This window comes from Aplidium turbinatum, chromosome 18 (assembly GCF_918807975.1).
Source record: "Aplidium turbinatum chromosome 18, kaAplTurb1.1, whole genome shotgun sequence".
Classification (NCBI taxonomy): domain Eukaryota; kingdom Metazoa; phylum Chordata; class Ascidiacea; order Aplousobranchia; family Polyclinidae; genus Aplidium; species Aplidium turbinatum.
In genome coordinates, this window is record NC_137489.1 from 14,074,069 (window position 1) to 14,362,426 (window position 288,358).

At 37.2% G+C, this 288,358-nt stretch overlaps 9 protein-coding genes, 1 long non-coding RNA gene and 1 pseudogene across 11 annotated transcripts; 8 read left to right on the forward strand and 3 right to left on the reverse strand.

The window, feature by feature from the left end:
• Positions 1-15,677: 15,677 nt before the first annotated feature.
• LOC145787604 (uncharacterized) lies at positions 15,678-21,144 on the reverse strand. The gene is made up of 5 exons (XM_082599375.1): positions 21,022-21,144; positions 20,174-20,319; positions 18,532-18,613; positions 18,091-18,179; positions 15,678-16,650 (listed from the first exon to the last, which is right to left on the reverse strand). The coding sequence occupies exons 1-5, from the start codon at positions 21,089-21,091 to the stop codon at positions 16,579-16,581; spliced, it is 459 nt and encodes a 152-aa protein (XP_082455501.1). The 5' UTR covers positions 21,092-21,144; the 3' UTR covers positions 15,678-16,578.
• A 4,770-nt stretch (positions 21,145-25,914) lies between these two features.
• On the forward strand, positions 25,915-30,264 carry LOC145787610 (uncharacterized). Its single transcript, XM_082599382.1, has 3 exons — positions 25,915-26,059; positions 27,006-27,106; positions 29,080-30,264. The coding sequence occupies exons 1-3, from the start codon at positions 25,915-25,917 to the stop codon at positions 29,311-29,313; spliced, it is 480 nt and encodes a 159-aa protein (XP_082455508.1). The 3' UTR covers positions 29,314-30,264.
• A 7,627-nt stretch (positions 30,265-37,891) lies between these two features.
• LOC145787200 (acid-sensing ion channel 1C-like) lies at positions 37,892-45,932 on the forward strand. The gene is made up of 9 exons (XM_082598922.1): positions 37,892-38,124; positions 41,256-41,423; positions 42,205-42,363; positions 42,798-42,919; positions 43,775-43,974; positions 44,166-44,373; positions 45,001-45,133; positions 45,377-45,505; positions 45,821-45,932. Exons 1-9 carry the CDS (start codon positions 37,892-37,894, stop codon positions 45,930-45,932), a joined length of 1,464 nt encoding a protein of 487 aa, XP_082455048.1.
• Positions 45,933-73,436: 27,504 nt separating this feature from the next.
• LOC145787201 (uncharacterized) lies at positions 73,437-82,105 on the reverse strand. The gene is made up of 9 exons (XM_082598923.1): positions 82,000-82,105; positions 81,206-81,348; positions 80,740-80,810; positions 80,256-80,374; positions 79,783-79,976; positions 75,922-76,126; positions 74,911-75,045; positions 74,381-74,528; positions 73,437-73,890 (listed from the first exon to the last, which is right to left on the reverse strand). The coding sequence occupies exons 1-9, from the start codon at positions 82,103-82,105 to the stop codon at positions 73,680-73,682; spliced, it is 1,332 nt and encodes a 443-aa protein (XP_082455049.1). The 3' UTR covers positions 73,437-73,679.
• Positions 82,106-94,524: 12,419 nt separating this feature from the next.
• Positions 94,525-108,249, forward strand: LOC145787340 (uncharacterized). Its single transcript, XM_082599066.1, has 10 exons — positions 94,525-95,537; positions 95,782-95,916; positions 96,466-96,562; positions 97,423-97,661; positions 100,672-100,790; positions 103,091-103,280; positions 103,953-104,111; positions 105,784-105,894; positions 106,127-106,233; positions 107,187-108,249. The coding sequence occupies exons 1-10, from the start codon at positions 95,442-95,444 to the stop codon at positions 107,347-107,349; spliced, it is 1,416 nt and encodes a 471-aa protein (XP_082455192.1). The 5' UTR covers positions 94,525-95,441; the 3' UTR covers positions 107,350-108,249.
• On the reverse strand, positions 108,000-130,542 carry LOC145787339 (THO complex subunit 1-like). Of its 2 annotated transcripts, none has more exons than XM_082599064.1 (16): positions 130,375-130,542; positions 129,613-129,844; positions 119,614-119,751; positions 117,786-117,922; positions 117,456-117,619; positions 114,413-114,518; positions 114,196-114,281; positions 113,417-113,551; positions 113,077-113,194; positions 112,371-112,564; positions 111,891-112,040; positions 111,306-111,459; positions 110,605-110,722; positions 110,136-110,234; positions 109,177-109,328; positions 108,000-108,865 (listed from the first exon to the last, which is right to left on the reverse strand). In XM_082599064.1, the coding sequence occupies exons 1-16, from the start codon at positions 130,432-130,434 to the stop codon at positions 108,755-108,757; spliced, it is 2,154 nt and encodes a 717-aa protein (XP_082455190.1). In that variant the 5' UTR covers positions 130,435-130,542; the 3' UTR covers positions 108,000-108,754. The 2 variants fall into 2 exon arrangements, with proteins under 2 accessions (XP_082455190.1, XP_082455189.1); XM_082599063.1 differs by having other exon boundaries at positions 108,003-108,865; positions 110,590-110,722.
• A 12,637-nt stretch (positions 130,543-143,179) lies between these two features.
• LOC145787524 (uncharacterized) lies at positions 143,180-163,062 on the forward strand. Its single transcript, XM_082599283.1, has 14 exons — positions 143,180-144,073; positions 145,670-145,870; positions 146,229-146,332; positions 146,695-146,817; positions 147,244-147,389; positions 147,885-147,938; positions 156,077-156,215; positions 156,534-156,649; positions 158,610-158,765; positions 159,115-159,224; positions 159,518-159,636; positions 159,924-160,223; positions 160,805-161,124; positions 161,424-163,062. The coding sequence occupies exons 1-14, from the start codon at positions 144,054-144,056 to the stop codon at positions 161,439-161,441; spliced, it is 1,926 nt and encodes a 641-aa protein (XP_082455409.1). The 5' UTR covers positions 143,180-144,053; the 3' UTR covers positions 161,442-163,062.
• A 20,281-nt stretch (positions 163,063-183,343) lies between these two features.
• LOC145787791 (uncharacterized) lies at positions 183,344-185,393 on the forward strand. The gene is made up of 2 exons (XR_014291443.1): positions 183,344-184,197; positions 185,093-185,393. It is a non-coding gene; the product is annotated as an uncharacterized LOC145787791 (long non-coding RNA).
• Positions 185,394-185,523: 130 nt separating this feature from the next.
• On the forward strand, positions 185,524-199,473 carry LOC145787202 (uncharacterized). The gene is made up of 14 exons (XM_082598925.1): positions 185,524-186,419; positions 187,452-187,587; positions 188,391-188,540; positions 189,302-189,425; positions 190,061-190,172; positions 190,502-190,592; positions 191,007-192,151; positions 192,853-192,978; positions 193,363-193,519; positions 194,450-194,564; positions 195,208-195,350; positions 195,841-196,006; positions 196,463-196,634; positions 197,078-199,473. Exons 1-14 carry the CDS (start codon positions 185,524-185,526, stop codon positions 197,424-197,426), a joined length of 3,882 nt encoding a protein of 1,293 aa, XP_082455051.1. The 3' UTR covers positions 197,427-199,473.
• Positions 199,474-202,523: 3,050 nt separating this feature from the next.
• Positions 202,524-216,476, forward strand: LOC145787142 (tektin-1-like). The gene is made up of 9 exons (XM_082598868.1): positions 202,524-202,725; positions 206,778-206,990; positions 208,217-208,382; positions 208,643-208,771; positions 209,208-209,351; positions 210,079-210,301; positions 213,106-213,273; positions 213,919-214,029; positions 215,198-216,476. Exons 2-9 carry the CDS (start codon positions 206,801-206,803, stop codon positions 215,273-215,275), a joined length of 1,209 nt encoding a protein of 402 aa, XP_082454994.1. The 5' UTR covers positions 202,524-202,725; positions 206,778-206,800; the 3' UTR covers positions 215,276-216,476.
• A 25,149-nt stretch (positions 216,477-241,625) lies between these two features.
• Positions 241,626-243,751, forward strand: LOC145787637 (voltage-gated hydrogen channel 1 pseudogene; annotated as a pseudogene).
• The last annotated feature ends 44,607 nt before the right edge of the window (positions 243,752-288,358 follow it).

Genomic DNA, 288,358 nt, shown 5'->3' on the forward strand with positions numbered 1-288,358 from the left:
ATGCAGGTCACCAGCAATTATGATCGGCTATGTTATGTGTTTGCCTCATAGAATCAGGGCGATGCAACATAGTCGTCTTTGCAGTTAGTCTAACTACAACAATCACTCTACTTCAAAACGAGAAATGAAACAATAACGTTCTACTAACGCTCTACTACTGCTAAGGTAGGTCTTTTGACGACATGGCTCATTTTTTAATTTTTGTATCATATTTAAGACGTAATCATATTATTACCCGACTTTTTACCCAGTTTTATATCAATTAAATTTTTCAATAAAAGCACATACTTTTGAAGCAATAAGCTGCTATCCAAACTAGAGCATAATTTAAATATACCTGGTCCTTTGACCGTCTAATCGGTGAATCTGTACCGACTGCTGCCTACAAATCTATAAAAGGAGAACGACCTTAAACCAGGTGCCAACAGTTAGACGTGATCTAACCTTGGGTTTGTTTGTCAGCAACTAAACGCATAAAATCAAGCAATCAAAAACTGGTTCTCAGTTTTTTCGTAGCTGAAAGTTAAAATACACTCACCAACTTATACACTTTTAACTTTGGAAGTCCGATACAACAAGATGTCATTATAGCGTCCGCACACGTTGAATCGATATAAAAAGCAGGCTGCTGCTTTGCTGGCTAAGGTCTGCTCATGCCGATACAGATACAAGTCCCTTCTCTGTCAGCACAAAATATTGTTCTTCCTGCATTACTTGACTTTGCAAAGATACAGAAATAGCAACTTGGTGACAGTGTTCTCATTGCCCAGCCACTACACTTTACATAGCTTCAAACCCAGAGGACGTTAAATCAATGCAAAAATAACACTATTGCTAGTAACGTTATCACATAAAATAAAACTAGAACGATCCCCAACCCAGACAGCAAATCAATCGTTTTTTACATTGATTTAACGTCTGTTTTTTAGATTCAAAGTCTGCAGACGTTCAATCTAAAAAAACGGTGATTTTCTGTATGGGAATATCAGCAGTTTGAGATATAAGACTTTAAGCAAGCACCGCTTTTAGAACACCAAAAGCTTTCACAAAATGAATTGAGTCTGGACAATGACCTTGTGGCCACCACTAGCGTTGTCGAGCAATGCAAACCAACACAACAATCTTATGCATTATTATTGATCTGTACATTATATGCTACAAATTATTATTAAAATTATGTGCGTTGTTCGTTGTGTGCCACGATTTTCATACAACTGTGTGCACATTGCACAGGTTATCCAATTTTTTTTTCATTGATGTATCTACAAATTTGATCTGTTTTTGGTCAACGGAACATGAGTGAATTTTAAATGCCTCCAATGAATGATGTAGCCAGACTTACTAGAGCATCGACTTTGGTGATTTTAGTAGACAGTCAATTTGTAGCCCATCCAATAAATAAACACGTACGTTCCATTATCGTGATGTCGTTTGCGAAATATAATCACAATTCGATCGCCGTGTGGTTACAAATGCTTGATCAGGTATTCACAGAAGAGCAAGATAAAGAAGCGGTAGCCAGACAGCAAACCCGTCATTTTTACATTGATTCAACGTAAAAATGACGGATTTTGCTATCTGAGATATAGCAGATGTATTTACATTTTTCACCTTGTGGTTGTGATGCTATGATGGCAAAGTGATTTCCGTTTACCTAGATTCATTGGAAACATCAGGCAAGTTAATAAACTGGCAAATACTATCCATATCCACTCGGCACTCACTAAGCTTTTTAAACTAGTTTAGAGACACAGTCTACTGACGTTAAAATTACGCAAAAAAAATACGAGATTTATAGGCTGGATTGAGCTTTCCGCAGTTCGCTGAGTTAATTATTTTTAAGGCTTACCATTGTTTCTAAAAGTGCAATTCGCTGAAAATATTTGTCTTCAAGTAATGAACCACTTACGTGACAAAAAGTAGTCCATGTTAATGCCCAATAAAGAGTTTTGGTTAAAATCATTTAGTGCAGGAGTTTTCAACCTTTTTTGCACTGCGACTCACTCAGATCAATCAACGTAGCCCCGCGAACCCCCCCTAAACGTATTGAATAAAAGCATATTTAATGCAAAATTTAACCAAATTTGATTTACGACGACATCCAGTTTTGTCTCATTTCGCTGTTTTAATGCAAACTTCTGAAAACAAAAGCGTCTTTTCACGATGTTATTAGACCTACGACTTAATTCATTTCCTTCAAATATTATTTCCATTTCCTATCAAACTTGCCTAGATTATAGGAGAAAAAATAATGAAAATAAGCTACATTTTCACTGGCATGGGTTTATTGAAATCAGCTTCAGTGAGATGGTGGGTGCTGCATTTTTTTACCAAGCTTGTCAATGCGTGGAACTGTTGCTCAAAGAACTTTTAAACAAAACAGCCTACACACTGAATTGTTTCATCGCCATTGGAAACGATACTGACGAATCCATATTTGACATAGGATTCCAAATACGATAACCTTACTTTTTCGCCATAAAATGGTTACTGGTTAACTTTAGTTTCCACAAAGCAACGTAAAAGAACTAGGTGAAAAACATCAAATGCTTTTCTGACGGGACTAGAGCATAAACCCTTTGCCTCTGAGAAACACTGAACAAAAAGTAGTAACAAATAAAACTATAGGATGAAAAATAACCGACAAGAATTTTTCTGTTTAATTGCGATTGACGCTTTAAAAGTTTGCCTTGTCAATTTACATTAGCCTACTCTACCTGCACATCAAGACGTAAAGTGCAAAAATTTATATGTTGTTTAACGTTTAACCGACAAGAAAATTTCTGTTTTCAATTACGATTGACGCTTTAAAAGCTCGCCTTGTCAATTTACATAACTCTACCTGCACATCAAGCCGTAAAGTGCAACAAATTTATATGTTGTTCGAATTCGATCATCTTTTGCTGAACTGCAAGAAAATTTCAATTCAAAGCTAAATACCTTGACCCACAACTTCATATTCACAAAAATAAGCAAAACTTACATCAACACAAAAGCGGCAGAATGTTAGGCTATAAACCAGCTAAACAAGCTCTTTTTTAAATCGTTGAATTATCACCCCAATTAAACGTGACAGCTAAAACCTTTTCAAACCTCTCTTTAAACTTTTACGCACTTTGTAAGTTTGTGTACTTGACGTAAAACGCATCATTTACAAAAAGAACAACTCACTAGATGTGCGAAATTGTTTAATTTTTGACATAATTTCAAATAGCCTGGTAGGCCTACGTATCATGCAGTACGTCAATGTAGGGAAATAGTTCTTTTTACGCTTATTACAAATAGCAGTAGCTGATCCTTCCATTTCTGAATGATAAAAAGACACAGAACACTTTATTCGGTATTTCGATTAAATGAAAGCTTACGCTTTATCTAGTCCTTTACAGAAAGTTAAAAAAAAACGATGATGCAAATTGAAAGTTTATTGAAAATCAACAAATAACAAGAATTACTGAGAAATCGTAGCTATGCCTACTTTCGAAAGTCATAATTTGGCAAGCAGCACTCACCACAGGAAGTCATAAAAAGCGTAAATTGTTGAGCAGGCTAATACTAAAAGCTGCTAATTATATTGATGACTATAATGATCCTACTAACAGCAATGACATTAACATTTCCAGTTAAATTTGAAGAAATTTTAGTTTAGAAATCTGTTGAAAAATATAAACAAAATCAAAGGTTTTAAAGTTAAAGTTCAGAGTTGAAAACAAAATTCTTTGAAAAATGAGTGGAGCAAAAAGTAAAATTTTAATATCCACTTTGGTTATTTTGAATTTCAATAAATGAAAACCTCTTGCGAGAAAGAAATTGACCCAAGACCTGCAGTAAAACTACAGTAGTCTACTGCAAAACAACTATAACAATTTCTTTCTATACTACAGTCTACAACTGAGGAAAACTATGGTCGACCATACATGGCGTGCTAAGAAGAGAATATTCACGCACCTTTATAGTTTATTCTCAACTGAGATAAGATTACCTTGTGGCGGTAAATTTCATCTATATCAATGGGGTACACTGACAAAAGTGGGAAAGGTAAACTGCGTAAAAATGCTCATAGTTTGATCCGGAAAAGCTGCTGAGTTAAACCAAATTTATCTAGGAAATGGGCAAAGTAAACAAGAATGCAAAGGTTAACTACTTCTGGTACTGGAGACATCATCGGCTTCAAATGGTATTTTGAGAAACGTACGAGGAACAAAGTTGTACATTTGTATAGTAAATGTAGGACAAAGAGAGATTGCATACAAGCTACAGGCTGTTGGTTCAGGTTACAGTTAATGCCACAACTTTAGGATTGTACGAGATAATACGCAGCTGAAAAGACAGGTTTGAACAATTCACGATACAAACGTCATGGCCAATCAGTTGTAACTAAGTGATCATCGCTTTCGCCTCCAGTGCTGTGCTGGCAGATCTGAAATCGATTCCAGATCAAGTTATACCCAAGACCTTAAAAATGATACAGATTGCATTCTTTCTTGCATAATGCAGTGAGGGTAAGTTGGTTAATAATGTGATGACATTCTAAATCTGATACAAAATTTAAAATGAGCCCTGTCGCTAAAAGACCTTATCAGTTGCGAAGCGACAATAAATGACAGCATAACATCATTATTAAATGTCATAGTTGATGCAGCAGAGTTCAAAAGACGGGTATAATTTACATTTTCCTTGCTGGGAAGGAGATGATTTTCCTTCCTTTTCCTGTTTACAGCAACCAAGATGACATCACGCTATCGTCAAAACAATTGTTTCCTACATAATTAAACTGACTTTTCTCGAAAAATATTTAGGCTAAGGTTTTGTTACGATGCATATGCTTTTCTGTAAACCTACTAAAACACCTCAACTATTGAGAAGGTCTTTTGCAATGATTAAATTGGCAAGAAAAAACAGTTTATCCGCTGATTTTAAAATAAAACACTAACCTCAGGGCATGTGCTGTGACTGTCCTCAACAATTACGTTTTGTTGTCGAATGAGCAGCCACACACTCACGTAGCATTGTTTTCAAAGCTCTTTGAAAAGGTTTTGCAAGTTGAATTTTTTTTAAAGTTTTACCAAGATTAAAGCAATGTTGAAAAGAGTCCCAATGCCAGAGAAACGATAAAGATTTCCCTCTTAATCTTGCGCTTTTGGGCAGTAGTCTAGTTTTTCTTAAACCTTATAATATCACGAAAAAAATATCTATGTTGAAAACCAGCTTGTGTACTTTTTATGTTAGCGAAGAACAATGTTAATTTACTAATGAAAACAGTCAATTAAACTTGGACTGGAAATCCAAAGTAAAATTGAAGATTCGTAACCCTTGGTATTAGTGATATTTTTCCAGCTTTTTGAATAAAAGTAGTAAGGCAAGTAACATCACCACTCCACGGTAAAACGTATACTGTGCTGTTTAGCTGCTGTAAAAGTATGCTTAGTAAATTGTTAAAGGTACTGCAGCATGCTTGCATGAAGCTCATTAAAAATTCTCTATGGTTCAACAAAGCAAACTCTCTACCAAAGCTTTATCTTTAAAAATTGTTTTCAAACATATTTTGAAAATGAAAACTTTTTTTGAGCAGACTACTGTTTCTGGAAAATTTCTATCAAAAAGTAGCTCTTCCTTCGCCTATTTAAAATCTCCAAGGACAATTCATTATGAAATGAAGCAAATTGCCATTGGTTATCTTTGATCTGTTTTATCAAATTGTTTTGGTCAGTAACTAGGCTAATCAACTTTTTAACTCAGTAACTCTTCTACTATTTTTTGATGATCAATTTTCTAAGAAGCTTGCAATAATAAGAAGTGGTATGCTGATTTTCTGCTTACTATAATACTTTTCTATAATTTATGAGCTGAAGGACATTCTACAATTACACCTGTTGTGTTACTGCCAACGGCGATACTGGTCACAAATACCAGCTCAATGACCAAGTGGTTTCGCCTTCGGAAGACTTCAAGAACGGTACAAATTGTATTCTTACTTGCATAACGCAGTGAGAATAAATCTGATAATAATGTGATGATATAGCAAACCCAATATAATTTTAAAAAAAGATGTATATAGCCATCTCCACTAACTTTAGGTAGCCATGATATAGCCTAAGCTCTGTCGCTAAAAGACCTTAGCTGTTGTAAAGCGACAATAAATAAAACCATAACATAAGGAGTATAGAGTGAGGATTAGCAACTGCTTCCTGAATGCTACCGTAACTGTTTCCGGCAAGCTAAGTATAAGTACATGATCCGTCATTTTGAATTCGCAGCCTGTAAAAAACGTAACGTCACAAGGCTAACGTGCATTCTCTGGCTGTGCATCGTGCAGCGGTGTGCTGTTTTGGAGGGTTGAAACAAGCACACCCCATGTGTGCTGGTTTTGAAGGGTAGAAGTGTTAAGCTCAACTGGTCACATTGTAAGTGTGCAGGCCTTGCAAGGTCATGTTTAGCAGGTGTGCTGGTCTTGTAAAGTAGAAATGTTGAGCCCAACCAGGCACATTGTAGGTGCGCAGGCCCTGTAGGGTTGCGAAATATATAATCTAAATTATGTTTATATAATCGTGCTTTGTGTGTCGAAGAAATAAGGACATTTCCATTTAGCACGTTGTAGCAACAATCACCAACACATTTAATTAGGTCATCTTCGGTTGATTTTATAACCCCCTTGCCAAAGTTGGGGATCGCTTTATAAAGACGTTTCAGAATTTCGATATGACGTTGTAACGGAGATGTCATATTAACAGACAGAAACGTACACAAAGTTGATTTCTCCAGGAAAGATGTCTGTGTGTAGTCGAATCTTTTCTGGGCTGCTTTGCTTAAAGCTCAAGAGTAAGTGACCGTAAGGCTTAGAGGTCACGTCTGCAAATGCTTGTACAGTAGGCCTAGAAGTACACGAGTAGGTCTCGGGTTAGCTTGCTTCACTAAATGGAGTATATGAGAGTTGTCTCTGGGGTTTTTAAACAGCACCAAATAATGAGCATTGAGACTAATCGTTTGATGCTCCTTGCCTGTAAAAAAGGTTTTGAACAATGTACAATTTACATGACACTGATATTTTTGTGATCACTATCTTTGGTAAGAACATCGGTCACCCTTTGGTTTGTCTCGCTCACCAACTTATCAATCACAACCAGTTTTTATTTTCTGCAAAACTGAAGGAGACTTGATGGTAAACCTTGCAAGAACTCCACATTGGCAATCGTTCTAAACCTTTCTTGCCACTCTCCGTATAGTACCACAACACCTTATACAGGATAGGAGTCATCATCTCTACAAGATGCTTCAAAAACTTTACCACAAACTCAGTTTTACAACTTCTGACCCAAGTCTGACCACATGCACTTACTTAGCCTGCCCGTAGCAGTTGCTAATCCTCATTATATACTACTAACATTATTATTATTATTAAGCGGTCACAAAAATGTTTGAAACGACAAACTTTGCTATTTTTGCAGTATTTTTCAAAGGCTTAGATACGCACAATACTTCTAGTTTTAAATTGACATAACTTGAATAATAATAATTTTGTGGCTACTGTAGTCTAGCCTACCCTGTTGCTGAGAACTCATAGGATAGTACAGAAGTTGCTCTTTGAATGACTGGTGTTCTTAATTGTAGCCTCCTGTTCAGATCCTTTGCATTTAAGAACTGGATCATTTGAATTTTTCGAATCACTCGATTTGTCGTTTTAAGATCATGGTACAACATTTGATAGTATTGAGTGACCGAAATAGATCAATTTATTTTAATGATAAATCTCTAAGGATGTTTTCTATTTAAAATTTAATCACGTACCGGTCACAGCGATTCTACATACAGAAATACATGGTAGCCTAAGCTGTAAATATCATTGGTGACAATGCGAAGATACATGCGCACAGTCCACCCAATTCATTATACGCCTTGGGAACATACAAAATCCGTTGTTATTCCCAATCTAATTAAACTTCCAACATTGCTTCAACGTGGGCATATGCTCTATCAACCTAACAATGAAGTACTAGGATTCATAAGGAGCTACACCCGCTCTCGCAAGAGAGTCGCTGTCAAACTACCGTACTAGCAGTGACGTGAAGAGCAAAAATAAAGAACTAGTTGCGTAGCGCAAACGTCAAACACGTGCAGTCTTTCAGCGTGACGCATTAAAAGGTAAATTGAACTTTGCAAACGACGTAAATTTGGCAAATCAGTAAGCAGTAAACTTCCAAGACAACAAGCTGATTTAAAGCGTTCATTCTTTCATAGTTCGTCATTCTTCATTCAAGAATCGATCGACAACCAAATTCTGGCATTTAGAAGCTTAAGCCTATTTAAAAGTTCTTAAAAATAAAAATGGCTAATGTAATATTGATGACAACATTTCAATACTGCATTTAACGAGGAAATTTACATCAACAGCAACATGAATAATGCAAATGAATCAAACAACTTGGGCATCATTGCCTCAGATATGTGAAATCTATCTAAAGCGATAGACGGTGTTTTAAGTCTCCACAAAATGGTGGGATATTATAGTCTATTTTTTCTAGAATAAACCACAGACTTGAAACATTAGATGCAATGCTTACTAACAGTAAAAACGAAATGCTAGCTCATAGCCAGTAGCATTGACAGTAGGGTTTAAGTTTAAGGGGTATATTAATTTTATACCCAGGCAAAATACCATTTTAGGGTAGCGTGACCTTTCTAAGAGGCCAGGAAACGAAAAACACCGCATATTCGTTGGTATAGTGCGTTTTTTCTTAGAAATGTCTTTATTTAAGGGCCAAATATCTCGTTGGTACCGGGCCCAAATTGTTCTCTCAGTGGCTTTGCTCATAGCAAGACCATCACACTTGGCGGATATGCGAATAGAAAATCTTATTCAAAGCTAAGCCTACCAGTACCATAGTTTGCATTGGGCTAAATATTTTCTAGCTTAGCGTAGGTTTGCATCAGTTCAAATTACGATAGAAATAAAAAAGAAAAAACTGCTCATACAAAGCGACTGCAAAAACGAAACACTTCTTTTCTAGCTGGACTGGGCTAACCTGCATGCAGCTGCCAATTATGTGACATATTGACCTTTAGACGTTGCACCTTTTATCAGAGGCGTGGGAAGTAGGGGTGCTCAAGGGGCTGCAGCCCCCCTAGAGCTAATTCAGCCCCCCCTGGGATTTTCAGTAATTGCTTCAGCCCCCTCTAGAAAATTCTGGCAGTTTAAGGTAGGCCTACATAATATATTTTCAGAAAATTGTTTGAACCATAATTGCTACGATGAATCGCGTTTCTGTTACGTGTGGTCTCGCTCATCATTCGCAATAAAGAGTCGTCAATCGCAGGGAGCTATACCTCGCAGTAGCGGTAGGACTGGCCACCGTCCCTGCTAACACGGCGGCCCATCGTTTATTGGACATTATTCTGCAATATTTACATTTCACGCTGTAGCCTACTTCTGAACATTACAATAATACATGATATTGCTTTGTCATGTCTGACCGACATTGTCATGTCTGAACGCACGTGCAAAGATATTCGGCTTGGTAAAACAAGCACGCACAATGCGGCTATAATTATTTTGCGATTATTACCTGCAGCAGCGATAAAGTTTTTCAGCAAAAACCATCGCAAGACAGCTTCAAAACAAGAAGATTTCTGCTTCTTCAGCTTTGGAATCAATCACCATTCTCCGCAAACGGATCAAAAATCTCCGAAAAGATGAATCTATTTCCAAGCTTATGGAAGCAGCAAACGTCTTTGCGTCTGCCAATAGGGATAGTCTGCCAATAACCTAAAGACGTCAAAGCATCCCCGAGTGAGCAAAACTTCAGCAAGATTTTGAAATACAGAGGAATCGAATGCTTTGTCGTCTGCAGAAGAAGCGTGGAAACGGCAATACATCGAAACCCTTGATTCGGTTCAAGCTGAGGTTGATCGAAGATTCGACCAGGCGGATCTGCTTAGCCTACAACAGCCAACAAAGAGAAGGCCCTTCTGAGCTGAGCAAACGATGAGGAAAGATCTGATACTGAGATCAGCTTACCCTTTGCCGTCAGAAAAGATCGCTTAAAAACGGAACTTACCTTGCTCAGCGATGTTGTAAGTGGAAAAAACGCAAACTCCGTTCAAAAGGTTGCTGAGATACTATCGCAACTAAACCCTCAAACACTAGATCTTTTCAAAGAAACGCGAAAATTCATGGGCCTTTGCCTTCCGGTTTCAGCTGCATCATCAGAATGTTCTTTTTCTGCTCTAAGACGCCCGAAAACGTGGTTGAGAAGCTCAATGACACAAAAAAGACTTCCCAGTACTCATCTTGCGTTGATGCATGTCCAGTTGTCCACCAAAACATTTTGGACACTGTCGATGTCAAAGAACTCATGACACAGTTTATAGAGAAAACAGCTGAGCGAAAATCAATCTTCGGAATCGTGTGAGAACTCATTTTCCACAAACTGTGTATTCGTATCCCTTTCTTATTTGTTCGTTTTAATTTTCATTTCCTGAACAGCTGCTTTGTTGTTGCCGTTTTCATTTTGTACAAATTACAATGTGAGTGTTTTGGCGTCAGCTTTAACACAGGAAGGGACCAAATGCCCAGCACCAGATTAAAATGTCCCCCCACATTAGGGGGGTCTGGGGGGCTTTGCCCCCCAGAAGCTCACAACACTACGGCAGCTTCAGCCCCCCCCCCCCCCCCCCCCTAGAGAAAAATAGTTCCCGCGCCACTGCGGCTTTTATCCACGTTGATCACAACAACATTCAACAATGTATGGAAAAAAAAGCTACGGTACACCTAGGGACGGTACATTACGGGACGCGCAACTCCGTTGTTCCTTCAATATTAGAAGGGTCAATTGCCAATTTGACATTTTTTTTACGCTTTACTGCAGGCTTGCTTTCTACTAAAAACCTTAAATTACTTTAAAACCAACTTAACTCTTCTTATATAGCCTAACCCATAAAAAGTAAAATATTTTGTAAATTAGAAAAAAACGTAACCCTTCTAGTGTTGCGGATAAGCCAAAAGCGGATGAAGTTTCGCATCCCTATGATCTACAATCCCTAGGTACACCTCAACGAACTTGCAGCATGTTGCAAGTTTGCATCTGCTGCTTGGCCGCTTGTTAAAAGCCTTTGAAGGACAGCTACAGAAAACGCAAGGCTGTATCTTGGAAAAGTAGCTTAGTTAATGACCATGCTCGAAGTTATATAAGCCTGCGACATTTTTTGGTTTCCTGGTTTACATCCGTTTAATTTAAATATTCAATCCTTTTGTAATGAGCCTGGATAAGACGACACAGCATTAGTGGCCTATGTTCTTTCAACTTTGTGGATGGAGGGGCACCTGTTTTCTGCTATAAACTGGCATATGTCGATACAAGGAAGTAAAAAAGCTGAAATGACTCCTCGCTTTTACTTCAGCGACACCTAACAGAAAGAATAGCTCACTGGGAGAACATTTTATGTGAAACTGGAAACTTCACACTGTCATTTTATGTGGTTAGACCTGCTTCATCAGTTCAAAGCCTCGAGAGATAATACACAGACAGGGCCATTGAGAAGATAAATCGAGCCCGGTACCAATGAGATCTTCGGCCCTCGAATTAAGACAAATCTGACAAGAACGCTCTGTATCTAAAGTAATCTGGAGATAATAATATCATAAACGATCCGCTGTTTGATCTGAAAAAAATCACTCTACCACCATTACACATCAAACTTGGACTAATGAAACAGTTCTTTAAAGCACTTGATCGTTCCTGGGACTGTTTTGACTACATAGGCTATGCTGAAAATTTCTTGGCCTTAGCTTTTAGAAGAAAAAAGCAGGGTTATTTGATGGGGATCAGAGTAGAACGTTGCTTAAGGACCAGCCGTGACTATCAAAACCACCATCGACGCTCGAGCTTGGAATGCATTTGCTGATATGGTTCATAACTTGTAGGGAATAAGAAAGCTGACAATTACAGAGATGGTTCAGGAGCTTCTCATCAGCCTGCACGAACTTGGGAGTAAGATGAGCATTAAAGTTCACGACTTGCACATCTGCCTGAGCGAGTTTCCAGAAAACCTTGGTGACGTAAATGAGGAGCAGGGCAAGCGTTTCCATCAGGGCATCAAAGTGATGGAAAAACGTTACCAAGGTCGATGAAATTGCAACATGATGGCAAATTACTGTTGGGGTTTGACGATAGATGTCCCTTCTGCAGTTCATAAGAAATCGGCTAAGTTACATAAAAAAATTGATATCTTAACGTGACTGCGATTGTTTGTACCAACCTAAGATTTGGATTTTTACAGCACTATACAAATCGTTTTAAGGTAATAGTATTACTTTTTCTTGCATAGCCTATGTTTAGTTTAAATCTGCAAATTCAATTCTGTCAGAAAGACACATAACTAAAAAATCATTTTTTTATTGGTGCCTTACCATCAGTGATGCTCCGAACTGTACTTTTCAAATATATTTCATTTATTCAGTGCCGCCAAATTACCGTACCCTCAATCCATTGAAAACTCCATGGAAGAAAAATTGTGTTGACCAGTGTTAATGTGTTAAGCAAAAGCGTGGTGCACCAGACGTTGTGCTCATGCATGAAGGTGCAGCATATTGTGTAGCCTACTAGTACTAGTGAAACAACTCGAAACACGTTGGATAAGCTAAGGTAGTGGTAGCCTACTGGCTCTCAAGCTTTTTTTCGTTGCAAAGCTTTTGGAAAAGTTTGCTGGACTTGTGACGTATCCAGCGATAGAGTTTCAGTAACTTTTGATTTTTTGTTTTGTTTAGCCATAAATTACAATGAATTTATTATAAAATAGTTGTTTTGTATCTTTTTGACCCTACATTCCAGTAAAAAAAACGGTTTTTGCAGTCCGGTAATCTACGAGAGTCTTAGAATATGAGTAGGCCCAGGGCTACCAAGCTAATGGTTTTGCATACGATTGGTTTTTGTTTTAAAGGCATACTAAAGGAAAATTTCATACCGGAATTAAGCATTAAAATGAGTAAACTGAACATTCAAGAATACATTTCAAAAACAATTACCGAAAAAAATTTGTTTTCAATGGCGCTGGCAAGGCCCAAAGTCCAGAGTTTCATTTATTTTCAAAATGACCAAAACGTGCAAACACTGCTCGAGAATACGTCATAAAGGCCAGCAATAACAAAAGCCACGTTACCAATCTGATGTATTGAGCAAACTGTCTGCTGTTTTGATGTTAAAATGTGCTGTTTTGATGTAAACACGCCCACAATGGTGGTCAGACCGCAATGGGGCAAAATTTTATTGAAAATCGTTTTATGGTAGCATGTTAAACACAAAGAACGTGGAAAATCGCCAAGTCAGGTTTTTCCTTTAGTACCCCTTTAACAATTATATTAGTTTTCACGTAGCCCAAAGGGCTTTTTATAGCTATTCAATGAGTAGCCTACTTTGGCTACGATAAAAATGAATTTTTCCATTACTTTCACATTAAAACGGTTTGAATAGGTCACTGAACTTCTAGAAAGATTGTACTTGATAAATTGAGTACCGGTACGGTAGCTTACAAAAGTTGACGGTGAGATGGCGCAGCGGATAAAGCGTTGGCTTTCCAATGATGCAAACCTGGTTCGACTCCCGGCCAAGCTGGTTGTTGAAAACACCGCTCACCTCTATCTTAGGTGTAATAAATCGGGTGTGCATAATTGCTGGAAAAGGAACAGGCCCGCCTACTCTTCTTAGAACCATGAAAGCCTTATCTTCGCATACCCGACATTTGAATCAATACGTAGGCACTGCTGTCAGTGGCACCAAAGTTTTCTTAGACGTTAGCCAAAAAACAGCTCTATTTCAAGAAAATTAGCCTATTTCACAATCATCAAGCACCGAAATAAATATGTATTACCCGAGTAGCCTAATCGAAACAAGTCAAACGATTGCTAAAACAACAGTCCTCAAATTGCAGGTAACAAAGATATTCTAAATGACAAAATTCTGGAACCGTTTCGCTTTTCAGTTACGAATGGTGGCCACGTCTGTAAAATATTCTGTAAGCGAAAATTCGTACGAAACTTTCTTCCAACAATGAATCATATTCCAGTTAGCAAATTAATGCTTTTTTACATTGATACGTTTGTAGACGTTGAATAAATGAAATACCTAAAAAAATTCCAAAAAAAATTTCGTTTTATATTAACAAAAACCAGTGTTCTAACAACTTCAAAACAGTTATAATGATACAAACATTCCTGTTTATAAACAATGAAAAAAATCTTCTTCCATGTTAAAATTCTTAAGATGTTCGTCATCGTCGTGTGAGCCTCTGGGCTAAAGATTCATCTTTTTACCACCCTATGTAAGTGATACTTCTCGGGCCACCAAGAAGCTATTGAAGAGTCTTTGATCTTGTCATCCAACAAGCGCAGACCTTCTTTTTCGTATGGTGGACGGGAAATGGTAGCTACAGTCATTTTCAATGAAGCGTTAAAAATTGAACACAGTCCGCAGCAGTGTTTAAATTGTGACTAGCATTAAAACATAAGACACGCCCAAAACCATAAAGTAAGAGCTTTGTTCTTAAGTAAAATTTAATTCTAAAGCAAATTTTATGAAAATATTGCCATAATTGGACGATCTTCTTAGAAGGCATAAAAGGAGCGTTGTTGGAGCGCAAAATACGAGCACAGGGGGTAACCAATGCAAAAATTATAACTCCAAATGTATATGCGTAATCCAATTAGTAGCCTAGTTTTGTTTTCGTAAAACAAGTGTAAACATTTATGGGTTCTAGAAGGAGCTTCCATTGGAAGAAAATCACTGAGGATTTCGAATAAAATAACAATAAACCAGTGATCAAAACATTTCTGGAAAGTGAAAACCTTGTGACAACATTTTAGCCTATTTAGGTAATTTACCACAGTTTTTTGACTTTAGGCTTATAGCCTATGCTACTGCTTGTCACGTTTTGCAAATGCAATGATTGGCTCCCAAAAAGTAGTTTCTCCACTTCGATAATAAAAAGAGAACAAAAAGTTTGAGGTTAATTTTCAGAATAAAACAGATAAATGACAATGAATAGAAAAATGCAACTTGTCAGAAGAGTTCAAATATCGCCAATGTTTTGTATTTCAGACGTGGAATCGTTCGTTAGTAAAATTAGCGACTATCCACAAAATATTCCAATAGGAGCAAATATTTAACAATTTTTAGAGAGTTAACAGAAAACACAAATTGGAGTGATTGAATGTTTATTGTTTACAGTATACCTATATACCTTTACGTCCATACAACACAACCATAGTTGAATCAACACTTGATAACAGTAATTTGTCGGAAAAATTACCATTATTTTGGGATAACGGTGATTTCTTGGTGCAGCGGACTTCGAAAATTGCCTACCAAACTCTACTACTACAATGGATTGAGAAATATAGAAGCGTAGGTCTTCTCTTGTGTGAGGAAATGCGTACAACACTTGATTCATCCAGAAGCCAAAACAAAAATAGTGCTTCGATTATCATTATGTTTCAATTCGCAATATTTGGGAAACGATTTTCGTGAATGCATTTAAGAAAAGATGCATAACAATTAACTCACATGTTATCGACTGATTCTTCTGCTGCAAAATAAACGTTTGTTCCAAAGAAGGTTCTAATATAATTACCATTGCAAGTATAGCTTGATAGGCGTGTGAGTGGGTTCACAATCACCACTTTGTACAATGTCTTGGCACACAAACATATTTTATTAACTGAAATAACAAGCAGCAAAGAAACAATTCATTTTCATTGTGTCACTTTATGGATAATAACGACTTGTTGAAAATGCAAACAAAATAATAAAATCTTTGTAGCCTACAAAAAATGAAAATTTAAACGATTGTTGAAAACGGTAGTAGCCTACGACAGTTTACTTCAAGACAATTGATCGAACGAGACAATTCTCCTAATTCAAAATCCACAAATCTTTAAACATCCTAAAAATCTCAAGCCCTGTCGTTCTATGAATTTGCGTTATAATGAGCCGTTGTTTTAATCGTTCGACCAACTGTCAGGTCAAAGTTAGAACATCAGCGAAAAACTCACTTTTGGAAGGTCTCGTTTTGTATTGAGAAAACAAGCCGGTTTCATAATTTACTGGTAAAAATATCATAACAACTTAAAACAAAGATCTATGCACAAAAACTTTTCATCTTACTGATAGCTTCCCAGACAGCAAAATCCGTCATTTTTACATTGATTCAGTAGAATGACTGATTTTCCTGTCTGAATTAACCCTTTGAGGACCATTAATTTTCCCCCAAAAATACTTATGTAGAATTTGTTTGTTTACACTTCATATGTCATATAAACAACACCTACGCAAAAAAAATTAAAAAAGGATGTCTATCCTAAAGTTAAGCATAGATATCCAATACTACGTTAGGGTATCAGCAAGGGCAATTTTTTAAAGTCAACTGGGGGGGTAATTGGCCTAATTTCATGGGACATATATGTCTCAGCGGTCCTCAAAGTTAAAACAATCACAGTGAAATGTAGTCCCATTGCCAATACTTTCCATCATCGCTTTGTACCAGGGATAAAATAGAAAGATTTTTCAAATTGAGTAAAGGATTCTCCTCCTCATGTCAGGATGGGACACGATCCACTTCTTTTTTACTTGCATCTTCTTCACGCACAATTTTCTGTATACCTTCAATCTGGAAACAAAAGGAAGTGAAAACAAATGTAGCAAGATCACAAGAGCTTTCTTTTAGTAACAAGTGAGCATGAAGCTCGGTGCCCTCACTCTGCAACAGCAAGAAAATCACAGAGAGGTGACCAAGTCGTCTAAGCTGAATACCATTGTTCTTCATTGTGCAGTTGTATACTTTTCGTGACGCTTTGGTTGAGAAAACTTAGTTTTTGCAACTGGCTCATTTGAGATGAAGATGAAGGGTCATTGGATTTTGCAACTTCTTCACGAAAAACTTATAACGATCTTTTGAAAACGATAATAGAAACTCCCTCTTGAAATAAAAGAGTTCAAGACATGAAGCTTAATTTGCGAAAAATCGATACGACCCAAATCACCACAACATCACAAATAGATCTGATGACTTCGACGTTACGTGGTACGATCGTCAACAACCTACATCATAAGCTCCTCATTCCATCGATTTAGATTGAATAATCCTTCACTTAGATAAGAAAATATTAACGTTAAAGGTTAAAAAATTAGTTTACAATAAAAACTTAGATAAACTTAGCTAAAATTGTTGGTGCTTGCAACTATTAAATTTATTAAAAATTGAACAAGTAGAGTTAGTGCTGAGGCCAGTAACTAAAATGTGAATAAACACCGTTAAACATTAACTTTGAGATGACTTCATGGTGCCCGTCTCCTACATATGGCTGCTGTAGCTGCCACAACTACGCTGCTGCTGCTGCTGCAGTAACTCTAACCGAAGGAAGTTGAAAAAATGGCCAAGCAAAACCGGTGTGTAGTTTCACCAGCAAGAAATATTAGAGTACTGCAGCCTATTGAGACCAAGGCATTTCAGGTCCCTGAAATAATTTAGCAAAACTCAAGTTTGAGAACTGTGATTCTAGTTCTCTTGTGAATTGTGATTGAAGTGCTGTGATGCCAAAAAATATGAGACTGATGCATAGAAGAATCATGAAACATTAAACACGGTGCATGAATTCGGCCAACCGGCTACAACGTTATTGACCACAATGACCAGCAATGACCACATCACAAGGCAGGAAATCAGTCTTCTTTTTATAAAGCGTCCGTAGACGTTGAATCAATGTTAAAAAGGGACTGGTTAACTGGTTTGATGTATGAGATTAATCGCAACACCAAACTACGAAAATGCATCAGGTAAAACCAGTAAAGTAACCAAAATGAAGGAAAAATACTGTAGTCTAATCATGCATTCTACGCAGGTTCACTAAACCGTTTATGCAGTTACCGTTGCATAAATTATGGATCAACCAACATAAATCTATCTTAGGAAGAAGTTTAAAGTTAGCAAAATCTTTTTACATTGATTCAATGTTTCTACCCGTACAATCAATGTAAAAAAGACGGATTTTGTCAGCTGGGTTATATATATTAACGACTTATCGCAATTGATTGTCAACTTTTAACTTACCTGAGCTTGAAACCGGCTGTGTTGTTGTTTCAAGCTGTCAAGTTGTTGATGTAAACTTTCTTTTTCCCTTGTCAACTGCTTGTTTCTTTCTATAAATGAAAAAGCCTTTAGTTATTAATTCTCGTAAACTAAAAAGTGTATTGGTATGATGCAACCAGTTTCCAATATTCGGCAATGCAACCTTGCGCCCTGTTTGTTTTTAAAAAAATTCTGAATGCCTTTTAATCTCATAACAAAACTGTGTTTTCAGAGTCTAAACTCAAAGGATTCAATAGACTAATCAATAATCACGGGGCCATTCTATTCCCAGACAGAAAAATTCTGGCACCCATCATATCAATTGGTATGGAAGACGCGTCACTTGACTTTGTGATATTAATGTTTTTAGAAGAACAAACAAATATTCATCAAGGAGTATATAAGCATCAAACCTAAACAAACCTTGCAGTGTTTTTACATCTGTTATGTCTGCATCTGCATCCTCTATGGCTTTCCCATCCAACGTCTGGTCAGAGTTTTCTATCTGAAACCAACAGTTGCTATCAACATCCAAAGTCCAGCAAAAATTAAAATTTTATTCTCTACTTCGTTATATCCTACTTGTGGAACGGAGCCGTCTTTCTGACAGTCAGCAATGATGCGTGTCTTAGAACAGGCTTTATTTCAGTCAGTTTTATTCAGGAGTCCCAAGATTTTTTTACATTATCAAGGGGCTGAATCATTAGGAGAACGATAAAGTTGCTGAAAATACTTTACAAATTTCATAAGGGATGCTCGGTTATCAATACAAGAGTGGAATGAAGCTGGAACAAGGAAGATGCAAGAGTGATGCAATTGATAGAGAAGACGTAAAGTGCGTACCGTCGTGTGGTGTTGAAACCTAAAGCCTAAAGAGTTTCGTTATCTTGGAGATTTGCTGGGAGATGGTGGTGGTTAAATGCCCGATTCAAACTCAAGCGGCACTGGTTCAGCTCTCGGAGTGTACGCTTGAGCAATGCATTCCAGGATTGCTCTCCATTTATCAACTAGTGGATGGAATAGCTCACGGACAACAATAATTCAACAACTAGCTGTGGAAACTTAACTCTGTCAATTTCGGTAACCGGCCCTGCGTCAGTGGTTCAAAACCTCCACAAGCAAGCGAAACTGCCAGAAACAACTTATCAAAGGCATTGTCAGTCCGAGGATAAAGACTCAAAACCAAACATTTAGGTCCACTTTGCTGTAAATTGGTACCTTACAGATTAAAAAAGTCTATTTATGTCGAGTGTGAGAACCTTTTTGTGTTATAGGGCTAAATGCTGGCAATAAAAAAGAATGAAGTTGAGCGACGGCACAGAAGACGAAAACGGAAACGATTTGGATAGCAGTAGCAGTTTCGTATAGCATTTTCACAGGTGAAGCTCTTTGTCCTTACGCCAGCTTTTAAATGCATTTCCGCATTAGTAAACTGTGTTGTAACCATCAGGTAGTGCAGTCCATGAACAGTCTAAAATCAAATGATGAACTGTTTGCCAGCTCTTTCCGCAACTTGGACAAATTGGTGGGCCCTTCGATGAAGAGTGGTAGCGTTCGGGTATGACATAATAAGAGTCTATTGTGGCTGACGACATGCTACTGTAATCCTCCACAACCTGGGTCAACACATTGTCGTCTTGGGGAACCTTGTGAGCCCCGAAAAATCTGTCAGACAAGCAAGGTCATGGAACCTCCATACTTGGTTTGACTACAGATGGGTTGCCAGACCTGGCCAAAGCTTGTATAATTTGGACAACCTGCGGCAAAACTTTTCATAACAAATCACGGTTAATATGTTGAGTGGACTTTAGGATTGCGATTGGTGGGACACCTTGACAAATCGGTGAGGAATATGTGGTCAGAAAGGATTGAAAAGGAGTAGAGGATGAAAGAGTAAGAGGGGGAACGTGCCGTGAAATAGTAAAACACACGAACAGACGATATTTGATTACTACTCCTTTCTTTCCTTCAGCCCCTTTCTTGCTAGAAAATAAAATTATATGAATGCATAGGTTTTTACGCAGACCAAACCTGTGTGGCGGCCTTTGGCATAGAGTTGTTATACCTCTTTCAACTTTTTCTTCCAAGCTTGCTGAAGGTCTTCTTTTTGAGCTGATAATTTTCTATTGCATTCGTCTTGTAACTGTTCGATGCGGAGTTCCATGTGATGTACAGAAAAGGCCACCCCTTGGTCATGGAGCTTGAGAATCCCTAAGTGAAGCAACATTGTGAAAATTTTCACAAGGAAGGCATGGTAGTACTCTCTCGAACATGTGAACATGCACAGCTACAAAATGTGTGTTGCCTTGGAGTTAGCCAACCATCAAAGTTTGTTGCAATGCAAAAGAAAATGTGATTGACAGTTTCGCAACTTCTAATAAAAATTTGAAAAACTTCATAACAGCAAAATGCCAAGGAAGCTCACACGTTCCATTAAGTAGCGCTTGTTCATACATAGATTTTTAAGAAATTTATTTTTGGTGTGTCATAAAACCAAAACAAATTTTTGAGTGCGTCCCAAGGAAAAAGTTTGAGAAACATTGATGTAAAAGACACAAGCTAAAATGAAGCTAATGTTGTAATTCGTGCAAGAGCTTGATCTTCGGTTGAAATAACGTATTTGGTGCAAAACAAGCAACTAAAAGGGGGTAAGTTTCAATATCAAGTCTTTCATGGTATAATTCTCCCCGATGCCAGCTACTTCAGCTGTTTTGAATTCCATCAAAGATTAGTTAGACGCCACAATGAATTTGAGTTGGTAAAATATAGTTTAGTTAAGTAAAACACACCTTGCGCACAAAATTATAAAATCTTTGACAAATTACAAGCATTTTTGAAGAGGTTGCATTGAGGACTAATTTATCAAGCCATTTTCTTGAAAATTAAATAATTATGTTAACACCAAATACCTACAGTTGACGACTGTTCCAATAGTTGCTACTGACATCAACAGAACAACGATTTTCTGAGACGTAGACAGCATTGCACAGATCGTACTTTTTATTGTAGTTTTTAATTTTTTAAATAAATATATTTTATTCTAAAGCAAAAACAATTACCATATGTCAGAAACATAGGCGCCGGGTTTTGAAAATCACCGGGGGGGGCAAACTTTCTAGCTGACTGATTGCTTACATTCAAAATGCTGATGTTTGTTTGTCAGCATTGATGTTTGTTTGCGTCTATATGCCATTGTATATCGCCAAGCTTTATAATGTAGGCTCAGGCCTCAAAATTCACGGCGGACATCGGACATGTCCGCCGTCACAGCATGTGATGTCCGCGGGAAGTACCATCTAGATCTGTCATATTTGTCCGACGAGAAATAACACAAGAAATAGCGATACAAATCGTCATTGCATAGCACGAACAATTGTTGCGAGAATATAATTTCGCGCGCATTCTAGCGCGCATCTAGAAAATGTGATTACTGTATCCCTTAGCTTCCATTCAAGGAGTAAAACTTTCGATTTTTACATTGCTTCAACGATTCATGACATTGAATCAGCGTAACAAGTATGAATTCTTCGCTAAGAATCGATAGGAGTACAGGTACTTCTACAGTACACTAATCACGTGCAATTTAGTTCAAGTTTTACGTCACAATGTCTGGCATTGATCTCCGAGTTATAATGATACGGCAAGGTTGGTTACTAAATTAGATTATACGAGTAGGCTATTACAGCAAGATGCAACAAAATTTGTTAAGTTTTGGTACTACAGTAAGAAAGGAAAGACCCAAGGAAAATCCACTTTCGCTCACATGACACGCAAAAATAAACTTAAAAGAAAAAAGCCTATGAAACTTTGCACAGCAGAAAACAGTAGCGTTAGTGTAGAAATTTTCCGACTCCTGCCTAGAGCATTGTGACGCAATAAGCCACACGACCTCGTTCGGTGGAAGTTAATCAGTTATGTGACGTATTGACCAGCTACACGGCGCTTTGACTCTTCAAGCGCAAGTCATTGGTCTGATGAAAGCCTTTCAGAGTGACTTTACAGAATTTTTAAAAAGCCTTCTAAAACCGTAGTTATAGTTCTGAAATGGCGAAGAATTATTATCAAGATAAAGTGATTAAGCATGACGATCGATGGCTAAAACTGGTGTGTCAGCCGTGAGACTTAATTTGTCCGCCGAGATAGCTGCTCAGACCGGACACGTTTGTCCGCCGTCAACAAAAACGAATTTCGAGGCATGTAGGCTACTTCGAATTATATGCTGGTCACTTTGAACTTTAGCTCTTAATACGCGTAGATACTAAACTGAGCAAACAGCAAACCGCACCTCGTTATAGACACTCCCAAGAAAAAACAAAGGAGAAGAAATCAAGAAAAATGTTTTTCAATCATTGTTACTATGCTTCAACGGCACCATGCTGGCGTTTATCAGCTACCGTACTTCTGTTTCTTTTGTTATCTTAGGAGCAGCGCTCTTGTTGCAACAAGTAGATCTTTTAATTGAGATCGATCCGCAATGAAGGTCAAACTAACGCAAATCTGAACTTAGAAACATTTGATTTAGGATTTTTTTTAAATAATTTGCGGCGGGGCAGCCACCCCGAGCTAAATTCACGGGGGGGCGCCGCCCCCCTGGAGTCGGCGCCTATGGTCAGAAAAGCAAATCAACACTAATACAAACAAACCATGAAGTAAACCTAGGTCACTGTTTAGCTACAGCAAAAAAGTCAAGTGCTTTAACAACAAAACACATATCAGCAATATCTAATGTTTCATTCATTCATTTTATTTTTCATCATAGAAGCAAGAATCTATCTTTCAGTTTTATTTTTTCTTAGGGACTGACACTGTCAAAAAGTAAATTCTGGTTCAGGTCTATTGAGTGTTTTGATGAACTAATATTTCAAGTGACTCGATATTTACCGCTGGTTTCTAAGATAATATTGATCTTTCTGAACTGATGTGAATTAAGATATGTGAATTACTGAAACTTAACTATAGCTAGCCTACATTGCTTGCTTTCATCTGTTTGTGGTCCAACTAAATGCTGTTGCTGAAGCCAAACTATGTAAACTGACTTAAAGTTTTTCTCTGAGATACGTAATTTTTTGTGTATGGCTTGCCTGCTCTCTTGACCTCGCTGTTTACCAAGCGCAATCATAAATCGTGTCGCTGTGTAAACAAATCAAACATACGTCCAAACTAGCACATTTGCGTTACTAGACTAATTTCCATCTACCAATCGCCAACTGTCATTATCGATTAACAGAACTGTCTAAAAGAAAAGCAGTTAGCTTTGAAAACTGTAGTCTATCAAACAGTACCAGCAGTACGGGGTTGGAATGACTGTGCAATCAGCCGATGCGATGAAACGTCATACCTACTATCGCTCAATAGCCCAAGGCATCAAGTCACTGCATAGCTCTTTCAAACACAGAAAGGTAGAGTGTGTGCTTGCATGCGTGTTGTTTGGCCTTGCATTACCGCGCGTGCCAGTGCATTGTGCGACTGCCATCACCCTCATCCTGTAAAAGTAAAAGATAGCGAACAGGAATGATTACACTGTACAAACCAGGTGAAGTGAAGAAAACAGAAAACAAACCATGCACCTGTTCCACTCGTTTAGTTACTCACTATTTTCAGGACTGCTGAGAATTCGAATTTTTTGGCACGTATTAAAATCTACATTGAACTGCTGTGACCTGTGACTAAGACCCGGTTTCAGGAAGTAATCGTATTGCAGTTCAAGAACAAAACTAGGTAGGCTAATTAGGTAGCCTTGAAAAAAAACACCTGGCTCTGACTAGATAGGTGAGAATAGTTAATTGTCAAACAAGTTAAACAGATGGGACAGAGTAAACAAACTCACGAATCATACAAAAAACAGATGTTGGCTATAGCCTACCCATTAGAATTAGATTGTCAGGTAAAGCCATCCACACGTTTTTGGCAGGAACGGTCAGCAAATAACTAAAAATGAGCTAACTGTGGGTAAAAATAGGCTTGTCAGAGCTGTAAATTACAGTAGGCTGCTACGGAAGCCTATAGCTACTTTCATAATTGCTTGATAAACGTAAAGATCTGTTATTTTATCTATGCAGTTCAACAATCGCCAGGGCCGTTGAAAGGACAGTTTTGGCCCAGTACTAATGAGATCTTTGGGGCTCAAATCACGACACTTCTAAGAAAAACGCACTATCTTTAAAGAATATGCTACGCGGTGGTTTCGTCAAGTTTTCGGCTCCCTTGGAAAGGTTTTGGGCCCCTAATATCATTCCAGGTCCAATTCCAATAGTACTTAGTAGCCAACCCCTTAAACCTCCCTTTCAACGGTACTGACAATTACGGTACCGGTACTCAATATAGTTATGAAAACATCGACAACTGTCTGGGATAGTAAGAGTATCCACTCTCGATTTCTGAGGCTCCAACGAAGATAAAGAGCACTGTGCCAATGTAGTTCGAAAACTCACTGTGTTTCTTTTGTTTTGCTTTGTAGCAAACACAAAATACAATAATTTATATTTCGTTTCCAGACGATCGATATCTCCAAGATTTAGGCTACATCAAAGCTTTGTAGTCAGCAATGCTAGCATTGTTTGTAGCTACCGTATCATTTATGTCAATTTACCTTAAAAGGGTATAGTTGAGTCAAGAAGGAACTAAGATTTTCAGTTATTTGCGTTTCGTAAAATAACTAAATTAGTCTTACTTCAATAGCAAGAGCTACAGATTAGTTTTACCGTCTGTCGTTTGAGCTTTTGGAACTAAACCAAGTCCCTGTTCTTTACCATTTTAAATTGACTTTGTTCGCATTGCAGCGAAGACACTGCATCATTTGGTGGACCCAGAATGGCACCATTGTTCATGATTTATGGTCTGTTTCAATCGCATTTTCACCATTGCACGGTTCAACTAGGAAATCCGGCTCTTGTACAAAAAAAAGAGCCAAAATCGCTTGAGTTTCACCCATTCCTTTTTCGATGAAGACAGACCGATGGGCCAAATGTTGCATCAGCGATAAAGAAATAGAGTCTGGTTGTGCTGTCTGTGTTTTTCATTTATTTTGTCTTTATTTGCATTGATTTCCCTTTTTGTTCCAACGAAATACTATAAGTTTTTATTGGTTTGTTGGTCTTGCTCATTTAATGGCCAAATAATAATTCATGTAACAAAACGTAGCAATGATGGTCGGGTCGTTGAGAGGATATTTTGGGCCCGGTACCAATGACATAATCCTTGAGCCCCAAATCAATACATTTTGTAAGAATACGCACTGCATCCAAAGAAGATACTGTGGTTTTTTCATGTTCCCGTCTCCTTGTAAACGTTCTGTTCTCCTAAAATTAGCGGTGGGATGGCGCAGCGAATAAGGCGCTCGCTTTCCAATCATGCAATCCTGGTTCGACTCCCGGCTTAAGCTGGTTGTTGAAGAACACCGCTCACCTCTACCCAGGGTGTAATAAATTGGGTGGGCGTAGTTGCTGAAGGAAAGGCGGCCGAGAGAAAGGGACTGGCCACCCTACTCTAGTTAGTGCCGAAGGCTTAGCATGGAAAAACATAAAATTGGAGATACTTAAAAGCCAGGAGTAGCATAGTGCTTGTTGGAACAAACAGCGTAGACATCTTTCGTTCAAAATGCCAGACAAAAATATAATATACAAACACTAGTTCAAACACTGGCTTCTATAAGAACTAGTTTTTGTTTAGATTATGTTTTTATGTGGCATTTAGTTTGAAAGAAGGATGCCGCTAGTGGTATTTGAACGCAATAAGATGTCTATGCTGTTCCTTCCAAAAAGCAATACTTCTGCTCTTTCAGTTGCTATAGTTTATGCTTCACAGGAAATGAGCTACCCTCCTTGTAGATGTCGATTAAAATGCGTGTGGTTGTCAAAGCTAGCAAGAAATACCAAGAAAGTTAAAAAAGATGCTCCGGCTTTATTTGAACTGTTAATTGCTTTGATTATTTTATGCATACTTTTGCTAATTGGTAAGTAGAACAAGCCTATACGGTACACTTCAATTAGAACAGGGGTCACCAAACTACGGCCCACGGGCCGGAACCGCCCCGCGAACTGATTTCATTCGGCCCGCCACGTGCTGCGGAAATAACAGCTGCACTACAACTGTTAAGGAAAAAGGTTACCAAACTTTTTGTAAAGGTCTGGCGGTGCTGTTTATCATTAGGCCACCGCAAATGGGGACAGCCTTGGCCAAATTTGGAAAGATGTAGTGTTTTTTCAAGAGCACGATGCCCTGTAGTGTATCACAGCAGGGAATAACTTTTCCAGCAATCTTTCGATTTTCATTACAACTTTGCTATTCCACCGCTGACTTTGTTATTTATTGTGCTCAATTCAAGTCAATGGAGATTCTAAGTAGTTGTATATCTTTTCGCAATTTGCATCCGGCCCACAGCTGTTAATCTCGCAGCAATCCGGCCCTCAGAGAAGAAAGTTTGGTGACCTCTGAATTAGAACAACGATTATTGCACTGTAGTAAACACGATAGGCTACTCTGCCTTGAATCGATAGACCTGGGTTTGAAACTGATTCAGGTCATACTAAAAATGTTATAAGAAATGCTTTAAATGCCTTGATTACTTACATAACCTAACACTTAGCATTAGCGTGAGAATAAAGTTTGGTAAATTTTACCATGAAAATGTGAATATAAGTCTCCATAGTGTCACAGCTACAGTACGTTAAATGACATTGTACCATGTTAAAAATCACATTGATGGTAGCTCCATGTTTGCTATTACGGTTTAGCATTAGGCTATTTTATGCCTTGAAAACCCGTTCTGTAATTCTTTTCAGTTTATAGTCATCTTTAATCAAATTCCAAAAAAATTTTGGTATATGAAAGTAACTACCTTTTAATGGCTAAAAATATCGTTCAAGGTTGACTGTACGCTCACAAGCTATGATTTATAGACATTGTTTGGTTGGGCCATGTTCATTCGGAAGAGCTCAAGGAACTAGAACAACTTCATGATAATGACTTGGGAAGATTTAGGAAACAGTTTGACGCTCAGGTTATTCAATGCTTTTTGGCAATATTTGAACGTAATTTTACCTTTTAACAATTTATTTAATGTAAAAAAAATAATATTTCTATACTGGAGTCAGTTTTCAATCATATTTAGCCTAGGTTACTGAGGTATAGATTTCACTATTTTTAAAGATCGTCTTTATTAAGCTTATTTAAACAGAATAAATCTATTCTATTTAAAAAAGCTTAACAAAACGCGATCTCCTCGATGGAAATTGACACTTTTCTAAACATAACTAACTGGAGCGAGAAGAAATGATTTTGTCTATCAGAACATACAGAATGATTGTTTATACCGAGCATTGTTGAGTTTGCAATTGATTGAGTTCGCTTTTAGCAGCGTAATCGTTGCTTACTTCACAGTGTAGATTTTAACGATTTGTTTTAGCCTGATGCTGCGACTTCGCTGTGGCAATTTCGGAACACAGTTCCCTAGTCGTGTGCTGTGACGAATGGTGATGTAGTCAGTGAGTGGTTCTTTAATGTGGCTCTTTGGTTTAGCTTGAGGCTGCCAGCTGTTGAGTTTCTGTGTTGTTAGGCGTTATTGCTGTGAAAATTTGTTGAATCAGTTGATTAGTAGATTAGGTGAAGTAATTCTTCCCTTTCGGCACGGTTGTTGATTTTTGGATTCTGTCTGCTTATGAATATGGCCTCTTTGAAGCGTAATTGTACTGCGTCATTTTCTCTGGCAATTGTTGAGTTTCATATTTGTATGACGCTTTTTGTTTTTCTTAAATTGATGAATTACAACATCAATGTGAAAAAATTACTGAAGAGGATAATTTTACAATGTTTGTTACGCAGTTTGAAATATATACTATAGGCTATAAGCTACTTTAGTCTGTTTTCTTTGACTGATTGTGAGTTTCTTTGTCTTCGAACTGAACAACCTTCCTTGAAGCTCAATCTTGGCAATTTCACATACTTGCAGAAGGTATACTTGTAGATGCTTTAAACAACCGACACAGCCTTTCATTATATAAGCGCTGGATTGGACGTAGTACTGATAGGAAATGAGGAGGACCGACAAAAATGAGGTGCTTCGACTTGCTTTGCGTTTAAAGTAGAAGCAAAGATGCTGGAATTTGGAGAAAGAGTTCGCTGAAGCCTCTTTCTGTGCATTTCTAAACTTCTTAGGGTGGACTCTGAATGACAGTTGGCAAACTAATTTAAACAATTGTACATACATTTTAGTAGCTTACTTTTCTTGAAGTCAATGCACTCACGAATCCCTAAAAACTTGGTTGGTTGGTTTTGAATCTTTATCCTCGGACTGACAAAGCCTTGATTGGTTATTCCTGGTAGTTTCGCATACTTGTAGAGGCTTTTGACGCAGGATCGGTTACCGAGATTAGCAGAGTGAAGTTTTCCGATTGTTGAAGTATTGTTGCTAGGGAATTATTCCATTCACTGGGTGCCGCTGAATAAAGAGCAGTCCTGAAATGCGTTGCTCAAGCGCATACCCCGAGAGTCGAACTTGCGCCGCGTGATCTTGAAACGGGCGCGTAACCACTGAGCTAACGGGGCGGACCGTTCGACGGAACGGAACTTTCCATCGACCTCCAAATAGTCGCTGAATGTCACAGGGGATCCACCTGTCTACATTACAATTAAAAACTCGTGAATTGTGAGACGTTTTTACTTGCGAGGTTCATGTTTTTCTCTATTCCGGAAAGGGAGGAATTGCCTTGGCTCCTTGCTCAACTTTCGAGAAGTAAAATGTAATTGCAATGACACCACAATTGTTCGAAAGAGCACTAGACAATATTTCGCCGAACTTATTGTAGTGAACATTGCTGTCGATGCTTATAGAATATATATCTACAGTACAAAAGCACTTAATCAGTTTTTAAAGCTTTTTCTTTGATTTATGAGACATGTACATTTACACATTTGGTAAAGTGAAACATTTATCTGCATTTTAACAGACTTGCGGCTAATAAACTTGTTTTGCAGATGCATGCAGTAAATCTTAAACAGAAAAAACTTGGATCCGATTTAGAAGATGCTCATGCTGAGGACGTGAACAGGTTAAAGGTGAACCATCAGCAAGAGTTGGAGAAAAAGATTAGTTCAATTCAAGAGCAACTAAACAGTTTGTTGGGAATGTCGAAGAACTATTGGGACAAACATGTTGAAAATAACATTGTGAATTCCAATATGATCTACAAAAATCGAACTATAGTTTGAAATGAAACAAGATCTTCAAGCAAGATAATTAATGTTGGTAGGCTATTTGCACTTGAATAAAAAACTAAATAAAAAAATCACTGAAAACAGAATTATTCACTCAGGATTAAAGAATGAATTGTTCAATGAGAAGTTGTTGTTATACTCAGATCTCTGGATCATTTAGCACTAAAGCTGTAGCCAATTAATAAGTCTACAAAATGTCACAAATGTGAATAGACTTTTTTAATAATTGCTATTTTCAACAATGAAAACTATTTATAGGCTACTACAAAAAATGCTCAATGCCAAGCAAATGCAAAGCAGAGCGAATTAAATCAAATGTAGTTATTACTATCTAAACCCTTGACAGCCTGTTTCACCTAAAGGAGGATCATCAGAAGGTCCTTATTCAAATAGAATTATTCAAATAGATTCTGTTTGAATAAGGACCTTCTAATGATCCTCCTTTAGGTGAAACAGGCTGTCAAGGGTTTAGATAGTAATAACTATATTTGATTCAATTGCTATTTTTTATGTCTTATCTGTGAATTTTAATAGGCCTTGTTACACAACTTGGAATATTTAGTAATCTTGTTCTCACTGCAATACGGCATAACCTATTTTAGGTTGTCGTAGGCTACTATAACAGTAATTTAGAGCCTTGCACGAAACTCTTCCTGGGTGGTTATTTCCACGCCCAAACTGATAGTCTAAGACTCTGAGTAGTCGCCTGTACGTTATTCACATTAGAATTTGTAGCTGCTGATTTCAACACAATTAGTCATGTTTGTACTTTGAGAATTGAACTGCTATTTTGTATTTTTCATAAACTGTGGTAGGATATATATATATCGCCTTGTATGTAACATGTAGCCTGTAGGAATATCGCTATGTCGTCATGGCTGACGATGTGACATTATTTTGTATTCGTTTTTATGTTGGAAAAGCATCCAATAAAATACGGGTAAACGAAAACACGTGGTAAACGAAAACAAACATTAGCACTTAGCAGTGATCAGGGCCGTTGAGAGAATTTGGGCCCGGTACAAATGACAATCATCGGCCCTCAAATCAAGATACTTCTACGAAAAAGGGACTATATCCAAAGAATATGCTGTTTTTTCAAGTTTCCCGGCCTCTTGGTAACGTTACAAGCCCCTAAAATCATCCCTGGATCCCCTGTCAATGCTACTGGCAGTGATATTGGTTGCAGTCAATTTGCATCGCTCTGCACTGTACTGTAGAGTGCTGATTGACATAACAAAGATTTCTTTAAGTACGGCATCTTTCTTTGTCAGTGACATATGTAAGAGTAAGACATATGCTATGGAAGGTCTACCAACACACAGTAAAATGTTACGTTGGTTACTGGAGCTGGCTTGTTCAAAATTGGTAGTAAACTTCAGTGTTTGGTCGCAGACGTCATTGGGTGATTTTGTTAAGAGTTCTAACTCCTAACGGGTTTGACTCTTGTGGTGTGCGCTTGAGCAACGCATTTCAATGACAGTTCTTTATTCAATGGCATCCGGTGTATGGAATAACTCACAGACAAAGTCACTTTAAACAACAAGCAGAAACTTAACTTTGTCAATCTCGGTAATCGAGCTTGCATTAGTGGTTGGTCACAGCGGTAAACCATCCGTCCATCTTCGTGGGAAAATTGTAACATAAAGTTCCCGGATCCGTTTGTCTGCATGTAGTGACCGAAAAAGAAACACTCCTCGAAACGTCTATTCAAAAAGTGTATTCCTGTAAAATTAGCCCGCGGCTATCGAAAATGGGACGCAACACCGTACGCCTCTAAAACTGTCACTACAGAACAGATTACTTGGATAAAAGACGGAGAATTTGTCCAGCTATAGCAAGCACCAAATAAACCAGTTAAATGTGCGACCGACTTCCAACAAACAACTTCGAGAATGAATCAGAAAAATTTGTGATAACTCAAAGGCACGTCAGCAGTTAGTGTGTCGCAATATTTCATGTTTAAACAGGTTTCAACTGAAACAGGTTTGACACAAGTCTTACGAACGATGGTGCAATTTTGGCTCATGTTTTAGGAATTTCCATGACGTAATATTCAGTAGACCTGAACGGTTTTTATATGACGTTTGATTAGGTGAACAATTGTCTGGAACAGTGGTTTAAGCCTAACTTTGAAGCCTCTGCAAGCATAAAAAAAACTGCCAGGACTAAGCTTCCAAAGCAGCTCAGGCGGAAAATAAAGATAACCCACTCACAATCAATCATCTTCAAACCCGTGAAGTAACTATAAAATTTCTCAACCAATTTATTTCCAACAGCCTACTTTGAATTCTGTCGATACCGGATACCGCTGGTCTCAATCATTTTATGCATCATTAAGAATGTTTAGCCTGCTGTTACGTTACCAGGTAATGATTTATTTTTGTTTCTAAAAATAGTCTACTGTAGCCTATAAGCTTAGCCTAAACTGTGCTGTGGAGTTGTTCAGTCATTCTTCCGTCATAGTTCTATTTCGTTTGCACCGCCAGCGTTGGTTAGAAGCTTCCAAATTTCAGTTCATCAATTGTTCAATGAAAAAACATGTTCGATGCTTAGCCTATGCCAACAGTTTTGGAAGATTAGGCTTAGGCCTATTAGTCGATCTGAGAAATCCAATAGTCTTTTGTAGAGAGCGCCCAAGCTAAATCAATATGGGCTATTTCCTTTTGAGGCTAGTGCACAGTAGGCTGCTATGAATAACAGAGAATCATGTATTGTTCATACTTCCATATCAACTTCCATATTTGTCCGCCTCGATAGCTCAATGGTTAGCGCGTGTCTTCTGGAACAAAGAAGCTTCAAGATCAAGCGGCGCTGATTCGACTCTCGGGGCGTGCACTTGATCAACGCACGTGAAGGACTGCTCTCCATTCAGTGGCATCTAATGGATGGAATAATTCCCCGGCAACATGACTTCAACAATCGGAAACTTTACTCTGTCAATCTCAGTGACCGGGCCTGTGTCAGTGATTCAAAGCCTCTACAAGTATGCGAAACTGCCAGGATTAAGCTCTGCAAGAAGCTTTACCAGTCCGAGGATAAAGATTCAATCAATCATATTGCCACAATGTACATCTAACTAAAAATAATCACCTCTCTATCAACCTGTTACTTTGTCATTCACTTCATTGAAATAATACAGTGACATTTTCGAAAATCGTGTTTTTGTTTGTAACTTTTCGGCGGACCGAAAGTATAGGCTAATACTCAATAATATATTTTTTAGTTCAAAAATTATAATTTTTCTTCTTCTTCTCCAGAACGAGAAACAAATGCTGATGCCTGACAGCATCATTTAACAGCGTTCTAGCCTACTACAGATTTTGGCTGAAACTTCTTTCAAAATGTGCAATTTTAAGGGTTTTTTTTTGCAAATGTTTTCAATGGAAATGTCTCCCAGACCTCCCTCTGGCTCTGGGTACTTCGCTTTCGCTAATTCGATTAACCCTTTGCTTTTCAACCTTTTTTGAAAGTTAACTGGTCAAGGGGGGGGGGGGGGGGGGTTGGATCAAATTCAATCAGCTGTTACGTGTTATCCGCTGGTGCTATTTCAACAGAAGTTGCACTGGTGTGAAAAAAAATCATTTGTCTATAAGTTTGAAAAGTCATTATTCTAAAATTTTATATGTTAAACTTGATATTTCAATTTTTGCAAAGGTTCCCAAAAACGACAATTTTGATTATCTTGCCGCTATTTAATTAGCGTGCTAATCCGATTTCATGCAACGTTCTGAATAACAAAGAGCTCGATCAACCGCACGAAGTGTATGTGCGGTGTGCCGAATCATTGCATTGATAAAGATTTACGACTTGCGAGCAAATCTTATTGTAGGCTACTTATTGGTTCTAAAATAGTTACAATCAGAGTAATATTGTTACACGAATTTGAAAAAAGACAAAACTGCGTTTGTTGTTTTACACTTTTGTCCTAAACTAATGCTTTCCGAAACTCATGGCTAGCTTCTAGTTTTATGGAACCAAACTTCTCATAAGTAACATACCTTAGCCTGCTTGAATAGCTGTTTACATCTTTGTTTGTGTATTTTAGATCTCTACAATATTGAGTTTGTAGTATGAATGTTTTTAGTAGAGAGAAGACAATTGAACAAGTTGTTGAAATTATCTGAAAGTTCTAAATTCAAATTAGGTGCTTTTGAAATTGTGGATTTGTGTCAAGTCGCATCACAAATATCATGCAGGCTACATCATAAGTCATTTCGCTTACGGGTGTTTATAAACATGACTCATAAATTACATCCACAAAAAATACAGCATTTACATCAACAAAGCTAAGTTCGAAGCTCACTTCTTATTGAAGATTGTGTCAATCAATTTGAAAATACATTTTTAGTCCGCCAGCGTCGAAACAATGCAACAGCGAATTGAGGAACATGCGTAAACAAAGGAAATGTGAAATAACCCACAGTCAGTATATCATAAATTTAACGTTTACAAATGCTGAATCAATGTAAAAGGACTGGATTGCTGACTGGGTCCTTATTGTTTGAAGCACAAAAAATACGCGTAAAGGCAACAACATCAGCAAGGCAGCGATTATGTTTGTAGCCAAAAAAAAATTAACTTTTTACTTCAAAGATAAAAATGATTATAACGAAGCTTCAAAGTTTGTCGTAAAAATTATTGCAGAGATACAATAAACATAATCATTTTTTGCCAGATTATGAGAAGACTTCCTAGGTTCTTTCCAAACATTTGTATAATTGCAAATTATTTTATATAACTTTATATTTCCAAAAAATGGCTTCTTTGTTGAAACAACGTGGCTACAATTCTATAAAAATTCTTAGGCTACAAAAATTCTACTACGAAATTCTACTACATTGAAGTAATGAAATGTTTTTTTGTGATTTTGCTGATGACGTTTTACAACATCCGAGAAGTAAAAAATAATAATGATGAATTATTTTATAAAACCGTGGTTTACAAGCGCTTCACAAAAAAATTGTTAGGGAGAATTTACTATTAGACGTAAAACGTTTGTAAAAGAAAATTGTCGGTTTACGTATTTATAATGTTTATTGCGCTGTTATCGAATTATAAACTGCCTGTATTGTCTACCTTTGTGGTTGCCGGCCAGCTCAGAGCAGCATGCAAACTACGCGTTTATGGTAGCCTATTTGCATCGTGTTATGATTCTCGAAAATTTCCCACAAGGTCTTTATTTTTATCGTGATATTTTTGTGCCTTTTCTGTCCTAAACTTGAAGTTATTGTGCAGCACAATCCACATCGGTTTTTAGACTTAGTCTTCATTGAAAATTTTTGTGTGGTGCATCGTTTCAAGTAGTGTCTTCCCCTAAACTGTTACACAAACCGCCCAGAACCAGGTTGATTATGTATCTTACAGACGTTGAGAGCCCGTTATTGTATGTGTGGAATTATTAGATGTCTGACTAAATTCATGCCAAAGTCGAGCAAATTCTGCTTTCGGGATCCTTGCCGTTATTTACGGTATTTTTTGTTGATAAGTTTAGGCAGCATTTTTCCAAGATAAATGAAGACATCGGTATTGTTCGTCACTTAGATTTAGTTTTCTCAACATTGTTTACTCATTCTTTGATCCACTAGTTTGTCTCACTTTTGGTATAATCTGATTGTTTATAAATGGCGGGTCTTCACAATAGCCGGCCTCTTATACATTAGCGCAACGTATTCAGATGTTGAATCAATGATCAAGAAAGCTGATTTGTTGTTTGTCTTATGTGACGCCTAGCTTTATGCCTCGTCTACATTGGAATTATCATCTTTATTTTGCGCTCTTTGGAACAACACATAGTGCACTGTGAAACAAAAATGCAGGACATAACAACAAGTAGGCGACATAAAGCAGGGAAGGGACATGTAGCCACCGAGTTAGCTGCTACGTGTAAATGGAGCCTATCTCATGATTTTGAGTGTATCTCACAATTAGGCCTACTGTTTGCAAAAACGCTATTTCTCCGGCTTCTCCCAAAAGCATTTGCAGTGATACATTTCCTCAATTGCAAGTTTTGTCAATGAGAGCAATTCCATAGAACGTTTATTTCGAAACCAGGTTTTTCGTGTCATTACCCAAGGGAAGATTTCTTATTGTAACGTTTTTTATCCGTCAATGAATATTATCTGCTTGAAACAACTGTTTTGAATAGTTTGTGGCCTACATAACCTACTATTTTGATCGTGGATTGCTATTCTTCGTAGAGCTGATAACGCAAAAAACGTTTGCTATTATTGTTTCTAATTAACAGCTTTGTGATCACTGGCTTTTCTTTTGTAGCATAAGAAATAACGCGCTTTGTATTATTGAGGTCAAACCAAACAAAGGAAAACAAGAGAATGTTTCTCTCTGCTCGCGCATATCGATGCACGAAGCAATTATGAGCTTATGACTTGTTATTGCAATGTAATCCATTTCACGCTTTGCTGGAAGGTTGCTAGAAATAGCAAAAATTCACAAAAATCTTGAATTTACAAGAAAACTACACAACTTTTAGCACCAAATTTAATATCATCAGATCCGCCTGGCAATTTTAGGAAAAGTCAAGAAAAACCAAGTGCATGGCGTTACTGTGCTTCAAGTAATCAAAGGAAATATGAGGGGGGGCCAAATCTGGCCTCCCTTTGAGGAGCAAAGTGTTAAAGAAAGTTTGTGGTTATGCTCTAGCGACCCCCACCGACCGAACTATGCCTTGATGTAGCCTACATTTTTTTTTGCAGTTTATTATTCAAAGCATTGTTTAACGTTGGTAAATGTAGAACAATTGTTAATCCAGTCCTTGCAATAGTTTAATCAGTTAAAAGTTAAATGATGGTTTCTACCAAGATCGAAACGGATTGTGAGAGGGCCTTCACAATGTTGACCTGCTTGCTTCATTAACATAGTCTTCAACAGCTTTCATAAGAAGTCAAAAAACATGAATATCCCTTTTTTGGATTCTTGCAGTTATGACGGCTCCTTCTTTCGAGTCTGCAAAGGAAGATGAAAGAAATCGCGCTATAGTTTTTCTATATCTTAATTTCAACACTACAAATTCTGCCTGCTTTCCAGTCTTAAGGCCAGGCTTGCTGTAAGCTAGGCGGAAAGAGAAAAGTGATGTTTGCAACATCAGTATACACTATACAGGCTAAAGTTTTTAAATACATCCGAACAATTAATACCCTCGTTTTCGGTAATAGATAGAGATTGAGCATTAAAAGGTTTTTATTACTGCGATCAACTTTGTCAGAAAATAATTTGATCAATATTCTCATAAAATGTTTTTTTAAGAATTCGCATCATATTTATCTTTTTGAACTTATAAAACAATTAAATTGAGCTAAAACTTTATTGTTTGGATTACAAGATATTTGACTGAATATTTCCAAAGCTTTTATAGGAATCATGAATACCAAAGATATCATTCAGTAGGCATTCATTCAGTAACTTATCATTTTTGTTGAAGTAACAGACTTTGTTTTCGAAAGACGTTAAGTCATGTGGTTGAATTTTATTCTCTTGTCTTGCAAGAAGACATTTAAAGTCTGTATTCAAACACAAATGTTATAGGCCGACTTTAAAGAAAGGATGCGAAGTTTTGTTGAAAAGATGTCTTTGTCGCACCAAAAGTATATCAACCAGAGAAAAAAACACTTTATGTGGCGCTGAAGAGATAATTTTACTCTTGAAGTAGTAATTTAACCCTTGACATTACAAACAAAACTACTAGGCTTATGGGGCTAAATTATTTATCAAATGTGATACTTATGTCACAAACTGACAATGCCACCTGCACTAATTCGAATGAAAATACTTTCAAAAGTCTTAAATGGTTTTTATAATCAAAGGTGTAGTTCTGTGAATAGAAAAGTGTGAGAAAATACTTTTGTTATTTTAAATAGGCAGTTTGAAAATCTCAAGAAGAACTGTAAATTTTAACCGAGTAATTTTCAACAGTTTTAGATTCATGAATAAATGAAGAGATTATTAAATATTACAGTCAGCAATGTATTTTTACAACGGTTGTAAGAGTCTAAGATATAGGCTAGGTAGTTCAATGTAAAAAATCTCTTAATTCTCTTAATGCTAAATAAGTGTGGATACACCATTCCTATCATAGCCTACTTCATCCCGTTTTTTGTTGTTGATATTTTTAAAGGAGTATTTACTTAACTAAAATAGCTTATTTAAGTTGTGTTTTAATGTGATTAATTAACCCAATTTTACCTATGTGAAAGAAGAGTAGACAGAAAGTTAATGTATAAAATGGAAAAGGTTAGCAGAAGTTGAGTAACAATCCAACCAATAGAAATGAGACCGCAGAATTAGTTTCCGATAATTTCAGGTTTTGCAATAGGCTATAACTTTTCTGCAGAAAACAGACAAATGTACAGCTTAAAAAGTTTTTTCACATTTTACAAACTTTTTGAAGCAAATAGAGCATGTGAATTGTGAATGCGTGACAAGATAGGCTTATTTTAAGACAATCCCATGGACAACCTTAGCAATTCCACTGACTTTCTTGTCTGTCATTGTTTTTAGAGACCCTAAGTAGCCTGTAGCAAAAGATACTATTGTAGGCGATCATATTTACACAATGTCCGCATTTACTTTTGCCAAAGAGGAAAATGTTCTTGCATCTGAGGTAAAAAAAGACAATTGGGTCAGCCCTAAGTCTGATGTCACAAAATGTGACGAATTGGAACTGAATGACGATACAAAAGACGTTGTAAAAGTAGCGGCCACTCTCAAAGCTCTTCAATTTACTGACAACACAACTATGCATGGTTTAAGGTACATTTTTCTGCGGGACATTAGCATTATCAAAAGGTAAGCTTAGATGCACTGCAAAGCAAATATTTCTAAGGAATTAAAGAATAAAAATTTGCAACATGAAAATGTGTCACTTTAGGAGTGGCGTAGCTAGGGAATGCTAGGGAATGTGCCGCCCGGGGCGGATTCAGATTTTTCCGCCCCTTCAAGAAAAAGCATGTGAAAAGGAAATGCGTTTTTTTATCAGATTATAATCAAATTCAAAAATCGTAGTCTGAAAGTGCCGCCCCCAAACGTGCCGCCCGGGGCGGTCCGCCTCCCCTCTAGCTACGCCACTGCACTTTAGTAAAGGCTATAAATATTGAATATTGAGGAATTGGAAAGATAGCTTTCCTTATATCAAGATTAATTTGCTACTGAAAATGGCAAAGAAATTTTTTTCTACCAAAAGTCGATCTTCCATGTGATTGCAATATTCCACAGTTTATAGACAATGAGTGCAGTCTATATCTTTATACTTTAGATTGTAGAATGTAACGCACATCTAATAAGCGACATTTATCGCCGACCAGCATTTACTGGGTATCGAAATAACGTTTCATGACTGAAATATAAGCCTAAGCTGCCGTCTTGGCTCTTCCAGGATGCTAACTTCACAAACTAAAAGTTGAAGGAGTCAAGTAAGAACAGGCTTAACTGTTTCTTGAGTAGCCAACATAAATATGTTATCTGATTTTCAAAACAGTTGTGGAAGTTTGCAGCGTTTTTAATAAGGTTAACGCAGTTAAAAGCATGCCACAAGCAATGTAGCTTACACACAAACGTAGAAGAGTAAAACATTTTGGGGGGGTGAACAAAATTTGCCCAAATTTTGTCTTTGCATATTATGTTTTCGTAAACGCAAAATTACTCACAATCTCTGAGGTAATGCAGTTTAATAACTCCACAGTCATCAACTTGGCCGTGTACGAAAACAAAAGCAACAAAGCGTACAACAGCAAAATAAGATGAATTAACTTTAAGCTCCATTCATAAACCTGCCTGTGTCCCAATTAAATAAACCATCAGATTGAAACATTCTTGTGTGGCACAAAAAATATATTAAGTCTAACTGGATTCAACAACAATTTGAACTGAGACTTTAGCAATAACTGGATAACGGTTGCTGAATATCCATGTCGCCAGATTATTTGAAAATCTTCAGCCCAATTTTAATGAAAGGCCAGACTAAAAATAGCTCAATCTTTTCATCATCAAAACTCCAAAGACTCAATATTTGCCAATTTGCATTCCAAAAAACTAAAATGATAATCTATTTACTTACCAAATCAGTAACAGTAACATTACTTAATCCATGCTACATCAACCCTTAGGCTACAGCCTGAAAAGGATTTGACAGTTTATCATGCTAGGCGCATCACACTTGCACCTTTAAACAAAACTACTTTTAATACCACAAACATTGATATCATATCACAATGAAATTATCGTCAATGTTCTTTCAGAACATCATTACAAAAACAGTCTTACTTGATATGAAACAGCTACTCAAATCGCAAGCAATGAAGAAAAATGACTCCCATAAAATAACTTCAAAGTCATTTCTTGCCCAAAAATACAGACCCCATTACCAACAGCACTGTCTACTTTGCCTGATGCATCAACTGCATGATTTGGATGACAAAACAACATAATATACCATACGTGTCTTTATATTTGATTATTGTTGTTCTACTGTAATATTGTGTCATAGATAGTAAATAGCTGAGCATATCAATCCTAGGACTGGCAAAGACAAACAGCAGTTTATACAAAAAACTTTTTATAGAAAACAGTTCAACCGCAGCCCACAAAAACCTGAAACCAAATGCTATAAAATTCACAAATTATTTTTATTTAATACTTTTTTCACTTTGTACAGGCCTATAGTTAGTTGCCGAGGTCAAATCCTCACAAAAGATGTGTAGGCTGTATGTGGCCTCACAACTGTTCATTTTTTAAAGTTTATAACAAATGCTTAACTTGTTTGGCCATAATTAAAAATGGTAAGCTACCTTTGTAGCCTAGTATTTAAGTTAAGTTTTGTTAGCATAACATAACTCATGGTAAGATTGATTTATCCAAAAACTAGATATTTTTGCCTAAATATTTTCACAAACAACTACATTAATTGGATATAGAGAAAAAAGCAAAAAACCTCATAAGGTTACCAGAACTTATAAAGGGTTTCAAACTTCTACCGATGAAGAAATTATTGCTAGTGTAAATATTCTATTGAATATCTGTAATAAGCTTACCACAGCTCACCAAATGCATTATTTTACATTTTCTTTCTGCAGATACTGAATTGAAGCTTAACATTCTGCCCAAATTTCAATGCCAAATACAACAGTTTCCAAAATTGTCGATGCTATATTTTACATTCAAAGAAAAATATTAATGTAGGCTATTTCATATAAACTGCAACATTATAAAGTTACTAAACTGGTAGAATGATGAAAACTCGTGGTAAAAATTGATTCGTCCAAATAACTAGACACATTTGGCCAAGCGATTTTTAAAAATAACTACATTAGTAAGATAGTTAGTTAGTGATATTGAGAAACAACCTCATACAGTTACCTCTCCCAGCAGGCTTTTCAATTTTACCAGCAAAGAAATGCCGTCTACAATACATGTTAGCAAATATCAGTTATAAGCTTATCTCTGTTCACCAACTGTGCTCTTTTACTGTTACTTTTTGCAGCTGTAGAATCGAAACTTATCATTCTGTCCATATTGCAATACCACAATCATGCAATAGTTTCCAAAATCGATAATAGCCTACGTTTCACGTTCATTGGAAAATATTAATAAATCTCATTAATTATAACAATTGTGTAAAAATTTTAACCTAGTGAGACGTCGAGACATCATGATAAGATTGATTTGCCCACATAATTGGAAATTTTTGCCTAAATTAGCGAAGTTTTTTTTTCAGCGAGGGAGCGACAACTCTCTTCTCCCCCATCTCCTACGGCTATGAGCTTACACAACCAAAAGTTACCAAAATCTTAGTTTGTTGCGATGTAAAATACGATTGCGTACAATTTTACTACTGCAGTCTGTAGATCGATAATGAACAACTCATGCAAGTGTATGCTTTTATTAGTCAACCCAATCATTTCTTTGTGAAACTTAACATTTAGATTATTCTGGTTGTCAGTCGTACTTGCTGGCCTCTCCTATTGTTCCTACGTTTTCTACAAAACCTTTTCGTCATATCTCGCTTATCCAACTGTGATGAAAACAAGCACTAAGTTTGAGAGAGGAAGCGAGTTTCCAGCCATCACCATTTGCAACTACAACACATTTCAGTAAGTTACTTTCATATAAAAAATGCAGTATCTAAATTGTACTGGGACGGTCAGGACTGACCGACTATATTAGTTTTGAGCAATAGGCTTCGGGCTGGTTTAACTACAAAATAAACAAAAGCAAAAATTACAAAATCGGCGAATACTTTCTACAATATAAAGAGAACACGCAGAAAGCGTCAAAATGGTCATATCTAAGTAGGCTAAGCACATTTGATTGATTGATTAAATCTTTATCCTCGGACTGGGAAAGCTTCTTGCAGAGCTTAATCGTGGCAGTTTCGCATACTTGCAGAGGCTTTGAATCACTGACGCAGGCCCGGTCACCGAGATTGGCACAGTGAAGTTTCCGATTGTTGAAGTCTTGTTGCCGGGGAATTATTCCATCCATTAGATGCCGCTGGATGGAGAGCAATCCTTAATGTGCATTGCTCAAGAATACACCTCGAGAGTCGAACCAGCGCGGCTTGATCTTCAAGCTTCTTCGTTCCAGAAGTCACGCGGTAACCAACTGTGATTTCACAGCTGCAATTCTCTCAAACAACATTTTCTGCAAAAATCAATCAAGACATTTTATTCTAAAGTAGAATGCAAATTTACAATTCTTCTTCTTCATAAGAGGAAGAAGAAAAAATGTACAGTGATCATATAAAACATATTCATGTTTTGTGAGTTGCAAATTGCAAAATCTCTAAATTCTATGTAGAGTGGTAGCCTAACTGCCAAAGCTTCAGGTAAGCCTTGATTCAACTGTATTATTTAAACTTCAATTGATATTTAGGAAAAGTAAATTGACTGAGGATGAAGAAAAAGCTCTTTCATTAGTGTTTGGTGAAGGAGCTTTCGCATGGATTCATGACGTGAACGTTCAGGAAGTATTTGAAGGAATTAATCAAACTGAATTTTATATGAGAACAGCTTTTGACTACGAATTTCAACCGTAAGCTATGTAAAAAAAACAGTAGGCCATTAAGATATGTTGTCAAATAAAAAATGTGTTATTTATCAACAACAAAAAAATTCATCGCGATTAATCAAACATACTGATTCCTGTCACGCAAGTCTTCCAGTGCTTTGACAGGACACGGTAGAGTGCTCTTAAGGAGATGCGAATTAAATGTGGTCTTAAGCGTCGTGGAAAAGCTTTCGTGTACCGACAAGGCGTACATAAATATAGGTTTTTAATTTTTTAATCATGGGCAATAACATTGTAATGACATTCTCTGTCAAAAGGGTAGTTGTAGTTGTTCATGTTACACGTATACCGTGTCACTTATGTAGCGGTAAAAAGACGAATTGTGACAACATGATGTTCATCGTAGGCCTAATTGTGTCAAGAAGTATTGTGCATTATACCAGAATAAATGCTTGCAGATGTTCTTACAAATCAAAACCATGCAAGAGGGAACTATTTACAAGAGTTTTGACTGATTTTGGGGTTTGTGTGACCTTCGACCCAAGTGAAAATGCCACAACTTCACGCCAAACAACAGCTGGTAAGATTATTTCAATATTTAAATTTTCAGGTTATTATATGCGGTTTAGGTCTATGTTGACTACGTTAAATATTTTCAAGTCAAAACTACCCTGACAGCCACTTTATCTGGTCCAGGTCTATAGTAAACGTCTGGTCAGATCCGCACCTAATCTGACAAAGATCTGGACCAGCCAAGTGGCTGTCTGGGTAGCCTACATATGATAGGTAAACTAATTTAGTTTCACATACTTCCAATAAAAATAGAAATGATGTAACTTAACAGCTTTCTGTGACTGCATCTATCACTCACATAGCAATCAGTGTTAAAAGATATTTGTGAGTAAATGGTTGCCGCATGGCTGGCCTATTCTGTATAGGCCTATGTGTTAGGTTGTTTCGCCCTATTTGAAGCATGAGGCTATGAAGCATAAAAAAACGAACAAAAAGGCAGCGCCGTTGCACTTAGTTACAGCCATGCTATTATAAGAACATACTTTAGCTGTAGTATATTGGAATCACATGTAAAAACGATACTTTGTATCATTGCTTCCACACATACAGTAGCCTACATAGGCCTACTAGGTCTGTATATTGGCTAGCACACTTCAAGTGTGCGTTGTCCACTCAATGAAATCTAGTGCATAGAATGGCTCACAGACAACAACACTCCAACAGTCGGAAACTCCATTCTGTCAATCTCGGTGACCGGGTCTGCGTCAGTGGTTCAAAGCCTCTACAGGTATGCAAAGCTGTTATGAAGCTCTTATAAAAGCTTTCCGAGTCCGGTGATAAAGATTCCCGCAATCAAGTGCAATAAAAGAATAAAATAAGTTTAATGATTCTTACAAAGGATTTGGTAACAAATTGTTGTCAGGGCAAAAAGGAGGTTTGTATTTTGGAACATCTTTTCACACGGAAGAATGGACGGTCGGTCATCACTTTCAAAATCAGGGTTTCCGCATAGCGATTCATGAACCAGGGACCAAAGTTTATAATTTGCAGTCAAATGGCTTTTCAGTACAAGCAGGAGTAACCACAAACTTGAGCATTAGACGTAAAGTGGGAAAATACTTGGTAAGGCTAAGATCTTAATTGTAATCAATATTACAAAGTTTTTATATTTGTTTACACAATGTAAACATATCTAGGACAAACATAATCCTTTTCACAAAAAAATAATCTTGTTTAACTATCAAGCCATGTAGGCTACTCTTCAAGCTGAAAAGCTTGAGAAAACACACATTACAACATTTTCTTCAATTTAGGGACTCCCATACGGACAATGCGGTAAAAAGGACCTCAATTATTTTTCAAAGTACTCGAGACAATTATGCTTTTTGGAATGTGAAACATTGCATACTGTGGCCATATGTGGATGCAAGTTCATTCATATGCCTGGATCAAGCTCCATTTGCAGTTTTGAGGAATTAGAAGAGTGCCGTTATAAGTTGATTGATGATTGGGAAGAAGAAAGTAAATTTCAAGAAGTTTTATTTCTTTTGTTTCAAACTGAACAATAGCACAATCCTTGTATTACAAGCATATAGGTCTATTATTATGGCCTGTTGTAATGTAGGCTACTTTGTTTGTATTTGCACAACCAAATGCTATTGATAAAACTGTTGAAAACAAAGTTGTATTGGCCGAAACGAAGTTTTACTCCAAGATTGCAGTTTATGAATTACTGAAAAACTAATTTTGAAACAATCAAAACGATTGAAAGCAAAGACTATATGCACAAAACTGAAAAGGAAACATTTTGAAACATTTTTGCTTCAAATAGCCATATAGTTTTTCATTTGGACAAACAATAACTCTATTTGCTACGGTTCACAGAAACAGTTTTTATGGAATTAATGAATGCATTGATTTTAGGAAAAATTACTAAAGTTAAGCAGCACTATCCACAAATTTAACCAGTAATCAAAAACAATTTTAGTCAAGATACTTAAAATTTTAAGTCTTAAAAATGGTCTATATGGCTAAAAATGGTAGGGAACCACTTTTATAAAGCAAATTAAAAATATTAATGTTCTGCTCAATGCAACAATGACCTCAAAAAAAAAAGCTAATTTGATTTGTCAACTTTTAAATCTTTAGATATATTTGATGCATCTAATTGTTCTTGTCCGCAAGATTGCAACTTGGTCAAGTATGAAGTACAGATCACTCTGGCTGACACGGCGATTGGGTTTAATAAAATAATAAACGACATCTTTGATTATGACCTAAGGTAAGTGCAGAGTTGTGTAGCACACTCTCAACTAGTAGTAATGAGTCTGGCGGCATTGATATAACTTCAAATGTTGCTCATGTCCCAAAATGTAATCTTGTTTTTGAAATTTTTTCACTGATTCTTTAGTTGAATTGAATATCCATAACTTAGCTCGTTATGAAAAAAATCCCCACAAAATATGCAACCTACTTAATATTAACTTGCTATCTTTTCTATTATTGTTATTTTTTTCATTGGCAGCACTGGGTTTGACATGAACATTTACTACCAGGACTTGATGGTTACTGAAGAAGTGGAGGAGCCCGTTTATTCTGCCGAAAAGTTACTTTGTGACGTCGGAGGAGCTGCAGGATTGTTTCTAGGATGCAGGTAACTTTTCTCACAGTCTTAAACTGTTAACATAAGAATATATTACGACAATCAACTCTCGTAAGCTTTCGTTCATTCAGCCAATAGCGTTGACAAGAAAGGGGTCCAAAAATACTTTGGACCCGGGCCCGAAATTATATTAGGGGCCTGAAATTTGTTCACAAGGATGAGAACGAAAAGAGCTTTTTATAATTTCCTGTCAATCATTTTGTGCTCAGTGAAGTGCGAGCTATAAATGTTGTCAGTCTATTGAATTAGAGCTTACTTTTGTGGGTTGCGCGTGAAGTGTTTATCATACTATTGTTTCGTTTGCAGCTTCGTTACCATTGTGGAGATTATCGATTTTCTTGGTGAATTGGCCTGGTTCGGGGCTTTTAAGGGAATTTTAATGAAGCAAAGGAAGCCCGAACATGATGCACCTGTGTGATGTATATTCTACGAAATATTCATATCTCTAGAAACCGCTTTAACTTTTCTTTCGAAAGTCAACAAAATGTCGATAATAAACATTTCGAAAAAGGATTGTGTCATAGTGGTTAATTTGATTATACAAAAGAATTTCATAGAATTTCAACAGTAAACAAAACATTTAATCTTTTCAAAAACACTCTAATCCCAGACAGAAAATAAACTGTTTTTTTGTAATGTAAAAAACGGTTGATTTGTTATCTGGGATGATTTATTCATTCTTTACGGTTTAACTTCATTATGTATAAACTACCTTTAAATGATTTTTTTGCATGTCCCCGCTAAAAAACATTTAAAAAATCAGCAAAAATGCTCATTTCTTTTTAATTCTTGCAAAGTGTGGGATATGTTTTCTAAGTTTTACATACATTCATTCCAACGTAATAAAATCTGTAAAATGGTAATAATTTCTGAAAAATTTTAAAAATAGGCCTATATATTCGTTTTGCATCTCCATTCTGTCGCAGGGGTTCGTCCAGTTCAAATGTAAGTGCAAAGTTCTACTATATTTTGAACAGTAGCATCATTCACAATGTTAATACAAATGCCATAAGATTGCAAACATGTAAAGTATTTGCGTCTCGCGCTACTTTTCCTGGAAGGAAAGATGCTACATCCCCATTGAACGTGGTTAAAAATGATTTTGTGGAAATTTTAAAGACGTATTCACATTTGTATTGCCCTGGATTGGTCGATAGCCTAAAGCTAGTGGAACAAATAGAAAGACAAGATTTTAGAACATTTTGTGTGATCAGCAGGTTTTAGGACACGCTATCGTACAAATACAAAGTATTTAAAAAAAAAGTGATTAGGCTATTTTTCTACGGGAAGCCTACATCTGACGTGAAACAATTTTCTGCATATAGAAAAGATAATTGTTTTGTGAATTTTGTACCAGCCATCATAGATATTTAAACAATATTTTCCCAGCCACTTTATTTGGTCCAGATCCGGTAGAGATCTGGTGAGATCTTGACCAGATGAAGGTCTAAGTCACCATTCAATTTTGTATGATTCTGAATACTACCAGCAACGGAGAACTTGAATAGCATATGGGCGTCACTTAGCAGTCTGATTCAATGTTGTTTGGATTGATTAACACACCGCCTTTTTGTCTGCACAATCGCAGTATTTATTAAACTCAGCCGATATTTTGCAACACAAGAGTACAAGCATGGAGTAGACGGCACGCAGAACAGTTTCATGGTTTGGTTGTTATGAAAATTGCGTAATTTCTTGGCAATGACAAAAAGAAATAAGGAAATTGTAAACAGGTTAAGAAAATTACAGTAATAAACACCATTGCAGACAGGGGCGCCGGAAGCGGGTGGGCAGGGGGGGCGGCCGCCCCCCTGCCCTCAATTTTTTTTGCAGATGGAGAGGCAGGGGTGGCAAAGGTGCCCTTTAAAATTCATGTGTAAGCTACTGCACATTTTGCAATATAACAATTTCTGCTGTTCGCTTTTAGCCTAATTATAATCATTCATTTTTGCCTCAAAATAAAATATACGGCACAAAATTTTGCAACAGAGTACAGGCCTTAAAACTCGTTTTTTTTCGGCAGCCATCGTAGCCTACCGAGAGCTCCTTCTCGGCGGCCAAATCTGCGTGTTTGGAGGCCAAAATACAAAATAAAAATAACGATAGCACAAGTAAATAGAATTAAACTTGAAACAATGCAAAAACGATCACTTAGCGTTGTTGAAGTCTGGGCCTGGGCGACGTCCTACAATAGAATCGTTGCACCACGCATAATAACTGCTTTATCGGGATTGTAATCCAATACAGCGGGACTATCTAACGACACTTGCATGAGTGTCTCCAATGTGGCTAATTTTAAAGAAGTTCGCCACTCCCCTAGAATTCTCTTTAGTAACGAAAAATAACGTTCGACATGTGTTGACGATGACGGCAAGGTAATAAAATAAGTATTTCAATGATGTGAAGGACATTACTAAAAGAAGAAGCATAATTTTTGCAAAATATGATCAAAAAATGTTTTCTCCTCGGATGTCAACTAACCTAGTTCTCCTTTCTAACTAACCTAGTTCTCCTTTTTAATGTCCGACAACATCGAATCGACATAAAAACGACAATATTGCCAGCCGATGTAAATTAGCACTTCGGATTAAGACTTTGTTAAAATAAACGTCTGGAATTACAAACAAGACTTACAGCGCTGGTGATCGCAGATGGATATATTCCATCAATAACAAATATTCCTGCACAATGCAACAGCGGCGATTATGACGCGCTGACCTAATTTTGCGTCACTCTTTGATACTACATATTTTCGACAGTTAATCCACGATCATTCTATTGCGAAATTAGAATTGGCTAGACGAGACCGGCGGCCAAACTTGGCCGATTGAGGAGGTAGCACCGGCGGTCATTCAAGCGCTACTTAGCGGCTATGGCCGCAGGCTGCTTTAAGGCTTGACAGTAGGTGACATCATTATAACATAGCATGATGCCCTTCTTTGTATACCGGACACTTGTAAGCTATCATTACTCAATAGTGAGCTGATAGATGAGCATTGTCGCTATATCTTATCTTAAAACTTGGCCTTTTAGTAAACAAAAGTGCCCTTTTTTCGTGATCTTGCCCCCCCAGTCAAAAATCGTTCCGGCGCCCCTGATTGCAGATAGTTTGGTCTTAAGGATAAAATATTTTGTTTCAACCAAACACACGAGGTTTCGAATTCTGCACTCTCCTGCAGCAAGTCAAGTCATGGCGTAATATTTTTCCTGATTCCTTAAAGCAAATAATGCATGCGTGTTGAAAAGAACACTGCTCTCCATGTGGACACATTCTTGCTACAAGGTAGTAGCGACAAAAGAAAATGGTAACAACTGCAGTTTCGGTCAGCTGCTTTTCAATAAGATTGACGTGAGGTGGTGGCGCTTCCTCTTTGGATTTCTCTTCATGGGTGAAGTAGGATCTGTAACGTAACAAGTTGCTTGTTTTGTAAGTGATGTGTAAGCTAAAAAAACGAAACCGATTCTTTTTAAGTATTTTTCAGTTTAACCAATTTCTTCTATTTCAAAACATTTTATTTTTAGAACATTTGAAGCTTTGGCTTGTTTTGGATTTGAGTAACACTGTCAGTTAGCCTCATAGTTCGTTTATTTTTGTTTGCAACGATGCTAACATTATGGAGCGACCTATTTTGCTGGTCATTTGTTCTTCTTGTGTTCATACGCCGATCGTTTCGTAGTGTTTTTACGACGTACTTTTAAGGGATGGCCCCAAGAGCGGACGCGATGACGAGCAAGGCATCTCTCAGAAGGATAAAATGCTTCTGATAAGTAACTTCCCATCTGTTTTAATCGTTGCGCCAAAAATAAAAATATGAAAATAAACTAAAATATGAGCTCAGCTTTTTGTGCGAAACACCAGTATCTCTGGAACTGATGTTCTCTGTAGCTGTGACACATGCTCTTTTATTAAGAAATTATTATTAACGAAACAAAAAAGTTAACCCACAGTAGAAAATATTATTAAAACTACACAGATCGTATTTCATTTATAAATTCTTATTTTATTCAATTAGCTGTGTTACTATACTTACATGACATATTGATTTATGTTATTGCCAACTTTGAGTTTCTTTCTTTTTAAGTCGTTCAAGATCTTGAAGAAAAGCTTTTGAACCGTACACCACGTATCCGTTGTGAGATAGTGCATCAAATATTCCAACACTTTGAACCTAAAAAAATCACCAGCCTAAGTGCAAGTGCAGAAAGATGTAGAATATCCCTTGGCAGAATAGTTTAGATAAAGCATGCAGCTTTAACACAAAAGTCACTGCACTATCTTCAAACTTTCTGAAAAGCTTCAGCTACAAGGCTGTTCGACATGATTTTTATGGACTATCAAAACTTTCAATCTTTTTTTTGAAATTATATTGTGAAAACGGTGAATAAACAAAATCACAATAAAGCTCAATTTGAAATCAACTTGTAGCAGTTGGACAAAATGTGCACAAGAATAAGCTAGACGAAAATTCAAAACAAAGTTATATCAAGATTACGCTAATACTCAACTCTTGATTAAGCGTTTCAGACATAGAAAAAATTAAGTTTTGTAAACAAGCGCTTCACATTTCAACGCCATTAAAACTTTCTTACCACCAAGCTTTTTCTGACATGTCCAGCCTGGAATCTCTCAGCATTCTGAAGAACAAAATGAAAAACTCTTGTTCGCTTAAACTGTGGAGATTTAGGTTGCATTCAGGAACTCCTGGGCGCTTTCCACCAAAGTAGAGCTGGTGCAGAGGGGCAAGTTTGTTTCTTTGTGTACAAAATTCATTCATTTTGTCCTGGCATCTACAAGCTTGAAACCAACAGAAAGAAATCAGTTCATATTTAATGACAGATTAATTTGTGAAGAAAGGCGTTCTTCCCGGCTATCAGCACAAGGCTGATTACTCACTAGCTACACCGTTCTGGTTAGCGAAGCGTTACTGCTGCTCGCTGTGCTAGTGAGTAATCAGCCTTGTGCTGATAGCCGGGAAGAACGCCTTTCTTCACATAACCCACCCCAGGCACCTGCTGGTTTTGTTGGCTCTTTCTTTCCACAAAGATAAGAGTTAAACTGACTGGTAAAGCGGCGGTCGATTACTCAAGTGGCAAGAATACGGTGCGATACTGATGAGCCCAGCCTCATGGGCGAAACACGTGTCTATCGCTGTCTATTCGATGCTACAATCGGCTGCCAAAATAACTTAAACAGATTAATTTGTTTATAATTCTGGTGCTGGAATCAAATAGCATCTGTCAGTAGCGTAGCCAGGAATTGTGAAAGGGGGGGGGGGTTTTGACGGCGTTTTCGCCAAAGGCGACACCCAGCGACGGGGGGTCTGGGGGGCCACCCCCAGAAATTTTTGAAAAATTACTTTGAATTTGGTGCATTTTGAGAGCATTTTCAAACAAAATGTGGGTATAAATATTCCTGTAAAATGGTGCAGTCCGGTGGCATAGCAAAAAGATAAGATCATGTTTTCTTCGGCATTTTTTGGAAAGAAAGCTAAGTTTCTACGTTTTCTTGTTGCTAATTCTTGGCTGAGATATTTGAATGTTTGGTATTGGCAAAACTCGCTCTTTTAATGCAGTTTCGTTTAAAATTAGGCAAACTTTGTTTTAGAGACATAGAGACTGAAAGCATCATTCCCAATATCGTGACGTCACATTTGTGCCAAAGGGGGGGTTGTAACCCCCACAACCCCCCCTTTGGCTACGCCACTGGCATCTGTGTCTGTGCATAAACTTTAGGTATAGGATTCTTATTTTCATGGCATGACGCTTTGAAGCATTTCTGAAGTTATTTGTTCTTACTTGTGAGAAGAACTTTATCTTGATACGTAAACAAATAAGAAGGCTAAAACTAAAACAGCGACTAAAATCTTCTTGAATTGGAATGAGTTCCTGAATTTCTTTTAATATTTTGTAATCCAACATTTTAATCTGAACTATTAAACACAAACTTAAATTTATCACTTATTTTTGAAAACAGCTTGAAACGTGGCTACGGGTAGCTACGGTGTTGGCTGCTAGACTCTGTTTGCATGAAGAATATAAAACATTAAACAAAGCAGAAATGACAGCAAATTTATATAGATACAAAATCTATCGATCCTCATTTACTAAATCTATAATAATGTGTCAACACTTTTTTTTTTCTTTCTTGTAGATCTTGATTACACTGCCAATGAACTGCTATGAAACTTCAATATTTTCAATACTGTAGCAAGCAATTGTCTTTTCAATTATTTCGCCGTTGTTTACCAATTGAGACTTGTTGTGCGACGTTTAGCTCATAAAACCGGTCGACCGCCCTTTTCTTAAAAACACCCAACAAATGATGGGTGTTAGCTTGTGATTATAAGTTATTAACTAGTTCAGGGTAGTCTAAGAGTGAGAACATGAAGGCCGCATTAAGGTTTGAAAAAAATATTAGGGGCCAAAATAAGGAAAAATCTTTTGAAGTGAAACGATTTTGTTTTCAATTCCAATCAATGTTATTTTTGGTATGTACCGCGTTCAAGCAAAATCAGTAACTTCAGTTTTTTTGCCCTAAAAATATAATGCAAAGTAGATAAATATTGTAAATATCCTTGACCAAACGACAAAGCAACATAGGAATCCGAATTCGATTCCGAGCAACAGTTTTCTTTAGTGTTCTTCATTTTGCCTGCATCAACACTTAAGTAATTTACCGAGAGCAGCTGACAACTGCAACCTTTCTTGGAAAAATTAATATTTTCGGTTTACTGATGCTTTTTTTCGTTAAATACATTATTTTATGCTTTTAACAGTCTTAGTAAACAGAAAGCAAAAATTATTTTCTAACTTGTTACACACCAATATTTTTGAGTTAATTTAGACAAAACGTATAAAAACAGGTAAGATGAGTAATCACCATCAGTCGAAATTGGCCTCAATTATCACTATAAGTGCAAAACTACTTTGTCTGAAGACTTCTTATGCTAAAAGGAATACTGAAATGAATATCCTCTGTCGTATTTATAAGATAGCAGTATTATGTACATTATTAAACATTGGTGGAACGGTAAAGCAAACAAGACACTTGCTTTCTTATCATTATATGATACTTGTTCCACTCCCATCTGATGAAGAAAAACCACTCAAGAGAAAGGAACATGTCACTTTCTCTCGTTAGTTTCAAAAACCAAGTACAATGATAAATCTTTTACAGTATTGTCATTCCATAAGCTCAGTGATATTTTACCAATGACACCAAACTTTAAATGTTTTACGTTATTAAAATGGGTGAGATGGCGCAGCGATTAAGCGCTGGCTTTCCGATTATGCAATTCTGGTTCAACTCCCGGATTAAGGTGGTTGTTGAAAAACACCGCTCACCTTTACCAAGGGTGTAGTAAATTAGGTACAGTAGGTGTAGTTGCTGAAGGAAAGACGGCCAAGAGAAAGGAGTTGTTCACTCTAATGTCATCAGTGCAAAAGGCTTGATATAATGAGAACCTTATCTTTTCATCCCCCAATGCTTGGATTCAAGTATGGGATTCACCTTTGCGCTTACCTACAGTATTAAAGTAAATGATTTCTTTTGATATATTTTGCAAGGCATAATATTCATACAAAAATCTGTTGTAATAAGTTTAAATTTTTTAATTTTTCCTTCACCAAATCATTATGTGTTTGCAGGCTCCCTAAAGAAATGTGGATATTAACAATAAAAGAAAGCTATGTTCAGAGTTTGCAAGATAGCACATATCGTGCAACACGTTGATGCAACGCAATTACAACCAACACAATGACAGAACACTAAGTTTATAAAATAGATCAAACAGTCAAAAATGCGGCTCAATTTCAAAGTAAATTTAATGATGCACACAAGGCAACATGTCAACTGATTTAAACATACATCAAGATTAAAGATAAAACAAAGGAGGTTACAAGTTACGTTCTAAAAATGGTATGTTCAGATGCGTCGATACACTATGACGAATTGCACTCAGTGTAAAGCAGTGACGTAGTCAGAAAGAATCTTTCATTTTCATCACATGAACTTTGCAACTAGTGCCAGAAACAATATATTTGATGACGATCAAGAGTAGCCTAAATAGTGCATAGTGTTGTAATCGGAGAAATTATGTAACAAATTGTGACGCTTTGCGCTGGTTTCCTCTGCTTTAAGTTCCATTGTGACTAAATAAATCCATGGTTATGCTGCAACAGCAAGAAAGATCAGCACTAGGTTATTATCCAATGGTATTAGCACCGCGATATCCCGAATATCGTGTAAGATTTAATCAGGACACAGCATTTAGGAAATTAAAAACTAAAAATAAAGCAAGTATATATTTAGATTTATTTAATCGAAAGGCAATTAAGTGTCATGTGATTTTGCCTCTCCTCTGCCTTGCCGTTTCATTCTTATGCGTTTCTTTTTTCGATTTTGTGTATGTAGATCAGATCTGTGATGTTTCAATCTATGAAGAACATCAGTCAGTTGGTTACTTGAAAAGGGCTAACATGAGTACGGCCGAAAACGTTCGTAATTTTTAGTTTATTTTTATGTTGTTAGGTTACGTTAAATGCGGTCTGGTTGTTAGGTTTTATTTGTTTAATCGAAAGGGGAAACTAAAAAGAGTGGTTTGCATGAAAAAAGAACATAGAGGCCTAGTCTATTTCCAGCACAAAATACGGAATTGAATAAAATACATTGAGTACTATAAGAAAACAAAACTTAAAACTCCGTGGCATGTGATACCATACAAAAAAAATGCAAGCGTTATTGGCTGTTAACACCAAACCATTGTAAATCATCTAAAACACCAACCAACATGCAAAAGAGTTTCTCAACTGTTGAACATATTCAATTCAGTCATCACGTTTTGCTTTTTTACTTGTTGTTATGTTGTTCATTCTATACTATATTTTAAGTCAGAGTATTAGTTTATAAATTTTTTCAGATGTTTGGCAAAGTTTTTGTGTTTATATGCCAAATACTTTTGTTTTTTCTCTCGCATCGTCATGTATGCGGTGACATTGAAAGTTTGTTTGTTATATCGAGTTGTGCGTTAAGTTTTAAACAATAAAACTACAAAAAGTGATTTGTATTAATTGCCCCATAATGGTCAACGATATTTTACAGTTGAGTAATGGTGTTTTAATTAATGGAAATAATTCGAGTAAGATGATCAAGAAAGTGTTTAGGCTCCTTTCTGTGACGCTTCTTTATCTATGCATCAACAGCACCGTTAGTAAAGAAGGTAAGTGAAAAAAGATGTTTTTCTTTTTTTTTGCTGTGTTTTTAGTTTTGAATGATAAACAGACCAGTGCTCTTCAACCGGGTATACTGTATACCCAAGTGTATACCAGATCAAAACTAGGGTATATAGCTGGAGAAGGGTATACGAAGGGTATACAGCTTAGATCTGTGATAGAGGAAGTCACAACAGAGGTACGGTGGCTATCGCGAGAGAAGGTTCTTTCCCGTGTGTTTGAACTTCGCCAACAATTAGGGCCATTTTATACTCGTTTGAACCAAGAATCGATTTTTGATCGTTTTAACCAAGTGAACATCAGTCTTCAAGGGAGAGGGGGTAATATATTTCGGTCAACTAGCAAGATCAATGCACTGAAGATGAAAATTGCACTCTGGAAAGAGAATGCTTTGTCGAGGAACTTCAATGACTTTCCTGTATTACTGTAAGTCAATACATGAAAGAGTCTAGCGGGGAGTTTGAGGACGTTTCTACTGAAGATAACTTGTCTGCCTTTATTGTTGGTCACCTGAAATTACTTGCCGACAATTTGACTACGTATTTTCCCGAAGATAACGAACAATGTTCGGAAGCAAACTCGTAGATTATCCAACCATTCAATGAAGAACCAACTGAGGATGAGGAATTATTGGAACTACGGGCTGATTTAAATCCAAAATACTCATTCCAGTTGGGTTTCTCTTCTTGAATTTCCCGAATACAAAAATCTCGCGCAAAAAGCCATTGACGTCTTGGTGCAGATGCCTACCACTTATTTATGTGAAGAAGGATTTTCCAGTCTTGTTGAGATCAAGTCAAACAAACGAAACTCGATACTTGACATTGATTCTTTATTGCGGGGAGGAATAGAGAAAGAGCTAGCACCACGTTATGTCCAACTTGCCGAAACAATGCAACAAGCTAGCCATTACATCAACTTCAATTTTGACGTTTTTTGCACTTTTGCATGCGTAGTTTCTTGTGCCCAGTTCAAGACTACTATAATCACTTTAACAAACAATTAATTAATTATTAGTTTTTTTTACTTCCTGTGCAGTGTGCACAATTAAACATTGCTATTTGTGAGGTATACGAAGTTATTAAAAATTGAAAAAAGGTGTACCACGGACAAAAAGGTTGAAGAGCACTGAAACAGACATAACTCAGATACAACAGTATACGCAATTGATTGAGTTTCGCTTTTAGCAGCATGATCGTTGCTTACTTCACAGTGTAGATTCTAACGATCTGTTTAAGCCTGATGCTGCGAGTTAGTTATGGCAATATCGAATTGCACGAGCTTTCGGAACACAGTTCCCTAGTCATGTGCTATGACGAATGGTGTATGCTACTGTGTATAGAACACAGTTCAACAAATTTTAGAACACAGTTTAGCACATGATTAGGGAACTGTGTTCCGAAAGCTCGTGTAATTCGATATTGCCACAACTAACTCGCAGCATCAGGCTTAAACAGATCGTTAGAATCTACACTGTGAAGTAAGCAACAGTATACATTTAACATTATAAATACAAAAAATAATAAGCCAACGTTTTCGGCTAGTCATACAGCTCTTTTCAAACCTAAAAGAAAAATATTTTTTTAAAAGAAATACTAAAGAAGCATACAGTATCACAGCAAAAACATGGTCAAATATAAACATTTGAGAAACTGCTTTAACTAGCTCACACAAAATGATAACTGAAAAATTAAGCAGCACAATGGGTCAAGTAAGTTATTTAAGAGGTAAAATGCTCAAGCAGATCACGCAAGATGGATAGAAGCACAACACGAGATAGTGGCACAAACAAAGCAAAAATACGAGAAGCACAAGACGTGACAATTCAATTAAAAACTGTTAAAAGATAGGAGGCTGCGCCAGCAAATAATTGCCTGTTGAGCTCTGGTTGAAAGATTTGATGATCAATGACTCGTGAAACTTCGTGTCGAATTCGGACAAACACTTACCAACAATTTCGAAGGACTCCAATGAGGGTTTGTTGTTTTAACACAATTGGCAGTTTTTAATATGATCTTTAATTGCACTGTTTTTATTAAAATTAGCTAAATTCAAACGCTCTCCCACTCTCGTCGCCAAATGTCGCGTGGTCATACCAACGTATGTCGACATACCTGATCCTGGCAGTTTCGCATACTTGTGGAAGCTTTGAACCACTGACGCAGGGCCAGTTACCGAGTTTGACACAGTGACGTTTCCGATTGTGAAAGTGTGAGCTATTACAGCATCTTTCGACAGAGTCTTTAGAATACGCAATTTCGAGATATTTTTTAAATTTTTTTGGGGAAGGCCTCCTTGCAGACCCCCTCCTGGTTCTTCGCCTTCGTCGATTCGTTGCCGCGCTCACTGACATTTGCAATAATATTGAATTGTCCCGCACCCTGAACTTTTGCGCTGGTTAAGCTTCTGATATCCACAGTATCAGGCCATGTGTATGCTATATCTATACACAGTAGCATACACAGTCTACACTGCTATACACAGTTAACTGAATTTAAAATGAGACTTGCCAAAAAAGATGCTGCAATTTACAGTTCAACAAACGTGCGGAGGAAATACAACAAGAACAACTTTCATGAATCAAACTTTAACATCACCGATCTTCACTGGTTCAAGATCTAAATGCATTTGGACAATCAACCCTCAAATCAGAGGCAACGGCAATCCTTTTACAACTTTTGTGACCATTTCAAGTCTTTTGCTGAACACCAACCATTATTTCGAAGCAAGTAGCCTACTAGGCTAAACAACAATAAGTTGATAAGAAGCCAACAGGTCTGTGACAGGCTACACGATAACGAGTCTAATAGTCTTGTTTAATTGTCTTTTGCAAGTGACAGTTTCATTTTTCAAACTTGGTTAAAACCCAAACAACCACTTTATCTGATCCAGATCTTTACTAGATCGGGTACGGATCTGGACCAGACAAAGTAGCTGTCTGGGAACTTTTACCATAGCCTATAAAACATTTAAAATCTAACGTTAAATATTTGGTAACTATGAAAAAATTCACAACGTTAGAGCTAGACTTAATGTTGAAATTGCAATCGTTTACATTTTGTCGGACGCCTTAACCCCAGCTGTCAACACCGATGCAAACAACACCGATGTAAACACTGTTAACATCTGTTTTACAGATAATCGAAAACAACAGCAGTTTGTTGCGTTTGACAAGTTCACTGTCACAAGCAATGAGTATGACTACGATAAACACTAATGGTAGTTCTGGAGCGTTGTTGATTCACTTCTCCGGTGGGATTGGAAGTAACTTTAGCCTCATTTACAAGTCAAGTAAGCAATGTTCTAAATCTAAAGTCAATATGCCTTTAAACTTTTTGCTATTACTTAAACATTAAATACCCCTGGTCTATCATAGAGTAAGCTTTACTTATATTCTCTAGATTATATATTCGCATCATTATAGCACATGACTAGGAAACTGTGTTCTGAAAGCTAATGCAAACCGTTACTACCACCGCGAACTCGCATAGCATCAGGCTAAAACAAGCCGTTTTTTTATCTACATTTGCGAAGTATAACAATAACAACAATCATGCTGCTAAATGAGAAACTCAATGTATTGGATAAGATATAGCCTATACTTGTTCGTAGGTACTAGTCACAGGCTGTACTTACTGTTGAGAAGCGAATGTAATTTACTTGATATTGTTTAAACATTATATCTTTTGTTGTTATTTAGTTCGTTTGCCTTGCAACATCACAGCCAACAATACATTTTCCAATAAGTTGCTTCTTGCAATGTGTCCAATGTATTGTAGTTTTTTGAGGTTATTGTTGTTAATTAGATTCCTGTCATCGTCTATTAGTTGGGTAACGAATCCATTTGTATTTTGTTCCAGCAAATGAGTAACAGCCTTATTAACTGGGTGGGAACCTCATTAACTTGTAAAATAAAGTAGCAACAAATGTAGCAACAACAGATAAAAAACAGATCATAATAATGTTTGGGTTTATTTATTGTCGTTCTACAACACCTAAGGTCTTTCAGCGACAGGGCTCATTTTTAATTTTATATCAGGTTTACGATGTCATCACATTATTACCCGACTTGTCTTCACTGCGTTATGCAAGAAATTACACAATCGGTACTGTTTTTATAGTTTTTGGTTTGACCCGACCAGAAATCGATCTCAGATCTACCAGCACCAGAGCCGAAACCATTCGGCCACTGGTTACGTAAGGTGCGTTGTAAATGACGCTTAACCCTATTCGGACCAAGCTATATTTAGCAGCTAATGGCCTGACGTATGGACTTATTCCATCCACACTTTCATTTTCTAATAACTTTTGATATAAAAACGTTACAAGGTTGCTTTTTTCGCAAAGTTAGAGCAAAATTATTGACAAACTGGTTAAAAGTTTAAGTGGACGCACATACTCTACCAGTTTTTTGCTATTGCTTTTTTGCTAAAAGTAGTCATTTTTTTAATTTGTCTAATGTCTCCGCCATAATCTCCCATAATCGCTAATCTCTTTGTTAAAAGCACGCACGGTCCAGTCATACTTTCTTGACATGACCTACTTTCTTCCGACAACTGCTGACCCAAAATCCAGCAGTGGAGTTAATCCCTTTTAATCCCTATTCAATTTCACGCTGATTAATGTTTTATTAGTTTTGCGGATAATTTTGGATGTAGGGTGTCAAAAACTGCTGATAACTAAAAACTATACTACACAAAAATGTCATTTTATTACTAAACCAAAGATGAATAATTTTTAGGAAAAGTCATAAAACTTCAGTTAATTTGAGCCAGTAGCTTTTATGCAATCGATGAAAGTTTTAGGTATGGACGGAACCCATCCACCTGTCAGTCCGAATAGGGTTAAACATATATCTGTTCAACAATCATTAGGAGCACCCAACTACTAATTTATTATTTACCAACTACCCAATTGCTGAGACGTTTGTAAATGTGACATGCTTGAAGTTGGCAAAAAAAAACAGTTGTCTATCAGCCACTCAGGCAAAACATTCAACTGCCAAAAGTCAGGCTTTGATCAAAGAAACTGTTCCTGTTTAATATGCCATATTATATTTTTTCCACTGCAGTTGAATGCGGCAAAGTGTTTCAAAAAGCCCCTATTGTTTACTTCCATCTACCACAATCAAATCTCAGTTCACCGGACGTCACTTGCACTTACATTTACAAACCGACGGCCAGGATGAATGTTTTGTTCTTCAGCAATGTTGAAGATGATGACAATGTTGTTTTGTTTCCTCCCTTGGGTGACTTGAATGCACCTTTCATTCAGGTAAAAGCAGTAAGAGTATAATTGATTCGGTTGCTTTCAAAATTAAACCAATTTAAGCCACTTTTATCCAACATCGCGTTTTTAAATTTAGTTAGCCTACATCTTTCTAGTATTCCACATCAACATAGCTTTCAAGCAAAATTCTTTGTTGTCGTGCCATAAACGAAACAACCACAAGATAGTGCAAGTCACACTCTGCGCTTATTTTGGAACTTTGTCGACAAGACTTGAAGTTTGCCGGTTATGAGTTTGTAGCAGCATTTTTGTTCCGCTTTATGATAAACCGGCAATATCAGCCATTGCATGAACCGTCTCAATGGAAAAGTAGTTGGTGTGAAAATTCTGAAACACTACCACCTTTTACTAAGCGTGACACTCTGTAAAACCAGTGTTCAAAAGGGCATCATCATAGACAGATGCGGTCTTATCAAATTCATTCTGACCAAAACTATATTTGTTATTTACCACTCAACCTATCGACTTATACCAGGCATGCCGTCGATTGCGGAATGGCGCCCTTTCGACTACAGCACGTAATTTCTTTCACGTTTATGAGAAAAATGCCTACGGCCCTTCTTAGGGCTATAGTCTACTGAGCTGAACCGGTAGCTCACAGATTTATCTCAACTTGTTCGTTAGAAAAGTCAAAACCAAAAATTAATAGTTTTTGCACAATGCTTTGAAAAAGTTGCAGTTAAAAATTACCTTTAAACATCCTGAAAATAACTCAAATATCTTGCCATAGCCGTATAAATCTTGTTCATGTTGGAAACCATTTGAAGTTGTAAAAAGAGTTGCAATAGTTGAAAAATTTTACGCTAGTCATAACTTAAAAGTTATAAAGGATAGAAAAAAAATCAGTTGTTAGGGCTACATAACAGTAGATCAAAGGGCAGTCAATGCGTAATCACCTTATATTACCATCTATTGTTGCCTTCTTTCTAGAAAACAATTCCATTTTGTTTGTACTTAGCTATTAGTCATCTTCATGGATTTTGCCAGCAGGGGCCTGGACTTCACCCGAATCATCAAAGTTATCTAGCTTCTTTGTGCTGAAGCCTTCATTTTTTGAAGTCATTTGCATCATCAACAACTAAACCTGACTATCATGACATCTTTCACTGTGTCGTTCCCACGTTTTCTTCTTTTTTTCTTAGTTCTTCTTTTTGGATTTCTAATTACATTTTCAGCATTTTTTTAATACATTCCCAATGTATTCGTTGAAGGTGCCCCATCCATCTCATATGATTCTTTTTTGAATGTTCATCAACACTTTCAACGTCGATTTACTTTTTTAACGTAGCCTGACCTATCATTGGTAATTTAAGTGCAAGTCAATAAGATCAGGGGCACCGGAACGATTTTTTGACTGGGGGGGCAAGATTACAAAAGAAGGGCCAATTTTTTTCAAGTTTTAAGTTAAGATATAGCGATAATGCTAATCCTTCAGCTCACTATGTAGGCTATTGAGTAATGATAGCCTACAAGTGTCCGGTACACAAAGAAGGGCATCATGCTATGTTATAATGATGTAACCTACTGTTAAGCCTTAAAGCAGCCTGCGGCCATGGCCGCTAAGTAGTGCTTGAATGACCGCCGGTGCTACTTCCTCAGTCGGCCAAGTTTTGCCGCCGGTCTAGCCAATTATTTCATTTCGCAATAGAATGATCGTGGATTAAACGTCGAAAATATGTAGTATCAAAGAGTGACGCAAAATTAGGTCAGCGCGTCATAATCGCCACTGTTGCATTGTGCAGGAATATTTGTTATTGATGGAATATATCCATCTGCGATCACCAGCGCTGTAAGTCTTGTTTGTAATTTCCGACGCTTATTTTAACAAAATCTTAATCCGAAGTGCTAATTTACATCGGCTGGCAATATTGTCGTTTTTATGTCGATTCGATGTTGTCGGACATTGAATCGTTGTTAAAAAGAAGAACTAGGTTAGTTGACATCCGAGGGAAAAACATTTTTTGATCATAAGTTATTTTGCAAAAATTATGCTTCTTTTAATAATGTCCTTCACATCATTGAAATACTTATTTTATTACCTTGCGGTCATCGTCAACACAATATGTCGAACGTTGTTTTTCGTTGCTAAAAAGAATTCTAGGGGAGTGGCGAACTTCTTTAAAACAAGCCACATTGAAGACACTCGTGCGAGTGTCGCTAGATGGTCCTGCAGTACTGGATTACAATCCCGATAAAGCAGTTACTGCGTGGTGCAACGATTCTATTGTAGGACGTCGCCCAGGCCCAGACTTCAACAACGCTAAGTGATCATTATAGCATTGTTGCAAGTTTAATTTTATTTACTTGTGCTATCGTTATTTTTATTTTGTATTTTGGCTTCCAAGCACGCAGATTTGGTCGCCGAGAAGGAGCTCCCGGTAGGCCACGATGGCTGCCGAAAAAAAAACGAGTTTCAAGGCCTGTACTGTGTTGCAGTTGCAAAATTTTGTGCCGTAAATATTATTTTGAGGCAAAAATGAAAGATTATAAATAGGCTAAAAGCGAATAGCAGAAATTGTTATATTGCAAAATGTGCAGTAGCTTACATAACTTTAAAAAGGCACCATTGCCCCCCCTGCCCCTCCATCTGCAGAAAAATTGAGGGCAGGGGGGGCATCCGCCTGCCCCCCCGCTTCCGGCGCTCCTGAATAAGATTACACGACAATAAAATACAACTTTTCATCAGACACTTAAGTTGCATGTAGGGCGGTTGTAGTTTCATAATGAAACAAAACTTTTAGATCTTCAATGGAAATACATTTCTCGCAACGGTTCAAAAATTTGAGTTCTTCAATATTGCCATTGGAGATGATCGCGGTCTAAGGATTGAATATTTTCCAAACGGCAACCTTACTGCCGGACAGATGAAAGTTGGTTTTGCACAATGTAAGTTGTTTTTGTTCTGATTTCATACCAGGTATAGAAATGGTTGAACTTCATTTGTATTTTAATGTAGCTTACCGGTACGTAAACAATAGAGTTCGTACTATTTTAGCATGTGGCCTACTCTAACGACATTAATGCTGTGATTTGAAACATATGTAAGACCGGTGAATTCGATTATGGCCAAAGATTCATAAAATTGCGGAATGACAAACTTCCAACTAGGCTACGGTAACTGATAGACAGCCACTTTAACATATCAATTTCCAATAAGACCCCAATGACAGAAACGACACCGCCAACCAATCAGAAGTTACGTGTTACAGAGCCCTGCCGGCTCTGTTTTAAAGGCCTCTACGAGTATGCGAAACTGCCAAAAATAACCCATCAAAGGCCAGAAAATGAGATGGAATGGAAGAGATTTTTTCCTCTTCTATCATCCTGAGATTTTTATCCATTCCATTTCATTTAATCATAGAAATCTTTCACTCTATCACAAAAACTTCTTCCATCCTCCATTCATTTTTCAAAATTTGTGGCTAAATTTTAGCTAAACATTTAACAGAGGTATTTTTAGAGAATTACGTGCCGTCTAGGGTTAAAAGTTAGCACTAGAAAAAGACTTATTTGTGTGGCCTAGAGAGTGGTCTTATGTTGTTTTGACTTACGTAACTTCAAAACTTGTGCATGGAGTGCAGCTAGGTGGAATGCGTTGGTGAGGCAATTTTTTGTATTTTATCAATTCATGTGAAATATCATGGGCTAAACATCAATCTTTGTGAAACTTCAATCTTAATTATAGCTGTTTGATTGTTTTGATGTCTACAGATGTGTCGTCAACAATTTTTTGCGGGTTTGTGGCATGGTGGAGCGTTAAAGCAACTAGGTTACTTTTGTTTTCGTCGTGATTACTATTCAGTGTGTGTTGGAGTTTGTAGTTAGGCAAACTTGCTCTCTCCTATTTAAGATTACCGTATGTTTTTTTCCGTACCTCCACGGTTTAGCTTCTATGAATTTGAAATATTACATTTGTAGAATGTACCGCACCGGTGTGTGAAGCTATAGCCTACTGAAATAAACTTGATTGAGAATAATATTATCACAGTTAACGCTTTGGTTTTCAAAGCGTTCTGCATACTGCCAAATCAAAAAAAAAAATTTAAGAAACATAAAACACACCTCAGATGCATAAAGTTTCATGATTACATTGTGGAAATCTTTAACTTTTTCGAGGAATACGTTTTATGTGAAAGTTAGGAGAGGTTATTAAATTGAAGACAAGAGTTAAAGTACTACTAAAGTCCAAAATACCACATTGAGATAAAGCAAGTTAAAGTTTTTTTTTAACGTTGTTTAATCTTTTATTTCTATGCAAACACCAGCGTGTGTTATAGCAAAAATTAAAACGTTTTTTTAATCAAAGTTTACGCGGGACTAGGCATTGACTATTGACCAATAACCATCATAGAACGTATTTTTTGTGATCTCAATTTCTACAAAATGTGACTTAAGTAATGGTGATGGTTTGGTAAATAAATAATCATATTACTTTAACTTTATTTTAGAATGGTGGTTTACGGGCAAGTTTCTCATTACAGCTAGGGTAAAATAATAGTTTCTCCAAAAAGTTGGAAAAACATGTAACGATTGGTTGGTTGGTATGGTTGGATAACGTACCTTTTGCTTGTCTGGTAGTTAAACATCGAGTACTATAAATCTTTGATTATGGCCGACAGTATCGACAGCAAGCGGTATTTAATGAATTTGGAACTTTGTGAAAATAATGATTTTCGTTTGTGCTGATTGCTACACTATACAGCATGCTTTAGTAGTAGTTTTAAAGAATCCACCTTATCTTATGTAACTGTAGAGAAAAACTATTTAAATTTTCTACTTTTCAGTTAATCTAACTTGTTCGAGAAACTATGTTGCCACCAACATCAGCCAGACTGAGACTTTATATTATACGTCAACTAAAAACTCCCTTGAAGAAATTTGCCAATGGACGATTACAGCATCCCCAAATACCAGCATTGAATTAAATTTCACTGGTCCCAATATCCATAGACAATCTGTTGTTCAGGTTTGTGCAACACATTGCAATTTCAATTGCAAGTACAGTATTAAAGGACTTACTACTAAATTTAACTTTGCCTTGATTTTCGAATGCTACACAAAGCCGTTTTAAAATCTTTTGCATGAGTTCTTTAAATTTTTTTTACCAACCTCTTTTAACAATGTTCTTTTTATCAACAAAATCCATGTATCACGGACCTTAATCAACTTTTCTATTCTTGTACTGGCCCAGATAAAAAACCCAATCCAGAACCCCAGATCAGAATCTTAAAAGTGTTCAAGTTCAACTAAACTGTTTTATCTGTTATGCAGGTGTACGATGGTTCTATGACAATCTATAAGATAACTCCATTGTTTTATGGGTCGATCACAAACATTTCCTCATTACATGTAGTTTCTACATCAAACACTTTGGTTATAAATTTTTTTAATCTAAATTATTGTGGAACACAGGGAGTTAAGGTTGCTTTCAGAGAAGGTAAGAGAAGATGACACTTTTTTAGCTAGAAAACCCATTCTTTGTGCGACGATGTATTCAAATACTGTATTTAAAGAAAAAATCCTTTGCTAGCGTGAAGAAAACTTTGTTTATTTCAGCAAAAATAATAAAGCCACATTTATATTATCAAACACTTTATCCAAATAAGCTATAGTGTATACCAACAAACTTGACTGATTTTATTCAAAGTAAAAACATTCGAATAAATAATTGTTATTTTTTGTTGTATGTTAGTTGAGTATTGCGCCTGTTATAGATGAACATTCTGCAAAGGAGTGAAAACATGTCCGATAAACATAATGTCCTCATTAGAAGACCATCTTTGGCAGTAAATCTGGTAACCGAATGTATTGCAAATAATGTTTAGTTCCTTCTACTTTGGTGAACATTCACGTTCATGTTTCTGACGTGTCGGCAGAAGCGCTCACTCTTTTCTGGGACAAGCTTGAAGGTATAGTCTGTTGTAATAACTTCAACCAACACTTGATCAAATATTTTTTAACTATGGTAGGCTATGTACAGCAATCAATATTCGATTTAAGCGCAATAAACATATTTCTAAAATGCACTTTAAATTTAGTAAACCAACATAATTTAAGTCATCAAACTTTACTGCAAGCAAAATTTAACAAATATACAATGACATGCTCCTCGTGCCTTCTATGTAGCTTTTTTCTTTGCTTTGTTTCTCATTGCTTTCATTCGTAAATAAGAGACTGTCCAGTTTTTACTGAGCCGATCGCAATGTAAGTGTATCGACTTGTCATTGTACAGAAATGTTTTCTAGCTACTTTTGCCCTTCTACTTCTTGTGTACAACTGCATACTGTTTATTGTTGTGCATTTTTGTTTATTTTTTTATTTGGATATGGACATTCTTGCCTTATGCAAATAATAATAATAATATTTATCGTGTGTGCCGTTGCAAAGCATTTAACAGTTTTTTTTTACTACTTTCATTGGAAATTAAAAAGTTACTTTATTGTTTCTCACACTCTCACAGGTGCTCAATATTACAAAATTGTTGTGAAATCTTTTAATGGAACCTCGATACGAAACGTCACCTCACGTAACATATCTCTTCAAGTGACGAATTTGACACCTGGAGAGCATTACACTTTCAGAGTTTTTGCGATTGACAAACTAAACAGAACAAGTGATGGTGGAAGTATTGAGATATCTAAACAAACAGGTAAACAATAAATACTATTAATACTACAAAAAGTGCTTAATGCCTAACAAAAAAGCCAAGCAGAGCAAATGAAGGTCTTTATTCAAATAGAATCTATTTGAATAAGGACCTAATGATCTCCCTTTTAAGGTTAAACAGGCTGTAGCGATTTCATAATGTAATAACTACATTTGATGTAAACAAACAGGTAAATGTTTTTCTGAAATATTGTTTAGCAAGAAAATAATTTTTTTCGTTCTTCCGGTGACTGCAAACTAAGCTATCACAGAATGTTGAAAAATACAACCAACTTTGCTTTCAACGTTTCATTAGTCAGCATGACTGACTTTATCAAGAGAGCTGAAAGCGTTAAATCTACCTGCTTAGCTGCAAAATGGCACAATAGAGAAACGTATAGAACGAAATGTGGAAAGGCATATATTTACATTCGTGCAGTTCCATGCAAATCGAAATCAACAACAAATGAAACAAATACTTTGTTTATTTGGTTTCAGATACACTCCCTCCAAGCAACATTGCCATCTCTAGCATCACGTCAACGTCAGTCCGTTTGACTTGGAATCCCTCGTTTGGTAAGTCTGATAAATTGTTTCTTGTAATATTTGCTATATATAGCAGTCACTATTTCTGTACATATGAGTGAAAACATGATATATAAAATCTCCAATTGTCGTCATTGTCCAGCAAATAACTACTTCTAACGTATGTCTTCTTCTGCTCTTCAAACTATTAACAAATTTTATATCTTTGCACTTAGGAGCATCTTCGTACAAAGCAATCGCTGCTTCAACCTTTGAAGATGTAATTAAAACTTCTGATACTGAATCTCTCACCTTTGAGAACATGCAACCTGGAACACAGTATACTGTTACAATTCAGTCATTCAATGACTTTAACACAGGAAGTGAATTCAGCAATGATGTGTTGTTTACAACTCGTGAGTTCATTGTTGTATTTTTGTTTTGCAATCTCATATTTTACTGTACTAATAAATTGTAATTCTGCCAGTTCACAGTCCAAGAAGCGAAGCACCATATTTTGCAGAACAATGTTAGATCAATTTGAATAGAAACCAGATTTGTTCTATCAAGATTTAACCTTACCCAGCTTCCGCCACTTGCCATGAATTTTGAACGATTTGTTTCATACCACGGAAGAAAAAAGAGTAGGCCTATCGATGCGGCATAATGTTATTTTGACAGTTATTTTCTCTGGGCACGTATCTAAACTGCTTATACCGTACTTTTTGATTTAGCACAATCAACAACTATGATCAAAATCTTTCCAAGTATCTTAAACTAGATCATTCGTTGTTTTTGTCCACTTATTTATTTGAAACAAAATTTATTTTCATCGTTACTACTGTATATTACCAAATTGACGAAGTATGTGAGCTAACATATTCAAAAGATATTAAAAAAAAAATTTAGCTTACTTTTATTATTCAGAAACTGTTTTCGAATCCACAACAAGTGTCTTGATGACGGAAAAATCTACTACTAACTCCACTACTACAATTGAGATGACCACTGAAAACACCATTGAATCAACCACAAATGTTGATATGGTTGATAAATTTGCCAGGAAAATGGATACGACCAGTAGCATTGGCATTCAACCCATCACTAAAGTTGGTATGATCACTGAAAACATCATTCAATCAACCAAAAGCGTTGATATTGTTGATGAATTTAACTCAAGAAGGGATAAGACTAGCGACATGGCCATTCAACCCACTACGAAAGTTGAAATGACAACTGAAAACATCATTGAATCAATCACAAATGTTGGTTTGGTTGATAAATCAACTATTCAATCTCTCACAAAATTTGATTCCATCACGAAAGCTGCTACGACCAGTCAGAAGACTATTCCATGGACTCTCAGCGTTGAGAGCGTTGCTCTATCTTCAACAAGCTCTGATATTGTTGATGGAACTACTGCTGAACCTGCCATGGACTTGCATTCGACTGTGCACTCGATCACAAACGATATTGGTGCAACTGCAACAACCACTTCCACAAACGAACAAACTACAACTTCTCTTTTACCTACAGGTTTGTACAAAATAAATGAAGACAAATAGTTTGAAAGGATTTGCATGTGACATTGAATGTCACAACCGGCTGCTGAACAAACCACCATTGCAACCCATGACGGAACAAGCATAGTTTCAACAACCTTTGAATGGTGAGACTTTTTTGTTGTTGATGGATAGCACTGCATTCCAGCTAGTTTCTTTTGATTGGTAGGCGAAACCTCACACACAATCCCTGTCATGTCTTGGCACTCACCTTTAACGGCCAGTCAGTAAAGTAAATACATCACACCTTCGACGCCGAAGTCTGTGACTCCAAACTCCACTACTGCTCCAAGTTGTTTAGGGATATTGAATCCAAATTCAACCATAAATCGCAATCCAGACTAATCATACTATAACTTATGTCTTCCCTATTATATTCCCTGTTATGAAACGAAAAGTATATTTTTCAATAAAAAAAGAATTGATTGGAAAAGAAAACCAAAGAAGCACACAAAAATAGCACCTGCGCCAAGTACAGCGTTAATGTTTGTACCGTACGCTAAAGTATTAACTGACAAAAAACTAGACTCCGGCTGCAATTCGGTTCCTGCTTTTGCCAAGAATTTCAGAATCCGGCTTATATTTACCCTGCTATCTTTACTTTTATTGACTCCAAGGAGTTTTTAAGCAGAAACCGTATAAACTACTCAACGAATGTTTCACTTAAAAAGATGGATAAAAACGCCTTAAAAATTTACTCGTGTTATCAACTATTCGCTGCTAGATTACGCGTAACATAGGACATAAAAATATTTGAGTTTATACTTTGTCTTTCGAAAGGCATATAATCAGTGGCGTACGCAGGGGGGGGGGTGGCCATTGGGCCATGCCCCCCTTCAAAATGTTTTAGTAGTTAACCACGTAGATTAAGGCATTTAATATGTCTTGCATTGCTCTGTCAAAGCAATTACTGTAACAATGTTGTTTTATAAACTAAGCCAATACGAAATACATGGCCCAATCCACCTACACCACCCCAGGTATGCCAATGTAGCATAGTGTTCTGTAAGCCTATTATAGTGATTAGTGAGAGAGAAATGGATAAAGTCTAAACTAAAACCATACTGGGATATTATGAAGACGTCTGGGATATCAATGGCCAGTGGCGTAGCCGAGGGGGGTTGGGGGTTACAACTCCACTTTGGCACGCGTGTGACGTCACGATATTGAGAATGATGCTTTCAGTCTCTTTATGCTTGGGAATGATGCTTTCAGTCTAAAAAAAACTTGCCTAATTTTAAACAAAACTGCATTAAAAGAGCGAGTTTTGCCAATACCAAACATTCAAACATCTCAGCCAGGAATTAACAACAAGAAAACATAGAGACTTAGCTTTTATTTCCGAAAACTGCCGAAGAAAACATGATCTTATCCTTTTGCTATGCCACCTGACAGCACCATTTTACAGGAATATTCATACCCACATTTTTGTTGAAAATGCTCTCAGAATGCACCAAATTCAAAGTAATTTTTCAAAATTTTCTGGGGGAGCCCCCCCAGGCCCCCCGCCGCTGGGTGTCGTCTTAAGCAAAAACGCCGTCGGGCTTCGCCCGCCGGTCGTCAAAACCCCCCTTTGAAAGTTCCTGGCTAAGCTATTCTCAATGCCCCCCTCGAGAAAATCCTGCGTACGCCACTGCATATAATTATAAACAGCAAAAACAATAAACAAGTCTCAAACCTTCTGATAACTTATATTTGAATTTTCTTTCTTTTCAGATACTTTCAAGTCCGATAGAAGTCAATTCGAAGCTGGCCGCTATCGTTTCAACTTCAACTTTGAAAACGCATCATTCTTAGATGTTGACAGTCCCTTGAAAAGCCATTCGATTGTGACGTTTGGTATACCACTTGACTAATTTTTGGTTTAACTTAAAGAAATGTTCGCTGTTTGAAAGCAGTCTTGGTTCCTTATGATAGCTTTAGCCTACAAGTGTACCACACTGCACAACAAACTCGTTTCAAAAAGTCAATCATTGGGTTGAAAAACATCTTGAGAGCTCACTTTGTTCTAATTATGTCTTTGTCATTTTTTTTTAGTTTACTCAAGCTGAGATAAGTATTAATCCACTCGTCTTAATGAACACAACTGAAGTGAACCACACAATATGTAACTGTGATTTTTATTGCTCAGATCTGTATGACTTTGATGGGGTTCTATCTGTTGTTTACCATTCTGAAAAAACTTATGTTCAAGCACAGCGCAATTGCGCAAGTATAAAGGCAAACTTACTAACTTATGAAAGGTCACCTCGTTTGAATGACGTGGTTGGGAAGAAAGGCAAATGGGAAGGGGTGGACAAATATTTTAAACGCTATCCCCCTTCATGCGATCGGTATTGGATTTATCCAACAAGGCTTTCATCTTGTGGTGGAGTAGGATGGTATTTCATGCCAAACGAAAGCGGAAATTTGATGAAAGATGACCAAAAAAAATGCTGCTATATATGTGAAAGACACTGGTGAGAGTTTGATAATAGTCAACATGTTTTGAACTTATTGAATAAATGGATATGTTGCACTGGTCAAACCATCCATGAAACAATTGGTTGTTTCATACGCTCTTTTGTGCCTGCCTACCCTGCAGTAATAAATGCTGATAATAGGCCTACCCTACTAGATCATAAAATTTATCAATACTTTTTCTTAGAGCACCTTAGCTATTATGAAGACAAAGGGAAATGTAACGTTACAGATAAGCTGAACACTTCAGTAGCTTTGTTAAATATTAGAATTTTTTTTTAGCTTCAATGTTTGGTTTGCAACATTGATGGATATTTTTTTGTTTGTAGATTTCTAAGAATAATGATCCTAATGGGTGAGTATGGAAGACAAAATTGTACATGCAACTGTCAAGCACTCAACAAGGAATATAAAGAATCGTTGACCATGCTTTGTTAAAAAGCAACTATCTGGTGGCCTGTGATTTATATTAAAAACTGTCTTTGCTGCATTCTTCCAATCAGCGACGTGCGCAGGATTTCGTAACGGGGGGAAGAAGGCATTCGATTTAATTTGACATTTGTTGACAATAAATTGGAGACACAGGCTGCAGTTTTTGTACAACCAGGACCGGCGCGTCCATTATTCGAACTAGGGAGCAGCCTTCACGGGGTGCACGTTACTTCAAGTTACTTTTTAATTTAGATCTACCAGTTTCGTATTTTTTTTTTAAATTATTTTACTTACTGTAAAATAAAGATGTTTTTGCATTTTGAATATATCGCACGAACTGTAGGCCTATAACCTATTAAACAATATGAAATAAAAAGTTGCGCTTTGAAGCTGTACAATCTTACAATAGTTGCTATTGTCCATGACGCTTGGATGAATTATCTTCGTAGAAGCAAATTTTGGTGAATTCATCAGGAATAGATTCCGGCGCGAAGCTTTCAGACTGTGATTTAAAATAATCAGATTCATTCAATTTGTGATGCGCTTGCTTCCTGGTGCAATATTTTTTAAACTAAATTTCACAAGTAAAATAATCCAGAAAAGTTGTATTGGTTTGAAGGCATGTGCATTGCGCAATACAGTTACAGGTAGGACGAAAAATCTCCTTGAAAAAACAGATCCGATGAAAGCTTTTAAATTTTTTTACTTGATGCTACTAAAGTTGTCACTAACCTAAAAGCTAGAATCTTTGAACAAGAACCAGTCAGAAAAAAAAGAAATAAATATTCCACGAAAAAAACTAGCCTAGCCAACATAACAAAAGAACCCAAGACACAAAATTAAAGTAAAAATATTTTGCTGTTTTAGACTAAAACCGCAATATTATGTCGTTTGCGGAGTTGTGCTCAAAAATGACTTAATGAAACCATCAAATCTAAAGAGACGGTTATATTCAAAACATAAAAAAAATAGAAGTAAAAGTCAACAGAGTTTTTGAAATGAATCGAAACGAATTAAAATCTGCGTAAAAACAAATGCACAGACACTCTCTTGTAAAATTTTTATCCGCAGCCTGTGCAGCGCTAAAGATTGCAAAAACTCAAAAACCGCACATCGTTGGCGAAATGTTAGTTAAGAACTGTTTGTAAATTTGCTCAGTGTAGACTTATAAAACCAAGATTGGCCTTGTGATTGTTAGTTTTTTTTGTTTTTTTTTCGTTTAAAACGTGTGACCGGTACGCCGAACGACAATAACACCTCTGCCAGTACGTTGTATTAAAAAGTTTAACTGGTACTGCACTTCAAGAACAGTTCGTCATTCAGCGATACTCAGTAAATGGAAATGGAATAATTACAAATAATGAAATAATTACGTAACAACACTTCAACATGAGGAAAACTTCGCTCTGTCAACCACAGTAACCGGGACTGCGTGAACGGTTCAAAGTCTCTGAAGAATGCCAAACAGTCAAAAATGTTTTCAAAGACTTCAGTTCGAGGATAAAGATTCAACCAACAAACATGCTTTCCACTCCGTTGGATGAGGTGAGATAGCACAATTGTTGACAGTACACTCGACTGTGGTATATTCTTTAGACAGTCTTGAACCAGCTAGTTCTTTACATCCTTATTTTTCTTAATTTATCAAATATCATAAAACGGGTAGGCTACAAAATGATTGTGTTTTTATGGAGATGCTCAAAATTACACAATATAACTTAAAATAAGATTATAATAGTTTTGTAAATCTGGTATCCTCAATAGTAATTTAAGCAGTACCAAGGTTTCGAAATGTATAGTTCCTTCACCTGATTTTAAAAAAACATGAAACAAAAGTACACAAAAAGAAAAAATTTGTTCTTTTTGATTCTTTGCTTTACACTTCAATGTTTTCTTATATGTAAAAAGTTTTGGATCTGGGATCAAAAACCCGAGTTAGGTTTTGATGTAGGTTCGATACGGTATTGAACAAAAGGTGAAGGAGTGTCCTGATTTTCTATTCATTTCATGTGCAGTAATTTTTAGCTTACAGTACCCGACGATTCTTTTGTAGAAGTAGAGGACATTTTTGTTCCTTCAAGTTTTCCAAATTTAAACTTTTTCTTCTCTACTGCGAGATCACGTAGTTTCCAAGATATTAGAATGATGAGCAGTACGACAACGACAGTGACTGGAACTCCAATTTTCAAACCCAAAATTGCTTTAGAAGAACAACCACTTCCATCTTGATACCTAGCAACAGCTGTCTTATTTCAGTTATGGTACTTTGTCTTTTCATAATAATCGTCAGTAAAAAATATATACAAGAAAATTATTTAACAATTTTCGCTTTAAATCAAAACGATAAATAGGTAACAGTCTTAGGCTTATAAGCCATTGAAATATAAATTTAATTTAGAGTAAAACCATATTGCTTTAGAGTTAATTGCTGCCAACTCTCTCAGAGAAGATAATACTTTTTAGTTATTTTTTTTTTGCTTTGAAACGTAGGTTATGAAAAATCACGATGCAATTTTCGCCCAAAAGCGACAACGTTCAGTTTATGGCAGTTTTTTTTTTCTCGATTTAATTCCACTTTCTAAAGCTAAATTTGTCATGGAGCATTGGCCAAAATATGATTTTTTTTAGTTTTGAGATGTTTAATGAAAAGTTTTTTACGTCAAAGCAATAATCAATGAAACATTAAAAAAATTCAACGAACACGTGCCTAACCTAAACTTACCCATCGCCATAGAAACCAGGCAAACAAGAACAAGTCACATTATTTGAAAGAATACGTTTATTCTGACATAATGCATTAGTAGCACATTGAGATAAATTTTGTTTGTTGTCACAATGATCGACCTTTCTGCAACCAGTTGCCAAAGCATCTTCAAAAACAAAAAAAAACATTTTAGTGTTTCAAATGGTAAATAGATTTAAGAAAGAAAAGCATATAAGCGGTGAGGAATAAACGAGTGGGGTTTACGAAAACGAGAGAGTTAAAAGAAAAACTGACATGAAAGTGTTTTTTTTTGTTCTTTTATTTTCGTAAACCACACTTGTTTATTCCTCATCAGTCATCATCATCACTTATGCTTTTCTTTCTTAAATCCATGACTATGTTCTGGTTTTTATCATTCAAAGGCATGCCATTTGATTTTGCCATTTTATAGCAAATCTTACATATTCCAAAAACCTTCGAAACAGCTTCGATTACTAAAATAGTGTGGAATAGGTTATTAACAAAATCCAAAGAATATTTGTGCTTACGCCAAGATCCGAAAGCATTTCCTTTGTAGCCTGGTTTACAATGACACGTCCCTTTCAGTGTAGAAGCTCCAGTCGGGTCTTGTGCTTTACAATTTGCATCAGAATGACACAATTTCTTTTCACAAGGATTTATTTCTAGAAAAAGCATAAGTTTTCAGACGAAAAAAATTTTAAGCCACCTGTTCTTGATCAATATCATTATTCACAAACTACTAAAAATGTCCACAGTCATTAATTTTCATCATAAGCGTACAAGTTAACGGCCAACAATCAAATCTTAGAGCATCGAACACTAACTTAACTGGTAAAGAATTTTATTGATTACAGATATAGGCTACACCTATTTATGTATAAACAGTTCAGCAGAATTGTTGTAGCTACTATCTTGTAGATTCTATTCGTTAATTTTGTGAAAAACACTCTCTTAAAGAATAAGAATAGATTAACTTTACGATTACATTTATTTACAAATTAAACTATGCAAAAGAATGAATTGCAATAGTAATGACACCCGCTTCATCAAAGTTTTTCGACCGGTTTGGTTGGTCTTAGTTGTTTTTTTTTATTTTATTTTTTATTTTAAATCTTTATCCTCGGACTGACAAAACCTTTGATAGGTTACTCCTGGTAGTTTCGCATACTTGTAAAGGCTCTTGACGCTGGGCCGGTTACCGAGATTGGCAGAGTGAAGTTTTCCGATTGTTGAAGTGTTGTTGCCGTGGAATTATTCCCGCATTAGTTGCCGCCGAACCAGCGCCTCTTGATCTTGGGCGCTTTAATTTGACTGAAACAAAGTTTGAGAACTAAAACAAAGTTCATGAACAGAAAAATTGCAAGACTTTGAATTGGATATAGAGCATGCCTAAGGATCATTTCCAATGCAGTGCATTACTTTTCCATTGTTGAGTATGCCTACTGATCGCCTACTGAAGCAGAAAGTATAAAAATATGCTAATTGGTGTAGGCTACAAGTAGGCCTACATTCGAATCAACAGCAGGTACAGTTGGTACCTGAAACAGCGATTTCAAGGTTGCTTCTACAATAGCCTTCTTGGCACTTATATTTTATGCTTTCTTTTTCTCCATACTGAGAATCAATATTAACAATGTAGTTTCGACCAGGCATCAAATCGAATAAAGTTGCTTTGTATGCAAACGAAGTTTCTCCACAACTCTCATTCGAAAGAGAAAAAGAAAGATTAACCTTCTTTGCTATCTGAATGAATAGGTCCCTTTTAGAGTATGCAAGTATCGGTTTGTCACTAAATAATACAATTGCTTATCCACTTCAAAAATTAGTAGCTACATATAACTTAGCAGTTTCATGGTCATCATGTGACTTATGGTTAATGCTTTACCGTGATCTAGTTTAGTAAACAATGAAATACAATAGCTTAATCTGACGTTGAAGATTGAGAGGCCTGTAAGGCTTTGTCGTGACTAGAGATGTAAATGCAAAAAAAACGAACCGTTTTTTTTTAAAAAAAAACGTGTTTTTTTTCAAAAAAAACTTGAGCCAAAAAAAACACTCGTTTTTTGTTTTTTTTTGTTTTTTTTCATATTTTTCTGAAAAAGTTGCAATTTTTTTGCAATTTACAGCTTAGTTTCATTATAGTGCTCTTGAAAAACATTAAATTACTAAAAATAGTTTTATTGGTGTGCTGAAATTCCTAAGTGTTTGTGTTTGGCAGCATATGTTCTTGCATAGTCCTATGAGGACCTATGTTGTTTCGCTTTCTTCTTCATTCTCTGGCATGTTTGTGGCAGTAGACCTGACAAACATTGAGTTAATGAAATTTGATACATGACATAATGTAGATGAGTTAATTTCTTTTTCCTTTTATGGAAGTTAGCCTATGATGTTAGTATACTGTGGTACTGGTTATTCTTGTACACACTCAATGGGTTGACAAAATTTTGACAAAACAAGGTGGCAGTATTCAGTACACACATTTACCTTATTTGTGGACGTGGTAATTTACTAATGCAAGCTATTGCCAATAGCTTGTTTAAACATGTTTTGTAACTGATAGCTTGCCAACGATGTATATGCTTTATAAATGTTGAAACAGAAGTATTCTTTTCGTGTGTTGTAAGATCTTGGATTGGACACTTCGTCATTGATGCTTCTTGCAGATTATTTGGGACATATAATGCAAGAGACCTTATCACTGATATTTTTAGCTGTTAAAAGTTAGTGCATTTGTCAGAAAAGGTTTAGGTTAATGTTCCTTTCAAATGCCCACCACCCATGTTGACTATTGCTAGTAACTACCATTCTACCAACCTTGAATGAAGAAATTTTTCCTTTAAAGTGGAGTTTTTCAGCACTGCTCAGTGCTCAGTGTTCACATAGTGAATAAATGCTTTATAATGCTTTTCCTGACAAGAATAAAGTTTTACCCATATTCCCACAATGCAGGATAAAGATACAAAACAAACATCAAAGATGAAAACTTATTTTATTTGAGAACTAGGCCTACTGTTTTTTGACATAAAAAGAAATTGACCTCTTGTCGTTACGCACCAATAAAACCATGATGCAAACTTTAATTTTTTTTATTGGGCAGAGGAAAGATTGACGAAAAGTTAGGCAAAAACAAAAAAAGTGCTTAAGTCTCAAAGTTCTGCAAACTAGTTCAAATTGGATGGATTAAGTGCAACCAATAACCATACTTCTTTTAAACATGTCTATGACAGCACAATGGTGTGATTAAGGGAAAACAAACATGACTATGACATCACAAAGGATTATTGAATCTCTTTAGGGAAAATAAAAAAACATCAAAACCTTTCCATCTTTCACTACATTTAAATGTGATTTGGGCTAAAAGTTGGGACTTTAGCACTACACTGCTTTTGCCAAACTTGTCATCAATCTTTCTTCTACCCAATTATTTTTTTTTTTAATTTACGCACCATGGTTTTATTGGTGCGTAACGACAAGAGGTTAATTTCTTTTTAGCTCAAAAAGTAGTAGCCAAAACTTGTTTTAATATTCATAAACAGATAGCCCACCCAATAAAACATGGGGGTAGAGCTAAAACTTATGTAAATATGTTGAGCGGTTCTTGAGATATGGCCGTTTTTCTATTGCTTCTTATCTATAAAGCCACTTAGTGGCTAAGGTTATTTCACTTATAACTCGAGAACCGCTTGTGTGATTTTCATCACGTTTGCACCAAATGCACATCAACTGGAACAATCTCTTGACGTTGTACTGGTAATGGTGTGGTGTGCTGGTGAAAAGTGCCTTTGTGAAGTAGAGAAACAGGACCCTGACCACCTGGTCCTAACGTAACATGCCCATTAACCAAAATCCCAGGTGGCTTCGAAACTGTACACGAGTGTGGTACTGCATTTAACAACTGGCTGAACCAAATTACAGACAATACTTGAGATGTGCCAACCATAGGACACTGTGTTACTATTTGAGACGATGAGAAACCTTTATGGCTCGTGTGTTGAGACTTGAGAGACATATTGTCTCATTTGAAAGATGTTATACGAGTTATGAGACTATTTTTTTGTTGAAAGAAACGCTATTGCAATGAGTTTACCCTAATTGCTGCATATTGTGACATTTAATAAAAAAATAGGTAAAAAAAACAAAAAAAACAAAAAAAACGATTAAAAAACAAAAAAAACAATAAAAAACAAAAAAACGAGCTCGTTTTTTTTAAAAACAAAAAAAAAACGTTTTTTTACATCTCTAGTCGTGATTAGAGATATAAATGCAAAAAAAACGAACCGTTTTTTTTAAAAAAAAACGAATTTTTTTTCAAAAAAAACTTCAGCCAAAAAAAACACTCGTTTTTTGGTTTTTTTTGTTTTTTTGTTTTTTTTCATATTTTTCTGAAAAAGTTGCAATTTTTTTGCAATTTACAGCTTAGTTTCATTATAGTGCTCTTGAAAAACATTAAATTACTAAAAATAGTTTTATTGGTGTGCTGAAATTCCCAAGTGTTTGTGTTTGGCAGCATATGTTCTTGCATAGTCCTATGAGGACCTATGTTGTTTCGCTTTCTTCTTCATTCTCTGGCATGTTTGTGGCAGTAGACCTGACAAACATTGAATTAATGAAATTTGATACATGACATAATGTAGATGAGTTAATTTCTTTTTCCTTTTATGGAAGTTAGCCTATGATGTTAGTATACTGTGGTACTGGTTATTCTTGTACACACTCAATGGGTTGACGAAATTTTGACAAAACAAGGTGGCAGTATTCAGTACACACATTTACCTTGTTTGTGGACGTGGTAATTTACTAATGCAAGCTATTGCCAATAGCTTGTTTAAACATGTTTTGTAACTGATAGCTTGCCAACGATGTATATGCTTTATAAATGTTAAAACAGAAGTATTCTTTTCGTCTGTTATAAGATCTTGGATTGGACACTTCGTCATTGATGCTTCTTGCAGATTATTTGGGACATATAATGCAAGAGACTTTATCACTGATATTTTTAGCTTAGATAGCCTTGAGAAATCAGAACTTAGAACAAATTAACACAACAAATCAGATCAATTTCTGATTGGTAGAAATGGCTATACATGTCAGGTCAGGTAAATGCGACCAAGAGATAAAAGTTTAAAGCAAAACGTTTTCACATTCAGTCGTACGTTTCCAAATACGATATAAAGCTAGGAATGTTAAAACTATCCAAACTGCCGTTGCTTAATTTACTTTCATCTACGTAACCTTTAAATCTGCATCTCATGCACGTTTTAAACTTCTGTGGTTTTGCCATTTTTTCTTTTGTTGGTTTTGCTTCCATTCACTATATTTTGTAACTTTATCATTGCTGTTGTTTTCTGACAAACAAAAATTGAATTGAATCAAATCGAAAAAAACTTTCTCCAACTTACAGTAGCTTGTGGTGTCACGTATCTATCCTCAGCAGATTCAAAATTAAGTACTGGTAATAAGAAAAATCCTTTAAAGTTGTCTTGGCTTAAAGGCGGATAAAACATCACTGTCATGTTCACTGTGTCTCGTTTAAAATCAGGGACGAGATCCAAAATTGTGAAATTCCTCACTTTTGTATGGACTATTCCTTGATCTAAATGACAGTTCGCAGAAGTTTAAACTCTTTTTTGTGCCTATTTTTGTGTTGAGTACAAAACAGTATTCATTAACGAAACCATTCGAAATTCAAGACAATTATGATGACAATCAGAACTATGCTTGCCCGAAGCCAGTGAATTGTTTACAGAGAATAAAAGTAGTTTTTCTTACAAAAAAAGAAGCTTGAAATAAGTTACTACATTGCGGTTCTTCTGCACAGAAAAGATGTGGCTTACACAACTAGGCCCAAGATCACAAATAATTCCTAACTTACTACAACAAAGCTCAGTTGCTTCTGCCTGATTTCGAGAAGTGCTTTTTGTGATGACTTCGATACAATTTGTATGCAATGCAACTCCATCCGTTGATGAAAGAAACGCCGATGTAGCTTCTCTATAACATTCATGCATAGCGTTAATATGTATAACAATAAGTCTTTCAATATAATATATTTCTGTAGTTCTAATGCAATATTTCATCAAATTTCAAACTTTCAAAACCAAAGTCAAAAATTTTGCTGACAAACTTCTCAATTTTTATTTGCCTATTTAAATATGCAAATTGGGATTTGCACAGCACCATAGCCTGCTTCCAAGCCTGCGTTAATAGGCTAACATACCGTTATTAGAATACATGAACATACATGTGAAAACTTATTAATTTTTTCAATTGCAATTGGGAAAAAATCTGCTCATAGATATTTCTGATAATTTAATTTTTTTGTTGTTTGTCGCAAATATGCAGCACCTGCTTCTTACCTATAATATGATCTGATGGCAAAACTATAACCTTCTTGAAATTGGATGTTGTAAATTAAACTTCGGACATTCTAAAACAAAAATACAATAACGAAATACAAGTAAGAGTTTACTGTGCTGTGCAGAAGATGAAAAACTGGTAAATAAAAAAAAATGTTTAAAAAGTAGTCAATTAGGCTATAAACTTATGTAGGCTATTTTAGTAATTGTAATTGTGTTTTTAAAATAATGTTGTAGGCTACGCTGAAACTGTGTAAAAAAATATTGAATAAAAGGCTTTGAAAAACGCTCCCATTTTACAATAGCAGTTTGGTTTCATGCCAGGAAGGAGCACGTGGGATGAAATACTTGCGCTGCGTCTGCTCAACAAGAAGATTTGTACCATGTGCATATAGACCGAAAATTAAAGAACACCACTAGTCTACCTTATAAGTTCCCAAGGGCAAGCCTGAAAAAGTTTACTCACAGACTGAATTGACACATAACTTCCTCCTTCTTTGCTTAACCAGTAGTCCACACCTCTGCAACTAGGCTCTTTGCCTTGGTAAAGTAGACTACAATTTCTTCTGGAGCACAAGCAAGTCTTGTCCAATATTGTTGAATTAGAAACTGCGCATGTCACCACATCTTTCAAACATAAAGACTGATTTGATGTCCTCACCCAAAAGTGTTTATTTCTGAAAAAAAAAATTCAAATCGTCAATAACAATTTCTGTTTTATGTCAGTACAGCATTTATTGAGCGGCTACGAGTAGGCTACTGTACATCCCAAGAACCAAAAAATAGTTTGATGCATTTTTTTACATAGCTAAATTAAATACAATTTGCAAAAAAAACCTCAGTTTTTATTTTCATCCAAATTAAAACTAATAGCTTCATAGACGAGATCTACTGTGCCTTTACCAATAAAGCCAAAATTCAAATGAACTGGCTTAGTTTTTACCAACATCCAGGCTTAAGGCACTAACCAAACTAATACATTTTATTGTCTTGACTTCAATTTCAACCCTCGGCAACATAATTCATTGAATTTTTTGTCTACGTCTAGCCCTAGTGTATTTGTACTTTGCAGGTCGTTGCAGCAGATGAGTTTTTTGACCTTCTTCTTCTTCGTTTGAACCTTCTTCGTAACTCCAGGGGTCGAGTGGCTCTGCCTTTTACCACCCTTGGGCAGTAGCGGGGACGCGGTCTAGATGTTTGGGCAGGTGTCGAGCAGCCATTGAATTGATTCATCATCCAGTTCATGCAGACCACGCATACCATTTGGCGCATGGTAGATGGCGCTGTTGCAGATGTTGTGGTCTGCAGTTTGTTCCTCCTTGCCACACTCACACAACCCGGATGGAGCTATCTGACATTTGTGCATGTTGGAGCGGAATAGTCCGACACCAGTACGCAGGCGGTTGAGCCGCACCCAGGCTTTCCTTGGCAAATGCATTCCGGTTGGATGGGGGCTGGTGTCGGAGACGAAACTTTGGAGTCTTGAAGAGTTCTTCTTCCACTCCGAGCTCCATTGGTGGTCTGGCCAGGTAGACGCACTGATGGATTTGGTCTTCAGCGGCTTTCATCAGGAGTTGTGCTGCACGTACAAATGGGTGTCTCGATTTCAGTCTCCGAGGTTGCTCGCTCACAAACTCGTAGAGACTTGAGTGGAGCAAGTGCTGGTTGGGGTTCGTGGCGCGATGTGTTTGACCAAGCAGAAGACAGGATTTTACCCAGCTCAAAAGTTCAGTAGATCAGGTTTTTTACAACTCGGAACATTTTGGACTGAAAATGTTTTAGATTTGTCAGAAATGAACTTGGGAAGCATCAAAAGGCGAGTTATGGAAGAAATTTGCAACAAAAGTTTACTTCTCAATGCTTTTATGCAGTTTCGAATGCAAACTTTTTAGGAAGGCTACTTGTCAGATCTATTAAGTAGGTTGCTAGAATACTTATCAAAATTTGCCTAAGGGTAATTCATACGAAAACAGCCAATATGAAGATATCTAGTATATAGCACCTCTCAGATTTTGCTGAAAGGTTGTCATACTAGGCTACTGTATGCCTTAGGCTACCAAACAAAAGAATCCTAAATTTTACATCAATATCCTAAACGGTTTGCCCATAGTGGCCATATGAATTTTGGGTGTTACCCTCGTTTTTTACTTGCGGGGTGGCGAATAGCAATTTTAGCTGTTTTCAGAGCCCCGTAACTTCCATTGTAATTGTGATGGAGGACTAAAAATTGCTGTGCTAGTTCATTATACACTTTACTACACAAATCAATAGTAAAAAATATTTCTTGATGCATAGGTGTTGGCTGGATCATCAAAATCTTGTTTTTTGACTATACAAATGTTTTTTTTTTCAATTTTCAAATGCTTCTAACACCCAAATCAATTAAAATATTTCTCTAAAACATGATTATTTGTAATATTTGGAAACTTTTTTCTGCCAAGTTGAATTTGTCACTTTTGGTGTCATTAACAGAGATCTTATGGGGGTCTGAAACCCTCATCAGTCAGAAATTCTCCTTTTTTACCTCTATGTTTAAAGCCCAAAATGACCGCGTGGGCATTTTATGGTCGTGCGAGAATTTGTACCAGACAAACACATACATTTATCACTTTCTTCTTACCCTTGGTAGCATGCATTTGTTGGTATCAGAGAAGGTAGGTGCAAATCAGCAGAAGCGAGAGCCAATCGAACAATAAATCCATCCATTTTACCATCTGAGGTTAAAATTATTATAGTCAAACATAGGCTACCGTAGGCGTATTTGTAATCTGTAAGTTGATACAACATAATATTGAGTGTTACATGCACGTGATGTTGTGAGCGTTCTTCTCGAAACATTCCTGATTGAAACTAAATTAAGTGAAACAGTGTTGCCTAGCGGTTTAGACTTAAAGGAGGTTGTTATTTTGATGACGTGGATCCGACCTGCACCCTTGCCATTACGGTACTCTTTTTTCTACTTTAATTACCTACTAAACAAAGTTCAAAGCAAGAATCAACTATCTGGTTGAGTATTGGAAGGGTCATAAATAATGACTACAAACAGCTGGTTCATAGCAAAAATTGTCCTGTGTTCAAAGTGTCTACTGGTCAAGACACTCCATCTGCTGCAGTGACCTACAGATTACAATAACGCCTACCGCACTGTAAAAGAGAGAGTTTGTTTTAATCTTAACGACGGATGGTTAAACAGCTGAGACCTATAAACAACGTTTGCTGCCCGTTACAGTCCAGGTTCTTTCCATTTTTTTACTCTGCAAGCCCTTATTGCTGTCACAGCAGTTACGGATCATTTTATTACGTTTTGTGGAGTTTAACACTTCATATTAAATTGTGAAGTATCACTATTGTAGCCTTATAACGTAATATGTTTTGTCTACTCTATAGCTTCATCTTTGATCACCAAAGCTAAATATGTGGCTCATTTAAATCTTTTCATGCTTTCACCAAAATGTTTGACAAACAGTTAGTAGGCTACGAATTAGAGCAGAATTAAAATTATTAATATTATCTTTCTTTATCGTATCCAGGCTTACACCCGGTGGTTGAAGATTTAGATTACCGGTAAAATGGATGGGAAGGCAAGGAAGCAAATCTTCGTGTCCACGTTCAAGCATACCTGTGTTCTGCCAAAGACACGGTTACATCCTCACGAGTGGTATCGAACCGGTGCCCTTTCGAGTGCCGTATTAGGGCTCTCACCACTCGGTTGCGCAACCGACAAAATTTTTGATATATTTTTATGCGGTCTCAACTTGCTACAATAAATACGTTACCCTGAAGTTTTGATTGATTAAGGAAGTCTTTATTCTTGGATTCAAAAAGCTTCTTTGAAAGCTCAATCCTGGCAGTTTCGTTTATTTTCAGAAGCTTTGAACCACTAACCCAGGCCCAGTCACCAAGTTTGACAGCGTAAAGTTTCCGATTGTTGAAGAGTTGTTGTCTGTGAGTCTGCCCGGATAGCTCAGTTGGTTAGTGCGTGACTTCGTGAACGAAGAAAATTCAAGATCAAGCGGCGCTGGTTCGACTCTCGGGGTGTGCGCTTGAGCAACGCACGTTAAAGACTGCTCTTCATTCAGTGGCATCCATTGGATGGAATAATTTCCCGGCAAGAACATTTCAACAATTGGAAACTTCACTTTGTCAATCTCGGTAACCGGGCCTGCGTCAGTGATTTGAAGCCTCTACAGTCTACAAGTATGCGAAACTGCCAGGATTATGCTTTCAAAAAAAGCTTTTCCAGTCCAAGGATAAAGATTCAATCAATCAATCAGTTATTCCATTCACTGGATGCCGCTGAATGGAGAGCTGTATTTGATATGCGTTGTTCAAGCGTAGACCTGGAGAGTAGAACCAGTGCTGCTTGATCTATTAATTTCTTTGTTCGTGAAGTCAGGCGCACCAACTATCAGAGCTATCGGAGCAAAGCAGTGAGGTAATTTTGCAGTGCAGAGCTTATCTTTCCATTTAAGTATTAGTTTAGCGAGATATGATAGAAGGTAATGTTTTAGCTAAAGTAAAATGATTAGAGAAAGGCAACTTGTGTAAGCCTATATCACAACCTACTGTACCTTGAAAATTAGGAAGGGTCCATGAAATATTAACTTTAAGTTGTACTGTTTCCTTTCCATTATGGTCTTTCGAGATATCGGTAAAGTATTGATACGAGACGTCTTTAAGGTGTGGAAGTGTAAAAGTATCTATAACGTTTTTAGCAACTATTAGAAACTAAAGTTTAAGAATAACTGAAAATTAACTATTATGTTTCAGTAGGCCTACCGGTATATTGCTTATTTTAAAAAGGTACTTCTGTACGAATCATAAAAGTCAAAATTATAAAGTTCCCAGACAGCCACTTTATCTGGTAGAGATCTGGTCCACGGCCTACTAGAACACGGCCAAATATGTTGCTATTTGGGAAAATTTCTAAGAGTCTTAATTGTTACAATCATAGCCCTGACAAACCTGTCATTTTCCCACTTACAGAAGTATGTAAAATAAGTAATATTTACATCTAGACATATTTTTGGCTTGTTTTGCCAGAGATTAGATATGTATGTTAAGCACAATTCATGCAATAAAAATGTAAAATATGTAAGATTTTCCAACTGTATCCTGGAGGTAGTCTCATCATATAGTCGTTAGGTTTTTTGTATAACAGGATCTTTCGCCAAACGACATATTTTACTTGCAAAATTAAACTTAGCGAAAAACAAAACAAACTAAAATTTATATTGGCACATCAAATGGACAGCTTACAACATAGAATCCATAAAAAATTCTTGATATTTTAAATGGAACATGCAATTGCACCAAACGATACTACCTCCAGGGTGCAGTTGAAAAGACTTACATATTACATTATTATTGTGTAAACTGTGCTAAACCTACATACCTAATTTCCGGTTAAACAAGCCAAACATATGTCTAGGTGCAAATATTGCTTATTTTACCTACTTCTGGAAATGGGAAGATGACAGGTTTGTCATAGCTATGATTGTAACAATTCAGACTCTTAGAAATTTCCTCAAATAGCAACATATTTGGCCGTGTTCTAGTAGGTCATGTCTGGTCAAACTCGTACCCGATCTGGTAAAGATCTGGACCAGATGAAGTGGATGTCTGGAAACCTTATAATTTTAAAAAATAATGAGCAATCCGCAACAGCTTGTATTGCTATTACAAACAACTGAATAGGCCTAGTAGGGGCGTGCTTTCATAATACCGTTGTGGTTCGGCACGTGTTAGTAGTGGTTCATAGGGGAAAGGAACGAACATGGGTTTTGGTATGTGGCTAAACAGTAAACAACAACTTTTGATATGAAGCGTCTTGTAAAAATTTGCAACAGCATGGCTGATTGTTTCATGCGTCTTGAAGGACCGGATATTGGGCACGTCTATAAACAAGCCAACAAAAAAATGTCAGTAACCTCTTAAACACATGTAGCTTCACACAAAGTGAAAATTACATGACTTTTAACTCTTTTCTATTATTAGTTCAAACAAAATGTATATAAAAAGACATTATTAACTACCGACAATGGCCAATGTTTCGATTCGCTAGAACACCCTTTCTTTTTCTTTGAACTTTTATCAACACCTGAAAGTTTTGTAAGCACGAAGAAATGCACCTCACTACTTCAGTTCAATAGGTCGTACCGTAGCACTATGGAGGGCCGTAGGCATTTCTCCAGAGCAGCTTTTCTCGTCCGATTGAGTCCACCACTTCTATCGAGAACATTGTTCATTCACTCTGTTTTTCTTCTTCCAGGTTTAACATTTCCAGAAATCTCTCCTTGGATAGTAGCCAAAACCAAACTGTCTCTCCTTCTTTTCCAATGGCCATCTCACAAACTGGAGCGGAAAATCAAAGTAATTTACAAATGCGTTGTTTGTGCTCTCAATTGTCTCTGCAGAAAACCTTTTCTTCTTCTGTAGTGGCTACTACAAGCAAAAACTTATCAAAACTTATTGAATAACTTTGCTATCTCTTTTTCTGTCAGTAGCGCAATACGCTCAGCACAATTGCAACATAATATTTTTGCAGCATACCCAACACGCGACACTCAATATGATTAACCCCGACAGCCGCTATCTAGTCCAGATGCAGTAAAGATCTGGTCAGTTCCGTACCAGATGTGGTAAAGATCTGAACCAGATAAATTAGTTGTCTGGGAAGTAGCAAACTGGAAGGTAGGCCTACTAGTTGAAAATAAAGTGTGTAGCACTTACTGTTCCGGCATAATCTCAAACGTCTTCCGCTTGTAGTACCACAAAAGATACAAATGAGTAACATAAAATATCCAATTAAAAAATTCATATGTTTTTTTCACTGCTTACCTACAGTTTGTATCACTGTAAAAAAGTGACAGCACCAATTTGCTTGGATGTGTACAGTACTCAGTAGGCTCCTGTAATAGCTAAATTATATGTAGGCCTAATGTTGGGGTAATGTATGGCAGGGACCATAGCGATCTATATACACAGGCCTTGACAACGTGCGATCTGAAGGCCTAACTGAAGGCAGACGTAATTTCGATTTTGAACTCTAAGCTAAATTTACTTTAGCCTATATCTCTTTGAAATGATAGTTTTAACAATCCAAATTGCCGAAGTGTGATCACTGAATCTCAAAACACTGCAAGACTCTTAATTTTACGTTGAAAAAACGACAAATCTTTCCCAATTAGGCTTTTTGGATTTCCAGCACAAGTAGGCTACAAAAGTTCAGTACGTTATTTGAATCGTAACAATAGCACTAAAGTAACTCAAAATCACACAAAATATACGCAAAAACTATATTTATCAACTAGCCTATATAGCATAAAAACTATCAACGTATACTGGCGATTTTGGCTACTAACAGATCGACATGCAGTCAAATTTTAAGCCTACGTTGTCATGGCCTGTGCATAAAGTTCGCCATGGCTGGGACTTACAGTACAATCGTTTTACAGTCAGCCTAAATCACTACCTGATCGCTTGAAAAATCAAAACAAACAGTCACAATGACTGCCAACAGCTGGTTCATAGGGAAAATTGTCCTATGTTCAAAGTGTCTACCGGTCAAGACACTTCAAGACACTCCATAATACTTTTCCATTTGGCACAATACGTGGAAAAAGTTGCAAATAAAGAAAAAAATGGTTGCATAACGAAGTTTCTGAAAATAGCTCAAAATATGGTAGCCTATATAAGACTTCATTGTTTTAGAAAATTTTCTGAAGCTGAAAAAAAAAAGCTGCAAAACTTTTCTCTAATCAGTAATCACCAATCTTACAAAAATAACTGAAAAGCGCAGGTCTCTAGGGTTAGAGGCTTAGCTTACTTTGTTTATGGTAGCCTAGCGGTGAAGTTGATTGTAGCCTACTGTTTTAAAAGCAATTTACCATAGACTTAGGTCTACTACAAAGAATCTTTAGGCAGACCTAAACAGATGAATAAGCTTTTAATGGTTTCATGTCTTTTTTGCCGAAACTTTATCCACACGCAGCGTATCATATCAATTTGTAGAAAACGTATCCATACTTAAGTAATCCCCTGTTATCCATAAATAGTTACTGTCCGCCACGATAGCTCTGTTGGCTGGCGCCTGACTGAACGAAGCGGCGCTGGTTCGACTCTCGGAGCATGCGCTTGAGCAACACATTTTCAGGACCGCTTTCTATTCAGCTGTACCTAAAGGATGGAATAATTCCTGGCAACACATCAACAATCGGAAACTTCACTCTGTCAATCTTGGCAACCGGCCTTGCGTCAAGAGCCATTAGCCTACAAGTAGCCTATATATAGCCTATATATAGCCTACACCCAAAACCAAACCCAAACCAAACCATACCCAAAATCAAATCAAGTGATCTTTCTGACGCTAGCCATTAAATTGGACAGAACATAAGCTATGTGAAAAACATAGCCTACTTCGGCCGAAAATGATGAGGATGAACAAAAGCAGAACGATGTTATTCAAAATCGCTATCAGTCAGTCTGTCTCTCAGCTGCACAAACCGCTCATTTTTCTTCATATCAGTTTACTCTGAATTGAGTATGTTTGTAGCGGATGCCTGTGCCTTTTTATTTAAAAGCGTAAACCAAAACAGCCTACCAAATAAAGCTGGGCGGGTAGATTACAACACACAATCTGCATTATTATACATAGGGACTAATTACACATTACACCGTTTCTTGTTTATGATGACAACCGCTTCAACTCCAATTGCTACTTTTCAACATCAGGATAGCTCGTGGCAATAATTAGCGGCAGAGCTTTCACTCTAAATATACGCATAGCCTACAGCTTTAAGTGATGGCTTCAACGATTTGTTAATGTTTCTCCCAAACCATTTTCGACAAAATTATCGCTGCAAGGCGGTAAAAGTATAATCTACACACTTTCTGTATAGGCTGCAGCAGGCATTGGTAAATTTGTCGTAGGATAGCCTACTATAGCAACCTACCCTGAAAGTGTAGTTACCATTTTTAATTCATTAAGTTATATCAATTTTTTTTATAAATTTTTTCAATGATGGCGGGAGATATTATAATTGTTTTCGTTGAAGAATTTCTGTTTTCATTCAAACAAACATGCCGGAAATCTGACTTCGGAGTGTAACGAACGATTAGTTATGAAACCCTTTTTTAAGGTGCATAAAATCAAGATAATTTAAGGGTTTTCCAACTTTTATGACAAAGGCTAGATAAATAATTTGCTGAAACGTCGTGGGCTTGTAACGCATTTTGAGACAGCTATCTCCTCAGCGGCACTTAGTGCAGTGGTGGCCTTAAGGTTTTATGAGCCCTGGGCAAGAAGTAATATTAGGGCCCCCTACAGCCCGGTATCGACAAATTAAAGAACACAAACTCAAATAATCATAAATCACAATAACACAAAAAGGAATTAACATGATTCAACAACAAACAGCGATGGTACGCGAAAAAGGTGTAGGCTATTTCATGCTGTGACATCTTCACATCACTCTGATTCTCTGTTGTAGGCCTGTTCCAGACAATTGTTCACCAAATCAAACGTCATATAAAACCGTTCAGGTCTACTGAATCTTAGCGTATTACGTAATGGAATATTTCTAAAAAAAATGAGCAGATTGCAGAATCGTTTGCAAGACCTGTAAAACATTGCAGCTGCAGCATAACATTACATCATCGTTAAATTTTTAATTACTTGAACAGGTGTAAGCCAAACTTGAACAGGTGTAAGCCAAACTTGAACAGGTGTAAGCCAAACTTGAACAGGTGCTTGAATAACTTATCATTGCATATCATTATTACGTCACAGTAGCTGCCTACGTGCGTTTGAGATATTGCAATTTGCAATGTATTCTCGTCATTCTTGTTGCTTGAAAGTTGGTCGCATATTTAACTGTTTTGCTTAGTGCTTGCCAGCTGGACGAAATTTCCGTCTTTATTTAAGTAATTTGCATTGTAGTGACAAGTTTAGTGGTGTATCGCGTTGCACCCCAATTTCGACAGCCTTGGGCTATTTTTACAGAAATACGCTTTTTAAATAGACGTTTTCAAAAGAGTGTTTCTTTCGGTCATTGCATACCTACAGACGAACGGATGCGGGAATCTTATGTTACAATTTTCCCACAAAGAGATTATAGTTTACCGTTGTGACCAAGGCCTACCACCACACCAAGTGCCCTCGGAGTCCTACACCACCCATCTGCAGCACTTAGCCTACAAAAAATGCACCTTTCTAGCTTTTATTGCGGCAAACTTTTTAATAAGACAAGCATTGTCTAATGTTTTGCCCACGTTGTGCTCAATTGCAGCAACAGCTAGTCCAACCAAGCGTTCTTGGCTCATTGTAGAGCGAAGGTAGTTTTTTATCAACTTTAGTATAGAAAATGATCTTTTCCCTGAAGCTATAGCCTACAGTAACTGCTGGCACAGTAAGAAATAGTTTTAATGACAAACACAAGTTGGGGTACACATTTACACAACATTCCAGGTTGTGCTAGTGAGTAATCTGCAGCTCGCTGTGCTAGTGAGTAATCAGCCTTGTGCTGATAGCCGGGAAGAACGCCTTTCTTCACATTGACCTACCCCTGGCACCTGCTGGTTTTGTTGGCTCTTTCTTTCCACAAAGATAAGAGTTAAACTGACTGGTAAAGCGGCGGTCGATTACTCAAGTGGCAAGAATACGGTGCGATACTGATGAGCCCAGCCTCATGGGCGAAACACGTGTCTATCGCTGTCTATTCGATGCTACAATCGGCTGCCAAAATAACTTATTCCAGGTTGTTTTGTTACAGATAGGCTACTGTAGAACAGAGAGAACTGTGGTTTCTTTTGTTTTTTATGGTGAATATATTCTTGTGAAGCTTGCACTTCAGTGGAAAGTTCTTCACTGTCAAGGTCTCCAGCAAATTCTGGGGATGCTTCAGAGCATTTTTTAGTAGATTTTCTTCTGTGATGGAGGTCGGCAAACAAATATCCCACACAAAACCATACTTTTTTAGGAACTCTATGATTTTTTTCAAACTTATCATCCATCTTGGGAATAGCTTCATCTAAGAGAAAATTGAAAAAGTATATTCTAAATGATTCCTTATTGCTGCTTTTGTTGCTTTCAGCATCCTCATATGTATCTTCAAATAAGAATCTCTTGCGTTTCCGTCGACGGGTTTCTGGAAAGGAAGTTTGCACAGGGTCATCAAAAGACATTGCTTTTATTTCAGCAATCTTTATAGCATCTTCGAAGCCACTTTCTCTATATTCCAACAGAAATTTTCTTGTTTTGGTGGAAAAGTTTAAGTTAGTGTACCGTAGGCTACTGCTTTCTGCTATAGTGCTTAATGTAGGCTAGGCTAAATTTTATTTATGCATATTTTGGATAAGCGCGGGCCCCATAAATTTGTGGGCCCTGGGCGGTCGCCCAGTTTGCGCACCCCAAAGGCCATCACTGACTTAGTGGATAACTAATAATTCACAGATAACAACACTTTGACAATAATCGGAAACTTCACCCAGTCAATCCAGGGAGTCAATCTCGGTAACCGGCCCTACGTAAGTGATTCAAAGCCTCTACAAGTAGGCTATTCGAAACTGCCAGGAATAACTTAACAGAGACTCTATTTGTCCTGAAATGTCCGAATTTCAAACTAAAACTGTCCGAATTACAGGAAAACCTGGCAATTTTGGTTAGGTGATTAAAATTTATTTAATTAAATTTATCTATGGTGTTGCGACCGTGCCATATTTTAAACTGATTGTTCTGGATTAGTATCATGCACGTTATAACGTCCGCGTTTTGTCGCTTCCACCTTTTTCTAGACCTCTGCTATGTTTAGCATATATTGTTTTTATTTCTTTGTGATGGTCAGAAATAAAAACAGACTGAACTAAACTGATTTATTTTCGGTTTGCCTTTGAAAATACAATCGCAACGGTCTAATGATTTTAGTCACGAGGTGATTCAAGAGCTTGTTGTAGCGACTGACAATTGAACTGTGGCGAAATGTGCCTTTTCAGTGTTAAAGCAGGCTTTATTATAGTTGACGTGTTTGCTTTCTTCTTTATGATACTCAGCGGTATTTCATAACACAGCTTAAAATTTATCACTAGCCTTGCATGAGCGCAGGTCAACTGAGTTTAACAAAGGTGAAAAGTATTGTTGCAATGAAAAGAAAAAGGCTTGAAAAAGGCTTTAAATCAAAAATGAACAAGCTAAATCTTCCTTGAAAAGTATTACATGCACCAAACTTACTAACATATATATATATTTTTTTTGCCCAGAAATGGTAGGCCAATGTGTGTAGATTTATTAGCAAAATAGTAAGGTTGCAAGTACTCCTACTGGCCTTCTGGTTCTTGTGTTTTTTTTGTCCACAGAAGTTCGACAGAGTCTGCAGCAGTTTTTCCATCCTCTTCGACCAATCGCCATCTTTCGGTGAAGTGGTGGCCATGTGCTCCAACCAGTTGTTTTATATCAATATCTTGGACTGGATCGCCATGCTATTGTCTGATTGTTTATCTATTTTTCTAACATGCCGAATTGGATTTTTTTTTTTCACTTTTGTTATGGTTTAACGTGTAAAACATACGGTAACCCAAATTTATCATATTACTGTGTCATGCCACTACTACATCCCAGCTGGCGATGCCTGTTGTTTTTGCATTGATTCAACGTTTGCTAACGTTGGATCAGTGTGGAGGTGACGAGTTTAGCTGACTGAGGTCTAAAATTATCGCTTTATCAACGCAACTTTTATCAAAGCACGCTTGATATCTTCAAGACATAACTTCCCTGGGTATAATTAAATTTCCGCAAGATGATGATGTTGTTTTTGCTAGTTTGTTTTACTTGTTTTTGTCATTGTTTTCATGTCGTCAAGTTATAGCCTATCTATTTTGTGAGTCGTGCAAGGCCTATGGTGCGTTGCGCTTGAAATGGCTTTGCCCGTGGTAGGATTTCTTTGTGGGGTTTTCTTTGCCTGCCTTGCTCTTCTTTGCTATGAGCTAAACGCATCAAGACGTGTTCCCCTTATGACCATCAGCACTCTTGATAACGCACCATGGCCGATCTTCATAGCAACTGTCCATACAAATCTTAAATATATCAGCTAAAGCTATGTGGGCTAATAAAGCTATAGCCTAAATATATGTTGTTTTCGTAACATTTTCTTCTTTTTTTTTATTTTCCCTTTATATCTTAAATTTTTCTGAAGGTGTTGCGACCATGCCAAATTTCTTTCAACTCAATAACTTACTTCGGTCTCAAGCACGTTTTAACGTTCGCGTTTTGTCGCTTCTACCTTTTTCTCGACCTTTGCTATGCTGACGTGTATTGTTTTGATATGATGGTCAGAAATAAAAACAACTGAACTGAACTGAACTATATTTATCTTAGCTGTTCCTCTAAATAAGTTAATAATTTTATTTGCCAGAAAAAGAAGCGATATGCATTTGAAATATGAAAAAGATCTACAGTACAGAATGCAAAGTTTCTATATTGACAGAGGACAATATGCAATAAACTATGTAGCCTATTTTTGTCATTTATTTAACAGATTACTGTTTATAATTATGTGTGTTTCATATGACGTGTTTAGGGCATAATGCTTTCTTAATATTTCTATAAAACTACAGAATTTTTCCAATATATTTCATTTTAACAACATCATATTGCTTGAATTCTGATTGAACCCTTATTTTAAGCAGACAAGTCTGTAAGTTCATCAAATAATAGTGTCTTGCTCTACGTCGGCTTGATTGTGCAGTGACAGTCAATGTCCAGCTTGGGCTAATATACTATTCCAAAAAAGAATGATCAATGATAGTTGTATAGACTTTAGCAGTCTCATGTAAGCTACTGTAAGTAGTGATAGATAGATGTTTATTGGCTGCTGCGAAAAAGATGTGCGATGAATCAAAACGCAATGTGCAGTAAAACTGTCGAAAAGATCACAATTAAATATATAAAAATGATATTAGCATCACAGCAACGGGAGACTGCAAAGTGACCATTCAAGATCTTCAAGTCAAGCAGCCACACCTAAACTCATCAATGATAATTATAATTCGCTAATTGAGACAAATAAATAAATAGCAATGAACCTGTCCAAGATGATAAGAAATTAAAAATTTAGGTAGGACAACGTGGCCTATGTTACAATTGTAATTCTGATTAGTAATTTAACATTTGCCTAATATGTGTGAATAATTTTCTTTTTGCACATTCTTTTAAAAGTTGTCAAGGAAGATTTGCGAATTTCAACTGGTAACTATATTATTCTAATTTTTTGCGCCAGAGTATTTTATAGAGCGTTGTAGTTTACTGGTTGTGTATCGATAATAATAGCAATCTAGCCTAGGTTGGTCGAGTTTTAGCCAGTAGCAAGGTTGTAAATTTTTCAACTCCTAACTATAAAAATCCTAACCTTATTCCTAACTCTGGCAAAACCTTTCATGATACAATGCTTTTTGATCAAAACAATGGTAACCAGCATGGAAAAATAGTCACTTCAATTTTTATTAGCCTAAAACAAAAAAGTTTCAAGTATATTGGTGACACTGTGACTCCCACTGTAGGCCTACTTAATTTATGAATTTTGTTACATGTAGTTTTTTCTAGTTGAGATTAGTAGTCTCTTTGAAAGTTAGTAGCCTAATATTATTGGTAGTAAGAACATTTTTAAAACAATTGTAATAAAAAATATGAACACACATTGCTGATTTAAAACATGTCGAAAAAGGAAACTTTCAATCCTGACACTGAACAATCAGAGTCGACCAATTCACTGCTTCACCCAACTTTTCATGACATAGAAATCAAACTGGTGAGTGATGGTTACACGGAATGCATTTTTTAGAAACTGCTTTGTTTCAGTGAAGCATAGTGCTAAATCTTTGAATTATCAAAATACTGTGCCACCAATCAACATATTCTTGCTTACAACAATGATTCAAACTATTGGCTTATTGACTACAGTATATGGGCTATTGTTCCATGGAAAATATTGATGAGGATTTTTAAATTGTATTTTTTATCTTAATTAAAATCAAAAATTCCAATTCATTCAGGTAAAGATCATTAATCCAAATACAACATCTGTAAAGTTCCAAGAGCACCATCACAATCATCAAAATGAATATGATATGATCAAATATTGTCCTCCTGTTGTGTCTTCTGGTCTGGAAATAAATTCTTCTCAACAGGTAAGGTGAAAATTCGTTGTAGCCTACTGTATATGTTACAACATTGTAGTTTTAGATTGAGAGTTGTGTCATGAAGGTGAAGGACTCACTGCTTGTGCTTGGTACTTTTTAGACTAAAAGATTTGTTTATAATTTTATGTTTCCATAATGCATGTAGCATAATCCTAATGCAAAGATACTAACAGAAAAGTTAATTCAATGGTTTATTTTAATTTTGCAGTAAAGTATGTTGTTGCTTGCTGTTACAACAAGAACCGGATGTTAAAACATTTCAAAACATAGCGAACTTTTGCAGGAAGCATAAATTTAAATATAATTAAACTTAAAAAAGTTTTAAACAGTGGTTGTTATCTTACAATACTGTAACTATCACTCCTCTCAATACTGTCATTGGTTGTAGGCTTGGTTTTATATATACTTTCAGTTAATTTTGAAAGTTGTTACTTTTTACCGTATAACATCACAACGACTGGCTTTCTAACTGGGCTATGTGGACATTTGACCCATGTAAACCTTTTTTTAACCTTTAGTGCTAAAACTATGTTGCAGATAAACACACGTGAAGATAACCAAAATCTGAAAGCAGTGGAAATAAAAACTAAACCAGTGGTCACTTTCCAAGGTCATGAAGAAGTGCCATATCAAGGTCTAAAATAAAAAATTGTTTCTGAATTGTTATGTAATTTTTTTGCCATAATTGTTTGCTAACTTTACCAATTTATACTTACTAAATTACCAGCCTCATTCAGTAGGCTATAAAGTTTTTGCTTTTGTAGCTACTGCGGGCTTTCCTTGCATCGCTTCTCGTGCTTAGTGCTGCTGGGAAGCCTGCGTAGGCGCTGTAGGTTCGCCGTTAGTCATTTTACGTTTCCTTGCGGCGTTCACTTTCTGTTCTACCACTTTTAGATTTGGAATGCTATGGAGTGCTTAATCGCATCTTGTATTTGAGACATCGATACATACACATAATTTTGCGTCTGTTTCACGTTGTACAGTTTGTTGCTTGCCGCATTGCAATGAAAGTGATCAAAAGTGGAAAAAACTAACCGGAGCTATTGATTTGTTTTCTTTGCAATCAATGTGTCGTGGCTGCATGCTCTGAGCGGCACGTCTTTAACCAGGACGGATTTCTCTTATGCTGAAGGGACCACCACCCTTTGGTGTGGGTATAACGTCTATTATTGCTGTCCGTCTTAATTTTGGTTCTTGGTGTGGACGTCATTGTTCTGCATTATCGCTCTTCGTTCTGTTCATGGCTGAATTTTTGGTGTCAAACCGTCAGCTTCCTTTTACGTTGCGATGATGGCGATTCGTTTCTTTCTACTGCTATAAACTGATATACAAGAAGTATGGGCCTCGTTCTCTGGCCATCCCCACCACTACTGTGCATGGGATGTCGCTATTATGATTACAGCTGTGTATGAGCGAGTTGCTACACACTGCGCCGCTACACTTTGAAAGAAATTCACAAAAATTGAACAGTATTCAATTTCTTTTCATTGTCAGCTCTTCCTGTCACTAATCTTCCCATTGATCCGCATCAAGTTTTGAGTCCGACTCAAATTCGTAGCCACAGCAGAACAAAAGAAGAAGAGGATGAGGTACGGCATAATAGAATGTTGAAGCAAAAGCTTCGAGAGGATATGTTGTTGAAGAAACAACAAATTGTTGACTCCTTGAACCGGAATCGAAGAAGATCAAGTGAAAGAAGGAGAGCAAGCTCTCAAGAATCAAGATATTTTGAGGTGTGTTTTTGTATTTATAAATGGCACAAAGCTTAACTAATGCCTGCATTGATTTAACACCAGACATTTAAACTGGTAAAAGTCGCATACAGACACACAAACATGATAATTTATCATGTCACAGTTTGGCCTGGCCAATGGTTAAATATAATGAAATTTCGGTACAAATAATTTTAGCGTAGGTTTACGTTAAGAATTTCTTTACAATGTTTCCAAAGTTTATCTTTGGAACTGCATCTATTATCTTTACATTACTGTAACGCAGGGCTGGGCAACCTTTTTCTAACCGCGGGTCAAAACCAAAATTTCCAGAGTCTTAGAAGTAGGGTGGAGTGAAAAAATTTTTTTTTTTTCAAATCAAAAAATCAGATTAACCAAAATTGGCGTATGGACCTAAAACCAACTTCTGAGAAGGTTTTGGGTTTGTGCCACCTACACCAAGGTGGCCCATAATTTTTAAAGGTCATCCGAGGGTCAAATTTCATGAAAATCCCATAACTTGGAAACCGGTTAAGCTAGAATGTTGGTTTTTGGCTTAAAAGTTCCAGAAGGTCCATGTTTATATATGCTCTAATGCAACTTTTGTCTCTATTTTAACTATATAAGCTGATAATAATAAAAAATGACGTTTTAGTTTGAAAGCTATGTAATGTGGAGAATTAAAAATGCTATATTTGAACTATTTGCACCCATAGTTATGTGTTAAAGCATAATAGGTACAAACTGACTAAGTACTGCTTAAAATACTTTCTAAGTAGTTAGTACAAAGGATATGCAAGCAACAATCATGGATATGTGACAAACAAACTCAATGACAAAAATAATATAGCAAAGACTCAAATGCAATAATGTTACAATGCTATTTGACATTAAGTTTCAAAATTTACATCTTTGGTTTCCATGAAATTTATTAGAAACTACTTACAATCAGGGTCACATTATAAAAAATATCATGTGGTGAAAAAATATTGAAAACCTTCAACCTGAAAACATTAGGACCATCAAAGTCAGAAAAAATATATTTCTATTCTAATCCATTGCAAATTTGGGCAAGGCTGACTCTGCTTTGGTAAAGACCCTTGTCAACCTTAATCCACCACTGTTTGCAATGAGTGTTACAGAAACCATGACATCAACTCATTTATAATTACACATATCCAATGGCAATACACAGCCAGGGGCCCCGAGAGGGGGAAAGTCGGGCAACTTTCCCCCCTAGCATAATATTGTGAAGGAAAAACGAGTAGTTTTTCGTTTGTGCACGTTTGAGTGGGGCCCATTTTTGCCACTAAAATGATAGTGTAACAACTTAAAAAAAAATATTTTTTGAATAAAATAGGCAGTTCCAAGTATTTTTCGATCATAGCATATGCAACTTCAAATGTATCTCATCAAGAACGAATCATTCTTGTATTAAGGTAGGCATTGTTAAACTGTTTCAAGACGTAAAATTTGATGCCTGTTAAGCCTACTGATTTCTGCATCATCAATTTTCTATTGTTTTAACTTAAAAACTGGTGCTGCTGCGATTGGCTAAGCGTGTAGCCTACTATTTTTGCTTGACCAACGGAACCTTGACTTCAAAAACTGCATTGGCCAGGCGTAAGTCCACCGGTGTTAGCTCAGTGGTTATGCGCCCGGCTCGAGATCATGCAGCGCTGGTTTGACTCTCGTGGTCATATCATTTTTGGAGTAAGTGATCAACTGTAGCTTGTGTCATTTTCAAGTGTAACCAGGCCAGATAGGAAATTCAAAATAAAGCTGCCTCATTCAAGAAGCATACTTGAGCAGTTTCAAATCCATCCTTCTCTGCATTTGTTTTTCCTTTACAATATTATGCTAGGGGGGAAAGTTGCCCGACTCCCCCCCCCCCTTCTCGGAGCCCCTGGCTGTGTATCGTTATTGGATATGTGTAATTATAAATGAGTTGATGTCATGGTTTCTGTAACACTCATTGCAAACAGTGGTGGATTAAGGTTGGTCTTTATCAAGGGTCTTTACCAAAGCAGAGTCAGCCTTGCTCAAATTTGCAATGGATTAGAGTCGAAATATATTTTTTCTGACTTTGATAGTGCTGATGCTTTCAGGTTGAAGGTTTTCAATATTTTTTCACCACATGATAATTTTTATAATGCGACCCTGATTGTAAGTAGTTTCTTATAAATTTCATGGAAACCAAAGATGTAAATTTTGAAACTTGATGTCAAATAGCATTGCAACATTATTGCATATGAGTCTTTGCTACATCATTTTTGTCATTGAGTTTGTTTGTCACATATCCATGATTGCTGCTTGCATATCCTTTGTACCAACTACTTAGAAAGTATTTTAAGCAGTACTTAGTCAGTTTGTACCTATTATGCCTTAACACACAACTATGGGTGCAAATAGTTCAAATATAGCATTTTCACTTCTTTGTTGCATAGCTTTCAAACTAAAACGTCATTTTTTATTATTATCAGCTTATATAGTTAAAATAGAGACAAAAGTTGCATTAGAGCATATATAAACATGGACCTTCTGGAACTTTTAAGCCAAAAACCAACATTCTAGCTTAACCGGTTTCCAAGTTATGGGATTTTCATGAAATTTGACCCTCGGATGACCTTTAAAAATTATGGGCCACCTCGGTGTAGGTGGCACAAACCCAAAACCTTCTCAGAAGTTGGTTTTAGGTCCATACGCCACTTTTGGTTAATCTGATTTTTTGATTTGAAAAAAAAAAAATTTTTCACTCCACCCTACTTAGAAGGCCATAGAGCACAAATCTTCCATTAACAAAAGTCTGTTTTTTTTATAATGTTACAACTTTCGAATATATAGAATTTAATCAATTTAGGTCTTGATTTTGTGAACAAAGTCTGATTCGGGCCGTCGGCTGCCGATCCCTGCTGTAACGTATGATAGTTGTTGATTTGTTGTGTTTACCTGGAGATCTAGTAAAATTAGCAAAAACGCTATTCATATACGTTTGCCTCAGTGGAGAAATAAGTTTTTATACGTATCTCAGGTTGCTCCTGGGATAATAGTTGGAGAGCGACCTGTTTCAAGAAATCCACCGGGTACCTCTCCCTATGAAACCGGGAAGTATTTCCATTCAGAACACAAGCCGACTTATGAGAACAGAGCGTGAGTACATAATAGCTAGGTCAGAGTTATCTAACTTAGTAGGCCTACTTTGCTAAAAACTTGTAAGATAATACAAAACTTGATGGTTAATAATAGCTAGGACTAGAAAAAGTTAAACAGAAAACAATGAAAAAGCTTTGATCTTTAGCATCTGGAACTAAATCTTCAACAGTGATCTTAACCTTTATCGAACCTTTACTGAATTTATCAAGGTTTCGTCGAACCCCATTGAATTGCACAATTCTGACACAACAAAGTTGCAACACTGAAACGAAAATAAAGGAGAACAATTAACACAAGTACAGTTCAAATTTTATAATGGCATGTAGTACCAATGTGACTTGTGTTCCCAGCATTGACGAGACAGATTCAGGTTTGCTTTAGTCGTTTTGGCATATTCAAAAACCTAAGAATTTAAAGGTATCGTGCTAGCTCCATTAAAAATATCATCAATATGCGTTTGCATAATCATATTTGCTCTGAAAAATGGCTATGTAGCAAGCTGTTCAGCACTTAAGCTTGATAGTCTGGTGACCGTTTGTTGAATTTTTATAATTCAGAGGACTCTTGTCAAACCTTTACACGGCGCCGTCGAACCCAGGTTATGAACCACCGATGCAAACTTTAAAAATTCAAATGTGCCCAATCAAAACAGATCACTAAAACCTACTTCTAAAGGTGGTAAAATTAAGAGATCACCCTGCAAAAAAATTAAGATTTTGGTTGCAAAATATCACGTGACGTCATATTTGCTTTATGTGACGTCGAATAAAATAACGAATATTTATCAAAAGTGTTGCCAAACAGAAATAAATTTTTATTTCCTTACCATGCTTTGTTTTTGTCTGACTTTGGTAAACAAAAAAGAGTGCCATTATTGTGCTGTTATTAAGTCTGATAAAAATAACGGAATGACGCTATTTTTCCGGTTTATTTTCGTAGTTTCTATACCTCCTTATGGCCGACTTTTCTGTAACCCCCTGGAAATTATTTAAATCGTTGACTTGCTTTCTGAATGTTGAGCCCTTCAGCTGTGACCTTTACTTGATTGAAGTGATGGCAAGGAGTTTCTACACGAGATCTGCCTTTGTGTTCATACTCGTAATCTTGTTATCGCCACTTACATTGATATTATGTAAACACAGAAACATGTTTAAAGGGCTAACGTTTTGAAGAAAAGTCATGCGCTACATTTAATCAAAAGGGGCATATTATGCTTCTGGTTTGATACAGTATGTATTTCACATATTCTGCGATCACAAACTTGGCTAGAGATAGGGTGGCTTCGTTAAAGAGAAAGGTTTACAAGATAGCATCTTGGCTAATTTACTTGAGAATAATACCATAATGAAATCACCTAAGCTAAGCAGGTGAGGTTATTGTGCAAATAGTTATATCATAAATTAGACAGTATCACACTAAATCAGAAAAATCAGTTTGTTTATAGACTTTTTGCCACACAAGTGTGGCTTCTTCAGTATAGTCCTATTCAAATAGAAAAAGACTATTTTATTTCTATTAGAATAGGACTATACTAAGGAAGCCGCACTTGTGTGGCGAAAGCTCTATCTATATTATATAAACTGATCTTTCTGATTTATTGTAATACTAGCTAATGATATGAGAGAAGGATTCGTAATGAATGCAAATAACTCCATCTAGCTAGGCTATTAGTTGTTAGCGCAGTCCACCGGAACCCCAGGAGTTTCCGTAAAAAGCTAAGGTCCCCAGAAAAATAAGTGTTTGGTCTTTCATCATACACTTTCTTTGTATGTTGCGCAGACGAAGGGTCCCCAAAGCCATATCTTTAGAAATGGTTGTTAAACCACTCGGCATGCGACAACTCAGCAAGTACATTTCAGCTGCTGTTCAAGTCAGCAAATGATATTTACGTGTTCAGTTCAGACTTGTTTGATCATCGCTTGTTAAATTAAATTTTCTGACTTGTTACATGCCAAGCTTCGGCTTGCTCAGTTTCATCATTTGCAAACTTCAGCCACTTGCTGAAAACTTGCTCAACTGCCGTTTTCTCAGTTTCATCATTTGCAAACTTCAGCCACTTGCTGAAATTTTGCTAGCTCAGTTGTAACTTGCTCAACTGCCATTTGCTCAGTTCACAGCTGCTGACTGTACCTTTTAGGAATAGGGGTCTCTGGAATTGGAAAGCTTAAGAACCACTGATATAGGCTGAGTTAACAAGCAAAAAATAAAAATAGGCAATAACATCGAAAGACATGATTTACTTAGGCTGATTTATCTATTTGCAAAATAACATTATTATTTCGTGCTCTATCATTCAGAGCAACTGTCCCAAGCACCAAGAAGTCTCGAATCTGGACCGGGCATCGATCTGGGAGCAGTAGACCCTTAAGCACAGTATCTTCCCGATGGAAAGCAGAGGAACCAGCCCTCCCAAAACCCAATCTATTCATTAAGATGCCTTTCAAACAGGTTCCTGTTATCACAATGGACAATAATTACAAAGTTGAGGTAAGAATTTTTTTTTGTAAAAGGGACTATCATTGACCTAGCTTGTAGTTAAGCTGGTGTAGTACAGTAAACCTTGCTTAATTAAATTTTACGTTATAAAACATAATACAAAAACTGCGATTTCTATGAAATGCCTTAAGTAACTATCCCTGTTAATGAATATCCTAATACCTTGTTTAATCGTAAACCTAAATGTGTGTTCAAGATTGCTTTATTAGGCGTTTTAACGATAGCCTAAATACTACATTTAGTATTGTTACAATAATGATAATAGTGTGTTATATAACGGCATATTCATCGCTGATATGCGTATGTTCTCAGCCTTTTGCATAGCAGACAGTGTCAGTGCACTGAGTGCAGTTGTAGAAAGACGCAGCCGAGTCCTTTATTAGCACGTTATTTTGTATATGAGCCTAGTTTGAAAATAAAAATGTCTTTTATTATTATACAGGCCATCACAAAATTTTAAATAAGATTGAGGTCGAACTTCATTTGGTGAAGGTCGACACATTGGTGAAGGTCGACCATTTTTGAGGTCGAACTTAACCAATCAGCAGGATTAACTTCACGTTAGACTTCGAACAAGTGGTTGATATACTATACCCTGCATTGATACGGTCTAGCTACGGTGCTATTACATTAAAAGGATGTGAATGAAAATATCTCTTTCAGGATGAATTAGTCTTACCTGGAGATGAATTGAGGGCTACCACGGCTTTCGCGTTGTCAAGAATAAGGCATGCTTTCAGAAGAATGGCCCCACCTAATGTTCCCCCTTCACGTCAGGGTCGCTTGGTAAAGGCGAGGCTGCGGCCATTGAGACCAGTGCCGGTGAGTCCCGTTTTGTAATATTAAAACTCAGCTAAACCTTCAATCAAAGATTGATCTGATGTACAATCTATGATCATCAACGTTGCTCATCTATGATCATCAACGTTGCACTTTGCAGTTTTCTTTATAAACAGTGTTGGCATCGTCGCCCTATTAGGCTATGGTTTCCTAGATTGGTTAAAAACTAAGTGTAGGCCAAACTCAAGAGACCGTTCAAGACCATTTGGTCTGGCTTATGTAAAAGAAAAATGTTGGCTCTTGCCTTTTAAACAATTTACATTGTCAAGTACATGAATTGTTAGCGCAATAATCTTTGAGTTCCATTTGAACAACATGTTTGTTAAGGCGCTAATCATATTGGAAAAATTTAAGGGTTGTTTTACAAGTACCGCTTGACTTTTTCAATAGATGTGAAACTTACATAGGCTTATCAATTCAATTACTTGGGTATCTTCAATGAGTTAATATCATCGATTACAACAGGACAAGGTTGCATTCACTTTCCACCTCTTCTCCTAGTAGAGCTCATAATATGAGGTCAATAGATGTTTTGAATTTTTCTTTAGGTTACCGTTGACTAAATTAACTAATTAAGTTAGGATTTCTTTCAGTCCTTCAATAGTATTTAGTCATGCAAACGGGACACTATAGGCTGCTAACGATCCCCCATCTCTTGCTTCACATTTTTAAACCCATTTATAGGCTTTTCGTGTTGGAAACAAATCATAGCAGCCTTAATCTGCTTCAGGGCCTTTACAAAAGCCAAAGCAATTTTTCAAAACAAAGAAGAGAAAACAATAAGGCTTCGGATAATCGTAACAAAATAGTCAAAAGTATTCCGCGGACAATTGTGTCTTGCGTATCATTTACATGTTTTATTCTATTCTCTACTTCATATCGTTGTTAATTAATTGGTTTGGTTTTGAATCTTTATCCTCGGACTGACAAGTCTTGAGAGGTTATTCCTGGTAGTTTCGCATACTTGTAGAGGCTTTTGACTCAGGGCCGGTTACCGAGATTGACAAAACGAAGTTTCCGTTTGTGAAAGTGTTGTTGCCGGGAAATTATTCCATCAAAAAAATGCCACTGAATAGAGAGTAGTCCTTAATGTGCATTGCTCAAGCATACACCCCGAGAGTCGAACCAGCGCCGCTTGATGTTGAAGCTTCTTCGTTCACGAAGTCAAGCGCTAACCAACTGAGCTATTAAAGCGGACGATAACGATTGATCCCCCCATACAAGGTATAACATAGGTCTAGTGGACAGTAGGCCGTAGCCTACTTGGCAAAATGTTTATATTTTATGTCACTTAAATATTGCCGGATAATGAACTAACGTGAAGCAGATAAATTTCATTTTAAATTTTTGATGAAATGTTGATCGCCCATATGCGAAAGCCAATACGGTCTCACGTGACCTATTACTTTTTTGACACTGGCTTGGCTTTGCAATCCTTACCCTCTTAACTTGAGCTGCGTCAGATTATCCATCTCCTCACTAGGCCTTAGTTATAACTATGCATAAATTACCCAAATGTAAGTTTACCATTCTAAACCAAATTATAGGCACCTACGCTCCTCTGTGCTTAAATTAGTTTTTCGATTTGTTTGTCATTTTGTAAGCGATACATGACTGGAAGTTTTGTCACATAAAGTTAACATTTGCATAACAGGCAGCTGGGCCTCACATATCCTCATGCCAAGGGGTGCAGCCGGAAAACAGGAAACAAACTAACTCACCGAGTCCTGAACGACTGCGATATCTTAAAGACCAATACTTGCGGGTAAGCTCTCATCGTTTGTAGCCAGCTTATGGTGGTTACGGTAGCCTAGCCCTATCCCAATAACCTCAGTATCAAAATTTTCGCTTGTTTTATGCCCTGAATATTTCTCTGAAAGATCCACACTGCTGTAATTCCACTTGAATATTTACAGTTGGCAGGTGAGGGAAGCAGATGCGTTAGGCTACAATTCCTAGGTTCACACTTGTTATAACAAACAAGCTGCTTATCACAGGCTTGTCGGCGACGGAGACAATCGACGCTGAAGGAAGAATACGATCGGCGTACAAACGCACATTCCGCGGCTTCAGATCATTCCTTGCACAGGACATCACCGCAACCGTGAGTTAAATTCCGCTATCCGTCCCGATAGCTCAGTTGGTTAGTGCGTGACTTCGTGAGCGAAGAAGCTTCAAGATCAAGCAGCGCTGGTTCGACTCTCAGAGTGTGCGCTTAAGTAACGCATTTTAAGGACTGCTCTCCATTCAGCGGCACCTAGTGAATGGAATAATTCTCCGGCAACAACACTTCAACAATCGGAAAACTTCACTCTGCCAATCTTGGTAACCGGCCCTGCGCCAAGAGCCTCTACAAGTATTCGAAACTACCAGGAACAACCTATCAAGGCTTTGTCTGTCCGAGGATAAAAATTCAAAACCAAATCAAATTTCGTGTTATAGGGGATAATTTTGTTGTATCTACTGGCACGTAATTACAAAGCGGTGGGATGGCGCAGCGGGTAAGGCGCTCGCTTTCCAATCGCGCAATCCGGTTCGACTCCCGGCGGCTCAAGCTTGTTGTTGAAAAACACCGCTCACCGTACCTGGGGTGTAATGAATTGGATGGGAAAAGTTGCTGAAGGCGGCCGAGAAAAGGGAACTAGCCACCCTACTCTCGTTAGTGCCGATGGCTTAGTATAGTGAGAACCTTATCTTCTCATCCCCCGATACTTGGATTCAAGTATGGGACTCACCTTTACTGGCATGTATTTACATATTTTCGAGTCTAGGCCATTATATAGCCTTTCTAATACAGTCTACATAGCAAGTAGACTGTAGTCTACATAGCAAGTTGTCGAATTTACAATCAGGCTAAACCTCCACACTTCTATCCTTGGAAGCTTTCTGCAAGCTCTTTCAAATAACGGATCTACTAGGTTTAATAAATTTCTAGCCTGAGCTTGTAATGTAAATCCGTTGTTGCATTTTCTAGATAGGGCACTTCTTGAACTGGCTTACAGTCAAAATGTTATACCATCTTATTTCGAGTTAATTACAAAGTTGTCTTTTCAACAGTGAAAATGATCCGGATTATCAAAATGTCGATTATCCTGTAAATTACAATGATCCCGACGGAGAATCTCAGAACCAATTTGTTTCAAACAAAACCTGCAGAAACGATAAAATACTCGAGGAAAAGTTTGCTGCCATGCGAATGGAAAGTAGGGTCATTTACTGAACATTCATCACAAATTATCTATCAAGCATTGCAAGTTTGTCAATGTGTTGCGGCTTGGATTGATATCTTCAGAAAGCTTGTCGGCTAAATTACGCTTTTCAAGCTGCAATATTTTTTGCACGTTTTTAACCATTTTTCTCAGTTTGCAAAATAAGATTTGTTTGTAGATCAACCGTTTTAAGAATTGACATCAAAGTTCCTGACCAAGTTTCAGATACTTTGTGAACAGTAGCTTACTGTGTACCGTACGTTTATTTATGTTCTTTAGCACTGTTTTACACGTAACTTGCCGTTTTGTATTTGTCTAGTTTTACTTCACGGTAGCGGAATTAATCCATGAAATTGAATCATGCCGTAAGATTTCATTCTTTCCCTTTTCCCGCAAGTGGTTTTCAGCGAGTTAAGTCTGTTTTGAGTAAAAATTCTCTGGTTCAGAACACTTATCCTATCTTGACATTGTGATCAATTTATTAGCCTAGTAACCTTTCTTTTGCGGATGAACCTTTTTCGCCACTCCAAGGGTCGAGGGGTTCTGCCTTTTACCACCCTTGAGCAGTGGCGAGCAGTCATTGAATTGATTCGTCATCCCTTTCACACACACCATTTGGCGCAGTTGCAGATGGTGTGGTCTGCGGTTCTAGTTCTAATAACCGATGATATAAGCCTATTAAATGATTTAACGTGTTGGTACCGTAAGTTGACTTTGCCCCTGTGGTTTAACCTGCAGCCAATTCTCAAGTAAATCTAGTTTTGATGGTACCTTATATTATTTCAGCAAATCTTTCCTATTTGTACATTACCTTTCAAGCCATATTTATTGTTTTATACCAATTTGATACGCCGTACAGTGTTGCTTTATTTTAGATGAAAACATTTAATAAACATGAGTATTTTCTATGATTTGTTTGTCGTTTGGCAGATTGCAGTTATATTAGTAGCGTAAGAGGCTTTAAACTATTTTATAGAAAAACTAAACTGGCTGCATAATTTAAGTTATGCCCTAATAAGCTTTCGTGTGGAGTGACCGAGCAATCATCAGGCTCAACACTTATTTAACGTATTTTTTGGGTGACCAAAAACAATTATTAAATCCATTGCCTTACCAGTGGTACAACACAATGAACTTTCTACCAAAGCTCTATTTAATTCAATTGAATCAACGTCTAATAGCAGCAAGCGATCCGTAAGCAAAAACTATGCCTTCCAGTCAATTGCTTGTCAGTGACGACTTCACTAGTCAGAAAAACCATTGATACGTAAAACCATCTCTCAAATTTAAATTTGTTTCAACTGGCCGTTTAGGTGTGGCACCAAGTGTTAACGGCAACATTCCAGTTCTCAAGTCAGGAAGTTGAAAGTGGCGGTTCCTCAACGTTGGTCGACAACCTCACAAGGTTCTATGAAACTAATCTTTTGCTAAGTCGCCGAGGTCAGCATTGGTCAAAGCATCCACGAGACAACTCCATGTTGCCTTTTTTCCTTGATAGTCTTGCCACGTGACCAATGCTTGGCGCGCCTGCGAAAAAATGGGATCGTGTTTTTAAAAATTTGCTTGAGAAAATTTTAGATCGGATAAAATGTTGAGCTGAAATTCAACGATAAAAAAAAAAAAGAAAGAAAAATACTACGATGTGCTCTGCTTGCTTCACGTTATAAGAGAATGTGTTTGATTTTCAATCAGCTAGTGCTGAAATAATAATATGCCTTATTTTGGATGTTTGTAAAACACAAGTTCCAGCCACCAAGATTCATTAAAATATGTAATCGTTTTGATCGGGGACTCAGTAAACGGTCCAGATAATCAATGCAAACGTTTTTCAAAGTTACCTGCAAAACGGCATCGTCAGAATCTTCCTCTATTTCTTTTATATTTTTCGGCTTGAGATTCAAATGAGAAGCAAGCTTCTTCCAATTGTCGCCGATCTTAGTCGCAAATGATGTGACGTCATCGCTAGATAGAGCATCCAAAATGGCGTTCGCTGAAAGATCAAGTCTCAAATTGATACAGTATTCGAATTTAAGTTGTTTTTTTTAATGGCGCTCACCAGCGCTTCTATGTGAATATTAAGAACCGTCTGACGAATACCCTTTGGTTATAATTAAAATCGATGATACTAAGCAGTACATCATTGGCTCGGTATTTTGGCGGACAGACTGTCCGCCTCTGAGTCCGTAAACGTGAGACTGATCTCTTGTAAGATTACCAGTAAACAACACGGCGGGAAACAGATCACCTGAGGTGTAACATACATAATTGTTATAAATAATTATACTTTACACCTCGTGTGATCTGTTTTAAATATTGTATTCATTGTATCAAATATAGTTATTACTCTCTAAAACCTCTACAGCCTGTTTCACCCTTAAAGTTATCATCAGAAGGTCCTTATTCAAATACAATATAATGTAATAATTGTATATATGTGGTATTTTGTAATAATTATAATAAATAATTGTATTTTACACCTTATGTGATCTGTTCCCGCCGAGTTTGTGCTGTTCAGTTCGGAGTGTCGTTACAGTTATAGTGCATAATCAGATTTATTTTATAATTTTCATTTTATGTATATTGCAGATTTGTAAGTCCTGATGAGGACACCAGTAGCCGAAGTGTCGAAAACGTTCGAGTTTATTTTAATTATGCTATATTTTTCTGTGTAATACATTATGTCAAACCCGTTAAAGTTACTTTATTTTATCTGTCTATGGTTCAACAAAGCGAACCCTCTACCAAAGCTTTATCTATGCTATACGAAGACAATCATCACGATTATCTGGATGCTTACTGCTTTGGTCTTGGTCTCCTTCATCCTGTGAGTCATCGAGGATGTTGCTCTCCTCATCCTCTATTTCATCTTCTTCTTCTTCCAGCACATCATCTCCTCCTGCAACATTAAAATTACTTTGTGTCGGATGTAAAAATGTAATGGATAGCAAAGATTGAAGTGTAAAAACACACGTTTCAGACAAAGCGTGGAAAAGACATCACTTTTCCCCAACGTCAACATTTTAACAACTTGTTTTTACATCAAATTTTCAGTGGAAAATAAATTCAATTAAACGAATTATAAAACACTATACGGGTGATTATTAGATATTACAGATGCACGAACGTGGATTTACGCAACACAGTATAATACATTCCCAACAGAAAGGATATTGTTTTAAAAAAGCTACAGTAATCTGTATAACAAATTTTCTCGAAAAATGTTTATCCCATCCCACAAACATGTTCTTCACCTAGCATATTCTTGCCTTTTTGTTCTTCTCTGCTGTCTCCGTTTTCTGATGGGTCTTTCGAGCCTTCTTCATCTTCAGGAAGCTCCTCAGTTTCCTCTTCAGTTTTAATTCCATTTTCCTCGACAGGAGGGGACTAAAAACGAAAATTTCAAAGTGCGATGATTTTTTCTAGATCTTCTCTGATCATACGTGTACCAAACAAAACAGTTGATAATAGTCGCCGTGTTGCTATTAGTGTTTATAATTCGGATCAGTCTGTTCCATGATAACAGTCATTTTTATGCTTGGATTTTTACAATCTATAGTGGTGGTTAAAAGTGGAAAGGAGAGTAGGAACAAGGCAAAGAAGATGAAGACCGCATAAGAAAAGATATGGAAGCTGTAGGATTGAAAGAAGATATGCATCATTCACTGCAGTGGATATTGAAAATTTACACCGGCGACCACACATTGTGGGTTAGAGTTAGAGAATGACATAAAAATCAGTTGATTAACATGATTCTCACGGGGGCCTCGACCTTGGAGTGGCGAAGAACATAAATTTCAACAAAGAAGATATCAAATACTATCTGAAGTTTTGGCAACACAACTGCAGCGTGTAAGAGCAAGACGAAGGCGTGTAACTCTAACCAGCTGTCGTTAATACTGTCGGAAAGTCATGGTCAATAGTCAATACACAATTATAATGCAATTTAATGCCTTACAAATTCACTTACGGGAAAGTCTTTAGCCAGTTTAGACACGATCGTGTTCAGATAGTCAGGGACTGTCTTAAATTGTAACGCGGCGGGCTGGCTGGTGAAAAACAATTGGCTTTTCTGGGAGAGAAGTCGTAATGCCTTCCATTGAAAATTGGGATTCTTTACAAGTCTGCAAAAAGAGACCAAATTTACGTGGTTAACTCGTAAACCAACACGGCGGCAAATAATGGTTTGAAAAATCTAAACTGTAAGCATTGGTAATTAGTACACGGTGGATAAAGCAGTTTGCATATGATGAGAGGCGTAGAAATATAGATTAACCCATACAAATAAGTATAACCAATTAACCATAATACTGAAAACATGTTATAATTTTCTTAAATGAAATAATAACGGTCTGTAAATCCTAGAAGTATTAAATTGAGCTCCAGTAAGAAATAACAAATTCAAAAGAACGCTTCTTTAAAACAAATAGCAAACTTATTTTTGGAATAAGTATTGCGTGGTATGACAATTATGAATGGAATAAATGTTGCAAAGGTTCAAAAATTCAGAAGTTATTTCTTTTTTAATTATGGAATGAATCTGTTGTTGAGTTACTTGTATTGTTCTTCGATGGCGTTTTTGGGATCAGCTTGTTCAACGCATTCCATGAAGTAATCTTGCAAGGAAGGCAGGAACTCCCGAGACGACGACTGGCAGGCTGCCAAGTTGTCTGGACACAAGTTCCACAACCGGGTAAGCTCAGGACTGAAACATATTGGTCGCTGATAACAAAGAGATGTTTGCGAATGATACAAGTCAGGAGGAACGCAAAGACCAAAGTGAGGTGTAGGAAGATGCAATTTTTTTTAGCCGAATAGCAAAGCAATTCTTTTTTACATAGATTCAACGTTGATTCGATTCGTTTAATGAAGTACTTTGTTCATGATTATTATCAACACAAATGCTAAACTAACTCATTGCCCTGTGCAGAGCTCAGAATATCCGGCCTTGTCTGGATTTTCGAATGCCCGGTCAATTCTAGGAGTTCAACCTGGATAATGATTCTTTAAACGATGGGAACTCTATCTAGATTACCTTCCCATTCCCAAGTTCGTTCCCGCAATAAATTCATCTACGATTGACGATCGAGAGTCGTCGTCTTCCATCTTTCTCTTCTTGGCAACAGGACTTGCGATTTCCTCTTGCGGAGGTTTATTTGGAAGTTTCATGAAGCTCGGACATCCTTCGTTTTTCCAACTTATCCAATACTCTTCGCGTTCAAGTAGATGCTGAAAATAAAATTGAGAAATATAATTAAGCAACAGTTGATTTTTTTGTCGTATCCAGGCTTACACCCAGTGGTTGAAGACGAAGTAAGTGGAAGGGAAAGCAATGAAGCCAATCTTCCTGTCCACCTTCACGCATGCCTTTGAAGTGTCATGCTAAAGAGACACATGCATGCTCTTGAGCGGTGTCGAACCGGCGCCCTTTCGAACGCCGTACCATGGCACTCACCACCCGATCATGCAGCCGACACCAGTCAGTATTCAGTGGCTTGCAGGGGAGGAATCGGTTGGCCAATCGAGCTAGCAGTCCAAAGATCGCTAGTTCGATACCGAAAAGGAGCAAAAGGTTGTTGCCGTGGTAAAAATCAGTTCACTATAAGAATATGCACAGATGTAAAATTGCTGCATTCCATTACAAAAAGGATACACGATTACACCGATAACATATCTTCGTGGCAGCACCACAACGAGACATATGCCAGGACTGAGATCGGTTGAAGTTTCTTTCCACAAACCTTGGTGTATTCTGCAAAGTGTTTCCCGTTGGGCGGTGTTTCCCTCAACAGATTGTAGATCTTGGGTTCAGCGTTTGATAGCCACGACTTCATTGCTTCAGTCAATACCAGGTTAGCCCTAAATGCGATGAATTGATCGAATGTACAGAGATCTTGGATGTCAAAAACTAGAACATTCAAATAGGAAGGAATGACGAACACTTTTGAATGCTAGTAATATACTTTAAATCGTGCATTTTTTGCACCATAACATAATTTCTGAATATCTAGGTATTAAAAAAAAAGATTGAAAATCATTTATGTGAGCAATGAAATAAAATTTACTTGTCCTGGTACTCACCCCTTAAACTTGACAGTGGCTGTTAAATACCGAAAAAGAATGAGAAATTGAACAAGAAGTTGTCGACGAAACAATCCATCGTTCAACTGAAGGTCGGTTAGTTTGTCGGATGTGAGAAACTTGGGGAAATAAGTTCTGCAAAAGCAAACGGTGAGTTTGTCACACAAATACTATAACAAGACGTTTTAACTCTCCTTGTAGCAATAAAAATATTAACCTGTTTAAACGACAACCGAATTACACGACACTGAAAAGGAAACGTGAATTGGCTTGTGGTACAAATTTGAACAACTTCTGACTACTTCAGTTGCTGAAACACTTTAACAAAAAAGTCGACATCGAAAGTTTTTTAAACGAAATTCAATGAAACAAAAACGTTCTTTTTTTATCGACCGCACTTTAACAAAAAGTTGAAAATCTTAAATGTACGCTGACGGTTGAGTCCAACCTAACTGACAAAATATAAATCGGAACAGAGATACTGTGCAAGCATAGGTCTCAAATAGACACATAGAACACTTTTTACGCTTCAAGTCAAGTATATGCACAAGAAATTTAATCGGCAACTCTTACTGTTCGACCTAGTGAAAGTCACTCATACTTCTATTGAAAAAAAAAAAGAAAAAACTGAACAGTGTGATTAATTTTAATATTTATTTACATCGGATACTATTGTCCGTGTTAAATACATAAAAACACCTTTGAATTAAAAATAATGTAGAAATCGAATTTACTGAGGATATTTTTACGAGAACAATTTTCTTTTAAACATAAAGAACCTGTTCGTGTTCGGATGTGACGAGTGGCCTTGGCACGCGTCTTCCAATCTATAACTTGAAAACACTCGAAAGACGCAGTCTGCATTCTAAAACATAAAGCAAATCATAGCCGCAAAGCACATAGCATCAATTTTTAAAGAAAATAGTTTTATTAGACCTAATTAAAAAAAGTTAAAGTGGATTTTTTTTAAATCACACATCACTTGCTTACTCATACCTCTGTAAGTTTGTCCCAAGCTTCTTTGTTGTAACATTGAACTGGGTATCGAAAATAGTCTTGCAAGGTCCAGATATTTTGATATAACTTGAAATCCACGATATCTCTAAATACCGTTGTAATTAGAGATGTACCGATATATCGGTATCGGCATCGGTATCGGTGATATCGGCTATTTTTTGAGTATCGGTATCGGCATCGGTATCGGCAAAATTTGGCCGATACTGTGGCCGATACTAAACATGTAAAAAAAGGCCTTTGCTGCGGATTTTCTGCAGAACCAAATATATAGATTTTTTAAAGTAGTAACTAACATCACATTGAAGTAAAAAAATTACCTGTTCAAACTTTTGATACCTCACACTCCCATGACTTCATGCGTGCACCTTTTGACATTGTTTGCTTACAGTGATTCTTTCACTCAAACAAAACGTTTTCTTTCAGCAGATTTGCGTTGTTCGATTCTTAAGTTGTGAAGGAGACTCAATTTCTCCAATATTTATCATTTGTGTTTCTTTTTTACTCTCAGCAGAGGATAAAACCAGGCCAAGACTACCCAGGTAGCAAAAATGTATAATTTTGCATCGTTTTTACCTTTCAATTGTTGTCGATGTAAATTCTTGCTACAAAACGGCTGCCTTCTTCTTCTTTCGTTTGAGACTAGATCAAATTTCAGGGCAGGTGGTGGAGAGCCAGGTGAGTGTAGCTTCGTCCAGCGTTGCTATACCATGCGTTCCATTTGGTGCCTTGTAGATGGGACATTTGAGAAAGACATGGTCAGCAGTCTGTTCCTCCGCGCCGCATTCGCAGGCCGATGAGGGAGCCAGACCTCACTTGTGCATGTTGGCATGGAAGCGACCGACTCCGGTTCGGATTCTGTTGAGCTTGACCCAAGTCGGCCGAGGCAGGTCCATAGCAGGGGGGTGCGCCACCGGGTGGGGTATAAAACCATGTAGTTTGGTGTCGGTGGCGCACCACGCTGCATTCCAAGTATCTTCCATGAAGTGTGCTGTGCTGATGGCATGATCGGTGAATGGATGTAGTAATTCAACAGCAGCTAACGGCTGCCGAGAAACATATAGTTGATTGGATGGTCTAAATGGCTAGCGTGGAAGCTACACCGTTATGGTTAGCGAATCGCAACAGCTCGCTGTACTAATGAGTGCTCAGCCTTGTGCTGATAGCCGGGATGGACACTCCTTTCTTCACAATGAGGTTGTCATCTTAGGCGCAACAAGACCATTTATGGATTAGTTTAGTGAGGATTCGTAGTCCCATTGCTTTCATTTTGAGCCTACCTGGGTAGTCTTGGCCTGGCAAAAGCTTTTCAACCACACGACAAGCGCCCTTAGGTTGCACATTACTTGTCAAATAGTTTTTGTACAACTACACAAATCACTTGGTTTACATTTTACATCTTATTATCAATTATGATAGCCTATTTGGAGAGTTTGCGCAAACACTTTATTAATTTTTCAGAAACCCCAATTATGATGTAATGTTTCTTCCCTTATACCCCAGTCCCCAATCCTCAATTACGGTGGCCTTTCATTACTAAAACCTACTATTATGACACAACAATGCGGTTGAGATTGGATTCTTGAATCTTTAATAAATTATGCCAATTGAAAGCTTTTTTTAATAGTTTTATGCAAACAAGGTAAAACTTAGCATTTGATATAATTCCTTGCAAATACCAAAATTGCTTCTTTTTGTAACACCAAAGTATCGGCCAAAATATCGGTATCAGTATCGGTATCGGCCTAAAAAAGTGATATCGGTATCGGGATCGGTATCGGCCAAAATATTGGTATCGGTACATCTCTAGTTGTAATGTTATTGTGCAAATTAGCAAACTGGACTGGCGGAAATCAAATAAAAAAAATCGCTGGCAAAAAATTCGGTTGAAAGTTGATGTAATTTCGTTCACACTTTACTAAGCATTCTATTCTCTAAAGAGGTTCAGTCAGAGATGGTTTCAGTCGTCATGTCATTAAAAAAAATGGTCTTCTTCGTTTGAACCTTCTTCGCCACTCCAGAGGTGGAGGGGCTCTGCCTTTTACCACCCTGGGCAATGGGCAGTGGCGGCGACGCAGTTTAGATGTTTGGGCAGGTGTCGAGCAGCCATTAATTGATTTGTCATCCAGTTCACGCAGACCATGCACACCATTTGGCGCATGGTAGATGGCGTGGGTCTGCTGCCATTCGGTGAGTCCGATTCGGTGAGTGCCTTTCGGTCTTCTTCTTTCGTATGAGAGGTTGTTTTTGGACTACATTTCATTGGGGTCAAATGTCCGGGCATTCTTCGAGCAGCCACTTGATTGTAGAGTCCTCCAGCGTTGACAGGCGAACTGCTCTTGGAGGAGTAAACGTTGGGCAGTGGTAGAGGATGTGATCTGCTGTCTGTTCCTCTGCACCACAGTTGCATGCCGCAGATGTTGATAGGCCCCATTTGTGCATCAAGGAAGCGAAACGCCCAACACCCGTGCGGAGGTGATTCAACCGTACCCAGGCAGGTCGGCTGAGATTGGCATGGGTCCAGCGTCGGGAACATGGTGGCATGGGTCCAGCGTCGGGAACAAAGAGCCTTTTCGGTGAGAGCCTTTTTCGGAGAGTTTCCTATTCGGTGATTTTTTGAAAATTATCGGGTACCGTAGCCTAATTATCATTGCCGCTTTTACATCGTTTTAACGTAGCTAAACGAAAATAAGACCCTAACCCTTAACCCTATCCCTAAACCCTACCCCTAACCTTAACTCTAACTCTAAAACGGCAATGATAATATTAGGCTACGGTACTTTTTAATTTAAAAAAAAATCACCGAATAGGGCTCTCGCCAAAAAAAGCTCTCGCCGAAAAAAGCTCTCACCGAATCGGACTCACCGAAACGGGCCATTCCGAAATGGCGCAGTTACAGATGGTGTGGTCTGCGGTTTGTTCCTCTTTGCCACACTCACTGATCGCGGATGGAAATTTGTCTAGCAATGACAAACGAATTTCGGAATAAAAATTCAAAAAAACAAAAAAAAAAATAATTTATTACCTTTTGTCTGAAGAAATGTCGGTGTCTTTGGTTTTTTCGCTTTCTTTCGAATCGACTTCCATTGCATCGCCATCATCGTCTGTTGATTCTGTGGTTCCTTTTAACGTGCTACTATCCGCGTTCTTGTTGAAAACTGTTACGTTTTCCAAATTAAATTGACTGACCTGCAAATAAAAAGTAATCTACGGGTTAAAGGTCAAACAACCAGAATACACGTTTCACTATTAATTGTTTCAAATCATAAGATGGAGAGAAAACATTAAATCTTAAATTGGTGTTAGGCTGAACCAAACTTAATGAGCAATGCAGTATGAAGAAGTGAGGTCTTACCAAATTTAATGCAGATTTTTCAGAGAGTGGAAATAGACGAGCAAGAAAGAGTTGGATCCTTCCACAAAAGACAGTATTTTTAGACTGGGAAAGTCTTCGAAGCAGGTCATTGCACATTCGAAGCAAATAATTCTTGCCTGTATAAATACAACAATGTCAAAATGTTATCATGAAAATATGCACGTTCAACTATGAATGACACAAATTTTTTTCCAAGACCTCATTAGCACAAATTCTACTATAAAAAGCATGCACAGTAAAATTAGAATGACGCAATTATCCTACCATACCTAAATTGCCTAGACCAGGGCTTCCCAAACTGGGGGTCGCGACCCCTTGAGGGGTTGCGTAACGAACTTCGGGGGTCGCAGAAAGTATACAAATTTTACACAAAGCACTGCATATTAACACGTATGTGCAAGATGCTGTGAAAGTTATTAACTTTATTAAGAGTCGTGCACTCAATAGGCTACCCGTATTTTATAAATTTATATAGTGAAATATGGAATAAGAGTAACCCTCTTTGCTGCATTGTAAACGTGGACTTCAAAACTAAAGTCAATGCTTTAAAAAGTTATTAGTGTTAAAAATTAAGTCGTAATTTTTTCAACGGAAAAAAGTTTAGACTTTGTCCACCGTTTTTAAAAATGCTTTTCAAATTATGCTATTTGTCCGGTTTGTTTGAAAAATGGGAACGAATTTAATTTGTCCTTCCAAGGAGAAAACATCGATGTTTTTACATTGAAATCTAAAATTGGAGCGTTCATCAAAAAATTGAACATCTAGAAACAAAAGATTGAAAATGATTCATTTGAAATATTCTCGTTTATTGAAAAGTTTTTGGCTAACAATGGCGTGGAATCAAACGTTATTAAGCTTCTGGTTACCGACACTCGTCAAGATTGTTGAAAGAGTTTAAAAATTATTTTTTATCTAAAATTGGACAATAGCCTACCAATTTAGATTGGATCCAAAAGCCATTTGCAATGCAAAAAACAAAGTACCGAGCACCTCTCTTTCAAATCTCAGGAAAAATTTGCAGATCTATCTTTTGACTCTAAGTAGGCTCGTGGCTTGAATTTTCTTGAAAAAAGTTTCACACTTTTTGGCTTAGCCTAACGTTAGACCGGAATATTCACCATTATAATGGCTTAACAGTAACCGCACTCCTACTGTTTGTCTCCACGTATATGTGCGTGTCAGTGTTTTCAACGTTGATAAAATACCGTTCCAGCGTAAGTAACATTAAAACCGCCTTGAGACCAGCATTGACAAACATCGAGAGACGGCTAGACCTGCTTTGTAGTACTAGTAGAGAGCAGTCGCACCCACCACACTGAATAAGTGTGTTTACTTTTTGATTTTGTTTCCAGCAGGCTACAAGTAGTAGGCTTCGATTACGGATAGCTTGTTCTTAGTTTTCGTTTAAATTAAGCCTTTCAATAAATATCACAAACGTATATTTCGCATTGTTTGTTCTTTTAACCGTAAAAAGTCGCGGAAACTTTTAGGAGATTAAAAGGGGTTGTGAGCAAAAAAGTTTGGGAAGCCCTGGCCTAGACTATTTGAAATTTGATGCAGACGAGCCAGCTCTTATTTAATCAAAATACTGAAAGGTGACATGGTGCAAACTTCTGCTGAATTGCATCTACGAGTGTACGATCTAGTTGTTTTAACATTTTCTGTTGTTTTACTTTCTTTAAATTACTAGTGAACAAAAGATACTTTTTTACAAAAATCTTCATTTTTTTTACACAAATATCCACACATAGAAGCTGAAATATGAAATCTAATCACATACAAAATTTTAAGCTGCGATATATACAACCTGCTGTGTAAAATAAAGGCGACTTCCATGTTCCAACTCTTTCTTCAACATATTGGAAAACAACATCGCAAGCACTTAAGGTGAAGCAATCAAGAACATCTCCCAGTAGAATAAATGGGATACTCGCAGAGCAGAAACCTAACGATCATAAAAGATAATAATTAATATACAAGCTCACAATGCATAAATTGAAATAACTCGAACGGAATTCACAACGGGACTATGACTTTTTGGCTCAAAAACTTAGGCACATGCCAGGTAGGCACTCATACTTTTGTATGTTTTTTTATTGAATGGTATATTATACGGAATGGCCCGTTTCGGCGAGTCCGATTCGGCTAATCCGATTCGGCGAGAGCCTTTTTCGGCGAGTGCCCTATTCAGCGAGTTTTTGAAATTTTATTTTTGAAAGGGAATTATCGGGTACCGTAGCCTAACTGTTTTCACATCGTTTTAACGTCGCTGAACGTGCAGAAAGGAATAAAAATAAAATGTTTGAACTATTAAATTAAAATTCGTCATGTCAGTTGAGTTGTTTTTATTTCTGACCATCATATCAAAAACAATACACGTCAACATAGCAAAGGTAGAAGCGACCAAACGCAAACGCTAAAACGTGCTTGAATTCGTCATGTCTGTTCAGTTGTTTTTAAGGTAGAAGCGACAAAACACGAATGTTGAAACGTGCTTGTGACCGAAGTAAGTTATTGAGTTGAAAGAAATTTGGCACGGTCGTAACACCTTCAGAAAAAGTTAAAATGTGAAGGGAAAATAAAAAAAGAAAATTTTACAAAAAAAAATCATGTTTATATCTATAAGTTAGTACTTTTGAATAGTTAAAATGATTAGTTTGGATCAACAAATGTGTGGCCTACAGCTTGGATTGAAAGGAAATTATCGGGTACCGTAGCCTAGTTATCCCTACCAGCAAAAATTTGTTCCAAGAACCCAGTTAGCCTAACAGTTCATTTTTACATTGTAGTAACAGAATGAAAAGGCTAACCAAATGTGTGGCCTATCGTTTTAACGTCGCTAAACGTTGAAATCGTGTAGAAAAGAGAAGTTTGATGACTAGGATACGTTGCAAGCCTTAAAGCAGCCGGCGGCCATCGCGGCCATGGCCGCCCTTTGAGGACCGCTGGGACACATGTGTCCCATAAAATTAGGCCGATTACCCTTACTCCCCAGTTAACTATAAAAACTTGCCACTGCTGATACTCTAACGTAGCATTGGATATCTATGCTTAATTTTAGGATAGACATCCTTTTTTAATTTTTTCTTGCGTAGGTGTTGTTTATATGACATTTGAAGAGTAAACAAACAAATTCTACATAAATATTTTTTTGGGAAAAATTAATGGTCCTCAAAGGGTTGTAGTGCTTGAATGACCGCCTGTGCTACCTCCTCCGTCGGCCAAGTTTGGCCGACGGTTTCCTTTAGCCAATTATTTAATTTCGCAATAGAATGATCGTGGATTAAATGTCGAAAATATGTAGTATCAAAGAGCGACGCAGAATTAGGTCAGCGCATCATAGTCACTACTGTTGTATTGAATATATCCAGCTGCGATCACCAGCGCTGTAAGTCTTGTTTGCAATTCCCGATGTTTATTTTAACGAAGTGTTAATCCGAAGTGCTAATTTACATCGGCTGGCAATATTGTCGTTTTTATATCGATTCAATGTTGTCGGACATTGAATCGTTGTTAAAAAGGAGAACTAGGTTAGTTGACATCCGTGAATAAAACATGTGTCTTCATAGTTGAGAACGCTGTGGGTTAGTGACTTCACACCCTCAATGGTGACATCATAACAGAATAAATGGTCAGGTTTTATGAAAGGCGGTATGCAGTTGAAACAATGTACTGAGCTGCGAGCAGTGAAAACAATTTAGGGTCGTTAGATGGTCCCGCAACACCGGATTACAATCCCGATAAAGCATTTAATGCGTGGTACAACGATTCTATTGCAGGACGTCGCCCAGACTTCAACAACGCTAAGTGATCATTTTAACATTGTTGCAAGTTTAATGCTATTTACTTGTGCTATCGTTATTGTATTTTGGCCTCCAAGCACGCAGATTTGGCCGCCGAGAAGGAGCTCTCAGTAGGCCACGATGGCTGCAGGAAAAAAACACGAGTTTTAAGGCCTGCATTGAGATTGAGAAACATTCACAGAAACCCTTCGATACGTTGCATTTTTAAGATAATGTATTCAGACGTTGAATCAATGTACAAATGAACTGTTAGGCTAAATGGGTTCTTGGAACAAATCGAAGGGCTTCAGTGAATGTTTCCCAGTTTCAACGTATCCTAGTCAGCAAAGTTTTCTTTTCTACATGATTTCAACGTTTAGCGACGTTAAAACGATGTAAAAACGGCAATTTCTGCTGGTCGGGATAACTAGGCTACGGTACCCGATAATTTCCTTTCAATCCAAGCTGTAGGCCACACATTTGTTGATCCAAACTAATCATTTTAACTATTCAAAAGTACTAACTTATAGACATTAAACATGATTTTTTTTGTAACATTTTCTTTTTTTTATTTTTCCTTCATTTTTTAAATTTTTCTGAAGGTGTTGCGACCGTGCCAAATTTCTTTCAACTCAATAACTTACTTCGGTCACAAGCACGTTTTAACGTTCGCGTTTTGTCGCTTCTACCTTTTTCTACACCTTTGCTATGTTGACGTGAATTGTTTTTGATATCATGATCAAAAATAAAAACAACTGAACTGACATGACGAACTCAAGCACGTTTTAACGTTCGCGTTTTGTCGCTTCTACCTTTGCTATGTTGACGTGTATTGTTTTTGATATGATGGTCAGAAATAAAAACAACTCAACTGAACTGACATAACGAATTTTAATTTAATAGTTCAAACATTTTATTTTTGTTCCTTTCTGCACGATTTCAACGTTTAACGATGTAAAAACGGCAATTATAATTAGGCTACGGTACTCGATAATCCCTTTCAAAAATAAAATGTCAAAAACTTGCCGAATAGGGCACTCGCCGAAAAAGGCTCTCGCCGAATCGGACTCGCCGAATAGTAGCAGACCCATATTACATGCCTAAAGTTGAAAGACATGCACAATTGCACATTCCAATATGATCATCTATTTCACTTTTGGAGTCGAGTTTCAGGTAAAGTATCCTGACTTGATAGCCAATGCACAGAAAAGTTCCTCTGCATTTGGTTCAGCATGCGTGTGTAAAGTACTTTTCAGCAAAATGGTTGGAATTAAATTAATTAACACAACCAATTGACGAAGCATCATCTTCAACCAGCTTTTGCGTACTGCATTTCCCAAGATTGGTTGTCGTTTTGGGAAAGTTATTAAAAGTCAAAGCCAAAATTAAGTTTTCCAATTAATTGCTCTGTTAGTTTTTGTTGCTTTATAGTAGCCTACTGTATTTTATTTTTATAGCCTACAACGTATTTTCTTTTGTTGCAGCCCTTTACAAAATTAAGGTTTTGAATTTGGCTCCATGCTGAAAAGGGTTGAGAACCACTAGTTTAGACATTGAGTAGATTTAAATGCTTCAAATTGGTTTAAATTGTAATTACTGATAACTGCTCTAAAGCTGTAACAAGATCTCCATGAAATAAGCCATTTTCAAGCTAGAGAAACTATGTAAGAAAGTTATATAAAAATAATATGTATTAGGGTGTTACATTTTTTCAAACCTACTACAATATAGTGTTTATTTGGTGGGTAATGCACTTAAACAAACTATGTCAAAATATTTTTCACTTAAAATAATATTTTGAGGTTCCACACTTGCATTAACGATTCACCCGATATTGGCGATTTTATCATATGAACAACACAGTAACAGTATGAGTAATGTTATTGAATCTGTCCTCGTAAGAAACATAGACATTAAGGCGATGTGAAAATCAAGAAATTTTAAAAAATCAAAAATCGAATTATCACACAGGGTGACTATTGCTATGTAGAGTATTTCTGTAAAATTTCACGCAAAAATATTCAGTAACCTTAAACATGTAGTCGATTTTGTCTTTGGCATTTGTTGCCAGCACAGACTTGCCAGGTACAATTTTTTTGAAGAAAAAACTTTGTTTATTTTTTTTAAATTGTAAAAATTTCCAACTTTAACAATCACAACAACAATGACATATGATGCGACTGCTAGTTGCCCTTTTAGGTAAAGTCTGGCGGTGTACGGTAAGATATTAAACAATCACCTGGCAACCCTATTTTTGCTTGGTCAGCAAAAACTGATGATATTAAAGCCTTTTTCACTTCCATGGCAAGAGTAGGAATGCACTGTGCATAAGATGACAGTTTGGTTTTGTTGTAGTAATATGTATTACATAATCACACAACGCACTGCATTAATATTCGATTGTTTTCGCCGATTTACATTTGTTTTTTGACAGATATAGTAACTGCAACTCTCCAATGGTAGCTTACACATCAACCAACCAACTTTATATGTGCTTGTAAAACGTGCACAAACGAATGAAGAATAAAGACAATGAACAAGAAACAGTGGTGAATATCAAAATATTATACTGCAGCCAATGAAAGAAAGTCAGATTTCGTGTTTGCTTTCGGCAAGACCCTACGCGAAGCAATTCTCGCCCGAATGAAACCATCCCATCGTTGATGGCCAGCAATACTTCCACAGTCGTTAGTGACTTCCCAAATGAGACGCTGCACAGCCTGAGTATGGGCAGGAAAATGAGGGTATTCAAACTTTGTGTTTATCAAACCCTTTAGTTCATCCATGGTCAAGTGTGAAGTAAGGATAGACTCAGTAAGCGTGGCATGGTCCCAATCAAAGAGAACAGTGAGCTGGCATCCAAATTTAATTTTGGTTGGGTAAAAGTGCGGACAGAAACATCACAAGAGTTACTGCCTTTGCGAATATTTTCTAACATGTTCACAGAAAAAGATCGCAGAGCAGGATCATCACTGAATACCGGGGCATTGTCACATTCAGATGTACCAAGTGCAGCTGGTTCGAAAGGAGAGTCAATTTCTTCATCAATTGCTGCAGAAAACTGCTGTTTTTTCCAGTTCTCTTCCTCTATCACTTGTGACTTCTTTGCTGCAGCGAAATCATCTCCTCGCTGTTGTTTGAGGCTCTTGAAAAACAAGTTTTTTGTGTGATTGATAAATGTAAAGAACACAAAATAATCCATGTAAATCAGTTCAGTTTGTTTTTATTTCTGACTGTCACAACGAAAAACAATATATACCAAACATAACAATTAATACTCTTTCAGACAAATGGCAGTAAAAATCAGTGATAGTCAAGAAAAATCTTCTCGCCATAGCACGACTAGCTTTAGTGAAAGCACAACCCTGCCTTTACAGACATAGAAATCAGAACATCTGAATCACTTTCCCACGAGGAAATGCTTTGGGAAATCGAAAAATCCTTAAACCACCTACTATCTAGAGTTGGTTGAACTACATCTGCAATGGTGAAGTGGGGTTGTAGAATTGGCAGTAACCCATTTTCCTTCTCATATGGCTCCATTCAACAAATATAACAACAGACCAACCCCAGTACACAACATGGGACATGTCTATGTATGACCCTGTTATCAAAGAATATACTTATAAAAGCCTGCCTTACATTTCATAGAAAATTACTAGACAAAAAAGTTTGAAAAGATACCCCATGTAAGAACTTACCTTTTTGTTAACTCTCTTTTGAAGCGTTTTCGTTGTCCTTTTGTCAAGAGGCCCAATTTGGTATAACGGTGCTTCTACTCTACGATAACGTTGGGAGAGGAGAAACCTCAATTGTTTTAGGAATGCGATCTTCATTTGAAAAGAGAATAGTTAGCTTTTTTCCAGCTTCCTGAAAAATCAATTCCTTATGAGTGCTCTGTCTCTGTAAACGTGCAATTAATTATTTCAACACATTAAGGTTTTGAAAAGTGTCTTCTAGTTGGTTATTGTAGCCTACGTGTACTGTTCATTCATGCAAGCTATATGTTAGTATTTTTAACAACTACCCTTCATCCATACGAAGATATACGAGTTGGTCTATGTTTTATGTCACTACCAAGCTTAATTAAAACCAGTCAGAGAAAAACTTGCAGTAATAAAGTACTTGAGTATCACCTTCAACAAAGTACAGAATGCAAAAGCATATCGTAGTGTTGGTAAATCAGCAGTGGGAAGCTCCTTGGAGGGTCCAATGACAGAAGAGCTTTCCATGCTTCTTACTCTCTTCTTAGAACTTTTAGGCATGATTTAACAGTTAACAATGCTACCCACAACAAGGTCAGCTTTATGAACTAAAGATAATATGTGAAGAGATTAATGCATTTTTTTGAAGAAAAAAAACATAGCCCACTTACAGTACGGTAGCCTACACAGAACTAAGAATTTAAGTGCTGAAAACTTAGTTGTCTGAGCCTTCCGTAATACTATGAACTTTATTAGTGTCATTCTCAAAGCTACATATAAAAAATACAGAACCACAAACAGCAACTTCACCTGAATAAGCAGTTCTTATTCCAGAAGACCTGATAATTACAGACACTGCCTCTTAGGCCTACTTTACACAATTTGGAAAACCTAGCCTAAACTAACTTTGAACCGAAGCCTGAATGATTATTTAACAACCAAGCATAAAATCATAGCAAACATTTCGGCTGAACACAACTTCTTATCTGAATTTTGCAGCCTTATCTTCAATAATAATCAGCAATTCAGCATCTCAAGGAGATATAAATCTCTCAGCAGCAGACAGCAATCGACAGCAATCGCTCCGCGCGCGTGTGTGCGGCACACAACGCGTTTTCCCTAACTAGCCATTCAGAGTGCGCTATCTGGATCACGTGGATTGATGCGTTGTGATAGTATTTTTTGTGGAATCACCTTGCAAGAATTAGAAAATACTAACCTTAAAACGCTTACATGTTTACGGATACTGGATTTTATTGCATAAAACTTCACAAAAATACTCTACACAACAGTAGTCACCCTGTGTGATAATTCGATTTTGTCCATTCAAATTTCACATCGCCTTAATAGACATGGGCTAATACATGCAAGGGCGTCGGCAGAATTTTTTTTAAGGGGGGGGGGGCGTTTTTGTAATTTTGACATTTTTAGGGGGGCGCCACTTGGGTAAGCTACATAAGTAGAATTACTTTCGTTACTTTACACCTCTGGTCATAGCTAAGTGGAAAATTTGGGTCATTTCTTATTGAAATAGTACGTTTCACAATCATATTGATTATTCAAATTCCAGGGGGGCCAAGGCCCCCCCTCTTGCCCGCCTCCTGCCAACGCCCTTGAATACATGCACTGTATTACTAAATAATATCAAACTCTCATAGTCCACAATTCTCTAGTGTATCTGTATATTTTAAATATACAAAATATTACAAAAAAATCAAGTGTCCTACAGATATTCGAGACTGGTGGTCATGCAAGTAACATATCCTCTGATCGCTGTATCAATCTTTTTCAGTTTTTTGTCACTCATGTCATCATTGCTATCCTTAATTTTCTTTTCCTCCAAGCATTTCTTAACATTCCCAATCAGTCTTTCATTTGGCATTTGGTTATTTTTGAAACTTTGCCATATTCCTCCGTCACCCAATGAAATACAAGGAGAACATTTACTGGTGATATCAAAGAAAGCTTTGAGGGGTCTAGCTGACCATACAAGTTTTCTTGTATCAACAGCTGGCACTGATATGTCTTTAATTTGATTTAAAGTGAGTGGTGGTTTTGTTGAATGGCAAGAGATGGCAACATTTTTAGGAGAAAGCCAAAGAACCGAATGGCGAATGAAGCAAGATTTCGCATATTTAACAATATTAGCATCCGATGCTCGCATTAAATCTCTTGCCAGAAGCATTAAGGCTGGTCCTTCAACAGCACTGGGTCTTTTAAAAATGGAACAAAACATTGGAGTGTAGACATCAACAATAAATTGGGAAATTTGGTTCAGAACAACATGTTGCGAGGAATTCAACTGAAATGGACAAAATGATAAAATGCGCAAATACCCATTTGCAGTTGTTAGCCATCTTGCATGTCCCACTGTCTCCTGCTTGTAAAATAAATATTTTTGGAAAGAACTTGGAACTTGTCTGAATGTATTGCAAGCCAATGCTAGTAAAACTGCTTGATCATCTCGAATTGATTTCTTGCAAGCAGGTTTAGTGGACTCTGCATCCAAAAAGTCAGATAAAATCTGTTGACTTTTTGTAGTTGGTTTTAAATTAGGAGTGGTCAAATTATTAGCTAGAAGATGATGTTTTGAAATCTTCGAAATAAAGTTAAAAAACGATCCATGCTGCAATAACTCCGGTGATGTTGTATCGCCATCAAGAGCTTTAATAACATCTCCCAAATACAATTCGACTATGTGAAATAAGCATTCCAATAACAGCACATCATGCTCATACTCTGTATTAACATGCTGTAAAATTCTTGCACAAATTCCACGCCTGTGTCCTGTGTTAAGAGATGTTGTATCTGTCATAACACATAGAATCTTCTTGAAAAAGCTGGGTTGGATCAACTCCTTTATTGCCAAAAAGCAAGCTTCCCCAGTAACGCTCTCATTTCTTCTAAAAGTTTTAAGAGCTATGAAGATTTCTTCATCAGTAAAATTGGCCAAACATACTAGTCTTTCTCTGTTGAATATTCGCTTTCCATCAAAGCATAGCTGATAGTATACAGCATTAATCATTTTTTCTTCTACTTCACCAAGCAACGTGTTCCTCAGCGCCAACTTATGCCGATAAACTGTAACATGGGATCGTTTTGCTTCTGGATGTCCAAATATTTCAGCAGCTGAGTTCAATAGTGATGATGATAAACGATTTGAAGCCAGTTTTTTATCCGCCATAATACAGTTATTTGTGCTAACAACACTTAACCTTTTTGTACGCTTAGATGGCCCAGCCTCATCTTCTTTAACTTGGATGTGTGCACTTTCCATTTCATAATTATCATCACTATTTGACTCGGTTTCATCAATTGCTGAACTGCTTGCCTGTATTGATTGTCCATAAAGAATTCTACATGGTTCTGGTCTATTGTTTCTACAGCTGTATTTGCTAATTCTTCTCATATTTGCTTCAGTTTCCTGAATATCTAAACCACCAATCACTTGTATTCTCCTATTTCTCTGATCAATTAAAAACCGTGCTTCTAGCACTGGAATGCGCCTTTCAAAATCACATTTGCATACTGTTTTCTTGTGCCATTGCTGCTCAACTGTTATTTTGCACTTACAGGAACTCACATCAAATAAGTTCTCAAGTTTACTCTGAAATGCAGCTACTTTCATTAAATATGCTGGGGAGTTTAGACGAGATAATGGCTGAGCTTGAAGTTTTTTCACCTGATCAAAAAGTTCTTTCGTCATTTGAGTTACACGATCAATGTTAACATGTGGCAGACCAGCTTTTCCCCACAACTGAATGATATTTTGTACTAACAATGTCTTTACTTCAACAAATGTAGGAATTTTTTCAGTATTTTGATCAAGCATTATTTTATTTCTTAACCAAAAGAAAGCTCTTGCTACATCACCATTAGTAGGAAGTTGAAGCTGCGGTAACTCAGTTGGATAACCAATGCAATCCAAGATTTTAGTCCGATTTCTAGTGACGCGTGAAGATATCATTTCATATTCTAGGTTGCCAGATAAGTACACAACAACTTGATTTCATAAACTATTGTTTTAGAACCTATTTGCTGAAAAAAAAGTTAATACACATGAATAAATCCAAGAAATAGCAGGCATAAAAATTCTGCAATTTTTTGAATTTTTTAGATTTTATCCAATATGACCCATAGAGCGTGGAACCTCAAAATATAAATATTTTTAATTTATTTTTTTTGCTAACTAGTTTTTGTGCAAAAACCCATCAAATAAATGATATATTGAAAGATTTTGCCCTAAGTTGTACAAAAATGTAACACCCTAATATGTATCATAGGCCTACTAAGCAATTTCAACTAACTTTGCATGCTCACCTTGCTTAGCAACAGATACAGATGTTGTAATAATGTTAAGCATATCTGCAACAATTGTGGCTGATGTGTTTATTCTCAGATGATTTGATAATTTATCTTTCACTAAATCTCTCAATGCCTGATCAGCAGCAGTCTTCTTTTCCAATTCTGAGCCAGCATATTTGGAATATAATTCAATAAATGAAGGTACTTCATTCATCATTTCGTTTTGAACATCTTTGAAAACTTTTTCCTATAATAGAATTAAATTCAAAAATAATCAGAATAAATCTACATATAATCGAAAGCGAGCAGTAAAAAGTCATGTAAAGCAACCGAATGAAAACAGAGTCTTGTCTCGTGTATAAGTCAACAGTTATTGCAAAAGTTATATACAAAGTCAAAAATTTAATGACTCTGTTGTTCTTGCATTTCTTTTACAATCTGTACATCAGCAACATTGCATAACTTTGATGTAACAATAACATTCAACGTTAATAGCATAACAATGAACTAGTGACAACTACTGCCAATGTTTCCTTTTCGGCTATTGACTGCACTCAGCCTCTTGTTTGACTAACTAGCCTACTCAGACTGTAAATGTCGCACTGTGACTTAAAAATTCAAAATAACACATCAATATATAACACTGAAGCAAAAAATCAATTTCCAAAAAAATGAGGAAATCTCATGGAACCCAACTACAAAGAGCACTGTTCTACACCATGCAGTTACAGTAGGCCTAATCAAATATATAATTTAAAAACAACAACTTATGCTTACCTTGAAATCATTTCGAGCAACTTCAAAAAGAAATTCAGTTGCAGATGTCATTATGTGCATTGAATTTCGTTTTCAGCTAATAAAAGTTATCTCAACAAAACACAGAAATGACCACTTAAAAATAATTGTAAAAAACAATATTACTATGCTCTGTTTAATGCTATCAAAAAGGACTCTAGCAAAAATGTAGAAAGTGATTAATAATCTAACAACAAAATAAATATCTCTTCTCCAAAAAAATAATTTACCTTAACACATAACCATTGATGACACCACTTACTGTATGAAACTGATTCTATGAATTTCACAAATCTTAACAAATATTTCACTGCCATAGAAACTAAAATGGCAGCTAAAATATCATCAGTACGTAGGGATGGGCAAAATAGAATAATTAGCTATTCTAGAATATTCTAGAATACTGAAACCGAATATAATATAGAATACAGATATCTATTCTAGAATAATTGACCGTTTTTACTATCAACACATTTTAATGATTTTACAAGAACAATGAACATATCACAAAATTGCTTATTGCAGTGTAGCAAATTTAGGCTTTTTAAATGTTCACCTGTCAAACGGGATCTCATCTTGGTGGCAGACTTTAGTGTTGAGCGATATATCGAATTAAACTTTTCGATGCGATATCTTTTCAATATTGAGATTTATTTCAATTTTGTTCGATATTTTAACTAACACAGCCCTAACTCGTAACTGCAAACCCTTACAAAAACGTTGCCGAGGCCAAACGGCAAAAGTTGAAACTGCCTCGGCAATTGCTTTGAACGTTTATTACGAAAAAAATTGTACCAAAACATGTAAAACGAAAAGCGAAAAATATACTAGAGTAGTCCATCACGACCGCACTGTTTGATTTGTTGTGATGTAATAATGCCAAAAGTAGCCATAAAGCGAGCTACAAGATACGCACGCTGTTATGGTAATTCACGTTAAATAACTTACGGAGAGGAAAAGTAAGTTAATTTTGGGTTGATTCAACGTTCGAGTCAGTATTTTGTTGTCTTTTGTTTTTATTGGTGCTTCCGGCATGCTTTTTATTACCGTAATTTGCTTGTGTCAAAATATTTCCTTTTTTGTCGTCCTTAATAATAGGAGGCGCCAGTTTGACCCTCAGACAGGGGCGTGGCCAGAACAAAAATTTGAAAGGGGGGTGGGATCAACACTTTTGCACATGTCAGTAAGTCCGGAAAACAAGCAAGGAATTTAAAGCAACCAGAAGGGCTTTGGATGGCCTCCTCAATACAATTTTGAAAAATACTATAAAGGTGCGTATTCTGAAAGTACTTTCAGCCTAGATCAATAGTAAAACTTGTAAAACAATGTGAAGTTTTTATATACGGTAAGAAAAATATCTCGAGAGGGGCATTTTCTATTCCCCCCCTGACTAGGCCCTGGGCTTGAGCAACGTATTTCAAGGACAAGTTTCCACTCAGTAGGTAGGCAACTGGTAGACGGAATAATTTATAGACAAAAGTAAACGGAAACTTTGTTTGTTTGTTTATCTTTATCCTGCATTGCAGGAAAGCGGACTTGAGCGCTATGCATCAGCGTACGCCTTCCGATTTACACCTGACCCACGCTGCAGCCGACGGCAATGTCTGTTTCCGGTTGTCTACTCTACTCATGACTTAAATTTGGTACTACCCATTACTCGAAATCGATCACTGGGTAGAGGCAATTATCGTAAAGTTTCTTGCCCAGAGAAATAACAGCAAGTGCGGGTGGCTGGAGTCGAACATGCAGGCTCTCGACTGCGAGCCCAACGCGCTAACCACTCGGCCAACTTCATTCTTTCAATCTCGGTGACAGAGCGCAGGGTAGCTAGTCCATGTTGGAAGGTGATAAATATGAAAAGTACAGTACCACATGTCAAATATCTGAAATATATATAATACTGTAGGCCTACTCATAAAAATAAAGGAAAAAAGTTAACAATTCAGTTAATTCGATTGTTTTAGTAAGTAGCCTAGGCTATTTAGTATTTTTATTATTATAATACAGTTTTATTGCAGACAAAACTCTATCCATACAGTAGGCTACTTACCACATAGAAACAACAAAGCAACCAAAACAAACAGTAGGCTATGATCAATTAATCATCAACATAAAGAGCCTGCTGATAATGTTTGAAGTTGTTTGACAGTCAGAATTCATCAAAGACATTATCAGACTTTTGCTGGAGTTAATACAGCGCTGGATAAAGGAAAAGATGTTCTTTCTTAATAAGGTGTTGTAGCGAACGTCGAATTGTCAGAAGCATCCGCCCATACTGAGCTGTAACTGCTACAGCAACATCCTGAGTACAAGCATAGGTACCGTACAAGCATGGTAGTGGGGATGATCTCAGAATGATACCTTGGTTTTCTGCAAGTAGGCTATGAGTTTATTGCAAAGAGAGAGAAAACAAACTTCCAGATCGAAAACGCTGCAGCCAAATAATGTCTAACTTGATTACAGAACTTGATAGCTCAATTGGTTAGCGCGTCACTTCTGGAACGAAGAAACTTCAAGATCAATAGCGGCGCTGGTTCGACTCTCGGGGTGTGCGCTTGAGCAACGCACGTTAAGGGCTGCTCTCCATTCAGCGGCATCTGATGGATGGAATAATTCCCCGACAACAAGCCTTCAACAATCGGAAACTTCACTCTGTCAATCTCGGTGACCGGGTCTGCGTCAGTGATTCAAAGCCTCTACAAGTATGCGAAACTGCCAGGATTAAGCTCTCCAAGAAGCTTTCCCAGTCCGAGGATAAAGATTCAATCAATCAATAAGATGAATATAGGCTAATCAAAATCATGATTCAGAGTATATATAAAATTAAATTACAACCATAACTGAACTTACGGTTCTAGGAAAATTGCCTTTCCCCGTACAATTCCTTCAAAAAGTGCAGTAAAGTTTTTTCATAATTAACGCTAATGGTTTGATTCTTATTTGCGACAGAAAGATATATAAACATCGCCACTAGAAATTGTAAATTAGCCTATGAACGATTCCTCTTAACCGTATCTGTCACTGCTTCCTTTTGGCGGTAAGAGTTACTGGCCGAGACCATCAGGTCGACGCCTCTCTTATTGCTAATTACTCCGTCGGCTTATATCAAATAACACCAGGAAAAAGTATGCCGTTGGTCAAAAGCCTGATCTATCACTTCAATCAATTTATTTCGCAAAATGTAGCCTACAGTATTCGTGATTGTGTATTTTAGGTAGAAAAGGTGATAAAGACTCGGTTTTAGACCTATTTTCGTCATTTCTTGGTCAAATTTTTCAGTTGACATTTCATTTTGAAAGTCTTCTTGCATTGAACACAGAATTTCATCAATTTTGTTTTTCCGTTTCTGTGCAAACAGTATTACATGCACTTTTTGCACTACAAAGCAATTTGCGCAAATAACGAATTACCTTCCTAATTATTGTCTGCCAGCAAAGAATGACTCATATTGCGTCATAGACCGACTCCCTACCCAGACAGCAAATTCGACGTTGAATCAATGTAAAAAGACGGATTTTGCTGCCTGGAATTTTAGCGCCATCGCGTTAACACAAAATGAAACCGCACGCCAATAGTAAACTGTCCATCAAGCTATTGAATATCAGGAAATTTCTTGCATTTTATAACTGGCTGTGACAAAAGGTTTATTGTGAAACAATTATCCGATACCAACATAATCGGGATTAAAATTTGGGCAAGAAAAAAAGTAAAAGTCAACAAATCTCAGTTTTCTAGCGTCACTGCTTCTATGTGAAATTGCTGAATTAGCTGAGGGCGAGACCATAAGGTCTACGCAGTGCCGGTCTTTGGGATGTGCAAACCGTGCGATCGCACAGGGCCCGCAAATTAGGGGGCCCGCAATTTACTCAGAAAATGCAGAAAGTTTGTCATTTTCAATGGGAAAATTCAACAAGTGAATTCAACAAAGGAATTTGCAACAAGAAAACATAGAGACTCAACGAATTCAACCTATTTCGTCACCTGAACATTTCGTACCCTGAAAAGATCGAGAAAAAAAAACGACATAGCCTAAGTCGCTGATCAGAGTTGCCGCAAACATTTCAAAATTTCTCGATCTTTTCAGGGGACGAAATAGGTCGAAATTTAATTTTGTTACACGATTTCAGGGTACGAATTTTTCAGGGGACGAAATAGGTTGCATCCATACTCAACATAGAGACATAGCTTTATTTCCGAAAAATGCCAAAGAAAGCATGATTTTATCCTTTTGCTATGCTACCGGACAGCACCATTTTACAGTAATATTCATACCTAAATTTTTGTTGAACAGGCTCTCAGAATGCTCCAAATTCAAAGTAATTTTTCAAAATTTTCTGGGGGAGGTCCCCCAGACCCCCCACCGTTGGTTGTCACCTTCGCCGATCATGCCACCACCACCGCCCCTCTCCTTTCAAAGTACCTAGCTGCGCTACTGAATTGAATTTTTGTCGTTGGGGCCGCAAAGCATATTCCGCACAGGGCCCGAAATACCCTAAGACCGGCACTGGGTCTACGCCAGTAACAGATACGGTTAAAGAGTCAAGTAGACCTACATTGCAATTTTCATAGTTTTCTACAATGGTTGCAACTTGCAATGCAAGCTGAACAGTCTTGATCGCGTTTTTTGGGCAGTGGTGCAGGAAGCCCTGCAACCATTTGGTTAATTGTTACTTTTGCTAAAGCCTGCTCGCTCATTAAAGGGATAGGCTACTAATTACTAAATGAAATTTTCAAACGGGAATTAAGCATTCAAATGCGTAAACTGAACATTCAAGAATACATTTCAAAAATAATTACCGAAAAAACATTTGTTTTCAATGGCACTGGCAAGGCCCAAAGTTTCATTTATTTTTTTATTTTTTTCAAAATGACCAAAAAGTGCAAACACTGCTCGAGCATACGTCACTATCGACAGCAATAACAAAAGCCACGTTACCACTTCTGTTGTTTCAACATCAGATCTGATGTTTTGATGTTGAAATCTGCTGTTTTGATGTATGTATAGCCTACATACATACATAGCCTACAGTTAAATCGCCCGCAGGTTAGAACTATTGCGCGATCAACTGATTGCTCGCTTATAGTTTTTTTTTTTTTTTTTTGTTTGTTTGTTTGTTTATCTTTATCCTGCATTGCGGGAAAGCGGACTTGAGCGCTATGCATCGGTGTACCCCTTCCGAGGTACACCTGACCCACGCTGCAGCCGACTGCAATGTCTGTTTCCGGTTGTCTACTCTACTTATGACTTAAATTTGGTACTACCCATTACTCGAAATCGATCACTGGGTAGAGGCAATTATCGTAAAGTTTCTTGCCCAGAGAAACAACAGCAAGTGCGGGTGGCTGGAGTCGAACATGCAGGCTCTCGACTGCGAGCCCAACGCGCTAACCACTCGGTCACTGCTACTGTACTGTACAGTCGCACGCTTCGCTGCTTACGCCCATTCTCGTTTGAAAGCTCTGACAAAAGCATGCGTGGAATGCTGATCAGACCGCAATGGGGCAAAATTTTATTGAAAATCGTTTTATGGTAGCATGTTAAAACACAAAGAACATGTACTAAATCGCCAAGTCAGGTTTTTCCTTTAATATCCTTTTAATGCGTCCATAAACTTCCAAACGTTTGGATGACATGCAGTAATGTTAACTTGAAGGTGGGTATGTCATCCTTCCAACGAATTATTTGTGCAGGAAAGATCTTCCACTACACGATCATGCATGCTCCACATGCTGATCGGAAAACGGGTGACCGTCTGTTGATGTGTAGCCTTCTTCAGATGAAGACATCTTCAAAGTAATCTATGATCGAGTCAGCTTCTGTTGGCATAGTAGGTCTATCTTGAAGTGTTTCAAACGCACTAACTTCGTCATTTGGTCGAATGAAAGCCAGAGCTGGAAGCTTACGAATTTTCACAGCAAAGTCAGCATCTACCTGATATTGGTCGCAATCCTTCCGCATGCCTTTCCTTTGTTCGTTGTAACGAGTAACGATGTTGGCATTCATTGTCCGCCCGGTTAGCACAGTGGTTGCGCACCCGGCTCAAGATCACGCGGCGCTGGTTCTGGTTCTGGTTGCGCTAGAGCAACGCACTTCAAGACTGCTCTCCATTCAGCGGCACCCAGTGAATGGAATAATTTCCCCGGCAACAAGACTTCAACAATCGGAAACTTTACTCTGTCAATCTCGGTAACCGGCCCTGCGTCAAGAGACTCTACAACTTCAGTTCAGTTGTTTTGTATTTCTGACCATCATATACAAGTATGCGAAACTACCAGGAATAACCAATCAAGGCTTTGTCAGTCAGAGGATAAAGATTCAAAACCAAATCAAACCAAAAGTTGCCACCAAACGTCTTCGCGGTATGAATAAGCTAAATTTCACCAAGTCATGGTTAAATTTTATTATTCTCTTGGTAGCCTATTCATTATCCGGGGGCAGTTGTCCGAGGGCAATTGTCCGAGGGCAATTGTCCGGGGGGCAATTGTCCGAGGGGCAATTGTCCGGGGAGCAGTTGTCCGGATACCGAACTGACATCGTGACTTTCAAGAAAAGAATCCGTACCGTAGTGAACTGACTGAAAATAACGCACCACCCAATGACTGAGAAAAAACATACTGATTTTAGTTTAGCGCTGGACGGTTGATTTACAGGAAACTCTGGGTGATTAGAATGCTCCGAGCAATGCAGCATGCCGCAGATGCACAACGCTAAAAAGATGTAAAACTACATAGGCTATATGGGTAGCTATCAAACCAGAGCCACTGTGGCTCTGATCAAACTGCCGATTGCAAAAGAACCCACAATTACTGTTAGCGTTTCAAATCCCCAATAAACGGCCAAATTCTTAAGGAAACGCCAAATTTTTAGCCAGCATTTTTAATTCCTAACAAACACAGGTTTTACAACAGCAATAAGACGCAAGTAAACATAAGAAAACCGCAGCCGCTACAGGTCAAAGATAATGATATTACTATCAATTTGATGTTTACGTGCACTAACATAACGTTCTTCCAAAGAATAAGCATACCGTATTTGATTTATATCCTGTGGAAAGACAATTAACTTTACACTTTGACTCAATAAAGGGAACCGTTTATTATTTAGAATTGTATCCTACTATTCTCGCAAGAGACGACATAAAAAAAATTTTTTTACAGCAAGCTATGTAGCCATTAAGGCTGGCAACTCTGAACTGAATTGCAATTTTGTAAAATCAGCTGTCTACTCTCCTCCAGTGGTGCCACTCCTAGTGTTTTTCCACTAGATCGAGTGTTTTTGGGTTGCATCTAGTGTTCTAGTGTATTTTTTGCTATCTAGTGTTTTTTTAGCGATTTACCGCTATGTTGGTGTGCATAATTTTGGACAGTGTTCAAAGTAGCCCCACCTATTTTTTGTTTGGCTACATCAATGTGTTTGTAGTGGTTTTAAAAGTGGACTCGAGTTTTTTGTCTAATTACACCCAATGATGACCAAATTTGAGATATTTAGCATAAATACTTTAAAAAATACACGTAAATGACTGTGAAAAGTGTTCAAAGTAGGCTAGGTAGCGTAGCCTACCATATGGTATCGGAAGCTTACATTTCGTCGGCTTACATTAAATGAGTGTGGAGTTCTTAGACTACACTACTGTACCTCAGAGATGATTGTGAGTAATATTGCGTTTTTGACAACATATTTGCAAAGGCCAAATTTGGGAAAATTTTGTTCTCCCCCCCAAAATGTTTTACTCTCCTACGGCTATGACTTCAGGGCTCTTACTATCAAGGAAATTCAGTTTTATTTTGAAATTTTAAGGACTTTTAACACTCACTAACGCCATTGGCTGTAATTTTTGTATATTGTGCATGTAAATGATCGATCGTGTATTTATGATAGCCTACTAGTGTTTTTTTTGTGAATCTAGTGTTTTTTTCAGTCAAATCTAGTACTTTTCCATGACAAGAGAGTGGTAACAGTGCTCTCCTCATTCCTCAACCATCCTCAACTCAAGCACTCAAGCAAGCAGAGTCAAGCTTAGTTAAGTGTAGTGGTACTGGTAACTACTGATCCTGTTGTTGTTGTGTCAAATGTTACAAACTAAGTGAGAGCAAGATAGCCTACTATATTATAGGATTAGGAAGTGTTTGTCATTTTTTGCGTTTCTTTACTGGTACGTCACTTTCTATGTTTTCTATTGTTGTGGAGCTTGGAATGCAATAAAGTAGCCTAATCAGCAGAGGTGGGCAGTAGCGCGCTACTTTTGTAGCGGCGCTACTTTTTTGGTAAAAGTAGCGGTAGCGGCGCTACTTTTTAGTTGGAGTAGCAGCTGCAGTAGCGACGCTATTTTTTTCCAAAGTAGCTGGAGAGGCGCTACTTTTTTTCAGTCGCACTCCCGCTACCCGCTTTTAATTGAAAGTGAAAAATATACTCGTTTTTTGGCAACACTGGCGTGGTCAAGCAGCTGTATAATCGGTTTAGTTGCAAAGTTTCGGTCTTTTTGGCGAATATCTCCGTGTGATGAGGCCTATCTGCTAGGCTGAGTCTTGCTTCCAACCATTACAATTTGCGCGAAGAAGTTGACCGAGATCAGTGATCTTGTGACCTGGGAGGAGTTGAGAGTGAAAGTTCTGAAAGGGTGAAGAAACGATTCAACAAGTGCTTCGACATGAAATGCGTTATGGACTTATGGCATTATGTCTTCATCCCTCCTTCAAGACGTCGTGGCTACAATTTCTGCATTACGTTTCCACGGATGATGCTGACGCACTGCGAGAAAAAGTCAAGACAGATGTAATTCGACTGTTGCGGGACACATCAAGCCAGGTTGATACCGAGAAGAGTGACTCCAAGAATGAATTTTTTGGTGTGTTGGCGCCATCCCTTGAAACGTCGGTGCAGAAGAAAACAGCAATTGTAGACGCCTTTTTACGGACAGGAGTAAGTCCTTAAGCTTTTGGAATACCGAGATAAAACATCTGTTCTTTAAATGCAACACCCTCATTCCTTCCAGTGCTGCGGTTGAAAGACTTTTCTCTGTTGGAAAAGATGTGCTCAAGCCAAAGCGGGCAGGACTTAGTGACTCTAATTTTGAAATGCTCGTGTTTTTGAAAGATGCGCAACAATAAATTTCCCTTAGAATGTGTTTTCTAAAACGACGTTAAAATGACAGTGTAAACGAATGATAATATTCGTTTCAAGGTCATTTTTGCATCACTAGGGACTTGAAGAGTGTTTCCTAGTGTCATTTTAGACAAAAGTAGCGGAACAAGTAGCGGTAGCGCGTGCTACTTTGGTCCGAGTAGCGGTTAGAGCGCTACTTTTCTAAATTGGTAGCGAGTAGCGGTAGTGCGTGCTATTTTGGTACAAGTAGCGGTAGCGGGTAGCGCGCTACTTTAAAAGTAGCGGGTGCCCACCTCTGCTAATCAGTCACCATTTTCTGCCATAGCATCTCTATTTACATGTGCAGTCTTACGTCCCGTTTGCGTTGCCTTTATTCTTTATGCTGCACGGCTCCAATCGGAATGGCCCGTTTCGGCTAATCCGATTCGGCTAGTCTGATTTGGCTAGTCCGATTCGGCTAGTTCCCTATTCGGCTACGATCCGATTCGGCTAGTCCGATTTGGCTACAGTTTTGAATTGTATTTTGTATTTTATTCCACAATATTGTTTCTTTTGCATTCTGACAAAGAAAAATAAATTGAAATGAAATTTAGCGCAAAATGTTTGAACTATTAAATTGAAATGTTTGCTCACATAAAATTGAGATGTATCCTACGTCACCGTCTGTAACTTAGAATATATTAGAATCCTCAACTATTATAAAATTCCAAATCCAACGACGCCTTCTGTTTATTTAAAGAATATTGTATTTTATTCCATAATAATCGTTTCTTATTATAGTTGAAATTATCGAATCTTTAGATGAGTGGGGTTTAGACCTAACCACTGAGATCTTAAAACTAAAAAGCAAATTAAATTTATTTTTGAACTATTATTACAAAATTCTAAATCCAACGACGCCTTCTGTTTATTTACAGTAGAGAATTTTGTATTTTATTCCACAATATCAGTTTTTTTACAGTTGAAATTATCGAAGCTTTAGATGAGTGGGGTTTAGACCTAACCACTGAGATCTTAAATTATATTTATGACACCGAAAACATCCCTATAGTGATATGGTACGTTCCATATTCATAACTTTACCAAAGAAAACCGGAGCAACAGAATGCTCACTCCACAGAACAATTAGCCTTGTGAATCATCTAAAAAAGATCTTACTCCGAATCATGATGATGAGATTGAAACCAAAACTAAAATCGGAAATTTCAACAGCACAGTTTGGATTTGTTCCGGACAAAGGGACCACAAAAAGGAATTTTTATATTAAAAATGATAACAGAGAGATGTATGTCCGATTCTTCTGTTTATTTAGAGAATTTTGTATTTTATTCCACAATATCGTTTCTTTTGCATTCTTGCATTGTATCCAGTGTTTACCTTTGAGTGCCTTTCCAGGCGGCAAAGTTCGTTATTTTTACATTGATTTAACGTCTGCAGACGTTGATCAATGGAAAAATGATAAATTTTGTTGTCTGGGTTCGTTCAAAATAAGTGTTTTACATCAAAACTTTATCTCATTAAGTCTCAGGAAAAACGTGTCAACGAAAAAAAGACAGTTGCCAAACAGCGTTTGACATAAAAGATAAAGTTAAAACCTAAGTGGCAGTTTAGAATAAACCTGGGTTTAGAATAAACAAAGGTTATTCCTTTGGTTACTTCCTTCGTTAGACTCTCAGTTGATGTTACTTTATTATGGCAGAGGAATCGATTAGTATTAGTAATAGGGAACTAGCCGAATCGGACTAGCCGAATTGGACTAGCCGAATAGTAGCAGACCCGCTCCAATCAGTATAATACATGTCATGCTTAGAATGCTCTGAACAATGCACTTGTAAGTGTGGATTGCGGCTGCTTCCCAGAGTATTAAGCGGGCACAACTATAAGATTAGTTAATTAAGTTTCAGCTGTAGATCTGAGATCAAAAGCAGGTCGGGTGACACCGAAGATTTTACGTTTGTATTCCTTTTTTCATAATATATACAGTTAGAATAAGTTGGGTAATAATGTAGGCTGTGGCTATATTTACAGTATATAGTGTAATAATAGCCTCAACAGTGTTGTCAGATAAGGAATTCTGCCCTAATTTGAGAAATGTTTAAAGTTGTTGAAAACAAAAACTTGTATTTTGGAATTTTTTTAGTCCTGGACAAAGATCAAAACCCTAATCTTATTCCTAACTCTAACCATTACCTTAACCCTCCCTAACTTTAATCCTAACTCTGGCAACACCTCATTGTAACCATTGTGCATTAAGTGTGGAAAAATAGCCACTTCCAATAATGTAATGACGTTGTAAATCTCATATAAAATTAAAAATTAGCCCTGTTGCTAAAAAACCTTAGCTGTACAGCGGCAATAAATAAAGCCATAACATTATTATTTGCCTAGTTTCAGTATCATTATTTTGCAGCCCTACTCTGTATTTAGGTAAAGATGGTTTGCAGTTGAATTGGGTTACACATATAGGCCTACATCGTTCGGGTAGCAGCTGACTTTGGTGACCTTTTGGTCCTTCGCTGCCATCCTTGCTATGCGAATTATTCTTGTTCAATGTGTTGTGTATAATATATTTTGTTTTTTTGTCAGCAGACAAAATAAATACACTGTTCAAACTGAACTACGCCGGTCAACCTCTGCAATTTATCTGGTCCTGTTTTGATGGTAACAATGCTTCTGTGGGTTCAGTTATTTTTGTTGAAGCTGTGCTACATGTTTCTACATGTTTGTGCTACATGTATCCCACCATTACTGTGCTCGAGATGTCGTCATTATATTAACAGCTATAAGACTGGACTACAACACACAGCACTCGCTACAGAAGAGAAAAAAGTGTGGCAGGCCTTGCTGAAGTGAATGGAACAGTTAAATAAATTGTAGTTCTTTTCCTATTTTACAATAAAAGTGGTGATGATAGTTATTTTGTGATAAACCTTAGAAGAATACATCAAAGATTACACTATGATATTAGTCCTTTATGGGTATATACAACCTATTTCATCCCCTGAACACTTTGTCCCCTGAAAAGATCAACAAAAAATTACAACAGAGCCGAAGTCGCTGATCGGAATTGCTGCAAATATTTCAATTTTTTCCCTTAAAAAGATTGAGAGAAAAAATATAGAAGTGCCAAAGTCGCTGATTGGAGTTATTGTTGTCAGAGTTGTCAAAACAGTTGGCCACGCTAAGTATCTTGAAATAATAGTTGATGAACTGAATTTTGGGTTAAGGTTATTTTGATTAACCGAACCTTACTTTTGGGTTATTATCAACTTAAGATTGTAGCCCCTCCATTACAAATGATCACACTGGAATGATCTATGCCAGGGATGGCCAAATAATTTTGGCCATGATCCACTACCGGCAAATCTGAGAACTTAGTGATCCACAATGAGCTGAAGACGACACCCAGCGGCGGGGGGTCTGGGGGGCCACCCCCAGAAAATTTTTAAAAAATACTTTAAATTCGGTGCATTCTGAGAGCATTTTCAACAAAAATGTGGGTATAAATATTCCTGTAACATAGTGCTGTCCGGTGGCATAGCAAAAGGATAAGATCATGTTTTCTTGGGCATTTTTCGGTAATAAAGCTAAGTCTCTATGTTTTCTTGTTGCTAATTCCTGGCTGAGATATTCGAATGTTTGGTATTGGCAAAACTCGCTCTTTTAATGCAGTTTCGTGTAAAATTAGGCAAACTTTGTTTTAGAGACATAGAAACTGAAAGCATCATTCTCAATATCGTGATTCGTGACGTCACACGCGTGCCAAAGGGGGGGGGGGGGGGTTGTAACCCCCAAAACCCCCCCTTGGCTACGCCACTGGCTGAAGATGTGCATTTTTCCTTTTGTATCATACAAAAAAGATGGAATTATTTGGGTACATCTAAAACAAGGCGTCAAGATACGATATATACATAATTTGATTAAAAATCAGTGAATGAGTGTGCTGTAATGAACAGGTCTGGTATTAGAGAGAAAAATTATGAGTGGGCTTTGATTTTACAATACTATCGAAACGTGGTTTCCTGTTACTTACAGCGATTTTTACGAGTTCATGAAGATGAATATTTAAAAAAAAAGTAAAAAAAATTAGAAATTTTTAAAATAAATACTTTGAAGTTTTTTTCAGAGTCAACTTGAAAGATCCACAAAAAAAGTTGAAAAGATCCGGAACCGGATCGCGATCCGCCATTTGGCCATGCCTGATCTATGCACTTCCAACTAACATTTGAAACAAAATTACGAAGAAAAAGTCACACTTATTTTGTGGTACCGGTAGCCCATAAAAATTCAATGATAAATTCAAGGGGAAAATTTATAAATGATTGCAGCAACTTCAATCAGTGACTTTGGCTTTGTTCTATTTTTTCCCCTCAATCTTTTCAGGGGCCGAAATCGGGGGGACAAAATAGGTTGCATAGCTGTCCTCTACAGAGTGTCTATTAGTATTAAAACTTAACCACGTTTTTATATTCAGACAAAATTATTCTTTTTCTTAGGCTAGTTCATTGTCTATAACTCTGCTGTTAGTTGTGCTGACAGCATACCGGCACCTGGAAAAATGGCAACTTTTGCTATAAGGTATGTTTAGCTACAAGGATTGGTTTTGATCATTATACTATAAATGAAAATAATAAATTGAAACTGAAAATAGTAGTCACGGTATTTTGATGGCAGTGTCTGTTTTGTTATTTTTGCTTTAGATCATCAGAAATCATTTATAAAGATAGCCTAACAAAGCATGCATTTTGTATTCTTGGATTGGATTAGAAGAGATTTGTAGACATTGACTTGCAAAGTATTATTGTTATCCAAGTGTGTCAAACTTGGTATCTCTAAATACCCATTGTCAGGGTTGCCAGTTCTAATCAGTCTAGTTTTTCGGAGTACGGATAAGATTGTTATAAGGCTGAAAGATTATTATGCAATACACTCACCAGTTACATACACATCATTGTTCGGAATGGCCCGATTCGGTGAGTCCGATTCGGTGAGTCCGATTCGGTGAGTTCCCTATTCGGTGAGAGCCTTTTTCGGTGAGAGCCCTATTTGGTGAATTTTTTTTTTAAATTATTGCGCGCCGTAGCCTAATTATCATTGCCGTTATAGGGTTAGGGAATAGGGGTTTGGGTTTTTGGGGGGTTTGCGGTTTTGGGGTTTTTTGGGGGTTTGGGGTTTGGGTTTGGGGTTAGGGGATTTGGGGTTTTAATTAGGCTAGGGTACCCGATAATTTTCAAAAAAAAATTCAAAAAAATCACCGAATAGGGCTCTCACCGAAAAAGGCTCTCACCGAATCGGACTCACCGAATAGTAGCAGACCCTCATTGTTATGCTTTTGCATTGGTCTAGATCACTATACAGAAGAACATAACAGAATCAGGTATTACTTAATGTGCTTCACAGACATCTTAGCATGCAACATTCAAGATATTAGTACTGGTACTTGAAAGGCTTTCAATATACAGCAACACTTTTGTTAAAATAACTGAACTATTGTCTCTACACGCTTTTTCATATTGAGTGAGTTATAATGTGATTCATACAGTAGTTGTTGAAAAATTATACCGTACCATATATGATTGTTAGAGATTAAGTGCATTAGACTGTGTATATTGTCTTGATGAACACCCAAAGTTTTCAGTATTCAAACTGTGTATAATCATCATGGCCACCTAAAGATACGGCCTGATTTGTCACATTTTCCAGAAATTTCCAGGTTTTTCTAACTTTGGGCGAACGTTTAAATACATTTTTCTAAAAATTAGATTTTTACGCTTTCTTTATTCTTTTTTCCAGATGACACAATAGGTTTTAACATCCTCACAAGGTGAAAAACAAAGAAAATTTGATTTCGAAGATTTTAGTCAGACTGTTAATTTTCAATAACAGTCTGATTTTGCGTTTTTCAACTTACTTTTTCTGATTTGCTACTGCTTCCCCAAGGCAACAAAAAAGTTTTATGTCATTAGGAACCCGCAAAAAGTAAAATCATCTCAAAAAATGTCAGTCAAGCACTAGCAGTAGCTGTAATCAAAATCTGCAAAATGTGACAAATCAGGCCGCATCTCCAGGTGGCCATGGTATAATTAAATATAAATATATTCGTCTTAGAATAATTATATTATTTTACATACCAGTATGCCATCTTTCAAGCCACTATATTTGTGTTATGTGCAGGAAGGACGATTATGATGGTGATATTATATCAGAAGCGCCTTCTAGCAATCTTGATACATCACGGAATACCGGTAGTGCCAAGGGAAGTTGTAACACACAAAGTTTGTCGTCCAATGATCCTCTGCAACACTCAAGTTTCCAGACTCTTCCGCCACAAGCCAGTAACAATGATATTACTTTTCCCAATGATATTAATTCAGAGTAAGATTCTACGGCTTGTTTTTAAGTACTTTTGCATTCAAGCCGTTCAATGTGATATCTCACACATTCATTGATAACTTGAGACAGGCATGAATCGATTTGATTGTTTCCTGTTTATTTGTTTGTAATTTATTTTTCTGCCTTCTCCCAATTTGATATAGATTTTTCATCAATGGTTGTGAGCAATCTATTCATAATACCCAGACAACAAAATCAGTCAATTACATTGATTCTACTGACATTGAATCAATGTAAAAGTGACAGATTTTGCTGTCTGGGGATTTGTTTTGTGGGTAATGTCTTATTGTTTCAATCTCTTCATAGAAATTTTGATCATTAATATATCACCCACTTACAGATACAGTTGCTTGATATGCTGCTGCATGCATGCTCGTGATGAGATTCCTACCAATTCCAATCAATTTAGACAAGTCCAAAATACCCGTCACTGCTGTGTTGAGGGTAAAACTACAGCATTATTCTGTTTATTGACCAGTTTCATTTACAAGCTTTTTAAAGTCAAAATCAACTAAGCGTTTCAATTTTAGTGAAATTGAATGGGTCGGTGATGGCTAATAGGGATTTTGTAGTAGTCGTAGTAGTAGTAGTAAACAATGGTAGGCTTAACTAGTTTCAGTGGATAAGGCATTTTACACTATGGTGAGATCTTAATAACATCTGTGTTTGTGAATATAAACTTATTCAATTATTGATCACAAATGTCTAGTTGTGGAAAAATTTAAAACAACAATCTTTGTGAATATCGTTGAAACTCCATATCATTTTGTGAATGTCACACTAAATGACTTGTTTTATTTTTTCAGCACCAAGACAACTACGCGTATTTCTCTCCAATTCTTGTGTGTACTTTTATGTCATTGTGATGACATTTATTCTTGTGCTTTTGTTGCTTGCTGAGCTTTTAATTGATATCAATGTTATTATAGGTGAGCAAACTGAACTCCAATCTCCATTGACTATTTAAAGTAATGTCATCGTGTTTTTTATGTATTAGAAATAGAGAGTTTTAGTGAATGGTAACCTTGAAAAATAACTTCCATTCACACATAAATACTTCACATTGATCCCTTTTGCCTCCCGTTTTGCTTTCGGGTTATTGTTTGGCATACTTTGTAGTAGAAAGTATGACGAATCTTCTTTTCTTGGGCAACATTTTGAGATAATTCATGATTCAAAAAATAAGTACAAAGCTGCATCGAATTTACTTTTAAGATTATTGTTACAGTATTTGATAACTAACAAACAAATAGAAACTGAAAAAAAGGTTTATATCACTATCCATCCAGTCATAACGGCCTTATCGTACATGCGTTTTTGAGGGTTCTTCAGGAACTATTCTTAATTTTCCACAGTTCCCGATGTTCGGGACAGGACAGATAATGACGTAACTCTGGCGGCCACAACTCCGTCATATCCACACGAGATTTCTAATAGAAACCATGTCGTTGAAATATTGCATTGGACAAACTTTTCCATTTTGAGTCTTTTCTTTTTGGAGGTACAGTATTTTATTGTTCAAATTAACATTTATGTGATTTTTTCATATTTTTAGGAGCACTGTATTTGCGTCTAGTTTTTGGTGTCTCACGTGAACAACCGCATTTGGCAAACAACTACCTAGTAGCTTAACCGCTCTTCTCTATGGAACCCAGTAGGAAATCGGGTGTTCCCGGTCCGATTACACAATACACAAGCCTGTTTTATAGCGCATCACATCAACTTCTTTTATAAATTAGTTTGTTATCCGAACGAAATTTAATCTTTTAGAGTATGTTTTTATTTTTTCAAATGCAAGGCTGCCACAGTCTCAAGTTTTACGTTTTGCTCAGATCCACCGTCAAATTAAATTACGTATATAATTGTGCGTCTTTGCGTTATTTGCGTAATTACGTATTATGCGGTGCTGAAACTTCTATTTTTAACACAGAAACCGTAATGACAGTGTTGTCAAACGTATACTTGTATCAGCGTCAATGTAATCTTTTTGCTTCAGGTACTAGTCCGATTGTACGCTTGGAAAATTCGTCTGGTACGAAGCATACCAGCGGTGAGTGGTTATCTGATGAGAGTATTACATCATCAGTCACATAATCTCTCATGACACGTTGTCCGCCTCCAATGGATAACTGTCAATTTTGTGTCTTTTTGTTTTTAAATCCAACGTTTTATGGAAAACACATAATCCAGCTTAAATTTTATCACCGTCGTTCATGCAAACCGCACAGCGGATATAGACATTACGAATCACCGCCCCAGGGGCCGAGTCCAGTCAGCACTTACTCAAATCAATATGAAGCCTCTTTTTAAGACCTTGTTGATTTCAAAACTTTCACGAAGTACATGTGTTCGTTTAAAACAATAATGTTTTCCTCGGTCTAAAACCGCGTTTTGTAATCTTCAAAACCTCTTACCTTTAATTACGAGACCTATCCTGAGCCCTTGGGCTATCATTGAGGTTTTCAACCCAGCTAAGAAATAAGTCTTTTGTTACATTAATTCCACGTCTGCAGACGTAGAACCAATGTGCAAAGGACTGGTGTGGCACATGGGAAACTAAATGAAACAACAATACACAGATCGGCTGACGCACAGCATTAAAACATTTCAAACTTCTATTTTTGGAAACACCTTGACTTCGCCACCAGACTATGACGTCACACAAGTATTCATTATCACCTACCTGCGTTGTAATGATGTCATACAATCATCATGCTTGACAGGATAACATAAGTTTCTTATTGCACATCGCTTTAAGGCATGGTGACGTCAAAGTGTATAACAAACTTGCAAACCAGGTGTGCGAATGTTGAATCAATGTAAAAATGACGGAACTTACTGTCACACGTTGAGTCAATGTAAGAATGACGTATTTTGCTGTCTGGGTTCTAACCGTAGCCAATGTGACATCACTGCGAGATAAAATGATTTCAAATGTTGTAGCCCTGTCAGTTTAATTGTTTTCTGCCTGATATTTCTGTAATGCAACCAAGAAGATAGATCGAGCTATCTCTCAACGTTGTTCGACATAACCAGTGTAATCCTATTACTCTTGGTTTATATTTCAATTACACATCATTCAATTACAATTAACCTGTTTCTATTTAAATGCGTTGAAACATGATATCCAGCCAAACACGATTGAACTGACTCGGTGATAAATTGTTTCTTTTGTAGTTTCATAGATTGGAAGGTTACACTGTATATTGAATTCTTGGTAGAGCAGATTCAATATTCTCAGAGATGAGCAATGGCCAGTGGTTTCATTTTGGTATTGTAATGAAAACTTATTGAAACTACTGTCTGTCTATTCCCAGACAACAAAATCCGTTCTGTTTACGTTAATTCAACGTCTGCATACATTGAATCAATGTAAAAATCACGGAATTGGCCGCCTGGGTTGGGCCTTGACCGTTTCTGTTTGAGCTAATTTTTTGAGAATTAATCCACTTTGGCAATTGCATGTACCGCCTTTCACACAACGACAAACGACTGTATGGTATGTGTTTCTGTCGGAGTCATTAAATATAAATTATTTATTGGACCACTTCTTTGCCGAAGCCGTATTGAATTGAATTTTATGGAACATAATTTAAAGCTTGATATTACTCAAACAACAGATTGTTTATTAATGACAATCTGTAGTCACAGTCATTAGTTAAAGATTACCCCTAGTTAAGAATTCGACTGCTGGTTCGGTTCCGTTTTTCACACTGTTGTTACGATGTCGGATATTTATCCGCGGAAGTTGTTTACTGGTTCAATGGTGAAAAATACTTGTCAATGTTAGATCGACGTTGATAGTGATCACATTGCACTGCTCTTGCTCAAGCATTTCCGAGTGCAAGTCAACAACAACTACCCAGGCAGAAAAATCCGTCATTTTACAGTATATTGATTCAACGTATACAGACGATAAAATTGTTAACGTTGGTGTGATCTTGATCTACCCCATTGATTTCATGTTTTAACGTCTGCAGACGTTGAATCAATGCAAAAAACGACTGATTTGCTGTCTAGGAAATTCATTGTCAAATTTTCAACAAACATAACACGAGCAGTAAAGGGACCGTTCAAATATTACGTAACGCTATCGAGGAGGAGGGGGGTTTCTGAAAAGCGTTACGTTAGCGTCACATCGGGGGGGAGGGGGTTCAAGCAAAACGTTACGTAACGCTTACGAGTACGGTATAGTTTATTTGTGCTGGCTGGTATCGTCGATTGGATACTAAATTAAGCGGAAATCATATCCAACAGCACTTATTCAGCACCAACAAAATCTCTATCAAGTATCAACTACGGTACTCAAGGGCGCCGGAAGTAGGGGTGCTCAAGGGGCTTCAGCCCCCCCTAGAACTAATTCAGCCCCCCCTGGAATTTTCTAAAATTGCTTCAGCCCCCCCTAGAAAATTCTGAAAATTTAAGGTAGCCTACATAACATTTTTTCAGAAAATTATTCGAGCAATAATTGCTACGATGAATCGAGTTCCTGTTACGCGTGGTCGCGCTCATCATTCGCAATAAGAGTCGTCAATCACAGAGAGCTATAATACCTTGCAGTAGCGGTACCAGCAGACTACCAGCCACTCTCCTTACTAACACGGCGGTCCATCGTTTATTGGACATTCATTCTGCAATATCCACTTTGCAGCATGCATAAAACAGCAAGAGATCTGGTTGTTATAACGGAGTGCGGCCAAACTTAAAGCATTATGGCCTGGATCGTTATACATTCACTGCAGTAATCATTAGGGTGGCTCATTTTCCTTGATATTCTTTAAAATTTTTGTCAGTTTGGAATAATGTTCCATTTTGTTCACTGATATTTGTAAACCAAAAATTTTTGTTGGGTTTTGACCTTTGACCCTGGTTCACCCAAGGAGAAATTCTGACTTTTTCTGAAAAATTAGTAAATTTCGAAGTGGTTTAGCAGTATCTGAAGAGAGGATTTCTCAAAATTTGATCACGTGATTTTGACGTCAGTTCCTCTGTTAACTTCCTCGTGGAACATCTTCACCCTACTCCAAGTCTGAGAGTCACTAATAGTGCATGCTTTTAGTGTCATTTTAGTTGATTTTACAGTCTTTTCGCAATCAGTGAATCTATAACATAGACCAACAAAAAAATTTTGGCACAAAACATGAGAGTCATTTTAGAGTATTTCAGGGCCCCTGATTCCGAAAATGCACTTAGTTTTTTCGAATTGGCTCTAGTTTTCGAGATATTCGACAATGAAAATATTTTTAAAATCGTTTCTCAAAAGCTTTCAATTAGCAAATTACTTATTTTCAGCCCTGTTTACCATTATGATGTCATAATTGCACTTGTCTAGTTCAATTGGTTCATATTGCACGAAAGTTCAAAACGCAAGCAAAGGTTGAAATGAACTGTGTTTAACGTAAGGGAGACATAAATACACAATGAAAACAGTTGTGAATCAGTAGGCCTACATCACAAGAAAAATATCCCGAAAGTCATGTGCTTATGAATGCAGCTTTATATTGAAAAGGTAGTCCTACTGAACTGGATACTTGTACAAATGAAGTTTTATTCTAAGCCTTTGCTAAGGCCAAGTCTTTGCTGCAAGAAGTTTTTTTCTGGTCTATAGGCTAAATAAATTGCATATAGGCTAATAAAATATGCCTTTGACAAGTAGGATGCTGTACAAACAACCCAGATATATTTTGCTGCATGAGGCAACGCAGAGGACCAACGCATTCTGCGATAGATACAGCGCTACATAAAAACAAGCATTATTATTATTACTTTGACATGAAGCTGGGTGATCAAGATAAGTCCTGGGTTCCTCCTAAAGTATGCAAACATTGCACTCAAACCCGTTTCTGGGCTCAAGGCTAAGAAGTTCAGAGTGCCATGGCATAAAGAGAGCCGTGGAATCACCATGAAAATTGATACTTCTGCACGGTGAGGATGTTCGAAGGAAATTGGAACATCATGTTTACATAGAGTGTGCAAGGCAGTCATTGCATGGACGATTGGACGTTGCTGTTTCTGTTTTTTGTTTGCCCTCTCTAGTTTCAAGTGGTGATTTTCTTGAAACAATAGGAAAACGGGCATGACTGAGAGTAACCTCAATACCTTCAGTAATGTTTTGGAGCAAGGTCAAGTTTTTTTCTCAAAACCATTACTACCACCTACTGTAGTAGTTAAAGATTTAGTTATCAAAAGTGGTAGCAGCAATCTTGGCTCCTCATCTCGATCAACATGGCATTCTTGACTCCAAGGCCAAGATTACGTTCTTCCGCAGCAAGGATAAAATTCTAAGCAGCTACTTTACTGAAGAACATAACTTTGTATTCTGTAATTATATAAATGGCCTTCGTACCTTGATGGGTGTTGCTCAGTAGGCCAAGAGTTGCGTTTGTTCATCGATAGCTTTGTTTTGCTTATTTGTCTAGTTTGTTACGGTAAGCAAAACAATGTACGCATTTTGTTTGTACTTAGTAGCTTACTTAGTAAGTCTGAGACTGTTGAAGTCAACAAATATATTAATGCAAAACACAAGTTATATATTCTACATCTTGTATCCTCAGGCTTACTTCACATCATATTTTGATTGTTACTAGGCCAGTAAACGTTAAATAGCTGTTTGTTTGGGTTGTAATCAACGTGATTGGTTCCAAATGGCGTTTATACAACTCAGAAATGTGCCTGGGATTACTTCCAGTTTTGTCTATGTAGTAAACGACACGACGTTAAATCGAGAGGGGCTCAAAATTGCGAAAAAAATATTTTTGCTGTAACTCAAAAACTAAAGCCAATTCGAGAAAAATTAGTGCATTTTCAGAATTAGGGGCCTCGAAATATCTTAAAATGACTCTCACATGTCCTGCTTTTATATAAAAAAAAGTTTTGTTCGCCTAGGAAAATCGATAAACATCGTCAAATGATTCCAGAAACTGAAAGCAGTAGATATTTACTACGTGAAGGGTGCACAAAGAAAATCATGTCTGAAATGTGGTAGAATTCGACATTTTGAGAGTAATACACGTGTCAGTGTTCATGAAGTTACTAATTAAACCACTTTGCTTGCTACAAGTTTGTGTTACTGCCTCTTATTGTGTCCATTAAGATGCTAGAGTGCATTAGAAGATAGCGAGTGGGCAGTTTCAGGGATAAGCGAAAACTCGATATTTTGAAAAAATTCAAACCAGGTGAACCAGGGTCAAACGTTAATATTTTTTTGTGAAATTTGGTGTAGGAGATACATTTACCAAAAGGAACAATATTCCAAACTGACGAAAAATTTAAAAGAAAAAAAATTTTTTTTCGAGATTTTGCGCCAGCCTAGTAATCATGCTCTTGATTTGATTTTACAAGACGTTATAAAGGAGGCGAGGCTTATTGCAGATGCCTTAAACTTCGTTCACGATGTTGCAGTTGTAATTCGTGAATCGATCGTCTAAACGTAATCTTTATTCATGTCGCTTTTTGGTTCCGATGAAGTTTCCTGCAATTTGCTGGGTTTGTGTCTTACTCGTTGGTGCGTTCTTGCTTCTGCCCTCGCTCATGTTGTTAAGTGCTATACCCTACCCTGTTTGGCTTTGCAATGTCTTGACCCACATGACAGAAGATAGTGCAATGAAAGGAGACGCTCGTGCAAAGATATTCAGCTTGGTAAAATAAGCACGCATGATGTGGCTTTAGTTTGCGATTACCTGCAGCGGTGAAGTTTTTCAGTTCGCAGAAGCCGTCGCAAGACAACTCCAAAACAAGAAGATCTCTGCTTATTCATCTTTGGATCATCACCATTTTCCACGAACGGATCAAAAATCTCAGAAAAGATTAATCCGTTTCCATGCTTGTGGAAGCAGCGAACGTCTTTGCGTCTGCCAATAACCTAAAGACGCCAAAGAATCCTCAAGTGAGCAAAACTCTAGCAAGATTTCGAAACACAGAGGAATCGGATGCTTTGTCGTCTGCGGGAGAAGGAGCGTGGAAACGGCAATATGGCCTACATCGAAACCCTTGATTTTGTTCAAGCTGAGCTTGATCGACGATTCAACCAGGCAGATCTGCTTACAGCAGCCAACAGAGAGAAGACCCTTCTGAGCTGTGAAAACGGTGAGGAAGGATCTGATACTGAGATCAGCTTACCCGATGCCATCAGAAAAGATCACCTAAAAACGGAACTTACATTGCTCAGCGATGTTGTAAGTGGAAAAACCGCAAACTCCGTTAAAAAAGTTGCTGAGATACTATCGCAACTAAACCCTCGAAGAATAGATCTTTTCAAAGAAACTTGAAAAGTTGTGGAGCTCTGCCTTTGCCTCCCGGTTTCAGCTGCATGATCACGACGTTCTTTTTCTGCTCTAAGACGCCAGAAAACGGAATGGCCCGTTTCGGTGAGTCCGATTCGGTGAGTCCGATTCGGTTAGTCCGATTCGGTGAGTCCGATCCCTTAACGGGGGATTTTTTCAATTTTTTTTTTTTAATTATCGGGTACCGTAGCCTAATTATCATTGCCGTTTTAGGGTTAGGGGTTAGGAGTTAAGGTTAGGGGTTACAAGTTAGGAACTCGCCGAATCAGACTCACCGAATCGGACTCACCGAATCGGACTCACCGAATAGTAGCAGACCCCCAGAAAACGTGGTTGAGAAGCTCAATGACACAAAAAAGATTTACTCGTCTTGCGTTGATGCATGTCCACCAAAACATTTTGGACACTGTCGATGTCAAAAAACTCATGACACAGCTCATAGAGAAAAACCTGAGCGTAAAGCAATCTTCGGTATCGTGTGAGAACTCATTTCCACAAACTGTCGTTTTCATATGACTTTCTAATTTGTTCGTTTTCATTTTAATTTTCTGAACAGATGCTTTTTTTGTTGCCGTTCTTCGTTTCTTACAACTTACAATGTGTGTGTTTTTGGCGACTTATTGCATACAGGAGGGGACCAATAAAACCTAATACCAGTTTGTAAATGCTCTCCCACATAAGGGGGGTCTGGGGGGCGAAGCCCCCCAGAAGCTCACAACACTACGGCAGCTTCAGCCCCCCCTAGAGAAGAATAGTTCCCGCGCCACTGACGGTACTGTAATTCCCGTAATTTCATACAGGTTCTAAGTGCTTAAAACCTCGCATTGCGAAATTGCAAGGCAGTATTCTTACATCACAAAGCTTGCTTTGATGTGAGTGAACAACATCAGGGTTGCCAGATGACCTTTTTAGGCCAAATTCCAAAAATCTGGCCTTTTTAAATTGCAGTTGGCTTAAAAAAATTGATGCAAATAAGGCCAGAAAATCTGGCCTTATTTGGCCCTTTTTATGGCTGCAAATTTTGACCGGTTTAGAAAGTATTATTTTAAGTAAATTGCAAATAAAAGTATCAGTTATCATTCAAATCAATTTATTTTTCATTGCTGGCGCGAACATGTAGAAAACGGCAAAGTAAACTCACGAATTTAGCACCAACAAAAGGGAAAATGGCCTTACTATAGCTTGAGTATCTGGTAACCCTGAACAACATCATGCTGAGGATCACGCAGACCGTTCAGAAGAACGTGGCGGGCATTGCACAACATGTCTGCAATAGAACAACGACCTAATTGTGACCTTGATCGCCTGTGACAGCACAAAATATTACATCATTGTATGTTCGAACCACACAAGCGAGAGTACTGCTCCAATGTATAGAAACATTTTTGAAGCACTGGTGACCCCATTCGAAGATGCTTAGCTTAATTTCCTTGCGGTTTCTTTTGCGATTTTGTGATGTTTCTTTCAATACATAACGAAACAATGAAAGGCTTGGATCGAAACATTTGGGACGGTGGGCTACTAAACGTTTTCAGTAGGTACATAACGTTTTAATTCCAAAAGAAGAATCTAGCTAAAAGTTCATGTCTCAAACGTAAGCTTTAGGTGCATACAAACCAAGATATTTTATCAGCACGTGTTTCCACGTCATAATTTTGATATAAACTGGCAAAAAGGGCTTTGTAATGGAAAAGCGTCACGTGGGGGAGGGGGGGGGGGTGGGGTTGACAAAAACGTTACGTTGGCGTCACATGGGGAGGGGGTCAAAAATTCGGAAAAACAGCGTTACGTAATATTTGAACGTTCCCAAAGTTGTTCATCATGTCGCTGTTTTTGGGTTACTTTTTACGTTTTCTGATGTCGAGAATACGCAAACCTCTATGGTAAACTTACATGTATGTTTCAGGTGATAGACAGCGCCGTTGTCACGGTGGCTTTGGTTGGGAATGTTGCCACCACCACTGCTGCTGGACTTGACAGTCCTTTCAATGCAATTTCTCTCATTGTTATTTTCCGTTTCGTAAGACTTTACAGTCTTATTCAGTGTAAGTACAAAGCCACAGTTTTTTTACTGAAGAGCTCAATCTCATGGGCGACACATGTATTCAGTATTTATCGCTGTCGGTTCTTGCTACTGTACAATCGGCTGTGGAGAAACATCTTGTAATAGTGATGTAGATTGTAGAGTGTAGAACTGTATGTCATCAGTAGTTCGTAGGTTATTGTAGAACTGTGAACAATTCAACAATCAAAATGCTTTGGTTTTGCGGTGAGAATACATGAAATCATAGTGCAATACATTGTGTTTAACTTGTTGTTTGAGCTACCATATGCACTATGCGATCACAAGACGTCTTTTACAGGTTATGTCATCCGTGTGAAAGATCAGTACAAGTTGAACCTCGCTCAAGCTGAAAGCAACTACGCCCAGTCGAGGGTAGCCAATCAACGACTGACACGCCAACTTTCTGAAAAGGATGTAAGTTCTATAATTTTGTTTGTTAATATTTCTTGCCTTGTCTCAAAATCGCTTTAAAGGTGACTGAAAAGTGATTCGCTTTCAAGTTCTTTTATTTCGCATCATCAGCCCATGTGAAAAAAACAAACAATACAAGATTCAACGATTGTCAGCATTAAATGAATGCGGAAGTAGTCACATTCCCTTTGTATGGAAGCTTCAAACCCTTAAAAGTTCCGCATGCAACTCGTGGCTTTGCGAAGTGTGCCGGGCTACCATGCTGTGGGTAGGAAGCGTTTGAAGGAGGTAAACTGACATCGGCAACAGCAGTCAATACCTCGAGTCCAGAAAGCAATGTTGTATATTCTTCTGTAATGTATTTAAGTTAACATAATTTGATCTTTTTACATTAATTCAACGTCTGCAAGCGTCCAAAGAGGATCAATTTTGGGTGGCCTGTCTCGTGCAGGCAACAGATTCAATGGAGATGTAGTTTGTTCTATGCCCCAAACAAAAGGCGCCGGTTGGCGGACACTCATCAAGAGCATGCTGTTGTGTACTTCGCAGTACGCTTAAAGCAGAGAGACACGAAAATTTACTTCCTTGCCTTCCCGCCAACTTAATAAAACTTTTCCACATGAACATTTGTTGGGTCTCGCAAGTGTTCCAGCTGAATTGGTGTGTACGACCCCTGTATGTGGACAGTTCACTGTTGAAAATATTTTCTGGTCAAGCAGTTGTTGATGGCATTGTTTTACCTTTTACAAAGAGTATCTAGTACAGTAACTACCCAGGTCCCAGGCTGCAAAATCCATTATTTTTACATTGCAGATGTATTGTAAAAACGATAGTTCTTGCTGTCCTGGTACAATCTGTAGTACCAAGGCCAAGCACGATTGAATGAGTTAATGAGAAGACTTAACTTATGATAAACAACGAAAGAACTTTAATTATTTTGTTATAAGAGTCCTTTATCGACTATAGAGCAGTTTTCGACATGGTATGCCAACAGCCTATGAATGAGATTCTTGGCATTTCATTGCTACTCGCGCAACACTCAATGGCCCTCAACCTGTCAGTGCTTGATCGATTGCGTGATCAAGCACCTTCTTAACAAAAGCAGGTTTGGTTTACATTGTTACAGTCGTAAACGTCGCTATAATAGCATCTGGACTGGAAGCCAAACGCTAGGCCTCATCTTGCACGGCAAACAGGATTGCAATATTGGCGGTTTTAACGCCAAATTTTAGAAACTTGACGTTTTTATAATACATTTTCAGATTAAAATATGGCACTGTTGCAGCATCTTAGGCTATGGCAGTAATCGTGCTGTTGACAAAATCAGCCCAAGATGCAGTAGCCTACTATGAAAAGCATTATCAAGATTCGGAAAAAGTTGCTTTTTCAAACTTAATGTTTTGTAAATAGGCTACTGCACATTGATAAAAAAGAGTTTTTTAAACTATTTACAATGCTGAACAAAGTTTAAAAAACGCCAAAAATATATCAAAATGTCAAAGTAGCCTGCCAAACGCATTAAAAAACGATCAAATTTCTAAACTTTGGCGTTGAAACCGCCAATATGGCAATCTTGTTTGCCGTGCAAGATGAGGCCTAGCGTTTGCTTCCAGTCCAGATGCTATAAAAGCGACGTCCACGGTTATAATGAACAAACTTTTCACAAAATTTTAACTTTTAAACTTTACTCTTGCGAACTTTGCCCATTTGGATCAAGCACTCCAACCATTTTGCTCCTAAACTTTACTTTTGGTTATAAACATAATGTGGTTTCCCACTGTTCTTGTAAGTTAAGTTTTTATTGCATCGTTTTTACATGAAACAGTGTAAAAACTCTTTTTAAAGGGATGATTGCACTTGAATTACGCGCCAGTGTTAGAATAATGAAAAAGCAGAACTCTGTTCTAGTTGTAGACCAAAAATTTATTTGTGAAAGTAACATAATTTAATGTTTTTTTTCCAGTACGAAATTAAACAGCTTCGAGCACACCTTGGCCGACTTGACAGCAAATCCCAAGAAACACTGGTCAAAAACCTATCCAAGCGTGACCCTTCGCCTGAAGAGTACGACTCAGATTTGCAAAGAGCCATTGCCTTGAGTAAAAAAGAATACGACGAAGTAAGTTGACATGTTGATGTGTTTGTTATTTTTGACAATCATACCCGCAGTTTGTAAAGATTGCTTTTAATGTATGTTTCTACGTCCACAGACGTTGAATTAATGTAGCGGAAAACATGTAAAAAGTGGCACAAAGACAACGGGCTTCACTGTGAAAATGCCATACGATTTGCTGACTCGGTAGTAAGTCGCAATGCTACACTACCTGTTCCGTGCTCTGGCTTACTCACTTTTTCAACCACTTCAGAGTTTTACTTTGTCAACTTCCTTTCTAGTTTTTTTTTTTGTAATTCTTGCATTACACTGTAACTTTTCTTTAAATGCAAAATCTTGTCCCTTGTTAAACTAGGAAAATGGAGGTGCTGCTTATGTGAACCCAGCTTATTCCAATGAAGAGAAAGGGAAGGAATTTATTGTACCCAGCATCACTGTTCATCACAGAGAAAATTCAGTTCGAAGGTGAAATATATTGTTTATTTCTTTACATGTTGAAGGTTTACAAACGGTCACAATAACTATCGATTATGTTCTTATTTTTCACAGTGCATTTCTTTTCACTCCAAAGCTTCTGAAAAGATCATATGGTTTTGCGTTTTGACAACAAATTTATCATTGGAGTATCAGCATTTATTTCTTGCAAGTTTATCTTAAATATAATATGATTCAGAATTGTTTTGTAGTTCAATACATGCTGCCATCTTTTTGATGTGTTTGTGTTGAAAATTTTTTGCATCCTTGTGGTTTATTTGCAGGGAGAAACACGACAAAGCTTCTTCTAGTGACGCCATAACCCGGCTAGAAGCCCCTGCTGAAGAAATAGAGAACACTAATAACTCCACCCAAGAGACAACATCCAATCACATCACTCATGGTATGATAGACCATTTTTGATTGATAATTTGCCCCTTTCGTCACGCATACGTAACTTTTTATGTGCCAAGTTTAAGCTGTTTCTAACGCGTTAGTTTCATGATATCTTCTTTTACGTAACATTGTTTGAATTTTAAAGATTGTGGTTAGGTTTTTAAACATTAGTGGTGTCTCTGTCATCGATACCGGTGCGATTATGATGAAAATGTGATGAAGTTTGAATTCTCACCCGCATTTTGTTTTTCATCACATAGCGAGTTTTAATCACGTTCGATTTTCCGTCTTCAGAAGATCTTCATTCCCGCGCGGAAACAAACAGCCAAGGTGCGACCACTGATACAGCCCTCTTGCTTTCCAACAAAGAGGTCAATCCAACAAACAATCACAACTGGACGGTTGGCTACTGTGTCGTGTCGAACCAGCGAATACCATTGAACGACGTCGACCTCCAAACAAGCGATGGGTCGCTGTTTGAAAAGTCTAATCTTATGCTAAAAAATGCTTCGAGTGCAGACGATGTTATTGACGAAGGGGTCGGCCAAGAAATACCCACACCGCAACAAAAAGTTTACAGGAAAAAACACAACAGTAAGTTTTATGGTCATGTATTTTTTGGTTTCATCAAGCGGAGCTTGGTAAGTTCAATGCAAAAAAATGTTACCCAAGAAGATTATGCTTCCTCCGTATTTTGCTTGGAACACATTTCGCCTGTCAAAAACTACTTGTATGCTTCTCGACATTTATTTGAAACGTCCTACTTCCATACCCTTTGGCATTTTTTTCTCGTGTTGATTTTGGTTTAAGCATATTTTCTATATTTCAAAATTGTCGCTTTATTTTTGTTTCGTCTACATTGTGTTCTTTACACTGCGTTTCTGTAATGTTACAAACAATTCTCATTTTGATTTGGCTCAATTGGCAGCTGTAGAGGCGACATGGGTAATAACTCCTTGGCTTTGGTAGCGTAAGACAATGTTTTTGTTTTTACCTTTTAGAGCTTAATTAATTAATTATACAACAAGAAACTGTATTTTCTTAAATGTTTAAGCTTACCCAAACGTGGTGATGGAATACAGTGGGATACATCGTTGTTTCCAGATTCAACTGGATTACTCCTGATTTTGCTTTTGCTTTCAATGTAATGACTAATATTGGAGCATCTTTTCCAGGAACACTCAGTAGTGGTGTGTCTTCTAATGGTGACACACTCTCTGATACCGGATGCATTTCCACATCTTCCGTCTATTCCGAATCTGGTTACCAGAGCGATGATCTACCTTACTCCGCGACCTCTTCTCCTAAATCGCCTAAAAAACGCTCACCTACGAAGAAGATGCACTCTAACATCAGTAAGGTCCTTCCTATTACTTTCCAGTCACCAGCAAAGTCTTCAACGTCGTCTCCTTCCAAGTCATCCATCACGTCTCCATCAGATGTGGACATGGTTGTTATTCAAGAAGATGACGTGGAAAAGTGTGAAGATGTGATGGTAAGTGTAAAGATTCACCCCTTCATAAAAAAAATCGAAAAACTTGTCAAAATCTTTGAAACAAGTACTGTAAACTTTACGAGCAGTATTTTGAAATTGTACACTTTTCTTAATTGAGAAGTGGCTTCTAATTAACCCAAGGACATTGTTAACCTCAACAGCTGAAACTACTGTGCAACCATATATTTTGCATTCCACTGCTTAAACTATCACACCAGCTACTGTCAGGCAGTAAACTAGGCAACCATCTTTGACCTCGTTAAAGACGAAATTGTTTCACAAGTTTTTGACATCCTTAGGAAGAAGACAAACTCTAGAAGAAACAGCGTTTAGAAGGTTCATGTGGACGAAGTCGCACTTGTGGAGACGGGACAACAAGCTCCTTATGAGGAGAATGAGAAGGCGGTTCGAAGATTCTTGCAGCGATAAAAGCTGCCTTGAAGAGAAGCTCATCCTGAGTGTGCTAATTTTTTATCTCATTTTATCGAATCAGTTTGATGTGCTGCTGCTGCAGAATACATTGCAATGGTTAGATTTATACTTAACTAGAGACAGTCAACTGATGCAACAGTGGCGCTATTTCATTAATCAGACACTATTTTCCGAGTGCTGCTTCAAACCACTTGTCTTGAAAGTTTAAAAGGACAAAAAAATGGCCAAGTCTTAAAATACGTTGTGTATTGTTTATCTTTAACTTGCTTTCAACTTGTCTGTTCAATTCTAAAGCTTTTTAAAGTTTTCCATAAACGATAACATGTTTCATTAAATGCTAAAATATACCACAATTCAGTATTTTAGAATATATTGCCCTTTAAAGGGCGGCCTCTGTCATTAGCCTGGTGCTCATAGTCGGTCAATGACATCTTGAACTTTTAAGTAAACTTCTCATAAGCTCTGCTGCTGCTTCCTTTAAATGTCAAGCTGTGGTATAGGTTTTGACAACATGTTGTTTGTTGGAGCCAAGTTTTGTTATTTTAGTTGAAACCAAAACTAATTGCTTTTGTGTGTAATTTTGCATTAAAACAATCAAAAAAGATGCTTTGGAAACTGTTCTTAAAAGACAACGTTATACAAATTCACGGTTTTTAAAAAGTTTTTATTTTACGATATTCGAATTTAGTAAATCTAACGATTTCACTAAATGCCATTCACTCGTTGATTATTGAGTTTATTTTGTGATTTACCTCAACACTTGCGTATCGTTGCATTTGCTTAACGTGTATTTTTGCAGTGTTCACTCGCAAGCAGTTGTGTAGTCATAGAAACCTTCTAAACTGTTCACGCACTTTATCATTTTGCTGACTCGTGAGCACTTGCCCATTTGTCTGCTAAGAAATATTTCTAGTTGCTTTGTGTTGGCTGCTTTAAATGCTTCTCTTTCATGTTGCAGCTTTCCTATAATTAATAAACCTATAACTAAACCACTATTAGCCTACAATGATACCGACGCCAATGCTTTTTGCGTATCCTACCTATACTAGTGCTAAGAACAAAACTCGTTTCAAGGGTATACGCTTTGTTTGATGTTTGTCTCAGGGCCCTTGCTTCATTTTTTAAACATGTTTTCTCGTTTGTTTGTTGGCATCGGTGGGATGGCGCAGCGGATAAGGCGCTCGCTTTCCAATCATGCAAACCTGGTTCGATTCCCGGCATCAGCTGGTTGTTGAGAAACACCGCTCACCTCCACCCTCGATGTACCTTTCTCAAAGCTCAGTAACTGAGTACGGGACCTTTACCTTACTCGTTTGTTGAATGTAGAGTGATTTATCGACTACCATTGATTTAAAACTCTGTAGAGTTGTGCCACTGTTGTGTTTCTGATTTCACAATGTGTGATTTCTTTTTTGACGCAACGTCTGCGCAATTTCTCTATTCAATACGCATTATTTTATGCTAGTATCTGTGTTACTGATAATAACAGATAACTGTTTAATTACATTGGGCTTTTTTTAATGTTGCAACTTCATTGTTAAGTTAATTTAGTCAGGTCGAGTAATTTATTCCAACACCTGCTAGTTAGGCTATAGCGTCTGCCTGTGGCAGGCTCTCAGACAGAAAAATCGCAGACGGCGTATCAATGCAAAAATAACAGGTTTTGCTGTCGAAGCTAACTGCCATCTGTATTTAATGTTTTTACGGTTCGATTCCAACAAAGTTTAAAAGCTGAACTGTTAATTTTTTTAGAAAACAGAACAATGGGCGATGGAAACAGTACAATGGAAAACAAAACAACGTAATTCTAATATAGTTTTACTAAATCCGTACATTCATCATCATCAGAATCCATCGTCGGTTTGTTCCCCACTAGTGGGGGTGGCCGATTGTTTCCGCGCAGCAATTGTTTTAATCCCTTTTCTCCATTTCACCCTGTCCCTTGCATCTTCCTACTTCAGTCCGACTTTTTTAAATTCATCCTTCACTTGTTGTTTCCACGTTCTTCTTGGACGACCGCGTTTCCTCTTCCCATCTACCTTTAGATCTAGTGCCTTTCTAAGAAAACTTCCTTCCTCCCTCCTTATCACATGTCCATACCATCTTACTCCATTTGCCCTTGCCAGTTGGTCTATGGTCTCTCTCATCTCTAGCATATCCAACAGTTCTTCAGTCCTTTTTTCCCTTCTCGTTTTCACCCCACACATTGCTCTCACCATTGACCTTTCCGTTCTTCTCAGGATTGCCAGTTCACTCTCTCTCAATACCCATGTCTCGCTACCATATAGCATTGCAGGCCGCACACAGCTCCGATATACTTTTCCTTTCATCCTTAGTGAAAATTTTTTGCCATGCAACATTTCCCCACATTCCCTGAACCTTGCCCAGCCCAATCTTGCCCTTGTTGTCACCGCTGCTTCACATCCACCACTTCCATTTATCCGATCACCCAGATAACAGAAGTCTGTCACTGTTTCGATGTCATGGCAGAACTCATCATCATGGCCTTCCACTTCATTCCTTCCTTTACTGCATTTCCCACAAACAAAACACTTCGCCAATCTTGTTGCGGCTCTCTTGACATTAGCACATCTTGCATGTACCCACTTTCCACATTCCTTGCATTGCATTGAATTTCTCATCACTCTCTTGCCACATATTCCACAGGGATCTACTTTGTTCTCAACAACTGTTCCTTCTGCTCCACTCACCATCACTTTTGTTTTTTCAAGATTCACCTTCATACCCTTGGTTTCAAATGCTTCTTTCCATTTCTCAAACTTTCTCTCCAGTCCCTTCATACTATTACTTGTCAAGACCAGGTCGTCTGCATACAAAATTTCACTCAATAAGCCCTCCCTCACTCCTTCAGTTACAACGTCAACCACAATAGCAAATATCAGAGGTGACAAAACTGATCCTTGGTGTACACCAACCTTCACAAAAAACTCGTTTGAATAATTTGATCCAACTCTCACTTTTGTTCTTGCATCTTCATACATAGACATCACAGCTCTCACTAATACCTCCTGTATACCTCCTTTCCTCATTGCCCACTCCATCACTTTCCTTGGTATTCTGTCAAATGCCTTTTCTAAGTCGATGAAACACATATATAGTTTTCTCTGCTTTTCTCGGTATTCCTCCTGCATTCTTCTCAATATAAACAGAGCATCCACTGTACCTTTTCCTGGCATAAATCCAAACTGCATATCATTTAATTTCACCAATGTTCTCAACCTCTTTTCTCGCTCCACAATTTTCATTCCATGCTCTAGTAGTTTTACACCTCTATATGCACTGCAACTTCTCACATCCCCCTTTTTCTTGAACAGTGGAACAACAGTACTATGCTTCCACTCCTCCGGCATTCCCTCTCCATCTAATACCCTTTGTTGACTAAGTTGTAGCATTACTTCAATTCCCAACTCTAACTTGCTTTTATCATCTCTACGCTCACTTCTGATGGACCAGCTGCTTTATGCAGTTTCATTTGCCCCATTGCCTCCACCACTTCATCACGAGTAACCTTTCCCACTGGACCCTCCACCAGATCAACCTCTGTCATGTGATCCCATACATTCTCCTTATTCATAACATTTTCCATATGTTCCACACTTCTCTGCTTTCCGGGCTGAAATGCAACTTCCCATCTCCACTCCTTATACATCTTCCCCCTACAATATCTTTCCCATCCTTTTTCATTGGCTTTATGAGTCTGAATACTTTGTTTTGGCTTTCCCCCATTTTATTAAGTTCCTCCTCAGCATCATTCTTCATAGCTCTTGCAACAACCCTCTTTGCCTTTCTTTTTCATACTCTTATACTTCTTTTTATTCTCTTCTGACCCATTTTTGCGCCACTGCTTGTATGCATCTCTTTTCTGTGAAATCGCATGCTTCACCTCTTCATCATAACATTATTTTTATCAAACAGCGGTTTGGTATTGTAATTGTTTTTTTTTTCTTAATATTCTGACCTGCTTACTAGGGGAAGGGCGGGACCTACGAGCCGATTTTTACAAAATCTCATATATTTTTTGTTTTGTGTCTAAGATTCGTCTCAAAGTTTACATATATCTTCCTACCTACAGTCTCCATACTTTCATGGATTTTAAGCATGTTCCGGTGGAAGCGGGTCCCTAAAGTGAAAAATGTAACGTCCTCCAAAGTGGTTCATAGGACCCGCAAGTGAGGTTCCTACGACCATATGTGGAGGGTCCTCTAAGCCTCTTGAAAAAAACATGCAGTATTTTCGATTTTCCATTTATTTAACAGTTTTATGTTGTGCTGTTGTCATGCTGCTACAAGAAATGTCAAATGGGAAACACTGAATGTATGCGCTCATCGGAAAATCTCTCTGATTGATCTCCCTGGTCTCACAGATAATCTTACTATCAGCACAAAATAGTCCGTGCACCAAGTTTAATTCGCGATCCCCAAATTGGACAAACATGACTGTACTTCATCACCACAAACTTGTTTATTGAAAATTGTACACAGAGAAGTCAACAGGTATCAATTAATTTCTTTGGATCGTATTGTTGACCCAGAGCAAGGTGGCTTGCAGGTCGCTCCAACAGGGAGGTTCACAGGTCACGCACCACGTAACCGGTAATTTTTTTGCTCCCAGACTAAAACCTGAACTTCACTCAAGTTAAAAAACTAGAAAACATGTTGTACGACCTCAAAAATTTACAAAATTATGTCAAAATCAGCAATGAGGTCTCCTGTCCACAAATCAGCTCAAAAAATGACGTTACTTCTGTGGGAAAACCTAACAAAGCGTGTCAAAGCCAACAATATCCACATTTAGCACTAAATAGTTGTATGAAAAAAATTACGGGGGGTGGTTCGCAGGTCACCCCTGTTCACAGGTCCCGCTCTTTCCCTACCTGTGAGCGCTAGTCTTAACAAAGGACCAGGGTGATATTCAGGCTTCTGGAACGAGAAAACACCACGCATTGTTTTATCGGTATTCGTTTACATAGCCTACGGTACTTTTCCCTGAAAAACTTCTTTAGCCTGTATCAATTATTTTGTTGGTGTCTTTATTTTGCCGATGTCTTGGTTTTGTGGGCATTGTGATCTCATTGGTTACAGGCCCAAATCTCAACAGCTCTGCTTGAGAGTAGCCTATGAGAGAATTAGGCTACAAACGCTAAGTCACCAGCATCTTGGCATTATTCTGCATGCTACTGGGTAGGACGTAGGAGTTTTTGAAATGATAAGCAGAGTTTGCCCGATTTTCAGAAAGTGGAGTGGATTCGGAATTTGGTTCAGCAACTTCGCATTTTAGTTTAATCAAATAGGCTAAGCTTCGTATAAACCTACCGGTAGTTTTGTTCTAGTTAGTGTTGTAGTTTAGTTGTACATGTGTCAGAGCAGCACGTCTTCAATAAAGACGGGTTTCTCTTCAACAGAAGCGACCAGTGCTTAGCATCAATATACCAGTAGCCTATGTCTTGGTGTGGGTAGGCTAAACTTTTATTATTACTGTCCGTCTTAATTTTAATTTTTGGTGTGGACGTCATTGTTCTGCAGTTTCGTTCTGTTCATGGCTTAATTTTTGGTGTCAGACCGGTCAGCCTCCTTTTACGTTCTGATGGTGACGATTCGTTCCTTTTTACTGCAATAGACTGATACACTGAAGGCCTACAAGAAATAGCCTATAGGCCTTGTTCTCTAGTCCTCCTCATCACTACTGTGCTTGGTATGTCGTTGTCATCATTTCAGCTATGTAGATAATGTAGCCTATGAGCGGGTTGCTAGCCTATTCATGCCTATTCACTACGCCGCTACACTTAATTAGCCTACTAGCCTATAAAGATACAAAAAGACATAGTCAATTGTAGCCTAAGGGAGCGTAATAAGAATGTTCATGCTATAATTGTAGGCCAGTAGGCTACTTATTGTGATATTACTCACATTGTCAACAAAATAAAGCTTTTCTTTCTAGTCTAGACTGTCGATTTATTCGGAATCGTTTGAAACGTATGCCATAGCCTAATGACTGGTTATTTTCAATTTGGGAATTGATGATAAAAACATTTGCAAGTAGCCTAGGTTATTTAAGTTTAAATTAGCGATGATACTCATTTCGGATGTTTAATTTGACTTATGTTTCTTGATATTTTCACACAAAGATTACATTTGGGTCCCCAACGGATTGCCCTTTTTTCCAGTTTGGGGAATTTTGAAAGCTGTTTGTGGAAATAGAATTGTCATTTGACAAAATTGATGGGATTAGATATTTGTTGTATTTAAGAAAACATTTTTGTTGTTTAAATATCTATCAATGCATACTTTTGGCTTAAAAGAATTAAAAAAACTTCTGATAGGCTACACTTTTGCTTTCACTCGGCCAAGAAAGGTGTGAAAGCCAGGAAGTTTGCACTAAATCATATAAAGTTGGATCGGTTTTGGCTGATAGATGCATGTTTATTGGCTGCTGCGAAAAAAAATATGTAGGCTATCCTACGATAAATCAAATCACAAATCACAATGTAGGCTACAGTAAAACTGTTAAAAAGGTCACAATTAAAAAATGAAAATAACATCACAGCAACCGGAGGCTGCGAAGTGACATTCAAGGTCTCCAAGTCAAGCAGCCACCCTTAAACTCATCAATGATAAATAATTATAGTTGGCTAATTAAGACAAATAAATAAATAACAGTAGCCTAAAGCTGTCCAAGATGATAAGAAATTAAAAATTTAGATAGGCCAATGTAGCCTATGTTACAATTACAAGTCTGATTAGTAATTTAGCATTTGATTGATTGAATCTTTATCCTCGGCTGGGAAAGCTTCTTGCAGAGCTTAATCCTGGCATTGGCCAAAATAAGGGGAGCCAAAATAAGGGCCAAAAAGGCCAAAATAAGGGGAGCAGCTGACTCGAAGACTATATGTCACTTCGCTGCTTCCTGTCGTCTGTTGTATCGCATCTGTGATCGCAGTGTACTGTATGTTATCGCAATGGGCGCAAATAAAAGCATGATTATTATTATATTGCCTACTATGTGTCAATATTTTTCTTTTTGTACATTGTTTTAAAAGTTGTGAGGATTGCGAATTTCAACTGGTATATTATTCCAAATTTTTGGGCCAGAGTATTTTATAGACTAGAGAGAGCATTGTAGTTTAGTGGTTGTGTATCCACAGTAGAGACTGTGGTGTATCGATATACAGTACAATCTAGGTTGCTCAAGTTGACAACACTGATATCTGGCAACACTGTAACAAAGGCTTGAGTCTGACCCTTGATCGAGAAATTTTGGACAAATATTTTGTAGTGTAGACGAGGCTGGAGGCATAATGGTTGGAATGCTTGTCAATCTAATTAAAAACTAAAGCCAAGAATGTTGGCTGTGGACACTTAATTCATGGTCAGCAAACGTTTCAAAAGCTTGACTGTTTTCTTGTTATGATTCAATAGCACACCAGCTCAGCGGCCGAGTGGTTTCGCCTTCGGCTCTGGTGCTTGTAGATCTGAGATCGATTCCAGGTTGGGTCAAACCAAAGACTTTAAAAACGGTACCGATTGTGTTCTATCCTGCATAGCGCAGTGAGAATGAGTCGGGTGATAATGTGATAACATCGTAAACCTGATATAAATTAAAAATGAGCCCTGTCGCTAAAACTAAAGACCTTAGCTGTTGTAGAGCGACAATAAATAAAACCATAACATTATTATTATTATGATTCAATAGCACTGCAGATGGAAGTAGTCTAGTTGTGGAAACGTTTGCTGAACATAAGAAATTTTGCATCTTGGTTTTGAGTAAACCTAACTTAAAAGTTGTTAGTATTGTTCGTGTAGCACCTCTCGTTTTAGTCTATAAATTTCTTTCTGTTGCAGAGACAAGATACTTGATAGTCTAAAGGCTATTCCAGTGATTTTTAAATTGAATTGATTAAGCTGAAAGATCAAAATAGTTCAATGAGTTCTTTAGAAATGAAATTTTATTTTTAAAACATTGTAGGTTCTACTTTAGGATTCTACTTGATCTACTTTTGTCTGAGTGAACTTTTATGGAAAGTTAGTTTTTGGCAATTATGTAAGCCTGCAACATGTTTTGGATAAATTGTCTGTATATTTTGTCACTCATTTTCATTGATTGAGCTTGTTTTCTAATTTATGCCATGTCTTAATTTATTGAGCTAGCCTAGGGTACTACGGTAAATTAAAAATCTTATGGGTTCGACAAATTTTTGGCTAGTTTCATTGTGCCTAGCGCACTTGCGTTAACTTTAGAAACACATTATCTCAATTGTGTAAAGTTTTTATTTGTTTAATTTGCTGTTACTCGTTTTCATTTTCTATTAATTAAAAATATCTATTTTTGTAAGATTCAGTACATGTGATATGAATTTGTACAGTAATGAATTTTTTTTCTACATTTGTTTCCCAGCAACGACTGAATATGTTCTTTATTGTCATACAGTTGAATAACCTACACACATCTTGTTAGATCATCACTACAGGTTGCAAATTGTATAATATTATATGGAACAAAATGGCTTTCCACTATCCAGCCTATGATTATGAACACCTTTTCTTACAGTCATCTGGCCCTTTTATGAAAACGTTCAAGATGATCTCTGCTTGATGTCAAATATGATAAGCAATTATGATTACAGAGTTCTAGGCAAACTAAAGAAGGCATTAAATTGAATTTTAGCTTGGTTATTTTGTTAGTATATACCCATTCTGCACGAAGCAGGACATTAAGGCGCGAACAAAACGGCGCGAGACAAAAAGGCGCAGAAAAAAGGGCGCAGAGACAAAATGGCGCAGAGGCAAAACGGCGCAGACAAAACGGCGCCAAAGTCAATGTAACAATTTTTTTTTCTTTTGAAAATACTTAACTCAAGCGCTATAGTTGATCAATAATAGTTTTGATTCAAACGCGTTGCTCACTTCAAGTTCATTTGGGAAGCACGAATAACATTATTGTAAAGAGAAACTGCTGTGCAATAATATCTAATTTGTGATAATTAAATGAGTTCAATAACACTCAATGACATTCTTAATTCAAATGCGTTGCTCCTTAAAGAAGTTTAAATGCTTTTGATGTCATCCGTCGGCGACTGGCCTCCAAGGAATGGACACGGACAAATTATTTCGGCTTGGGAGGGAAGTGTTGGAAAGCATGTCCAAAAGTTTAAACCAGAAAACTTTGGAGAATTTTTTTTTAATTGCTGAAAAAAAGTAGCCTACTGTTGTGAAATGCAGTGCGTAATTTCATTTGTGCAGTTTCGTTCAGTTGAGGAACATTGCAAATTAATTATTTTACCAGACAGCGCAAAAGACTTGAAAAAAAAAACCTTGGCGATTTCAAAACAAGCAATGAGTGTGAACCGTGTTTTTCTACCTTACCACTGTTTTCGTAGGCCACATTCCATTCTCAAAACTACACAGCTGGTAAGGAGCTAAAAATAGCACGCTTGAATCAAAAACTTCAACAGTCAAAGTTCCCGTTGTGACATCACAGAGGTCGGTGAGATGAAAACAAGTCCGATTGCCGCAGTTTGTAGAAAAATGCTTTGATCGTACATGCTCTCCCAGTCAGCAAAGATGGTCTTTTTTACATTGTTTCAATGTCTGCTGACGATAAATCAATGTAAAAAGGACCAGTTTTGCTGGCTGGAACATACATCATAGTGTTAATGTGACACAGAACTAGTAAACTCTTTAAAGTTTAACCAGAATTGTAAACAGTTGTATGAAGTATCAGTTGTAATGTGCGTTGCTGCCTAGTCAGCACAGACACCTTCTCAACAATTACGCCCATTCACAATTACTGCAGAAACGTAGTAAATAAACAATTCCTGATTTCGCTAATCATCGGCAAACCGTTGCAATTTGTACCCAGCTCGAAAAGTAAAAATAAAACCCGTCTGGTTTGCCATAGATTCCGTCCAACTGTGGTATTGATTTGCATCCTATCTTTGACACCCATCTCTCTGAACTGTCACGTGCGCTAATTCTGTACTACAAAGCAATTATCCAGGTAACAATATCCGCCACTATAACTTTGATTCAACGTTGCCAGACTTTGAATCAACATCAATGCAAAATCAATGGAATTGTTAGCTGTGTAAGAATATATTTTTGCGGCTTGTAGCCAAATCTGCCTACATCTCAAGCAAACATTTGTTTCCGATCTTCGTACCTTTCAAAACAAACAATTTTCACATCTAAGCACTGTGGTCGCACTTTTGCCAGCTGGATAATTACAGAATAAATAGTTTCTTGGCAGTTGATAAGCCGTCACGGTTGTTAGTGTGAGAGACAGAACGCAAAGTGTGATGCGGGAATATTAATCTCGCCGTATTTTGTCTTGAAAATGATGCGACACAATCTTTGAACTTATTGCAAACAAATGTACGCTGTTTCAAATTGCTTCCCGACCAAATGTGGTCTTTACTTCCCGACTGAACTTGACTTCAAATATAAGGAGCAACGCATTTGAATTAAGAATGTCATTGAGTGTTATTGAACTTATTTAATTATCACAAATTAGATATTATTGCACAGCAGTTTCTCTTTACAATAATGTTATTTCGTGCTTCCCAAATGAACTTGAAGTGAGCAACGCGTTTGAATCAAAACTATTATTGATCAACCTTCGCGCTTGAGTTAAGTATTTTCAAAAGAAAAAAAATTTGTTACATTGACTTTGGCGCCGTTTTGTCTGCGCCGTTTTGCCTCTGCGCCATTTTGTCTCTGCGCCCTTTTTTCTGCGCCTTTTTGTCTCGCGCCGTTTTGTTCGCGCCTTAATGTCGTGGACCGCATTCTGCAAGCTAAGATTTTTTATGGTCACTAAGTTTTTGGTGTCGTTTTTCATTTGCCAACCACTGACTTTAGCTCTGAGTTTTCTCTGCTGGATAAAAATTATGTTATGACACTGTGACAATGGCAATCATAACCATCACAGCGCTGATTAAATTTTACCTCACCTTCATTGCTTCAAAATTGTATCAGTCTGGTCACTCTGGTGGTATGTGTACGAGGTGATTGTCATCAGGCATAGGTACTCACCGCTTCAGCAGTTTGAGCACTTTGACATGATGAGTGAATATACCCAAATGTGGTTCCTTGCGTACTACAAATGGAAAAATCACTATGCTGTATTATATATATAGTAATAAGGTGTTCCTACTGTGCCTGTCTAGTGTCTAGTGTACAATTTACTGCACTGAGGAGACCTTAAGGTCGAAACAGTGGCGTTCTGTCTGCAGTTTCATATATACAGTATCACACGGAGGTCGGAGGTATATACCTTTGTGGCCAAACCCAGTGTACCTACTGCACTGAGGAGGCGGAAGGCAGAAGCGGTGTGCACTGTCTGCAATTATGGACACTCTTGGCTTATATCGATTGAGCATGAGCACTGTACTAGAGGCACCTTGCTGTACATTGCGCAAAGCTCACTGCTTGCATTTTGCACACTTTGGCAAGGTTGGCAGTTGTACCATTTTTTAGAGCTTGGGTTCCACAAATGGGAAAACGTCACACGGAGGTATATATCTTCGTCTGGGTTTCTTTTTTCGCTGAGACTTTTCGGTCATTTTTCCGAAATGACTTGAAAAAATTCGGTCATTTTTTATTTATTTCGATCATTTTTAGTCATTTTTGGTTATATATAGTCAATTGACTATAACTTGAGTCAATTGACTATATATTTTTTCGGACATTTTGACCGAATTGACTATATTTTTTTCGGACATTTTGCTAAAAAATCGGTCAATGACCGAAAAAAAAAACCCAGATCTTCGTGGCCATACCCAATTACCTAGTGTATCTTTTTCACTGAGGATGCCGGAGGAAAGAAACGGTGTGCATTGTCTGCATTTATAACACCTGAATTTGTCTGTTATAATTACCTTTGCATTGTCTCATGGGCAGTATACTCATTACTGTGTAACAACGTTTTTATGGATAAGTTTAAAATCATCTTTAGCACTAACTATGAGTTTCATAGAAAGCTTCACTGAATTAACACATAAGAAAATGTGTAAAATTTATAAACTTTTTGCATATCTGATTCTGGTGTGGTATTTTCTTTTTTGATTGGTGTAAATCATGAATAATGTGACTCCTACATTGAAATTTTGAAAATATTATCATAAACTTATTAATTGAACAATTACACACAAGCAATAGCTTTCTAAGACATACGTTTTCATGAAAATAAAACAACAAGTGTAAACAAATAATAACTACAAAAATTAAACGTTATTCAACATCGCCAGAAATGAGAGATCAACCCTGTTACTTTCTGCAGTATTTTTATGAAAATAATCTCTTTATTAATATAACAAAATTGTTGAAAGTAATAAGGACTGCTCTCCTATTTCTTTGATATGAAACCCTTTTTAGTTGTTGTTTATTTATTTGCTCTTTATTTTTTTTTGCAATTTGCGTCCATATATTTCTTATATTTTTCAAGCAACAATGGCTCTCAATGATATATTTGTTGTAAAGAACTATGGAAGTGAAAATAAAACCGATAAATTACCGATTTCCAATTTGTAGGCACTCACTGTGGTGCCAGTCATTTTCAATTACTTTTATTTCACTCTTTTATCTCATTGATGGTGTATTTTGTTGCGCAATTCAGTGACAACGTATCAATAAAACGACACAGCGGGCAAAAGAATCCTACTTTAACAAGAAAAATAATGAAATAAAGGTACACTTCATCATACAAGTAAATGACAACCGGAACTTGCGTCGTGACTATGACCGTTTTCGACTCAAGCAGCCATCCTTTATAGCTAAGTTAATGACAAACAGTTAACTTCCCTAATCGTGCAATTGCAACTTGTTTCTGATCATATTTTTTATATTACAACTTTTCTATTATTTCCTATTGTTAAATGCAAACTTTTGAGTAGAAAACATTGACCTTCCAAGCAAAAAAAATCATAACAATAGTTTCGGGTGTAAGCGTTTTTATTTGGGCTCAAATAAATAAATAAAATGCCATGATAATTTAATACGTAACTTTCAACCAACTGATAAAATACATATTACTCGAAATAACGTCTAAATTGTCCCGCGCTCACCTGGCGTACGCCTGCGTAGATGCGTCTGCACGCCTCGTTACGTGAATCAGATTAGTTTTAGCTTAGTTTGTGAATCATTCATGCACATAATGTGAATATGAATCTTTTTCAAAGCTGATTGGAAATTGGCGCGGAGTCAACTGCTGCAGGTTAATTTTAAAATGTTCACGAAAAAACAATGTCTTATTGCTCTTTATAATTTTTTCAAAAAAAACACACAATATTAAAAAAAAACACACAATAAATGACGTCGAAAAATTAATTCACGTCTCTGCTCATATCAACGTAAGATGGTACAAATTCTGCTGCTTATGTGAACTGCGATGACTCAATTGTATTTATGATGTATTGCAGATACCAATGATAAATTGTTGACATTTGAGCAATGCGCAGTAGTTTCATAGCTATAGTGCACCGTCGATGATGTCAGGAACTCTTAAAACACGTCGATTAATTGTTTTTTAGGCGTTTCACAAAGCTTTTTTTAACATTTTTTTATCAAGTTTGTTAAATCCTAAACTTTGTTATTGGTAATGGTGAGCTGGTTTTTTTTTTTCAGCCATTTATCGGTCATTGACCGATTTTTTAGCAAAATGTCTGAAAAAAATATAGACAATTTGGTCAAAATGTCCGAAAAAATATATAGTCAATTCGGGTGTTGCAAGGTTGAGTTTCGCTGATGAACGTTGAAGAAACGTTTGTCTGTTCTAACTTTTCTCAGATAAAACACGACAACGTTTCTCAGCGAAACTTAATGTTGTAGCTAGTCAGAAAGTGCAAATTTTGGTTTGTATCAGCTACTTGAAAGGAAATATTTTCATCAGAAAAAAGGACTGAAATAAATATAAAATGACCGAATTTTTTCAAGTCATTTCGGGCAAATGACCGAAAAGTCTCAGCGAAAAAAAAAAACCCAGATTTGGTGAGTGACTGCATTTGTCCAATGTTTAGTGCAGAGATTGTCAAACGGAAGTAAATTTACCGAGTGTTGGTAAATTTAATCCATCAAATGAGTAAATTTGCTACAGCAAGAAAGGTGAAATGCATGGCGGCATGAATGTAAACATCCAAATTTTATCCAAATCTTAATAGTATATCATTCTTTATTATTGTTGCAGTTTATACTGATGAAGCCACACTTGTGTGGCGAAAGCTCTGTATTTAAATAAACCGATTCTTCTGATTTGGTGTGATATTGTTTACTTTATTTAAAATGTTTTGTCACACCGTGCATCCCAGTGGATCATCAGTTGAATTATAGGAAAATTTGATGAAAAGTTTAGGAACGAATTTTTGTTTTGGAATCCAAATTTTAATTCGAAAATATTCGATTTGGATATTTTTGACTAGGATTGAAACAAAGTCAAAATTTGTTTTAGTAGCGAAAAACGTTGGTAGCGCTGGAGAACTGAATTACTAAGCTTCTTCTTTTTGATTTTCTCTTGCTTCTCTATAATTATGCAGAAGAACCGAAGCAGCAAGGTTTTTTTTATCTTGTTTCAACGTCCCTGTATAATGTATATACATTGAAATGATGTAAAAAAAAAGCGATATTTTTGGCTGAAAAGTGCGCGTAAGTATTCTGCACTTTGCAGCGTTTTTGAATAGTAAGAATATTCTGTAACGCACAAATTTGGTAACATGGTGATGGAACCTACACGTTTTTCTGTTATTAACGCAGCACTTGTAAATTCAGCTATTTTTGTCTTGTTGTGATTTTACTCATTTTCTTTTTCTTAAATTTCTTTCTCAAACCTTTTTCAATCCTTCTTTTAACCATGTTTTGGCAAAGGTCAATCAACGACATTTTCAACTTTTTCAATTCTGCTGCTCTACCAGTGTGTCTTGGCTGCTTGACATACGTTATTATTACTTGTACGCTAGCAATGTAGTTTTTTTCCTGTTATGGTAATTTTGCTGACCTCATATTGCACTAATCATGTTATGTCTCTGAGCGTACGAGATAATGTTATAAATATGCTGCTGATGTAATACGAGGTTATGGGGGATCGTATTCCCGGCCAGGAAATTTATCCCTTGAATCCGATGACATGTGCTTGTATTTTATTATAATTAGTCGCTGTTGTCACCTGTATTTGTTAGCATTTGAAAAAGTTCGAAATATATACAATAGCACACATACAGAATTCGCATTTTTTTTAAATTGTTTGATGGCTGTTTTTGTTGAAGGACTTGGCAATTCATTTAATATTGCATGAAAAAAATTGCAAAACTGTTTAAAATATCGATTCTTGTATCGATTTATACGTCACTAAAGTTGTCATATTTTCTAATATTTCTCTTTTTTGTTTCGTTTGACTGACTTTGTTATTTCGGTCATAAGATCTCGGTTCTCTTGTCCAATATTTGCACCAACAAGTTAATCGCCAATGCGGCAAGATATTCTGGTACAAGGCTTGAGTTGTCAACATGTGAATGTTTGAGAGCCACTTTATGCTGCTCCATACCAGCAACGAATCCTTGATTTAACGTTCTACAGCGTTAACCCAACTAATCCAATCTATGCCAGCACTTTCGAACGACTATGCGTCTTCTTGTTTTTACATCTTATAACGTTCATTCAACCTAACCTTTAAATACCATTCTCGGTTTCTATTCTTGTTCTTGTATTCAATACTTTGTGAGTTGCGCTACTTCCTGCGCCTCCAATGAACATAAAATTCAAAGAGTTTCTCTCGCTTCCGTTGATTTGAAGAAATCCAGATATGACATTTCAAAGTACCGTAGGCTATCTCCATTTTTTTTTGAGGTAGCAACCATCAAGTAATGCTAAACGTTATCATTGCGGGTGACATATTCTTGTTGTCAACCTCTTAATTTTATTGTTTAATTGTTCTTTTAAAGAACATTACGTCACTGCAAGAATCTAACCATCTAACGACGTACCGTGGCAAGTTTATTACACCAGTGACGTCATCAGTAGCTAGCAGTGTGCAACGCTGACCATGACAACACAACTGTTGTCCGATCGCTTCAACTAAGTTGTTTGTTCTTGTCTCAATTCTCCTTGCCTTGTCAAAGCGAATGCTTTCTTCTACTTCCAGGCATCGGTTTGAGATAAGGTTTTGATTTGCCAGTTTCGTGCAGCTGGTAATTGGTATCACAGATTGGATAGCTAGGGTTGAAAGAGGATAGCTGTGAAGAAAATGTCTGGAAAGATATAGTAATGAATATTTTCAATGAAGTAAGTTGCTCTGGCGTGGCTTTATACAACGAAGATTTAACTTCGAATCTGGTAAGTGTGAGCAAATTTTAACTTCGATCTCTTGTTTGCTGTAAGCACAACCTGGCTTGACTCGGGTGCATTCAATGTATCATTTCCAGTTGTCATCGATCAATATGCCAGGGAGGCTCTGAAATTACAAACGTTCTTGACCATTTATTATTTCTTCGCTTTCAATTTGCTTGAAAAGTTAACAATTGTTAGTGTATGCGACAAGAATGGATGGTTGAATGAATTTGGGCCAATAGTTAATAATATTCGCTACCAGCATAGGCTACACCTAATTCATAATTCAAACTCCGAAGTCGGATTGGTTTGTTTGAGGCATGCTTGGAGAGAAACCCAGTTGTCAGTTTTTGTATTTGTTCAGCGGAGCTTTGGCCGAAAGTTTGATCGGTTGAGCGACAAAACAAATGCTAGCGAACCTTCATGAAGGTTTCATTGTCTGTTTTTGTAATTCAAAGCTCGGTTTTAACTCAAAAGATTGCTAAACAGTTTAAATTGGAAAAAAATGCTTACCCATTCTTCTTCAACAGATTGATCATATTTGATCAGCTGTGGCCTCCCATATAAACTCCCTCCATTTTGCTCTGTTTTTTGTTTTTGCTAGTACTTCTGGCATACTTTTTATTCGGTAATTTGCGTGATATTGTCAACATATTTCATTTTTTGTCGTCCTTTTGTTCGTTTGCCTTGCACCATCCCAGTCAACATTAAATTTTCCAACGAGTTGCTGCTTGATATATGTCCGAAATATCTTAATTTTCTGAGGTTGATATTGTCAATCAGACTCCAGTCGTCGTCTATTTTTTTTTCTACCCATTCTTACCAGTGATTAATTACATTTATATAGAACACTATGGCAAACAGAACTTTACGATCTGGCAGTTTCTTGCGCTTAGAATTTTTGCTAAAACAGGCATTCAACTACTTTTTACAACGACGGAATTCCGTTTTATGACTTGCGTTAAACGTAGATGCTGCATGCTGTGAGTGGAGATTTCTTGTTGACTTCACAAATTGAAAGCTCGTTAGGTGCAGCCGGTATGTGACTACTGACTCGACAAACATCACTCGTAATGTTTAGCAGCCGAGTGAGTCATTAAGAATTTATAGCGATTGACACTGATCGTGGACGTCGCTATAACGGCATTTGGACTGGAATCCAAACGCTAGGCCTCGTACAAAACAGGGTTGCCATATTGGCTGTTTTAACGCCAAATTTCAGAAATTTGATTGTTTTTTATGCGTTTGGCCGGCTATTTTGACATTTTGATATATTTTTGGCGTTTTTTCAAAATTTTTACAGCATTGTAAAAAGTTTAAAAAACTCTGTTTTATCAATGCGCAGTAAGCCGCAGTAGCCTATTTACAAAACATCAGGTTTGAAAAGGCAACTTTTCCCGAATCCTAATGATGTTTTCATAGTATACACTGCATTTTGGGCTGATTTTGTCAAAAGCATGATTACTACCATAGCCTAAGATGTTGCGACCATGCCATATTTTCATCTGAAAATGTATTAAAAAAACGTCAAGAATCTAAAATTTGGCTTTAAAAACGCCAATACGACAATCCTCTTTGCCGTGCAAGATTAGGCCTAACGTTTCGATTCCAGTCCAGTGTTCCAGCCACTAGGCCGGCCTAATCTGTACACCAACTCAGGCAAAGAGGTCTCGGTTATCACTAATACAAGCCAATGTTTACCGTTATAGTGAGTGGTCAATCGCTGTGCTGATAATATCAGGAAGAATTCCCTCTTTCAATCTTGCTGTTTCAAGCTAAAATTTTCCAGCGAACTGAATGATTTTTGTAACCAATTAATTCTAAGCACTTTTGAGCGTCATTTGTGTGGATGTTCTATTTGTAGTTCTTGATTAGAGTTTTTACGCCATGAAGGTTTGTACGATTACAGTTTGATTTTAATTGGTTTTGTTCTCAGAAAAGGGAGTGTTTAACTAAAACCTTGAGTCCAATGGTCCACCAGGCCAGCACATTGCTTCATACCTCTTGTTGCCATGTTGTACTCAAATTCAGCATTTTTGTGACATTAATTACATGCCATCAAAAGAGAACTTCCCCAGACAGCAAAATACGTCATTTTTACATTGATATAACGTCTGTTATCGTTGAATCGATGTAAAAATGACTGATATTAGGTTGCAAAGTAAACTACTTGACATTCCTGAGCAATACGCTACAAAGGATCAGAAATGATATCATTGATTCAGTGTGTGTGCAACGCATATTTGGGGCAACTTACTAGTGTTAAAGATTCGTTTATTTTCATTAAGGTGGCGTTTAAATGTCGTATGATGTTCTTGAGTAGTGTCCGAACCACTTCTGATATAAGAAACGTATAATGATGTTGGCCTAAAGGGAAGAAATGAAAACACGTGGCATAATTGAAAAAGTCGCTCATGTACGAAATCTAACTTAATATTGGTTCAGTTTTTAAGTACTTCTAATTGCCTTTAGACTTTTTAATTTTTCTATCTGAAAAACGTGTTAAAGCGCTTTTTGTGCGCAAGTGTGATTAAGTTTCGTTTAAATATTGCTTGTATTGTGTTTTTATTTATTTAAGTGAATTGAAAACTTTTTTAGTTAAGCAGAAAGTAGTGTTGCAAGCCTTTTAATATCTTGCGTTTTTAATTTTTAAAAGTTAGTAAAATGTCTGTTGAAGATCAACTGAAATAGGCTGTCAGTCGACTTTTGCCAGTGGCACTTTAGGATTAGTTGTATTGTAAAGTTAATATTTCACTGCAAATATGTATAATGAAAAGCTCTACTATCTAAATGTGAGAGGTGTGTTGCGGTTAAACAACAAGAACGAGTTAAGGCTTTCAACTGAAAATAGCATTGTGAGCCGCATCTATAAATGAAATTAAAACAACAATCACATAATGTTCTGTAAAAAGTGTACGATTACCAGTGTGTTTCATAAATACCTTTGTTTTTGTCATAAATTTACAACTTTTCTCCAATGGGAGGGTGACGTGAGATCTCATAATTTGTTTTGCTTGACTGCAGCGCCGAAGCGATTTAGTTGTTGCCAAATTTATTGATTGTGAGAATGTTGTTAATCATAATCAATTTTACTTTTCGATATGAGGTTGAAACTTGAACGCTATCCGTGTTATTTTAATGTTGTAAGTAAGCTTTAGTTTTTGCTGTAAAGAGGCAAAATTTAAGGAAATTTATTTTGTGTGCTAACGTAAAGGAGGTTCTTCTGTTCTATGATGGTGATCTACCACACTCACTTTTTATGTTGAGGTATTTTTCAGAAAAAAAAACAGTAACTCCTAGTCAATAAGTTAATTCAATGTTCATATGATTTAAGGAAAAGTAGAAAAAACAACGATAACAAATATTCATTTTTGTTGACTTGGTATCAATTGTGCGTTGGCTAAAAGAACATTAGGTAACGTAGTTATTTTTAGGTGTAGTTTTATTAATAAAATGGGCTTTTGCACACTCCACGTGTGACGGAATTGATATTATATTTTTGTAGTAGGCGTAGATTCGTTATTGAATTGCCATCGCAAGACAAAAAACAGTTATGGTGTTTGTTTTGTCCTGTGTAGAGCAGCAGGGGTGGCCTGGATTATATATTGCGTTGCACATTGGCCATAAGTAACCCCAAGTTTGAAAACATGCAAGTTCTAAAAACTGTTTTGCTTACCGATTTGTGCTCCTTCTTAAAACTAGCGCTAAAAGCTTTTTTGAAGCGCGACCACCTGCCGGTTTTGAGGGTCTGCTACTATTCGGTGAGTCCGATTCGGTGAGTCCGATTCGGTGAGTCTGATTCGGTGAGTTTCTAACTTCTAACCCCTAACCCAAACTCTTAACCCCTAACCCTAAAACGGCAATGATAATTAGGCTATGGTACCCGATAATTAAAAAAAAAAATTGAAAAAATCCCCCGTTAAGGGATCGGACTCACCGAATCGGACTAACCGAATCGGACTCACCGAATCGGACTCACCGAAACGGGCCATTCCGCGGTTTTGAAGGAGCCCTCCTCGTTAGATGACCTTATTTTGTTCTAGGAAGCGACTTGTCTTCGACCCCCACAGCTCAGCGGTTGCGGCGTCGGGAAAGTTTACACACTCCCAGTTCTGCAGAGTCAGTGTCGCAACGGGAACGCATTGGTCGGGAATTTGACTGGCAGAGGTGGTCAGGTTGCACATACCAGCTCTTTTCTAAACCAACCGTTGCTGCTGAAGTGCTCTAAAAATCTGTAATGCAGAAAGTGAAGCGTGGGTGGCTGTCGAATGAGCTGTCTATCATGTCAAAAATGAAATCAATTTGATTTTCTTGTTTCATTGAACATACAGATTACAAAACATATCTAATATTGTGTGTTTAACGTTTCATTTTTAAGTGGACAAAATGATAAAACAAATAGAAAATTTAAAGCATGCAAGTATTTTTTAATTTAATTTGAAACAAAACTGTGGAGTGAAAACTTTGAAGTGACTGTGTACTTTCTTGCTTATGAGGTGAGGCAGCAATTCAGGCAACATCCTCCGACAGTTGTGACCAAGGATGCCAGACCTTGGTTTTTCCACCTAGATCTGGGTTTTTTTGACCACATCTGGGTTTTAAGTTTTTTTATTTCAAATTTAGGTAAATCTAGGTTTTTTTGGTTTTTAACTTTGTACAGAGCTTGCACGGTATTAAGGCACTGGGATCTTCGATAAATGGTCCACACTGCAACACAAAAATGATAAGGTAGCCTACTGGTAATGTTTTTTTGCATCAGCTACTGCAGTCAGTGAGGTACAGGATGCTAAAGAAATGATCCAACTTTATGAAAATGTGGATGACTAAAAATTGGAGTAGTACAACTATTTGTGTTACTGAACATTTACTTATTGTGAATTTGAGTTATTCTTTTCAACATTATGTTCAAATGAAAAAGGCTAAGCAGGGTTTATTGCTAAGAACCAAGTTATCATAGTTGTACACCAAGCAGTAAGCAGGCATGATGATTCTCCTCAGCCGCAGTCTACAACTCACACAGCAAAAAGTTTAGTTCAAAAGTCAAAACTAACCTTATTGGTTTTGTCTAGTCAGTTTTAGAAATTTTGGTTAAACACGCACTGAACCTTGCTAGCTAGACGCTTTACCATAAAGGTAATTTTGAACCAAAATCTTTGCTGTGAGCCCATATAGGCCTACCAAGCTCTTGTTTTTGTATATAGTTATATTACATATATATTAACTACCATACCAACATAAGCATGTATATATATTGTATAATTACGGTATATATAGGCTACGTGTTACTATTTGTAGCTTTCTGAGGCTTCTGTGTAATGATTTAAAAATGGTGCTGAAAGCGCACGCAGGTTTTTTTAACCGCTTTACTACATATTTTCTGGACCTGGGTTTTTTTTGCCTCATCTGGGTTTTTTTTAGCACACAATCTAAGTTTATTGGAAATTTGTCGCTGGCATCCTTGGTTGTGACCAGTGTTTTCTCTTATTGATCTATGACGTCCTGTAGGTATTTGTACTTTCAAATCACAAAAGTTAAAGTGTATTTTCAATCTCGCGCTGTTGTTGTTAGTTACCAATACCATATCGGTTTCCTGTTGTAAATGTTTGGTTTTATGGTTGGTGACATGTTTGTAGTGTATAGCCATTTCACGAAGAAAATAGGTTGCATGATTCACACTTGAATCTTGTTTTCAGAGCTGCCGTTTTGCACACATCTACTTTTCGCGATACAACGTAGCAACTGGTTGAAGTTGTTGTTTCTCTGGAAGTGCTGATTTTTGTTTCTCTACGATTTTATAAACAGCAACAAGGCCAGCAAAAGTGGCCACTTTTTACATCGTTTCTACGTCTAGCATCTGAAACGGCAACCTTTGCTGGCTACGTCACACATACCCCGATGCACTGAAACTTTCAGTAATATGGCCGCAGCAAATAATACAAGACGAGTCTAATACACATGGTATATATATTCTTGTTCTCGAGCAGTTTCAGCAGTTCTTGTTCTGAGATTGTTCGTCAGAGATTGATCATTATCTCATGAAATTCTTAAGAGAGTGTTTTCATACTTCCCAAGCCATCATTTTAAAGTCCATCAGCGGTTTTTAATTTTCATTTATGACGCATCAGTGACATCACCGAACTCAAATGCCTTAAAACGAGGTGGTATTAACATGAATATTTCATACGCTAGGAACTTCGCAGTTGCAATGGTATTCCATTCAGCTGCAGTGGAATTATAAGGCATGAAACCTTAAGTGAAGAATGATGAACTGGAAATTTCATTATCAAAATGAAAAAAGCTATGTTACGGAAAGTAGGTGACATGACCTACATTGAAACCAACAAACTCATTTCAGTAAAGTAGGCTTTAATAAACTTAAAACGTGAATATCCTGCAATTGAAACTAGCTTTAAAGAATGTTAACAGAAAGTATTGAATGACAAACTAAAACAAGAGTCTACTTAAACTGCCGATTGCACTGCTACACTGTTAACTGAAAACTAGAGAGTGAACCAACACGAAAGAAACCAAGAGAAGCCAAGCCAGGCAATCGGCAAACCCACACTGCGCTGTCGGCAAGAGAGATGTGGTGCGTGACGACACGCGCTACACCACATTCTCCCCCGCCAAATAAATTTCGAAAAAGACCAGACAAGATGTTGACTCAGAAGCCATATCTTTCTGGTGACTTTCGAATTCTAGTAGAACGTCTCAAGATAGGTGTACTGTTGTCAGTAAACCCTTCATTAGTTGATGTGATCGGGTTTGTAATATTACAAGTAGGCCTACTGTCTTCGCGAACGTCAGTAGTTAAATTCGAAGGAGCGTCTGTTGACGGCGTGTTATAATCGTTTGTTAGTATGTTATGGATTTCAGGTTCATCCGGCACATTTAAGGTAAGATCCGTCGTTGTAGAAAGGCGTTCTTCTGCATCAACCTCAGTTTGAGGAGAGGGTGCCAAATCCGAAGTCGAAACAGTCGCCTCTCTTCCACTTTGATATCGTACACCACGAGCATAAGTAGGATTTGCATTGAGTAATATTACTGGATTGATTAACTGCCGATTGCACTGCTACACTGTTAACTGAAATCTAGAGAATGAACCAACACGAAAGAAACCAAGAGAAGCCAAGCCAGGCAATCGGCAAACCCACACTGCGTTGTCGGCAAGAGAGATGTGGTGCGTGACGACACGCGCTACACCACAGTAGGATCAATAGAAATATGTAGTGAAATCATCACATACACCAGAAAGCAAAAGCAAATTTTAAATGTTGATTTGTGGTTTTTAAGCAATCAAAATAATACGATTCACCCAACACTGCAGGTAGACGGAGAAAATGCAAATACAGTAATTAATTAATTTCCACTATTGTTTTCCATATTGTTCTTATTTGTTGTTCAAAAACTGTTTACCTTGGCTGATGACGAAATGTGGTATGGGGTTTTGCTAAAGAGAATCGCGTGGTTTTGTGTATCAGCTTCATTTATTTTTTGTTATTTTTCATACAGGTTGTTTTCAACTGATGCGCTAGTGACTTAATTAAGATAGCCGTGTCTAATGTGACAGTAAAATAAGTTTATACATTTTTCTTTCCACTGAAAATGTTTTGACTGTCAGGGAAAGTCCGAAACAATCGATATGCCATTTGGCGAGCTGAAAAGATTCTGGGAGGCGCATATCATGAGAAGGCGAGCCCAAACAGATCCTACCACTGCCTTCACCGCGAACAACGATGATTTACCTGTTAAAAAATCTGGTACATTTAGCAGCAGTAAACCTATACATAATCGCAAACCTGTCTTTAGCCGTGCAAAAGATGACACACCCATAACTGTTACAAATAACTCTCTGAATGGAAATGCACTGGATCAACCAACTTTGCTGGCAAACAGGCGCGACTGCGATGACGTCAGAAAATCGATGACGTGCTGCACGGAAGAACCTGTTTCACGTTGCACTGAGCTTAAAAGTGAAAATGACAACGAACTGTTAGACAGAAGCGGAAAGGAATCACTCAAGACTCTTAATATACCCGCCCACACCACGCTAACATCAACGCAAAACAGCAACATAGACAAAAAAGCTATGCCATCACAGTGTTCAGTAGTAGAAGAAAGAAGTGCGGTTGAAAGAGAGTTACATTGCGTTGAAGTGGAAAAATGTGCAGCAGAAAATTTTTTTGTTTCTTCAGATGACAGTTTGCCGTTTGTCAGGAGTAACATTGCGCATAAAGTGAAGCATTCCTCTTTGAAGAATTTTTTTGGTTTACGCAAGTCGTCAAACTATTCAGATTATAACAAAAGTGATTCTCACATCAATGAGGCATTTGATACTCTTCGTGGGGCAGTGCTGCCAGTAACTTGTTTGGACGCTTCTTCTGCCCCAGCCTCTGTTAACAGTTCCCCCCAGAGACGCATGAAAGCAAGTGGTGGGGCTCGGTTTCTTCAGAACGGCAACATAAAATTTAACAAAATTCACAGTTTTTGGAAAATGCGTGAAAAGAAATTAGTGAAGAAATCATTTCAAGAAAAAAGGTAAGTTTTTAGTAATAATACTGTACTGTCGTCCAGCCACATAATTCTTAAAATACTGTACTATGCAATTACTTGGTATTACGAAAAATGCGGTATTGCTGGGCTTCAAGTCTCACTAATCAGCAATGTGTAACGTGAAAAGTACTAGACAAGTTTGTATTAAATCAATTAAGTTAGTCTGGGCGGTTGGGCAAGCACTATCCTGCGGATTGTGTGTGTCTTACCAAAGGCTTTCACGTGGATTCTTTGGCTAAATCCTGGGTGGAGCTTTTTATTTTACGTTGTGTTGAGACGAAGTAATGGTTTAATAAGTTTCATCAGCCTTGCACGGGTTTGTCTTGTTTTGGGTTGAAAGCCTAGGAATGGGTGCTGCTGTGTAATTTAGAACACGTCATGCTCCGTGTGGTATTAAAACTACCCAGACAGCAAAATCCGTCATTTTTACATTGGTTCAACGTACGTCTGAGACGTTGAATCAATGTAAAAATGACGGATTTTGCTGTCTGGGTGTGAGTTACAGTAGTTTAAATTTTAAAACTTGTATCTTTAAAAACTTTATTACTAAACTTATGCGAAGTGGCAAGCTGAAATTATGTGAACCTTGGAATGTATGAGCCCGTTGTTGTGTGTGATCATGTTTAGAGAGATGTTTTTGGGTTGTGTGCCAGTATTGATCATCATCGATTTGCTGAATACGGGGGCTTAGTGGTTTACGTATCACTGATACATTTAATTATTAATGCGACCCTCGTTGCAAATAGTTTGCCAGTTTCTAGGCACTGAAGAGGTTTTAAAGTGGTGAAGAAAAGGTGAAGTGTGAATAGAGTGCGATGAGAAACATGTGTGTTGAGTTTTCGAGTAGCTGCCGTCGGAAAACTATAAGAATACTTTCGACTAAAAAAAAAAAACTTGGTTTTCCTACTTACCGTATTCGACTAGTCGTGCTACCGTCTTATGAAAATTAGTGGTACTGTACGTGATCAGTTATTGTACATGGGATTGTGTTTTTTGCTCACGTGCGATCTTGTTTAGGTGCTTCCAATGCGGTTGTTACTTGAACCATTTATCATTCGAACAAGAGGGTGCTTTATATTGTGAGAACGACTACTGGAATAAATATGGACACGCATGCAAAAAATGCGAAACCATGATCACTGGGCCTATTATGGTAATTGTGGTTTGACTTTCTTCTAGCTGTTGTCGGTTTTAGTGCAACAATATGTTTGTTTATACTAATCTTTATTTTCAGCCAGAAAATAAACGTCGTTTTTTTTATTGATTCCACAACTACAGAAGTTGAAGCAATGTACTGTAAAATAAGCATGATTTGTCAGCTAAATTGTATTATACTGTAGCCTACCCTTTAACTTATTATGCAATGTTCAAAGTCTCTACTAAGCACGATACTTCCGCCAATGTAGAAACTCTGACAAGAGGTATGAAACCTCTTTGTATTTTCGACAAAATAATGAAACTTCTCAGCTACAAAAATTTGTCTGCAGACGTTGAATCAATGTAAAAAGGACTGTTTTTATGGCTAGGAACATGCCTTCAGCATTGCCACTTAAAGTAACATTATAAATAAAATGAGGTGGCCTATTGATGGATGAAATTTTTTAATCAGTGTGGGTAGTTTTGGTTATCAAGTAGGTTTATGCCATACATTGAAAGGAACTGGCCGCCCTACTCTCGTTAGTGCCGAAGGCTTAGTATAATGAGAACCTTATCTTCTCATCCCCCCCGATGCTTGGATCAAGTATGAAACTCACCTTTCTTTTTTATGCAATACATTCTACGTTTTTTTACCAAACAAACAATTCTGGCTAGACTGTCGGCATAAACGGATGAAAAAATACGGCTAATCTATAACTAGGGTGGCGTAATTGCTGAAGGAAAGCCAGTCAAAAACAAGAAACTGGGCCACCTACCTCTCGTTAGTCAATTTTTTCTCACTCTGCTTGTTTGTTTCAGATTGCTGGTTTATACCGATTTCATCCAGAATGTTTCGAATGCATCTGCTGCAAGAAGTGCATCTCCGATGGTGATTTATACTCACTCGTGCTCTACACCAGTGAGTGTAACTCGCAGCAATCTACTTTGCTTTGTTCCTGCTGTTATCGGGTAAAGACATTTATTGAATGAATGACATCATGAATTATATTTTGATTAGTTTTTTTTCTGGTAGCATTTACCTGCAAATGCCAACCAGTGAAGTTACTTTTGTACAAGTTAAACATCTACAGATTGGGTAAAAGCTGTTTTTGCCTCTGTGATGTTGATATAAAATGCGTTAAACTTGTAAAGTGCTCATGCAAAGTGGGCTTTGTGCATCATTTTGTCATCACCTCCGTAGCCGCATTGCTTGCTTTAGACTGGGGAATAAACTATGACATGATCCACAGAGTTCTGCTAAGTGCATTATGAAACTGAAAGTTCATGTACTTAAAATTGCATCAGCCATCATCTGCCAATCCTATTGCAAAAGTTGTGTTTTCACATCGCCTTAACGTAGCCTGACGAGCGATATTATGAATAAAATCTGCAAGCATCGACATGTTGTTAGGATTGTTGTAGGTGCCACAGCAAAGACAAACGGCTGTCTGTCAAAGAGGATTTAAGGAAACGTAATTAACCTGCTTACTTCGCAGTTTAACACATCAAAGTGATAAACCTTCCTAAATGCACCTTAAGCAGTCTGAGGTTTAGGACATCCTTTTAATAAGTTGTAAAATCAATGAACCGATGAGCTGTACAGTGTGCATTTGCTATCATTGTCTAGAGGAGACTCTAGCGTCTATTGAATAACAATTCATGCACAGATTTTATTAACAGTTGCATTGTTATGATTTAATTAATGCAAAGTATTGATTGCATATTTTAAGGGTCTTATGACTCACAACACAGCAAACGAAAGCACAAGCGATGAACAACTAAAATGCACAGTCATTTTGGTGGTGGATTTCTACCCAGTGGAACCAAGGGGCACCCATCTCGTCAAAGGACATGGTGCGTAATATCATTAAAAACGTTTTTTGACACTAAAGCGACGTTTCAAACGCAAAATGTTTAATAAACGTATGGGAACGGGTTGATTCCTAGACTGCAAAATCCCTTTTTTTACATTGATTCAATGTCTGCAAACGATAAAGTTCTTTTTAATATCGTCTGCAGACGTTGAGTCAATGTAAAAATGACGGATTTTGCAGTCTAGGTATGTATTCACATAATTGTTTCTGTATTATTTTTGATTGATCGATTGTTCAACAAAGCTAACGTTGTTTGACGTGAATTTAAGTTATTTTGTGGTGCAATAAATAAATTGATTTCTGCTGTTAAAATAACTTGAATTTGCATTAATCAAATGTGCGAGTACAGATTTAGAAAGCAAAGCTTCAAAAGTAAGCTCACTTACTTCATACTTTGCACTTCTACAGTTTACATAGCCGTGGGTGTAGGGCAGGGCTGTACGCAGGAGGCAAGTGTGTAATTGAACATAGCTACTGAGATCATTTCTACATGGCTAACAAGCACATTTCCAGACAGCAAATCAGTCGTTTTTTTTTTTGTTTGGGTAGTTGTGGTTAGTTTATACAACTTCGTGGATTGCTCTTTAGTTGATTCATATATTTTTTCTGTCTCAGAAACAAGAAAAAACATTTCTAAAGGTTATGGACTATCTGTGAAAGACCCTCCTGTTATTCTCCCGGCCTCTACAGAGGGACTGAACCAGCCAGCTGGTCAGATTATCTGCGGGTAAGTTTTGTCTGTTAATTTCCACCGATTCGTTCCTTTGATAAAGTAAAAAATGAGCAAAACTTTTGCCTCTCGTCGTAAGTTGTTCAGAAGGATCAATGAAGGTATGAGAATTTAAACCTCTTGTCAACTAATAGCAAGTCATCAAGTCATTAGCTTTTGCGGTTTATATCGTTTAAGGTTTAAAGCATTTTTTTCGAAGTGTCTTTAAGCTTGTATGGATCTTGCTCGTTTTAAATAAAGCATTTATGCTTTATTTGTTTATAAACAAACATAAATCAACTGTTATTTTTATCCGTAAATCAAGAAGAACTTCCATATGTTGACAGGGTTCCATCTGAAGAAGATTGCTCGTTACAGATTGGTGATTTGCTCCTTCAGGTTAATGGACTAGCTGTTGATCTCAACGCCATAGACCTGGTAAGATGCAGTCGATTGGCTTGTTTGCTAGTGCCATTGTTAACCACAGCACTAAGTAGAGTAGATATTGGCTCCGTATTTTCATTGTTATTTTCCTTTTGTTGCATTGAATCAAAGTAGTAGTAGTAATCCAGTTTTAATCCGGTGATGTCCCCGTTACCACGAGTGGTCGGATCCACCTTCAAGTGCCGCAATCGTCTTTACACCCTGCTTCCACATCGAACTGTCTAAACAAAGGCATCCTCTTTTGTCAAGCCGACCTTGCTGCTTTCCTCCTCAACTTACCTTTTCCACCAAAGTAAAACCTGTCTTTTTATATACCAACCGGCGTTTTGTCTTCTTTGTTTAATCTGTTAGGCAACAATTGCTCTGTATCATTTTTATTATCTTAATCAATGATCTCGTGATTTTCAGATCGATCGTTTATTTGATGACACGAGCACTCCTCTTCAACTGACCATTCAGCGCGAACAACAAATGACTGCTGGAATGTGTTTCGGTGAAGGTCTCGTCTGCCCGCATCGGTCTCCTCGTTCCTCCCCAGCCAAACAAGCGGATCTCACTGACACTGTGCGCTCAGGAAACAAACCTAGTGGTTTATCTTATGAATCCGCCGGAGTGATCCATTCTCAACCACAAAACTCAACCGTGACACGTTTCACCGATGCTGAGGAGGTGGAATTTTCTCTTAAAAATCCGAGAGCGGATTCCGCATTGGAAAGCTGCTCTTCAACTTATTGCAATCCCTTTGCTCTTCCTCATTCCAATGCTCTGTGCTGCACCTCCAATCCTATGGCAAGTGTAATATCGTATGCAACCCCTAATGAACCGGTCGTACTTTCACCTTTACAAAGCGAATTAGGTTCGAATCCCGGCTCGGAGAGCAATGAGACTATTTGTAGTCACGACACCACTGCGGACTCAGGGGTTGAAGAAGACAACTCCCTTTGTGAAAACGAACATTTAGAAGGGATTGCTGAAGAGACTAGGTTCACTAAACGGTCAGCCTGTTCTTCTGAAAGCGACCCTGCTTTAAGTAATCTAGTTGCTATAGTTGAAGTTGATACTTGTGTGCCTGAGGTATATATGCCTACCGATCTGCCTGGAAACATGAGCTACGATGTTTCATCAACAGTCGAAGACCAGTACGACGGAAACTCAGCATTTGATCGGGGTGATTCGTCAGCTCAATGCCAAGACGCCGTCACGGTTAACGAAGAGGCTACTGTTCAACAAGATCCACCCACATTTCAAGACGATCAAGTCCGACTACCGTCGGACGCAGACACAAACGACTCTTTAAATTGGCGTGACGTCACGGACCAGCCTTCGGAGGACGTGACGTCAATCTCGCCGAGAGCGAAGCGGCGCGCGGTCAAGCGGAGAACGCACCGGCGTGTTTTGCCTCAAACCGTTCAAGTACAAACGAAAGCCGAAGCTCCCGTCGAAAGCGCCACACTCGAACCCCGAAAGGAAATCATCTACAGCGATTCCGCCAGACGCAGCAATTCTTTAAGGACCGATATATCAGTAGTCACGATGAGGAAAAATCCATCACGGTGAGTGAGATGTGATTATTTATTTTGTTTGTGAAGGGGAAGAGATTGCAAAACTCAGAGTTTTATCTAATTTCCACAATCAAGAGAACCTTCTGGAATTTGATTAGTCATACCTGCAGATTGCAGAAAGGATGCACTAGTATATTTAATAATCTTAAAGTTAGGACAATGTCAAGTAACAACAGTCCCAGACAGTAAAATCCGTCATGTTTACATTGGTGCAACGTCTGCTGACGGTCCATCATTGCAAAAAGGACGGATTTTGCTGTCTGAGGTATTTTTAAACATTTATTTCATTACGCAACTGCTGGACTTATTGCTTCTGGTTTTGGTTACCACGCACAGCTTTGAAAAACATTTGCTCACTTTTGTCAAAGGAATGTAAGACGTAAACGGACCCAATGAACAACACACAGTTGGCAAACCGGTTGATTTGATTTTTTCCACAACAAAGTTGGTCTTAACGTTGATCCAGAGTTTAGAGACGTTGATTCATTGTAAAAACAACTAATTTTGTTAGCCGAATATATATGCGAAGGAGAAAATGGTCTGTCAACATGAAGTGTTGATTCAGTGAGGAAGTTATTCAGGCCATGTTCTTTGCCGAGATCTAAAAAGTATTTCACGTCGTTTTAACGTCTCTAAGCGTTTGTTTGACGTCAAAACGACGAACATCACTGAATAGAAACTTATCTCGGCAGAACCCGAACACAGATGCTCAAGTCAACCTTCTCCGTTTACAACAGCCGGAATTTCAACGGAGGCTCAGATTTGAACCGGTCCGAATCGATGAGAATACACGGCAGTGAGATGTACGGCAAACAAAGGTGAGTTGCGTGTGCAATGGCTGAAACGCTTGGTGACAGTGCTCAAAATGGGCAGGCATTTCTTCTGGTGAAATTTATGAACAAGAACTCACTCGTTATCTGAACGGTCTTTAAAGTAAGTAAGTCCTGATACAAGGTATGCAAACCTAAAAAGCCGGGCACTGTTCGCCAGCTTGACACAGAAAGAAAAGCTTTCTCCACACGTGGTGACTTTCCACAACAATAAAAGAAGTGACGTCTGCTCTGACGTGGTTGAAACGTGATGTTAAACATTGAACTGACGTTGAATAACTTTAAACCAACGATAAAACCACAATCGTTGAATGTTAACATGTTGGGTCATTGCGATCGAATGAAAAACGTGTTTCCCACTTACTTTTTTAGGGTATTCCGGCCATGTGATTTGATCCACGGTGAAGTCTTGGGTCAGGGTTTCTTCGGCAAAGCTATCAAGGTTACGCACAGGGACACTGGCGAGGTGATGGTTCTGAAGGTTCTCAACTCACTTGAACCAGACCTTGAGAAATCGTTCTTGAAAGAGGTTAGTTTCATAACGACGTTGCGCCCCTAACTACTGTATTGCGTTTCTTGCATGAAGATGACGGTTTGCCGTTTCTTTCCCATTGTCATTAACCTTATTTCTGTTTTATTTCGTCAAAGAAAAATACCTTTACCTCTTTTTTTGTTGTTTTTTATGAAAGCTGTCAACATTAACCTCAATTCGAACATTTCAATTACAATTCCTGAAAATACTTCGCATGATCGTTATAGTTTATTACAATATCCGCTCAGTAGCTACACTACTACAGTCAAAAGGAGTAAATCTCCTACTTTTGGAGACAAACACGAATGGCTCATACTTACCCTTTATATTTACAACTTTTAAGAGCTTTTAAAGCAGGTTGCATGAGTGTCTTAAAGAATGAGATTTCTATTGTATCCCACTTGTATTGTTAGTCGTATGTGAGTAATCCGCAATCATTTCATTGAGAATCTATCTTAGATCGTTTACAATTTCTACGGCACATGAGACGGCAGTGACTGTTGCAGTTGTCGTAGAGTTGCTCAGTTGGAAGTTTGACACACTACCCCAGTTAAAAAATCAGTATTTGCTTCTTTTAATTGTCTATAAACATTGAATCCATGTAAAAAGGAACATATTTTACTGGCCGGAACATACACTACATCAAACAAGAAATCAGGCTTTCCTAAGCAGTTAACTAAAGCTCGACCGTGTGCAGATTTTCCTAGACAGCAAAATCCGTCATTTTTACTTTGAATGAACATCTGAAGACGTTGATTCAACGTAAAATGACGGATTTTGCTGTCTGGGTACTGGGCGGAAAGGGCTGATTTCGAGATTTAATTGCTGAACAAGTCAGTTCTTTGTAACATTGCTTCAACGTCTGCCGACGTCCAATCCTTGTACATTTGCATTGTATTGATTTGCTGACTGGGATAATTTTTTCAGGTTAAAGTCATGCGCAATCTTCATCATCGCAACGTCATCCATTTCATTGGTGTATTGTACAAAGATAAGCGTCTCAGCATTATCACCGAGTTTGTTGAATGTGGCACTTTAAAAGGTGAGATTGTTTCAAAAGATCCAAAGTTCAATAACATTCAATGATCTGTTCTGTAAAATCACGAGTTGTTTCATGTCAGAATATGGTCCCTTTTCCAGACAGCTAATTATTGTTTTTTTTTGCATTGATTCAACGTCTGCAGATGTTAATTCAATGTAAAAAAACGACTGATTTGCTGTCTGGATCTTTCAAACCATTCCTGGAAAAATGTTGAAGTTTTCTCGTCTTGTTCACATCACCCAAAAGTTGATTGGATGACATTCACTGTCACACGATACAACAGTAATTCATAACATTGTGTTAGCATTTCGACCTAGCAGCCTTCCAGTGTAGTCCGGGAACATCGTGAATCTGGGGTGGTAAAAGGATAGACCCTCGGCCCCAGAAGCTCAGACGACGACGACGAGCATTTCGACCATCCCTGAACTAGACCTCCCCAGACAGCAAATCAGTCGTATTTTACATTGTTTCAACGTCTGCAGACGATGTAAAAAACGATTGATTTGCTGTCTCGGTCAGTGCTCATTGCGTGTTTATTTATTCCGTGCGTATTTTTTTTTCTATAATCAAACGTTGCGTGCCATTGAATTACAACAATGATAGATTTATTGGGGTTTCTCTGAGTTAATATTAATTCCTCCAGATGTGCTGGCTGATATGGAGATTGATCTTCCGTGGCAGCACAAAGTCCACATCGCACGCGACATATCATCAGGGATGACATATCTCCACGCACGAAATCTCATCCATCGCGATTTGACTTCCGGAAACTGCTTCGTCAAGAAGGTGGGAAGATGCTACTTGATGCAGTAACTTGCTTGTTTGTCTTTGATTGTATGGCGTCGCGTTATACAACGTCGATGAAAGCACGATTGTGTGCATACGCCACAAGTTAAAAGTCGTACCTCGGTCGATTTTTATGGTATTGTGTTGGACGTTACTGACCACCATTGGTTATATCCTTTTGGTATACTAAGCTATACATTTGTTACTTGTTTTAATTGGTGCGTTGGTCCGTGTGGCATGAAACAGAAATGTGGCTATTTATCTCGTTTCATGGTCATGTAATGGGCTAACTATCGAGATAGCCTTAAAAAAGCACAAAAAACGTACTGAAATTTTAGGCTGTTTGTGCTGAAGAGTTGCAAAGTCAAATTCAAGATTTTCTCAAGACTTAACTCTCTCGTTTTCCGCAAGAATTGCAATAAACAAGAATGTTACCACGTCCCAAGAGAACACCGGAGTTTGTTGCTCAATTCTCTATTATCTATCACAGGATGGCGCTGTAGTGGTAGCTGACTTTGGCCTTGCAAGGACACACTCCACATCTGGGACACTGGGCCGCAGGAAGCGATACACGATGGTCGGAACCCCATATTGGATGGCGCCCGAGATGCTGCAAGGAAAGGTTTATGACCAGAGAGTGGATGTGTTTTCGTTTGGTAAGTGAGCTTGACTCAATGTTGAAGTGGGGTTTGTGTGCAGAATGAACTTATACCAGTTCTTGTTGAACCGTATTATTGCCTATGGTTCAACAAGACAAACTCTCTACCGAAGCTCCACAATTCTTCTTTATCGTGAAATTTGTTCTTATATTGCTTTTCCATGTGTTGATTAGTTTACCTCACAAGCAACTACAGCTGGACCCGTCAATGGAAAGCAACAGCTGCTGCAGAGCAAAATAATCGCATTCTTTGCTTCTCATGTTCGCTCTTAGAACAACCAAACAACTTATGTCTTCACAACAACAAATAGCACAAACATGACTTTCACTATAAAGAAAACAATAGCTGTCATTATTACTTGTTTTTCACATTGATTTATCATCACCACTTACCAGACGTTGTATAATTGTAAGGAAAGTACGTTTTTGTGATACTGTGTACTCTTTCACACAGGTATAGTGCTATGCGAGATCATAGGAAGAGTTGACGCAGATCCTGACTTGCTGCCTCGGAGTGACGACTTCGGTCTTGCCGTTCTGGCTTTCCACTCCAAGTTTTGCGAATCTTGTCCGGCGTTTTTCTTTGCCTTAGCTGTGAATGCTACCAGCCTTGTGCCAGACGAAAGGTAGGTTTCAACTGTTGGGAAAAATGATCTTGGCAGAATTTCCGCAGTTAAAAAATTACTTAAAGTCTAACTCGTTTTATGGTAGCTGTAGTTCACTATCGCACGCAACATGTTGATCTATTGAACTGCTTTGCAACTTGTAGCTTGTCGATTCAGTTTTAACCCAAGTTTAAACACATGATATTCTGCAATTACATCATCTTTTTACTACGTCAGTTCACGACCTACTAGAAATTTCCTCAAATAGCAACATATTTGGCCGTGTTCTAGGAGGTCATGGTCAGTTACTTGACAGAAACAAATACCGATAACATGTAGCAGCTGTACTTGCATGAGAAGTGTTTTCCACTCAACTTCTCTACATCAGCAGTTCCGTATGTCGCTAAAAGCATGCTACGAATTTTTGATTGGAACCAAAGTTTTACTAACGTTACTTTTTCTAGGCCTTCATTCCGTGAACTGGAAGGATGGTTTGAAATGCTAGCCATGAGAGAGGAACTTTCTCGTCTTCCCGATCCTCCTAATCTTCATAAGATCATTGTGTCTGTTTATTCCAATTACAACATTCCTCTTCCTCCAAATCTTTTTGTTGATCCCTCTCTTCCGGATGTGTCCTGTCCACCTGGTCAGCTCGTTCGATCTTCTTCAGTGATAAATGTAAGATCAGATCATGTCGAAGACGGAGCTGATGATAATCCCATGTTCGACAGCAACACGTTGCCAAAGACTAAGAAGAGTTCTCTTCAAGGAACAAGCTTTTCTTCCTCTCTGTCTGTCTCCAGCAGGTTGTAATGTTTGTTTTCAATTGTTTAACCTCTTCCTCCTGCACAGAGACACAACTTTTATCTATCAGATTGGAATAAAATCGAAAGTATACAAAACCGCCAGATGAAACCGCTCTTCTTTTCTCAGTTCTGAAAAAAGATTTGTTAACGGTGGATGCGTATAACAATACGAATCTTCTTCGATTGTTTAATCATCTCAAAATTAAAGCGGTTCTTTGTCTTAACTGGAAACATTTTCAACTCCCAAGTGCTAATGCTCTGTGGATGATTTAAACTGACCTGTGATGTCAATGTGCGTGACCAACTAACTGTGACGTCAAAGAACTGTACTTTTCTGTAAGCGGTTATAACTTTATCAACATTGTTCTAACGTTTTAAAGACTTTGAACAACGTCAAGTCGTCAAATTGTGTTGCAATATTTTTAAATGTGTGTTTTCTATTCCATGAAATATTTTGCACATGCTCCATTGTTTTCGTGTTACTTTGTTAAAGCGATCGCAGTACTTGAAAAAAGGTAAAATTTGACTGAAAGATTACAATGTGGTCATCGCCCAGACAGCAAATTAACCGATTTTCACATTGATTCGATTTTCACGTCTGCAGACGTTGAATCAATGTAAAAAACGGTTGATTTGCTGTCTGGGCGATGGTGAAAAAGTGTTGTCACCGTGTAAAATCTACTGTTTGTTTTTTCGCCCATCAAATTTCTATAAATGAATTTGTGTGTTAGCCTTTTACGTTGATAAGACGTAACAAAAGTTGCTTTATGAAATTACTGTACGTCAAAATGCTCCTTTTTGCATTGGCAAACGTCTTATTAGAACGATGCAATGCAGCGTACTTTATTTCTTGATTGAAAATAATTATAAAATAGTAACTTATTTCCTTCATGTTGCACATTCGTATGGTCCAATCCTGTTACTATATTTTGGTTTCAGATTTATCATGTTGTTTTGCCCGATACATGATTCATGCGTACAAACAAAACTAAGCTTTATTAACGGAAAAATGTAACAAAAAAATAACTTGACATTGTGAGTGGCGCTTTGCATTGTTTATTGAGAGATGTCGTTCATACTCATGTTTTTGCTTTTAAGGTACAACTTTATGTTGATGTAAGAGGCCTAAGCAAGCCAAGTCCGGCTTGACGTAAAATAGGTACTTAACTTAATATTACTGAAATGTTGTAACGAATTTCCATTTGAGACAAAATTCTTGAAAGGATTCGAAAACATTTGTCGATCTTCCCAGTGGAATTGTGGGTAAAATCAACAAACTTTATGTCATTCCAAAACCTGATATAATCTTGGTTTTGATTTTGTAGCAACTTGCATTGGTTTTTCAAACGTGCGTTTCCATAGTATTTTTCCACGCAGCTTTCTGCTAGCCTAGAATACAATCCATCCACTGTAAGCAACTCTGCAAATATCAATTTCATGAAACACCACTTGTGTTCATCTAATCAAAAAATAAAGATCCCAAAATGTAGATGCTAAACTCATGTTCAGCAAACGTTTCGAAAACTAAACTGTCTTAAAAATTTAAAGCACTGAAGATGAAGACAGTTTAGTTTTCGAAATATTTGCTAAACATGACTTTAGTAACAGTTAGTGTTGTTGCTGAATATAACCCAGTGCAATTTTCTTTTGATTTGAAAAAGACTTTTCAGCGACACCGATTAAGTTCGTTCAAGTTTAATTCTCAATTTGTTCAGTAGACTTGTCTTATGTGATGAGACTGAAAACAAAATTTAAATCTGCTTTTGTTGTGTTGGTTCTGCAGCTTCCAACAACGTGTCAAAAAAGCACCAAATTTATGTAGTTTTGTTGTTCTGTAGCAGCAAAAATCTTATTTCTTACATCAAGTGGCTGATCTAAATAGAATTTTTTATTTTTGCTCTGCGCACTTCGAAAATCATCATTGCTACGCAGTATTGCCTTTCATTTTGTCGATGCTTTACTATACGAATAATTTACTGTCCTTTCTTCAATGCTGTTTCCCATGTCGATTTATTGAACTGTCGATATATGTTGCTAAATAAACCAGCCTCTCTACAAAATATATTCTTGCCTTAGGCTTCATTGCAAAACGAAAAATGTTCTTTTGTGTTTATCACAAACGTAAAACAAAGTTGGCTGTTCGGGCAACAGCCTGACTTGTTTACAAAAAAGAAAATTCTCTATGCAAGCTCTAACATTATCTTAAGTTTTAGATAAACATCTTTCACCGACAACCCATCAGGGATATCTAAAAAGGGGATACGAAGGCTTTTATTACGTCTGACAATAACAGGCTTCTATCGTAACATGACAATTGGCATCCATAGTAGTTTAATAAATCTTGTTATGATAACCTGCATTGCGGTATTAGCATCAGGCCTGGATATGCACTGCATGCTCATGGTTACTTATTCAACTACCCGTACGGTATACTTGCTTTACATCTAGTCTTCTGCAAAGGCTTTGTTAAAATAAAACAGCTTACTAGTAACTGTTCAACTGTCTTTCCAAACAAGTATTATGGAACCCTTTTGCAGTGGATAAAGCGCTTAATTTTCGGTCACAGAAACTCTTCTGTTACAACAAGTCCCGTTGGAAGCTTGATCTTGAAATTTTCACATGCTGGTAACGGCTAAATTTAATCATTGGCACGCACCGGTTACCGGCATTGATAGTGTGAACTGTCTACTTGTTGCTTAAGTGTTTGTTGGAGATTCATTGGCAGTTGAATCTAAAAACGGCTAAATTTAATCATTGGCACGCACCGGTTACCGGCATTGATAGTGTGAACTGTCTACTTGTTGCTTAAGTGTTTGTTGGAGATTCATTGGCAGTTGAATCTAAACTAAAAAGCATTTGTACCCAGATCCCGGTGATTTAAGTCCCAGAAACTTGAAGAAAACCCTGTTCACACTATCTAAAATGCTATATATACAAGGTAATCAAGCCAAGTGTAGACAGATTTTGATTGTTTAAAATAAACCTTACTAAAAAGGAAAATTGACATTTCCTTTGTGTAGGCATATAGCTATATATTGACTAAATTAATCGTTTTCATTTCAGGATAAAGAGTTACGTTTTTAGAGTTACGTTTGTAATGAGCACAATAAATGCAACTATTCAAGAATTGTTCATAGCAGGGAAGATCCCCAGTGAAATATGCAAAGTTTTGAAGGCTCGTGTTACCAGGTGTGAGATTTATAAGGCTCTAAAACGCTTGAAAAAGACAGGCTCTACTCTTCCAAAGGTACGAAGCACCCCAATACCCAATATAAGAACTCCAAAATTAATCAAAAACACCAGTGAAAAATGAGAAGAAATCCCCAGAGAAGCATTCGAAAACTGGTATCAAAGGCTGTAGTGAGCTATGGAACCATGCAAAATGTCCTAAAACATGATCTGCAACTATCACCACCGGTACAAGAACACCAAAGTTCAGTTGCTCTCACAAGCTGTAAAAACCAAAAGATTGGAAAGAGGAAAGCTTCTTTTGGACAAACTTGGTGATAGCACGCATCCAGCACTTCTTTGGACAGACGAAAAGTTATTCACTGTCCAGGCTGTGCATAATCATCAAAATGACCGTATTTATGCAAAGAATAAAGAAGATATCCCACTGAATCAAAGGCTGATGTTCCGGAGACAGAAACCAGCCTCTGCGATGGTTTGGGGAGGGGTAACTTCAACTGGTGAAAAAACTCCTCTCTTTTTCATTGAAGAGGGAGTAAAAGTTAATCAGCATGTTTATTTGAAAATGTTGAAGGAGAAATTGATTCCCTGGATCAATGCAACATTTGGAGAGGACGGAATAACTCTTCAACAAGACGGGGCTACGTCCCACACAGCGAATCTTGTCCAGAACTGGTGTAAGGAGAATATGGCAGGGTTTTGGCCAAAGGAATTATGGCCTCCATCCAGGCCCGGATTTAGGGGGGGCAGAGGGTGCAGGTGCTCCGGGCCCCCCTACGTAGAAAAAATGTGATTTTGTGCTATTTTTTCTTTCTTTCAGCCTTTCAAGTTTCTGCAAAATGCTGTGCAGTGCTGGATTAATGCTACTGTAGACGTAGAGGTGGTTTTTGCACGGGGCCCCCCGATTTAGAAGTGCCCCGGGCCCCCCATCAGCTAAACCCGGCCCTGCCTCCATCCTGTCCTGATTTAAAGCTAATGGACTTCGCAATGGAGTATCTTGGAGAGTGAAGCCTGTTCCTCAAATCATTCAAGCGTTTCAGCTCTGAAGGAAAAATTGCGCACTTGTTGGGAAAAAATATCATCAGACACCATACGTGCCTTATGCAGTCAAGTGCACAACAGACTAAGGCGTTTGGTGAAGGCAAAAGGAGGATACCGTATATTAAAAAATAAGAGTACATTTTGTATATTTATACTTTTCTTTGTATTTTTCTTTATTGTATTTTTCTTTTTCTCTTCTCTTATGTGCAATTTTTTCCCCTTCTTGGATGTAAGCTACTGTTATTTCTATAAATATTTGTCTACACTTGGCTTGATCACCCTGTAGGTAAAGTTTTAAACGCTTAGTAGTTTATAGTTATAATGTATTTGTAACCCTTGGTTGCGATAGAAATCTACTTGTTACTTCCATTTTATAGTAGTATAGGCTACTTTATCGTTTTTTCCTTCTTTCCTGAAGTAGTTTTTTCAAGAGATTCCTTGTTATTTTTTAAGTTTCAGGGGTCTTGGATTTTTTTTGCTACCGGACCCAGATTATCCTTTTCACGTCCTTGTGCAAATTACATCATTCAGTAAGTGCTTCTGTACAAACTTCAATAAATGACAGGCACATATAGCCCCACACTGAGAAGTGAACTATCATTTGTTGGATCCAAGCTTATGAAGCAAGTAGTTTATACCCTGAGTTCTTTCTCCAACTTTTATTTCCGTGAAGCAAACTAAAGCCATAGTTGCGTAATCTAATTCATTGAATGACTATTAAAATATCTTTCAGTTTCTCGGATCTTTTGTCCCCTTCTATTTTTAAATAAATTTTCAGAATCTTGCTCACAGTTCCTTTAGAGTTGTTAAGAAACTGTTGCTTGGTAACGTGAAGCGTCTTGACTTTTTAAAGAGCTGTTCGAAGTAAGTTAAACGCAAATACAACTAAAAACAAAGGAGTAAAGAAATGTTGCGTTTTTAATTATTTCTAAAGTTTGGCTGGTATGGCATAAATTTTCTGAACCTTAAAAGTCAAAGCATGCAGTAGGTCTAGCCTTATAGTCTAAAAACCGAATTAAATGCAACGCGCCTCCAAAATTTGAATGCAATGTAAACGATTGCTTGCACAATTGCAGGTAAGCTCACTGTGGTATTTTTAGGTTAGTTTTATATTTGAAAATTGCTTTTAAAGTGTATTGTGTATAGATTTGCAGTAGTTGAGTCTTTTGGGAAAACGTACTGTAATCAAGTGAAACCAGAATTAGACAAAGAACTAATTTTCAAATTAATGATCATGAAAAGCTAATTGTTATTGTTGTAAACAAGGTTGTATGTACGAAATTTACAGAAATAAAAACTTTAGTTTAACCACTTCCATACAACTTTCTTTTAATAGCTGATTATGGAAAACACGCATAGGCTATTTGGTATATATAGGCTTAGGTCACCTGTCTGTGAGCGGTTATATAAAAATTTTATATAAATAACGTATTTTTGCATGTTATAAAAAATGGATTATAGTTAGAAAGGAAAGTAGGATACCTTTAAAAAAATTAGAAAAAGAAGTGGTTTAGTTAGGCTACTTACCGTACGTAGAATACCGGTACCTTTTGTTTTGTTTGTTTGTTTGTTTATCTTTATCCTGCATTGCAAGAAAGCGGACTTGAGCGCTATGCATCGGTGTACGCCTTCCGATGTACACCTGACCCACGCTGCAGCCAACTGCAATGTCTGTTTCCGGTTGTCTACTCTATTTATTACTGAAATTTGGTACTACCCATTACTCGAAATCGATCACTGGGTAGAGGCAATTATCGTAAAGTTTCTTGCCCAGAGAAACAACAGCAAGTGTGGGTGGCTGGAGTCGAACATGCAGGCTCTCGACTGCGAGCCCAACGCGCTAACCACTCGGCCACTGCTGCCGACAAATATGCTTTTTAATTTCCCTAAAAAAAAAACATCTCATTTGAAGAATTGAAGCAATCCAAGCCAAACTTTTTTTCTATTATTTTATTGCACTGAAGAGATCCCTAAGATCAAAACAGTTGACCCTTTGTGTGGAGCTATATGTTCTTGAAAGGTTACTGATATTTTTTTGTTTTTATTAAAAAGATTTGGTAGACTAAGTCAGTTGTGTGAGACACAATATTTTCTAGGATTTAAGTGTCCATTTTGGGCATAGAGTTGAGGTTTTAGATGTAATGTTTTTACACTTTGAATGATTGAATCTTTATTCTCGGATTGGAAAAGCTTTTTAAGAGCTTATTCCTGGCAGTTTCTCATATTTGTAGAGGCTTTGAACTGACACCTGACCGGTCACCGGGATTGACAGAATGAAGTTTCCGGTTGTTAAAGTGTCTTGCCAAGGAATTATTTCACTCATTAATTGCCGCTGAGAGCAGTCCTTAACGTGCGTTACTCAAGGAAACACTTCAAGAGTCAAACCAGCGCCCCTTGAGCTTGAAGCTTCTTCAGAGACGAAGTCATGATAAAACCAACTGAGCTATTGGTGCGGACACGTTAAGGAAAATCAATATATAAAAAGTGGCTGTGTTAGCAAAATGAGCAGAATGGTTGAAATGCCTGGTTAATCTAATCAAAAACTAAAGAGTCAAAAATGTAGTATACGGTACTAAACTCATGTTCAGCAAAAATTTCAAAAACTATATATACTGTTTTTATCTTTAGTGCTGTAAAAGCATAGCCTATGTCATAATTAAATGGAGAAGCACTCAAAATAGCAAACAAAAGATCATGAAAAAGACAGGCAATCGGAAGACCTCCTTGTTACCCCAAAGAGTCTCTGTAGGCACTAGGTCTATGTGTTTATGACATCAGATCAGGGCCGGATTTAGCTGATGGGGGGCTCGGGGCACTTTTAGATTCAAGGCCACGGCGCAAAAAACCATCTCTACGTCTACAGTAGCATCAGTCCAGTACTGCACAGCATTTTGAAGAAACTTTAAAGGCCAAAAGGAAAAAAATAACACAAAATCACATTTTTTCCACATAGGGGGGCCCTTCAAAAGTCGGGGGGCCCGGGGCAACTGCCCCCTCTGCCCCCTTAAATCCGGGCCTGCATCAGATGTGACATTCCACATATTTACTGTATGATCCACACTGTGTGTAAATTATTTAAGCAAAAAAGTTTTAATCTTGTTACAGCAATACAATTTTGTGCAGAAACTTACCTCCAAACATCTGAATGTAAGTCATTGCATGCATTTGTATGCTTGCACTTGCACGAACAAGAAACCAGCATCACATAGCACTTTGTTTACTCAGCTGGTAGACTACAATAACTACTGCTTCTCTTTGTATAAATGTGGTGCTGCTTTTTATTTGTTTTACTATTAGACTAGTAGTATGAAATGTGACATTAAGTTTGTTTCAAGCTTTTTTTCTAGTTTTGATTGGCTTTTTTTGAACTGGTTCATATTCCATAGGGGAAAAAAGTTACTGGCCTTTGTTTTTGATAACTGATGTAAAGTCTGTAAACCAGTAATATTTTAGACTAGGCAATCATAGAAGGGTAAATTTTGACTTAAAAATTGATAAAAAGTCTTACGGTATTCAATTTTGTATGTTTTAGAAATATCATTTCAGATTGCTTAACCAGTGAGAGTGGCTGTGGTGTTTAACTATTGGATTATTGTGATTTTTAACGTGTGTTTTTCTCCAAGCTTAGAGGCTGTTTGGATGTCTGATATCCAACTCTTAGAAAGAGTTTATCATAACCTAATCACATAGATAACCATATCACCATAACCATATCATAACCATATCACATAGATAAAATTTGCGGAAAAGTAGCAAAAGGTTCATGGGCGTTGCTTAAACTCAGAAATTATGTCAACACAGACACTTTAAAAGATGTGTATCACGCTTTGATTTACTGTCATTTGCAATATTGTATTTCAAGCTGGGGAAAGGCCTGTGACAGTGCACTGGATCCATTAATAAAATTACAAAAAAAGGTTATAAGACGAATTACGAAACAAAATTACTATGCTCACACTAATTTTTTATTTTTCAAAATGAACATCTTGAAACTAAAAGACATACATAACATTGAAATAAAAAAAAATATGTACAAAGTTCATATGAATGAGTATCCGTCTACGTATTGTGATTTATTTACAAATGCTTCATCTATTCATCAGCATAACACAAGATATCAAACAGGCAACAATTATTTTATAAACAGATCAAACACAGAATTTGGCAAGAAGTCCATGCAGGTATTGGGACCAATGCTCTGGTCAGAGGTTCCAAGTAGGCTAAAAAACTTATCATTTCATTGTTTCAAAAAAGAGATCAAAACGTTAATTTTACAAAGCTACAGTGCATCGTAATAAGTGATATGTTATGGAAACCAACTTGTCAGTTGCTTCGGGAACTTTATTATTCTCTGCTTGCTTCATGGAATTTTGTGTTTTGGCCTACGTTATCATCAATATGTTTTTTTTATGCGTATGCTGTTGTTGAAGCGCGGGAACGTTTCAATTATTATTTTTCTCTTGTAAGCTTATTTTAAATGGCAAAATCGTAATTTCCGTAGGGTGGCAATTGACTAGTAGACCGTATGGTCGTCTCGTTGTCTCCCTGTCGGTATGGGAACTTGTGTAACTTTTGTACTGTGTTTGTGTGTATATTGCATATTTCAAACATGTACCTATGTTCCTGTTACTGACAAATAAAACATTGATTGATTGATTGATTGAACCTCATTGCATATTTAGGCTGTCAGTGTCAGCAAATATCATAAATAGGGCATTACTTGAGAGGTGAACAAGAGAAGGAATTAATATGATATTAAATGCAAAAAGCTTTTACGCCATTTTTTTGTAGTTTGAAGTATTATCTAAAATTTCGGCTTTAAAACTTTAGTACACTTACCAAAAAAACTTGTAAACAAACATCTCAAACAATTTATTTTCCCTATCCCTATTTTCCCTATTCAAAAAATTTATTTAAAATTTAGTGTAATGTTTTACTTTAAAGTCTGTAGACTTTACTGTAGTTTGAAGTTGAGTGGGCCTAATAATCCAAATATAAACAAAGGTTTTGCGATTATATGTAGAATTATTATGACAAAGCAAAAGATTTCACTCCAGCAGTTTCAGAATACTTATTTAGCTTCTTGTTTGCATATTGATATGTCATTTAACATGTTGTATTACTACAGATTATAATTAACATTGATGTATCATGGCTAAATTGGTTCAAGCTCCCCAAAAGTTTACCCCTCCCGAATGGCACACATCAAACTTTGTAAAATATGATAATGCTGAAAGTCAACGCACAAGATCAGAAAGACTAATTGATGAAAGTTGCCGACTCATTGAAGAAGTTGAAAAAAGAGCTATTCGAAGTCAAAGGGATGTAAATAATAAATTTGGTAAGTGGTCATTGTGTATTATATAGATTTAAAGTTTCGAACAATTAACAAACATGGTGCATTTGTTGTTGGAGACACAAATTGCGCTTTCATGTTAGCTGGGTGGTAATCAATCCTAACCATCACCGCAGCTAATGTCACATCAAACATGGAATATTCTTATTCAGAGCTCACACTTTTGCTGGATTTACAGCACAGCATTCAAAATAAGTTGAATAGAAATGTTAATTGCATTCTTTGTTGCTTTATTATGTTTGCATAAAAAGTGTTCTTAGCATTGTTTGTACTCGTGTTGCTAGTAAATGCGATTTTCTACAAAGTTTTCTGATTGAGGTTGCAAGTTCTAGCCTGCAGTGAAAAATTACCTTGCTGTTTGTTGTAACCAAGGCATTTGTAATTTAATTGCTTGTGTTTAGTTTTAACAACTCAATCGGGCATGCAATTGCTGGCAAGTGGTCTCCGCATACGTTTCCACACTATTCTACACTACCTATACATTACTGTTTTTGTTAAATGTTTAGGTTATACCAGTCTTTCTTTTAACATCATCCCGCCATTTCTCCCTTTGGTTTTCATTCATTCTAATCTCTTGAAGACCTCTCCAGTCTCCATGGCTATTTTGGTCCACTTGTTGCTTTCATTTGTGTTTACCACATTGGTAGCCTACCTGATACCTCAGATGTTTTGCAATTTTAGTAAATCCTTTGACCTGTGTTTTTTTCTTTTGACAATTGTATGTCTTCTTTTGTTCTTTTTTTTGACAGTCACAATTCTCCCCATATTTCTTTGAATTGCTGTCTGTTTTCTTGTTTTTCAATAGGCTATGTGAAAGATCAGTCAATCAACCATGTTTCTTATGACTGAATTATGCTGTCCATGATTTTGTTTGCGGTGGTTATTTTTTACTTCATCTTTATACATTTAAAAGTTTGTCGCTTGAAAACTACTAATTTTTTTCTCAGTGAGCAAATGAATTCTTAATAAGAAAAATCGGGGACATGAGAAAAATAATTTAGCAATGTTTATCAGAAAATATATTCCACTACCTAATTCCTCACCAATGTGTATTAGATGTACACCGAAGGATATGGTGGATGTACCCTATGAGTATGTATGATGTATGCTTAGCATCAATAGAGAATACAGTAGGCTACATAGTAATAGGCCTAGGCTACTGGCAACTTTGTTTTGAGCTACGATTTGTCAATTTTCTATATCTTTTGCAGCTCAGCGTCTAGAAGATATTAAATACTGGAAATCCGAATTGGAACTGAAATTAACTGAACTTACTACAGAAAATGATGTATTGCTAAACTTCAAAATTAGACTAGAAAAAGCTTTGGCTGCATGTGAAGAGCCACTTTCAATAGCCCGAAAATGTCTACTGAATAGGTAAGAATTCTATTTTTTATTTTACTCTAGGCTAAAGCTTAACTGAAGCTTTAATTTAAGGGTTAATGATTTTGAGATCTGGACTAATGTTTTCATCTCTCAGCTATTTCGTCTTTAACTAAAATAGTGACATGATTAAGTTTGCAAATAACCTGCAACAGTGTTATTATGGGTGTAGCACAAACTCTTGGCAATTGGGGTAATTGTAACTTTCAAGTAAAATAATTCATGCCACAAATTAATAATGTTTTACCTTTCAGGGAAGGTCGCGTATCAATCGATTTAGTTCATGACAAGGTTGAAAAGGAATTGCTGAAAGAAGTAGAAGTGATTGAAGGTGTTATAGCTTTGTTAAAGCGAACGCATGAGCAGGCTGTAGAGCAAATCAGGTAGGCTGTTTTTTTTTTAACATAAAAAAATTGATTGCTTTATTGTCATTTATATAGACTTAAATCCTCATGACAAGTGTTAAAAAAATGTCACGTTGAGGTAAGTCTGACCATCTTTAGTAACGGGACAACATTCTTATAAAGATGCGTAGGCCTACTTGTTAGTCTGCAGAGTTATTGCTTTTGCATTAAAGATTTATATCGCAATTTGCACTGTGAGTTTTATTGCAGCCTATACTTAATGTTGCAGTCATGCCCGGCATACTATCCGCGAGTTGCATGCAATTAATAAGAGTCTCAATACAAGTTAATCTTTTTAAAACCCAGGCTATATAGAAAAGACTATAACAATTAGGCTACTTCTCATCAACCCTTTCATGACAAACCATTCCAAAATGGTGTAAGTATAGCATCACGTGATCTTTTTGTTTTTTAGACTAAATCGCTCAGCGAAATATTATCTTGAAAAAGACTTGAAAGACAAAGCAACCGCACAGAACATTGATAGCTTTTGTTCGGAACTTCACAACAATAGCCACGGGATTGGACTTCGTGCAAATGTCGTTCGAATCGAATCCAAGTAAGGATTTTATGCTATTCCTTTATACGTAGACCTATTTAAACACAAATTCTTAAAAAGTTAATCAATAGGTTTAGGCTTACAGTGCACAACTGCACAGACTACTGTAGGCTACGGACCTACTTTAGTTAGGAAATTTTCAAACCTAATATGACCGAGTTTATTTGCTTGTTTCACCCCTATAAAGCTAAATAGCAGACTGCCTTCGTCGTAAACTCATATAAAAAGACTTGACGATTGTGAGTTGTGACGATTCCCTCAAAGGAAACGTTTAAAATTTGAGCAGTCTAGTAGGCTAGACCTACATTTCGGAAAACGTTTTGAACAGCTGATTATTAAAAATTATTTAGCCTAATGCAATTAGGCCTATAAAACTAGGAAACCTTTGTTGTAACCTCAGGCGAATCCTAATAGTTTTACACATTTTATTATCAGTCTCCATCTCCGTTTGTAGCAGATTGCGCACCAACATGGGTTAGTTGTTTCCATGAGTGGCGATTTTGAGATAACTCCCAGTGTCGTCAAATTGAGACCGGTCCATACCTTAATGTTGACACATTTCTACAGTATAGATTTTAATCCAATGGGCAATGGCTATCATAGGCCTACTTCCTTGGCAGTAGAAGTTTTCCAGTTGCTGATAAAATAGTTTTGTTTGTGAACAAGCTACATCACAACCGGCCTGAAATATAAGTTTTCTTAATAAATAATATTGTTTTGCATTTAGCTCTATCACACCACAGGATTGGATTGCTTTTAGCAAGGCAAATATTGAAAAGGCTGAGCGAGAACGCAGCAGCTCTGTCATGCTGAGAGCATCCATAGACGGAATTCTGCGGCAAACCGCGGACGACATGAATGCACAGCGCGATGCTGTAAACCTTGCCTTCAGAGAGAGAGTCGCAGAAATGAAAATGGCAAAGAACAAGCTGGAGAAGCATCTTGATAAGGTTCCCAGCCTGCTAATCACTTTTTTCATTGATTCAACGTCACGTTGAATCAATGCAACAAGGGACTGATTTGCTGATTGGGTTAGAGGTTGCTTTGTGATGAAGTCCTTTTAACGCAACGTTTTTTAGCCAAGATTGCAGGATTTTTAAATGCTGCTAATATGAACAGGTTTTTGTCAAAAACAATCAAAACGTTCTTTTTAGTTTCTCGCTTTAATTCTATGTTTTGAATTTAATCGCAGAAAATTGAGAAAAAGTTGTTTGTTTCTTACCACTAAAGCTTCCACAATCGTTGAGTAAGCCTGGTCACAGTTTTATGAAAATCATAAACTTAGTTCTGGTGTAAAATAAGCTAAACTATCACAAGTTGTCTCAAGTGAATCTGTATTTATTCCGACGTTTCGGCAATCAGTCACGACTGATTTCTTGAGCCTGCGGTAGATCAGGTAATAACTACATGTCCAACACGGTAAGGTCGTAAAATGTACAACAACCAGGCCTACAAAACGTTTCAGAACATTTTCCATTCGCCTTTGATCGGCTGAACGTCGACCGGTATAAATGCGTAAAACACCTTGTGCTAGTTAGCAGCTTTTTTCATTAGGGAAATCGTAGGCTATCATGACCAGTGCTGTGTTAAGGGGAGGGCCAAGGGGGGCCCGGCCCCCGGGCCCACCATCTCAGGGGGGCCACAAATAACAGACATTTGCGTTTCAGTGAAGTTTTTTTTGATTTTCTAAAGTTTACTGCGTGTACTTGTCCATTATAAAGATGATTTAGGTCTTATTATACTAAAACATCTCAAATTTGGGCCCTTATTATACACTGAAACTTCTCTAAAAGCACCATTACTATCTTAAAAGAAAGTTAAATGCGACAAAGTTAGTTCCAGTAACATGATCTGCAGAAATATATTTAACATATATATAACAGGTGGGATGCAATTGAATTCAAGAAGGGCCCAATTGCCACAAAGTGTTTTTGCACAACCGTTTTAATTATTTTGGTCATTTACTTTTGTGGTGAAACTTCGATAATGATTTTATGCTTACTGGTAAGAAGCATCATACCTAATAAGTTAACTCGGTGAAAATTATATGGAGAAACTATTTAGAAGTTGAAGTGTAATTGATGTAGTTGGGCCCATTTCAAAATCAATGGAAATATTGATAGGGTATTTTTTATGTGTTTATCGATATGTTTGAAAAATTTGGCTGCTTTTTTTAGTATAATTTACAAGACATTGAAAGAAACTGGAAAGCACAAATAGTGAAATGAAAAAAATACTAGAGGGCCCTTTTTGAATTCACATACCGGTATTCAATTTCTTTTGATTGAAAGAAATCGGAAAGCACAAAAAGTGAAATGAAAAAAAAATGGAGTTGGGCCCTTTGTGAATTCACATAGGCTACCTATATATTCAATTTATTTTATGATTTATCATTTCATTTTTAACATTTACACTATCGTAATTATAAATATCCTTGACTAGTGATGTCACGAGCAGAAAAAAACTGTCTGCTGCAGCACTGCACATGTCTTCCCGTACACTACAACGCAAAACATCTCGAAATGTCATACTGCCTCTGCAGTCTGCACCATGAAGAATAAGAGTGCACTTGTGCAAGTGCACATCAAATGCAAGAGAATCTATTAAACAAAAGCAAAATTTGGAAAAAAATTTAGGGCCTATTTAGGCAATTGAGGAACTTGCACCACTTGTTATCCACCTTTTATAGCTCATCTGAGTTGCTTTTTATTGAATGCTGGATACTTTTAGCAGAAACGTTCTTCTGTATTTACTTTTTTTTTAATATATGCACATGAAATTTTTCTTATCTTCAAATACCTTATAGGCCTGGCATATCACATGTTGTATGGTAGCCCACTGAAATTGCTTTGATCCAAAATAAAAATCATTCTTTCACAAGTGACCTGTTTAAGTGTTTATTCTTGACACTAACCTCAGAGGCTACCATACCCTAAAAACTTTAATTAACTTGAATGCCTGCATAAAATAATGAAAGCTTTGCCTTGGAATGAAATAATGTTAAATAAAAATAATTAAACACCTGATTCTCAAAACTCTTGACACTGCTTTTGTTTACAAATTAAAATTTACAATCACAATACAAGTAGTGTTGCCAGATAAACTATAAAAATGGGGAAAAACAATAATGTTACCAGACCAGATGACCAAATCTGAATGAAAATTATTAATTTCTTCAGTTTTGGTTTTATCCTCAGATTTTATCGCGGTACCGCGACGCAAAGTTCAAACAGTCAAAATTCTGCACGGTACGGTGGTATTACCGCGTCGTCACTATACTCCGTTGCCAGTATTTTTTTTATTAGAAATTGTTAACACTTTTGGCTTTCATTCCGAGCAAAGGTGTAGCTAAGAAATGATAGACCTGTGTTTGCTGTTACTTACACTTGTGTTGTTTTCTAAACTGGTGAGAAAGTCTATTGAAGTGAACCACATTTACATATCAGTGCAGTGAAAGTATACACAATACTATAGGTCTGCTTGACGATAGAGGGCCCAAAATTATTCTGGCCCCGGGGCCCACAAAGGGTTTAACACAGCACTGATCATGACTTTAAAATATTTAGCTGATGCATAGTAGCTATCATTCTAGCATTCATAGTAGGCCTATCCATCATTTTTAGTCAACGTAGGTAGCCTACTGATATGACATCCACTTTCATAAAGATGGCCTTGGAATAAAAAAACATAATTCCAATAGTTTTCGCCTTCTCAGTTGCATTCATTCTTCTGTCAACATTCACAAAATACACAGGTTCTTGGAGAAATCAGCACAATGGAAAAGAATATCATAGAGTTGAACAAAGCGATTACCGACAAGAACGCACCCATGATGGTGTCACAGAGCCGACTGGGAGAACGAACTGAACGGCCCAACGTTGAGCTCTGTCGCGATCCTGTGCAGTATCGCCTCATCGCAGAAGTAAATTTATTGTTTTATAAATTATTCATAGTGACTTTAATTGGAAGCATTTTTGTCCATGGATGGTGAAAGATTCTTTAAGATTAAGCATACCAGTTTCTTTTTGTTTACCTTCTTAGAGATGAAGATATTGGAAATATTCGGATAAACTGCATGAAAGGGTTGTGCTGTGTGTGATATGTTGTGCATAAGGACATGTCGACTAAGTACCTTTTGGCTTTGTTTGAAATATCATGTGACCTCGTTTTCCCCCGATATGACGTATGTCCCAACCTGTAGACGTATTATGGCAACGCAATGTGACGTTTTCGGTATTCCCAAGGGCGTTAGGCCTACATTGTATTTGAACAATTTAAACCTGCTGCAACAATAGGGACTCAGACCCAAGTTTGGACGGTAGCAGTCTAGCCTATTCCTTAGGCCTAGCCTACTACCGCAATAGCGCAATTCTTCGAATCTGCTGAGAATTGCGATAGTAGGCTAGGCCTAATCTGCATAAGTTATTACCTTTACAAGCATGATTAACTGTAAGTTATTTGAAAGTAAGACGCAGGATTTCAAGATAGTTTGCCATGTGAAAGATACTTCTAGTCTCATTTAATCTTGTGATATTTTTAATTTTGAAGTTTGTTGGTGTTATTTTAGGTGAACGAGATACAAACAAGCATCAACAGGTTGTTAAGCGCACTTGCCCAGTCTGAAATTGAATTGAAGGGTCTATCGAGAAACCAACTTCTTTTGGAAGAAGATATCCAGGTAGGCTTTGCTAGATCTTTTCAGATTTCCGGTAGAGAACACAGCACTAACCATTGAAGTAGCTTTGTGCGCGGAATGTAAAAGCAGGATTGTGTTTGAAACGTGAGAACTTTGTTGGAAAATTCAATACGGGTACACTTGTCAATCATTGTTGGAAGTTATTGTTAATTTTTGCCAACAAAAGATTGGCTTTAAGAAAGATTGCTTTCAACTGTTGATTTAATTGGTTTTTAATATAGTATTTAAAATTTTGTGTTTTCAATATTGTACCGTAACTAAAATGCGCAGACTTGACCAAACAGTAGCATAGGTTAGTTTTAACCGTGCAGCTTTATCACTAAGTTAACTTATCCATTGTTATTTCGGCCTACCATTTTTTACTGTATTTTCACCGAGGTGTAACCTAACATATCGTTACGATATTTTTTGTTTATTAATTTAAAGTTTTGAGCTTTCGAATTTGATTAGGGAACGTTCAAATATTACGTAACGCCTTCGAGGGGGAGGGGGGGTTTATGCAAAGCGTTACGTTAGCGTCACATCGGGGGGGAGGGGGTTCAAGCAAAACGTTACGTAACGCTTTCGAGTACGAAATGGTAGTTTTTTGTGCTGAATTCGTAGTGAAAAAGCGTTACATGGGGGAGGGGGGGATTGAAAAAAGCGTTACGTTGGCGTTACATGGGGGAGGGGGGGGGTCAAAAATTCGGAAAAAATGCGTTACGTAATATTTGAACGTTCCCTTAGAATGTCAAAATTCTTATTTGCATTTTGTCGTCATCAGCTCGACAAAACTCTCGGTCAAATTGGGGATGCCTAACGTAGATTATACTGGAGTAGCTTAGACTATATGTTAGATAAAATGGCAGGTGTACAAGCTAATTTCTCGTCTTAGCACTTCCATACAATAATTTGCAGTAAGACCTAGTTTGCATTTTCCAAAAGTAGATTTATAATTAGGCTATATTATTCAACTAGCTTAGTAGGTATTTAGATAAATAGCTGGTGGGTTATGTAATCATATTATCCATTTTTAGTTGTTAGGTACAGCATCGTGATTCGTGATAAAGCAACAACAGCATTTTTTGTGAATTCCTCTCTCTGTGACAACAAACGTTTATTTAGCAATATACTTCTCTTCACACTATTATCGCTATGTATTCATCCGCAGGTGAAATCCAACTCGCTATACATCGACGAAGTGGAATGCATGAGAATTCGAGAAGCCATTTCCATCAACTATTTTTAATTTTTCTTTTGAGACATTATTGCTTAAATTAATTAACTTTCTTAGCAGAGTTTTTGTAAACTTCTCTGAGGTTGAAAATTGGGTGTCGATTTGCGTAGCTCTTGTTTACCTTTATTTGCGATTAATAATGTTTGTCGAAGTCGTTTTAAAAGAGCATTTTCATAACTTGTTGTTCTTTGCTAGCACCGAGTGAAGGCAGCGACTAATTACTAAGACGAAATTGATTGTTTATTGGCTACTGTACAAAAATAGGTCAATGCCACCTTGTGTCGCATCACCTTTCCTGTCAAAAATGATTATTAGTGTCTCACAAGGAGCTTGTGATGTTTTTTGATGGGTGCTTTTGGCCGGATAGAAAGTTGCCAAACATCTGTCTTGGTTTTAAAATACGTTAAAAGTTGGGTCTGCGACGTGCGTTTCACAAAGCCGAGTCATATATGTTTGCTGTATTTTAAATTATGTGGTTGTATAAATGCTTTTATTTTTGGCGATTTATAATGACAGCTTATTATTTAAATGAGATTGTTACATCAGCCTGGCGTATCACCGACTACCCACAACTTGAAGCACTTAGTTTTTACAACAACTTTCTCTGCCACTGACGCACTTTACTTTGTATAAACTTATGTGAGATTTTATGTTTTATGAGGAATTTTGTCATTTTTTCAATATTGAATAATTATTTTACGTCAAAAAGATCAGCTCAGTTAACCATTGGTGACTTTACGATGAGCCCGAAGCGTTACAACTGCTTGCTTTCATTAGATTGTTATAAGGCTACTAACTAACCAGCAAAATTGTAATTGCTCTTTACAATGTAAAAGGGACCAACGGTGCTGCCTGAGCATGGGAGCGTCCTGCGATGATATTTAGAACCATTTAAATGTATAATTTCATAAGCCTAGTTTCATCACCATTTTTGAGATGCTTATACAATTGCGTGCATTGGACATATCTCCAAGTTACGTAATACGTATCAGGTTTAATCTACGTTTTTTACTTGAAATTAACCATTTTGTAGATCATGTTCGTGTAATCGCTTTCATCACATTTTATGGTTGTCGTGTTGTGTTTGAAACGTTGACTCGGATTACAAACATCATCATTTTCTGCATGTGTACATTTTAGTTAAATATCATGAAGCTCTTGGAACCCATGCATACTGTAATAAACGAATCAGCCGTTTGAAGAAGCAACTCAACCAGACACTCAAAAAAAGCTAGTCCTTCAAATTGCAGATAACTCAATGAGTGACGTTTATTTTTCTTCATGCAAATGAAGGCAAATCGCTTAAATCAGGAAAGTTACACAGCACGTTACGATTCTCAGCTTGAAGGCTCCATTTTTAACGTTAAAAGCATCAAAACATTGGACTTGCAAGCCGGGCAGATTATTTGCACACCATATTGCTATGTTATGATTTTCGCATCAAAAACAAATGAACAATATGATTGCTGAGCCGCAAAGTAGTTAGTTGAATTCGCCTTATTTGTCATATTTTTGTCAGCCCAGACACATTGGCGCAATTCCTGTTGTTTTGAAATGTTTGCATCAATCGTCGCTTACTTCTAATCCCCTTATGTGACAAAATAGACGAATTCTATTGGACTTAAAAGGGTTTAGGTTTGACTGGTTCTATAAAAGGTTCGAACGATAGGCTTCAGATGGGCAGTTTTGTTTCAAGTTGTTGCATTTATAAGCTTTTCTTGAAATTGGAGAAAAAACATTAATCAAAATTAGCAGTGAACAGCTCAAATGAAAACGGTACTGAACGAGCAAAATATAAACAAAAAGCTAGGCAGACATCAGGGGAAAACAGATGCTGGGTTACACAGCATATTAATAAGCGAGCAACAGTAGTTTAGTAAAATTCATCCGAATACAAAGTACACGCTTGTGAGATAAAACAAAACAAATCATGACTTATGTTTTTTTGAGTAACTCGTGGTGCAAATTTGTTTTAACAGAAAAACCTTTGCTACTAATCAACTTTTTTCGCCTGAATTTTATACCAAAACTTGTCAAATTACATGGAAATGAAACCACTAACATTATCCATGAACTCCGAGGTGGTATATTAAATGCAGGAATATTATCTGCAAGTGTGTGATCTAATAGAGAAGTAAATTTCCTTCACTGATAAGTTAAATATTAAAGCTGTCTTCCAACATCGGTCGTGTGGCTCACATTCAAGTAAATGGCAAAGTATGATTTAAGCACAACATACATGCAAACGCGAAAACAGTATTAAAACGCTATTTACATATGTACAGTTTGTCAACGAATTTTAGCAGCACGTTGCAAAACTATCATGGGCAGTAAACTAAACGACAACAATCGGATAAACGCGTACGTATTTACAAGAACAGACACAAAAACACGATACAAAATAACCAACATCATTCTGTGCAGTAGGAATACGACTATATACAAGCTCCACCAATGCACAACCCAAAAACAGATGATGATGTTATTTAGTATTTTCTTGTTACCCAAGTGGGGTTGAATTAAATATGTGTTAGTTAGATTAATGGACTTTGTGAAACTTTTTAAAGACGGTGCCCTTGAGCATTGTCTACTTTGGGCCAAACACTTTAATTATATTTCATAAAGGGCTGCAATCACCAAAATTATTGTTGTTGAAATTTTGTGCAATAAGAAAAAGCCTCCATATCAACACTGCTCTACCATGATGGCAGCTTTACCAGTTGAGTCAAGCAACCAGCAAAAAAATACATCCATGTATGTGGGGTTGGTTACTTTAGACATGTGATGCTTAATGTTAGAAGATGACAATCTTAAGATCTTACACAATTACACATAGCTGAAATCATCATCTTGGGTTGAAAGCAGTGCATGAGGATAATGGAGAATCAGCGTACTACCAATGCACTGTAACAAATTTCTATGCCGTAATGAATTTAAACTGATTTTGCTTCTGAAATTCAATAAAGCGCTTCACAATTCTAATGGTTTATAGCAAGTTAGTCAACCACACATGCATGCTGGAGAAAAAAATGCGGAGTTTGTTTACAACAGGACTGTATTTCAAGCAATTGTGAAACCTTTTTTGCAATAGAATAATTTAAGTTTGCTATCAATTGAATAGGCCCATTGAAAAAAATATGGGCAACACATTATAGGATCTTTCACACAAAACCAACTTTACATGTTACGTTAGAATTTAAAAACATATGATTGAATGCCTAATTTTAGCAGTGGGGCTTGCAATAACTAATGGTAGCATAGTGGCTTGCAATAAATAATGAATTTCGAAAGTCAAACTAAATATCACTATTAGAAGAAAAACTACAGACCATATGGCAGCTAGTAACAATTACCTGTAAATTTGCATTTCCCACATAATTAATGAAGTAAACATCAAGGCTATTGATGTAGTAAGAAATGTATGCAGTATGAAACTGACTGTACTAGCAATTTGCCAGCACACTACAGTACCGGTAGTTGTTTTTACAGATATGATTCGTTCATTAAGTTTGTAAATAGAAAATCAAACTTCAATTTTAACCATACAATGAAATCTAAAAATTTACTTCAAACAAACCTATCAAAACTAAGAAATGGGATGAGAAAAACTACTATATTATATATGTACAGTTTGTACACATATGTACAGATGCTATTGCTATGTACCATTATGAGTATGCACCACTATCAAGAAAACATAAATTCATGCATTTTCAGAGTCAATGTAAACTAAATGTGGTACATTGGAGCTTAACTGGATCAACAAGATGTAAAACATTTCACAAAAATGTATCATGCACTCACATTTACCCATTGTATTGTTGTAACACAACACATGTTGCAGAAATTTCAACAAATATTAGAGACCTAGGGCATCTGCATTAAACCTCTGATTGGAGCCAATAATGGCTAACACAAAAGATACAGATCAAACAAAAAATTTGACAAAATTTCTTTACTCATTTCGATTAATAAATGGAGAAATTGACAGTTTTGTCACAACTGATAGCAGAGTTTTTTTTATTTTTTATTTGTGCAAACTACAGCAAAACATTTCACCAATTGATTGACTGTACAACACCAAAAGCGATAAAAATTCACCAACTTTATGACACATTCCTATTTTAAATCTATTGATTGATGCAAGTAAATTTACTGTCCATTGCTTATTGATGATTTGAGAAGTGAGGCTTCATGTTTACCTGTAAATGAAAGATGTAACTGAGTAACTGTGTTTTATTGGGTACGTACTCAGCAAATTTGATATTTTTAATCATATCATTAGCCTATTCAAAAATTTTAGTGGATACAGAATAGTCTTAGACAGAGCAAACCTAATCTGGGAATTATTCCAAATTTAAAATGTTTTCCAAATTGGAGACAAGACATTTTATTGGCCAACATTGCCATGAATCAAAGGTCTTTGATCTCATATCATGGCGAATGGCATCGTAAATACAGCTACTTAGAGAATTTAAAGTTTGTTTATATATCCTATTGTATTGTGTAAAAGAAATATACGGTCATTGAAACTATATATACCAAAACAATAATACACAAAGTATACAGTGATTATGCCTTACTTTTTATGAAAGTTTGCCAAGCATAGACACAAGCATTTGTTACCAAAACTATACATATTTAATGTTGGACAACTCCAGATGTATTGTGAACTTGCTTGCAAAAAAAAAATTCTAGTTTCCAAGTTCAGTGTAGAATAGAAGTCAGGTCTACCCACCTATGCAGTAGCTTGAATGTTTTTCAATTTAATGGCTGACAAACTCAAATTTTCTTTTAAGAGAAACCTCCATTAATTAAACTTAAAAAAAGAAATTAACCAGTGAACTGACTTAAACATTGTTGAAAGCTATATATAAAGCAACCATAATAACATCACAACTTTATCATCATAACATAACTTACATCATCATGATAGGTACACCATAACTTGAACTATATACAAAAACAAGACGATTATTTTATTTGTTTATTTGCATCAGACTCAAGATGGTCCATATTACAATTTAAACGGGAGATGTATATTTTTCCTTTAAACAGGTGATCTAATTTCCCTGAAAAACTCATTTATTAAAAAGGAATAGGTAACCTACAAACCTAGTCCAAATTGAAAATTTACAGATAAAATGATGGTTTGGTTTACTTGATGTAGGCTACAGTACAGCTGTTTAAGACAAAAACACAATGAAGAAGCCATTATCAAAGTAGTATCCTATGTGTTAAGCAGACGTGAAGAGGAGCCCGAGTGGGTGGGAGTCTGAAATTTTTGAACAGGAGCCCGAGTACTTTTAGCGCACAAATATTTACCTTATGCACTATGCAGTAGGATTGAATTGGAATGCTCTTGCACAAAAAATTGTTCCAGCAGTAACATTTTGTTTGGTTTTGTGGATACAGTATTCCGTTTGTCCTGAAACGGATTTTCCGTTTCGCATTTTAACAGGAATGCAGATGAAAGCAGAATTTAGAAATACACAGATTACAGAACAGAGTCTGTTCTGCTGCTGTAATTGTAAATGACATGCAAAACTGTGAATAAACGTATCTAAGCGAATGCAAAACTTTAAATGACGAAAATATTTCTAGTTTTGGGAGAGAGTTGGCTTTTTTGTACCAAAGACAGGCAAGACACAACAATATAACAGTGTTGAGCAATTATAACAGTATATTTTATTCCACATTTTGTGGCTTGCCTGTCTTTAGCACAAAAATACATCAAGTGAATTTGCAATTGGACAATACCTGCTGGATAATAAAGAATGTGCTTTGAACTTTAGACTCGAATTTTTTTCAATCCTTACTAAAGGCCGTTCTTCGTTCCATCTTGCAGCAGCGGAAGCAATCTTTATAAAAACTCAACATCCAATGTTAAGGCGCCAAAAATAATTCGTTTAAAGCTCTTTCGTTAAGTTAAATTCTTCTGATTAGCCAAAGTTAGGCTACATTTCATTTTTCTTTTACTATAATACTTCTCCACATTTTGGGTTATTCTGACATTAGCTCTTAAAGAGAGAAAGACGAAAACCTGCTGCCTCGAGCTATGTTTTGTTTTTGTTTGTTTGTTTTATTATCTTTATCCTGCATTGCGGGAAAGCGGACTTGAGCGCTATGCATTGGTGTACGCCTTCCGACGTACACCTGACCCACGCTGCAGCCGACTGCAATGTCTGTTTCCGGTTGTCTACTCTACTTATGACTTAAATTTGGTACTACCCATTACTCGAAATCGATCACTGGGTAGAGGCAATTATCGTAAAGTTTCTTGCCCAGAGAAACAACAGCAAGTGCGGGTGGCTGGAGTCAAACATGCAGGCTCTCGACTGCGAATCCAACGCGCTAACCACTCGGCCACTGCTGCCGACACTGCTGCCGACATGTTCAATTTTCTACTCGCAATTTTCAAGTTTTGTACGTATTTATAAAATCAATTTTTAGCTTTGGCTACTCTTTGTTGAAAATTGATAGCTTGGACGCCAACGTAAAATTAGTCGTAATTAAATGTGTCAAATCAAATCGTTTAACCACTGCGCCGTGATTTTGGCTAGTTAATGGAAAAAATAGCGGTAACAGTAACAAGAAATTGATGAGAAATAGCTTTTTAACAAAAACACGTTAAAGAGAGCATTTAGACCTATAAAATGTATTAAAGTTGTATAGGAAATCATATCTTTTGATTCAAATGAGCCATCAACCAGGTCTTTATGTACAGTACTTTACAAGAAACGCAATTTTTAGCTAATTGTCTTTTGCTAAATTTTTAAAAATATGACGTCACTTCTAGGGTGTCAAACGATGTCGGATTTCAAAAAAAATTTTACAGAATCATTTTTTCAACCAAATGCAAATTTGGAACCACTGACAGCACATTCAGAGAAGGTCGGTTTACCGTAGTCATTATGTCCTTCTGTTTTCTTTCGTTTGCATAGCGTATTTTTCCTCCAAGTTCACCGCACACATTATAAAAGTTTCAATGCTTTTGACAAAAATTTTGCTTCTTTGTGGTAGGCTAACCAGCATGTCGGTGTCAATAGCTTTTCCAACCAATTTCTAGAAATTTTGAGATTTGCAGAAAAAAATCCAATTTTGCTTGTTTATATGTTAGCCTACCCGTTGCATACGAGAATACTTTGTGTATTTGAATTTGAGTAAGCCATGGCCTACTCTTCTCAGCGAACTGCGATATGCAAAACTAATATAATAAGCTGGCTAAACGTTCGAAATTCGAAATCGCAGAGTAGGCTACAAATCTCGACCAAGCTAACCGACCACAAATAAAACACTATGTTTTTTAAATCGCGAAAATCATAGTCGAGTCCATGAGTAGTAAACCCAAAACAGGTGGTATATGTTAGGAACAGGAACACTGTAGGAAACAGGCCTAATAAAGACGGGCCAAATGATCGACCATCTGCTCATAAATGCTAAAAATACAATTAGGCTATTGACAGTTAAAATTTTAGAAATTTTAAAGGAGCCATGGCCCCTTTGGCCTGTGCCTATTGCCTAGCAACTTTGCATACTTGCAAAAACCTTTGAACCACTGAGCCAGGCTCAGTTACCGAGATTTACAGATTAACGTTTCTGCTTGTTATTGAAGCGTCTTGTAAGAGCCTGTAAAGTGTAAAGCATGAACCACTCAGAAGCTGCGTTGTCTGTAACTTCATTACGTAAATGGAAGTGATAGAAAGTATTAAGTGAACGTTGCGCCGTAGTAAACTTGGCCTGGACGGTTAAGGTTAGGGATTGCTTTTCGATGACGTGAGTTCGATTCCCCCTCTGTCATAACTCTTTTTTCTTCTGTAGCCTAATTAACAAACAATGTTCAAAGCACGGATCAACTCTCTGACTGAGTGCTGAAAGTATTACAATTGAACGGTAGCCTTCATGTTTTGATTGGTTAACGGTGTCAGTGAGTCTTAGGCCTACCGAGAATTGACATGTTAAAGTGGCTACCGAAACAAGCATCCTTGTGAGCAGCAGAGTTTCACTTCAGTGATTTAAATGTACTAGGCTACTAGCCGCATGATCGCTCTTGAATCACTCTAGTTAGGTTTGTTAGTTAGTTGAAAAATAACGTTTTGTGGCGACATGCACTTTGAAAACCAAATCACTAACTGTGAGGATAAATAAATCAATCAAGTTTTTTCACTATAGGCTAGGGTACGATACATTTAACGAAAGTCTGAGACAAAAATAGTAGGCTACATCAAACACATGGCCTAACTTTTATCAGTGACGATCGGTGAGAGAAAGCAAGGAAAGCAGTGCTTACCTTAGCAAAAACTATGCAAAATATAATGACTGAATTCTAGGTTTAACTTATTATTTTTATCACGTCTATTTTAACTTGAAAATTACTGTATTCGTGACTAGAATTACTCGTAACGCTTGTGAGTAGTCTAAGTCCTCACCAAACCGCATGTCTTGCCTATAAATGCCAATTGACGCAAACGCTTCTGTCAGAAACAATCACTGAGGCTCCAGGTAAGCAACTATCAAACTTGCTTTCCCAGTTTCAAAAATGTCAAAAAACGCCTTCGTTTTAACCAATCCTCACCCGTTTTGCAAAACGTCACCAGCTGCTTAGCCAATCAGATGTGTTATGGTTATGGTAGGTTAGTTGTGCTTTCCCAGTGACGTCAATGCGTACATTCGCTAGAGCGACTAGACTAGCTCGTCAGAATGGTATCTCGTCACGGTACACGCACAGCATCACAATGCCAAAAAGCTTGTTGCTGTTTTTTGATGTCTCCTCGCCATGTACTTTAGCCTACTAACGACTGTACTAGCTTTCATAGTCATGCCTTTGCCCTTGTTACAGCATTGATATAACGTTACTTCGCCAATGAACGTTCAGGTGCGGGTGCAATATTTAGTTCGTTAAGCTTCTATACGCAGGAGGCAAACTTATCCAGCTTTTTGTACAAATTGCTTGCGTTTGTAATGTTTAGGCCTAAGTGTTAGTTTTTGTAGTGTAGGCTTAACTGAATATCTGAGAATGAACATTCATGACGAATTAAACATTTAGACAACTATTATTCCATGTCTAACACAGGATTTTGGTCCTGCAACGTTTAAATTAAGATTGTTCATGACTTCTAAACATTAAATGGATGTATGATCACGACATAGGCGAAGCACAATTTGACAGATTTTTATTTTTGATTTGTTTTGGAAATGCTCTCAGAGCGCACCAAATTGGAAGTGTTTTTCAAAAATTTCTGGGGGAAGCCCCCCAGACCCCCCGCTGTTGGGGAATTGAGCTTCTGATCGCTGGAATCGTCTTTTCTATGACGTAGCCCCTCCACGAGTGAGCCCGGCGTTCCAAGCTTTCCAGACACGGAGGGAACCTTCGATTGAGAGGGAAGCCACTTTTCTAGCCACCTCTGCTACCCCACGAGCAGGAACACCCAAGGCCGCCAAAGCCCGAGAGCTCAACGGAGCATAGCTCCCGAGGGAGCCTACGACGAACGGAAGTGACAGGACGTCCTTGCAAGGGCGCTTCCTGTCTTCCAATATGTTTACACATAACTCGCCGTACTTGTCGTGTTTCCTGTCGGCGGCTTTTCGAAGGGAGTCCGCGCCGTAGTCGAACGGGCAAGTGACGTCACATACAACCGTGACACCGTCAGGGCGTTGCAGGACAATGTCAGGGCGCAGATCAGCACCGCCCGCTTCCACGTGTTGTGGAACCGTACTATCTATGGTAAGCAAGGGTTGCCATTCGGCAGGTAGGCCTACATGCTTCACGATCTCCCACAATACTGAATTGTGTCGTTCCGTGACAACAGGCATCACGGTAGGGCAGTGGTTCAATATATGAGGGAGAGTCTCTTTCGCTTTCCCACACGCGCGACATATGGCAGGTTTATATGGGTGGCCATGGCTTGGTTTTGATTTCAAGGGAAGTAGGTTTAGGCGGGCTTTATAAGCAAATGCACGGTTCGCGTGATCCAGGAGCTCCGGTCGCCGAGTCCAAGAATTCGAAAATCCGGACAGACAGTGGGCACTGACCGTCTTGCCTTGGTCAGGTTTGGATTCCCACTGTCTCCTCCACCACAAGTCATTGTGTTGGTGGAGGGTCGGAACCACTTTTTTTCTTAGGGGAGGGGTGATTTTGGAGCTCCCCGCGGTCAACTCGAGACCGCCATCCGGGCGTGCGGACCAACGTACATTTAGACGACGGGTAGCCGCCGGGACGCGGCCCCACAAGCTTTTGCCTGTTGGGCACGGTCGAGAACGGGCACCTTCAGGGGGGGGTCCTTATTCAAGTAACTGGCTAGCTGGCACGGGGTAGGATCTGGAGTGCCGAACCTCAGACCGGCACAACGCCTAAGCTGCCCGAAAGCGATGGCAGAGACACGGTCGTCAGGAGACGTCAGCATCTTGAAGGCCTGGGCTATCGAAAGCGTGTCGCTTTCGCGACACAGATTCAACACACCAAAGCCCCCCAATGCAGGCTTACAGTAAAAGAAAGCGCTGCACGCCCACCTGGGAAGACGCCACGCCACCTTCAAACACTGCAATACCAGTCGATCGAGCTTCAGAAGCTCATACTGTCTGAAGCGCCGCACTCGCAGATGGTATGACGCGGACGGAAGAATAATAGAATTAAGTGCCAGAAGTTTCTGGCTTGGAGTAAGGAAAGATTTCATTAAAGAGGAAATGTGTTTCTCCAGGGTGGAGATGAAAGGTTGGGTAAGGGATGCATCCGAGGCGTAACCGGTTCGAGCGCCAAGATATTTGTACGTTTCGCCTTTGGGGATGACTCGGATTTTTTCCCCGGCTAGAAAAGTACTGCTGTTAAATTTTTGACGCGAATTTAATCTATAAGGCTAGTCGGTAGGATTACTTGTGGCACATAGTAAATGCAGAAATCACAAAATTTGCAGATAGAAGATGAAAGAAATCTTTGAGACGGGAATAGAAGATTTTTATGATGGAACGAAAATGAAAGAAAATCTCAGATTGGAAGATTGAAAAAAACGTCTTCCATTCCATTCCACCCATACCATGGTTGGCCCTGGTCACAGCGGTAAACCATAATCTCTTCTTGGGAAAATTTTAACATAAAGTTCCCGAATCCGTTCGTCTGTATATAATGACCGAAGAAACACACACTTGAACTTCTTTTCAAACAGTGTATTCCTGTAAAATTAGCCCGAGGCTACCGAAAACGAGGGGGTGCAACGCCTACACCACTTAAACTGTCACTACACAACAGATTACTTGGATAAAAGACGGAACCTTTGTCCAGCTAGCAAGCACTAAGCCAACAGTTAAATGTGCGGCCAACTTTCAAGCAATCATTTTACGAATGACCAGAATAGATATCAATATCTCAAATTCACGTATGCAGTACTGTGACGCAATAAATGAAAGACAATTATGAAGTCATTCCAACAGGTGTTTAAGCTGATGTAATATTTCCTGTTTAAACAGGCCCAAACAGGTCTTATGAACGATGGTGCAATTTTGGCACATGCTTTAGGAATTTCCATGACGTAATATTCAGTAGACTTGAACGGTTTTTATATGACGTTTGATTTGGTGAAAATTGTCGGGAACATAGCGGCCCCTAGTTATGACAGTCTGACATGGCATAACTAAAAAGAATTGACGACAATTGTGAGCCAATGAATAAAAACACATGATACACAAATTGTTTGAATCACTCACGTTTAAGTTAATACGTAAATACAAAGGGCATGCAAAGAATGAACAACAATACGGAATAATACACGACGATACATGAAATTGGTACCATAGGTACACGCTAAAATGACGCTATATACAATGGTTGCGCTAATAACCGACTGTTCCGGGCTCAGACAAGGGTCGGCCACCGCAGACAAAACCAGGCTCAAACCCTAACACTTAGGTGTTCTTTACGGGGGCGAGGCACGAAATATCCCTCAACACGTAGTCTACTTTCACTTTCCCCGTACTCTCATCATAGTTGCAGACGGCAACTTTGGCTCTACGAACCACAGGCTTCCCTTTCCTAATTTGTGGAACTACCTCATGCACCCTCCCAAGTTGATACTTCCCACGTTTACCAATGTCTTGGAGAGAACCTACCACTACAAGTTGACCAGGCTCCAAATTCTCGGCCATTTTTAGCCATTTTTTCCGGCCCTGAAGACCTGGCAAGTAAAAATCGATCCATTTACTCCAAAACTGCTGAGAAAGTGACAAATTGAACCGATAATCCCTTCTTAATTGGTCACGATCATGTGGTTGCCCAACAGCACAGTATGGGTCTAAGTATGGGGTCAAAAGTGAGGCAGGGGTGATGACAGTAAAATCCCTAGGGTCGTCACTCAAAGGTACCAAAGGGCGTTCGTTCACGATCCGAACGGCACTACCTGTGTACGTAAGCAGTTCAATAAAACTGGGCTTACGTACTGAAGAGTCCAAAATGTGAAAAAAGTATTTGGTCACATCAGCCATGAAACCAAATCTTTCAAGCCGAAATCTAGCCAAGACATCTACCAGAGGGTTTAACAAGTCAGACAATTCAGGACAAGAAGACATTACATCATTTACACAAGTTCCTCGGAATTCAGACTGTTTTAAAGCCTTCTTCCTTAAAGCAGCAGCTCTATCTGACGCCAACACAAAATTGTTAGGTAAATCAATATCTTCCTTCAACGGAACAGGTATCTCAAATCGACCATCTTTCAACTCAATATTCGGTTCGACAAGTTCTCTAGCCAAAATATCATTGCGAGACAATTCACAGGTTTCATTTTGCAAAGTCAAATCCTGAATGACTTTATTCAGGTCTGCTATTTCCATATCACGAGACTCAATTTTATGCTGAAAGCCAGAGATGACATCCGACTCTGAAGACGTCTGCACTCTGCACACTTTAGCAACGCTTTCAACTAAGGGTGACTTTCCACCACAAGCCAACCAACCGAGAGGAGTGAGCAAAGCATGCGGTTCACTACGATTGTCACCAACACGCTCTTCTTTTGCCCACATCAAATAAGCGTTGTCATTGCCAATCAGTACATCTACAGTACTACAATCATTCAAATGAAACATATTCACGTCATGAAAATGACGGAAACCACTTAAATCTTGTTTATGAGGTAAAGTTTTAACATCGTCAGCCCAAGCTGGGTTAACCACCGAGGTTATATCACAAAACAGTTCATCAGTCTCTAACGACTGGATGTTGAGTTTAACAAGGTCATCACAAGTAGGTTTCTGACCAGCCAGAGTATCCATTTTAAACGACGCTTTATCATACGGTTTAAGACCAAGTTTGCACACCAAATCACTCGAAACAAAGGTCAACTGCGAACCAGGGTCATGCTGACAATACACCAACTTCGATTTGCCAGTCATTGGATTCAAAACACGAGCAGCAGTAACGCGGTTAAAGGCTGCTTTAACATTTCCAATCTTAACATTACGCACAGGAACTCTGGCACCAGCATCATCTTTACCGACCAAATCCAGAGAATCACGTGACGTCACATAAAAATCATGCAGAAGAAAATAGTGTTTCCTATCGTTGGTAGGTCCACACTTACGACAGTTGTTTGCATGATTACAGTCTCTAACCATATGCTGGCGCAAACAATTCAAGCATTTGCCAGCTTTCACAATGACATCTCTCCGATCTTTAGGTGTCAAGCGCAAAAATTCTTTACAATTAGACAAAAAATGATATTCAACTTGACCACGTGACGAACAACAAAAACATGCCGGCAGGTCTTTACGTCTAGCCTCACCACCGCGCGGTGCGCCAACAGCAGTCGAGTACTGCGAACTTCCTGACATGACATTATCATGGGGTTTTACCGACGTCTGCCTAACCGGACATGAAGGCAATTTTCCTTTGCCAAACTTTTTAAAATGCTGCGACTCACCAGAATCGCCCATTAGCATAATGCTAAAATCAGTCGACTTGCGCGTTTCCTCCCGTACTACAAAATCAAACAAACTCTGAAAAGTAGGTTCCTCAGTGCTACCATACTGATCACCTAAAAAGTCAAGATAACGCTGCTTAGCGTCAAACGGGAGTTGCTTAGCCAAATCCAAAACAAAACGTCCTTCTAATTTATCACGCTGACCATAAGCTTTCGCGTAAAGCAAACACTGCGACAATTCATCTTTAAACTCTTTCAAATCACTGGAAGAGATAGAAGTCAATTTGCTACCATAGCGATACTTTCTAATTTCTGGTTCTGCGAAAAGACCTCCACGAACTCCAAAACGTTGGGACAAGCGAGCTAACGACATTTCTATCCTGTCTTCCTCTGACAAGCCAGGAGTGTCAGAAACCAAATTAGCAATCGTTTGTGCAGCTGTTCTAACACAAGCTGCTTGCAACAAAGTCAAACGAGTTCCCTTAAAGGGCGAAGCTGCCATCAAGGCCATAACACGATTTTTAAAGAAGACAAATGGCATATTATTACCATCGTAACCAATCAAGGCCGCCTTATCGAAGAACGTCCTACTATTTTGGTATTCAAAAAAGCAATCCTGCTGTTGAGAACTCGATTTAGCGGGAGAAGACAAGCTATATCCCTTAAGGGGCTGAGTGGGCTCAGTCACATGCACAGCCCGATCACGATCCTCACACACGTTAAAATCAGGAGACGCGATACGCCTCTCACAACCACCCAAATTACGTGTAGCTGGGCGATCAAAAACTAGCGGCGCTGAAAACTGTGAAGGGGGCAAAGCATTACTGCTAATGGCGGCCCCGTGACCTGTACGCTCTGGGGGAGGAGTTCGGTTGTAATTTGCAGACCTTGGCTCTACAGCCTTCGGAAGATCCTTAGCCGCGGCCCCGAGACCTCCTGAAACAGCTGGAAAACATGTGGATTGTACAGGTCCACTTACGGATTGAACAGGCGTGTGAAAAAGGTTAGGTAAATTAAACTGTGATTGATGTTCACTTCTGGAATGCCTAGAAGAGCCCTTCCTAGAACTACGCCGGGAGCCCAACTCAGAACGATATTCAGCTAAAACTACCTCTTTACGTTGTTCGGCCCTCAACTGAGCGTCTTTGAGTGCGAACTCAGCAGCTCTAGCTTCAGCTCTCGCGGCGGCCTCAGCAGCTCTCGCTTCGGCCTCAGCTCTCGCGGCAGCCTCTGCTCGTGCGGCCTCAGCAGCTCTCGCGTCGGCCTCAGCTCTCGCGGCAGCCTCAGCTCGTATGGCCTCAGCTCTTGCGATGGCCTCAGCAGCTCTAGCTTCGGCCTCAGCTTGGATCTGGAGCTCCTCTCGTCTTAACTGTAGGTTAATTTGTGCAACTATCCGTGACGAGCTCTCAGACATCCTAGTGCTTACATTTGAGGCGCTATCTTCAGGATGTATGTCAGCATCCAACCTATCTGAGAACTCACTTTCTTTTTGTTGGAAGTTATTTTTTAACGAGTTAAATTCGGGATCTACCCTATCACGAAGTTCTGCTAAGATTGCAGAGTTAAAAATTTTACTCAAAAGAGCATGGAAATGCCGTAATTCCTCTTCTAAAGTAGATAACTTAGATCTAAAAATTAACAGTTCCTGCTTATCACTCAAAGAACCTAGGGCTACAGAAAGTTTCCCAATTTGAGTCAAAATATCCCGTCTAAGATGCCGGGCCTCTCGAACTGACTTAGCCTCATCGTTAATGGGTCCCTCCCCAGAATGGCCTGCCCGACCGCAAAGAACATCATCAGGCTTAAACTCAGTCGAGTCGACGGCGGTCGAGTCCCTGTCACCACCGAGTGTAGACATATTAAATGTTAGGGCTAAATTTAACAATTAAAAAATTAAGTTACACAAACACACAAATTACAGTAGTTATAAAAAACTTAACTGCAAAGACCATAAAAATACAAAAAAGAATTTAAATGCACGATACCGTAGCTGTACGAGTATGTGAAGTCCAAACGTCCACAAAACTTGCTTGGATTCTTCCACTTGAATCTTCAAGCACAGATGGATTGCCTTTAATCTTCTTTCTTGCCAATGAATGTCAAAGTTATTTTTTTTCTGTACCAAACTGAGAAGAAATGTCTTTACTTTTCTTTACTTCTTTAGACTACCAACCAATAAGATCTTCTTTTATTATTTCTTTGCTTCTAAGTGCTTCTTGGGCTACCAACTAACTAACTTCGTCTTTTATTTTTTTTATGCTTCTAAGTGCTTCTGTGCCAAACACTAGACAGAGAATCGTCTTTTATTTTTTATGGTCACAGCGGTAAACCATAATCTCTTCTTGGGAAAATTTTAACATAAAGTTCCCGAATCCGTTCGTCTGTATATAATGACCGAAGAAACACACACTTGAACTTCTTTTCAAACAGTGTATTCCTGTAAAATTAGCCCGAGGCTACCGAAAACGAGGGGGTGCAACGCCTACACCACTTAAACTGTCACTACACAACAGATTACTTGGATAAAAGACGGAACCTTTGTCCAGCTAGCAAGCACTAAGCCAACAGTTAAATGTGCGGCCAACTTTCAAGCAATCATTTTACGAATGACCAGAATAGATATCAATATCTCAAATTCACGTATGCAGTACTGTGACGCAATAAATGAAAGACAATTATGAAGTCATTCCAACAGGTGTTTAAGCTGATGTAATATTTCCTGTTTAAACAGGCCCAAACAGGTCTTATGAACGATGGTGCAATTTTGGCACATGCTTTAGGAATTTCCATGACGTAATATTCAGTAGACTTGAACGGTTTTTATATGACGTTTGATTTGGTGAAAATTGTCGGGAACAGGCCCTTGAAAGCAAAACTTCTGAATGTTGAGTGAAAGTTTCAGTGTTCATGGCAGGTTTTGCTTAGTCTATACTCTATTGTTTTCCGTAGGAAAAGCTAAATACGCCTAAGGTAATAGCTCATTTCTAGCAACTCAGAAATTTAAAAAAAAATAGTTACCTTGTGAAGCATGGACACTCGTTTAAAAACAACGCAAAAATATTTTATGAAGTTTGGCTGCAAAGAAAGCAGACTGAATAATTCAGTCAAAGCACAACAGAAAAATGTGAAACAGAGATTATAAACCGTGAAACCAAACAACAATAGGTTTTTGAAAATGTAAGCCATGTTTGTTGCATTTTCTTGGCCACATCAACCATTATAGCGGTAAACTACTGCTTGATTCTTTGTTGATAATTAGTAAAAGCAATTAGTCTGGGAGCCTACGACAGAAGATTTCACCCCATAAGGTACAAAAGGTTTGACCCCTTGAAGTTACTGGGGTCAACCATGTCACTCACAAAAAGTATGGAAGATTGACCGCACCGGGTGGATCTGGACCCTAGAGCCCCCTAAAAAGCCCAAAAAGGGGGTTAATTTCACCCCATAAGGTACATGGACCAAACTTGGTGAAAACGAAGTTCTATGTCAGGACATCACAAAAATATCAAATCTAACAATATTTTCGAGTGGAAAGGTGATGTAAGACTCCCCTCAAAGTGACCCCCCAGGGGGTTAATTTCACCCCATAAGGTACATGGACCAAAGTTGGTCAAAACGAAGTCTTATGTCACGACATCACAAAAATATCAAATCTAACAATATTTTCGGGTGGAAAGGTGATGTAAGATGCCTTCAAAGTGACTTCCCTTAATGTGACCCCCTCGGAAGGTTTATTCCACCCCATAAGGTACATGGACCAAACTTGGTCAAAATGAAGTCTTATGTCAGGACATCACAAAAATATCAAATCTAACAATATTTTCGGGTGGAAAGGTGGTGTAAGATGACTTCAAAGTGACTTTCCTTAATGTGACCCCCTCGGAAGGTGTATTTCACCCCATAAAGTACATGGACCAAACTTGGTCAAAACGAAGTCTTATGTCAGGACATCACAAAAATATCAAATCTAACAATATTTTCGGGTGGAAAGGTGATGTAAGATGTCATCAAAGTGACCCCCAGAGGGTTTATTTCACCATAGAGTACATGGACCAAACGTGGTCAAAACGAAGTCTTCTAGGGCACCACAAAATATCAAATCTAACAATACTCTCAGTTGGAAAGGTGATAAAAGACCTACCCAAAAGTGAATCTCCTCCTATAGTTTAATTTACTTCATCCCTTTCTCGAACCAACCTTGGTGTAACGAAAGTGCTATGCCAGGACAGTACGAATGGATTAAATTTAAAAATATTTTTATATAGGTTTTGATGAAATACATTCACAAGCTGTCCCATGATGCATGAAATGGAACTATAGCCTACTTTACAAAAAGTTTTTGTATAAATCATATTAAGTCAATCGAAAAAAGGCAACAGGACATGACAATACATGGCTTTGTAACACCAAAAACAGAAAGTACACAAGAAGCATATAGGCTACAGTAGCCAGAAAATTGATCCAAGATCTTGATACCACCACTAAATGTGGACTTAATCGAACAACTGACTATCCAAATCAAAACGTTTCGAAATGAATCATTTGGAACGTTAATTTAGGCAGTAATGAACATTTTCCAGCTGCTACAATAAATAACCTAATAAACCCAATGCAGTAAATTTTTATTTAATGCCATTTGCTTCATGTCTCCAATCAGTTATCGTAACTGTTCATTCATAAACAGAGATTGTTCGTGTAAATGTAAACGGTCGTTTCTTTATTCTTCATTGTCACTGCTGTCGCTTTCACTTTCTTCATCTTATTCTTCAGATTCATACAATTCTCCTGTTATATACAGAGATAAAGCAAGCTGTCTGCGATGTACCAGCCCCAAGCAATGTGGTTATCCGCACGTCTGACACTGACTGTCTTGTAATTGGCTTAGGTTGCTATGGAACTTTTGATCCTTCATTAAAGATATGGATAGAAGCTGGCTTGCAAAGCAATAACACGCAGCGGTACATCAACATCAACCAGCTGCATAGGCCTACCGCACTTGGAGTGACGATTTGCAAGTGTTTACCTGCATATCATGCCTTTACAGATTCTGATTACACCTCGTCATTTAGCAGGAAAGGGAAAGTGCGGCCGCTGAAATTACTCCAAGGAAACCACGAAGCGCAGGCAGCTTTTAGCCAACTCGGACACGACAAAGAAATTAGTGAAGACACTATCATCGCCATAGAGAACTTTGTGTGTAACATGTACAAAAACAAGAAAATTAATTATGTCAACGAAGTCCGTTTACAAATGTTTTTAGACGGCTACAAACCCAAAAAAGAAAATGAAAGGATATCATGCATACCAGAAGCTACTGTAGATAGTAGTACTCTACCACTTTGTTTACGAGTACTTCTCCAGAAGACAAGGCGCACACATCTCATCACAAGATGGTGGTTATCTTCAACTAGAAGTGAACAAGCAGCAACGTTGCTGCTAGAGTATGGCTGGAAAGAAGAAGGAGGTTCTTATAAAGTGGTGTGATTTGAAGGTAAAGGTATAAAGCATCTTTAGATGTCTCTGCGTGGAATCTGATCTCATCCAGGAAAGTCAAGAAGAAGGTAAACAGCATTGGATGTCGCTTGGGTTACCCTTTATAAATATAAAACTTTCTCCTGGTCTATCAGTCGTTTACTTTCTTACTGTAAACATTAGCCAATAACTGGCTGTAAAGTTTCGTTTTAGGAACCTATAACCAATAGTTTCTGCAATCTTGAGAAAAATGCCTGGGTGCACTAAATAACAAATAAATGTTGAACTTTTTCCAGTTAATAGTAAGTTGCAATGTTGCATTATTCGAAGAAAAATAGACGTCTGTAAAAGATAATAAAATTACTATTGTATGTTACGCATATCTGTAGTGCATAATAGCAATTGTTTCGTACAGTCTTTATTTCTCTGTATATAACAGGAGAATTGTATGAATCTGAAGAATAAGACGAAGAAAGTAAAAGCGACACCACGGCCTACTAGAACACGGCCAAATATGTTGCTATTTGAGGAAATTTCTAAGAGTCTGAATTGTTACAATTATAACTATGACAAACCTGTGATCTTCCCATTTCCAGAAGTAAGTAAAATAAGCAATATTTGTACCTAGACATATGTTTGGCTTGTTTAACCGGAGATTAGGTATGTATGTTAAGCACAACTTATGCAATAACAATGTAAAATATGTAAGATTTTCCAACTGCAACCTGGAGGTAATATCGTTTGGTGTGTCGCTTTTGGTGAAATTGCATGTTCCATTCAAAATATGAAGGATTTTTTGTGAATTCTATGTTGTAAGCGGTTCATTTGATGTGTTAATTTAAATTTTAGTTCGTTTTGTTTTCCACTAAGTTTAATTTTGCAAGCAAAATGTGGCTTTTGGCAAAAAGTCCTGCTATACAAAAACCTAACGACTGTATGATGAGACTACCTCCAGGATGTAGTAGGAATTTTTTTACATATTTTACATTATTATTGCACAAGTTGTGCTTAACATACATATCTAATCTCTGGAAAAACAAGCCAAAAATATGTCTAGATGCAAATATTGCTCATTTTACTAACTTTTGGAAATGGGAAGATGATAGGTTTGTCATAGCTATGATTGTACCAATTCAGACTCTTAGAAATTTCCTCAAATAGCAACATATTTGGCCGTGTTCTAGTAGGCCGTGGCGACACCAGTGATTGATTGATTGATTGAATCTTTATCCTCGGACTGGGAAAGCTTCTTGCAGAGCTTAATCCTGGCAGTTTCGCATACTTGTAGAGGCTTTGAATCACTGGCGCAGGCCCGGTCACCGAGATTGACAGAGTGAAGTTTCCGATTGTTGAAGGCTTGTTGTCGGGGAATTATTCCATCCATTAGATGCCGCTGAATGGAGAGCAGCCCTTAACGTGCGTTGCTCAAGCGCACACCCCGAGAGTCGAACCAGCGCCGCTATTGATCTTGAAGCTTCTTCGTTCCAGAAGTGACGCGCTAACCAATTGAGTTACCGTTTACATTTACACAAACAATCTCTGTTTATGAATGAACAGTTACAATAACTGATTGGAGACATGAAGCAAATGGCATTAAACAAAAATTTACTACATTGGGTTTATTGGGTTATTTATTGTAGCAGCTGGAAAATGTTCATTACTGCCTAAATTAACGTTCCAAATGATTCATTTCGAAACGTTTTGATTTGGATAGTCAGTTGTTCGATTAAGTCCACATTTAGTGGTGGTATCAAGATCTTGGATCAATTTTCTGGCTACTGTAGCCTATATGCTTCTTACGTACTTTCTGTTTTTGGTGTTACAAAGCCATGTATTGTCATGTCCTGTTGCCTTTTTTCGATTGACTTAATATGATTTATACAAAAACTTTTTGTAAAGTAGGCTATAGTTCCATTTCATGCATCATGGGACAGCTTGTGAATGTATTTCATCAAAACCTATATAAAAATATTTTTAAATTTAATCCATTCGTACTGTCCTGGCATAGCACTTTCGTTACACCAAGGTTGGTTCGAGAAAGGGATGAAGTAAATTAAACTATAGGAGGAGATTCACTTTTGGGTAGGTCTTTTATCACCTTTCCAACTGAGAGTATTGTTAGATTTGATATTTTGTGGTGCCCTAGAAGACTTCGTTTTGACCACGTTTGGTCCATGTACTCTATGGTGAAATAAACCCTCTGGGGGTCACTTTGATGACATCTTACATCACCTTTCCACCCGAAAATATTGTTAGATTTGATATTTTTGTGATGTCCTGACATAAGACTTCGTTTTGACCAAGTTTGGTCCATGTACTTTATGGGGTGAAATACACCTTCCGAGGGGGTCACATTAAGGAAAGTCACTTTGAAGTCATCTTACACCACCTTTCCACCCGAAAATATTGTTAGATTTGATATTTTTGTGATGTCCTGACATAAGACTTCATTTTGACCAAGTTTGGTCCATGTACCTTATGGGGTGGAATAAACCTTCCGAGGGGGTCACATTAAGGGAAGTCACTTTGAAGGCATCTTACATCACCTTTCCACCCGAAAATATTGTTAGATTTGATATTTTTGTGATGTCCTGACATAAGACTTCATTTTGACCAAGTTTGGTCCATGTACCTTATGGGGTGGAATAAACCTTCCGAGGGGGTCACATTAAGGGAAGTCACTTTGAAGGCATCTTACATCACCTTTCCACCCGAAAATATTGTTAGATTTGATATTTTTGTGATGTCCTGACATAAGACTTCGTTTTGACCAACTTTGGTCCATGTACCTTATGGGGTGAAATTAACCCCCTGGGGGGTCACTTTGGGGGGAGTCTTACATCACCTTTCCACTCGAAAATATTGTTAGATTTGATATTTTTGTGATGTCCTGACATAGAACTTCGTTTTCACCAAGTTTGGTCCATGTACCTTATGGGGTGAAATTAACCCCCTTTTTGGGCTTTTTAGGGGGCTCTAGGGTCCAGATCCACCCGGTGCGGTCAATCTTCCATACTTTTTGTGAGTGACATGGTTGACCCCAGTAACTTCAAGGGCTCAAACCTTTTGTACCTTATGGGGTGAAATCTTCTGTCGTAGGCTCTCGGTCTAAATAGGCTTGTACACTTTTGTTGTGTTTAAACCAGGGGTGTGCAACGTGCGGCCCGCATGCCAAATGTGGCCCGCGAAGAAAAATTGTGCGGCCCGCAAAGATGTACCAATTTTGAACTGTGTGCGGCCCGCGAAACGTGTTTATAATTTAGTTTAGTCTGGTAGGCTACATGTGAACAATTCATTGTGGAGTGGATTATTGTAATTTCGCACCTTCTGTTAACCATTTTAGAAATTTCCCACCGGCCACCGCTAATCCGTTGTATTTGATTATTTGGAACGTCAGAAGATTAGAGGTGGAGTCCTGCTATTGTCTCTGGCTTTGTCGCCTTTTTATTTGATCTCTTGCTTTAGACCTTTTGCAGAGCAGGCTTGCGTCAAATTTAGCAGTTGCCTAATGTAGGCCTAGCCTATAGGCCTACAAGCAGTTGGATCAGAACAACTTCAGCCTAGCGGCCCATTCCTTGCCAAATTTGTTGAACCAGTCAAAATAGAATATTTTTTAAAATTAGAAGTAAAAAAGTAGAGGCATTGGAATAAAAGAAAAATTGAAAAAGTGGCAATTGAAAAGGGCAAAACAAAACAATTGAATGAACTCAATGCAAGACTGCAGCAAAAAAACAGTATGCGAATGAGATGTATGGTCACATAAAAGGCTTTATGAACAAATTACGACTTTGGAAAGCCACATACAGACAGGAAATCTTTTCCACTTTCCAACTTTGAGAGACCATGGAATGCATCCTGAGAAGAAAACTGAATTTGCAGACCAACTTGAAAAATTGTTGTAGGCCTATGAATTTTTGGCTCGTTTCAAGGACTTTAAATCTCATGAACATTTGTTTGGTATATTCTCTTCGGCATTCAACACAGACATTGACAAAGCACCAGGTGATATCCAACTTGAACTGATTGATCTTCAAGAGAAAACGGATTTGAAAGCAGTATTTAGAAATGAATCTTGGCGATTTTTACCGAAAACATCTCAACCAAGATGACTTTCCACATTTGAAACAGTTCATGGCTTCAAAAATGGCTCTTTTTAGCTCAACGTATTTGTGCGAACAATTTTATCTAAAATGGGCGTCATAAAATCTCCCTATCGATCGGTTCTGACAGACGAACACTTGGAAAATGGACTTCGAATAATTCGCTTTATTGCTAGCACTTCCATTGAAGTAAATTTGGAAAAAGAAGCCAGCTGCAAACTTCTCACTGAACTCGTTTAAAGACTGTGTGACAATAGATTTAAATAGCAGTTTTCTTCAGAAATTTATAGCCTACGTCTTAACTTATTATTTCTGCAAGGAGATCCCCTAATAATACCATATGAATAACAAAAAACTACTTTTTTGTGCCTGCAACTACTAGAAATCATATGTCAAATAAACATGCGGCCCGCGGTTTCACCCAGTTGTTTATATCTGGCCCTCCTGTAAAAAAGGTTGCACACCCCTGGTTTAAACTCTAAAATTAAATTACACGCCAAATAAAATGACAGAAGGTTATAAAGACTTGAATGTCAAATAGGTTTTGGGTCACACACAAGCAAATGCGTTTCAGTGTGCAGTGAGAATCTTATGATTTCTACGAAATATTTTGAAGACGGTTTCCTACGCAGGCAGTTAGTTACGTATAGGTGCAAGACAACACCACGAATAGCCTACAGTAGATATATTGTATGCTAGCAACTGAATGGCTTTTTCCTCTTAGTATAATTGCAAGCATGAAACGGAAACAACGCTTGTTGCATTGTGAATTTTCTAAATTGTACGCTACGGTATTTTAACTTCCTTATAATCTAGAATAGCTTAATAGCAGTAAGGGTAAGGCTTATTGTCTTTGCAGAAATAATTATATTTTTTTGCAGCTACAGTCAATTCAGGAAAAACATCTTACTTCTATTTGAATATAAGCGATTTAGGTGAACTATTATATAGATTAGACCTGTAAAAATAAGGCATCGCAGAATAAGCATTTAAAATAGGCTAGTAAAGAGAAAATGTGTTTTCGATCTCCCAACATTGTTGTCGATTTTTATATGGTAAAATTTATTCAAGCCGTTGTTTCGATGAAACAATTCCTTTTCATCTAATCAAAAATTACAGAGCCCAGAATATTCAATTCAATTTCTTTTTCTTTGTCGGAAAAAACAGCAATGATAAAGTTACTAATAGTTTACGGGAACAAACCAACAAAAGGAAACGGCGGCAAAACCAAAGAAGTTTAAAACGTGCATGCGATGTAAATTGAATGCAGTAGCCTACTAAACTCATGTTTAGCAAACGCTTAGAAAATTATTCTGTCTTGTGTCGTCATCTTTAGTGCTACCGGTGTAAACATAAAACAAATAATAATAAACGTATTATTGCTGAATACCGCCACTACTGTAAATATCGAAGAGAAAAAACTTTTATTTCGTCTGTTGCGAGAATAGTATGATACAATAACAAACAATGCGAATAAAATAGCACGAACATCAGCTGTAAAACAATTTTATCCTAAATATTTGTTGGGTAGCCTCATTTACTTACAAAATCTGTCCAAGGATTTGGTTTTTATGCAAATTTTCAGCCTAAAGCTCAGTGTACAGACAAATTTTACTCAACAGACAATAAACTTTGAATTCTGACAAAAAGCACTGAACCATGCAGTAAAGCAACAGCAAGGCTGTAGTGTACAAACTGCAAAGTTATTATTATTAAAGTTCAATAGGTGGCCTTCTTTTGTGCGAGACAGGATTATTCCTATTTCAGGGCAGGTGATGGAAATTGGAAACCCAGGTGAGCGTGGCTTCATAAAGTGCTGCGCTATGCTATGCATTTCATTTGGTGCCTTGTAAATGGAACATTCAACAACGACAAGGTCAGCAGTTTAGTAGTCTGTATTTTGTGACAGTGTTTTAAATTATTTGTTTCGTCACAGTGACGAGCCCTAAGTCACTCAGTTATTTTTGGATTGATTGAATAGCTTGTGGGTTGGGCCTGTGGTTTAACTCAGTGTTTGCTGATGCAAGTAGGCCTAAGTAGCCTAATTAAAATATCGTAGAGTTACTTTTTGAGGTTAGAACTACTCACCTTTACAGAATTAAATCAAAATACTGACAACAACTCCAGCTCACAAATTTGAATTCAGTTCAGTTGGTTTTTATTTCTGATTTTTACAGTGAAAACAATAGCCTACTGTAAAATAGCAGAGGTCTAGAAAAAGATAGAAGCGACACAGCGCGATCGTAAAGAGGTACTCGAGACCATAGTAACTAGCAAGACATCAGGGCAAGCATTTATCACAGTGGCTGTAAAACTCAACTTCTTTAGTGCAACTGTTCAAACTTGCGAACAACAATTGTGCCCTAGGCTACTTCGTTTTGACGCACAATTGTTTGTCATGAATCTATTTCGAATTAGCCTAAGTTTTCAGCGCAAGCGTCGGTTGCCTTATCTTTTCCCAACTAGAGTTCCACGCTAAAACTGTAAGTCAAAGAACAAACCTCATGCCATATAGCCTGCTTTTTAAATTTGTGTTGCTTGAATTGGAATCGCTTAAGGTTGTTGTTAACCCTACAGTAATAACAGCACAGTGGCGGAGTGGTTAACGCCTTCGGCTCTGGCAGATTTGAAATCGATTCCAGGTCGGGTCACACCGAAGACTTTAAAAACGCTACCGATTGTGTTCTTTCTTGCATAACCCAGTGAGAATAAATTGGGTAATACTGTAATGTGATGACATCTTAAAGCTGATATAAAAACTAAAAATGATTTTCTGTCGTTAAACGACCTTAGCTGTTGTAGAGCAACAATACCATAGCATTAGGCTACTTGTATTATTATTATTAATTTTACGGTATAATGTGTTGCGATTGTTGTTTCAGAAACTTTACGCACTAACATGGATGATTCTGTAGATGATATACCTGTTAATTATCCATTTCGTAACGCCCGATCTCGACGCTCCAAGTTTCAACTTAGAGCAAAAAAGCAGGAAGTTGAAAACAACCCAAATGCTGAAGATGGTGATCTTGAAAATGAGACTTTTGTGGAAAGGTCTCTTAGCAGGAGAAGATATATCAGCAAAAGAACAGAATTTGTTGAGCAAAAATCTATAAGACTCCATGGTAAAAGTGATCCAAACGGTGATATTGGTTTGTCAGAAATTGGAATTTCGACTCCCACCACAAAACATATGGGCATATTTCAATTTATGAAATTTGATCCAATGCACCTTGATGAGAAAAAAGAGGACGATCAAGAAGAACTGGAAATATCCAGCGAACACGGCGTGTCTCTTACTACCAAAGAAAAGCTAAAACATATTCTTCATTCAAAAGCGCTTCATATCATTGTCATACTGCTTGTCATTATCGATATTTTGCTGGTTTTGTTTGAAGTCTTACTAGATTTAAACGTTATCAAACATGCAGAGGAAAATCCAATCAGAGAAGTTTTCCATGGTTTTTCAATTGGAATTCTCAGTATGTTTATGATTGAAATCATTCTTAAGGTGTACGCCGATCACTCTCATTTCCTGCGACATAAAATCGAGTTACTAGATGCCTTGGTGGTTGTCGTGTCTTGGGTCGTGGATGTCATTTTAGTATTTATTCCCAACACAGGTCTCATCGCTGTCGAGCTTTTGGTTTTGCTTCGATTGTGGAGGGTTGTACGAATCATCAATGGAATAATTCTTGCCATCAAAACACAAGCTGACGAGAGAATTCATTTGCTCAAAGAGTTGAACCATGATTTACAAGATTGCCTACACGAAGCTGAGGAAGATATTGAAAAACTAACAAAAGATGTAGAATATCTCACAAATCTGTTGAAAGAGAATAAAATCGACATTAAGGAAAACAGAATTTAAAACAACATGAATCCAAGGTCAAGATAAAGCTTGCATACTATATCATCTACTCAAGCTTACCTTTTAACGCACGACGTTTTGATGTTTGAAGTCGATATTACTATTTGGTAAATCTTACTATATGTGAATTAAATTCAACAGCGATTTAACAGTATCAACAGTAAAGCTGCAGTTTGAACGTAATCGTTTTTTACATTGAATTTATGTCTGCAGATGTTGAATCAATGTAAAAAACGATTGATTTGTTGTCTGGCATGGCTTGTATTGCATACGCTTCACAGCTGTATTTACAAGCTCGACATCTGTTTGGTTTGTTTCATTGCAGTATCATGTTGATATTTTTTGATTTATCCCTTTTTTATTTAGACTTTTGCATTTAACTGTTTGTTAACGATTTGCTGGAAAATTCCCAAACCATATCGGTTTGTTACACTGCTTTCAATTTACAAAGTCACCATTGAAGTTTTGTTTCTCTTTGATAGGTTTACAATGACGGATCAATTGGCTCACAGTGAAATAAGCATGCTACACAATGTCTGTCAATAAATATGATCACAAAAGTGAAGAATTTTCCTTTTTAAACACTTTACTGAAAATGTAAATAGACGCTATACAGTTCTTGCTGCTTTTCGAAAATTAAAAAGAGTATGTAAAAAATGCGATTTCAAAGCACTGTATTTTTCACTACCTGAAAGACTGGCAACTGGCCCCCAGTTTATGAAACAGTTTCTACACATGCCCTGTTTTACACAGTCGTCCATACCTGATTGGAGGTGTTGTGGTAAGTTATCGTTTCCAAAACAGTTAATTACAACGTTTTTGCGCCAAAGTCGAATTTGGTTTGCAGATCATATTGTTTATAACTGTATACTGAATGGACGCATTTTTACAGCTTGATTTGGAGTAAGCCAACGTGGGCTATTGTTTAGAGAATTTGCTGTGCAATATTGCGTTTAGTTTTAATTTACGCTTCTTACTATACAACCTATACACAAATACAATATATAAAAGAACATGGCGGCTTGAAGGTAGCTTATTCGACTCATTGACTTATCTCACGCATGCCATATCTTTCAACATTTTTACGCACTTACTTTCTCATTTGTCAATACAGTGCAGAAACAACGTGAATTAAACGTTATTGAAAATAAAAAAACAGTTTGCTATCTTGAGATGCTTTCAATAGGCATGTAGAACTTTCATTTGAGTAGTGACATGTTATGTCGCCTACCAGGAAGTGATAGCTGTTGTGGTTAAACATAGGTTTAAAGGGAAATGGAAAACGTTTTGATTGCTGTCTAAACATCTTTCAACGTTAATCCAATCGAAAATAATAAACAAATGTTAGTAGCCTCACAATCTTATGACATTTACCAGTGAAAACTGAATGTTAAAGATTTTTTGTCATAAACCGTGAGAAGCCAGTGTTAATCTTCGTGCTTTGTGCATGTGTTTGCTAGGCTTTGTCCATAAATACTGTAGTATCGGAAGCCTCTTTTGCGCTGGTGTTAAACCACCAGTTTTCCAGTTACCAAGTCAAAAATTAAACTGCTACTTGTACTAGAAAGCCAAACAAGAAACCAGACCCCAGACAGCAAAATCCTTCATTTTTACATTGATTCAACGTCTGCAAACGTTGAATCAATGTAAAAAGTTGCAATATACTGTACATACTACATATACATTAATAACACTGTAAGCCATGGGGCGTGTGTGCTGGGCTATATTTCTAAGTGTTACTGGATTATTTTTAGATTACCAGGAGCTTTGTAAAACAATTAGCCACAATATTTGGATTTAAATCTTTGCACAATATGGTCCCCGAATATGGTATAAATAGTTTCGAATAAAACAAATAGTGTATGAACATTGGACAAAGCAAATTGACAGGAAACTGACTGCGATCAAAATTGCTCAAAATTTATTTAAAAGTGAGAGACATTCAGGCTTTGTTGAATAAAATCCCACCTCTTACCCAACATGGCCAACTAAGCAATATATTATTTTTTATATTTGCAGTGAAAAGTAGTCGTTGACTTTAGGAAAGAAGTAAGTTGATTGCGCGATAGACAGATGCATAACAGTGAAGAAATCTATCTTATGCCGTTCTTCACACAACAGAACAAACTCGAAAGCTTTCATCACAGCAGCATGCTCGTCAAAAAAAGTGACATTGACTACATTTTTTCTTGAGTGCTCAGTGCTGCAAAAACACGTTCAAAATTTTTAATCTTGCTTTTTTTTCAAAACAATGCATGATATGATGTTTTGGACTCAAAATTATTTAAAACTATCCTGCTCAAAGTCAAATCTATACCACATAATCCACCCAACCTTAAACTATTAGTAGCTTTTATTATCATCATCAAGCAGTACGCCACTTCTAGCAGATGTCCTCCAAATATGTTACCACAACATTTTTTGCTTTTCTTATCTAGGTGATAATCATTAACCAGGGCCGTTGACAGGATTTCTCGGGCCCGGTACCAATTTATTTTCGGGCCCCCTTCACAATGTTATGAATATAAAGGTTGTGTTTAAACTTTTATTGATGTCGTTTAACCATGGTCATTTAACAAATCTTGTGCAATTTTAAAATTTCTTGAACCGCAAAACTTACTATCTCTATCTAGCGGTTGCTGTTTTGAACTTTTATTTGTCACATGGCGCTAGAGTATTACTTCCCAATTCCATTGATATTTCACTGGTTATTCTAGACTCACCAGAAGAGAATTTACAGCAAAGTTAGTGAAGACAGTCAGAAAGTTTTCAATTTGATTGGGAAGGTGTTTGGGCCTAGTCCTAGAAGGTCAAACATTTGCTGATTGCTGCAAGCGGTTTTGGTCTAATTTTTAGTGCAGAAATAGGGATAGCAATCTTCTTACCTGTGCCATTTCAGATTTTGAACAAATATTAGCCTGTTTATTTTGAAATTCGTGTTTCGGGTAATATTCGTGGTTAGGGAAATCACTATACTAGACTAAATTCTTATTGTACTGCGTGGTGGCTGAAGTGGCTATTTTTGGAGTATTTTACCACCAGAAAGCTGAAGTGGGCCCGGTACCCAGAAGGGGCCCGGTATACTTTACCATCTGACGGCTGAAATGGCTGTTTTAACCTCTGATGACAAATTCTTTAGATCTGATTATATTAAGATCTTGATAATATTTGAAGTCGCGGGGAATTTTTTAAATCCAGGCCCGGGTCCAAAAGTACCACCTAGACCTCCCTGTCAACGCCCCTGGTGATAACAATCTTTCTTCAATATCAACTCGCCATCTTCTGTTTGATCTCCCTTTAGCACCGTATCTTAAGAGTTCGTTGTAGTTCTGGAAATGAAATAAGCAGCCCAACCTTTTATGGTAGGCTACTTTTGGTCGAAAACCTTAGCTGAAAACTCTTTTTATACCAAAGCATTTTACAGTAATGTACAATTATTTTAATATCACAACAAACATCGACATTTCCATAATAGCAAAATACTTTGAAACCGGCAGGAATTTGTAGCCTATGTCACATACAATTAAAGAATTTTATTTCGATGTGAAAAACAAGAAATGAGTCTGAACCTTGAAGTAATAAAAAAAAACGTTACTTATCGAAACACATTCCTTCAAATGATCTTCTCAAATTTGCAAATTTTTTATTTATTTAAAAGTTCGGTATTTTAACAAGAATGATGGCCTAAGTTTTTCGTCTCTCTGATTTTGATTGCAAAAAGTTAAAAAATAGAAACTTTAAAACAATAATTTTACTAATAATTTGGAACAAAAGAATGAGTCTAAACAATTCCCTTCAAAAGTTACTAAATATCAACATAAAAGTGATGTTGATTCGTTGTTGTAGAATATTTCTTCTACAGTTAGATTATGCAACCTACTATTTTTCATGACTAAAGTTATACCTTACTTAAAAGGGTTGATTTTGTATTGTGTTGTCATAAAAGGTTAGTTCAAGAAAAACGGCAAAAAAGTCGACAAGAACACAAATAGATAGATGTTTATGTGAGTACAATGACAAAGCCAAAGTCATTTTTAAAGTCTACAACACTTTCAGTCTTTCAGATACTTTCGTTTAAAGATCCTTCCTCGTTTCAAACACGCATAGAAATCTCTTATCAATGCCAGAGCAGATTTCTGATCAAGTTTTGCAATGCAGATCAAAGCTACTTTAGAAGCAAACAACGATTCGTTTTAGTGTCAAACGTTTCCATTATAAATCACAACAAAGTTGTTCTTGATATTTTGTCACGTCCTGACTTCTGATGTCTTCCAACGTTTTATTTCTTTATACTTTTTAAGATAACGTCCACCATTCTACTATTAATCATAAAATACGAAGGACTTTTCTGACAAAGTACAGTAAAAAAATTAGTCTCAAAAACATAACGCAATGTACAAAGAATAAAAAAATAAACACAATTCATAATTATCAATGTAGTAGTGAGAGTTTAAATCCAATCAGAAAATCAAACAATTGACTGACTCATAGTGCAGTCGCGTCCTCCTCTGGAGGCACATATGATGCTCGCTTCATGTTGTTGCTCGGAGGTGGAGCACTCGGTTCAGCGGAAGACTCTTGAGCTTCATATTTCTCTTGTGTTTCTGCTGCTCTACTGCTTTCAATTGCATTCAAATGAGCTAAGACTGTTGGAACTGTAATGTTGCGGTCTAGAATCTTTTTCTTTGTTTGAGCATCCGTTTCATCAGAACTTTGATCGTTAGCATCTTTGGTTGCACAAAGTGCAGATGAAGATTCCTCGGAACTTTCATCCAAGTCTGGAGGAAAATTTTCGCTTTCCAAATTCTGGCTGTCTGGATTACTTGAATTCTCATTTATTACATCATCAGAAAGCACAGGTTCTACAAAGCTGGCAGCATCACTGCTGTGACTGGTGCTGGATTGCTCTTCGTCTTTGAGGGAAGTCTCTACCGTTGAATCAACGTCGACTGAAACCTTTCTGCTAGCTGCAAGTGAGAAACTTGATGCCACTGAATCATCACATCCTCCATCACTTTCGCTTCGGCTGATTGTTTCAGCATTACTGCCTTCTTTGGTTAACTGGTCGCATATTTTGGTGATGGGTAGATTTGACGGGATAGGTACCACAGTTATTTTATCACTTTCCTTTTCGATTTGGTTGTTGGTGTAACTTGTGGAATCTGAATTGCTTGTACCAGAAGCTCTTCTTGTGGGACATGCTGAAGCTCTTGGAGTTGTTGCATTGCTTCCATTTGTATCATCTTCGTTATGAGTGACTGAGGTAGATGATCTACGGCTCTGGCTTGCGCTGGACTGTAAATCGTTTTGAGTCTGGTTGGAGGTTGAACCAGGCCCTGCGTTGCCAGCTTCCACGTCATTTGTAGTGGGCCTACTTTGGGGTCTTCTCGCACTAGGTTGCGCCCTACTGCTTGAACTTGGTGATTGAGAATTTCTTGGGCTTTCTCTTCTTGTAGCAGCCACACGTCTGTAATCAACATCTTCCGGTTTCTTTAGCTCTTTGTATCGGATGGCCACCATTACAAATACAGATATACCCTGAAAGACACAAAATTTATTGAAATGATGTCCGCTTGCCTTAAATGTTTCGTGTGTTGAATTATATTTCCTGGTTGTTTTTGTGTTCTGAGGCTTGAATCAATGTATTGCAAGATACCTTCCCCAAACAAAAGGTTGATAGATGTAGCAAAAACATAAGTTACAAATGTATGGTAGACTGTGTATAACACACTGTGTCTATATGCAATACTGCATATACACACAAAGCAACAGAGCCTATACGCATTTGCAGTTCAACACACGTAAAAACAAATAATGGAAACTGAAAAAACTAGTTTATTTTAGTATGCAGATACCTTTTTCGTCGCTCTGCCAGATGTCATAGGCCTATTTACAAAGCATAGCTTAATCAAATTTTATAAAAAACTTCTCATCCAATATCAGATAACTTTACTGTAAAATCATAAGAAACCTGCATAAACGTTGCACGTTGGAGTGGGCTAGGCCTACATGTAAAGTTAGTGTTTATGATGAAAGCTACCAACCTGCAAGGCGATAAACACGGCAAAGAGCCAGCTTATGATGGTCGAGAATAGAGACCCTGGAGCAATGAGCACAATATATCCGATGCCCCATCCTATGCTCACAAAGCCTGACAAGGTCATTGCAAAGATCAGTGAGTGCTTTGCAGAGACATGACCGTCATCTAGCTCCTTTTAGAAAAAGATAAATGTCAGAATTTTTTTATAGTGAACAATAGAAATGTCATAGCAGAGAGATTCAATTAATTGATTTTAATCGAAAAATACTTTCAGTAAGAAATCGTAGTCTACCATTGAAAAACATTAGATAATATAACACAATAGCCTACGAATATATTTTGTAACGCTTAGCTCTATAAGCAGGTATATTCACAAAATATAGACTATCTACATAAATATAGAAAAGACTAAAATATGATAATAGTTAGCCACTGTAGGCCCTAGACTGCAGAATCATCACTTTTTTTCTTGGTTTAAGCAAAATGGAACAACGCTGCATTACTTACGTCAAGCTTCCTGATGTATTGGACAACTTCAATGAAGACAACTATGTTGTAGAAGAGCATGGCTACAACTGGCAGTAGAAATCCAACAAAAAGGGAATACCCGTGCAGCCAACAATAAGTGTCCGATCTATACAGGGATGGCGCGAGAGGGTCAGGAACTGTGAAAAAAATAGGTGTCACCGAATTGATGGTTGGAACCGTTTTTGGACGACACATGCAATAGTTTAAGAACTGTGTTTTTAGAACAAAATATTGAAGTTCATTTGTATTTGTCACAATCAATATGCGTAGCCCCGCGGCAGGCTGCATTATTGTCCTAGAATAGGTGAACTATTTTATTGCATAATTCTTGCTGAGTTGTAATGTTCCAACTTTGTCTTGAAGTAACCTTTAATTACCCAATCAAACTTCTATTGCGATCCTTTCTACTAGAAGAGACTGCATCACGTGCGATTCTTGAAACGTCTTTGTCTTATTGACCAGAAGAATGAGTTTTTGTGATGAAATATTACCCTAGCCTCTGGAAGCGTCTGGTACAGCAAAAGTGTTGTAAATAGCCGCGTGATTTAAGTATGATTATTAGAGTTCCGATTACTTAGAGTTGCATGTAGAGTTGTGTATTATGGGAATCAGAAGTTGTAACAAAAAGTAAGTTCAAAACGATTGTAGAATCCTGGCCGATATTGAATAGATGGTGAAAGTGGAAATTACTGCCAATTCTAAAGTAGCTGTTGCAAGTAGTAGTGCATATCTATTTTGAACTCGACGAAGACGTTTGATGATCAAAATCAATTTCTTTAAGTAGCCTACTGGAAGTGGTGAACCATTTGTCAATTCAAGGATTTCATCTATCATCTTACAAGTAGGCTAGAGATATCCGACCATTTATCTGTTTAACATTTAATATCCCAATAAACTAAGTCACCAATCTTTCCAAAGTCTCTTTACGTGTAAGAAATAGAAACAATTGTGACACCATCGCAGGAGAAACCAAAAACTAAGTCAGCATTTTTAAAAGTTTTTTAGTACCACGCACTAAGAATAATTCTGGTGGTTTTCCCAATTTTGGCGACTCAAGCAAGTGTTGTTTGCTTTTGAGCTATGTGATTAAGTAGCATTTGAGCTGGAAATTCATGACAGATCTGGCAACATTTTCATTCACGTTTTACTTGGAGAAGCAAGAAGACGTAAGTTAAGCTTTTCGTTATTACAGTATATTGAAGTTGTTTGCAACCAAAGCCCACAACAATGCAACAGTGATGACTTTGTATCAAGAAACACGGTGTTTTATTAATTTCTTTTACTTTGTATCCAGACTAATTCCCAGTTGGTGAAGATTTAAATGCACAGCCGTGTGTTAGGACATTGATAAGGTTTTGAATCGACGCCTTTTCGAAAGTTGCAAGCCAATCAGCGCTCTCACCGCCTTGCCAAGCAGTCAAAGCTATGTTTGTTTTTCACAATGCGCAGGAGATGGTAGCGGAATTAGCTTACTGTATAAGTGGTCTGTAATTTTTTCTATGTTTCAAATAAATTTATGGCTACTTAATGTGTTATGGAATTTAAGAAAGCTAGAAGACATAGTATTTTTTTGCTTTTACGTTTACTCTGGTAACTCTTTGCCAAATCGACGAGGTAGTGAAAGCAAAGACATACCAATATTAGGCTACAAACAGTTCTTAACTTTTGTTGAAATTTAATTTAATTGACAAGCAGATTTCGGTTTCTTTCGGTAGTAATACCTCAATCGTTACTTTAAGAAAATTTAATAAAATCACCATGAAACTGGGGGTTATAGGCAAATTGTTCGTAAACAGTTGTTCGTAAAACAATTGTTCGTAAACAGTTGTTCGTAAAACAATTGTTCGTAAACAGTTGTTGGTGAAATAAAATCCGTAAACAATGCTTCGTAAAGCATTTCTTCGTATACATCAAATCTCAATTGCATGTACGAAGAAATGCTTTGGGAAGAATTGTTTTACAAAGAATTAATTTTACGAAGAATTGCTTACGAAGAATTGTTTTACGAAGAACTGTTTACGAAGAAAACGTCGGACACCGAAACTGAGAAACTCAGGCAATGCATGCAAGATTTTCTAACACTCTGGTTGTCATTCAGTAGGGGGCTATTTGCGAATGACAACCTAAACTCAAAGAATAAGTCAGAATTTACCTTCGTCACAAAACAAGCTTGGCTCATCCTTATCAACAAACGCAAGAGTAGCAACAGCTGTTATTCCAACAATGACAAGAGGCGTACCATATGCAAACATGGTCACCTTTTGAGTGTAACGTGAAATCTGGATACGTGGCTGTAAAAAAACAAAAAAAGGAGGTGATAAATCAATATTTCATTGCTTGTAATGTGAGGTCTTTTTGGCGGAGTAAAAGCTCACTTAAAAAAGGCTTATTGTTATTTCGTCTCTTCCACAAAACTTCGAGCTTTAGCAAAGGGAACCGAACGTGTGATCTTACCATGAGAAGATTTTTTCGTAATTCGTAGCAATAGACAACCATCCAACACCAGGAAGCCAGGAAGAAAAAATGTAAGACAATAGCAATTATATTGCAAGTCCACTTGTTGTCTGTTTGAGACACTCCAAAGACGAAAACGGTATAAGCAACTATCAGGTTGAGACAGAGGTGCACCAGAATCATGGTTTGCCTCTTTTTTCGTGATTCTCTGCAAATAAGAGTCTTTCATGAAAAGTCTTACGAGTATTCAAACATTTAAGTTTTGAAAAGTGCTACACTTTTCTCAAAGTCTGACATCGGTTAATGATTTCCACTAACGGGCTCTGAAGTGTAGGCTATACCTCATTTTATACTTATTTTAAAGTTCATTTTCAAGAGCGCAGTTTTCAAAGCGTTTGTTACTTTTCACAATTATTTCATGAGACATAACTCTTAGAAGTTGAAGAACCAAACATAAAAAAGCTCACTTTAAATGTTAACTTGATGTTATTCACAGGTAAGTTTGCAAACGTTACCAGCGTACTACTCCAAACTGATCAAAATAATTGCAAGAAAAACGCTACATACTTGAAATACATGTGAACAACAATGGTGAGAACAAAGCCAAATATGGATAAGTAGCAGCCGATGTCACTGATTATGCTGAGGGCTACGTTGGTTGCCGTGGTTTCGGACTGAAAGTGAATAATGCAATGCGTTTCAAAATCAGGCTACTCGTTCTCAACTCACAGAGTAGTTTACATACAGTACGCCACATGCTTTAACCTGAGTGTTATTATTTACAAGAAGAGTAAGTGAAGACCTGTGTAGACACAACTTACACAAATTACAATTTTGAAATTTTGGATTAATACTAGCTGCTATTACGTTTGGTATTTAAAGCATCTTTCAGTGTAAAATTTGTTTTTGTAAATACAATTGATGAATTTTGTCACAATAACCCGTGCAGTATTATTTAGGTGTTTTTTTTCACTAAGAAAAACTTTAACATTCATTTTTTCAACGCATTATTTTATGATTTGAATAGTTCTTAAACAAAAGGATTGATCTTTTGGTGCCCATAACACAACTTTAAACTTGAATATTATAAAATAAAGAGAGCCTCTAAAATGGACACATTTGTTTTTTGTCTTCTGTGACTCCCTGTAGATATAAACAGTGCATGACGATTTCAAGAACAATCGTTACTTTGGAGCAAAATGTTTGAACGCCTCATCAATCTAATGAAAAAATAAAGCATCCGAAATGTAGATTACTGCATTGCATTTATTACATTTTGGACTTTTTATTCTTCGATTAAATCGTAACTTCTATCAACATGTAAGCAATGTATAAAATAATGCAGGATATAAGCTACAGTTTAGTGTAGGCAACAATCTTTGTTCCACTAAGCTTTGCTGTGTTCTCAATAGGCAAATATTCAAAATAAGTGAATAGAAAAGCGAGGAAGTGGCCTCCTTCAAGCATATTACTTTGTGTTTTGTCGGAGACACAAACACATGCTCTTGAGTGGTGTCGAATTTTTTCAGCGTCTGATATTTAAGAAATACGTAGGCTATACTAGAGTTGGTAGAGTGGTGATCTTCTGGCATTCAAATGTTCTTGGTACAAGGCTTGACAACAGCATGTAGTTTTATCATAAAGAAAGAGCTACATAGACAGATAATGAAACGCTTGGTGGGTGTGAAAATCGTCTTGTTGCCTTCCCATCTACCTTGTTTAATTTTAAACTCTCAAAATGAAGCATGAATACGATGACATAAGACAAACTGAAGCATTACACTACCATGAGCTATCAAACCGATATCTTACTACAAGCAAAGCGAAGTTGGTAAGATGATTGCACGAACACTCTGGAGGATCGGTATCAGCTTTTAAGCAGCAGCCGTTTGTTGACCAATCTTGTTTTGCTTCATCCCAAAAGACACAACTTTGTCGAGTGTTATTTACCTGAAGTTTAAACAATTTAGTGTCATTGATGTATCTCATGCGAATTTGCATGTAGTCGTGCTTGCTCTACCTTTTCTGTGTTAAGCCGACTGCAAAGGTTTGTTGCACATTCCAGTAGTCAACTTGAAATACCATATGTGAAATATCTAGCTGCGATAACAAACTTACGCATATAGGCTATAGTTTGTTAAAAAAGCTCTAAGAACTAAGAAGATATTTCACATTTAGTAGGCTACTTTGCAAACAGTATTTCTTACGCACTTTGACTTATGACAATAGCTTCCAAACCGGTAAACCAAATTGTAACTTAACTTACAAAGTGGCATTCACATTAGAATGATAACGATCTAGCTGTGTATCACATATTACAGGGATAACATATTACAACAAACATTGTTGCATGACATAAACAGTAAAATAGCTCTTTGTCTATCAGATGTTTTGTTTAATCAAAGCTTAAGTTACTTTTGAAGGATCATCAGGGTTTGTTCTGGTTCCATGGTGAGAAGCAACTTGATGTTGCATAGTTACTGGTTCTTCAAGGTTTTCTACGGAACCCGTTTCTCCGATGTCGATGCTCAACACCTGCTCAGACAAGAAATGAGAATAAATACTTGAAACATATTTGGGGAAAAGATTCTATCCTCTCAGGTTACACAACGGAAAATATGTTCCTGTGCATGAGGAACATGTCTAAATACTGAAAAGTTTGGGTGTTCATCAGGATTCCTCTAATAAATGCAAAAGTAAAAGCAGAAATATACAAATTGTTTCACAGCTTGTATGCTTCTATTTTTACTTTCGCATTTATCAGCTGAACGAAACAACCAGGGCTATCTAAAAAGAGGGATACAAAGGCTCACAGCGATTGCCTTTTTCTCACCACAATAGAAGGCCGATGGTACCGCGTTAAACATGCCGCTCTTTTTAAAATTACAGAAACTTGTATAGTGCTGCTGGTACAGTCAGCTACAGAAGACAGTTGGTGAATGTTATCGAGAGCATATTCAAAGAATACTTGTTTGGAAGCGCAGATGAAAGGTCACGAGAAACCTTTTTTTAACAAAGTCTTTGCAGTAGGCTGGTTATAAAACAAGTAACGGATAGTTGAATTGACAAGTAACTATGAGCACGCAGTGAATATCCAGGCACAATGCTAATAGCGCAATGCAGGTTATCATAACAAAATTTATTAAACTAAGCAGGTTATCATAACAAAATTTATTAAACTACTATGGGTGCCAATTGTCATGTAAGAAAGAGTGTTTGAAGTGGTAAGATAAAATATTGAAAGTTTTGTTCACCATCTTGGAGATAGTTTTTAGATTTATTAAGCAAAGCAAAGTATATGTTGGAGTAAATGCATTTAGGCTACTACTCAAATTGTTTCTACTAAGTGGCAGTGCACAATTTATCTATCCTAGCCTGACGAGCACTGGTAAAGACTTATTCTTGAAATGTTTAAATCTCAAAACAGTTAGGCTACAAGCAGATTAACCCTTTGAAGGTTGGGGGGGGGCTGTCAATTCAACTTTTTTGTATCAACATTTGTATCTCTAAAACCACAGAGGCTGCGACTATGAGACTTCTTGACTTTTCCTAACTTTTATTCACCTCTATTGAGCTGAAATTTTGAGCGAATAAAGGTTATAAATTGAGAGATATAAGGCATTTCTCAGCATATCCTCTGAAATATTTCATATTCTATTGATCAAAATTTTCCAACCAGCCGGATGAAAGTAATTAATTTGGCCTCGTTAATCAAATAATTCGTTAATCAAATGATTCAAATTGAGATTATGTAAAAAAAATTTAATCACAACATTGCAATGCATGTTCTTCATTACTCTACCAAAAAATACCAAATAACCCAAACGTCATAAGTCACCTCAACATTTCAACGTATATGAGCAGTTCTAAAACTCACATAGTTTTAATTTTCGGATATGCTCAGCGTGAATAATTTTACAAAATGAATCCCAAGTTTTGAAACCGTGCTTTAAAAAATAACAGAGATATCATTCCTAAAGCATAAGAAGAATCGACAGCCCCCCCCCCAAACTGAGCAAGACTCCAGAGAGCCCAACCTTCTAAGAGTTAAACAGTAACACTTTTAAATATTTTTTTGCCAGATTTATTTTATTCTTTTTACGTACGATATCAAAATGATCTCCAGTATCAAAAAGTGTGGGATCTTCAAATAGAACAAAGGAAACAGAAAATTCTTCAAAAGTTTGACGTTTTCTTCTTTCTTGTTTAGTGAGAGCAGAGTAAGGAACACGTATTTTCACAGTAGAATAGTTTGCAATTATATCTTCTTCTGAGCTTTCATTGATTTTTTGAACCTGCATTAGAATGATCCAACGTTAATAATGTGAATAATAGGCTGCTTTACAATTTATTAAAGTATTTTACAATTTCATTATAGGAAGTTTTCCGTGGAACTGAATGACTTAAAACACCACAAAGTAAGATATTCTGTTTTCCTAATATTTCATGCTAAACAAAACCAAAGCCATTACCATGTTCAATATGAGTAAAAATGATTGATTGATTTATTGATTAAATCTTTATCCTCAGACTGTGAAAGCTTCTTTGGGTCGAAGGATATCAACAAGAGTAGCCTACACGTTTAATAACACACTGCATCAGCTAGTGCCATATACAGTACAATATACTTACACTACATGTAGGCGTAGGTTATGGATCTAACTACTCATGATGAACCCATGATACTTGGATATGTTGAGACTCAGTTTTGTTCGATAATTTTTACTTTTTGACGTTGACAATACAAGTTTAACTGGTAAATTGAATGTAGGTGTAAAATGTTGAATGAATATATAGTACGACTATTGAACATGCTGTAGTTTTAACGCGATTTTCCATGTGTTATTTTCAGGAGGTTGGATTTAAAACAAGTGGAGAAGGTGAATTTCAAAAGAGTCAACAAAACAACACTGGGTTTGGTTTGGTTCGTTTAGTTACAGCTTGGATAGTTTGCTGAAAAATAGACAAAACTTTTAAAAATTGTATAAACTTTAGTTTATAGTCGTAAATAGTGAACGCTTTCAAAGACACTTCACATACCTTTACGTGAAAACTTTCTGTCACCATTTCAAAAGTTTTGTTTTCAAATTTCAGTGATCGCGTCATGTCAGTCATCGTTTTGGCAACCTTTTGCCGTTTCTCTCTTTCTAGCAAATTTCTTGGTGCATCTGGTTGAACCGGTTTAAACCGGTTTTGTGTCATTTTTGAAAGGATACCTCCAACGGATCGTAAAAGTTCCGGTGTAACCTTGATAAAGAAAATATTAACAAAAATAACATAGTACCAAAAAAATTAAGTAATAGGCAGGGTCGGGAATCTTTTTAATTAAATAATTTCCTAAAAATTAATTAATTAATTAATTAATTTCCTAATTTCCTAAACAATTAACCAAGTTTTCAGCACTGACTGGTGAAGATAAAAATATGTTGAAGATGAATCAGTATGTTTTAATCCTCACGTTTTTCATCAGAGGTTGTTAGAATCAATGCATTTCTGGGCTACTACTAGACACATGAAATTAAATTTCATTGTGATATTTAGTCACACTTTTGCGGAAAACTTAAAGTGATGCCATAACCACAAACCAAACACTTTCCCTTCGAATCACGATTTCTTCTGTTCACAGATAGGTCTACAATAGAAACTGATCATGGAACAACACAATTAAGAATGCCTAAGACAGTGCTATTCAACCGGGTATACTGTATACCCAAGTGTATACCAGATCAAAAATAGGGTATACAGCTGGAGAAGGGTATACGAAGGGTATACAGCTTATGTACAGCTGGAGAAGGGTATACTATACAGCGTTTTTTGCACTTTTGCATGCGTAATTTCTTGTGCCCAGTTCAAGAATACTATAATCACTTTAACAAACAATTAATTGATTACCGGTATTAGTATTTTTTTACTTTCTGTGCACAATTAAACATTGCTATTTGTGAGGTATACGAAGTTATTAAAAATTGAAAAAAGGTGTACCACGGACAAAAAGGTTGAAGAGCACTGGACTCTAAGATATAAATTTTTTCGCTATATACATGATTTTTATAATCCTTAATTTGCCGTTTTGAAATCGACTGAATTGTGGAATACGTTTAGTAAATTGAGCATTTGTAAGTTGATAAAAAGTAAAAACTTACTTCAAATGTTCCATTGTCAACAGCAGAAGTAATGTTATTCAATACTGGTAGAACTTTATCTTCATAATCTTCCTCACTTGGCTCATACGAGGCCACTATAGTATTCAAGTCTCTGGCAACCACTACGGCTGTTTCGATGCCCAATTCGATTTCGTTCTACAAAGAAACAGGTTGTAGAGAATGTCATTTTCAATTCAGGGCAAAATTTTAAAATCTAAGTTTCAGGTTCTTGAAAATATAACACAACTTCGTTTCTTTTAGGTTCTTAGAAAGTGCGATTTCGCACAATATTTAAACAAAATTGCTTTGAAAATACTGGTGTTGGTCAGTAGCCTACATGGCCTACTGTCAACTCTGTTGTAGGCTACATAGTGTATACTCCGTCAACAAATGAATAGTTCTGTACAGAGACACCCATTTCACCAATGCCGTATCAAGGGCAAGAGGGGACATAGTTTTTCTCCGCAGTTAGATTCAGTTCTAGTTATGCAGATAAATTTATCATCAATGGGCTACAGAGAGACGATTTCTTCAATTAAATAGAGATGATGTTCTACTTTTTGATTTGCAGCATTTTTTAATCAATTATAGTGTGCAGAAGCTTTGGTAGGCTACTAGGCTACTATCTAACTATATAGTACTACTTACCTAAATGTCACCCTGTGCCATTAGGCTGCAATGAAGTGCATTGACATGTGGAACATAAACAATGTGACAGAAACTGGTAAATCAAACTTACCTCTAGAGTGGTCAAGAAAATATCTAAAAGTTTGATGCACTCCAAACCATCTCCAGTGAAGCCAGGTGCGCAGGTACAAGTGTAGTTCTTAACATTGCTGGTGCAATATGCATTCTCAGAACAATTGTTATCTTTTTCACAGATATCTAATTCTGTAATCGTGTTAAATAGGTTCTATTTTAGAATTAGTGTTAATTAAAAATTTCGTTTTTGAAGCTTACTGAGGAAAAGTTCAAGAAAAAACATTTTTGTCATTTCTTGTTCAGCTTTCAGCGGTCAGTTATTTCACAAACATCGAAGCTAAATTTTCTTTTTATGAAGGAATGCAGAAGTTTTGTTGCATAAGTTAAAGCTTTAGCCTAAATATAAATAGATGCTTAATTGTAACTTAATAAATAAATAAGAACCAGACGCAATTGATTAAATGTCAAAATGTTTAGACGGATCAGCAAAAATACATCTAATATTTTGTTTTTTAGCAACTGTATGCCGACTCCTTACTTATTTATGCAATTCCTTAATTCTTTGCTGCAGTTTCAGATTGTGTTTTAATTTATAAACGTTTTAATTAACTTAGCCTACTGTCTTAAGCATAGAATCGGATCCTATCATCTAATAAAAATTGATTTTATTATGTTTAGTTTTGTGTTCAAGGCAATATCATCTATGAAAATAAGGATAAATAACCTGTCGTAGCGATGATTGTAGGAAGAGGAGTCGCTTCGTTAACAATATCAGAGCTTGTTGAAGATTGAGCAGCGCTATCAACGCCAAGAGTCCATGGAATAGTCTTCTGACTGGTCGTAGCAGCTTTCGTGGTCAAATCAAATTTCGTGACAAATTGAATGGTAGTTTCACGAACCATGCCAACATTTGTGGTTGATTCAATGGTGTCGTCAGTGGTCATACCAACTTTAGTAGTAGGTTGAATGGCTACGCTACTGGTAGTATCCATTTTCGCGGTAGATTCATCAACCATATCAACGCTTGTGGTTGATTCAATGGTGTCGTCAGTGGTCATACCAACTTTAGTGGTAGGTTGAATGGCTACGCTACTGGTGGTATCCATTTTCGCTGTAGATTTATGAACCATATCAACGCTTGTGGTTGATTCAATGGTGTCTTTAGTGGTCATACCAACTTTTGTAGTAGAGTGATCGACCATTCGACTGGCGGTATCCATTTTCGCGGTAGATTCATCAACTATATCAACGCTTGTGGTTGATTCAATGGTTTTTTCAGTGGTCATACCAACTTTAGTAGTAGGTTGAATAGCTACGCTACTGGTGGTATCCATTTTCGCTGTAGATTCATCAACCATATCAACGCTTGTGGTTGATTCAATGGTGTCTTTAGTGGTCATACCAACTTTTGCAGTAGATTGATCGACCATTTGACTGGTAGTATCCATTTTCGCTGTAGATTCATCAACCATATCAACGCTTGTGGTTGATTCAATGGTGTCTTTAGTGGTGATGCCAACTTTTGCAGTAGATTGATCGACCATTTGACTGGTGGTATCCATTTTCGCTGTAGATTCATCAACCATATCAACGCTTGTGGTTGATTCAATGGTGTCTTTAGTAGTGATGCCAACTTTTGTAGTAGATTGATCGACCATTTGACTGGTCGTATCTATTTTTGCGGTAGATTCATCAACCATATCAACGCTTGCGGTTGATTCAATGGTGTTTTCAGTGGTCATCTCAACTTTAGTGGTGGAGTGATTAGTACTTTTTTCCGTCATCAAGATACTTGTTGTGGATTCGATGACAGTTTCTAAATGATAAAAGTATAATAATTTTTGAATATTATTGGGACATGTCAGTTGACATTATGAAATTCTTCTCTAACTGGTCTATGGTAACGATGGTGGTAAATTCTGTTGCAAATTAATGAGTAAACAAGGGCAATAAATCATCTCCATTAAAATACTTGGAAGATTTTAAAAATCCTTGATTACGTCTGTGCTCAGTGGAAAGAATTTCAAAACAACATTATCCTTAATCGAACCCTTCTTCTTCCTCGTCGGTATGAGACAGATCGTTCAAACTTCAGGGCAAGTAGTGGAAAGCTAGGTAACAGTTGATAATAATCAACCTCGCTTAGAATAAGGTGGCGGTTGTGTTTTAACATATGTGCTTTTACTGCACAAAAATACTTTCAAGAAAAATTTTCCAATGAAAAGACATTGATCGAAGTAAGCTTTATGTAAAAGCGTTTTATATTACTATCCAGATGTTGATGCAATGCAAAATCCAAAGATTATTTTGGATTTGCAAAGTGATAATCTATTGGCGGAATACAGAGATGTACGTATGCGCCGCAAATTCTACGCCGCATACATGCGGCGTAGACTTTTTGTTTGCGCTAACGCTTGCGGCCACATTTTTTTGGATAGTTTGCGCTTGAGGATGCGCCGTAAAGTTTTCGCGGTTTTTTAGCGCATAGCGTCAACGCATACTTTTTAATGTCTTAGTTATTGTTTGCAATTTTTTTTTTGTCAAACTGCGAAATGTTGACGTCTTGCAATTGCCCATTGTTCTAGTGTTGTGTCACAGTGTCATCTATTGTTCAGTCAGCTGGAGTTTGTTTGTATATCGCACTACTGCCTTTGACGCTAGAGTCCCACGTGGAGACTGAAGTCTTGCAGAAAAAAAGAAAGAATTAGTTAAAACAACTTAGGCCTACTGCGAAATTACTTAGTAAATTACGGGTCAGAACAGGAATGTAATGTGAGCAAGCAAGTAGGTAGGTTGGTAATGTCGCTCCATGTAAAATGTAAACAATGACTTGGCTTCGTAGTGTGAAGTTTTTTTAGTCAAGCAGTGTTGAAGGCGTTTGTAAGCAATTGTGAGCACTTTAATTTATATTAGTTAAGTCTTGCATTTTGGGGCAATTCAGAAACTTCTCAGGCAATGAGCAGTGCAGCCTATGTATCTAAACAAACTCAAATATTTGGTCTCTGACCGTGATTGCTTGCATGATGTTGTGCTCTGTATATGTAGTACATTACTTTGCCTTTGCCGGTTATTCTTGTTGTAGGCTATGTAGCGTAGTAAGGTGTAGGCCTACATACAGTAGGCTATCAAGCTAAGGTAATTTTTACTTGACAATTTATACATTCTGATGCGTAAGTATGTAATTATATATGTTTTGTAACTTGATGAGCAGTTTAGCAAAACATGCATCCAGGGGCCAATTGTGAGAGGCTTTTGAGTAGCCTACTGCTAATAACACTAGTAATGCTAACTATCCCTGAATGCTAATAACAAAGAGTTGTGCAGTTCAGAATCTAAACTTGCTTGTGTCTGGCAGTTTTGTCTTCCATTAACCCACTTTTTAAAAATCTTATAAAAAAAAAGCATAGAGCTTACTGAGAGAATTATGGCATTAAAAGCAACATTAGTCTTATTCAAACGGAATCATTTTAAAAATAGTGTTTTTTATAATGGATTTTTAGGGAGCGACAGTTAGTATATTACTAGGAGCGACAGTTAGTATAATACTAGAATTTTCTTGCTAGGCATATGGTACAGTTTCTTACACTACACTATTGTATTCAGGGAATAAATTACGGTAATACTAATCTCCAAGTGAAATGGAGCATGATAATACAAATCCATGGCCCTACGGCCTACATGGAACAGTATTTTAAACTCTCTTCTTCGAAAGACAAAAACTTATATTTTCAATGCCAGATGTGCCTTCCGGCCAAAAAGATAATTTCTTGTAACGAGAAATCGCGAAGTGGCCTGAAAAGTGTGTTGTTTCGAGTGGTTTATACCGTGTGAATGTTTGGCACCTAGCAATTAAAATGAGTTTGCGCTAGAGTATGCGCTAACGCTGACGCCGCCAACTTTTTTTAGAAGTTGCGTTGACGCATGCGGCGTATAGTTTTTCGAACGTTTGCGTTTGCGCTGACGGTGTCAATATTTTTTGTATGCGCGTACATCACTGGCGGAATATAAGATTGCAGAAAATAAAATTGCAAAAATCAACTCACGAGTTTCAAACGACACTTTATCGCTGAATTCACTTCCTGTGTTATACTTATTGAAGGATTGCATTGTAACAGTATACTGTGTTCCAGGTTGCAGGTTTTTAAAGGTGAGAGATTCAGTATCAGAAGTTTTAATTACATCTCCAAAGGTTGAAGCAGCGACTGCTTTGTAAGAAGATGCTCCTAAGTGCAAAGATATAAAATTTGTTAATAGTTTTATAGTTTAGAGCAGAAGAAGACATACGTTAGAAGTATTTTTTTGCTGGACAAGAATTCATTGCAAATTTTCATGTCAAGTTGTCATTTCTTTGTTGGCTACATTGTGCAATAATTCTGACGGCTGATGATAAAAAGATATTACAAGAAACAATTTATCAGGCTTACCAAACGAGGGATTCCAAGTCAAACGGACTGACGTTGACGTGATGCTAGAGATGGTAATGTTGCTTGGAGGGAGTGTATCTGAAACCAAATCAACAAACCTTTGTTTTATTTGGTAAAATTTTTGATTGGCATAGAACTGCATGAATGTAAGTACAAAATGACGCCAAGCCAAATCCTACAAGACAATTGTTAACTTTTCACTTTAATATATACAACATACAAAATAAAATTTACAAAGTTATATACTGCAGTGCGGTTGAAGGCAAGAAAAAACGAGTTTCATGAACAACACCACATTTATTGTGAAAAGGGGTCGGGCCTTTTGGTAGTAATAAAATGTTGCCGATTTTTCTGTATGCAGTTATATAATTGATATTCTCGTCTTTCGTTAACATAACATTCTTCATTTTCTCGTAATCTGAAAGCAAAAGAACTTAGAAATATCGAAACAATGTTTACGCATAATAATCAGCAACAGACGATGTTTTCTTGTAATTTTTTAAAGCTTTTCAATGTTCAATTTTACAGATTACCTTCGGTCAATTGCAGTTGAACGAGTGGGTCACACAATCTAAAATTCAGTAGATACGATTGAAAATTTAATACAGTACATGCAAAAAAGGTTGTATCTGGAAACTTACGTGTACGCCCATAAACCTGAGATCGTAGGTCACTTGATCGGTTTTGATTGTCTATTGAATAAATTTGAAAATATACAAATGTTCCAGGAGTTAAGTTGTTCACGAAAATAGACGTCTCACTCGTACTGCGTTCAATTTGCCATCCTCCATTAAAATATGCTTGTACACGATAAGCCATGGCATCTGTAACAACATAAAATTAAAAAAAAAACTTTGCTGAGTTTTGAATGACGAAATCAATTGAATTGAACACTAAACATTTTAGTTTGTTCACTAACATTTCTCGAAAATCATTACTGACAGTCTGACACTCTACTCAAAGCAATCTTTTGTAAGATATCGATGCCTACAGATGTTCATTTCAAAAGTACCGTATCTGTTACTTCTAGAAAGTTCGGAATAGTGTTATACCTACAGCGATCACACAGGTAAATTGACGCGTAGATAAAAATAGTTACAGCGCTGAAGCGAATGATTCTCTGGCAGCACAAAAATTGCGAAACGAGACAACTTAGTTGCCAAAATAATTGAGAAGCGTTTCAATGCATAATTTAGATAGTGAGATTGTGAAACCGAATGAATACTCCAAAATCAATCCATAGCGGTTTAGCAAACCATCCGAGCGGTAAGAATATTTTGTTAGGTTATTGGTGATTTTGCTGTATCACGAGTTGGTAAGAAAATGATGTTATGTTTATGACTTTCTTCGATTAACTTACTTGCAACTGTTTCCCATTTGAGAGTGATGGATGTTGTTCCAATCTCAGATGTCCTCAGATTGCTTGGAGGTGGAAGAACTGAAAATAAAGCATCGACTTCAAACACAACGTCACAGATTACCACCTACAGTGTTACGGAGATGTTCGACTGGATTTCATTAAACGATGCTCTTGCAAAATACTTTAAATTTAAATCATTGAAAGAATCGTATACTCAACAAAACATCGGGAAACCAAATCATTTCATTGTTATCAAATTGATATAACTTCGTATCTCGAATTGTTAGAGCGGCGGTGCAGTAGGGATGAATTCGAATCCTTGTTCGGGTTTTATCATAATATTCTAGCCCACTGCATGTGATGACCGTGTGAAAACCAACTTACTTCTGCTATCTCGCTTGATATCCCAGGAGAATCGAACTCTTATCATCTTTCTTGAAAGCAATTATTTGAAACAAACTCACGTGTTTGAAACGGCTTCATTAAGCTCATGTCACTTTCAACGTTGTCATTGTTCAAGGATTTTATTTCGACAGAATAATTTGTTCCTGGTTCCAAATTATCCACAACAAGATTTGTGTAATCGGAAAACTGAGTCACCACTTCACCGCCATTGTGAAGAGAAATAACAATTTTGTATGAAAATGCTCCTGCAAGACAAAAATATTGCCTCAACTGCATGTCATGAAGTACAAGAGATACTTATTTGAAAAAATACTGTTGAAAAGAAAGTATGCAATGCGACACCCAGGTAATCAAAGCGTTTTACTTGTGTCCATATAAACTTGGTTCAATACGATATTAACAAGCTGAAAAATAAAGGTTACTGTCCTTGACACTGGGCGTGACAACTAAAGAGAGCAGCATGCAGGTAGCTCACAAAAAGACGACACAAAAAATAAATTAACCGGCAGATTTTCATCAGCGCTGAGTCGACTGTGTGGTGGAGGGTGAAAACGTTTGAATGATGTCAATTCAACACTCGCTCAGATCGTGCGGTAATTTGTTCTCAAAACACATAAATAATGCCATGTTTCAATATGAACATGAAGTTGACTTGCTTGCCCTCCGCCCGCTAATTCTAATTATTTGAACACTGAACAATCAGCATGAGTTAACCCAGAATGTGACAAAGATCAGTGTTTCAGGCTCAGTTACTGGGTAGCCACTTTAACATGACAAAATTTTGCCACAGCCACTAAAACCTCGAACCAATCATAAGCTACGTTTTCCGTGACGTGTAAAGCGCAAAAAGCAGATAATAAAAAGCAAATTAAGTGATGAATTCTTCTCCAGCTGCTTGGTTTAGGAGTTAGGGCTAGAAAGTAGTCATCTCAACGACGTGGGTTCGATTCCCACCTTTCGTTATCAGATAGCGATAACTTTCGATTCCCATCATTACTCTTTTTTCTTCTGTAATTACCAAATAAAGTTCAAAACAAGCATAAACTCTCTGACTGCTGCAAGGGTCACAATTGGACAGCAGCCTCTTATAACATGTTTTGATTGGTTGGCGGTGTTACTGGGATCCTGGCAGAATTTCTTCATGTTAAAGTGGCTTCCCAGTGAATGAGAATGTGTCCAATTGGCTTAGCAGTCAAGTATCAGATAACTTTTTTACTAGAAAGAAATCTTTCTTTCTTCTTTTCAATTAAGCACTTCTTGGTTGACAATATGCTGTATTTTAGCTTTCTCAGAACAAACTAACTCAACCTTACCGTTCACTTGACCCCAACGCAACCTAACAGATGTTGCTTTTATGGATAAAACTTCAATCCAGGTTGGTGGCAAAGTTTCTGAAATAAAAGTATGACAGTAAGTAGTTGTCACTTGCTGGTGATTTTGCAACTATTAGAGATACAGTTAAGGCGATGACGTGTGAAGAATTTAAACATAAACTACTTTATTTCATGACATTACACTAAATTTAAATTACGCCGATTCTTTAAATTATGCCGATTCATTTAAAAATTACTTCTTGATCTTTCTGTCAACCTAATAGAGCCTAATAACACCACGAACGAATCAGACATTTTTTTATCTTTCATGAAAAGTAAATATTTTCATAAACAACTCACGTGTTTTGAAAACTTTTCTTGGGCTCAAATCACTTTCCATTCTATCAACGTTTAAGGATTGTGCAGTGACGGAATAGGTTATTCCAGGTGTTAAGTTTTCCAGAATAAGACTTGTGTGATTGGAAAAATTAGTCATTTCTTCACCACCATCGTTCGGTGAAGAGACAAGTTTGTACAAAAATGCTCCTAGAAAAGAAAGAAACGCTATCTTTTCGCATATTGTTATGTTCAAGCAATAAGCTATAAGGTATATATTCGGTCGCCATCTCTACCTGAAGCAGACTGCATCAACAAGTCATCTGACTCCATGAGTCACGGTTTTGAACTAGCTCGCCCAGTGTTGCCAAATTGAGTTGGTTCAAGCCTGGATGTTGCCATGCCATCGTCTCAGTGGACTGCCTCGTTTTCTTTTTCCGTTAAATTTTTCTCTTCCATGCAGAATTTGCGACTCCGTATTTTAATGTTTTTATACGGCCGAATGGTTTTAGAAGTTTTGATTTTGTTGTTGCTGGAATTGGTTGTAGCTTCGTTATAGTCAAAGGTCTTCTTTTTTATGTGGTTAAATAGCCTTTTGTTGGTTTTGCTTCTTATGACATGATTTTGGAAAGTGATGAGTTTTTTAATTGTGTTGGACGTACAATTTACGCATTCTAGACTGTAGGCCTACAGCACAACTGGTAAAATGTAAGTGTTGAAATTTTTTGATTTTAGTTTGATTGGGAGTATGTTGGAGGTTATAATAATAATAATAATGTTAGTTTTTATATAGCGCTGTATCCATCGCAGAATACGTTGCTCCTCAGCGCTTTACAAAGCAGACAGTATACTTTTATTCTTTTTAAATGCAGCCCAGCCTAACCGATTGGTGTTGTACTCAGTGCTGTAGAGTCGGAGTCGTGGAGTCGGTGGGATTTTAGTGTGTTTGGAGTCAAAGTCGTTATAAAAAACGGTCAACTCCGACTCCGGCTCGAGAAAAAAACAATGAACAATAAAAATTTTGTTTGCAATCCGTTTTTTAAAAATTTTGTTTCCTGTTTTAACTATTGCGCTCCAATCGTTAAAGTCGCGATTTCAATTTTGAATACAAATTTAGTGAAATTATTATTTTTTTAATGAGAAAGAATAAAAATTCAGAAAAATTTGGCAGCCCTCTAAAATCTGGCAACAATAAAGCCGAAGTCGGCTAGTTATAATTTGAGGAGTCGGAGTCGTATATTTTTCGCCCAACTTCACAGCCCTGGTTGTTCTGCAGTTTCTACGCTGTTGGTCGAGAATAGTTTATGACCAAGATACACGAATTCTGATACTTGTTCTATTTGCTTTCCGTATAGATGGTATCCTACTGATTTTTTGCATCCATCAAATGCTGGCATTTGCACAACAATCTAACTTCTTAGTGTAATTTATTAAGAATCGATTTCGCTATAGTAATAGCATCTTCAGTTAGCGCATGTAAAATAGAAAAATTTGAAAAATATGTAAAACGAAATAGAGTGAAATTAAGGGAGTTGTCAATTGTATCGATTGTCATTGGCTTTAGACATTTTTACACATTTGGTTTCAGATACATTTATTTGAAGGCCAAATTTAACAGCGTTTTTGACAGAGTTCCGAAGAATTACTGTTGTGTCTGTTTAGAGTTGTTGATGATGGTCATATGGTCTGTATAGCTTAAGCTGGATAGCCAGGCTTGTCCATGGGAATGGGATTCCCACGGGAATCCCATGGGAAATGTCCCATGGGATGGGATGGGACAGCACGCATTGCATTTCCCAGGAAATTGAAAAATTGCTGAATGAGCACAGTGACTCGGAATATGAGTGCCAATGATAATGAATTGTCATAGATAGACAACTTTTCTGAACTTTAAAGTTAACAAAGTCAATAAATTTTGTCGTTTTGTATCTCTTTTTGTACATTTAGTCCTATCTAGTACACATTAGACTTAAATTTCCATAAATTTAATAACATTTATTGAATTGTATTTTGATGGTAATCCCATGGGATGGGATGGGATGGGACGGGACAGGCATGAATTGCTATGGGATGTGATGGGACAGAAAAAAATGTCCCATGGACAAGCCTGTGGATAGCACATGACCGCCAATCGTGAATCCACTTTACACTCATCTTTCGTTTCTGAGACTAATGCAGCAGCTACGATGCAAAACAGGATAGCGGACAGAACATCTCCTTGTTTAACACCTTTTAGAATATCGATTGATCTGGTTGTTCCCGTGTTTGTTTTGATAAGTGCTTTTGAGTTGTCGTAGGTTGCTTAAAAATATCGATGTATTTTTTGTTGAAAGTTTTATCCAAAAGCCAGAGGTAAGGTAGTTTAACGCTGTTAAAGGCCTTTTTGGAGTCAACGAATATAATATGAACAGGGTTGTTGATTTAGATATAATTTTCTAAGTTATAATTCGTTTCAAAGCTCGGATTTGTTCGATTGTTTCTCTTCCTGGTTGGTAAGTTGCTTGTGTTGGGAGAAAGGCTAGACATGGTAGGCTATGGAAAAACTGTTTATTTAAAAACTAATGTTTTAACTGCTATAGCATAACTTAGTTTTAATGTTTGTGTATGAAATTTTTCACTACAATCAAACACTTTTCCACTGAAAATACCGCAGGAAACATTTTAAACTCCTAGAACAAAACATACAATGATACAATCGTACCATAGACTTGGTTCCAGGTCAACAAGGTTGATGTTGCTGTTACATTGAAGAATTCAATCTTACTCGGAGATAATGTACCTGAAATCAATCAAATCAATTTTACTAAATTATTAAACTGACCGTCATTAACGATTTTTTAACCCTATCTGTAGCGACACGGGGTTTTATGAGGACGTCCCACTCTAGTAGTGAAATATTTCTCAAAAGGAAGTATGCTAGAAATGTGAAATTTCTTTAATTTTAGTTTTTGTGACTTTGCAAATTTTCTAAACCTACACTGGTAATTTTTCTACCTTCCTACCCTTCACAATAAGCATTTCGTCTCAGATGGCTAGACATTTTCGTGCAACGCTAGATATATATAATTTAATGTAAGTGCAATATAAATGTTAGTGCAATTACTTTAAAATGTAAAAACGCCCAAAAATGTCTTATATTTATGAGTAAAAGTAATTTTTTATTTAGTTTAGCATTACTTTATGTTATAATTCAAAAAGTTCAATTTTGAAGCTTTTTCTGGGAAAGTAGAATAAAAACGGACTTTCTGACATTTTTTCATCTCAAACAATTTATTTCAATAAATTTGTTGGGTAAAAATTTAATTTCTATACGCACAATACACATGGCTATTATCTTGTAAAATATTTTGGCTTTGTGATTTTCATAGCTCCCGTTATTAGCGATTAATTAGCACTGGGCTAAGATAGCCCGTGACGTGCTTTCCGCGTACGAAAACAGCTCATATTAAGGTAGGGTTAAACAATTAAACATATAATTTAGTTATACAAAATAATGGGTAAAAGTAAATAAAGTCTGGGTTTTTGTACATCCAGCATTACCCTTCATATCATGAAATAATGCACTTTGATAGACTAAGTCATTTCAAAGTATGTAATGCTAAGAATTCATTTATTTTAGAGCTTAAAAGTAACTTACGGGTTTGCTTAACCAAAATCGAACTTCCTTCAAAACTTGTTTCATCATGAGGACCAACTGAATATAAGGTAAACTCATACAACGACCCTGGTTGCAAGTCCGACACCGTGTGACGAACAACAGAACCATGAGTGCTTGCGTCAATGGAAAAATACACCGCAGCAGATGAGTTGTGAATCAAATTCCTCGATAGGTCTGCAAAGATTTTTAAGTGATATATGTAAATTGAAATATAAATCAAATAAAGTTATTACTATCTAAACCTTTGACAGCCTGTTTCACCGAAATGAGGATCATCAGAAGGTCCTTATTCAAATAGAATAAAATAAATAAATAATCATATAATAAATAGATTCTACTTGAATAAGGACCTTCTGATGATCCTCATGTAGGTGAAACAGGCTGTCAAGGGTTTAGATAGTAATAACTATACTTGAGTTGATTTAATTAGCTCTGCTTTGCTTTTGGCTTGGCATGGAGCGCTTTTTGTAGTATTAATAGTTTTCATTGTTTAAATTAAAATATAGATAAACATTAACCTAAAATTAAATAACAGGATATACGTCTTTCTGGTATAACCTAAGCTGAACTATCACAAGATGTAGCCTAACTATGAGGTGATAATCTGTCGAAATAAAAGCAGATTATCACCTCATACATCTTGTAGGCTAATAATTCAGCTTAGTTTGCATTAGAAGAACGTATATCATGTTATTTAACCAAATGCCTGGTGAACAGCTTTATTTAATTATTAACCTTAATTTTTTAAGTTTTCTCCGAGATATCGACTTTTTTCAACTTCAAGTAGGACCCCAACAAGATTCTGCTTTAACGCCTTTCTCGTTTATCATCGTAGCTGGGTCACCTGGGTGACTTTGGGTTAATGGGTTACTTGAGTTACCTACGAACCCTGGTACCTCATGGTTTCTCTACCGTTTGCTGATGGTCTTGCGTTGACGTCAAAATCAAAGAGCGAACTTAAAGTACAACTGGAAAAGTGGCGATATTCCTTGGAGAATAGTGGCTAAAAATCAATCGAAAGAAGACGGTATATATGGAACCGGGCAGCACTACTAAACTATAAGGTTTACATTATTACTAAAATAGGGTAACACAGGTATTTGGGAATAGTCGAAATATAAAGGATGTTGTGGCAAAAGTTACTTTTGGAATTTAAAGCGCTTGAAATGACTGGAGAACCGGTATAGGCCTTTCTTGTGACAAGCGTATTCCACCAAAATTGAAAGAACTGGTATATAGGCTAAGACAGAGGCTCATCTATCTCTAGGCCTACTATTCGGAGCGGAGACATAGGCTACAAACCAGCAGGCAAAACTCAGCCTGGAAGGAACAAGATAAAGATGTTGCGATGGACAGCTGGAATTTAAAATGGAACACATTCGAGGTTTCTCAGTTCAGTTTGTTTTTATGTCTGACCATCATAACGAAAAAACAGCCAAACATAGCAGAGGTCTAGAAAAAGATAGAAGCGACAAAATGTGGACGTTATGACGTGCATGATACCAAAGCAGGAAAATCAGTTTAAAATATGGCACGGTCGCAACACCTCAACAGAGTCAACACCTCAATTTCTAAGAGTAGTATTGGACTGAATGGAAGTATTGTTCAGCGCAGGTGGTGATGGTTAGAATATGTTTTAAGAAAGGAAGAGGGTCACCTCGTGAAGTGCATCTACAACCTGGATGTGTTAGTACGCAGGCAACACAGACAGTCTGAACAAAATGGCGGTTCTTTGTATAACCAATGGACTATGACCGACAAGGTTGGAAGTCAAAATTTGCTCCGGTGACCCACGCGCAAAAAAGGGGAATGTCGCGGATAAACTGAAGGTTGAAAATTAATTCATCCGTTTCAACATGTACTATATGTGTTCTTGTTGCAAAATATTTTTGTGCTAGGTGAGAATGCAATCAGCTCATGTTTCGTTTTTTTTAACAAAAGTCTTATTGTTACTTGATCAGTTAATAAAATATAGCTGGACTGTTCTCTTTTGTGGCTCACCTTGGTTTCCGGCCATGTCGTATTTTCCTGAAAGAGCTTCGAATTTGTATCGATTGCCAACAGGAAATCCAACTTTTCCAACTTTGACTAGATAGTAGTTGGCTCCTGTTAATTTTTTTTCAATATTTTATCAAATTGTTTAAATTTTCTTTTCAATTTAAATTTATTTTTTCTTTGCTGGCGCGAACATGCAGAGAACTTCAAAGGAAACACACGAATTTGACACCAACAAAAGAAAAAGAGGGCAAAGCCAAAGGCTTAAAATATGCATAAAACAGCGCTTGGAATCACTATCTTTAATTTGCACAGCCACCAAACTTAGAAAAGAGATAGCAAAAAACACCTTTTTTGGTGAAAACAAGCCTACAATGTACAATTAACACTTCCAAATACAACAAAGGCGATTTAAACTTTACTACACACAAAAGAAATTCAAAAAGTGGTAAGTTTCTCGAACTTTTCACTTTGCGAATCTTTAGACATTTACAAAAATTTAATGTGATGTCATAAAAGACTCAGCAAGGTTAAATTATATAGGAAGCCGGCTCAATGTGACCACACAATTTAAAAAAAAAATGTAAATATAAACAGATACAATTAAATATAGACATATCGTACTACTTCTTTAGATAAATTTTGTTTAATCAAATTCAGTTTAAATTTCCAAAGGATTTACAAATATCAAATAAATTTTTGGCAAAAAGGTCTAGCAGCACTGCTTCTTAAACGTGCAGTTAGGCTGGTGCACAGATTTACAAATTCGGGACAATAAGATAAATTTAAACAAAACAAAAAAAGAGTCACAACATACAAAAAACTACAGTCCTGTCTTGATCTTTTGTCTTGTAATTTTTGGGTTCAAATAAATAAGTTTCTTGACTAAGTAAAGCATCAAGCCTGGGCTACAATTGAAAATCCTTTGGGTTTTGGTTGAAGTCGGGGATATAGTCACTATGTCCCCGGTTGAAGTGCAAAATGAAGGTTGGGCCAACTATCGTGGTTAAAAATTTTAGGGGGGCAAAAAAGCTGTCTTGCAATTTCTTTACCACATCGCCTAGCTGGGGAGATCTAAAATATTCATAAAGCAAAAAGGCTGCCGATTTCACTAATGTTATAACATGCCCAAATCCACGCTTCTTTGAATTGCGTTTTTTTTTCGAGTTTTTCACTGGTTTCCTTCAACTTGGCATTAAAATGGCCACAAACAAATTTTTTACTGAATTTTCTTCAAAATGGGATGTCTCCAGGCCTAATTTTTTTGTTGAGTTCAATTTTTACATTTAGGTCTGGAGAACAAACAACTTGCTGCGGGAAAAAGTTGTTTTCTTATAAATAATTAATAACCTAGTATTTGAGCAAAACCTTTTAAAAGCAATTTGAAAGTCTTTATTTGTGCATTCTCAACAGAAACTATTGAATACCTTCGGCAAGATCCCATTCAATTGTGACAGAGTAGAGAGAAACATCAATGACACTCGGTGTTTTTGGATCATCGGGCACTGAAACAGACGGTTTTATTTGAATCAAAAAGTTTTGACAAAAATACTTGATACCAATGTCATCTTGCCTAGTTTGAAAATTGCGGTGTTGAATAAAATTTCAAATAATGCATAATCTTCTTTTGTCTTATTCAATTACAAGTTGTAAAAGTTTTAAAACACCACCAAGTAGGCTACACTTACAGTATTTAACTTGGTAGGATACATTCCTGTCACGCCATTATTCTAACGTTGCCACGTCGTATTCATACCAGAATTGGATCAATTACAATTGTAATTGAATGTAATCAATTGCACATTGTTATGTAATTATAAAAATTGAGCCTTTTGGTTGTCGTGTAATTGTAATTTCAAAAAAGTATGGTCTAAATTACAGTTGGTAGGTTAAGTTGCACGCATGATATCGGTACGGTAGTTTTGTTGAGCCGATAGTTGGGGTAGGGACTTTTACATTGTAACTTAACCTTTATGATATTCAGTTCTAGATTTCTAGTTGTCTTTGATAATATGAAACTGTAAAAAACCATCAATGCACACTGATCTAGTTGAGCACTTTCGTTTGATGCTACTATCCAGTTATTATGAATTTGGAAAAGATTAACTACGGTTATTCTTTAAAAAACATTGCTATTCCAAGTAAAGATCGATATTTGAAGACGATGTTAGGTAAGAATATTTAATATCTTTTCAGAATTATCGATTCTTTACTGTTTACATGTTTTTACAGACCTTCTGATGATCCGTTAGGTGAAACAATTTGTAAAGGCTTCAGATAGTAATAACTACATTTGATTTAAATGCTAAAATAAGTAACTTTTGTAATCGAAACGTGTAATTAATTGCGGTGCATTTGAAAGTAATTGCATTTGCAATTTGAAGATTTCAGAACAAAGTAATAGCGATGTAGGCTAATTAAAAATGTTGTTGGTGTAATTGATCCAACGCTGATTCATACCACACTCTTAAATACCTGCTACAAATGCAATTTGTTTTCTGGGTACATCAATTTATATCAATTTTAACTTGATATTATGGTCACCTTTAGCACTCGGCTTCGTCACTTAGTGCAATTATAGCAAGTGGCGTTGTATTTATTGCTTTAATTAAGTGTTAAGAAATTTGCCCTTTTGTTCTAAAAGACGATGCTAATATCATGCAGTTTGCATCAAACTTACAGCGAACAAACTTACGCGTTGTTGCGGAGAAAGATTGCAAAATAACGAACGTTCCTGACATGAGCTTCACCCGCACGGTTACTGCATAAGTTGTTCCAGGCAATAATTCCGTCATATTCAGTGATTGGCCAGTGGTTTCTAACATAGTGTTGTTGTGAAGGGGCGGGGTAGTGCCAACGGTGTATCCTTCTGTGAAAAAAAAATGCACAGCGTCATTATTAACTTTTCCTTGGGTACAAAATGTTTGTTGACCGTTCATCTTAGCAGCTGTTAGTGTTGCTGACTGCGCTATCGACCAAATAAAGATTGCATACGAATTGCAGTTTGTCTATTTTTAAAAGAATGTTCATGAAAAATGCAAAATAATTACGAAAAAACACGTTTTCTATTGTAAATTGCAGTATATTAAACAAGTTGTGAAGTTTATACAAGCCATTTTTTATGAAACTTACAGATGCTGCAAGTTTGCCTCATAATCAATTATAACAGAGCTCTGTAACGGACACTGTCATGAAATATTTAGTACATGTGCGGCTATTGTTTGTACGGGTACTTGCAGTTATAAACAGTAAGCAGCAACATTCTAAGCATCTGTGAAGAAGGGGCGTTCTTCCCGGCCATCAGCACAAGGCTGAGCACTCACTAGTAGGCTACAGCGAGCAGTTGCGATTCGCTAACCATAAAGGTGTAGCTTCCACCCTAGCCATTCAGACTATCCAAAATTTAGACTAATCCAATATTCTAAGCATCTTGTATGCAAGATGTATAGACATCATCAAGTCAAGTAGGCCTAATTGAGCGCAGTCAATCCTACCGAGGTGTCCTTGACCTTGATATGGTTCCCAGTTGACGGTAAGCTCTGTAGCTCCAACATACGACACCCACGCTGTGGGAGATGTGCCTGAATCTTAAATGTTACAAAATCATCATTAAACCTACAAATTGCTTTCTTAAATTTTTACTCAGTAGTGATGCCTATGCTACATGATCGAGTAAGGAAGGCGTTTGAAGCCTGGTTCAATGACCTGAGTTCGTAACCAATGACAGTTAGATGTTCAAGGTGTTGTTTACTTTTAATTTGCGAGAAATGGCGGTTAAGCTAGATTCAACTTTTCAAAAACGCACCAAAGACATGGGTAATTTATGTCACCACAATTTTGATAATTAATTCTGTTATGTGATTGAGATTTTGAGATTATTGTCTATCGGGTTGCTTAATGAGACAAAACAATAGCTCCTTAATTGGACCTAGCATGGATTGATTGCAATCTCTGCTACAAGATTAACTAAATAACAATGAAATGCAAACAACATTATAAAACAGAAAACTTAAAGTATAATTAACGAAACTGCTCATGCATATTAGTAATACATCATTGAAATGATATTTTTACGTGTTTATTCAAGTCTTAAAACCGTTTAGGCTACATCGTGTAAGCAAAGATCATACTTGTTTCGCAAATGCTTCCACACAATGAAGAGTTCGGAGCTGATGAGCGAAAGTATTCGATGTCAAGGGAGTGAGCACGATACCAATTTTGATTGGACGCTGAAACGTAGATTGATCCAACCCAGTGAGTTGTACAAGGGAGGTTTGATGGATAATTGTTCTTGATGGCTAACCATTTCTCTTTTTCTTCATCTTCAGTCAGACGATAGAGCGGCAGCCGGTTGTAAGGAATCAGTTGCGCGTTCATGGTTTGACATGTTGCTTGAGCTTGTTCGTAAGTTTGGTATTTGTGATAGAAAATTAACTCTGTTGTATCGGAAACACTGAGGACAAATCCTAAAAAAGATTTAAATCATTGGAGTAGAGTTGAAAAAACGCTTAAAAAGTTTTCAATAATAATTCTTTTAAACTACCCTGTTTTACGAATTAAAGCAGAGCGAACTATTTGATGGAGACATTTCATTCTAAAGCGATGTATCACGTTAAAAGGTTATGTAAGAAAATATGCCACTTGACTCAACCCTGGCACGTTTTTATGGCACAATTGATACGCCAACATTTCCAACTTTGTTATTCCTTGCATTCTTACTTTGTTGACAGATGAAACTCTTTGTGGATGCAGCGGTAAGTGATTGTTGGTCCAAAGTAAAATCTTTTGGATAAACTGCATGTCCTGTTACATCGTTCAGTGAAACTTGCCCAAAGCTAACGTTTGAAACAATAGAGTTATCGATTTCGTCTATCCAATAGATCTTCTTTGCTTTTGCATAAGAATCTATAACTTTCGATAGTAGCCAATCTATTTCAAAAGTATCTACATGAGCAAGTTTTCCTTTTCCTAAACAAGCATATTTTGCATCATGGATGTTAAGTGGATTTTCATGGAATGTGAAAAGCCATTCACCGATGGCTTCAACACGACCTGAAAAGAAAAAATCATTTACATTGAAATCATAAGGGATGAATACAAAGGCTAGGTTACAGTGATTCCATTTGAGTAGTTGTAAGTTGCATTAATTAATATGTGTTGAAATGAACTGAAATATTGCTTTTAACTGTAAAAGCAATGTGAAGCTTTATTATTGCCTTTATTTTCTTAGCCAATATCGTCGGCAATAAGGCTAAATTGTGACAAAAATAATTTAATATCAACAAAATTGAAACAGACTAAAAAACATCCAGGAAAGATGTCAATTGATCAACTAGAATAAGTGGTACACTCACTTGTGACAACCACCAGTTCATCTGTGAATGAACTTTCAACTCCATCTTTTCCGACAGATTGGAGTTGTATTTTATATTCTCCTCCTGAAACTAACGATTTAAGGTATTTTGACGTTTTAATGACGTTTTTCAATCTCTGACGACAGCTGGAGCTTCCATTGGCCGTAAGTTTCTCAAGGATCAAATTGTAGCTCAAAGCACCTGCAACCACAATAACAAGTGTAAATCTCACCAGAAGAGGGTGATCACGGTGTTCACCTCTCAGGCCAACTCCGGTTTCAAAAAATCAAAACTTGGTTGGCCCAGGAGTTTGGCCATAAATACTTTAATGCTAGATTTATTGAGTACGGACGTGTAGTGACTTAAAATTCTGAAAATTATGTCATCACAAACTGCCGCCTATGGTATATGTGTTACAGGCTAGATAATTCGTTTGGCAATATAGCTTGAGAAGCGTCAAAACAACAGATCCATCACTTAATGGAGATTGCAACATAAATTGATTTGAATGAACAAAACAACTGATTTATTTAATTTACTGTATTCGACTGCACCTTTACACGTCTACTCTGACACTGTCTGACATGTAGTGTAAGATACTGATGAGAGCAACGTAGCCTACAGTACTGTAGCCTATATTATTTTGCGATTGCTATTGTGTTATACAAATTCATATTACTGTTATTATTATTGCATAGAATCAGTATTACGCTAGCAGACAAGTCAAAGTCTGAAGAGTGTGATAGAAACTAATTTTTTAACCTTTAAACTTACTACGGTTTTAAAGCTGACTAATAACTCACCAGCAGCACTTTGCCATTCAAGGGCGATAAATGTTTGTCCAATCTTAGTCACCTTCACGTTGCTTGGAGGCTTAAAAACTGGAAAAAAATAATAACTTATTAATGCAATGCCATAGTTTGCTACCTAAGCAGTTACTGAGATATCTCAGTGGATTGTGTTAAACGGTTTTGGACTCTTAGTCCATGTTCCACAATAAAGTCATCAAAGAAGAACTCAGATTCACATAACTCAAAAAATTACTTGTTTTCATAGTTTTGTCCAGTCGTCATTGACTCGCAATTTCAAAATAACTTACTGGTAAGCTGAGTTAAGATTTCCGTTGACATCTACGTTCAGTTTATTTTTCTTTCTGACCATCACAACAAAAACAATACATGCCAAACATAACAGAATTCTACAAAAAGGTAGAAGGTACAAAAAGGTACAACCGGAATGTTCTAACGTGCCCCGTCAGTGTTTTAAACCATGGAATTCAATTCCGTCTTTTGCGTCTTCACACTTAAAGGCATTCTTTTTGTCATAAATCCGTTCTAATAACGATGGTTAGACGTAAGAAAGTTCTCTTCAAATTTTTAGTTTTAAGCTCGAGCTCAAGCTCGACATCAGGAAGGAACCTCTCTTAACTGATATCATCTTTTTTGGAAACTAAATGTTTCATAAACAACTCACGTGTTTTGAAAAACTTTCTTTGGCTTTTTTCACTCTCAGCACGGGCACTGTTCAGGGATTGCACAGTGACAGAGTAGTTTCTTCCAGGCTTCAACTTGTCCACAGTAAAACTTGTGGAATCGGATGAATCCGTTATTACGTCACTACCATCTTGAAGTGAAGTGACAATTGCGTAAGAAAATGCTCCTAGAAACAAAACAGCGATAATTTAAGATTTGTAATTAGGTTCAAGTGATCTCTCTGTGATGCTTACTTGAAAAAAAACTTTTTGTTGCAAGCAAGCTATTAATCAGGCATACAAGTAGCCTATTTTTAAATTAAAATCAGGTGTAGTGCAATAAAAAAGGATGAAAAGGTTATTATCTGATTTTAAACTTGCCTTGAAAAGCTTGCCAAACACTGCAAGAAGGTTTCCTTGAAGTCATTAAATAAACTTTACTGCTTGTTGAGCATGTAGCTTCGGTTGTTGAATATGTAGTTTACTAGTTTTGATTAAACGTAGTAATATTATTGGTGTATTAAGGAAGTTTGATGTCAGGCAGGGTCAAAGTTTACACTTGTAACTAAGGTAAACGTGTTACTTAAAAAAAACAGATAGCCTAGCTTACGACAAATTTTGTAAATATACAAAACCACGCTTGTTATATAATTTTGACATTTTCTGCAAGTGGATGACTAAAGTTTAACTTCCCATTAAGATATTGTATAACGATAATCTCTATTCTACAGCATTTATTTTTCTTTTATCGACTCTTCCAAATTTACACCACAGATCGACATATTCTTGTGCGACGGAGTTGTATATTGAAAGGTCCCACTTGCTGCACTGGGTGGTAAGCTGGGGGCACACAAGCAGATGGCCCACTGTTTAGGGCTTGGTGCCACAGATACATGTAACTGTGCCCGTGTTGCAGCCCCACTTTACCATTACAGATTTAGTGCAGAAAAAACGGTTCGCAGTCGATTCAAGGTTTTCCACTTTTCCCAGGGGGCGTTTGCTCCTGGTGAAAGGGACTCTGATGGTGAAACCTTCATTTCCGCGTATGATGGATCATTTTCGAATTGTTGTTTCAATTGCTTGAGCCTTGTTTTTTTTTTATATTAGTGGCTGGACGTGTGTTAGGAAGCTTTTTCTTAATTTCAACCGGGTCTGTGCAGCAGTTTGTCGGTAGAGAGGGTGTCTTTTATCACATGATTGCTTTTGTCATTCAGCTTCACCATTAACATCTCTTCTAATGTGTGATAGTGCAATACCAGCAAACAAGTAAGGTTTGTTGGTAGGCTATTAGTATAGGCTTCAGACATCCAGTAATAAGGCGACAAGAATGGTTGGGTGCAGAGTTTAGTTTCTTTGAGTGACAGGAACTGCTGTTCCAAACAGTCATGCATATTCTTCTGTGGAATAGTACAGAGCCAATGCGGTAATTCTGAGAAGTTGTGGATTAGTGCCCCACCCAGAGTTTTTGTTTGTTTGTTTATCTTTATCCTGCATTGCGGGAAAGCGGACTTGAGCGCTATGCATCGGTGTACGCCTTCCAACGTACACCTGACCCACGCTGCAGCCGACCGCAATGTCTGTTTCCAGTTGTCTACTTTACTTATGACTTAAATTTGGTACTTATTGTAGATATTGTAGATATTGTTTCTGGTGTTAACCTTGGCCTTTGTGTTTTTATTGTGCTTTTTGTAGCTGAGAGTGCGGTCCAGTGTCACTCCAAGGCAGACGAGGTTAAGGCAATGTTCTAGCTCTGTTCCTGACCAGAATATTTTGAGGATCCTTGCAGCTTCTCTGTTTTTAAGGTGGAAAGAACATAGGTTACTTGCGTCTTTGAAGGGTTTTCTTTGAGGTGATTGTTTGTGTAATATTGTGTAAGCTCGTTGAGGGACTTTATGAGGTTTTGTTTCACAGCAACAAAGGTCTTTTCTTGTGATCTTATGCTAAGATCATCGGCGTATATATAAACCGCTTAATTGTGTTGATCTACCGGCTGATCGTTGGTGTGCATGTTATACAGTAACAGTGCTAGAACACTACCTTGAGGAAGTCCATTCCGTTGATGATGCCAGCGGCTTTTAAATCAATTATAAAACTATACTAACAACGATTAGATGAAATTTTAGTGAAAGATTACATTTCTTCCACCAAATCACATATTTTCATTACATCAAAAGATTGATTTAAATAAGGAATTTAACCGTCAACTTTTGCATAGTCTATTAATGAACGTCAAGTGCTGTATGAATATTTATTCAAATGGTTGTTATTGGGCTACCTTAACTTTAAAGTTTATAATTTAATATAGCTACCGTATAAATAAAGTTGATAACTGAAATTCCAAGATATGCGATTCTATTTGAATAAACTACTATGCTGAAGTCACACTTGTCTGGAACAGCTTTGCAATAAATTTAATTTAATCATACTATTGTGATATACCTTCTGTTTTGTTAACCAATTTTAAGTCAATTGTCTGCAATTCATAAGCCTAGTTGAACCCTTTATCATTTTAACGCTAAAGCTCATGCAAGATCAAGGCTATTTTCACTGTTTGCGGCTACATATTCTGAGAGGCAGCTGATCTTCTTGTTCATTTAAACTTTAATCAACCACTGGAGCGTTTGTGATATTTTTATTTCATCGATCACCATGCTAGGCTACATGAAGGTTTGAAAGTTATTTTATTCTTATTGTAACCTTTTGAACTCACCCAAAACACTTTCCCATGTAAGTTTAACAAATGTATCTCCAACCTCTGTCACTTCCAAGTTGGTTGGAGGTAGAGGCACTGAAAGTATGAACTTGTTACAATATCATAGTTTACTATCTGCACACACACTAAGGTCGTGTTTTCGATTTTATCGAAAATATTGTTGATTCTTCTTGGCCAAATTTTTAAAACATATTTATCGAAAAAAAGTAACCTTAACAAATAATTCAGGCTTTCATTGCCTATATACGTTGTCTTGTAGTCATTTACTCAAAATTACGATCAATTTCTGTATTGACTTCTTCACCTGTCATATTAACCACGGTAGTAAATCTGCTACAGCATTTTTTTCGGTAATTTTTTGTGATTGTATCAGTATTGCTATTTCTCTGTTACTTAATCTGACAGATAAGCCATAATTTTGAATAGGGGTCAAACACACCCCCAATAAATTGAAATTGCTTATTGAATCTATAGTAAACATTTTCTCAAGAGAAATATTTTTTTTTCAAAATATAAATTTGTCAGGTGAAACTTTAGAAATCAAATCAGTCTTTTTTGTCTCTAACGCTTGCATACGCTTTTGTATAACTACTTCTAAATATATGATGATAACGAATTAATAAGTACGCTAAGTAATTTTCTTAGTACATTGCTTAGGGCAGGGGTGTCCAAAGTCCGGCCAGCGAGACGTTTTTGTATGGTCGGCGCCTGTTTTTGCACAATGTTTTATTTTTGAACCGTAGACACACAGAAATCATACAAATTTAACTTGCACTTTTAACAAAATTAATAAAGATAGCATTTTCCCACAGACACAAGTCAGGCGAGAAACGTTAGAATCCTTGTTGCGTCATAATTGCGAAATCAACTATTATTGCCAGGGGAGTGATACAGTCGAGTATTCGTTCCTTTTCTTGCTAGCAAATTCAACAACCGCTATCGAGATTTAGCCGTAAATATAAAGGACTTATTGCTATTCACTGCTTTCATGGTTGGAGCCCTGATGAGGCTCCAACTCTCCTGCATCTAATTTAAACTGACAGCAACATCTTTCCATCGTGTCTTTCTATCAGCAGCTGGATGGAACCAAATTTCTAGAAATGGGAAAGTTTGCAAAGAAAATGTTGAGCTTCAACATATTTGTGTGAGCATGGGTCGGCTGCATAGCTAAGTGGTGAGGGCTCTTGTTCGACGTTCGATAGGGCGCCGGTTCAACACCGCTTAAAATCATGTGGCCGTGTCTTTGGTAAGGCACTTAATGATACGCCGTCGATTGCGGAGTGGCCCCCCTTCGATTATAGCGCTTGATTTCTCTCATGATTATGAACAGTACACAGCTCAACAGAGAAATGCCTACGGCCCTTCTTAGCGCTATAGCGCTTTAGCCTTCTTAGCGCTTCTTAGCCTGCTGAATTGAACTGTGTGCGCATACGTTCTAGGGCAGTGGTCCCCAACCTTTTTAAGAAGCGACCCCAATTTAAATGAAAATAAAATCAGCATTTACATGCGACCCCATTTTGTTTTCCGATACAGAGAAAAATATTTCAAGTAATGCTGAAACTAAATAATAAGAGTAAGTACACACAATTACAGAGAAATGTGGCTACACAAAAGTATTCCAAAGTAATTGTTTTTTTGCTCTCTTTTTCTCCAGTCATGATTTTCACAACTTCCTTCATTACTGGCAGCAGCATTTTTTTTCCAATTGTGTGGGCTTTCTTTTGCTTTGCAATCTGATAAGAGGCGACATACGAAAAATAAACAGCAGCTTTATTTGCCGCAGTAAATGCTTTCATCACACTTGCTTGTGATGCAAGAGATTGCAATTTACGAAAAAACTCAGATGGTTTATCCACGCAGCCTGGATGATTTTTTTTTAAATGACGTTTAATTTCATCGAATCTTTTGCTAGAATTTTAAGACAGATCACACACTTTAGTTTGCCATTAAATTCAGTGAAACCAAGTTTTAAAATAGCCTCGTAATATGATCTCTTTCTGGTCTTATTTTGCTACCATTTTTGTATATTATTTAGCTATACTTAGTACTGTATAGCTACAAATTACCATTACCAGCTGCAAAGGAAACCGCAAACAGCCGGGGAAATGTCTGCACACTACACCAGCAGTCCTGCATAAATAACTATTCGCACGTTCTGGAGTCACCTTGAATAATAAAAAGTTAGTCTAAACTAGCATCGTCAATGCTTTTGATCTGTGTCCTATACTTGTCGCAACTATTGCGTTTTTGATTATTGCACCACAATGGTTTAATTGTGATACGAGGTAGCAAGCTGTAGGCCTACTCCAAGGAGTCCAAAACACAGGCAAAGGTTGCGAACTAGAAGTAGAACAAAAAACTTTTTTGAAAAAGTATCAGTCTTTTTTTCGGTAATAAATTGAATATGGTGAGTTATGGCGACCCCAGGAATTGTTAACGCGACCCCACTTGGGGTCGCGACCCACAGGTTGGAGACCACTGTTCTAGGGCATGAACTTGAACAGCAACCGCTTGAGATCAAAACTAAGCGACTCCTGCCTTCGTGATGTGTTACCCTTGTCTATCACTAACCACGAACCAGACTTGACATGGGTGGAGGAATCAAGACGTCAAATTCATCTTTCACATCAACACAGCTGTGTTTTTCAAAGTTTCTGGATGTGATATGTATACAACAAAATACTTAAACCTGCATATCGGCATACTTGCATATTAACCTTGTTGTATCAAAATGACATTAAATAATACAATACTCCTGCAGTGCATATGTATCTTCACGTAAAACAAAATTGTCAGAGGCTGTTGGCCCGCAGGCACGTCCGCATTGTCAAGTCTAGCCTGCCTGGTAAAAAGTTTGGACAGTGGACACCCCTGACTTGGTGTGGCTGCTCATAGGTATGGGTTCGAATCCTCGTTGAGGTTTTGTCTTCTTTTGCACATTGCACGTGACGGTTGCATAAAAGCCCACTTTTTATTATTAGCTCAAACATGACAACACAAATAAATTTGCCATGTCATCATCTTTCTTGGAAAGCAAATATCGTCACAAGCAACTCACGTGTTTGGAAGGATGTGGCCGCGCTCAGTTTACTCTCAAGACTGTCACCGTTTAAAGATTGTCCAGTAAAAGAGTACGTTATCCCAGGTGTTAAGTTTTCCAGAACAAGACTTGTGTGATAGGAAAAATTAGTCATTTTTTCACCACCATCATTCGGTGAAGTGACAATTTTGTATGAAGATGCTCCTAAAAAACAGAGAATTTTAACTTTCATTGTTTTGATTCAAAGTCAAGCAAGAAGCTGTGGTAAAGTGTTTATTTAACAACGATTTTATTCTTTCGTGTTAGACAGGATTGTTTAGATTTCAAGGCAAGTGATGGAAATCCAGGTACTGAGTGTAGCTTCTTGCAGCGTTGCTATGCCATGCATTCCATTTGGTGTCTTGTAAGAAGGATATTGAAGAATGACACGGTGAGCAGTTTGCTTCTCCAGATGCAAAACGATGTTTATAAAAACTTGGTTTTAATGTTTAGCCTAAGTGGGAAGATTTTCACTGAAACAATATGGTTTGCTGATAAGCTACTCTTGAGATAGCCTCGAACAGAACTCACCATAGACTTTATTCCATGTCAATACGGCTGATGTTGCTTTAATGTACGAAACTTCGATCGTGGTTGGAGGTGATGTAACTGAAGTAAATGGATTATTAGTAGGCCTATTATTATTAATATCACTTTTCAGTGATTTGTTGCAAGCAAAGCTTTGCCATTATGTGGGATTACACTCAGACCACAAAAAATCTTACAAAATCTGCCCAAGTAGACCAAATTCTAAGAAATCACTGAATAATATTTTTCAGTCAAGCTTTCAAACGTTCGACTTGAAAAAAATCACTAGCGATTTTATTTCTAAAAAAGCATTGATGCTGGAGTCTTTAAAATGAAAAATGAGTTTTAAAAAAGAACTCACGGGTTTGCTTAAGCAAAACCGAACTTCCTTCGAAATTCCTTTCATCATCAGGGCCAACTGAATATAAGGTAAACTCATACCAAGATCCTGGTTGCAAGTCCGACACCGTATGAAGAACAGTACCAGAACCATAAGTGCTTGCGTCAATGGAAAAATACACCGCAGCAGATGAGTTGTGAAATAAATCCCACAACAATGAATCTGAGATAAAAACACACAAAGATACTTAACGTCATGATAAAAAATAATTCTAAGCGCTATACAGTAGCCTACAGTAATTTAACTTATAGATTGGTGTGAAGTCTAATAGCTTCTTCTTCTTTTTTATGTGCCGTCCATGCATAGTTCTTTCATTTATCCCGGTATTTGATTGTATTAAAAATTGTTGATGTTTAAATATTCTTGACAATCTTTTCCAGGAATGGTTGGTCATTGCATTCTCCTGCAGCCTTTTACAGTTAGCCAGACAAACTGTTTCCATCCGTCACCACGAAGAGGTTGCAGTGGGACTTGATGATGCTAACACAATCATCCATTGTACAGTAACTTAATAGCTTCTATTAGCTAAAAAAAAAAAATTAAGAAATAACCAAAAAAACTCGAAAATTTCATCAGAGATAAATTAACAACTTCAATCACAAACGAGAAACCTTTGAGAAACCCTTTAAACGCAAGGAACTCAACCACATGTTCTGCGGAACCCCCCTTGAAGACCATTGTGCTAAACTCACCACCTATGGCTTCGTTCTACTATGGTGCAGTATAAATAAACAAATCGCGCTTTGATGTAGTCGAAACAATATGTTTCGCGGCTTCATTGCCCACAACACTACCTGTCATACAACCTGTGAAAGCAAGCCTTCAACCCGGTTCGTTTTAGATCAATCCCTGATTAGTGAAAAGTACGATAAGGGTTGTTAGGTTGTCACCGAGTTTTGCTACCCTGCTGTTCGGTTTGGCTCACCTTCGTTCCCGTTCGGGGCATTGTTTCCTGCAATCGTTTCAAATGAAAAGCCAACCTTTCCAACTTTAACCAGATAGTAACTCGCACCTGCTCGAAAATGAAATATTGTTAATTGACAAACATTGGTCTAACTCCAAATGGTAGCCAGAGGGGCATTTTTTGATTGAAATTATCATAATTAAATTTTATAACTGCCAGGTAAGAAATCTTTGTACAAAACAGAAAAGCTCGTGAGGACGAAAGTAAACCTTTTTTTAAAATCAACTTGATCAAGCATGATAGTTTACACCCCTGACACATGTCGAGACAAGACGTCAAGCAAATGATGATAAAATGAGGCATCAGTGTTGCCAATGGCAAAAAAATGGTAGACGTCGGATTTGTTAAATAAAAGACGCCGCATTGTCACAAACACACAGCCTATCGATAACTATTGCGGTTTTTATGTCTACAGTATATTGCGTTTGGAGTCTTTCTACAGGAATTTTTTTTTGTTTTTGAAAACTGCGTTAGAATGGCTGCAAAGGCAAATTTATGAAAATTAAAACAAATAATTTGTCTAACATATTTCATCGAAGTTGTATTGTAAAACTTAATAGTTCTTAAGCAAAAAACTCTTTTCAATAAGCACATTCAACTTATTTGTGCATTCACAGCACAAGCTATTGAATACCTTCTGCGCGTTCCCATTTAATTGTGACAGAATCTTGAGAAACTCCAACTACACTCCGTGTTTCTGGACGTTCGGGTGCTGAAATAAACGGCTTCGTGTGAAATTAGACCAACGTTTATCAAGAGTCTAAATTGTATCAATGTCATCATTGCTTAATTTATAAACTACGCGGTTGGATGAATTTCCAATAATGCACAAACAGATGTTGTCATATTAAAATTACAGGCTATAAAAATTTAAAATTAGAAAAAGAATAAACACCAACTGGTAAAATATGTAAATAACGTGGTTTATAATGTACTTGCAACGTTAATCCAACGTTGTCAAATCACCATCATACCACAAGCACGGTTACTTCTTATATTCACCGTTTATTTGCTGGGTATATCAATGGTATTGCTACACTTGATCTTAGTTAGCTACAGCACTAAGGTTAGTGCAACTGACTAGTCACAAGTTGTTCGTTAGTCTCAAAGATTTGTTTCTAGCTTCAACAATTAGATATTCTAAAGATGGTGCAAACATTATGAAATTTCAAGCAAACCTACCCGTTTTTATTGGTGTTTTTTTGTGCAGATTCTCCAACCTTCCTAAAGTGGTCTCCACATCCACCGATACGTTATAAGTCTGCCCAGGCGATAATTGCGTCACTGTTAGCATAGGTTGAATGGTTTCCAGGTTTTGGTTAGAAGGAAGGGAAGGAGTGATTTTTACAATGTAATTTACAAATTTTTCTGCAAAAAAACATACGTCTCGTCAATATTAGCTCGGCCTGAGTACAAAATGTAGACTGGTCATAAACTTCAACAACCACTAAAGCTGCAGCGCTATAAAAAAGCATTAAAAACAACTTGCATTGTTGTAAAATATTATCTCTTTAGTTTATAGTCAAAAGTAATGCCAAAAAATAACATCAAACATATTGTGTAAGCTATAATTAAAATGACAGAAGGTTTTGATTGCAAATTGCGGTTCTTCAACAATGATAAAGAATATGTATCATTTTTTAAGAAACGTACGCTACAGACTGCAGCAAGACTGTCATGTAACCAATTAACCCAATTAGCAAAGTTGTGTAAGTAACACTGTTAGGCTATAAAATATTTTACATTCGTGCAACTGCAAGCATTTGCGGTTATCAACAACAAAGAGCCAGTTTTTAGATAGGCCTACCTTGTATTCGAAATGTGCATAATATCTTATAATGTTAAAAGATTTCAAAAGCATTCAACTTAACCAACCGAAGA

Coding starts and splice junctions, on each gene's coding strand:
- LOC145787604 (XM_082599375.1), bottom strand. CDS start 21,091: ATGCTGTCTACGTCTCAGAAAATCGTTGTTCTGTTGATGTCAGTAGCA. Junction 18,614..20,173: donor GGAAGAAAAAGTTGAAAGAG/GTATAACAACTC, acceptor TGTTGGTTTCAG/ATAGAAAACTCTGACCAGAC. Junction 18,180..18,531: donor AGATGTAAAAACACTGCAAG/GTTTGTTTAGGT, acceptor TTTCATTTATAG/AAAGAAACAAGCAGTTGACA.
- LOC145787610 (XM_082599382.1), top strand. CDS start 25,915: ATGAGCTACCCTCCTTGTAGATGTCGATTAAAATGCGTGTGGTTGTCA. Junction 26,060..27,005: donor ATGCATACTTTTGCTAATTG/GTAAGTAGAACA, acceptor TATGATTTATAG/ACATTGTTTGGTTGGGCCAT. Junction 27,107..29,079: donor GGAAACAGTTTGACGCTCAG/GTTATTCAATGC, acceptor CTTGTTTTGCAG/ATGCATGCAGTAAATCTTAA.
- LOC145787200 (XM_082598922.1), top strand. CDS start 37,892: ATGTCCGCATTTACTTTTGCCAAAGAGGAAAATGTTCTTGCATCTGAG. Junction 43,975..44,165: donor GTAAAGTGGGAAAATACTTG/GTAAGGCTAAGA, acceptor TCTTCAATTTAG/GGACTCCCATACGGACAATG. Junction 45,134..45,376: donor ATCTTTGATTATGACCTAAG/GTAAGTGCAGAG, acceptor TTTCATTGGCAG/CACTGGGTTTGACATGAACA.
- LOC145787201 (XM_082598923.1), bottom strand. CDS start 82,105: ATGCACAAATGTCAGATAGCTCCATCCGGGTTGTGTGAGTGTGGCAAG. Junction 81,349..81,999: donor CATCTACCATGCGCCAAATG/GTATGCGTGGTC, acceptor TGACATGCGCAG/TTTCTAATTCAACAATATTG. Junction 80,375..80,739: donor GCCATCAGATCATATTATAG/GTAAGAAGCAGG, acceptor TGAATGTTATAG/AGAAGCTACATCGGCGTTTC.
- LOC145787340 (XM_082599066.1), top strand. CDS start 95,442: ATGTCGAAAAAGGAAACTTTCAATCCTGACACTGAACAATCAGAGTCG. Junction 97,662..100,671: donor AAGAATCAAGATATTTTGAG/GTGTGTTTTTGT, acceptor TACGTATCTCAG/GTTGCTCCTGGGATAATAGT. Junction 106,234..107,186: donor CACAGGACATCACCGCAACC/GTGAGTTAAATT, acceptor TCTTTTCAACAG/TGAAAATGATCCGGATTATC.
- LOC145787339 (XM_082599063.1), bottom strand. CDS start 130,434: ATGCACATAATGACATCTGCAACTGAATTTCTTTTTGAAGTTGCTCGA. Junction 117,923..119,613: donor GCCTTTATTTTACACAGCAG/GTTGTATATATC, acceptor GTATTTATACAG/GCAAGAATTATTTGCTTCGA. Junction 108,866..109,176: donor CTGACGATGCCGTTTTGCAG/GTAACTTTGAAA, acceptor ATTTTTTCGCAG/GCGCGCCAAGCATTGGTCAC.
- LOC145787524 (XM_082599283.1), top strand. CDS start 144,054: ATGGCAACTTTTGCTATAAG. Junction 147,939..156,076: donor TGGTACGAAGCATACCAGCG/GTGAGTGGTTAT, acceptor TGTATGTTTCAG/GTGATAGACAGCGCCGTTGT. Junction 159,637..159,923: donor ATCCAATCACATCACTCATG/GTATGATAGACC, acceptor TTCCGTCTTCAG/AAGATCTTCATTCCCGCGCG.
- LOC145787202 (XM_082598925.1), top strand. CDS start 185,524: ATGCCATTTGGCGAGCTGAAAAGATTCTGGGAGGCGCATATCATGAGA. Junction 189,426..190,060: donor CCATCTCGTCAAAGGACATG/GTGCGTAATATC, acceptor TTTCTGTCTCAG/AAACAAGAAAAAACATTTCT. Junction 192,979..193,362: donor GAGATGTACGGCAAACAAAG/GTGAGTTGCGTG, acceptor TTACTTTTTTAG/GGTATTCCGGCCATGTGATT.
- LOC145787142 (XM_082598868.1), top strand. CDS start 206,801: ATGGCTAAATTGGTTCAAGCTCCCCAAAAGTTTACCCCTCCCGAATGG. Junction 206,991..208,216: donor GGATGTAAATAATAAATTTG/GTAAGTGGTCAT, acceptor TATCTTTTGCAG/CTCAGCGTCTAGAAGATATT. Junction 214,030..215,197: donor TTTTGGAAGAAGATATCCAG/GTAGGCTTTGCT, acceptor ATTCATCCGCAG/GTGAAATCCAACTCGCTATA.